The 247,387-nt window shown below is 46.5% G+C and overlaps 6 protein-coding genes and 1 long non-coding RNA gene across 15 annotated transcripts; 3 read left to right on the forward strand and 4 right to left on the reverse strand.

The window, feature by feature from the left end:
* Positions 1-1,590: 1,590 nt before the first annotated feature.
* On the forward strand, positions 1,591-13,665 carry LOC135388752 (motile sperm domain-containing protein 2-like). The gene is made up of 8 exons (XM_064618519.1): positions 1,591-1,820; positions 6,888-7,034; positions 7,924-8,010; positions 8,088-8,242; positions 9,737-9,797; positions 9,884-9,922; positions 11,818-11,942; positions 13,530-13,665. Exons 1-8 carry the CDS (start codon positions 1,706-1,708, stop codon positions 13,614-13,616), a joined length of 816 nt encoding a protein of 271 aa, XP_064474589.1. The 5' UTR covers positions 1,591-1,705; the 3' UTR covers positions 13,617-13,665.
* Positions 7,887-13,994, reverse strand: LOC135388753 (uncharacterized). The gene is made up of 3 exons (XR_010421506.1): positions 13,857-13,994; positions 13,679-13,778; positions 7,887-8,346 (listed from the first exon to the last, which is right to left on the reverse strand). It is a non-coding gene; the product is annotated as an uncharacterized LOC135388753 (long non-coding RNA).
* Positions 13,995-30,311: 16,317 nt separating this feature from the next.
* Positions 30,312-55,015, forward strand: LOC135388754 (carboxylic ester hydrolase-like). Its single transcript, XM_064618520.1, has 10 exons — positions 30,312-30,542; positions 32,560-32,700; positions 41,736-41,877; positions 43,533-43,718; positions 46,890-47,080; positions 47,193-47,337; positions 47,401-47,579; positions 49,875-50,025; positions 50,092-50,227; positions 52,874-55,015. Exons 1-10 carry the CDS (start codon positions 30,339-30,341, stop codon positions 53,250-53,252), a joined length of 1,854 nt encoding a protein of 617 aa, XP_064474590.1. The 5' UTR covers positions 30,312-30,338; the 3' UTR covers positions 53,253-55,015.
* Positions 54,074-62,976, reverse strand: LOC135388755 (uncharacterized). The gene is made up of 6 exons (XM_064618521.1): positions 62,892-62,976; positions 62,615-62,708; positions 62,442-62,495; positions 62,245-62,372; positions 60,146-60,328; positions 54,074-54,719 (listed from the first exon to the last, which is right to left on the reverse strand). The coding sequence occupies exons 3-6, from the start codon at positions 62,485-62,487 to the stop codon at positions 54,411-54,413; spliced, it is 666 nt and encodes a 221-aa protein (XP_064474591.1). The 5' UTR covers positions 62,488-62,495; positions 62,615-62,708; positions 62,892-62,976; the 3' UTR covers positions 54,074-54,410.
* Positions 62,977-70,428: 7,452 nt separating this feature from the next.
* On the reverse strand, positions 70,429-77,988 carry LOC135388756 (uncharacterized). The gene is made up of 4 exons (XM_064618522.1): positions 77,876-77,988; positions 77,713-77,825; positions 71,145-71,349; positions 70,429-70,777 (listed from the first exon to the last, which is right to left on the reverse strand). The coding sequence occupies exons 1-4, from the start codon at positions 77,916-77,918 to the stop codon at positions 70,488-70,490; spliced, it is 651 nt and encodes a 216-aa protein (XP_064474592.1). The 5' UTR covers positions 77,919-77,988; the 3' UTR covers positions 70,429-70,487.
* A 3,963-nt stretch (positions 77,989-81,951) lies between these two features.
* On the reverse strand, positions 81,952-237,006 carry LOC135388757 (myocyte-specific enhancer factor 2C-like). 9 transcript variants are annotated; one of them, XM_064618524.1, is made up of 12 exons: positions 150,325-150,561; positions 150,169-150,229; positions 134,770-134,844; positions 104,495-104,608; positions 102,348-102,551; positions 98,561-98,593; positions 92,942-93,106; positions 91,715-91,823; positions 91,450-91,622; positions 89,898-90,054; positions 87,835-87,973; positions 81,952-87,236 (listed from the first exon to the last, which is right to left on the reverse strand). In XM_064618524.1, exons 4-12 carry the CDS (start codon positions 104,546-104,548, stop codon positions 86,957-86,959), a joined length of 1,314 nt encoding a protein of 437 aa, XP_064474594.1. In that variant the 5' UTR covers positions 104,549-104,608; positions 134,770-134,844; positions 150,169-150,229; positions 150,325-150,561; the 3' UTR covers positions 81,952-86,956. The 9 variants fall into 9 exon arrangements, with proteins under 9 accessions (XP_064474594.1, XP_064474595.1, XP_064474597.1 ...); XM_064618525.1 differs by lacking the exons at positions 150,169-150,229; positions 150,325-150,561 and adding an exon at positions 236,869-237,006; XM_064618527.1 differs by having other exon boundaries at positions 81,952-87,233; positions 150,169-150,562.
* Positions 220,206-221,351, forward strand: LOC135389728 (uncharacterized). Its single transcript, XM_064619760.1, has one exon. The coding sequence runs from the start codon at positions 220,206-220,208 to the stop codon at positions 221,349-221,351; it is 1,146 nt and encodes a 381-aa protein (XP_064475830.1).
* Positions 237,007-247,387: the final 10,381 nt, after the last annotated feature.

Below are 247,387 nucleotides of genomic sequence, written 5' to 3' on the forward strand. Positions count from 1 at the left end.
AAAAAAAGAAAAGATGGAAACGCGTGATCGTGAAAGGAACAGGATCGGGCCGTCTCCCGCCCCCCGCCCCCCCCCTCCCGCACAGGCTAGCTAATGAAAAGATAATAGGAAGCTTGGAATTTCGTCGAACAATGCAAAATTCCAAAGCGGACAAAAGCAAAACACAAAAATTAAGCACAGATTAAAAATACGTAATACAGGAAGAGTGGCGAGACGGGGGCATAACGATGCACGAAACTGCCCCAATTATTGCGGTGGAACATCTCATCCCATCATGGTTCATGTAGTTGTTGTTGTTGATACACGTAAGAGAGAGAGAGAGAGAAAAACGAGAAAAGCAGAGCGAATTAAGAGCGCATTAGCCAAATGTCGTGCGCATCGTGTAATGATTAACAGAGAAAGCCCGTTTTTACGTTCTTCGTACAAAGCCTACTATAGAAACAGATCTTGTCTGAACTAGTGGGAACTCGACGTACACAATCAGCAAAGTGAGAAGGAAAAATCCCAGGTTTTATTCTAGGAATTTTCTTTTCATCCGTCAAGGCTGAACATAACGTGAATACAAATGACACGCTTACCGCTTACGTCCTATGTAAATAAACAGGGTAATCTATTGCGACGCCTCCCCTCCTCCGAGCGATGTTAACAGGCAGACAGCTCGTTCCGCAGCGCTGCCATAAAATAACAGCACGAAACAATGCGGCATGCATGACAAGGACTGGCGATGAAAGTGAACGATAAAAGTTGGCGTGACATGGAGGAAGTATAAATTCGAGCCATGTTTAGACTCAAAGCGCGTGGCGGTTTGAACAGCAACAACAACACTTCAATTTCGATGATGATTTTTGATGATGATGATGTTTTGTCGCTAAGACTGTGGAAATTTTGAAAGGTAATGAATACAATAGAAAACAACAACAACAACAATAATAAATGGAGGAGAAGTGATCATGACATGGGATGTTTCTCCGTCGTAGTCACAGGACCCTACCCCACTTCACAGCAGTTAATATGAGAGGACGAATGATGGTGAAGCGACGATAGAAAACAGACGCTAACAGGACTTTCATGTTTTCTATTGACTGACCTCATTGATGGTTCGAACAGACGTCATGAACTCGCCACGATTCCCACACTTATCGAGAACGTGGAACACATCAATCTCAGTTGAAGATCGAATTTATTTCGGCCTCTCCTTCTCTTGGTTGCACCACAGTGCCCCGTCTTTATTTGAGCACCGCGAAGCCGACATAAATATTTTTGTTTCATATTACTGGCTATTTACCGCAATTTTTCTGTCGATCGTTATTCGCGCATGCGAGTTATCACGCGTCTGTATCGGCGCCGTGCGTGAAGTTCGCGTCCGAACAGGTGTCAGAAGTCCGAGGCGGATAAGGTCCTTTGACAATCTGCACACGTGCATCACAAGAACCCATGCATGGCTCCCTCCGAAGAGAAATTTTTAAGATTTCAACTACAGCTTCTTTCTTTCTTTTTTTTTCACAAGTGCGACGCGCCACCATCTGTTTCCACAGTTCGAGGGGGGCTGAAAGCGTGGTGAAAGTCAATCCGTCGCCGTGGGGCAACCCGAAGGTCACGTGACGGCTGACGCATGCACAGGCCGATCCGCCGACCTTGACGTGAAAGGGATGCAGGTATAAAAACCACCTCGATTGGCGCGCCGGAAGCTCTAGTATAAGCAAGGATGCCTGTCATGCGGCCAGGGGACGATCTCTTCAACGAGCACGAGCTCACAGTGACACGACAACCGCTCGAAAACTTCAGAGCGCAGCTTCTCAACGATATACAGCAGGACCCAGGTGAGTGTTCGTCTTATTTTAAGGTGCAGAAACGTTACTCGCGCTGTGTTCAACGGAAAGGTCAGTTACGTTCGTGGCCGTACAACGGAGCGGGTACCGATATTCGGCTCCCTGCTAGGGGCCCCAGGTGAACGACATTCACTTCCGCTCGGCATTCGCAGCACTCGCATGCATTGACTCTGTTTGCTGTCATTTCTGTGAAGTAATGACAGCGGCCGGTGGAATAGGTAACACCGTGAGAGGGGAGCGAATTAGAAGTTTTATTCCGCGCGAGACCGCTGTATCGTGGTTGATGATCGCGCGACGTAGAGTCACGAATTATCATTGTCCTTTTTTTGTACCTCGTGAGATGCGATGATGAATTTTCGAGTATGTTTTTCCCGAAGCGATGGGGACTGTTATTGGAGGCAACGTCACCCGGAGTTTCCGATTTTTTAAATTTTTTCGTACGTTTCAGAGCCATCCAAATCAATTATGCAATGGTTGCCATTATGATGAAAGAGTAAAAATGAAAATAACAACGAAAGTACAAACAATGAACAGAGAAAATGCATAAATTAAGTTGTGCTTGCGCCTTTCTTTCCTTTCTCCTTTTTCTCCTTCTTTTTCCCCCCCTTTTTTTTTTTAGTATTCGTTCGTTTCAATAAAGCTTGGCCATCCCCGAACACGTGGTCTCGAGATTGAACGTGAATTTACGTGGGTTCACCCCATAAACTTCAGTTGAGAACCGGTGGTACAAGGCGGCTCGATCTTGCCGATTAGTTGGAACGTTGCCGAATGAGAAGTTCATGAAGGCGCGCGAAGCCCCATAGCCGTAAAAACCCGCGCTTGTATTGCATTTGGAAACGTAATGGTTAAACGCACGCACAGGTAGGTGAAATCTTCATAACAGAGGTTGGACCATACGAACTGGAGACTCCTACTCCAATATAAAATTACTCGCGCACCACAGCGTCAAGACCGGTTTCAGATTACAGTTCATTTTCAATCAACAACTTCATTTTGATGATTTGTGGTGTTTCATGCGACGAAACATGAAGCCGTTGCGCATGACACCTATCAAACGATAAGTCAGTTGCTCCTTTGCGTGATCGTGCTATGTTGCAGGCAATTGCGTCGTATGAAACTGTGCGCGCCGGCTTTTCCCCGGTGACCTTGGAATTGAAAGTCGTTGGCCTTGCTTGTATAATGTGAGAGATTGGGATCTTCTATTGCCGACGTAATCAGTGGCGTTATCCTTTCCATCTATTCCGTAACAGACGTCATTGCAGCTGCAATCGATGACTATCCACATGATTACCGGATGGAGACGCTCAAAAATAGCCTACCGTTTCCCGGGAGCGATACATGGGGGAGAAAGCCGTTTTGGAAGTTCTGCTTAATTCATTTGTCCCACACATTAATCGGCAAACAGTGTATCGGAGATCGTGGTCAAGGATATAACAGACCAGGACAGCTGGGACGGCTTTCTCTGCGATCCTTGGCAAAGGTCCCGCGTTCGTTCCTGCTACAGTCAAACTCCTTTATAGCGAACACCTTTTTAACGAAAATACCACTACAGCAAATTTTTTTTTGCGCTCCCGCTGGAGCCTATAGGTCCAATAATGGACATCCTTTTTAACGAAAATTCCTTTACTGCGATTTTTTTTTGCTGTCCCCTGAGCTTCGTTGTAAAGGAGTTTGACTGTGCGGGACATTTACCGCGTATTCGAACAAGCGACATCCCCACATAATATTCTAGCCGAAGAAAGAAAAAAAATCTAGACGGAAGCTTTCTACGATTTCACCAGGGTTATGTGGGTTAGTATGTAAGTGCGATGAGGGTGAAGGGGGTGAAATATACTATACGCAAGCGCGCATACACGTGGCACGGCACGTGGAATGTATTACGCTGCACGTGGAGAGGTAGTACCGTAGCTGTCGGAGCTAGCCGTTCATTCGTCGGCTATACGCGTGATGAACCACGACGAGTTCCCCAGATTGCCGTAACACGAGAGCCGCGAGTTATCACGGAGGTTAAAGGTGTTCATGCAGTGACAATGTACGCTATCCAACCAGCCAGCCAGCTAGTACAGGTCCCGACGAAAGTTTACGGAACACTGGGGTGGTGTATATAGTCATCTGAGTGACACCGTTGGTGCAAACAGGAGCAGATAGACTTACAAACAGGTGACCGGGTACGCGATGTACCTCTCAGTAAGTGTGTCCACTCCCGTTCGACGCTAGGGTGTCGCTGAGATCAAGAAATACGTCGCTCTGGTGTGCCGTAAACTTTTGTCGGGATCTGTACTGCTGGGAGGGCCTCGGTGTATTCCCGGTTGCGAAATTGCCGATTTCGTCTTTTGTGGTATTCTTGATTCTATGAGATGAGCCACAGGAAGATTGTGTACTCATCTTCCTAAACTTTCCCTAACCATTTATCCCGCTTGCTATCCCACTTGTTATCCGTATCTTGCCTATTTCTATCCTTGGGTCAACAACTGAGACAAGTTCGAAAACATTGCCACATTGCTATCGCACTGAAGTGCAGCATCCCGTCGTATACTCTCTTCCTCTACGATACGCCACGCCACGGTCTTGAAGCAAAAAAATGATCGATTGCTTCGTAAGATGACACGCAGTGTTTAAAAATCCGACATCACTATTTAACCACTCAAATTCACGTGTTTTCAGTGTCTGTCTAAGTCGTTCAAAATGGAATGGAAACCTAGCGGCAGTCACTCAAGTATGCTCCAACCTGCCCGTTGCTCACACGTACTCTTACCGCAATGTAAATTAATGCACACGGCCTTCTCGCTGACAGTAATTCCCAAGTTGTGTCTAGTCGTCCAACATTTAGGGGGTCTGTATAAATCATTGCTCTCTCGTTTGCTCTAGGAAAGCATAGCGGAAATGGCGACAATGTGCGCACGGCGGTGAATTGTGACGCAAGTCGAGCGCATTACCATTATTTTCCGCTGAAGAGAGGCCCAGAGAATGGAAGCACATCACGGGGACTGTTTACGTTAGGGCTTTCGATACGGTGAATTCGGTCATATTTCAAAACTTTTCTAGGTATCGATAGCCTTAGACATTGGGTTACACAGTCAAAAAAAGAAAAACAATTAGGCGAGCGTTTACCCCATATTTAACCTCATCCGCTAACTGATGCTGAAAGATGACGTCACGTTTGATAACGGCGAGTTTTTGTGCATGTATGGTGCATGGGAAGAATTCTACGAAAATGATACGATAAAGAAAGAGGGTGATCGGCTTATCGTGTTTTCGGAATTGTTGTTGTGAATATCTTCCGATGCACTAGATCTCCCCTAATATGTCTTGGATTTAGGACCTTATATTCGCGATCGTGTACAGGTACAGTCATACAGGAAGTTCGTGTGTATGGGTGGATGCATAGAGGGACGGTTCCAACACTGGAGAGAGGTTGATGGGAGCAAAACAAAAACCTGGAAGTGCCCGTCCATCCTTTGAACGACACATTGACAACGTGCTGCCACGTTGAATAGATGGACACGTGTCGTCTGGTGACGGCCTGCGGGCGAAGCCTAACCTTGGGGTTCAGTCGGGAAAAGTGTGAAGGTCACTGATGGTATATGACTCCACTACACAGCAATTAGCGGAGGAGTCAACGAGAGGTCGTCAAGGTCATCCTCTGAGCGAAACTTCGCAAATTTGGTCTTAGGGTCCTAGCGCGCTGATACAGTGATCGCGAGCTGGGTAGTTTCATGTATAATCGACTGACGCTTTTCACATTCTTTTTGACTTCCTGGAAAAAAATATATTTTATTCATTTCACCGTCTCACATTGGAGGTGAAGGAAAGACGCGTCTCCGAAGATGCGCAATGAACAAAATAAATAATAAAAATTGTGTTGCTTGACGAATTTTTTACGGACGATCTATCGAACGGATTTTTGTTCTGAAAACGGCTACGGTATTGAGTGACCGAAGGGACCAGATGTTCTCGTTGGGACAACTTCGTAGCTTTTATAATTAAAAGGTTAATTAACGATTTTTAGATAATTAGACATTCGACGGTTGAGCAACAAATGGCCAAGAACATCCCCAGCCCAGAGATGATAGAAGTGAAAACAGGATGTCTATAGCCCTTAGTTTTTTAATGAAAAGTCTGGATAAAAAGTGACACACTGTATGTATATGCCAAAATGCCGCAAGCGCCTCCTAGAATGCTCCGTGGAGTGTTCATAAATGGTGTTCTTAGTAACTCCTTATCGCAAGAAGAGATCCAATATCTGCGCAAGGGCTTCCCTGACAGCTGATGCAGACATTGCTATGAATTGAAATCACTTGGCTCTTCGAACACTTGTGACTTTTCTAGCAGACCCTACTGGACGAACTCTAAGCAGTTGCCCTGCTACATTCGCGTGCGTGTCACACCAACAATTCAAAACATATATAAACCCACAACATGTACTGCGGTACGATCCCGCAGCCTAGGCGGGCAAACACCCTATACGACACAATCATTTAGTTGTTGTTGAGTCATTTCGAGCAGCGTTTATGAGGTGGTTTCATGTTCCGGCCCCATAGCGATGCCCCAACCCCACATAGCTTTTGTGCTCTACCATCTATTCACCGGGCTTTAAAGGGGCACAAAAATGCAAAGACAACTTGCTCTCAAGTGAAAGTGATCGTAGTGTCCGGTATATCCGCGGCATGGTGCGCACTGTTGCATTTTTCAATACCGATTTACTGAATTGTAGCCCACAATAGTTCCCGCGAATGTTTCACTGACACATTATATCTTCACGCGGACAGTGGCACCAGTCCGCTTCGCAACGTGCACTGTTTTTCACCGGGGCTGCCCCATGGCGCGGCACGCGCAGCATGGACTAAAAACACCGATGCACGAGCTGAAAAGACTTTCACTGCTTAGCGCCGAAGCAAGAAAGACTCCGGTATAATTTGGATTGTAGCTTCGTGACCGAATCAAAGTCTTGAATTATGATAACAAGTACGAAATTAACACAGCGTGTAACGTAATTTGAAGTGAACTTGTTTTTTGCATTTTAGTGCCCCTTTAACAACGAGGTACGTAATTTTTCAGCTGCCTACAACCCGCAAGATGTCAAACGGATACGCGAGTGCGACGAGCTATGCCGGCGGTATGTGCGGCATAAGAAGCTCGACGTTGCTGCGGCGGTGGAGTTTGCCAAGCATTCGCTACAGTGGAGGAAACACATCGGGATCAACGGTAGGTGGCGTTTGCTTCTCTGCTTAGGTGTATGCGCATATTTCGATATACATTAGACTACACGAGAAAAGAAAAATGTAGCGCTGTCAGCCTCGACGAGATCAGGACTGGCTACTCTTGTGAACACTTCATCAGAAACCTGCGCAAGAAATTACGCTATGGAACAGGTCCTCAGTTTCCTTCTTTACCCTATTGCCCGTGGAGCGACCTCATTGGTCCCTCTCCCATATAAGAGGGTAACATTTCGAGGTGAAGTGTTCGTGGTCGCATTCCGGTCTACGAATGCCCCCCCCCCGCACCCCTTATTGCTGACTTGTGAGTGGACAGACACTTCGTCATGTGGTTTCTACAAGCTTTACCCGCTCCTCTAGGCGGAGACAATCTGACGTAGCGTCTATATCTATCCATTATTCCTTCCCCGTTTTTCAAAATTGCTCATATTTCTGCAAGTTCTTGGACATGGCGCCTGTTTCCTTCTGTCTCAGGGCGAGGAGCAGATGTACACTCTCAATATTCTTAGCTATTTGGTGCGTACTGCTAATTCTTCTATGCGGATATAACCCGACATTGTTAGGGGATGTAGCATCCTCAGATCCGGCAGCCCACGAGCCTTTTACCCCTTGCTGTAAAACGTGCACTGCGGAACCACATTGATTCAAGTCTTTTACAACTATACCCGATTTAAACTGGGGGCAAACTGTCACAACCCCATGAATCCATATACGCCCTATAAAGAAAGAGAGACCGACCGCTATGGCGTCGCCTACGATCACATACACATCGTATCTCGAGACGCAAGGACACTAATTGCCAGCTCAAAGCTGCTATATATGAACTCGAAGAGCGTTTATGTTTGTATGGCGTTGATTTATTTTTTTCCGTTTTAAAGACCTCCGCGAGGAGGACCTTGAAGTAGACTTCTTCGACAGACGCGTCCTGGTGCCCTACAACCAGGACAAGACAGGAAGCCATTTGCGTGAGTGCCTCTGTTGTTCGCTGATAGTGATGATGGCTGTTGCCAGCATGATATACTGACCGTTCTTCGAAATGCAGTGATGGTTCATGTCAAGGGCCACTTCAAGGATTCGTCTCGAGTGCAGGAGATGCGGAAGTTCATGGCCTACTTTATGGAAAAAATACTGTACGAGTACGGGGCACTCCGTGTGACCATCCTGTTCGACTGCACTGACGCTGCTATTGCAAACTTTGTAAGTCCTGCTGGGCAATTACCAGATACTACTGTTCATTTATTGCTTCCGAGAATTCGTGCAAAATGGTATACCGATTTGGAAAGACGGTAGGACAGATGAATCTGCAAGAAAGAAAAGCCACAAGTGGAATCAGATATTGCCAGCCTCGCTAATCATACTAAATCGTATTTGTAACTAATGTAATCGTGTGCGCTACACTGTGACTTTGTTATATCTGTATGTAAAACAACTTACTTTATTTTTGAAATGATAAATGGGGAGTTTCATCGCCTATCTGCATGTAACTCTACTTGCCCTCTGTGCGTATTATAGTATAGACACCGACGAGCATGCCCGTCGAGGGACGTTTTTGTTTTAGATAGAATGGCGTAGATAAAGGCTAGCTGGTGGATAAACGTCCATGATAGGCAAGCCTGAGTGATGGGCAGGATAAGTGTTGAGCAACACATGTTTTGACGATGAAAGATGAAAATTGAGGCCTTGTGTGTATTTGTCCCTTCTACGTTGTTCCAGCCTATGAACATGAATTCTTTCATGTCTTACATGTTTTGAGCCTTCGTGTTGTGTCGTTTACGTGTCTTGCCCTTGCCCATCGCTCAGACTTTCCTATCATGGACGTTTGTTTCCACCTGCAACCGGCTGCTCTTCCCAAAGCGAATTCCCTGTTTCGCGCCGCGTCGTCGTTATCTGTCGAACTATGTGAAAGTACATTCCTTTTTATCTTTGTACAATATCGGCGTAGTTCCAAGAGACGTAGCGCTTTGGGTATTGTACACAGATGACCCGATCTCGAGCTTTCGCATAGCGATCGTTATATCGATCGCTATATCGAGCAGTACGCAGTATCGATCGTTATAGCCATCGTTATATTTATAAGTTCGCTGGCTCCAAAACCCCTTTGGTAGGCTCGCGCAAGAGCTCGTGGCGACACACGGGCCGAACCTACTAGAGTAGCTTGATGGGCTTGTTGGTACGTGACTCGGAGAAAAAAGGAGCAGTCGAAACAAGGATGAAGACGGAACCTCTGTTTGTATGTCCTCTTGTGTCTTCGTCCTTGTTTCGACTGCTCCTTGTTCTCCGAGAACCGAACCCACTACCAGCTCGCGTGGCTCAGTGGTTAGCGTGCTGGCCATGTCACGTTGAGACTGGGAGGTACCCGGGTTCGAATCCCAGTGCCGGCTGTGCTGTCTTGGGTTTTCCTCAGACGCTTTCAGACATATTTCGGCACAATTCCCTTAGAAGTCGGCCCATGACGCACATTCCCCCAGGCATCAGTCGTGACCCAGTCGTGTCCAAGACTCATACCAACTCCCCTGTCCCCCCCCACTCCTTCCTGCTGTCCTCTCTCCATCTGTCCACGTCTGCCCGCCGATCATAGCCACAGTTGCTTCGCGGCGCTAACGCGTAATGCACAGAAGTGATTGCAGAGAGCTTCCCAGCAGCTTTAAGCATGTGCACTTTTATAAGAATATGTGTTATGTCTTTTTACAGGATATGGAGCTCATCAAGTTCATCATAGCTGTATTTAAAGAATACTACCCATGGGCATTAGGTATGTCATCTCAAACGTGCAGACGTTTGTTTCTAAAAACAATAATAATAATAATAATAACTTTCATTTTCTTTAATTTTGTGTAGGGCACATCATTGTGTACAACATGCCTTGGTTATTTAATGGTAAGCAGCTTATTTTGCCCCTTTTTCTCGGAAAACAATTGTGTTGGAGGAGGTGTTCATAGCAAAACGTAGAGAGGCTTCCCTGGGGCCCTCGAGCGGTCATGGAAAGCTTTTGTGGACTGGGCAACATTTTCTTGAGTCTGAGGAGAAAATATACGGGGACAATACATTCTCTATCTCGAACATAGGCGCCCACTGTAAGGATAAGTTGTCCTTATGCCCACGCACGTAGTTGCCCACGTGATGAAAATGGTACAGTGTGACTCATTGCAAAAGTAAACAAATCTTATTGGGGGGGGGGGGCACAATGCTGTGAAAGTTTTGTTCAGGGCAACAGAGTGGTTTTCGAGACATTTGGAGCGATGTGCCGTAGCGACAGACTCCCTTTAGTGAGATGAGGGAGCTCCTCACTCGCGCAAAATCATGGGGAAATGTCGGGCGCACCGGTAGGCTAGAATAGAAAGAGAAATTCAAGGGGTCGGGCCGGGATAGTCTACGGAGACGCGTCACAGATACTATGGGGCTGCGAACAAAGGCAGGAAGCGAGGGCTTAACTCTGGAAATGCGCTCAGAAATGTTGCTCCGCTCCCGTCGATGAATCTTAGAGATGAAGGGGTGACGATGATGATGAGCAACCAGGCTCAAGTAATGACGTACAGTTTCTTTGAGACATAAGACCTCCACAGGCGCCTCGTGAGCCTCCGCCAATACCATTCGGGTTTCCGCCGCGCGCGGCACTCCGAGACAGATACAGACTTGTGACAAGCAGTCCACGAAGTCGCTTCTCAGGTGTTCGTGATATCCCCGTGTAGAACCTGCAAACTGTACAGGAGGGTTCCACGGACCAATGCAGAGTTGATGGTTAGGAGGGTCTTCTGGTCAATCCCCCATGTAGCGCCACCAATGTGCCGAAAGACGGTCAACCAGTGCTGCACCTTCGTTTCCAGATTTCTGACATGGGCTGTCCATGAGAGCAATGATGACGCCTGACTTGACGAGTGGTATTATTGCCAAGTGACCGTGGAAAGGTGCATATATGCTTTCTAGTTAATGGGAGCATGACTGACTTTTCAGACGATATATCCATGCTGACATTCGTGAAGTAGCTGCTGATCGCATCCGACGAATATTGAGGACGTTTCTGAATCGCGGGTCTGGATTTCCCAGTGGTTCATAAGCATACATCATCAGCATAGATCGAGATCCTAACCTTGCGCGAACACATCGCCTGAGGCCCGCCATAGCCAGGTTGTGGGGCACCCTGGTTAAGCATCGTTTTGTGTGTGTCGCCATCTCGAGTGCGGAAACGGAAACAGACTTCCATCTTCTTGTGTGCTTTGGGTTGTTGATCACTGCCGTCCAGTGGTCGTCAGTCGCGCAAGGAGCGACCCAAACTGCGCCGGAAAGCGGGCTTCCGGTTTGCCTCTGCTAATCTGTAAGCGACCCTTCTGCCGTTGCAGGCCCTCGCCCGGTAATGAGAACGTACTGGCGCGTCCGACCGAATAATTCAGGTCATTACATCATTAATCGAATGGCACGCGTTACATGCTGTGCGGGTCCGTCCGTCTTAGTAATCCTCCTTCTCACCCACAACATTATACTCTCAGATCTTGTACATGCGTCTGACTAACATTTTCCCATTTTCTTTTCTTTTCTTCGTATAAAATTGTCTCATCTCACGCACGCATGCGCTACGGGCAAATGTATGTAATGAGGAACATGCTTGAATAGGCTCTAGGGTCTTGGGAACATGAACCACTCCCTCATGATCCGTGCATTGAGGGTCCCCCAATCAATACATCGGAGGTCTCTCTACGTCACTGCTGCTGGAGCCTGAACAGTGCCACAAAAGATATCAATATCTGGATCATAACTTGTTATTTCTGCTTCTCCAGCCGCCTGGAAGATCATCAAGACAATGATCCCATCCGAGGGAGTGCAGAGGATCAAGTTCGTTAGCAAGGAGACATTACTGGACTACGTGGACAGCGACAAGCTTCCCGTCTGCATGGGCGGCCAGGTGAGGTCTTCTTGCCACGGAACAGTCTTGTCATCTTTCGCTTAAAACATGCGTGCTGCTTTGGCGCATTGCATCTTGGGACCCTATCTTAAACTTGTCGTTATATCCCATAACGCGCGAATGCATCTCTCCACCAGTGATTCAGCACGAACTTTTATGCGAGATCCAATGGCAACGTTCATATGAAATTCGACCTACCGAAATGGTTTCACGTGCCGCCGTGTGCCGTCTGGAGCGCGCGAAGTTTAAACATAGTAAGAGTTGTCGTTATGTTGAAAGTTTGCGCGCTCCGAAGTCGTTTTTGGTAGACTCCTGCAAGAGCTCGTGGCGAATTTCCCCATTCATTATCATTAACTTATTTGTTGTTGTCGTGGCGAATCACGGGCGAAGTGATGCATTTGACGCGCGTTACGGAGATAACGACAAGTTGAAGATCGTCACTGCCTTAACTCAGTTGAAGATCGGGTCTGGTCACAAATCATTTGGAATGATAACGAAAGCTGAGTTTGAGACCGTGTTTGTGTTTGTCTGTTATCGTCCCTACCTCGTCTCGGGTTTTCAAGTCATGGATCATTTGGAATGTGAGTTGTACATGTAACCATGGGATTGCCGGGGTTCATGAGTTGTGCTGTCTTCGTCACTTCTAACCGATACCCCGTACCCATGGCCCGGGACCCTATTCCAAGCAAGATCACGCTATCACGCGCATCACGCAAGATCACGCTATCAAGATCCTAGCTATTCCTGTTAGCATCGAAGCCTCCGATTTGAGGCGATACTTACTGAGCATATTTTGTTGTCTCTCAATCAGTTGTCATAATTGCCTTTAGCTCCGTGGGACATCCATGTAACGTACTCAAAGATGAGCCTGTTCATGCTTACGTCACAGTAAGACCGAATCAAGATATAATAAACGCCGTGTAGACCTTATGGTTAATTGGGGTGACGTTGCGATTAGGAAACACGCTAATCACAGAAACGCAGCTGCATCTGCGTAGAGACGAGCCATCAAGAGCCACATGTGCAGTCACTGGTAGCCACACAAGCTCTGTGTTTCGTATCGTCTGCGACGATTGGCTGAAGCAGACTACATCCCAACTTTATATGTTCACGTGGCGAATGGGAGGATGGCTTAAGCAGGCCTTCTGTTTCTATAGATGGCATTGACCAGGAATCTGCGAACGCAGTCTACACTAAATAAGGCTTGATCGTTATTTCGTAAGTGACATTATCAGAGCCATGCTTTCAGCAGCCATAAGTATGGAGACGAGCCGTCCCTAGCCACTCCCAGCCACTCTTTGAACTCGTCTGCTGCAATTGGTTAAAGCAGACGGCAACGCGACTCTGTGTGTGTTCCAAAAACCAACTCCAATCACCATTATTACAATTACCGTGTGTCTGCTTAACAAAAGATGGGGAAACGAGCAGGCCTTCTCTAATGTAGGAGGCGCTGCGTGCGCAAATTCATTTTTGTTATTTGCGAAAAAACTGTGCGACACTAAGTTTTGCGTGCGGCATATTCACATAGCTCACAATCTCGAAACCAGTCACTGTCTGCACTCTAAATGAAGCATTACTCTCTTTCAGGACCAATACGTGTACGAGTACGTGAAGGGTAAGCCCCTGGGTGAGAGGTGTCCTGTCGTCACGTATCCCCTAGTCCAGATCCCGTAGCGTCTGTGTAGTGCCAACGATATTGTAAATAAACTTACCTCATATTTAATCATCTTACTCACTGTATATGTAGAGTCATCAACGGCTATCGCCAAGCGTTGCAACGCCATCACAGGTGAGTGTGTGTGGCCATCCTTTGATGTGCACCGACGAAAAGTGCTTCTAGGAACAAACAAAAGGAAGTTAAGCGCATGAGGCGGCCTCTATTGACACCTATCTAAGGGTGACAGGAATAATCACCGAGTCAACAGCAACGACTGCGACGTAGATGATGGAAACGTTTCCTAGTCAGACTACGCGTATGGTTGGACAAGCCACAAGCGATTAAGTCCTCGCTTGCACGCGTAACGAGCTAGCGAGGAGCGGGGCACTCGTCAAGAAGGCCACGTGATAAAACACGTGCACGGCGCTCTTCGCGCGATAGTGTGATACGTGAAGGGCGTAGCATACGTCACGCAGCAATGTGTCACGTGCCCGTCTTTTTTTGAATTTCCCGCCACTTGTTATAGCTTGTTAGACGTGCAAGCGATTAAGACCCCAGGATCCGTTTGCACAAAAATGATGCTAGGAAGCCAACCGTAAGGAGCTTCCCGTAAAGGGGCACTAATGTGCAAAAATCTATCCTGGCTGGGTGAAAGATGCCGTTACCTTGAAACCAACACAGAAGGAACGGGATTCATTGGTTGCGTTCGTGATTTATGAGCGAAGTAAAAACCGGAATTAGCCGCTTTCCCTCTTTCTCTCCTCGTCAAGAAGCGCGTCAATGCGCAGAAGCCTCAAAATTGGTCTCCGCAAACGATCTCCCGCCATGATTGGGCAAATCGTTCGAAGAGACCAATGGGAGCCTGCTCCGCATTGTCTGTCTTCATGAATCCCGAACGACGCGTCCGATGAATGCCGTTCCTTTTGTGCTGGTGTCATAGTCACGGCACCTTTCATCCGTGGTACGTGCAGCATGTCGCTACACAAAAACTATGTAACTTGCTCGGAGGCGCTCAGAGCGGATATGACGTCACGGGGCTGGCTCTAAGGCGTTTGAAAATTGGCTCACACCTGCCCGCTCTCTCTTTGGATATTTGGAATATATACGAGACATTCCTAGCGGACCACCACCGAAGGAGTGTGCGAGCGGTGCGGGTACGCTAAACGTAATCTCTATGGGTGGTTTTCAAGTTGAGAAGTGGCGCTACGCATGCTGGGTCTCCGAACTTCCGGTCCGAAATTGCGGTCAATTGGAGCAAAGCAAAACTTTATACCATCTGGCTTAAACGACAACCAAGATGAGTTCGCCAGGGAATGCCTGCACCCCAAAGAAGTAAGGTGCTGTAACAAATACTTCGCACGCACTTTGCTTATGACAAAGATAAGATTTCGTGACACATCGTGCATGTTTCGGTTTCGCTCGGCGTGCGCTTCAAAATCGCAATGTTTTGCTGTGGGAAATGTTCTGTTACGATGCGGTCAATTTGACCCTTCAACTAACAAAGATAACAGGCAACATTTCAGATATGGCGCAACAAAATGTACAGGCAGTATTTTACGCTGCAATCTTCTGCACTCTGACATTAGTACGCATGTAATCGTTTTCTTTTTGTCTGGGAAGAAGCTCTGACTTTAGTGATATTCTATTCACATTATGAGTCAATAATCTTATCGCAGCCACGCACAATTCAACGTCATAAGTACACAGCACGGCATTTGGTGACGAGTGCCTACACCCCTTAGTTCAATTTTCGTTTACGTTGACAACATTTTCCCAAAGGCGCAGGATCCACGGGGTATGCGATACATTTTATGTCCCTTTTCCGCAGAATTAGTGCATTTAAGCCCAGAACACCCGCTTATGTTTATGTGGAAAAATCACGCTTACTCTATACAACTCCAGCAGAACTTCGGACCGGAAGCGTAAATTTACGTGACATTGCAACTTCCCTTAGGTCATTTTCACAGGAAGTTGCAAACCACCCATTATGATAGTGACTGTTGATAGAACTGCTGTTGCAGCCAATGCAGGCGCAAAACGCGACGCACACTCCCTTCATGGCGCCTGTGGAAAGCCTTGGATTGTCACGTATTTGGAATATTTGGAATTTGGAAAAGACGGCCCACATGCCATCAGGCATAGGCCATTCTGTTGTAGGCGTATGTATTCGTTCATGAAATAAATTATTATTCTCTCGGGGTCACATCTGAGGCAGCTCGCTTCGCTTGGAGCCTGGAAAGCGAGGTCGCAGATCCTTCCCACAATTCCTCAGCTAGAAGATGGCGGCTATTTTGAAATTTCGAACTTGTTTCCGTCTACACCGCGTAACCGTCCGAATCAGATCATGAATCAGTCATCAGTGCTTAAATTTTGTCCCTCGTGAAAGAAAAAAAAAAAGAAAAAATAAGAAAGAAAGACAGAATGTGAAAAATCACTAGGAATGAAACACATTGAATAACGATGAAAGATGAGAGTCGCTGAAAGGTTAGCCAGCTGTAGGACTCGAACCCACATCTTCTGGTATTTGTCCCTTCTATGTTATTCCAGCCTCAGAACATCGATTGATATTTTTTTAAAGGTACTGTAAAGCAGTAGACAAGCATGATATGCCGGTGATGTGTCTAGAGACTTTGTTGCTTCTAAATACCATGTGCATAACCACACGACCGACAACGCGCTATAAATATTTTTAATTTGCCATGAAAGATGCGGCATAGTGGAGCGGTGCGACGCCTGGTGTCAAACAACCCCCTGTACAGCGGGCAACACTGAAAATTGGTATTGCACAATATGACATCGGAACTTGGTTATTTTAGTAACCATATTATTAGTTTTCCTGTTTACCTATGCATTCTGAAACCCCTGTTAACACACACACACACACACACACACACAAATAGAGATACGATGATGAGATGGGGCTGATGCCGGCCAGCAGGCTGGGCGCTGCCCCAGTGCCACTTGTACGTGATGAGAGATGATGATGATTATGATAAGGGGTCCGGTAATCAAAGCAGGGTGGAGAGGCCTGTTGATGACAAGAAGTCCCAGAGGTGACGCAGACCTTGGCGTGTATGAGCTGGACTGGACCATGGGCCCAGCACCTTGCCTGCGCCCCTGTTTTTGCGAAGTAACCCAGTGCTGGCCGCTCTTCGATGGGGGCTCTCCCTACTTCTCTGCTGCGCCTGCACGCTCCTTTTGTTCGCGGCCTCTTTCGAACGAACAAACTCTGTCTGTGAACCTCTGTGAACAAACAAGTCCCGACGCTGTCTGGCTTCTTGAACGTCTGACACATTTTTTTCAACGGCTCAGTATTTCATTTCAATTCGCTTATCCTCAGATGTGGATCGTTGTGTGGATTGCAGGGGCGGATTTTATGGTGGATTGTTATGTCGGGCCCAGTGTTATACGCATGCAATGTGGTTGCCGCCGTATGTGTCAGAAGTACGGATTCATTTCGAATACCTAGTAGAGTGTTGCCCGTAATTTTTAATTGTAATTTTCTATTTAATTGTACCGTCGATTGGAATGAAACTTGCACAGTTTTTGTCCTGGTGGCTTGGACTATCGAATAGCCACACTAAATGACATTTGATCGGTGCTGCTTTACAGTACCTTTAAAGAAAAAATGGAGATGATAGTCTCGGAGCCACTCGGGACTGGCTACTCCGGGACGTGTTATAAAGAAAAGAAAGTGAAACTACACAAAACTAGACGCTTTGAAACGGAATGGAAACAGAATAAATGAGAACATCTTGGCTTGACAACAGCTTGGCATAATGACAATGACAATGACAACAGCTTGGCACCAAAAGAGAAATCTCAATGCACAAAGACGAAGAGCGTCACAATGTGTCAGAGAAGTCCGTCGAGACGAGAAATTGCACAAGGGCGCGCATGGCAGGCATGAGGTGATTTGCTGGCCAGCACCCAAGAACCTTTTCGGTGGAGTATGGCCTACTATCCAGGCAGGACAGGGACGACATAAGGGTACAACGGTGTGCGCTGTACCTCGGGCAGTCTTGGAGTATATGATCCACGTCCTCAACTGCATCACACAGACCGCAGTTGGGAGACGGGACCATGCCGAGCTTAAACAAAAGTCGTCCACTGTATGGCACGTTGAGGCGGAGCCTGTAGATGAGCGACGTGATGGGTCGAGGAAGTGCTGACGGCATATAAAACGGAGGTCTGGGTCCACCTTGCGCAGGAACGACGTAGAAGGGACACTTCTGCGCCAGTGTTCACTGCACAGACGTCTCATAAGAGTACTAATTGCTTGCTTCGCGTCCGCTTGGGTGAAATACGTAGGGTGCGTCGGTACGCTAAGTGCCCCATGAGCCCGTCTCGCAAGTAGGTCGGCAACCTCATTCCCAAGGACGCCACAATGACCTGGGATCCACTGCAAGGTGATGTTATGTGTCTGTTTGACAGCACACGAATACTCCCTGAGGACGTCACACACCACTGGAGCGAGGGAGCTCGAGTCCATGGATCACTGCAGAGCTTGGAGGGCGGTTTTGGAGTCACTGTATATGGTCCAGTGCATGGGTGGTTCACTCTAAATCCGGTCCCCCTTATCGTCCCCCTTAACGGCCTGTAACCTGTGTTCCAGGGGTTACATTGGCATTTCCCCCTTAAATCCATGGGTTACTTCGTCTAGAACCCATTCCAAGGGTTACATGAGCCCGCTGTAACGCTTCGGCACCGTGCTACAAGGGTGACAGTGATGTGTCATCGATGTCACCCTTCAAATATCACCCTTACGTAATTCCAGTCACCCATACTCTCAACCGTAACCCTTATTACGAGGACAAGAACGAATTTGCTACAAGTTTCGCGCCTTCTGCGCCTGCGCTGAAACATTCAAACTGAACGGACGCGGACGCTCGGAGCTTGGAGTCCAGGCTTGGATCAAGTTGTCTCTGCGACTCGTTGGCTTTGAACTCTTCCGTCTTGTTGTTGCTGTAGTAATGTTCACTTCCGAGGACATTCGCGGCAACTTTTGGGGTCGATGCAAGCAAAATGAGTGTGATTGTGCTGAGTTCATGAAGAAGATTGAGGATCATGCCGGCGACCGCACTGGGTGGTGTGTGTTCTGCGGCCATTCACCTTCAACACAGGGGCGTCTTGAATCAATTGGTGAGTGTCTTCCGCAATTATTAAAGCCATGAATTGTGCTGTCGCAAAACAAACAAGTGGCGGTGCTTTTTGTAGACGTGCCTCGCGTTGAGGAGATGGCTGTGGCCACCATTCGGGACGAAACAGTGAGTTTGCAACAGTGTGTATCTCTTCTCTTTTTACATTTGTCCCTCTCTTTCTTTTAATGTGTGACCGGCTTTTGAGAGCGAGTGTAGCTGTCTGACGTCAACTAAGGCTTGTTCATGCATGTGTCACACAGTGATGAGCTGAGTACACCGGGATCGAATTTCACGGCGCAGTAAGCCTCTGTGTACAACTGTTCGACTATTCTAGAATGATTGGAGTACAAGCTACGGTACACCACCAGGATAACGCAAGCCGCAGAGTGAAGTCTCATACAATATCTTGCATGTACTTGTCAGCATTTCGTATATGGTTCCCAGGAGCAGATTTGTTGTCAGTAATTCAGATCCGTCATGTTGTCAGTACTCACATCCGCATCAACAGACAGCTGGCTTAACGAAGCAAACTAATGTTTCCCGACTCTGAGTAGTTGTGAAATAATTTTGTAATTTGTCATTTAGCCATAATAAATCGATGTGTTCCATACTCGGATTTCATGTGTGCATGCGTTTATCTTATCACAAACACAATTTCATTTTCATGCCTGTACACTGCCACTTCTCTAGAAGTACCGTATTTTCATGCGTATTAGCCGCGGCTTATGCGCGATTTTTTTTTCTCACGGGCGCCCTGCGGCTTATCCACCGGTGCGGCTTATCTGATGACTATTTTTTCCTGGTATTTTCCCCATACGCCGATTTTAACGAAAGGGCCGACAGTGTCTCTGGAACAGCACTGTCCTGCCGATGCACGAACAGTGCGTAACAGGGACGGGTCCACATTCGAGTAGATTGATCTTCCTGGTGCATTCCCCCAAGCAGCTTTAAGGAAAGTGGTGACAGTGATTCACGTCTTCTGGAAGATCACTGACCCATCGGTCCACGAAAAACACCCGACAAGGGCACAATCCGATCTTGGTAGAACTCCAGAACTGACCTCCTCTGTTGTACACTGTGCCGATCCCGGAATATGGAGCACAGGGTTTATGGCCTTCTCTATGGTCTCCTTTGTCGCACAAATCAGTCGTCTCGTATTGCCCGCGGCTTATCTGCGGGTGCGGCTTATCTGCCAGAAAATTTTCAAAACGACCCAAAAAACGCGTCCATGCGGCTTATCTGCGGTGCGGCTTATACGCGTGAAATTACGGTACATGAGCTGGGGCCACACGGCGATGCACTCAGCGAGCGGGCTTCACCACAAGCTACACTGCTGTGAAGGGAAGAGCGCTGCAGAGGACTGGTAACCCATAAAGCGGGGTTCAGCGCCTACGGGAAGGGTTACGTTTCGTAACCCATAAGGCTAAAAAACTGCGGCCTTGAGTGTCACCCTTATGTGCAGGCCACGCCTACATAACCCGTACAAAAGGGTTAGACCATAACCCCTGATGTAAGGGTTAAAAAATGATCATTTTTTAACCCTTACTATGGGTGACCAGATTTAGAGTGACGGGACACAATGAAGGAAAGCGCCATAAGAATGGAATGCAGCTCGACCGCAGCGGCCGACGTCGGGTGCGACAACCTAGCGCTTCGTTCAATCGACAGCTCAGGGATTACGAATGCACAGGTAGAGCCGGTCTGTGTCGATGAGCCATCAGTAAATATTTTAATTCTGCCTTCATTGTGCTGTGATGTGACGTTTCACCATCCGAAGTCATCACAAAGACAGTTCTACCACGTAGATAGTTGGCTATCCACCTGAGAGCTCGCCCAGTAACGCTCAGGGAGAAAAGCTCATGGAGTACATAGCCGTGGCTTGTAGTGCCATAGGCTCGCTTAATATCAAGGAATGCCGCCACGGTTAGTAGACCTTCCGATCTAGACTGTCCCACGTGGGTTACCACATTCAAGACACAATCCATTGTACAACGAACTCTCCTGAAACCTGCCTTCGCCGGGTGTAGGAGCGTCCGGGAGTCCAGAAACCAGTCAAGGCGGTCCAATATTAGCCTTTCCATTACCTTGCCCAAGCAGCTTGTGAGGCTAATGGGACGAAATGAAGCCAGCTCCCTTTGCGACTTCCCTGGCTTCAAAACTGGGATAACTCGAGACGCTTTCCATACGTCAGGCACACGACACCAGTTCTCCAGGAGTCATTAATGAAGCACAGCAGTTTTTCAAGCGACGCATCCCTTAAGGAGGCTATGGCCTGATACGTAATCCCATCGGCCCCAGGTGAGGATCCTTTCCTAGAGTGGGATATTGCTGACTGCAACTCGTTGATGGTACACTCCAGGTCCATGACAGGGTCACAAGCCATGCAGCCGAAATCAACACCACTAAGAGCATCAACAACCGATAGCTTGTGGGCGTCAGTAGAAGAGGCACAAGATGGCCATGTGAGGAGACAGCAGAACTCTTCACCAGCTGTAACTTCTTAGATCTTCAAATGAAGCGCGAGAGCTCTGAAGGGAGCCTCTTGCTCAACAGGGCAACTAAGAGTCTTAACAATCTGCCATATTCTTCCGGTAGGTGTATAAGGGGAAAGCGTGGAACAGAATGACTTCCAGCTTTTGTGACCCAGGCGCTGGAGGTGTTTTCGGATGACGCTACGAAGCCTACATACTTCCTGGTAATCCTGTTGACTTTCAGAACGACGGAACCGGCGCTCTGCTCGGCGTCGTATCGTTCTTAGGCGTTCAAACTCGACATCAACATTTGAATGCGTTGCTGGGATGGGGACCTGCTGGGTCGCGGTAGACATGCTGGACGCCAGAGCACAGTTAATATCGTTCAGACTTGTCGTAGAGCGAAATAAATATTCAGCTGTCGTGATAAAAACCTTCCAGTTAGTAACTTTCTTGGTCTTACGAGGGCCTCGCAGCCCAGAGTGGCAGACAAGCAGCGGCATGTGGTCACTCCCCATGCTGTCCATATCTACTACCCAGCGAACCTCCCAGGCCAAACAAGGATAACAAAAGGTGACATCAATAGTGCTGGAGTACAATGGCCCACGAAAACAAGTCGGAGAGCCATCATTTAAAACGATGGCGTCAAAATCCTCCAAGCATTGCTGTAACAGCCGGCCCCGTACATCATCATGCGAGCTTCCCCATGCAGTACCATGGGGGTTGAAATCACCACACACGATGAAATGATTATGGAGAAGCCGAAAAAAATCCGTGAACACTAGCAACAGTCATGCGTCTAGCGCAGACGCACGCTGCACACTTCAGAACATCAGTTCTCTCACATTGAATAACTTTGATGTGACACAGGATTTCAAACAGAGTCGGCACTTCTTCAAACAGCACGTGTACAACATGAAATATGTAGCATTCGTCCTATAGTGAGAAGGGTGATGGACAAAAGTTAAAAAGAATGTAAACATAGAACGAGAAAAAAATGTGAAGACACACAGAAGTGATACCTTCGAGCTTGTAACATGTGGGAAGGGACAAACAGTGCCCTGCCCCAACTGGAAGCAGACGACACAGTCAATGATACTGCACATGCGCATTATCATTGTCTCTCAGTCGTGTATGGAATTTTCTTTTCTCCTCGGTTTTCCCCCCGACCAATCGATTTCCGGTTCGATGACGCACTTCCGCCCACCTCGGGCACTGCTCCAAGCGAATCAACATAAACGCCCTTTGTGCAAACTGCCGAAAAGAAATCGAGTGAATCGGAATCCGCTGATTAATGGCACCGAGCTTTAATGATAATGGGCTCTGTGCACGCCGCGAAGAGACGGAAAGTTGGATAATAAAAAGCCATATTAAATTACATTCATGTTCTTCTGGCCTTTCAGATTAAAGACAAAATGTGTACAACACAATAATGCAACTTAACTTGAACATGAGACAATTGATGTTCTGGGGCTGGAACACATAGAAAGGACAAATACATAGCCCTGGACCGGTGATCCAGAAGATGTGGGTTCGAGTCCTACAGCTGGCTAACCTTTTCAGTGACTTTCATCTTTCATCATTGATAACTTGACCCTATGACGTATTCTGCTGGACGTAGAAAACGTTCTTGATATTGATTGGTGCATTGTTTAGACATTGCTGCAGTGTGGGATCGGTTTCGTCACCACCACCGTGGGATCGGGACATAATGGAAGGAGACCGACTCATCGTTATCGAGATTTGTCAGTGGGACTAAGCTGATGATGATGATGACGGTTCGTGACTTTGCGTTACGCCCGCGAGGCCCAACTGAGGGTTCTTTTGACCGTGCCTTCTTCGAACATCACTGTCTGTGCCATACACTATAGGTCACCGTTATTTAATTTGCACATCAATGACATTCCCGAGGTCAGCAATTGAGGGGGGATATGTTAATTTGGATGAGTTATGGATTATGATTGTGTTTGTGTCTCTATGCCGATATGATACTGTACTGCACAAACATGTTTCTATCCTGTGTTGATAACCAAGTCGCTTTACATATAATGTCGCGGAGTGGAGTCAAATTTCGCTCGTCAGTATGAATACATACAAAGCTGTACTTACGTATATAACGAAGATGCTCGAAGGGCATTAGAGACAAGCCTCTCTCGTGTGGACACCCGAGCCTTCGACACCACGAAGCTGTTAGGTCCTCTGTCGTCCGACAAGGCGCTAAGGGCACTTGAAGACTTTCTGCATGCAACCGGGCTTATGGACATCCTATGACACGCTGAATGTGTGATGTGTCCTGTGTGGGCCCCCAGCGATCCCGACATTTTACTCTCACTTGAACTCCATTACCATCTCTGTTATCTCTGGACATCATCTCTGTTTCTTCATCATCATCTGTTTGTGTAAGTGTACTGGGGTGGCCAGTTCGACTTCGTCGAAACTTACATCCCCATTTTTTTCTTTATCACATCACATCACATGTAACGAAGACGCGGAACACTTTATTTTAATTATTGTATCGATGATGCCGTATTAACCAAGATTAGAGAGTGCTTTCGGTCGAATATTTCATGGAGCGAACCCGCAGTCTGCAGATGATATCATTGATATGGTACAAAAAGCGCTACGCAGACTGCTACAGCTCGAATGAATCCTGCGGCACCCCACATGTGACGTTAGACTAATTGCATGCAAATAATTTGCTCTGAAAATAGTGCAATATGCTCGCATAGTATGGGATCCGCATATAGTCTTTCATGAAAAGAAATTGGAAACTGTTCACAGGAAAGCTGCTCGTTTCATTTATGATGACATACAACTACGTTTGCATTATGTGGCAGAGCTATCGTTTGCCCCCTATTGAAGCACATTTCGACTTTTCAAGGCACTGCGGCTCAAGTATCCTTTCCAACAATAGACCTCTACCCGAGAGACGTCACCATGACGTTGGTAGACAGACTGAAACCGAAACAAATCGGAAGGGGAGGGCTGGGTTCCACGAATGGGCACTTGTTCGCTGCCTCCTATAGAAAGAAAAGTAGGACCGAAGGTCGCGCCCCTTTCAAGGAACATCGTAATGCACTCAAGACGGTGGCTTTCGGGCGCGGCCTTGTTCGCCCCTAGCTTCGATCATAGTTCAGCTCTACCAAATTGGTGGCGCTGTCGAACACTATGACGTCATTTGTTTACAAACAAGGAGAGGTCTATGTATATAATGAATAAGGCAGTGATTTATTGCGAGAGTTCTCAATTCGGAGTAAGGTATTGAAATGCTCTTTTTATTCGAGAACAGCCACGACACACACATATAAAGAGACGATGATGGTACAGTACACGATTGGTACAATCAATCTATAGCGGCGACCGTTGTTGTACGTAATTTCGCATCCATGCTATGCCCCGCCAGCAATTCCTGCAAAGATTATCCGCATGGATCAACAGTAGTGAAACATAAATAAATAATTCCCAGACGGATGTCGGCACAGTTCCCCTGAAGTCGGCCCAGGACGAATACTAACCGCCTCGACTCATTCCTACTTTCCTCTCTCCACCTGTCCGCATCTGTGTACGCTGCTCATAGCCTAAACAGATAAACTAACTAAACAGATAAATAAACAAAACAGAGATAAATAAATGCAGAAGTAAGTGTAGCTCTCGGAGAAAGTTAGCCCAAGCCCAGCTCGTTTCTAGCTTATTTTCTAGTTATTTTGACTCCGTTGCTGAGTATCCTCTTCCAATCAAGCCATCAATCAATCAAGTCTTCCTCACCTTCTGGGGACGAGATACGTGCAGAAGCGTAGAAATTAAGAAGAGGAACAAACGTCGAGGTTTCCAGAGATTACGGATTCAAGGCAGTGTTTGCGAAAGTGTGCATTTTATGATAGAGTAATGCTGACGTTTGTTGTGGAGCCCAGCTCTCTACTCTAAAAGGGAACGCCCTTTCCTCGTATGTCATGTAGCCTCGTGCGACGATGAACACGGTAGACAGTATAGGTAGATCTTCTGTAACGAAACGCCCGAGACATCATTTTGCGAAACAGACAACCTGTAGTGGTGGCGCCGCACCCGTGCGGTACAAGAGCATGCTGGGCTTGCTCAACTTTCTGAATGTTATCGTTCAAGGGCTTCCTGCCCAGCTATAATAATTTTACAGTCATTTTCTCAAAAATCCGCTGCCCTTCCGGACTCCAGTAGGCACTCGTATATGGTATACACCCTAAAAACAGGATCTCACCACATGTACGCTCAAGGTCAACCTACAGAATGATTGCGTCATCACTTCTGATTTGAGCAGAGAGCGGGATGTACAGTGCCGGACAAAAGTTTAGGGAACACGCTCCGGCGCATTCCTTCCTCAGGGTAACAGGCTAGCAGCGAATGGGACCGTATATAGACTTACAAACAAATGCCTAGGTAACCCAGTCACCTGTTTCTAAGTCCATACGGTACCATTCGCTGCTAGCGTGTCACCCTGAGGAAGGGATGCGCAAGAGCGTGTTCCGTGATCTTTTGTCCAGCACTGTACATGTTTTTGTGGCCACTCTCACAAATGCATAGTGTCCCAGAATGGCGTATGCGTCCCTTTTTCGAGAAACCAGGAGAGAGAACCACGTGATTCCGAATGGGGGTTGGTTGCGCGGTGAAGTTCTGACTTGGAAGTGCTCGACTCCACGACGCTGAACAAAGAAAGGGATCTTACAGTTCTTACTACTACTACTTCTACTACTGCTCTTTTCGCTCATAAATCACAAACGACGCAACCGATGAATCTCGTCCCTTTTGTGTTGACGTCAAGGTTATGTCATCTTTGATTTGAGCGAAGAGAAATTTTTGCACTTTAGTGCCACTTTAATGGAAGCAGCCAACAGGCGTTGTATATGTTCGTCGTTCAATGCTTCATGGCCTCAGCCACACTACTGCGTTAAGACTATACTATAATACAAGGAAGACTACTTTTCAGTCAGAACAAGCGATACAGTGATAGAGGATACAACTAATGACGTTAGCCGACTGCAAAGAGACGGAACTCAGCTAGGTATGCAGAGGGATTACGAATAAAGTGCAGCGCAAAGAATACAAAAAGAGAGGCGTGCCGACGACAACAATTCGCTCGCAAACAAAAATCTCCTGCTTCTTTCTCATATTTGACAAGGAAGCTGTTGCGCAATTTTTGAAACGTTGTTTGCGGGAACCATTCATATATTGTGGACAGAGCAAACACGTGGGGGAGTGCCCGGGATACAGTGTGATCTCACCAGCGTCAAGGACGCCAAACAGTCGTCTCCCAGGAAACCACTTTGGACGCTCTGGAAACGCGCGAGATTTATGACGACAACCACCTCCGCTTCCTCCACTTATTGTAACTCCGCTTAATTTCGTCGCATTCAATCTTGCTTGAGCGACAATATCAACGAAGCGCCACCCACAGATATGTTACGAAACCGAAATATATAACGGCGAAGCCGCCCATCAGGTTCCTTTCAGAAAAGGAGTAATTTGTAAAGGAGTTAAGGAATAATTGGTTTAGAATGTAATGCTGTTTCTGTGTTGTTGTTTTTGTGATTACGATGAGTGTAAGTTTGTGTACGATATGTTTCTGGCAGTTGCTGCTACGGTAAATGGAGCCGACAAGTCCCTCAAGCTGCCCTTGCTTTTGGCCCCTACACTCTAAAAAAAAGTAGTCTTACTCCTTTTTAGGGACTAAATGCATTGCCACAAAAATAGTCCCTTTCGGGACTAAATGCACGGGAGTAAACGAATGTCACAGAGTGGAGACTGCATTTCACGCTCTGTTCTAAGAGTCCAAGGTACATAATGCATGTGCATGAATGAAAATACTTTGAATCAAACCGTCAACCGTGATACATCGAGTGATATAAAATCTTGCGACATACATAGGGCACAATTTGCGAAGAAAGACGCGATAAGTGTGTCTTATTCTGTATGAGTGGAAAACTATGAAGTTGGCTGCGTTATACAGCCTTGTGCAATCAAATTGACCAAGAGCACATATTTACGTAGACTGCTGTACTTCGGAAGACCATTCGCGAAGATAAGTGGACAATTTGCAGTCCTGGGGAGTAGATGTCGGGACTAAGGGACTAAAATGGGAAGTAATTGCAGTCTAGGGGACTAGAAGCTGCAATTACTCCCCATTTCACTCCTTTTTTTCTTAGAGTGTAGTCCGCCCGTCAATTGGATGGAAATGAACAAATTAATTATTGATAAATTCCTGTCGTTCCTAATTTCAGAAGGTAGCGATGTAAACTAAGACATGCAAATGTAATTAACCGTCTCATACTTTGACCGGTATCCAAGTCACTTAACTACCATCAACAATGACGGCCATTTTGACGAGTAGCAAACTAATTAGGCGTGTAACTTCGTATTGATAACCAGCAGGAGCTCATGTCCTCGTCGTGGCGCATGCGTGTTCTTCTCAATCTGAACAAAACGTTCCGCTTGACGTTCCCACTCATGTTAAGAAGGCGTACCACTGTTTGATACCTCAGAGGATACCAGGATTCGTATGATATTCGCAGGGTTTATAGCCGAAACAACAACAACAAAAAAAGTGTTTCGCATGTTTCTGTTTCCGGCATTTTACTGTTACGTACGTTTCTGCTTCCGTTTCTGAGCTATTTGCGATACTGGTTTTTGCGCGTGCTCAACAGTTACGGATTCATACAAAATATCAGTATATATGTTCACAATTTTGTTTGCTACACTTTAATCGAGTCATGGGATAGTCATTAACATGCATAATCGTGATCTCTGTTAAAAAAATGGCAACATATCGGTACAGCGCAAGCAGACAGTTTGCTTGCGCTGCACCGATATGTCGCGCAAGTTGCATGCAGCGGCATGTCTCGCTAAATAAATTAACAGAAGAGCCGAACAATTCGACACGTCTGCGCATATTTTTCGCAGTCGCAGCCACTTTCGCTTTTTTTTTTTTTCGTTTTAATTGTGGATAACAATTTGTAGCCGGCAACTGCGCGTCTATTCGCGCCTATTGCGCACATCCATTATACTCATACTCATGTGTCATTTAACTCTGCAGGGTAGACCAGCGAGAAGTACTGGCCACCAGAAGCGTGCCGACGTCTACCAACACGGATACATTATCTCAGGATATCCCAGTGCTCGTTGTGCACGCGTTGCATCCTGGGAGATTAGTGTCACGTTGAAGGGAGAACAGTCCTTCACGTTTCGTTTTCGCTGACCTTCACACCTCGTGGGCCGAGAGCAGAGAAACCGAAACAGTTTGGAGACCTCCTTCTCCTTTCTGATAAGCAAGTTCCCATGCTTCAAAGCGGCGCTACAAGCTCTCTGCGGGTTTTCTGAAGTCGTCTATTCGGTAAATTCAGTTTCCGTTATCGTTACCGCCCCTGAACGGTCGTTTCCGTTTCGGTTTCTGGTGACGGAAACGAAAATATTTTCAGACTCCGGAGCGCTATCGACGCTGCCGAACAGTTTTTGCTGGACCAATTGTCGTGGTAGGAGGATACCCCATCTGGACTCCATGGACCCTTGGTAGTCACGCCGCATTTGCCAAGATCCGAGTCTACACCGAGAACAGACCTCTCCCTATTTGTAAACAAATGACGTAATAGTGTTCAACAGCGCCAACAATTTGGTAGAGTGAACTGCGCTCGAAGCTAGGGGGCAAACAAGGTCGCGCCCGAAAGCCACGGTCTTGAGGGGATCACGATGGTCTCTGAAAGGGACGCGACCTTCGGTCCTACTTTCTTTCAATAGGAGAAAGCGAACAAGTGTTCGTTCGCGGGACCCAGCCCTCCACTTCCGATTTGTTTCGGTTTCAGTCAGTGTACCAACTTCATGATGACGTTTCTCGGGTAGAGGTCTACTCTATGTCCCTGCGGGTCCCACGAACTGCATACGTCTTCCACTTAGAAACCTTCAATGACTGTCTGCTCCGGATCAGACGAGTACACCCGCAATCAAATTTTCCATTTTGCGTGATATAGTATGCATTGCATGGAAGTGCTGGCGGTACCATGTGCGTAAACTATTGTTTTAAAGCGTGAGAAAATTATTGGTAAACGTTTGCAGATTTAACATTCTTATATCTACAATTTGCACTTATGCAAATAAGAATACCTAATAGGGACCTCTCCCTGTTTGTAAACAAATGACGTCATAGTGTTCGATAGCGACACCAATTTAGTGGAGTTGAACTGCGCTCGAAGCTATAGGGGCGAACAAGGTCGTGCCCGAAAGCCATGGTCTCGAGGGGATTACGATGGTCCTTGAAAGGGACGCGACCTTCGGTCCTACTTTTCTTTCAACAGGAGGCAGCAACCAAGCGCCCATTCGTGGAACCCAGCCCTCCCCTTCTGATTTGTTTCGGTCTCAGTCTGTCTACCAACGTCATGATGACGTTTCTCGGGTAGAGGCCCATACTCTCCGTAATCTCGAGTATCTCTATTTTTTATCGAATATATTTGAACATAGAGGATGCCGAACGAGTGCCATGTTCTGCCATGTCCTCCCGCCATGTACACTTAGATGGCTAGGTCCGGGACAGCTACGATTAGCGATCTACTTAGGCGTTACCACGGGCAGCGCGTTCGATGAGCCGGTACTGAGGCTATCCCCTGACTCGTTTAGTGCCACCTCTCCCTAGAAAGATATTTTGAGTTATAAACGTATTAATTACGGGAATACATTGTAATATATTTTTTTATAGTTTCATACATTGGGTCTGACTTCTTAGAGCTAAACACCTTCACAAACTGTGGGGCAAAAGTTAGGTGATATTTATCCGAAATGTGGCCTGAAACCGGCGTGGGAGATACATCTGCATCTTATCGTCCTTATATGTCCTGCGCTGTTGCTTTCTTGCGTCAGTAAGACCGTAGACATACAGGCATACTACCCTTACCTTGCTTATAGCATCCCAACCCCGAAGGCGAAGAGAACACACTATTTCTCTAATCTGTGGATGAGGAGCGTCCCCAAGTTTCATCTTTCGGGAAGAAGTGTGACAATAAACGTCCGGAAGAGCGCGTCAAGGGGGCGCTTAATAAACAGGGGTGCTATAAACGCCGGAGATAATAGCCACCGATATATAGCGAAGGCCGCTCTTATCTGTGCGTCCGTCGACATGGCTGCTGCAGCGCTCGTCGGTGCGCTCCTCTGGGCCGTCCTCCCGCGTGTCACGCCAGTAACGATACAAGTGTCCACCAGCTACGGCACGGTCAACGGAGTGGAAGAACAAACGGTTTCAGTGAACGCCATCCCTCAGCAAGTGTACGCATTTCGTGGAATACGGTATGCCAGACCTCCACTAGGATGGCTACGATTCTCGGTAAGAAGCGTTACCTTCACATCTATGGGTGCCTCGCCAGCAGTGTGTTCAACATGCCGTGAAAGCAGTTCAGCATGTTCGTTGCGTGTTTCATGAAGAAAGACAGGAGGTGAAATGGGAAGACGATGAGAAAACCGAGGAGCAGAAGCACACCAGACAACCGAGAACAGGCGCAAGCACAGGACAGCTTGCCCAGTGCTCTCTGCTGTGTTTTTGGCGTCGGGTTTCTCTGTGTATTCCAACCAAGTAGCCTAATCTTCTCAGCAGAGAGGACGATGGGATTTTGTGCAGTTATGCATGGCGATCGGCCAGGGTTTTCGGCCAGGGTTTTCGGCCAGGGTTATCGGCCAGGTTATCGGTCTTACAAGGAAGAGAATTGCGTATCTGCCGGCCTGATCGAATTTCATGTGAATTCCATTCGTTCCATTCCATCGCTATCGTTCTATTTGTGTACATTCCATGCATCTTCGTATCATTCACGCTAACTCACACGCAATGGTACAGGTTACCGCAGCTCAAGCGGTGAAGTACCCCATATCATCGTCATCATGTATTTGTTACTGTTTCTGCGCGAATTTTGCTAACTGGAAGTAACGTTTCTTTAAAAGCAGTAAGGAGTTCCGAGCTAACAACTATTTCAATCTTCAATGTGCGTATGTTTGTAGAGGGTGGGGTAATGTCTGAATCGGCTCGCCGTTGTCGGCCACACAGAAGTGGGCACCGTCACGACTATAGAAAAAATATAAAAAAAACGGACGAGGATGGAGGGGTGGAGATGCGTAGAGGGTGCGTGAGTCCGTCGGGGAGTGCAAAGGGCTAGAGGGGTCATTGGGCAAGACCCGCCTCTCGCAGAAAGAGAACAAGGTTTCTTGCTTTAGCGGAACGTCCGGCATAAGAACTACCGGGTTGGAGGATGTCCGCTAGCGTGCCAGAGCTGGAGTGAGGGAGGTGCGGCTTCGCGGGCAGAATGGTGCGTTCGGCAGTCTCGCAGGATGTGCTCGATTGTTTCAGGTTGTTGACAGTGGCCGCAGCCGGCGTCACCCCTATAGCCGATCTTAAATATAGTTGAGAGTTGGTGAATGCAGATCCAGTACGTCACCTGTGGAGCATGGTCTGTATGCCTCGAGGGAGGTTTTTCATGGGAAGAAGGGGGCGGTGCATGATGTCCCGTATCCCAGGGTGGCGCAGTTCAACAAGCAGCTGAACGGCCATTTGCCTGTCGGTGTCCGGAAGTTGGTAAAGAAGGGCTGCAGCTCAGGTGTGCCGAGGACGCTAGCTGATCCGCCCCTAAAAACAGAGGGTGGGGGGGGGGGGGGGGTAATGGCAGGATCGGCTAGCCGTTGTTGGCTACACAGATGTGGGTGTCGTCACGACTATAGCCCCCCCCCCCCAAAAAAAAAGAAAGAAAGACGGATGGAGGATAGAGGATGAAGGGTGGAGAATCGTAGTTCACCACATAGCACACTCTTAGCCAATCAGCATCCCGAATGACATCGTTCTTCCCCCTGATTGGTTAAAAACGGGAGACGTACGCCTTTTTGGAACACTTATGCAGTTCCAAAAAAGGCGTACGCCCTGCGCTTTCTACATATCGGGAGTGATAAAGGTGTCATTCTGTGCAATGGTCGGCCTTCACCGTGCTATGTGGTGAAGTCCTGTTTTTAAAGTGTACACTCTTAATACACTATACGGTGAGGGCCAACTGTCGGACAGAATGGTATCGTTATCGTTCTTGATTTGTGGGAAGCATTGGGCGCTTGCATTTTTGTGACAATTAACATTACTGCATAAATGTCATAAAAAGGCGTACACCTCTCGTTTTAAACAAATCAGATGAGCGAACGATCTCATTCGGGACGGTGGTTTGCTAGAAACGTTTTTATTATTCACTATGAAGTAAAGTACCCTCACCATCATTATCTTTGCCCAATATTGGGCCAACATGTTGTACTGCTTGGGATTAGACGCCCGTCCTATAGGGTTTAAGAGTTTAACTGAATTTTCCGTTCTTTTCCAGCCACCGAAAGAACCCGAGCGCTGGGTGACACAGCCCGACGCTCCACGGGAGCCTTGCGTGCAGCTCCGTCCATCGGACGGCACCGTTCACGGCAAGGAAGACTGCCTATATCTTGACGTGTACACGCCGAAGAACTTTAAGGTGAGGGCTAGCTCTCCTTGCCGACGGTCCTATCAATATAGTGGTTCAACGGCCGGCCTCTTATCTTGTTTTATCACGCCAGGAAAACTCTTGGCGCACTTTTGAGCTGTTCAGAAATCGTATCATGAGCTGGGCTCTTGTGGATCGTGAGAATATTACGTACACCGTGTATTCACACGAGCGACATCCTCACGGAATATTCTAGTGGAAGAAAAAGCGAAAACACTGCTCACAGAGCCGAAGTCCCGTCCCATCCCATGTTATGTCCAGCATTCAGACGGTGCGGAATATCGGGATTGGCATACTGCGCATTTAGCAGACGACACTTAGCAGACGACACCGTCAGCGTGTTTTCCTGTCGTCTGCTACGGAATGTCTTGTGGCTGTGTAGCAGGATATTTCCCACACTCAGATTCAGATTCAGATTCAAGAAATTTTTATTTATATATACACATATACACAAATTAGATGTGGGACTGCGAGGTCAAGCCTGTGATGCAGTCACAGATTTACACATTATTAAAACGAAACAAGACGTACAATGCGTCTTGGGGTTAGCCACGAGAACAAAATAAATGAAAAGAGAAACACACAGTGAAAGATTGTACACATAAAATAAGTTGGACAAATGCGCTTTTTTTTTTTTCCTTTTTTTCTCTCTCTCCCTTTTCACTCTCTACTTGGGTGTGCAAAGACTGCAGCGTATAGGCTCGGTGACCCTAGCATAGGACGAGAAATTTGGAAGCATGCTGCGAAAGACGTCTTTGTGCGTTGAGATTTGTATGAGATGACAGGACGCGGTTTAACTGACGCCTACCTCACCAACATTTCCCCGTGTAGGTGCTTGACGAAACAAGAGAGATTACCCGGCAGAAAAAGCTGCAAACTACTTTACTGGGGAAATGATGATGGAACCACGGCGTTGCTAAAGCATTCACAGACTTCGTAGTCAATTAAAGGATGGATATCGTTGACATTCCTCTATGAGCTGTGGCAGTTCTACTGAGCCCACTGCTAGATCAGCTCGTGAGCATTATTTTAATAATCATGTTTATCTACATCAGAGGCTTCAAACTCAAATCGAGTCAAATTGACCTTAGACCACGTCATGGAGTGCCGCACAGAAAAGAAATCACCGTAATTACCATAAAATATACCCTAAAATACCACAGTATAAACACATACACGAAGAACAGGGGCGGTGTAGTTATTGTGTGGCCGGACGGTGTGTGTACAACACTTTAGTGCTGAAAAAGCTCCAGTTGACACCACAAGAGAATTAAATAAGTTGCCTTTCCAAATGGGGTACTAATACAGAAAACATGGAAGACGATTCGAGAAGAATACGTACTTCTTAGCAAACGATTATGGCAAAGTCCAGCAGTCCGCATCACATTAGCTTGCAGTGTTATTTCACAAACATGCACGCGAATACCGGGTTGCTGCGACAGCAAGTTGTTGTTGAGGTTCATGAGCCAAAAGAAGTTCTCACATACGTATGTGCTGCCTGGAGCAGGAATAGGCTTGTGCAAGGCTTGTGCAAGCCAAGACAAGTATCAATCATATACGGTCGTGGGATTGAGACTGGGAACGGGAGTAGTGGTGATTAAATTCGTGACAAAAAAATGTAAGACAACTTTTCATTCGTGTTTAATTTCTCTGAACGGTTTATCGTTGTTTGTTTTGCTACCTCTCTACTGACGAGGGTATACGCAGGTGGTGCGAGAGGGAAGAGCGAATGAGTTCCTCGAACACATTCGCTTTGCGAATGCCGTTCGCATGTATTGCCATTCACTTTCACCGTGCACTCTTAAAAATGAACTTCACCGCATAGCACGCTCCTAGCCAGCCATCCTGTCGAATGATATCGTTGTCCTACCCTGATTTGTTGAAAACGGCAGGCGTACGCCTTTTTTGTGACAATTAAGAACAGCATAGGTGTGACAAAAAAGGCGTACGCCTCCCGTTTTCAACAAATCAGGGCAGACAACGATATCATTCGAGAGGATGGTTGGCTAGGAGCGTGCTATGCAGTGAAGTTCATCACCATGTTCATGCTTTTCGTCACCCCCACCACCCCCACCACCACCATTTCTAAGAGTGTGTGACGTGGGACGGATGTCATTTAGTGCGAATGTCATTAGCTGGGAATGCCATTCAGTTTGCCGTGCGACAGGGGTATTACTCACGACTCTGGCGTCCGCTCGATGGTGGTAGTCAAGGTTGTGGTGAAGACTGGGAGGTGGTGGGTTGGAATCCTACACTCTTAAAAATGAACTTCACCACATAGCACGCTCCTAGCCAACCATCATCCCGAATGACAACGTTCTCGCCCCCGATTTGTTGAAAACGGGAGGCGGAGCCTATTTTGTGGCCATTATGCACGGCACAGAATAGGCTCCGCCTCCCGTTTTCAACAAATCAGGGGCGAGAACGTTGTCGTTCGAGATGATGGTTGGCTAGGAGGGTGCTATGTGGTGAAGTTCATTTTTAAGAGTGTACCACCGGCTGTGCTGTCTGAGGATTTCCCTGGGTTTTCCGAAGATTTCCAGACGAATGTCGGCACAGTTCCCTCTGAAGTCTGCCCAGGAAGCATACTAACCATCCCCGTGTCACATTCCTTCCTGCTGTCATCTCTCCATCTGTCCCCGTCTTTACGCCGCTCATAGCCACAGTAGCTTCGCGGCGCTAACATGAAAAGAAAAAAAAAAAAACTCACGGCCCTAACCTTACCCGATAAGAATGGCCTTCTACTAATAATCTGGAAGGGGTGGTGTGGAGCTGTTGGTTCCCTGTGTGAGCTCATGGCCTTCAATCAACAGTACATTGTCGTCAATAAAGTCTAGACTGCTAGTTCTGCGAACCGAGGATGCTGGCCAATCCTGTGGCGTGGCACAAGTTGCTCGCACAGGTCGTCCTGTTGAAGGACGTAATACAGTGCTCCGAGGCTTTCGATGCACGCCACCGAACTCTCAAGTGGGCGCGACTAATGTACGTACACATCAACCGCCGTGACGTTGTATACGTAATCGTGGTTGCCTCGTGACGTAGAATCTCGAGCTATGTTATCTGCCGTTGACAACAGCCTTTAATTTCCTCCCATTCAGCTTCCTTATCCTCGGGGGTTCTCCCGTTCGCAAGTGGAGCAGCATTGTTATGGGACATCTCCTTGTAACCTAATACACCGATATGTGCCATCTCAAGAGTGCGTCGAGGGTTTCTGGCACACAGCTGAAAAAAAAAAAAAAAAAAGAGAAAAAGAAATAGAATTGACTAGCAGACGAGCCGTCTCAAGGTTCCTGTCAGCTTAGCACGGCTTCCTCTGTCTTATCATCAGTCTATACTTACATGGGGCGCGTATATCGGTTTCATTCGTGCGTATCATTCGTCAGATTATGAATACGCATGCCCATATGCAGGTCAAGAACGTCAGGGATGTCGATATGGCTTCTATCTTTTTCTTATGGCTGGTGCACTGAAAGGAAAGCTCTTCTGCAGCAGATTAGAGACCTCTGTACCGTTCTTTATCTGCCTGTTAGGAGAGTTCTTAACAGGCGGATAACCAGACTGCAGACGGCTATTGGCCCCATTTTGTGGTTCGGCAGATTTTGACGGATAAATGCTATCTTTACTCGAAGGAGATATTATGTACTCGTGAGAGTGGACGGGAAAGTGTTACACAAAACACAACCTAGAGAATAAACGAAGACGCACGTACACAGAGTCCGGTCATTTTCCAAGTTTGCTTCTACAGTCGTTCTTATCTAGAGAGGAAGGGTTTGGGATGCTTGCCAGTGATAAATCGTACTGCTGAGGGGAGGAAAAAAAAAAAAAAAAGAAGAGATAGAGAAATAGAAAAAGAAGCATCGGACAAATACTTTCAACTGTTCTATCTAGTAATCTTGAACTCGCACACGCAAACGTTATCGTTAGTTGTTAGGTATTCGTTTCAAAGTGCTCTTGAGACGTCACGCGTCGGCACGTGAAGACCCTTTTGGGTGATCGGGACTTCAAATAGACGTCGCGATTGGTCTTCGCACAGGAGGTCACGGTTAGTCAAAGGTGCATGGAATACTGACAAGTTGAAGTGCGCTGCGCGGTGGGAAGTGTTGCGGTCGTTAAGGGCACAAATGTTGACTCACTTGCCGAAGCCTTTGTTGACAAGTGAGGCGGAGTCAGAGACGTTCCCGATGCAGCAACTCACGCGCCAACGACTCCCAAGTGTCCTAGGTCACCCCTTCACAGGCTCTGAGCTCAACTTTGAAATCTCAAAGCACCAAAGTCTTCACCAGGAGCCGACGGCATACAGTCAAGCTCTATTTAACCTTCTGAACAATGAAGTCGTACCGCTCCTAAAACACATCAATGAAGTTTGGAAAAGCGAGCTCGTCCCCGCTTCCTGGCGGGAGGATATCCTTGTGCCTCTACTTAAAGGACACATTATGAAGGAGAAGTATTGGACAATAAATTGTAAATAGAATTACGAAGCGTAGAACAACAATATTACACATTTTACACCCCTAACTAAATACCGGCAAAGGAGCCTCTAATCATATCGTTCTTTCTGCTTCACCTCGCGCCTATTGGAGGCGAGACCCTCACTAGGGGCGCCACTGTGCCGCCTCTTGCTGGGGATCCTCGTTTCGGTTTCGTTTTGTTACTTACAGTCAAAACGGTCATATTGGAATGAAAATGCGACTTAATTGCAACACATATGTCGTCTTCGTCATGCAATCAACGCCGGACAGCCTCTTACACGTGCAATGGCTTGGTACGCAATGCAATGTGCGAATACTGCCCGGGCATATCCCCACGACACGGTTCGTTCAGCGAACACCAGTGGGCGACTCCCGAACTTCTCGGCGCCAATAGCCAGACAGATGCTTAGAGACGATACTTCACAGACACATCTTTTGGCTTTTGCAAAAACCTTCAGCATTATCCTATGCCTATGCCTACCTTCTGCCTATCGTTATCTTTAAAGTTGGCGCGCTCCAAACGTCACGCAGCAGCACGCGAAAACCGTTTTGATAGGCCGAGGTTTGAAATCAGCTTTGCAATTGGCCCTCACGCACATCCCGGAGCCGGCTGTGCTGTCTGGGGTTTTTCCTGGGGTGTTCCTCAGACGCTTTCAGACATATGTCGGCACAGTTCCCTTAGAAGTCGTCCCAGGACGCACATGCCCCCAGGGCGTCATGCGTGACGTTGCCCACCTCTGTGAGGCCAACAACGGCGAGCCCTTTCACAACCACCACCACCCTCACGCGAGGGCTCAGTGGTTAGCGCGCTGGCCATGTCACGTCGAGACTGGGAGGTTTCCGGGTTCGAATCCCGGTGCTGACTGTGCTCTCTGGGATTTTTCCTGGTTTTCCTTAGACGGTGTCAAACATATGTCGGCACAGTTCCCTTAGAAGTCGACCCAGGACGTCCCAGAAGACGACCCAGAGCGTGAGTCGTGACGTTGCCGACTACGGCGAGTCCCTTCACCATCATCATCACCACCACCACCACCCGCGCACGAGAGCTCGTGGCGAATCATGGGCGAAAGGATAAATTTATCACGCGTTACGGGATAGCGACACGTTGAAAATCAAGGCCCAGGTGCACAAACCAAGCAGACGAGCACTTGAGGAGTCGTTTTTGGACGAAATGGTGTTAAAGTCAAATTGTGTGCAAACGCGTATTGTGTAATAGCACAGATAATTTACGTACTGAAATAAATTTTGCATGTGCGTTGGTGTTTTCTAGTGGTAAGTTCTAAGGGAATATGTATCTCCAGAATTACCAAATGTATTATAACACAATACTAGTACTACCGATTATAATACGCGTTTTCATCCAGTATTGTGTGTTATTTATTATTATTATAATACAAATAAATGGTTACTGCCCACCCCTGCAGGCGAGTAGAAAACCCTCCGCGAATATTGAAATTCATCCGGCTGTGGCATCTCCTCTGCTGGCATGCAGTCTCGCATTACGCCAGACCCGTTCACCTGAGGGGACGCAATGTTTCGGCAAGATGGCTACTTACTGACCTGGAACACCACATTGGTGGGGGGGGGGGGGGTATCTATTTATTTGGACAGGATGAAAGGTCAGCCACAAATGACGGCTTGCTATTCCTTGTTAAATAATTTCTTAGTGGGTAGTCAAGTTCCCTGGGTAGTTAGTGTAAGGCGATGGGGGGTCAGAGGTCTTCCGCCGTCTCACCCATGATGTCATAGGTTGCTGAGGAATGAGGGGACAGGTGTCACGCAGGTAGTGGAGAAGCGCCGCGGTTACACCACCGCTGTGTGTGCCAAGTAGTGTTGCGAGAGACACGTTGGAGTAACCGTGGCTGCTCAGGCGAGACTTGAGTGTGTCGCGGATGGTCTTGCAACGGCGGCAGTCGAGAAGAAGGTGTCGAATGTCTGCCTCAGCGTTGCAGATAGAACATAGGGGTGTGGCTTGCTGACACCACATGGGACTACAACGTAAACAACGGGAATTAGCCGAGGTAGGCTACATTTAAAGTCAAACACAAACACGTAAGCCTCCAACGCGCAAGAATCAATCAATTAAAAAATCAACTCAGGAAAAAAGTGCTGAGGCCAGGATTCTAACCTGGGCCTTCTGATTTCCGGTCAGATATGCCTTTTTCCTGAGTTGTTTGATTTAAATGATCACTTGGGGCGTTCGGAAACCTAGCGGCTCCCCACTCTGTTAACGATAGCTGTCGTCTGTACGTGTCGTCCTTGTTTGTTTTGACGCCCAAGCTCAGGCTTTGTTCTCCATGGGCCACTAATAGTCTACGTCCGTCCTGGGATGGACCTCCTTCTGTCGACTACGCATCATGCCGCCACCGTGGCACATAAGCTACCTTCGTTTTGGCCCGCAGATCCTATGGTCTGGTTTGGGCAAGCTGGACTCCCAGCTTGTCATCAGGAGCATTACAAAACAGCTCACAAAATTCTACCATGTGGCCACGGCACCTTCTCCAGCTGAGGTCTGGGACTTGGTCGCCACTCCACCACCGCCGTGTGACACCCTCATGGCAGAGCTCACCCACCGGTCATCTATGTAGGAGCAGAATCAGCGTTTTCAAAGGCCTTTGACGCAAGAGGAACTTAGGGATCGTACCCCATATCAGCTCCTACGCCGTATAGGCGTCAGCTTTCTGATCCTAGATGACTAGATGATATACTAGAGATACCTGACGTCCTAGATGACTTCATCCTACGTGAACTGTTCCCGCAGAGGTCACCCACGGATGTCTGCGTTGTTTTGGCTACAACAGACACTATGAACCTCACGGATCTTGCTAATCACTAAGAAGTGTGTATCATCTTGCACCTTACAGGAAAACAGTTGCGCCGGTCACTATAGGTGGCGGCTTCTGACTGGTGCATTACAGGTACATTGTAGAAGGTTTCTAATGACCTGCTAGACTGAATGCTGAAGGTTAACTGGATGAATGTTTTCTTCTCGCTCCGGTAGCGCTGTCATATGTCGCGCGCCAGAAGATTGGGGTTGATGACGCGGCTGTTACAACAAGATACTGGTGGTGGTGTTCTTGAAAGAGCTCGCCCTTGTCGGCCTCACGGAGGTGGGCGACGTCACGAATAACGCTCTGAAGGAATGTAGTTCCTGGGCCGACTTCTAAGGGAACTGTGCCGACATATGTCTGACACCGTCTGAGGAGAAACCAGCAAAAAAACCCAAACAGCACAGCCGGCACCAGGATTCGAACCCGGGTACCTCCCAGTCTCGACATGCATATCCGCCAGTCTGGCAGCTGCAGGAGAGGTCACGTGCTTTCAAGAACCGATAGGAATGGCTCTCGCTGCTCTGACGTAAGAGCTCGGCGGCGAAGTTTGTTCGAGGGTTTGTAGGACCATGTCTAAATGAGGTACAACACATGAGGTACGACACGTAGTAGATTGCAGTGAACCCTCGTTAATATGACCACCACCGTTCCCGCGGATTTTGGTCATAAAGCGAATTGTCATACTAAGGAGAAACGCACCCTCTGCTGACCGCAGAGACCGTTTCATTCAGGCCATTCTTACGTGCACAACAGCAGCAGCACAGTGCAGTGACCTGGGCTTTGGCAGTCTGAAAAGCGCTATGAGTAACTCCAAGGTTAACAACATCAGGAGTCATACCAAACTGCTTCAACACGTGTCACCCTCTGTCTGAGGAATATGGTAGCCTCTCCCTTGGGCTACACAGCGGATCATGGGACGTCATAATCAAATAAATATGGTTGGGGTCTTAACAGTAAACGTGAGGTCATAATAACGAGAAGAGAATACCTGTGTGTGACACAATTTGTGACAAAAATCTCGGTCATAGTCGGATAAGCGGATTGTCATATGCTAACGAGGTGGATTTACACGCCGGCGGAACGGTTCCCATGAAAAACGGTCACAATGCGATGCGGCTCTCGTCCTGAGGCAACTCCCTTCATACTTCCCTACCGGTTCGCTGGATTTCTATCCGTCTACGGTCATAATGTGAGTATGTCAGATTATCGGGGTTCACTGTTCTTTTTCCTCAATGCTCTGGCGCGTAGTACAATATGTGCATAATGTAATAAACGACATATACCGGTATGTCACGACCGCTTTAAATGGAGAGGAGGAATGCGATGGCAAAATATGATGATATGGCACTTCGCTATGAAATATGGGAGCAAGTCCGTGCCATAAGCCAGCCCTAACGAACGCGTACAATTAAATTTAAGCGTGAAATGGTTGATTCTCTGGCGTATTGTCGTAAGGTATTCCGTGTCTAAACTGGGTACTTGGATATTGGTGAACGTCCTATACGGCAAATAAGTGAATCTGTCGACTTGGCAGGCAGAGGTGTGATGGCTCAAGAAGCAATCAACGATGTGACGATAAAAAGATGTACTAGATCTATAGGTATAATTACACACGTGTGCACGTAAGAACCTTATTTGGACCGTACGTATTCCCTCGTGAAATTGCAAACTTGCATATTTTGGAAAAGTACGGTATGTATAATGTTGATGTATGTATGTCTTGCAGGATTTGCAGGGAAACCTTCCTGTGGTAGTCTTGATTGCTGGAGCGGACTTCCAAACAGGAAGCAAAGAAGACGTGACAGCAGGTTACGACTATGGTATTAACAGTATACTCGTAGTCGTCAACTACAGACTGGGAGCAATAGGTAAGAACAGCCCCAAATTGACGAGAATCTAAGTAGGGCTCCATTAGAGTCACTATTTAGTGACTCTAGGCTCCATCTAGGGACTACACAAGCCTCGAACGCCCGATGTCGCCTGCGTCGTGTTTGATAGAATGGGAGATGGAGAGAATGGAAAGAGTGTTTGTTTGTTTGTCTGTCGGTCCCCCCTTGTACTCAGGGGAGAGCCATGCCAGGGTTGCGCAATCAGAAGCATCCCTGATCGGAAATCAGGATGTGCAGTGGGTGCAAAAGTTTCTCCTCGAAACTTGAAAGAAGCCGTTACATTAACACCAATAAAAAACAGAACGAGAGTTATACGTTGCGTCGTTCGTGATTGTATGAGCGGATAAGGAACCAGCGCAGTCTAGGCTTTCCTTCTCCCTTTGCTTCACAAGATGGCCGACAATGCAGAGCGGGCTCCCATTGATCTCCTCAAGCGATTTTACCAATCATCGCGAGAGATAGTTTGAGGAGACCAATCCGAGGCCTCCCCGCATTGTGAAGGAAAGGGAAAGCGTACATTGCGGTTGGTTTCACTTATAAATAAGACACGAAGGACGCAACGGATGACACCCGTTCCTTTTATATTGTTGCACTGTATAGTGTCCCTTGCGGCAGCACACATTGGCGTTTTCCCGAGTTGTTTGAAGGACAGCCTTCGGCAGCCTTCGGCATACTTTTTACGTATCAGATTTAATGTGGTGAATACGGTAGGTAGGGCCGTCGCGTCCCGACAAAAGTTTACGAGTACCGAACACGCGAGCGGCGTACTTTTGCTTCAGCGCGATACCCCAGCGGCCGACGGATGCGGGCTCGTTCACTTGTTGAGAAAGTGCGCTGGCAGCGACACTCAGCGGTAGCTTTCGTCGAAGAAAGAAAAGCCGGCATCGTAGCGGGGTAAGTCAGGTGTCCGTGTACAGCGCAGCACGTCACGGAGAGGAGCGAATCATTTTGCGCTCCACAAGGTGATTCGCTCTTCTCCGTCACGTGGAAGCGCGGAGCTCGTCAGCTGGACCTGGAGCCGTCGTTCGACAGTTGCGCCTCGTCTCCGGATGTATTCAGACGTGTCTCGTGCATTCTCCGAGAGTTTCGCGAGCGGCTGAGCTTGTGTCTCATGTCGTGTGGAAGTTTAAACTGCAACGTTCTCCAATGGACCCCGGACCTTCTATTAGTCAAAATACAGGACCTGGATGCGAGCACGCGAATCAGCTACAGAGCAGCAGGATCGGGTGCAGAGGGACCGGGTTCGAAACCACTAGCGAAAAATAACCACGTTCTGACCAAGTGCCTGGTCGAACCTGTCGTCTACATCCGACAAATTCAGCGAGTCGGCCCAGCGCTCTTTATTGCTGGGCCTCGCAAGATCTGGAAGTGACGATACGTGCAAATCCTATCCAGACCGACCAGTGACACACTCCTTCCCCCACCTTAGATTAGATTAGATTGATTGATTGATAAGGCAGTCGCCTAGTCGAACTCGCCATGAGTATGAGCCAACACTATGCTCACACAACTCTGTACGCTTGGACTAACGCTCTTGGATGTTTTTTGTCTTGGTCTTCCGCCCCCAACTACGCGGTGAATAGAGAGGGCAGACGTGTGACTAAGGAGCTGTATTTCGTTTTTGCGTGATTTAGGTTTCCTGAGCACTGAGGACACTCATGGCCCTGGCAATTTGGGTCTCTGGGACCAACAGGCAGCGTTGAAGTTTGTCAAGGAGAACATTGCTTCGTTCGGGGGAGATCCGAGTAAGATCACTCTGATGGGTTTCGGAGCAGGCGCTATGTCCGTTTCCTTCCACCTCCTCAATAGAGTCTCATCAGGTGAGTCATTATATCCGTACATTCACTTTTCAATGCACTTTTTGTCGTGAACATTGTGAAATTGTATTCTAAGATAAGCACGCCAGCGTAAGTCGTCCAAAGTATTATCCCCATGCCTTACAAAATCTAAACACAAGTAAACATCAAGCAGCTGTCACGCGAAAGAAAAAGAGAGGGGGAGTCCAACAACTTAACTATATGTACCCAAGGAGAAACACTGTTTTCTCGTGGACGCCGCCACATTGAAAGCGCAGCGCCGTCTAGCTGGGAGAGCACGTTGAAAACTGTCTACCGCCCAAGCTAGAGAGAAGGAAAGCACACGTGTTGAGTGCTTCCTCCCTGGCGTCACTTTCCTCCTCCCTTGCTTGCGCTGCCCGCAGAAGCGCTGGGTGTGAGGCTGGCTGGAAAATGGTACCACCACAGTCGCTGACCGATTTTTCGTACTTCTAGGAGCCACGAAATCAGTCCGAATTATCCCGGGCAGTCCGAATTTTTAGTGGATGGCATAAATCCACTTTATGTCAAAAGCCTTAAAGGGACGGTCTCGTACCCCCTGCCCCTCTCATAAAGTGTACAATTCGATTGCCCTTTGTTGAAAATGGAATACTGCGGATTTACCCGACAAAGCACGTAACGGTTTTTAAATAAACGAATTAAATCGATAAAGACTGCACAGCATACCGCGATCTGTGTTGGCAACAATAAGAACGATTACGTCGCCCTGCGGGAAAGTCCGTGATTGGATGCACAAATCGACTGCTTTTGCGCGCGCTAGTACACTGGCATGAGCAAACGAATTTCGGAAGTGACTGGGGTCCGTGGGAACTCTCGTGCATTTTCTTTCAGTTCTCAAGCGGAAGACGTATATTCTAGGATGTGGCCTACTTGCTCGTTTAGGACAACTGTGTCAATCCTCAGAGACAAGTTAAAAGCCGCAGGTCAACCCCACCCACAAATCTGAAGTCGTCCGTCTTTGGCGGTCGCTTTACAGCTCCGACCAAAAATATATTACGCGCGCGTCTATTCCATTCCCCGTTGCACACTAATCATGTTTCGAAATGAAGTGTCGCTGACGACGTACATGGAGAAGGAGTGCGTGTTTATTAAAAAAAAACGCATTACATACTCGCGGAAAGAAAACAGGTGACTTAGCTTCCACATATCCGATTATGCGCCGCATTCTCGGAAGCCCTACAATCAAGACACGGACTACATCCTCGGCTCGCTGAGATATACGTCTGTGGTTGCAGCTCTTATGTTATCTCTGAGCGTCCCCATGTCTAGAGTAAAGGGGAGCTTATGGGGATGACTCTACCCACGGTCCTCCTGCAAGTTGCAACTGCCATGGCAACGGCGGCAACTGCAAACAGCTGCTTTGCTCTTCGCTCAGTCAATGTAGAGTCACTAAATAGCGAGCAGAATAGCGACACTGAGCCACGCCGGCGAGCGAGCCCGCCATCTTGGTTCCGGTGCGGCTGCGTCGCCTAGCAATGGGACGCCAATCTCCCCATTCACCGCCGGAATACGCTGTGCAAGTGCGTCTCTGCGCATGAGAGGAGGCAGTGAGAGGGAAGAGGGAGGGCGCCGCCTTAGCCAATGGGGCTTCCCGAGTGGAGTAACCGGGAGAGGAGATATGCGCAGAACGCTCGGTTACTTGCGGAACGTATAGCGCGCAGTCGAGCCAACTCGCAGCAGAGGAAACCGGTTTTGGATGGAGATGACTCAACATAAGTAGCGCGTTCTTGAAAGGAGAAACCACGTGACACGATCGGCCCAATGGCGGACACCGAACGGCGGCTCCGGCGCCGAAAAGGAATGCGATACTCTGTACCCCTATTTAGTTTTGTCGTCTGCTATTACGGCACGTTTCCACAAACTCCTCGAAAACGACATAGTTATTCTGAACGAAACTTTGACGGTTGTATGTCTACAGTACTCGTGAATATAGTTTCGGCTAAGTTTTGGAATCGCCCCGGCTGTACGAAACCGTCCCTTTAGAGGGAGTATCGCATCCGGAAACGTGTGTATGAGACCGAAGCGGTAATGTTCGTCGCCGCTTCACAGTCAACTTGGCAAGTTTCGCTTCCGAAAACAGATAGATATTAAATAAACCAGTTTTAAAGATCACATCACCATCACTATCATCGAGTTTTGAAGGTTCGCACTTCCTCTGCAGCTAAGCAAGCCCCAGCGACAGCGATTGTGCAGTTAAATGCTACACGTTATTGCCAGTAAACCTGCGCTATAGTTTCGGAATCGACTGCGACGGATGCAATAGTCCCTTTAAGAATCTATAGGTGTCTGCCTCTCTGCGCGAACGCGCAACAACGTATCCTGGCAAATTTAAGCGAGTCAGTCACCACAGCAAGGATTGCCCCTGTAGACTAGGGTGCATCAACGACATCCTCGTCTTTGCCGTCGTTTTTACCTAGTTTTGCTTTTGTTGTCGGTGCCGAAGACGACGCTGATACTAACGCTGCCGAAGTTTCAAACGGTGACGTCACATCAGTCTCGATCGTCGATGAATTCGCCTCCACGAAACATGACTATCCCAGCTGAGGTAGGCAGTTCAGTATTTGCGGTACTCAAAGGTACTCGAGACACGTGCATGATAGTACTTGATAGCTGTCAACGCGCCTGAAGCGGAGCATTCGGTTTTGGTCACGCGCAAATAACCTCTGCCTTCACGCAGGCGCCCGGCGTGCGCTGCGCTCCTCTAGCATGCGTCATGTCGGGAATGGCAAATGCCCCCCCCCCCCCCCTTCGTGTCGTAAAAGCCAGGTAAAAGCAGTTCGGAATATCGGGCGCGGGGCCGACAAACCGACAAAATAATAAAGTAATTATGGTGTTGTGGATAAAAAATATTTTTCTAAGTATCCCACAATGTCTGTCATGACAACATGTGAGCTGCTTCAGTGCGCGCAGATGCAGTAATAAAGATGAATTTCGGATTTTGTCAATGAGATCTGCCCACTGATAAATAATAATTCGTTGCTTTACGTCGCGGTACAATTATGATAATGAGCGACGCTACCGTTAAGGTTTCGATACACCTGATTATTGCCGAAGGCGTACGATGTGCAGGTGATCTGGTGCAACTGAAAGGAATCTTTTACGGGGGCGGCGAGGAGCAGCTGCACTCATATTTAATATTCGTGTTTTACCATACAGGGATGTTCCAGTTTGCAATCATGTCCGGGGGATCCGCCACCAGCCCAGACGCTATCGTTGAAAAGGCGAAGCAGAAGGCAGAGGAGCTCGGCTCAGTCACAGGTTGCAGCTACAGGGACAGCAAACAGTTACTGGAGTGCCTCAGAGAACTGAATCCTGCTCAGCTGCTCCGTTCGGCTCATCGGAACAAGGTGTGTGTCTGTGTAAACCTCACGCGCAGAGCGGTATTTTATGGCGGAAGCAGATGAAATGCAGTGCAGGACTACTTTTTGACACATAATTTCACACATAATCAACGGGCAGCTCAAGTTCTTGCCTATCGTGGACGCGAATGTAAGCCAGGACGCCTTCCTGTTGGACAGCCCTGAAGGCCTGTACGCATCATCGTTCACACCCAAACCAACCATCTACGGCTACACTAAGGATGCAGGGTCTACGCGTTTCTTTCGTGAGTCTGACCTATATCAAAACACGTTTGTCAACGTCTTCACGTCTTATGTTTGCATTGCAGAAAGAATGAACTCGGCAGCAGATGCCAAGTCGGTTGATGACATAGTGCAGACGTTCCTAAACGAGTACTTCCTGGACGTAGACTCACGCGTTGGCATAACGGCAGCGGTCAAGTACCAGTACTTCAGGCCGAGGGCAAGCAGGACTAATTCCACTAGTAACGCCATCAATACCATCAAGGTAGGCTATGCATGCGTAGTGCCTGTCCATAAACGCGGGTGGCGTTCACATCACATCTTTGGTGAAGTCATTTCATATAAACAGCAGAGAAGACGATGATAGATGCTTGATCAATGATAAATGCTTACACACATTTTTAACGCAGCCTTCATTGAAAATGTGCACGTGTATCTGTTTACTATAAACCTAGATGGTCTTGTCAGTTCTCCAGAGCTGATGCGTGACAGCCATCCCCAAGAGCTTCGTATGCACTCCTCCTTTCCTCACACAGTCAGTTTATCGTTCGTATGGTCACATGGGTAGCTAGAGGACGCACATTGTCTAGCAAAATCAATATCATTTTGGTGGTCACTTTTGGCCCTATTTTGGGAGCGCTGTGTGCGCGTCCGACCGTACCACAGCTCCCGAGCTACCCAGTAGAACCCTGCCCGCGGGCCGGACTGGGCTCTTGTCATTGACTGTGTGCTCCACCAAAACGGCAGGCCGTGCCGGGCCCGGGCCGACAAACATGTTTCCGAGAGTCGAGCTTCACCGGGTCACGCAGCTAATTCCACGCAATGGAGGACTATTAGTTCATATCGTCACGTGGTTGCGTCATTGCTATGCATATACTGTATTTGCAAAAAGCAAGCAAGGGACACTGCATTATGCGTATGATTCGGCCCTCTATAACATTCTCAAAGCCACTTTACATTGCTCCTGACTCCTCACGTATTTCACAAACACGTTCTCAAAGCTTGGTGAGATGGGTAACGATTGGGAGAAGGAGTTTGTCGACAGCATCCTCTACCTCCACAAAGACTTTGGTAGTGTAACGATAATGCGTTTGCCCGCGTGCGTTCTGGATTACATTTTGGTCTCGTGCTGTTGTGGTGTTAAACCGACAGTTCTTGTATGTTTGTGGCCGTGTCTGCTCTTTTTATAAATTTGTTTGATAAGCGCTAGAAACGCGTACGTCACGGCTGGCAATACTAGGCCGGGATCTACCCGCTGAGTCACCGTGCCGGGCCAGGCCGCATAAAAACATGAAGGTCCGGGCCCGGGCCATTTTTCAATGTGTCCGGGCCGGGTCGGGCCCGGAAAAGTCGGCTCGTGCAAGACTGTAACCCAGAGGGCGCCTGGCGACCACTCTGGAAGTATAGCGCTGCGTTCCACAGGGGCCTATACTGCCATGGCCGGCGATGTTCTTCGCTCATCGAACTGGGTGAGCTGCCCTCCACACAGAGACTGGGAGGTGATCCCGCTCGTTTGATGAGCGAGTAGCGTCGTCGCCTTGGCAGGTACCATGTGAGACACAGCACCACACCTCCACCGCTAGGTTTTCGGGAGTGGTCGGTATGTGTTGTAGGGACCATCACCTGAGGGCTTTGAATAGCGATACGAGGGGACAAAATTGCTAACCGGACTGGTGGTGGTTATGAGCGGCGTACAGATGTCGACAGATGGAGAGAGGATAGCAAGGAGGAGTAGGGGACAGGGGGGTTAGTATGCGTCCTGGGCCAACTTCAGGGGGAACTGTGCCGACATTCGTCTGGAAGGTCTTCTGAAAACCCGGGGAAAACCTCAGACTACTCCTACCGGCAGTAGGACTAGTACCCCCCCACCTTCCAGTCTTCAGCACGACCAACAAGCGGGACGCCTTAACGCGCTCGGCCATGCCGCTGGTATTCTGTAGAGTATTGTCGCATTTTTACATTAAACATTATTATTATTATTACGAGTATTATTTAGGTCTCCGGCGGGAGAAGTAAACGCTAGTAAAGTAAACCGTAGCGACATGTGAGCCATTGCCCATCGAAGCCGTTACATAGTGGTCTATCCAGAACAGAAAGCACGGAGGGGGGGGGGGTCATTATTATAGTACGTTGTAACGGCTTTATGCATAATCCTCCCTCCCCCTGGAGGGGGCGCACAGGAAAGGAAGGCACGGGGGTGTCGCAAAAAAATTTGGGGGGGCGCGAGGGTCTGGATACGTCGTTGATTAAGTGTCTCATGGGGGTCTCTCGCACCGCGCCCTCTGAACTGTGATATACATAGACTGCCAGAGTGTCTACAGTCTAGCATCTAGATTTGTATATGATAAAGAAACGACTACAACAGATCTCTCTCTCTTTTTTCTTTTTTTTTTCCTGACATCAACATCATCAACAACAACAGATGCGTGGTGATGCTTATATGAGGTGTTCCGCCGTCGGACCTGCCGTACCGTACCGTTACGTGACCAAGACGATGGTCACGACCAATACGTTGAATGCGCAACAACTTACGCTACCTCATTTTTACCACCCAACGCAGATGCTCACAGACTTCCTAGTGGCTGCACCGGTACACTTGGCGCTGCGATCACACCTAGTGAAAGCAACAGCGTCCAAGGCCTACCTCTATGTCTTCGGCTATCCAGATGGAGGAAAGACTTTCGCCAGGGGGGAACAACGAGAACTATATGGTATGAACCCTGACATAATCTATTGTACACACGTGATCCATAATTATATCTGTCCCCTTGTGAAAGGTGCCACGTACATGGACGACATGCTGTACACAGTGAACAGCAGGATAGGTGGGGTAGCAGACACGACGACGCAATACGCAGATCAAGTCCTCCTGTCGACCATGAGCACATTCTTTGCAAGCTTCATTCGGACTGGGTAAGATTCCTAGAATAGAATATAATAGAAGTAGAATGAAAAAAAATGGAAACGCAGGTCGCACTGGTGCGACCGGCTCTTCCATGACGCTTGGTGTGTGTGTGTGTGTGTGTGTGTGTGTGTGTGTGCGTGCGTGCGTGCGTGCGTGCGTGCGTGCGTGCGTGCGTGCGTGCGTGCGTGCGTGCGTGCGTGCGTGCGTGCGTGCGTGCGTGCGTGCGTGCGTGCGTGCGTGCGTGCGTGCGTGCGTGCGTGCGTGCGTGCGTGCGTGCGTGCGTGCGTGCGTGCGTGCGTGCGTGCGTGCGTGCGTGCGTGCGTGCGTGCGTGCGTGCGTGCGAGCGAGCGAGCGAGCGAGCGAGCGAGCGAGCGAGCGAGTGAGTGAGTGAGTGAGTGAGGTTCTTCTCTTGCTTGTTAGGTGTTCTGTTTTGTATTTAGTATCCGGAACTCGAAGTCAGCTTGTACAGATAATTTAACAGTGAACCGAAAGGTGGCGGCATCTTCAGCCCCACTAGACGGGTTTCATAGCAGCACTTCAGCATGATCTGATTGGACAGATACAGTTCGCGTTTTACTGGGATGGCCAGCTTCAACCGTACAACCTGCGTGTGAATAACATCACAATGTGCACTGGTGCTAGGTTGATGGGAAGATTTATGAAGTACAATGTTATAACACAACGGTGCATAATGACTCACCACGATTCTTCCGAGAGCGCCTTTCTTGGATTGCTTGGGTCGTCGCGCTAGCGCCGCTTTGAACTATGGGAAGTTGCTGATAACAAAGAAGGAGAAGGTATCCAAGCTGTTTCGGTGCCTTCTCTCTCAGCCGATTCTGCTCGAGGAGTCAAGGTCCGCGAAAACGAAACGTGAACGGCAGTTCACCCTTTCTCAGTTCAGTAATCTCCCAGGATGCAACGTGTGCGCAAGGAGCACTGGGATTTTCTGAAATCGTCTGTTGCCTTAACGCCACCTAGATACAGAAAGCCTGCTTAAAGGTGCTCTGAAGTGACCTCCACATTTTTTTTTCTGTTGCGGCGTGTTCTGAAACGAATCAAATGAGCTCCTGTGAAAGAACGACGGGCGCAGGTGACCTGCGGCTCGCGCGCAAGACCTCTGTTCCGCACACCTGCCAGACATCCTCCAGTTTGGGAGAGAGCATATATATCCTCCACTCTTGGAAAGACTGTACCAGAGAATGAGGGACCGAACGTCGTGACGTAGCGTGGTCTCTTGGCATGTGACTTGTGCCGTAGACGCGCGCGGCTCAAGCGGGTGTATTAGCAGCGCGTGAGCCGAGAAGAAAGACACGGAGGAACTTTTCGACTTCACACGAGGATAGTGTCAGCCGTCCACGGTTGCTTTCTCCGACAGTTTTTGTAAATTTGATTGTGCAGCGACAATATACTGCACAGCGAAAGTACTTTGCATGGTGACTCCTTATGGGCAGCTTAACAGATAAGACATGGTTTCGAGCCATGCTAAATGTCACCTCATTGCTCCTTTAATGCCTTTTTTGTCCACAGCCCGCAGCGACACTGAATTTCTAGACGCAAATCGCGGGTATTTGCAGGTAATCGCAGGTATATACCCACACCCGCGCTTACATCTACGTATGAGATGAGATCCTTCGAATCCTACCATTGCGTTCTGAGAAAATGTCTGGCTTTCAGGTGGTTCGGTGACCACGGGAGAGTTCTGGATCGCGTTTAATGTATAGTAGGTGAGAAAGGACGGTTGCGTTCTTCGTAGGCATAAAGAGACCTTATAGGACACACCACATGTCCGTCAGGACATGTGATTGGACTCTCACGTACTAGTCGACATGACAAGTGCCGGTCGGTTCATATGGCAGGCACGGGACGGAAATTCGTCCAGAAAGCAGCTGGAATTGTTAGAGCACTGAGAGCAAAGTAATTATTGCTTCGGCATTGCCGAAGCTTAAATACCGTGTTCGCGAACAAGAGTTAGGCTGAATTAGCCTTATGCTGAATCAAGAGTTAGGACGCGTCCTAACTCTTGATTCAGCATATGCAGTTCACGTGTTTCGAGCACGTCTATCGTACTTCAGCCGCTCTATACAGTTGTGATGGCTGCTCTTCTTCGCCCTGCTCCACAACAACACTCGCATCAACTCCTATGTGGGCGATAGCTTCGTATGGTAAGCGGGAAACCACAGTTGAACCACAGAAGAGTTGAACAACACAATGACGCATGCTGGACGGCTTCGATGTCATGGACCGCCATGTCACAGAAATGGAGATGGACATCTTCCACGAGCTATCTGCAGGGAAATGCTCGCCATCACCATGCCGCCGCGGTCGGCACACTGCAGGCGGTCGCCGTGAAACACCAGTGTCGCTACGCGCGTTGCACTACGTATAGCTGCTACCACATTCTTTGTAGAGCTTGGAGACAAATAGTCTTGCAGATGTATCCAATATGACCCCCCTCCCCGCATCAATTCTTCTACTCGCGTGTGCTGTTCTAAATGTGAACTTCCGGAGTAATTTACATTGTACTTTAAAGGGGCACCAAAGTGAAAACATTTCGAGGTCAAAATGATCAAAGTCTGGTTAGTAGAAGTTACTCATGCATATGGTTTGTGGTTCCGAACCCCCTTAAGATCCAATTAAATTTTATGGTGTTTCAGCATTCCAGGGGGCAGTCTGAGCAGACCCATGTCCCTGAACGCACCACAGTATGCAAACATCACCAAGACCAATCCGAACGGCGAGACGAGCCACGAACTCTACAGGTCACAGGAGATGGCCTTCTGGAACGTATTCGTCCCCGACCTGCACGTGCAACTGAACCATACTAGCTGGAGTTCTTACATGCGAGCACGTGAGGCCGAACACTTTCGCAGTGCTACCTGGGGAACGGTCACGGTCATCGTGCTCCTGGTACTCATCCTTGTAGGCCTCGTGGCAGCTTTCTTCGTCTACCGTAGACAAAGGCTTCGAAGCAAGCGAGATGCCGTCGAGTTTAAACCCCTTCCAAGCAGCACCGGAACTCAACCGCAGTTATAACCCTTAAGTAATTATTTATTAACAGCGCAGTCTTCTTTCGGTATGCAAAAATGAAAAATATCCTGATGTAAGTGTCCGTGGTGCCGCCGGAACACTATCACTTGAGGTCGTAATTTTTGCCGTTCCAGTTATTGGGCCCGAAACACTGAAGATATACACCGATTGTCACCTGATTTAAATAAGAGTGAACGTGGTCTGCACTGCCTTGAAGCTAACACACAACTTATTTACAGTGATACACAGCACTCTAACTGGACCTCAATTGAGAGATCGCCATTTCGCGAAACGCGCTGTAAACAAACTTTTAGCATGCTCGATGATGTCTCAGACGAGGAGCCGTATGCTATCCGCACGCCACCCGCGGGACCTCTAGCCTTAGCACCGCAAGGGGGCGTGCGCACGCGAAATCGCCAAGATGCATTCTCGGCGTTTCTTAAACTCCCGTTGCATTTCCCGTCACGGAAGTGGAGACCACAATCCACGAACGGGACGCCGCGACCCACGTCGAGATCTTTCAGTGCAACATTCAAATTTTCCATTTCAAATTCCATTGTCCAATCATAATGTAGATTTCGCGGGCCGATGTGTAGCTCTCCTAGCGGATCGTGCGGACTGGCTCCTCATAGGGGTTGCCGATTATGACATGGTCGTTACAATCGAGTAGGTCGTGGTGTTAAGAACGTCTGTATGTGTATGGATTCGAGACCTCTACCACTCAGGAAAGGAGAGATCAGAAATCTCCATTATCGAGTACCTCCATAATGTTGGTAACAAGCCCACGTCATCAAGCACGGTAGACACACTGTTAGACAAGAGATCGATCCAGTTGCAAATATATATATATATATATATATATATCACAGAACAGGGGTGGTCACGCTTCATTACATAAGCTATAGACATAAGAAATTTCACTTTTGTTAAGGACGTGGGGACATGGAGCTCTCAAAGCAACTAATTCACACAAAAATAATCCCTTAATTTTCTCTGTCCCCCGTGGACCATGTCACCCCCGAGGACGTGACATTTCCACGTGCTGCTCTGTGCTATTTTGTTGTCCATGACTATGACTACAAATACACAAATGATGTGGTGGCTAAACAACTTCGGCGGAAAGCCCCACGGACGAAATCATCGTACGTGTTCCCTTGACAAGTTTCAGACTCGAGGGAACGGTGTTGCCTGGATGGCCCTGTTGAGCACAGCCTGATAGTCGTTGTAGAGGAGGCTGTACAGGTGAGCGTTCACCTTCTCTTCAACTTTAGACTTGAATTCCCTCTTGCGTTCGTCATTGAGGCTCAGGTCCTTTCCGTACTTCGTGCGGAGCTTTATGCTCTCCAGGTAAAATGTGCGGATTGTGGCTGGAGCTCCTGGCAGAGCGGTGGCTTCGAGACGGCCGGTCGTGTCAGTGACGGTGACGTTCACCGGAACCACTTTCTTGCGAGCGAGCAGAGAGTCACCCTTGACCTGCAGAAAAAATAAAAATACACACAATGTTTACACACCGCAGTTACACTTAAACATCCCTCGCAGAACACTCGCGCGGTGTGTCAAAGCTTTTGAGTTTTGAGGGACCGTGGTATATGCAATATGTGATCAAATCGGGAAGACATGCGCCATTGCTAGAAGACATACAAGCCCTGTCCACATCACGACATTAATTTCTTTTTCCCTTTTTTTTTATGTGCACAGAATTATCAACTCTTGAGAACATATGTCAGTTGTTTAAACAGTTATCCAAATAAAGAACTTTATGCCTTCCACTGACTGCATTTATGCATTGCCCTGTTGGGTACTTGGGTCGTCGTATCAGTTCATAGTGGTCCTTTAAAAATATATCGAGTTTCAATTTGCTGTCGTCGTACGATGCCCGACGAAAGATGACGACGAAAGATGACGACGAAAGATGACGACGAAAGATGACGACGAAAGATGACGACGAAAGATGACGACGAAAGATGACGACGAAAGATGACGACGAAAGATGACGACGAAAGATGACGACGAAAGATGACGACGAAAGATGACGACGAAAGATGACGACGAAAGATGACGACGAAAGATGAAACAAAACGGTGCTGCTGGACCAAACATTCCAAACTTCCCTGTTTCCACGATTCGTGTTACTGAATTAGGGTAGCAAACATCACGGATTATTTTTCTTTTGTTTTTTTAAAGAAATACTAATAAAATATGTATTAATATGGGTGCGTCAGTGGCAATAGAACGCGTCACGTATAACAAATGAGCGCACGCATATGTCGGATAGATATTCTTCGATCACATAAAGACATCTTGCTATCCTTTTTCTTATGATAACTTGACAGCAGATTTACGCTTAAAGGGGCACTAAAATGCAGAAACAACTTGTTCTGAAATGAAAGCCCGTGTTTCAATTAGAATAGTGCAAGTAAAATTAGTTCATTACTTAGTAAAATTAGTGCTACCGTTTAGAAGAAAAACGCAATGACAACAGAGCAGGCTTTGGCGGCAACGAATGGGATCCCCAGGAGGCAAAGATTGGCGGCATCCAATGAGACAGCAGGAGAAGCGCGCGCACACCTATCGTGGCCGTGTGGATTTGAAACGGGTCCGACCGTAGGTTTCCGTATATGCGCTGCATGATGCGCACTGCAGCACTTTTCAATGCCGATTCACTGAATTGTAGCCCACAACAGTTCTCGCGAATGTTCCACTGACAACATTTATCTTCACTTCCTTCGGACAGCTACGCAAGTCTGCATCGCAACGCGCACTATGTTTTTCACCGGGACGCGTAATTCCAAAACACTACCCAGTGCAACAGATCGAGCTTTCTCGACTCTTAGCGGATGATAGGTGATGCTCTGGCAACTACGTTGCCGTGGCGATGCCGAGACGCCACGGCCTTCCGTGTGGTTTCAAATATCGTAGAAGGAAAGAATGCAGGGATCTTTCGTCAGCGTACCCTTCCAGTTCTCTGGCCGAACTTTTTATAAGCTGTGTTAAATTGCAGTCAATGGATGTGTGGTAATTTCCAAATAGACTGATCGTGTTAAATCAGGACCTGTGATTCACGATGAAAAGAAGGATACTACTTCTTGGTATGGGGAGAGAGTGGTCAGCCAGTTTTAATGGCTTGGTACTCTTTAGGATACTAGGGAGGAGGGCTTAAGCCATGCATAAGCCGTCGACGAAGGTAGCCGTTCATGTTCATTATTATTTGAATTGAATTAAACTATGAGAAAAATGTATCGTGCGTTTGGGACGCTAGCAGAGCCAGCAGAGCTGTGAAGACTCGTGGTGCTTGTAGTGTGATGATTTCGACATTTCGGGAATCGTGATTTTTTTTTTTTTTAGTTCCGTGTTAGCGCCGCGAAGCAACTGTGGCTATGAGCGGCGTATAGACGTGGACAGATGGAGTGAGGACAGCAGGAAGGAGTGGGGGACAGGGGGGTTAGTATGCGTCCTGGGCCGACTTCAAGGGGAACTGTACCGACATTCGTCTGGAAAGTCTTCTGAAAACCCAGGGAAAACCTCAGACAGCACAGCCGGTGACAGGATTCGAACCCGTGTCACCTCCCAGTCTCGGCGTGGAAAGCGATCATCCTAACCACTATGCCACGGGAGCTGGTGGGAATCGTGAATACTTTACCCTATGGTATAGGTGTGAAATGCACATCAGACAGTGATATCATTCAGGCAAACCCCTAGCGTAAATGGGAAGTACATGCATGGGCAGAAAAACTGAATCCCAACGCAAAGGAGATGTTTTCTTTAGTTATGAAAATAATTTCATATCACACAAAGGGCGCACATGTGGCAGTTTTAATTTCCAGTTGAGGGTGCTGTACCATATAAAGGTGTCATCTCTGGTCTGTCCGTGAAAAGCGCCGACGTATTTTTCTGTATTGCTCTATAGCAACTAGTTGCTGAGTATGTCTCAGGTATAATTATGTCTACGACGCGCCCACTGCTCTCACACTGCGCGTCGCATATTTATAAGTATCGCAAGCTGGAATTCGGTCAGCGAACATGTTCAGTTTCCTACAGCTAGCACCCAATCCATTTGTATTTAAATGGAACAAGAAACAAAAATTGCAATAAGCTAAGCTTTCTTGTTTTCGGTGTTTATATTTTCCGAAGTATTACGAGATAGGGCGAAGATAAATGACAAAGAGAAGTTATCTTGTTATTTTATTATGTTGTAAGTCAATTCAATCTTGTACTACTGTAATTTTGTTTGGCGTTCATTTTTACCGTGTTTCGAGAGGTCTCAAAAATTATAAACACCGGAAGCCGGTTGTTCCCGCTGACGCAACAGCAAAAATATAATTAATAGAGAGACCACAACAGTTCCGAAGCTCTAAGCCTGAAGTTGTGGACCATTGTGCGCCATTTTCACGACGCCACCACTACGTCTCTTGATACGATGTCTCAGCTGATATCTTGCATGGTCTCACTGACAGACTGTCAATGCTCACAGATCATATCACTACGACAGGAAGTCGAGCCATCAAATTACTAATTACGTTAAATTTTTCCCACTGGGTGCTCCGCTTTATGTTTCTGATGTTATTGATGTAATCGTACGTAATAAATAAAAACAAAACAGACCCAAAAAGTGTGGCTGACGAGACATCAACTGGAAAAGAGATCTGCTTTCTTTTTCTCCATCGATATTTGAAACCGGTGGAAATGCAGTAGCGTCTCGGCGTTGCCATGGTAACGCAAGTTGCCAGACGATCAGCTATCGCCCGCTAAAGTTAGACACAGCGCGATCCGTTGTACAGGGTAGTGTTTTGGAATTACGCCACCGGGACTGCTCCATGACGTAGCACACGCGTGCACGCGCAGCATGGACTAAAAACACCGATGCTCGAGCTGAAACGACATTCACTGCTGGTAGCAACAGGTTTGATCACGCTGTGCTCGCAAGGTATACTTGTGCATGCAGGAGCTCCGGATGTGCTGCTTCCTGCAAGACACCATTAATTACCCAAAATTCCCTACTTCCCATGTGTCTCATCCTACCTCAACGCTCTATGTCGGGACCCACCGATATTTCGAACAGAGGCATGTTCTACAGGGAGCTATTTGTATTCGGGTGCAGGTTTTGCTTCTTTGGGAAATACTTGTTCTGTCTAGGACGTAGTAGAGATGTTTAGCGCATCGTAAACTATCGCCTTTGCGTACGTAAGGGATAGCGTGGTGGTTCTGAGCAATGCGCGAAGCTCTCTCTATGGTTTGCGTGTGCGCAGAACCACCAACGCTATCCCTTACGTACGCAAAGGCGGCGATAGCGTACGATGCGCCAAAACTCACCAGTGTTAAACGCGCCACCGAGAACTGACTTATGCTGTCGAGTTTTCTACCTATATATTCGCCTAACCTTTTCCCTCAACGCCGGCGACAGCGAAGAATTACAGTAGCTTGCCCTGCTATATTTTTGTTTCTTCAACAATGTTGGGTGGTGGAAACTTTTTCGTCTTGATGTAAGCCTAAAACACAAGAAATTCTTATTCTCTCTCTCGCTCTTTTTTTTTTTTTTTTTGAATCTGCGTACCTCATGTCATTGACCCCCAACATGGCAAACGCGGCTCGTCCACGTGGCGGTCTAAAATTTTGATGACCGATAACCTGATCGCTTTGTTTGAAGAAAGAAGTGGAGTTGCAAGGTAAGAGGAAGCTTTCCACTCCACTCAGCCTTATCATGTCGTTGCGAGAAACGGAACATAGCAAGACGCTTTCTTATTGAAAGTGTACATGCGTCGCTTGGCACGTGAAAGCACTTTTCTTTATGTGCTCATAATTCTGAAGCAAACGAATGGAGATGATGATAAGCAAAATAAACTTTGTTGACTCGCAGTCTTCGACGACAGATACGTGCGACGAAAGACACGCACATATTAGCTAAGCTCCTGAACTATACTTCGGGACATGTTAACTCCTACAAGCCAACTCCGCCCACAGATCTAAAGGCGTGAACATTATGCGTGACAAACTGCGAATAAAAACAAGCTTCTCATTTAGGGAGAACATAAAACAGGCCTTATCAGTTTTGGGATAAAAAATGTCGCATGTAAGCACGCAGCGACAGAACGCCGAGGAGACACACACAGGATCGAATCACAAAGGCTGTGCGTGCTATTTGGGTTTTATATCAATCCCGGATCATGGGATTAGTCGGAAAAAATCCCGAAATCCGGGACTGCAAAAGTGGCCCGGGATTCCCAACCCGTCTGAGTCGCAAGGTAGTGCGCCCGCATGCTTCAAGCTGTTGCTTGCACACTGATCATGTTGCAAAAACACTCGTCAGAGGCGACGCACTTTGAGCACACATGCGTGCTTTCACAACGACACGTAAAATATTACAGTTAAACTTCCTCGCCCCCTGGCGTCCGCCATCTTCTCGTATATGCCCGGGCTACATTCTCCGCTGGCAGTACCTCAGTGATTGTAAGTCTTATGTTGACTTGGAGTATAGAATGTCGTACAGAAGGCCGAATGCAATCTTACCTCGCACCACAACATAAATTTATTTTGACCCTCAAAGTCGGAGTGGTCAAAGACATCGGAATGGTCGTATCAAATAATTTAATAAACACGTCGTGGTTCCTTGCCACTTAGTATACATGCAAATGTCTGGTTACAATGTCGGCTGTGATGCGACTCTTTGATGTAGCCGTTTGCATATAGATTACGTGTAGCTTGCAAGCCTTCGACTTCATTTCAGGGCCACATGTAATCTCCTTCTCTTGCAGAAACGTTTACGCAGTGAGCATTCCTTTTTAGGAGTGATCAAACGGCCATGAGGAGTAGGATTTAGAGTCACTAAATGTAGTTTGCTAAATGTAAAAGACTCTAGTATGGCTATATGAGAACTCTAAAGAAAGATCATAGATGGGACGTACCTCAGCGGCAAAAGTGGCATTGATGCCACTGAAATCCAGGATGCAGGAGATGGTGACATTGCCTGCTATCAGCACTGGTGGGTTGCAGTCCCCGGCACGTCGGACCCTTGTGTCGAGGCCGTGAACGGCACCATGCTCCAGGTCCGCCTTCAGGTCACGGTTGGTCACGGATGTGCTTTCAACCTTCGAGAATGTTTTCGAGAAAGTTTTCGAGAAAGTTTTCGAGAAAGTTTTCGAGAAAGTTTTCGAGAAAGTTTTCGAGAAAGTTTTCGAGAAAGTATGGGCTTTTCGAGTTGACATAAACAAAGGGCTGCTCTGCCAATTAGCCCTTTAACTCCCAGGCACGAATGCACTCGTCTAACTTCAACTAACTTTATTTTGATCGTGATTTTCATGGTGATGATTGGGGTTCATGGGGAATGACGGCGAAATAAATAATGTAAAAATCAACTTTTAAAGCCAGAGACGAGCTTGTTCATTTGCTTGTTGTTAGCACCCATAGAGCACCAGACGTCAGACAAATTTAGGCTTTCATTTTGGAGTTCCGAACGCTTTTGATATTTCCCTAACCAGAATAAGACGTGCATCAATATGCAATACGTAGCATTAAAACACTCAACTTCAGGTTGCGTTTTTTTACGGGAACAACTTTTCAGTTAAAACGTTACGACACATACTTAGGGTCTTTGAGCTTTTCAGGTATATACCTTTCAGATTTCACAGACTCAGGTGTGTGAAACATTAGATTCTATTTTGTAATGACTAACTCCGGTTGAAATCATGTAGTAATTGGCTTCCGGTAAAAATAAGTATACATATACTTCTTGGGAATCGATTGGGTACACGCGTTTTAGGTGCAATGTGCTATACAGAGGTTCTGCCGACTACAGTACTGATTTTGAGGTGTTTGGTGAGCCATCATGATGAAGTCAAAGCGTAATGTGGGGTAATTGGATTCTATTCGAATAACAAAGACGCTACGAGTGTGCAGTATTCATCGCCTACAGCGATTGCCTCAAACCGTATAGGAAAAGGAGCTGTCATGCAGTGTCTGTCTGTAATGGGTAGCATACTGTTCTCAAGCGGTGAATCCCCCATGACATAGTCACGATTTGTTTGTCGTTCATGTCCCTCGAGTTACGAACAAAACACTGAAAATTTGGGTCAGTTGGTGACGCATATTCGAAAGAGGTATTTCTTGCCGCCTGTCTTCTGCTATCACTCATAGTTGCTAGTTCGAATATGGGTTATGCCTTTTGCGCCTGTTACCCTCATTTCCGTATGCGCAAAGAAATAAATCCAAATCAATCAATGTGTGTTTTGCACGGCATATATTAAATGAATTGGAGGACTGAATGTTCCGGGAAGTTCATCTACCCGTTGTCTCTGTTTCTCAATGAAGCTTGTTCTGTCTGTCGGCTGTTGCCCTCAACGTTAGGTCGCACTGATAAATGGAGGTCTACAGTAACCTCATAGGCTTTACTTGCGTAGCAGCCGTTGACATAACCTCTGTTTGCTGTTGCCCATCATTGTGCTTGAAGCCGCAGTGTACGTACAGGTTAGGACAAAAATTTACGGAACACACGAGCGGCGTACTTTTTCTTCGGTGCGGCACCCTAGCGGCTGCCGGAAGCGGGTGAGTTCACTGCCGTATGTCGCACACAGCGCACCCTTCCACCCCTCCGAAACAGTGAGCTCCCCCGCTTCCGGCAGCCGCTAGGGTGTCGCACCGAAGAAAAAGTACAACGCTCGCGTGTTCTGTAAACTTTTGTCCCAACCTGTACTCCCAGAGTCAGTCTGCGGTCCAAAGGGTAACAGCACGGACGAATAATCTTAACACCGTAACTGATCCGCGAAATGTTGTGACACATTCTGTCCAAGCTTCTGTTTCTCTATGACTGACTTATGACAGATTTACTCTGGACGAACAGTACTTTTGAATTTCAGCCGTCTTAAACTGCCGACACATTTTTTCGAGGACATGGCGTATCAGCAATTGCCGAATGCTCCTAAATTTTCATGTCTCCTTTTTTCCAAAGTTTCATTCCATTCAAAGTTTCCTACCACGTTGTCAAACATAGAACGTGAGATAACGATACCTTGATCTTGAAGTCCGGGATTGTAGCTACCGGATACAGCTTGCCAGTGCCTCTCACAAGGCCAGGAAGGTTGTGCTGGAGGACAGTGTCGATATATTGGTTTGAGTCGCGCGTTGTTGCAGCCAGCGCTACAGAAAAGAACAGAAGTTATACATCATCGTATCTCTTCTTAAAAGTCTATCGAAAATCTAACTTACAGAGCGTGACTGTCGCAGCCAAGAAGAACGCCGTCAAGCAATACATGGTTCCTCCTACAAAGTGCAAAGAAAGAAGCTTGTTGTATAAGATACAGAGAAAGCACGAATGTCTCGAACAAAGAGTTGCCGTCCGAGACGTTACCCGTTGGAGCGAGGCTTCTGAGTCAACTTACGTTGAGCGATGATCAGCAGCAACTGTGGTCTGGCGGCTGTCTTCAGGTGGTGAAACCAGTTTCTCGTTTTTACGAGAGGAAAGAGTGTTCGAATCTAAAGAGGAAACACGTTCATGTAGGTCACGCCGGAGACATAACAGCCCGTGGTCCCGTGACACGCCATTTATCTTGCGCTCCGCGGTTTTGCATTGCACAACGAGACCGAGATATTAATTTTGTGATGGAATCACATTGACATTCGCTCTCGTATGCTCTGAAATCCTTTCTTATCACGTACCCGTTCGTGTTCGGTGGAAAACGTCTCGTAATCCTGACTCGGAAGAGACCTCAGGGCTGCCACTTTCGAGAGCACGTGCAGCCAAAACAAGCAGAGGTGACGTCAGTGCGTTTTGAGGCCGCTTAGAACCAGTTGCCCAGTACTAAGAATCCCGTCCAAGGTTGTTTCAACGAGTTCAGGGTGACTTTTTCTTTCCCTTTTTCAACGTATTCGGCGATGAGCTCGCACTCGGGCGATGAAAGGATGCGCGACACGTTGTTTCCGTGTGGCCCATCTTTTTGTCGCCCACGCTCAGACGTGCACTTTCCACATTTTGCATCGATATTTCTAGGAGCTTCACTACGAAGGCTTCAACGGCATCTTTGTCGCCCTGTATGTCTGCCATTTGTTGCCGTACAAACCCATAGTGCAATATGACGTGGTATCCTTGGTGGACAGGGACGTGTCTTGGAATACGGCCTGAAGCCCGAAACGCATGGAACGTTTTTTCAGCGTCAAAACGTCGCGCGCACGTCTTTGCCTTGCACGCGTGGCGAATAAATGCGTAGGAGACGACCGCCCACATCCCGCATGTGGCGCGTACAGAGCGAGTAACGCCAACCAATTTATTTATTTATTTATCAGTCATACCCTTCTGCTCTACATCAGTAGAATTAACACGTAGTACGGATTGAGCCAAAAGCATGTATAGCGTGATATCACATCAGTGACACGGATTTGATAAGTACAACATCTAACCAAAGTGTGCGCCTTTACTCCGAAAAGAAAGAAACCAGTTTTTTGTGAAAACAGAGTACCCGAGTTTGAGAGGACGAGGTCACGTGGAAGGCTCTTCTAATGTGGTATTGAGCGAACAAAAAATGAATTTTAAAATTTTAGCGGTGCGAAAACGATATGGTTTAATTTTACATTTGTGATCTAGTCGATCGGAAATGAAGTTTAGGGGCATCAAATAAAGGTCACGCGAAATAGCGGTGGTACCATGATAAATATCATAAAAGAATCTGCGATTTGCTATCCTACGACGAGTTTCTAACGTGGTCCAACCCAGCACGGACTGTAAGCTAGAGGAGCTAACATAAGGCGAGTATTTGCCTGTTACCCACCTAACGGCTCGTTTTTGGATCTTCTCAAGTTTGCTCTTGAGACCTATTTCTGTTGGGTCCCAAACCACACTACAATATTCTAAAAGCGGACGAATGTACGGCTCATAGACAGTTTGGGGCACCCTTAAAGTTTATTTTCATTAACCCGAGAGTCCTACTAGCCTTATTACTAATATAATCTATGTGCCTGTCCCACTTGAGGTTTCTACTAAGTACAGCCCCTAGGTATCGATATTCTTCAAGTTTCTAATGCTTCGCCATTTAGTTGTTGCCATATTCCAATTGCCAACCAATGTTGACATATTCGTCGATCACAAGCGTTTTTTTATTATTTTTTTTAATGTAACGATGCTGCGGTTTCTGCATGCGTTTCTTCCATATTCCATATATCGTCCAAATGTAGAAGTAAATTTAGTGTGGTGGATATTGCCTCCAAAATTAGTGCGGGCTACGGTGTCCGCCCATTTGGTCGAACGCCGTTTGGTCGAACGCCGCTTGGTCGAAAGCCGTTTGATCGAAAGCCGTTTGATCGAAAGCCGTTTGATCGAAAGCCGTTTGATCGACGCCGTTTGTTCGAAAGACGTTTGTTCGAAAGACGTTTGTTCGAAGGGAATTCAAAGCTGCATGCACTGTGTTGTTTCTGTAACTGCTCCACTTTTTCTGTAACTTTTGACTCTAGCATACGGAGCAGGCAATCAGTGTCCTCTGCTTTTTTTATTTCTTCTTGCTTCTTTTTTTTTTTGCTTTTTGCAGCCGAAGAGGGGAGACCACTGGTTAGTTGCAGGCGTTTGTCATTTACCAATCAGTAGGACACATATTGAAGAAAGCTGCCCAGGTTGAGAGCAGCCGATAGTCTATCCTTGTTCTGGGCACCCTTCTTATGAAAAAATGGCTAGGAAGCAAGCGAGCTGGTGAAGATGATGCATAATATAAAAAACCCCGAGACTAGGGAACACGAAGGGACAGACACAAACACCCGTGTTTGTGTCTGTCCCTTCGTGTTCCCTAGTCTTGGGGTTTTTTACATTATGCACCCTTCTTATTGCTGGCGACATATTTAAAGGGAACGGTCTGAAACGGGATAGTCATATGTGCAAAGCCACTCGAAGTCTGTGGGTGCTAAGAACGAAATTTCGCCATGGTACAACGAGAGATATTAAATTAACAGCATGTAAAACCTTAGTTCGACCTTGGAGTATGCATCTGCAGCCTCGAATCACTACACATGCACGATATCCGAAGAAATAGAGAAAGTACAAAGATCTGCTGCCTTATAATCTTGTCTAAGTTTCGAAGGACTTCTTCGGTTACATGTCTGTTGCAAGAACTAAATTTAGGTTCACTTGCACATAGGCGAAAAGTAAATAAACTGAAACTGCTCTTTCTCCTATACAGTGGTCCTATGCAGTTGATTACAAACAATAATCCACTGTTAAAATTTGTTCACATTCGACGGGAATAAACATCAAAAATTTCATTTACTTATTTTTTAATTCATTTGCCAAAATGTTTAATACTTGACGTCTATTATTATTTCACAAAGGGTTGGGGATTAACAAGTACAGCATGTTTAGTCACGATGTGTCAGAGCGGAAAAACCTATTCGGTTGTCCAACGGGTTAACAGTGAACAACCCTGGCCCTTGTACTGCTTTTTGGACACTAAAAAGTGGGTTAGCTTGAGGAATGTGTTTACGGGGAAGCAGATTACACAAAGTTAAATGTTCCTTAGGATAACTGCATTTAGAACTGCAGCTTTTTCTTCTTGTCTTTTTTTGTCATTTTTGACACCCCAAGTGAAGCAATTAAAAAAATCGATCAAACGACCGCTGCCGTTTCGATCAAACGGCGTTCGATCAAATGGCTTTCGACCAAATGTCCTGCGTTCGATCAAACGGCTTTTTTTATTTATTTATTTATTCAGAGAGCTCTGCAGCGCCGTGAGGCATTACAGCAGAGGAGTGAGGATGTACAATGGTGATGCTACTTGCATCATTCTCAGGAAAAACACACCAATATTGTACACACAGTATTACATGGTAGAAACGAAAAAAAAAAAAAAAGAAAGAAGAGTAACAGCAAAAACAAAGAATCAGTGCATAAGACACCTAATCTTAGCCATAAATAATGTATTATTGGCAGCATTAACGGCTTCTTGGGGCAGAGAATTCCACTCTGGGATGGTGGAACAAAAGAAAGATTGCTTTAAAACACTCGTTGAAAAACGCAAAGGTTCAATTTTTTTTTCTTTTCTTTCTTTTTTGCTTTCGACCAAACGGCGTTCGATCAAATGTCCCGGAACCGCGGGCTACACATACGCAACTTTGTCTGCCGCAAGGCGGCCAACACTCTCTCCACACAAAGACAAATGAGTTATTTTCCTTTCCTTACGAATAACATTACATTTTATGTACTGCCTAGCACATACAAACACCTTCACTATTCTTTTTAGTGTGTCTTCACGCTTGCAGATATGAAGGGGTCACCCAGCGATTTATCCAGACCCCCTATCCCCCTCCCCCCACAAAAAAATCTGGGAGACACCCCCTAAAATTTTGTGAGATTACGGAATGTTTCGTCAGAGAGCATAAAAATACATGGGAGTGGCCTGCAAGTTGTGACGTCAGAACCCCCCGCGGGGCCCGACAACCTCCAGGGACGAAATTCTGGGTAAACGAACCTTTTCGCCCAATTTGCACTTCCATTTCGTCATTAGTGTCACCGTCAGCTCAGCAATCGGATTGTTCATTAAATCGAGACCATCCCGAGTGAGGCTGCTTGATGAGCAAAGCGTGCGCAAGTCAGCGTTGCTTTCGACAAAATTTCGACTGTGGGAATGAGTCTTTAGCCAACAATAGGAATAACTCTTTGAGCAGTTCCATTAGAAAGATGCGTGCCAGGAAAAAAAAACAAAAAAAACACACACACATTGAAATGTGCGTCCGCTGTTTATCTGCATATTTTTTTTTTTCCTTTCGGAGTTCCTTGCATTCCAAGACGGACAAAAGACCGCCACAAACGGGCTGGTGGAACTGACGGGACATTACTGATTACAATTACTAATGCCATTACTTTGGCATTTCATTTTCCCAGAAGTCCCTAACCCATTTCTATGCGGTGTTTGAAGAACATAGTAAAGAGATGTGATACGTGCAAGAATTCGTTACACATTTCAGGGTGATAGCTAGTAATTAGAGTTCCTGGAAAACCGCTACGTAACGAATGATTTCGTCGAGAGATAGTGACTTTTCGATCGCTGAGTTATAGAGAACACACTCCTCCTGTCACGTGTTCGATCCTCCCCGGGCCCGGACAATATCACTTATCGGGCTATCCGTAACCTGGATGAGGGATATCGGAAGTGTCTACTCGAGGTATTTAATACATCCCGGAGAATTGGAAAAGTATACCTGACAGTTGGAAGCAAGCGCGAGAGTTCCTCTCCAGCACTGGACTAATGGACGAACTCTAATAGGACACTTTTCCATCATCATGACTTTCTCATCCCTTCCACAAGCGCAATGGGGCAGTGTACCGCCATAACGGCGATGAATGACCCACCACATCATCATCCCATTTACGCGTGTGTGTGTGTCGTCGAGAGATATGAGAACAGTTTGCATAATGATGATGATGACAATGATGATGACTTGTTTTCTTTTTGATTGAAAGTCACTTGGGTGTAATGTGCTAAACAACAAGGTAGTTTGCATAATATACATGAGCAACCATAGATGAGATTTATTGCAGCGTGGAAGGAGTCTGTGACTACAAGAATGAACAAGAGTGAAGAGTCGAACTGTGCCTGTACCAGGCACAAAAGATCTCTCCCTGTTTGTAAACAAATGACGTCATAGTGTTCAACAGCGCCACCAATCTGGTAAAATTGGACTACGTTCGAAGCTAGAGGCGAACAAGGACACGCCCGAAAGCCACGGTCTTGAGAGGATTACGATAGTCCCTGAAAAGGACGCGACCTTCGGTCCTACTTTTCTTTCAATAGGAGGCAGCGAACAAGTGTCCATTCGTGGAACCCAGCCCTCCCCTTCCGATATCTTTCGGTTTCAATGTTGCCTACCAACGTCATGATGACGTTACTGGGTAGAGGTTTATTCGTTGCTTCTGGTCACAGACCATTCCTTGAATTTTCAACTCAAGTGAATGAGTAATTAGTAATGTCATTATCCGATACCAGGCAACAATGCAATGGCATTACATCACTCATTGCTCCTCCACAAAATGTAATGCATCACCATTACATTTTGGCCAAAGATGACCAAAGGTGGGGAGTAACGCTTCAGGGATGACGCCGAAATAAATCATGTAAAAATAAAACGTTCAAAAATAAATCTCTTAAATATCAAATTTGCAAAATAAACTCTTCAATATAAATCATGAGAAAATCCACGCTGTCGAAATAAACTCCGAAAAATAAATTTTGAAGAATAAATGCTTCGAAATAAATCTTTTAACATCCATCGTCCCTGATGTGTGCTCTGTGTGCCGTGATTTGTGCTGCTGATTGACGGCTCTACGTCCGCCGCGGAAAATAGTACCCTCCTCGCGCTTGGGGCTAGCCAGGGCTATAACTGTGACCGAGGATTTCGATACACCGGAATATAGAGCCGACTATCAGGAGAGTTTGGCCATTCTTTGGTATGTTTTCTGATTTTGCGTTTCTCTTTTTCGTGTGCGTGCGCGCTTCCTTGGCCTTTCTTTTACCAGTGGCAATCCGTCCACAGCGCTCAGCTGACTCAAGGATCAAGAGCATACCTGGGTAAATTACTTCTAAAATGTAATTAAATTACATTACTCATTACTGCAATAGAAACGTAATAAAATTACATTACAATTACTACGAAAAAGTAATGACATTACAATGTCATTACGTTACCATTATTGGCATACATGTTTCCGAGTTTGTGGAAGGCAGAAGAGACACACAAGTTGACGAAACTTTCCTTCCCTGAAATTCGAGGAAAAAAATGTATGCTTACAGTGTATCAACAGTTAGCTTGTACTCTTCTGTTTGTCTCTTTTACATCCTAGTGTGCCACGTATGACGTATCGTTCCACAATGTAGAGACGAAGGAGACATAATGTATCACGACAACAGGAACATTGTCAGGAGGATGGGGCCCGCAAACAATGGTTCTTCAGGGCTGCAAACCGTTGACCCAACAACGTTTGTTTGTGGGTGCCCTGCCTAAGGCAACTGGCTCGTCAAAGGGAATTGACGTTTCACGTGCCGATTGAGTGCGTCACCGTTCATAATGCCGTTGGAATTCTTTTCACTCGCTAGTCCCCAACTGTCTTTCTGCCAAGTGCCAACACAGAACACACACTCGATTCTTTTGTAAAAAGTAATGAGTAATGTCATTAAAATTACAGCCCAAATGTAATTAAATTACATTACAAATTACCTAATATCTAAAGTAATGCATTACATTACAAATTACCAGAAAAAGTAATTAATTACTGTAATTTCATTACAATAATGCTATTACCCAGGTATGATCAAGTGTGCATGTCCTGTATTCATACGCGCATCGTCGTCATCACTTTTAAGCTGGATATTTCGAAATCCTAAGTTGTTATATAATTGATAACAATACAAACATGAGCAAGGAACATCATAATAGCATGTTTCGCCGAAAAGAACATCGTGTCGCCCATACGGCTATCACTACTTTGATACGGAGCGTTACCTTCCTAAGCCTAACCATGATTTATTTTAACAGCGTTTATTTTGAGGACGTGTATTTTTAAACCGTTTATTTCAGAAAATGGATTTCGAAGGGTGGAATTTTAAGCGTGGATTTTTTAATGTTTTATTTTAAAAGATTTATTTCGGCGTACAGCCACGCTTCACCGGTAATGCATTACTCACCATCTTTGGTCACTTTAGGCTTGTCCTGAATCTGAAGGTTCATATTTCCTGAGATCACCTTGAAGAATCGATCTAAGCGAACGTGCTGTAATAGTGTGCGGTGTTGTCATTGAGCGCATTAAAACCCCCGCTACGGAATTAGACCGCAAGGAAATTCGACGTATACCTTTTATATTTCACACGTGACCAAACCGCACATCTAGCGTGCTTGCTACCGACGAAATGCTGCCCTTTCAGTACGACCAATCCGGCAAAATCATAGACTGTAAGCTGACTGTCAATGACATCACGTAAGACCTGGGCCTCGACATATGTCGGCACAGTTCCCTTAGAAGTCGGCCCAGGATGCACATTACCCCAGAGCGGCGTCAGTCGTCACGTTGTCCACCTCTGTGAGGCAGACAACGGCGAACTTTTTCAGCACTACCACTACCAATAACGACAAGTTGAAGATTGGTGCCATTGTCACTTGTGCGTAAACTAAATCATCCGTGCCAAGGGCTCTACTAAGACTATATACAATGAAGTCAGATCAGCGCTGCTTAGAATGAGAAACGATGGACTTTATTTTCGATGTTTCTGTAGTTCCGACTGAATTTCATTAGAAAGCTGGAAAAGGAGCCGACTGCAGCATCCCCTTGAGCAGCATGACATAGTGGCTGTACAGGACATTGTACACTTGACTCAGGACTCTCTTCTCGAAGCCGTCTTTCAAATGCTGCAACCGCTCGGCGTTAAGGTTGACTTTCTTGGAGAAGTCGCTTTCCACGTCCAGGCTGTCGAAATAGATGCCTTTCACGTAGAGCGGGTAACCTGGTCGAACAGTCGCTTCGAACTTTGCCTTGGTCGCTGGGATGACGCCCAGGGCACGCACTTCTTTCTTTGTCTTGCCTGCACGTGCACAAAAGAAAGCTTCCATATCTGATGCGACTGTATTGTATTGCAAGTCCTGGCGGAAAGCATGTAGTGCTGATAAACTAATACATTCAGGTTCAATATGATGTAGAACTATATATTGCTGGTTGTGCCGGTACCACATCGTGCTCCGTGCAAAATAGGACTTCCAGTATACACTAATAGAAAACCTAATTTCTGGCGAGAAAATCAACAACAAAGACTCACATTCACATTATAAAACCAAGCGACTAATTAACGAGAATTTTATCACAAGTTACCATAAACGAGTATGCAATCCCCGTTTTAAGTATCATGTCCTACGCGCGGTTCTATAGGGCCGAGGCCCAGCTGTATACCGTACCAAATAATGTATCTCCCTTGATCTCAGCGTCGTATGTGGCGTTGACGGGACCCAGACTGACGCTGCAAACGACGGTGATGTTGCCGCCCATCCAGACGGGATCGCCACAATCCTCGTCTCTTGCCACACGGGAGCTGCCCTGGCGCAGGGCACCGTTGCGGAACTTGGCTTTCAGCTGACGGTTCGTCATCCCCGTTTTCTTAACCTGGGTATAGACAAAACGCTTTTGAGAAAAACTCGTCGTTCCTTATTTTTATATCTGTATAAAGCAATAACAACAGCAATAAATAAGTGGTTATAATGTAGCGGGATGTTTTTGCCGCTCAGGCGGCACCTATCCCATTGCTTGAGGGCGAGATGATGGTGAATGATGATGGATGTTGTTGTTGGGCAGAGGCCCAAGCAGTTGAGGAAGGGCAAGGGTTTCCCAGTGGCTTCAAGGTGGCTTCAAGTGGCGCTGGAGGACGCGTCGCTCAGTGGTCGCTGGATGCTTGAGTAGAAACAATTTGAGGTTCGCTAACTTAGATCGTAACAATAATCTTGCACGGGAGGATCTTATTTTTCAGGTGAGGAAGAAACTTCGATTGTCACCCTTTTTGCAATATTCATAGCTGCACTCCCTTAGAAATGAACTTCACCGCATAGCACGCTCCTATAGTCAAGCATGATCTCGAATGATATCGTTATCTGCCCCGATTTGTTGAAAACAGGAGGCGTACTCCTCCCGTTTTCAACAAGTCGGGGAAGATAATGATATCATTCGCGATCATGGTTGGTTATAGGAGCGTGCAATGCGGTGAAGTTCATTTTTAAGAGTGCAGGTCAACTGGTGGACAACAAACTCCATAATGTGAAAAGCGTGAGTCTGCTGGGCAAAACTAGAGGGACAGGACCAGTGATTTATCCGGACCCCCTCCTGCACACACCAACACCCCCCAAAATCTGGAAGACACCCCCCTAAACTTTTGTGATGTTAGCGATATTTCGTGAAAGAGCATAAAAGTACATGGGAGTAGCCTGCACGTCGTGACGTCACCCCCCCCCCCCTCCACACACACACACACTATAGACGAAATTCTGGGTAAACCACTGGACAGGGAGAACCTGTCTCTCGTTGGTGCGCCCAGACTTACCAAAACTTAGGCTGTTCACGTATCCATATGACAGATCGCTGCTGAAAAACAGTGTCTCTTGAATTCCGGGTGTGCTCGTGCGTACAAGGTCAGTGCGAGTGTATAAGAGGCTCATAGCCCTCGTGGAGCACGGTTGCGAGTATGGCACGAGCCATGGGTGTTTGTAATATCAACTTTGCACCCTGTTTGCCTTACACTTCCCCATATGTCTTCTTGTAGGGACGTGGACAATTGATCGCCGGACAAATGCTCACAGGCCAAATCTTACCCATGAAGCGCTGAAGTGGTACAAATGCTTCTCAACACTCGCAACCACGCAACTCAGTAATGCTGCTCAACTGGGTTAACTGAGCGCGGCTGCTCGCTTTACGCCGATAATCTACTCCAATAATGTGTCATATTATTTGTATACCTTTCGCTGTCGCTTCTTTCTGAACATTAGAATCCACACAAATACAAGAAATTTAAAAATTATCAGGGTTTTTTTGCTTTCGGCCTCCTTCATCACCACCGTGATAAAAGAAAGTCGGGCGTCTGCGCATAATAGTGTGTCGCGCGCCCCCTTCTCATGCGGTCTCATCGATTGCTGCGTGAAGGAGACTTGGCGCGCACGATCGAACGACGTTACAGCCGAATTAACACGGGTAAGAGCTGCGCAAATGAGGCGTACATCATTAGAGAACGTATATTTTTGTTCTTTTCTCTCTCTTTTTTAGTTCTGGTGATCCGTCGATAAACGAAACGTTCCAATGCTGTATATGTGAAATTCTAATCGACGGATTTCGAAAGTCATTCTTGCCTCCTTATAGAGTCTTCCTTTTGTGTCACTGACCTCTCCTATCACTTCAAAAGAAGAAGAAAGTCCTCGTGGTTCATACAACTTAAAGTAGCCATTTATTTCCAATAATTAATACTAATTACTGAAAACAATTAAGGCAGCAGTACGTCAAGATAGTGAATCCAGAAGCGTTATCGGATTAGTCGCACTGAAATGGACTAAGCGTCTGTATTGCCGTACTTTCCGGTGTATAATGCGCGCACAGTAAAAAAGTGCTCTGAAGAGGTCCTGCGCGCGCACAGTAAACTTTTTGCACTTTTTTGGTGTAAATGGCTTGTCCCATGGCGCACACCTTTTTGGTGTTGCCTTTACACTCAAATGATGGGTGTTTTCTAATACACCCTTTAGTTAAGTGTATTTCTAATAAAACACTGTCATAATGGGCGTTTAAAAACGAAAACACTCTTAAAAGGGGAGTATTCTATTGAAAACACCTTTTATGATGGAATTGTTTGCTGGCAAATATTCCCTCGCAAATGGCTAGCGAGACCAGTGGCCGAGACATATAGTTCGATGTTCTTGCTTCTATGGCAAGCACCACCGTGAACACGGCAGACTATACCAGCGGTGTTTCCGTTGTAGAACCTAAACCGGAGCGTAATGCGCCGCAAGCACGCCTCGTTAGCTTGGTATGTGGGACCAAGGTGAGTGCCGAGACTTGAAGAGACCTCGGGGCTCGGGCACCCTCAGTAGCCTCTACTGGCGTGTCGAATGGATCATACAATACTGAAATACAATTTGTTGGGGAACGTTCGTTACATGTGGTGGGGCGGGAAACGTTTGTAACGGTGACGGGAATGCGTTTTTGCAATTAACACCCACGCTTGCAACGAGTCAAAGATATCAGCTAAGTTCCTAACATCATTCCCTGTCAAATACTGTGTTTTTAACTCAGGTTATCGTCTATAATGTGACTACTTGGAGCTGTGAAACCAGTATATTTTTCCTCTCACGAAATAAAACACAATTTTTAACACCATATTCCCAATTAAAATGGGGTGTAAAAAAGGTGTATTAGACGATAAACACCTGTTTCAACACCCCAGTTTACACCCTTAATGATCGACATTGGATAAAACGTAGATGTATGTCGATATTACACCTTTAGTAATGCTCTTCTTGCACCCTTTGCAGAATAGAAAATGGTGTTTTTATAACAATGTACCTTTTTTGAGCAAATAAAGGTGTAAAATGATTTACAGCGCTATCTAACGGTGCGCGTTATACATGGAAATATTTTCCTGCAGAGTTCTTTCTCAGGTCGGTGACGTACAAATTCTATCCTCTTCCAGAGTGACTTTCTCCCAAATCCCTTAGGGCCAGTTGACAAAACCGGCGAAAGGGCACTGGGCTTCATAAAAAGTTAATGACGCTGCTTAAGGTCAATAATGCTGAATTCATTGCGGAAGGCTGGCGTGATTGAGAAGGGACGCGAAACCGAAAGCGGAGAGGAGACTGAAGTATACTGTGTGACACCGACTCTGTTGCTCTGTATGTTTCCAATAAAGCATATGCATATATTATACACCGCCTTGGTTTATTGTGTATAGTGGTGGCAGTACAGAAGCTTGTAGCAACATTGCGGTGCGCGTTATACATGGAACTTTTTTCAAATTGGCCCCATTTTTAGGGGTGCGCGTTATACACCGGAAAATACGGTATTTCTTTTCCCTGGCATATCGTAGAGGAAACGTTTTGTCGTATATATAATACGCATGCGTACATAATATATATTTGGAGAGCGAAATGTGAGCGCTATGTGAGAGCGAAATCATTTTGTGACCACGAATCAAAACGGCACCCTGCCTAAGGTCGGAAACGCAGTAGTCTCGAACATGCATTGTAACGTAGAACCCCCCACCCCCTTTTTTTTCGTTTTCGTTTTATGCAGATTGTGCAGACTTGTCTTGCTACTCCCATGCGAACCACATTTGTAAAGGAAAAGTTACTACCCCCAACCTCAGACAACCCGCCCCCCCAATCGAAAAAAACTACATCTAATCGGGTCAGCGGGAATGCAGTGAAAAAAAATACAAGGCGTAGCACACACACGAACCTATAACACACATTCTTCATATCACAGCTCACTATAAAGCTCAGAAGTGCTGAGAACGCAGCGTCCCTCTCCTTCGGCTCCTGGAATTTTCCCCTCACCCCAACATCCCTAACCCTAACATCCCCTTAAAACCTACAACACTTCCCTTTCCAAAGTTCCTACCAGTAGGGCTCCAACAGTCCCGACGTTACTCCTTCCCCCCCCCCCCACCACCACCACCCAAAAAAAAATAAAAATGAAAATAAAAGCCCAGCATACAGGGGCATATCGGGGATTCCAATATATCGGGGATATGACCAATTTCCCTCTTTGGGTTGGTGCCAAGGAGCTCGAGCCCTTACGCTTCCACCGCTTCCTTGGCGTGGTAATCGACTGGGACTTACGCGGGGCTCGCCACATTAAACACCTTGAAACTAAAGTGTAGCGATGGCTCCCCGCAATTCAACATCTTTCTGGCTCAGGATGGGGCTGTGATCAGCGTTCCCTGCTCGCAGTTCACGCGGCGTTGGTGAGGGCGACTGTGCTTTACAGCCTCCCCATTCTGCACAGGATATCAACAACATCATTAAATACCCTTCGGTCCCTGCTTGCTCGAAGCCTTCGTCGCTGCCTCGGAGTTCCAAGAATGGCTGAAACACGGCTGGTGAACTCCCGGTTGAGGTTCTACGTGAACGTGAAACGGCTCGGCACTTCCTAAGTTTGCGTGCTCACATTCCCCGTCACCCGCTCCTCAGGAAAATTCGATACCGCCCTGAAAGCGACTTCTATCGAGTGGCGCAGGGGACACGCCAGACTCTCACTGGCTTCATAGCTAAGGACATTATACCGCCAGAAGCCCCCTGGTCTCTGCCGGTACCGCCGACTTTCGTAAGCCTTCCGAACATTCTGGAAAGAAGAGATCAGGTCCCCCCTCAAGTCTTCCGAGCCCATTTTCATGCTCTGGTAGGCGAGAAGTTTTCTACGTTTACGGCAGCATATACAGGTGGCGCATCCCGCAACAACAAGTCCGCCTCAGCATTCGTCATACCATCCGAAGGCGTAGTGCAAGGACGACGCTTTTCACATCCAACCTCCTCAACAGCTGCGGGACTCTATATATGCCATCCTTTTCTTTCTACAACACATCGCTGATTTTACCCCGCGGGAGTGGGTAGTCTTCACAGACTCCAAATCTGCACTTCAAGCTATTGAAAATTCCGGCATACGAGGCCCATCCGCACCCCTACTCACAGATGTGTTAATGGCTTACCACACTGTCTACGCAGCAGGCCACAGGCTAGTTCTCCAGTGGGTTCCAGCCCATTGTGGTGTCTTGGGGAACGAGCAGGCCGACAGCGCCGCAGAAGTAGCACTCTCGTATAGGAAACTGACCAGTATTGTTCTGCTGAGAGGAGACCGCCGTTCCATTCTGCGACGCCTCGTGACACCCCTGGCTTCCCGTCAATGGACAACCGACATACCCCCCCCCCCATCTATGTTGAGCAGAGTTGATCCAACGCTCATTTTCCGCATGCCACGAAACACCTCTCGTCAAGATGCTTAATTCACCGAATGCGACTCGATGTGGCCTTTACAGCTCAGTGGCGTTACCGCTCGAGACAAGTTCTCTCCCACCTGCTGCCACTGTGGTGCTCTTGAGGATCTGAAGCACATTCTTCTTCATTGCCCCCACTACCAACCTTCCCGAACCGCGCTCTCCGAGTCTCTTAGTCAGCTGGACTCTCACCCCTTCTCCCTATCAAAATTGCTTGGTCCTTGGCCCAATCCATGCCCAGCAACGATCTGCGCTTAGAGCTCTTTTGAGGTTTCTGGACACCATCGGACTTCAATCGTTATTGTGAAGGGGATCATTATTTTATTCCCCCCCTCCCCACCAGCAATGGGGTAGAGTACCGCCTCTGACAATGAACCTCCCCACTTTCCATTTCAAAATAAAGCTGTTGTTGTTGTTGATATTGAGGTGCGGTCAGGACATCCGGAACACCCCTCTCCCTCGGTCTAGCGGGGGGGTTGTAGGGAGAAGGTGCGGTCAGCCTGCGCTGAAGTGGCGGCTCGAACCGCCAGGATTATTGGCGAAGTTACCCCATCTCCCTGGATCAGCGGCTTTGAGCAGACATAGGTGTCACACATACGGGATCCCAACACACACCCGTCCTCGGGATGAAAATCCCGTGCAAATTCTGGTTGCATGGGCTACCAAAAAGCCAAAGCCAGCACCTTTACGAAGGGCAGCCACCCTGCTCCAGCACCCCCTCCAGCTTATGTGCTACTTCTACTAGTACTATATCAAAACTTCTGCTGTCGAGACGGCCAAGTGGAGATCTCAACCTATTCCTTCAGCATTCTTTGGTGTGTGATCCTGGTGCAGTGTAACGCGTTAACTCTCTTTTTCTCTGTTTTTTTTTTTTTTTTTTTACTGTCACACACACTGCAATTACTGCCAACAGTAACTCCGTTTCACCCAAACGCATGGGCACACGTTACATGGGCAAAGTACTCACGCATTAAGCTAGTTTTTGCATGCGATGCTCTGTATCTTACCTTGAACTCGAAGTCTTGCAGGGGTGTAGCCGGTGGCAGAAGAGATGAGCGGAGGACATTGTCCACGAAGAGGTTCACTTTCAGAGAACTGGTGGTGGGAGCCTTGGTCCACACTGCGAGGACTGTACGTATAACAAGAAAGAAAATACGCAAGAACCAATACCTAGAGGAGCTGAAGCAGCGACCAGAAGGAGACCCAGTAGCATCCTGTTCACCGGGCTGCGGCAAAGCCACTGTGGCTCAAAGGTATTGTTCTGCGCTTAGCCTGCCCGACAATGCAATGGGAGAGCAGCGCTACCCGATCGCGTCCTGCCTCCCAGAAAGCCGAGAAAAGTCCCCGTTCATGGCGTCATATTCACGCCTTGTATGGTCTATATGGTCTAACGTAATGTGAACAGACGTCCAGATTTAGGTCCCGCTTTTACGGTTGTGGTCCCGCTGTCCCACTAGCCTACTTGTGGTACAGCGTTGTCACCAGCTTTTGGTTGGACCGAACCCCGAATTTTAAGAAATAATAAAAAATATGCGGCTAAATAAGGGTTTTCTACACTCTATAAACAGAACTTCACCGCATAGCACGCTGTGCTCCAACCATTGCCAAGAAGAATGATAGCGTTATCTCTTCTGATTGGAAGAGAGAGGGGACGTACGCCTTTTTGTGGCAATTTTCATATCCAAATTGTGTGTGCGTGCGTGGTGTGCGTGGTGTGCATGGTGTGCGTGTAAGACATCTTGTGCTGCTGTCGCCAGAGATCCCGTAGTAAACATGGTAGCTAGGCTCTGTAACGCACATTTTGAGTCGCTATACATGGTCCAGCGAGCAACTGAAGATTGTGAGTTGATGAAACTTAGTGCCAAGAGGACTCCATAAAGTTCAGCCGCACCGCTCTCTCGATATTCGCCTCCGGGATAACAAATGCACACGAGGAAACGGATGATGTCGTAGAGGCATCCGTGAAAATCTGCATCCTGCCTGCGGAGCTGTTTAGTAGCTCAAGACTGAACTGACGAAGAACATGCGTTGGTATATCCTTCTTTCCCTGGAGTCCAGGCACGCTAATTCTTACGTCAGGAGGCTGCAGGACCCATGTTGGGATATCCGGTAATGCATATGGCTTGTGCTTCGGAACCACGTTGTGTCTGGATAGCTTGGGTAAAAGAAGAGTGGTGACGACTCAATGGCTCGAAGCTGAGGATGGCGATGGTGACGCGCTGCCAACCGCACGTAGTGGCGGAACGTTTCTTGCATCCTGAGAGCTGATACAGGTGGTTCCCGTGCTTCTGTCATGGCTAAAGCGTTTGACGTCGCTCGAGGAAGGCCAAGACAGAGTTTGACGCCCTTTGCTAGGATTGACTCTAACACTTTCTCTGTGGTAACAGGGAGGTTGTGTATCAGGGGAATGTGATGAGCAACCATCTGACTTATAAGAAATCGGTGAACGCGGAGCACTGCCCGAGGAGATGTGCCCCACCGGGAACCGCATAAGTAACGAAGAACATTAAGACGACTCTCAGCTCTTGCTTTTAGACAGCGCACCTCCGCTACCCATGACAAACTCCGGTCGAGAGTAACGCCGAGAAAGCGGTGATGTGGTACACGACGTACCTGATGATGACCAATTTGTAGTTGAAATCTCTTAAGATGGCGACGCGTAAAAGGCAGCATATTGCAGTCTTTTCTGAAGACAGGTCCATGTCTCTCTCCAGGAGGAAGTGCACACTAGAACTTCTTCGTATTTCGTTGACTATTCCTTGTGTATATCACCAAAAAGCTGCACTACCATCTCCAGTGCTGCAACATAGTCTGTCTCTGATGGAGAGGCATCGTGCTAGGATCGCAATTTTCACAGATGGGTCGATGTCAACGTCTGGGTCTTCATCAGCATTTGTTGTACCACAGCACATCAGAGATGGATCGAATGGCAAGGCATTCCCACAGAACACCGTCGACAACAGCGGAATGGGTAGCCATGCAGCTGACAATGCATTATGTGGCCGCACGCCAGGTGCCTGGGCAATAGGTCACATATTGCGATGCCGGTATCCAAGGCATAACATCATTCTTGGGAAGTGGCTGTATGGCGCCAATAGTACGGGACATTCTCATCGCATGCAAGGAAGCAGTATAGATAGTGGCCACGACATATAAAGCAACACGCTCGCGTACGGTACCGCGTTAACGCGTCGGGCGCAGAATCGCGTTCGGTTTCGGGTACGGCATTGGGGAAACGCGGCCCGGTGTGTTGCTGAAACGTCTTCGTCGACACTGGTGACCCTTTCTTCAAGTTGTAAGTAAATTTCGTTCAGAAAATATTCGTAACTTTTAATATCCACGACATAGAGAATTCACATTATGATATAGTGGATATAGAAAATATCAATCCATTCGATTAAATTCTCTGTCATCATGAAATAATGCTCGTCAAAGTGAGCGAACTCAAGCTTGCGTATTGTGAAATTACACAATCTACAACACTGATCGTAACTCGCGACATCTGTTCAAATTTCAATTAAACTCTTGCTGATGTGTGGTAGTCGCCACTTCTCCTGAATGTGAATCGATAAATTTTAGCATTTAAGCCGCAATCAAATATATTGTATAGTATGTGTGACTATATGTATGCAGAACTTTTTAATCTATATCTTTTAAAAAATGCAAGAAATAACATGCAGTTTTGGCTTTGAAAATTTAAAAAAAGAAAATGATCTTTAATGTTGAGTTTGCGTTTTACAATGGTTATGAGCTAAAATCTTCTAAAATTAAAGTACGCCCCTGCCCAGGTGCGAACCTCGTTATCAATGTAATGTTTTTGTTTGTAATGTTTGTGACTGTTCCTGGATTAAGTTGTTTTGCCAACTGTAGGATGGGACAAGCGCAAGTCTTGCCCACATCATGTTTCAAAAATAGTGCGTACTGCCCTCGCCTTATAAACGAAGAGCAGGTATAGCAGCCCAGCAAACCATATACGTCCCAGGTACATCCTGGCGATATCGCCAATTGGGTGTCAGGATATCCATGGGAGCTTCACAGAGAGCCCGTTTGCGTAGAAAGTACATCCATGCGACTGTCAGATGTCGTTCTTGCAGTTGAGTTGAGTTCTACAGCCATGCGGACATCCTCTCGAAGAAAGTGTGCAACTACAAGATGACTGATTACCTAAAGTTCAGTAATTAACTTTTTAATTAGGGTATTTCGGGCAAAAGTGAGATAGCAGATTGAGAGACTATATCCTAATCAAGTCCTGAAACACACACGTGCGTTAGAATATCAATTCCCGAATTTCGATATGCAAATGAGGCGAAACCGAAACCGCCGCGACCGGGAACGCGAGAAGTACAGCGCTCATTCACATCAAAGGGCCACGTGATTTGGAGCGATGGAGATGATTGGAGTAGGTGCCGCTCAGCTGACGCTTTCCGGCCTAGATAAGCCACCACCCACCACCACCACCACGACCACCACCGTCGGCGAGGGTGACGCGCTTCTCAGGCGCGCTTTTTTGGCTCATTTGCATTTCGGTTTTCGGCTCATTTGTATATCAAAATAAGGGGATGGATATTTTAACGCACGGCATGTTTCAGGATTTTTTAAACGTGCAATGGCGTTCAACGAGGATATAGTCTCTCAATCTGCCATCTCGTTTTTGCCCGAAATACCCAAGTTAACGACTTAATGAATTTCACGTTATTAGTTATGTTGTATAGTTACAAACTCTCTTCCACAGGAAGTCCGCCTGGCCGTAGAACTCAACTGCAAAAACAACATTTATGCTGCATTCATAGCTTTTTATAAAAATTCTGTAGAAACTTTTTAAAAAAATAACACCCTGCATAATGTCAGTTGCACTATCAGATGACAGAAAATGAGGGTGGGAGGGTGCAAAGACATCCAATCCCCTCCTTGTAACGCACCTGCTGGTCAACTCTCTGGGCCTTAAAAGGGTATTAAAGTACAAAACTTCCTCCTCGTGGCCAATTAACAATGTTACCTTGACAGCAACATAGAAGGAACCTTGGCACCTTTAGTGACTCTTTAAATTCCTTGTGACCCAGCTTGACCGGCTGTGTGTGCAAGATAGTGAATGCCTAACTCTGGTTCACCACCGTATGCTCGTATGCCGTACCGTTCGTATGCTTCAGGTAACCAAGTTTAGCACCTGCCCCTTCTCATTATGTCGCAAGGACCCGCCTGCTCAGCAAGCCCGTCACATACCCGGATTGAACACGGTGAACACAAAATATTGAACTGTGTTTATTATATATACTTTTTTTTTCACAGGCAGATAAAAATAGTACACAACAATCTGCATTTAAGTTTTTTTTTCTCTCAACACTGCCAACTTCCTCTAACAAGCAGCACAATGTGCAGTCTCAAAATTGGTCATTGGCTACTGTGTGGTCTCAAATGTTGGTAAGAAAAGGCTGGCATGGGCTTAGACACTCTCTTGACGACCAGGTAATCCACTAGGCTTGGCAAGAAGCAAAAACTAGGACAACAACTGCATGCTGTGTCTGCTAGCTAAGAGAGGCTCCTCGTAGCAATAAACAAACACTGCCAGACAAACGTGCAATCCGACAAAAAAAGAAAAAAAGAATCCACCTAACTTTTGTTACCAGGACAATTCCCCAAACTGGGCACACTTCCATCAAACACATCAAGGATAATACAAGCAGCAGACTGCAATAAAGATCTTTCCCACTTTGGCTGCAGACTAAAAGACCCACAATCAGTAGGCCGACTTATGAGCAGATTAACTAACGGCTGCAGAGTAGAGCAGTCAAATTCTGACGACAAAATATGCTCTGCTTCAGTTAAACAAACTGGTATCTTTAAGCTGTTGATTGTGCAGAACGGGAGGCGGGATCTGCTTGGTCCTGGCTTACTAAATGCTCTCGAGGTAATCAGTCCAGAATAGAGGACACGACTTGGGCGAGAGCTCCTCAGCCTCTGCCCTGAAAGAAGGGCCCAAAATTTCTCCTTGCTCTTATCTTTGAAATGAGGAGTCCCATTAAGAAAAAGCCTCATGTGAAGGTGCACCACTAGACCTCTACCTGAGAAACGTCATCATGACGTTGGTAGACAGACTGAAACCGAAACAAATCGGAAGGGGTTCCACGAATGGGCACTTGTTCGCGTTGCCTCCTACTGAAAGAAAAGTAGGACCGAAGGTCGCGTCCCTTTCAGGGACCATCGTAGTCCCCTCGAGACCGTGGCTTTCGGGCGCGACCTTGATCGCCCCTAGCTTCGAGCGCAGTTCAAGTCTACCAAATTGGTGGCGCTGTCGAACACTATGACGTCATTTGTTTACAAACAGGGAGAGGCCTATTGGAAATTTTGAGGGATAGGGGCAGGTTGAAACCCCACCGCCCACACCTAAGGTTATAATCCAGAGTACTCTTCTGCAAGTAATATGATTGCCCACATTCCATATGATCAGATTTATATTTTCTGATTGACAAGTTATTATACTAGCCAAATAAGTCACTACATGGAAAGATGAACAGTGACAAATACCACATGGCAGCAGGAAACAAGGGCACCACGAATTCCAGGAAATACTGCTTCAATAATCGAGAGGTGCTCTTGTCACCAGACTAACTACCAAATGAGAATGCCTTTGTGCAACTTTCAATAGGCACACAATGCAAACACATCACAAAAACTTGTTCGACACACTGGTAACAAAAGCTGGCGGAACATGTCATAAATCCACACATCTCTTCTTGCAGTGTAGCTAAGACAGGCCTCCTTGTTACAGCAACTCACAAGGAATTCTCTCTTTTTCCTGTGCAAAGGAACAAGTTAAGTACATTGCCCCAACGTGCCCACATGCACTCATCCCCTTATAGGGGGCTAAGTCGATGGTCACTAAGTACTAGTGCATGAGGGACAATAAGGCTGAACAAGGAACACGACTATAAGTAGGTATCAAACACTATTGCACAGAAAGGGAGGTAGTTTTGACACTACGTATTATGAGCTTTTAGTCATTTTTGATGTTTTCTTTTTTCTTTTTGTATTGCACAATGCTTTTGATTTCCTCAGTGCAAGAGGGAGCACTGAAAACTTTTGATTGAGTCTTGTTTAATCTTTGATTGAAGCATGCAAGCTCAAGCTTACGCTCAATCCTGCACTGCGACTACTCTATTGCGGCTGTGACGAAACGGCGTCAAATCCAGTTAGGTTTCAAACTTTGGGACTGCTTTTGGAAAATATGATGATGCAGCTTACAAACTAGAAACTGTTCCATTTGTCTTCCATTGCATAATGCTATTTACCGCAAATTTTGAATGGCCAGCATTCAATGCAAACTCTATTACTTTGTAGAGACCTGTGACAGGAATATGCAGACTACCTCTTGTTACCTCTATGGCACACTCAATCCAAGGGTTGCAAATTAAGATGTTACATCTCCCATTAATCAATCTCGTATTCCATTGTCCAACAGCATTTCTTTTCAGCATCATTGTCAAAGATGGTAATAGTCAATGAAGTCACTATGATGGTAATGGTCAGTGAAGTCACCATGTGCATGTCATGGTTTACTTATCTAATTGTATTCGCACTGCAGCAGTGTTGTCTGGTATCTCACACACACTTGCATCATAATTTACATCCAGGGAGCAACATTTTTCTGCGTAATTTGATGCTGTGTTCTCAAACAGACACTCATTCCAACGGAAGCCATGCCTGTTAAGGTTACGGTCCTCTCGGTCATGATTGTTCTTAGATCCTTGTGTTTTGGGGTTTCATGTTTTTCAAAAATTAGGAAGCAAAAAGTGTGGTTTTATTTCAGGAGCTGTAAAGCTGGGTAAAATCTGGAGATATCGTGTGGAAGAGCCGATTTCCGGGTGGAAAGTAAAACGAAGGAGTACTTCTCGCGCTTCAGGTGAACACAAGATGGCGAGTGTCTGCGTTGAATGTGCAGTTCTTAGCGCCCTCAAGTGCCTGTATCGGTGGATGAATTAGCAAGTTCAAAAACGAGTTCTGTCATGTCGAACCCTACAACACAAGGCTCCAATCATGTTGCGTGTCGCTAAACATGTCGCTAAAAGTAATGACTGATTTCATTCAGCCATTAACACGTTTCTCCCTATCTTCTACTTATCGGCGCAGGTGGTAGTTACCAAAGGAACCACGAATGTGAGGGATACGAATACAGGACAGCCCAAAAGTGGAATCGTTCTTTCCTTTTTACGCGCGGAGCATTGTATGTTTAAATATCCCGCGTGAATCAAAGATCATACAGCAACAGTCCAACAGTCCTACTGGCCATTGCATCTCAACAATGCAAAAGATGCAAAACTGTGCATGAACAATGGCATGAACACTTTTCATTCCAACATCAGAAAAACAATTCCCCATACACATGTTCCGGAGAGTCGACAGCCTGTTCGGACCACAAGCAACGTGATCGAGAGAGTCAAATTGGTTAATAAAATTGTCTTAATTTACAACCCTACTAAGGACACATCATCATTTCCATACTTTTTTTTACAAAAGACCCATGGCACACAGCATCCATAGATTCACCTACAGAGCTGAATATAAACATTTACAAGATTTTATACATAGTACATAAACTGCAACAATATATTATAGTGCATACAGGATGCATTAAAAAAAAATCGGCAAATATATTAACGTCTTCCACACACAAAGAACAAACACAAGCGTCTCTAAGGTATATGTAAGCATGCTCGCAGAGGCATGCTTTCGCTTGAATCGCAAATGCGCACAGCATTTGTCAATATAAACTCTGTGTGCCATGCCAGCCTTTTCACCTGGCTAAAAAAAAAAAAAAGTGAAGGAACAGAATAAATACAAAAAAAGAAAAAGAATGGGCGGAGGGAAGAATGTGATACACCTGTCCGCCACAGGTGAAGACAAAAGCTCTCCACAAACACTACTTCCGACACATCGCATTTGGCTACATCAGCTTCAAACACATTCTTCCTCATTGCTGCATCTTTCACACACGATGGCATTACAGATGCAGTTGTCAACCTCTACAATAAAACACTCCCTCACCTTGTTAAGGCATTGGTCTTTGTCTGCTAGGATGCTCAACAATTATGAAAAGTGTGTCGGGGGGGGAACCACCTGGCAGCAGAAAAACCTCTAAGATGATTTCTGCACAGACAATGGCCTAACGGAACGACCCATCTTAAATCCTGCAAAAAGTGTGTGCTCAAAAAGAAAAGAATGAAAATGTAGGTCTACTTGAGAAGGAGGAGGAAATGGTGCAACACATCTCAAAAGCTTGACTGGCAGAAATGATTGTAAAAATGATTTCAAAACCGGCGATCGAGGTGAAATGTAAAAAGTTGAATGTCTGCCGTGCAACCCCACGCGTTTGCGTATGAAATATATATTTATATATATATATGTATAGTCCAACAACATGGCGTCACCATTGTACAGGGTATTTCATGTTGGTTCATTTGTCAAAGGCACACAAGCACTACGGTTACTAAACACGTGCAGTTTCCACGGGTGTAGTTCTTTCTCATGTGATGTCACTAAGAACGGAAGGAAAGAACGTGCGCACACAAAGGATGGGGGGGCAACAACTCTGCTCAAAGAGAGCTGCCTCTCTGAAGCCCGAGCACGGAGATCAACAACGACTGGCAGTCATCCAAAAATATGACACTAACATTTAAGCTACGCTCCTTGGACCGACTGCCCGTGGGGAAAAATCGGGGGACCATCAACGTGTGTCCTAGCGGCTTCCGGTACAAAAAGTCGACGGGTTTCTACGTGTCCTCTACTTACGGCTATCGGGCTGTGATCCCTCTTCCGGGCCAAAAAAACACTACCAGTCTATGCGTTTTCTACGGAGCAGGGAGGATTTCTTTAAAGGCAGATGATCACATGAAATCTGAGTGTCGTGCGCTGGGTGTGCAAATATCCGCAGACAATTCCGTGTAGGCGTGCGCTCTTTTTCCTACTTGCTATGGTACATTCTTTTTTTTTGTCAAAACACGCGTGTCGCTCTTATGTACAACGGCCGAGCGAGTTTCTCTCGGCGGAAAGAAACCTCCGTGTTATGCGCATGACAATCGCCAGATCAAAGAGGATGTTGACCTTTTTCTTTGATAAAGACCGGGCATTCATTGGGAAGGATGACAATGGTGGTATGCACCCCAAAAAATGGCAAGCTCGTGATGTTGTTCCACTCTCTTGACGGGACAAGATAATGCACACTTTTTTTTTGTCTGCTACCGTCGACGGTGGCCACCTTTATGTGGGCCAACCGTCGGTTAAGCGTGGACGTTTGGGGTTGTCGTAATCTCCTGTGGGATCTGGCGATGACGAAGTCGACGGCGTGAGCGGCTGCTGCCCCGGCGGAGATGGATGTGCCGAGGAGGGCCGGCCGTGCATCGAGGGCCCGTCGCCTCGCGGAGGAGAGATGGGTTCGCTCTTGATGCGGATGGGCATTGGAGACGAGGCAGGGGGCGGGGTGGCGCTCCCTAGCGAGAGGTGTTGCGAGAGCACATTGGGACTGGTGCCCCCTCCACTACTACAACAAGGAATAAAAGAGAGAGAAAAAAATGATTAACACAGCGTTGTTTAAGAACATAAGTAGCAGATTTTACAAAGAGTGCTATTTTATGCTCCTATCCGCCTGAACTCTATTCAGAGTACAACAAGACTGGAATCATTTTGCAACTCAAAATTAATGCTGACGTTTCTTGCATAACCTTTTGCAGGTGTCAAATAAGTACAGAATTACAACAGAAAAACGAGCAACAACATTGCCTTCTGGGAAGCTCCCAAATTACTGTGGCCACTGTGAAGGACAGATAAGCAGACCACAACAGGATGCCTTCGGGTAAGAATGTTATACCTTCCCATGAGGACCGTGTTAAGCCCCGTTGACACAACTTAAGATATCGGATACCCCAGACAGATGGGCACGGTAAATGCCATTTCCCGTAGCCTTCACCGTGCATTGAAACAGCATTTATCGTGCCAGTCTGACAGGGGTGTGAGACCTTTACCCCTTGTTGCATCAATGGTAATTGTTCAGAGGCAACTTCACGTGCCAAAGAAACAAATAAAAGAAGCAGAGTACAAGACAGGGACAGTTTGTTTGATAAGAGAACCAACAGGCTCACCTAGAGTGCTGCATTGCTCCCGGAGGGACTGCTGCAGCTAAAGGTCCCTGTGCGGACCAACTGTGCATCAGACCAGGGGAGTTGAAGCCAGAAAGACCAAGGTCCGGGTTCAGAGGGAAGTCGTCTGAAAACATCGGTACTGCACATCAACACTACCAGTCAGAATGCTGTCAAGTTCCTGGAAATCTTGCTCTGTTTCTCTGTAGCACAGTACAGAAAAATAAATTAACAAATCAATTTTTTTTTTTTTAATGCTGCGTGAACTTAACAGGCAATGTATTTGGCACGAACCACAAATGTTCACATTGTGCAAGTGTCTAGGATCTTGGAATATCCTATCCGGCACCTATGCACATGACTAATTGTAACGTTTGACAATGACACTTTCTTGTGGACACGTTCGTGTAGTCTAAAGGGGTTCCAACACTTTCAGGGTGTCTACCAAATTGCAGCTTTCAACTTCCCTGACTTTTCCTGGTTTTCACTGACTATTTCAAGCGTCAGACCCTGACCAAAACAAATGGGAACTTGGTGCCTGGTGCTACATCTTGTTACAGATCCCTCATAACACGGACCATTTATTGAGTATTGGTGAGGCTGCCCCGCTTTTCCGCCCCCGAGCTTGTCGTACTGGCAAACTGCTACTCGCGGCAACCATGTGATTCGCTGCACATCGTCAGGGCACTTCCCTGACTTCAGCTGCTTTTTGGCAAAGTCCCTGACTTTTCCAGTCACATCAAAATTCCCTGACAATTATTGGTTTAACAGGTTGGTAAACACCCTGACCTTGTCCCAAGTTATACCAAATAAATGTGAAAGACAATTACTCGCATTAATGTGAACCTGCATTCCAAGTTTTGCAGCAAACGGGGGAGTACCATATTTACGAGAGTCGTCTTGGAATCGAACACGCTTGATATGCCACACCCCCGAGCCTGGCCACAGATGTACTCTGCTGCCACATGCAGAGAGAGCGAACAAGCGAAAGGATGGAGAGAGAGAGAGACTTGGGGAAGGGGGTTGGACAAGCATCCGAAGGGCACGCAGTGGCTAGTTGCGGTAACGAGACCAGAAACAGCATATTACAGAAATTTGAGCTGGAAACAAAAATGCATACCACGTTCCTCTATTACCGGAAACATAGACAGAAACAAAACCGATTGGCTGGTATTGAATTCGGCTAATGGTTATTACCGTTCGGAAACGAGAAGAGTGATCTTTCTTTCCTGGGGAGTTTTTTTCCCTGTAACATATGCCCTGAATACCACGCGAGAGCATAGGAAGCGCAATATGGGATCTTCAGGATGCATCGTCGCTCGCTCGCTCCAGTTTGCACAACTTGTGATACAAGCACATGCACATAGAATTCTGCCGCAGCACGCGGATGCATGCAACCAGTTTTTCACTTTACCGCGACATCGCAGTATTGTTTACTGCTTAAAGCGTCTGCCTGTGCATGCGACCTTGGAAGGACATTTCGGGTGTGCACTCTACAGGATGAAGACATGTTTCTACAGAATTATCTGAACCCCGAGAAATGTATGGATCTCATGCAATTTAAATTACTTCCGTCGCGTGTAGATATAACTCCGCAGCGATACAGGCAAAAGGGGACACTGGTCGAACTGAAAGGGCTGTCCACTTGCGGCTCCATAAGAGCCATTACAGGAGACAGTAACAGAAACAGAAAGTAAGAGCGTAACAGTAACAGCACAGCGAATGCCAAAAACTCATCCGGCTTTGACATCAGTGCAGGTGTCTCCACCAGCGAGGCAGCATGAGAGAGGTCACATGATTACGACTACCAATGGGAGTACCCATACCTCTCATTCCTTCGACGTCAGAGCTTGACATGCACATGTGTTCATCTTGCCAAGTGCAACACATAGAAACATAATTCTTGGACAGCAAAATTCGAGTCTACGACCTCTTTAAATGAAAATCCCACGTTTATCCCTGTACGCTTTTGTAGTCAGAAAATTGTGTCACCTACTAGGACTGCGCTAATGTGTGTGGGAGTTTGAAAACAGGATGGTCTTACATCAAAATTGCTCAATACTTACTCGGTGGAAAGCTGGAAGCTAAGGAGGACGGATAGCTGGACATGCCGGGCGCCGAGACAGATACCATAGGAGTAGTGAGTGAAGAGTTGGAAGTGCGTACCATCGACTGTTGCAGAAACAGATGCGAAGGGTCGTGCTGCGGGTAATAAACGACGTTCTGTTGAAGTTACAGGCGAGTTACATTCCGTTCTCATGTATCATTCACATACTACAGTGGAATCCCGTTTATTCGAACTCAAAGGGGACCGAATATTTATTTGATTAAAGTAAAGTTCGAACTATCCGTGCATTCGCACGAGCGACATTCCCCGCAGAAGCGGAAAACGCGAAAAACGTCCTAGCTTTCTGAGCGTGAGCGCTCAACGTCCTGTTTTCATGTACACTGCTACCCACGGGGAATATCCGGCAACACAGCCACAAGATATTCCGTAGCAGACGACAGGAAAGACGCTGTCGTCTGCCAAGTGCGCAGTCCGCACCGTGTGAGTGCTCAACATAACACGGGACACACCACTACTTGCTCCTCTTTCTGCTAGCACAAGCATCGCTTTTGTGAGGAATGGACTTATAACTAATCAGTAAGCTATAATGAGTTGTAATAATAGATAAGTACAAGCAACAAATAAGTAGCCCACCAGCAGGCGAGCGGCCGGGTGCATCCGAGCCAATGCGTAATCGGGAGTTGGCCAATCTTGTTCGAATAAACAGTTGCGCAATGTCATATGTTCAAATAACTGGGTGTATTGAAATACACGTGGCTTTGTCGGGACCCGAGCATCAGTTCAAATTATCCAGATGTTCAAATTAAGAGATTTCGAATTAACGGGATTGCACTGTACGGGTATTTACCAAACTATAAAAGATTATGTGCCTCTTAACAGCGGGTGCAATATCTGGCACAGGTACCCGGAAAATGGCAGACGTCAATAACTGACGTATTTTTATTACTCTAACAATAACTGAGCGTTACAAAAAATCACAGAAGCAAATGGTTGAAACTGTTCAACACTCAGCATAAAGTTCTGGGAGAAATCGGGCTCAGTTACTCAAACCAGCTGTACTGGTTTGGTACAAACGGTGATGTAACTGCATTTGCTGTCAAACAAGTTAGCGTGCATTCCTACAGACGTCTCAGTGAGAGCAATTTGCAGGGTAAAAATCGGGTTTCACCCTAAAGAGGCAACCTTCAATTCAGGGTGCAAATTTGGGGAAGAATCGCGTTAAACCCTAAAACTTCAAGCCCTAATCATATCATATCATATCATATCTCAACATCGTCATCATCATCATAAGGATATTATAGCTTGGGCTTGTTTGTTGCAGTCCGCACTTTGCATTCCGTAAGGAAACTTGGGGTTTCGACAGGCTTTACGTGGGAAGCGCTGGAGTTTCAACAGAGAAATTCCACACAGTCGTCATGATCCCCGTCACCTCCCAATCCTTAACGCGACTTTGAGTAACTGCCAATGAGCAGATCCACATAATCCATTCGGGCACACGGGTTGATAACCCGCACAACTGCTTCCCCTCCCTGCTGGAATGGATCACTCACCAGTTGATTAGTAGGTGAGGGAGAACCTGGAGGGATGACTACGCGAAGGTTGGCTCGTGTGGGCGAGGACCCTTTGGTGCTGCTTTTGCCAGGTGACCCCGCCACCATACCAGGAGAGCCCGGCCTGTGGTACCCATTGGACGTCACCCCGTTCATGTCCAGCAGGGCCCCAGCTGAGTACGACGAGAGACGAGACTTTTCAGCTTTTGTGCCGTCAGCGCCAGACTCCCTTTATTATAAAAGAAAAACCGGACACGGTCCTCACCTGATGAGCTGGGCCGAGGACTGTGGTGAGACATTTGTGACTGCATGAGGCTTTCCTGTGTTGCGTATCCAGACACTGAACTCATGCTTTGTCCTAGGCTGGACTGAACCTAGTGTGACAAGAAAATGGCTCATACATATCACATGTATGCGAGCCTCGCTCCAGAAATATTGTAGAAACATGTTGTGTGAGAGCGAGAGACAGACAGAAAAATGGAATACAAGTCGAGCGTTAAGGTGGCAACATTAATCTTAAGCAAGTTGGTCATTTTTCAAAAATAAGTAGTTTTTACCAAGTTCCATGAGGCTCTCCTTTCATTATAATGCTTTCCATCCCTTCAAGTCTTCGATGAACTCCACTTAGGAACAAGCTACGAGAAATTTGGGCCATTCACGTGGCAAGGGTTAACTGTATAACTATTACTAGTTTAGGCTGCCAAGGGGGACGTCGGACAAAGTAGGAGACACGACAACAGAAACAGCTTGCAACAGAAAGCTGTTTCTGTTGTCGTGTCTCCTACTTTGTCCGACGTCCCCCTTGGCAGCCTAAACTAGTAATGTCACACCAACTACCCCAACTTTGCACTTTGTTAACTGTATACACTGTCGTTAAGTTCAAATATCTGCTTCCAATAGAGACAGGTTCACTGCTGTGTATTTCCGTAAATATGGGCTACCTACACTTAAGAGAAAATCCTGATAAACAAAGTGGACTTCATTGGTGCATCAGAGCAGAGTTAATTCTGATGACAGCTGACTATCTCTACGCATGTATCTGCACGTATGTCCAAGTTGCTAAAAGTTGTGGCATTTGGTTCTTCCCACAGAGTGCATGCAGCAAGTAAGCTTCACTGAGGGCTTGTACGTTAGAAAAGGTGTGCCATCAAGTTTCTAGAATGCAGTGATGCACACGATGCCCCCTGAGGGCATAGAGATGGCTCATCCAAAGTTGTCGGAATAGATGTAAAAGAGAGCTACTTCCGTCGATCCCAACCTCCAAGCAAACATCTATCATAAAGACGATAAAGGCTACAAAAGAAATCAGGTTTGCAAATAGTGGTACTGATGCTGGTGGGTCATCACAGTAGGTCACTGTGTCAACTTTGTATGACAAGGTCTACTACTCTACTTCTGCTGCAAAATGTCTCAACCAGCCTGACTTGACAACTTTCACTTGACAGCAAACACAGAACTAATGGCCGATCACTCAAAGAAGTAGCACACTGACCCTAGATCCGTTGAGCTGAGCACTCCGCTGCATCATGAGCTCAAACTCTTCATTAATTTTCGTGTACTTGGCCTCCGATCGTGGGGTGAGTGTATACTGTTCCGGCTCAGGCTCAGGACTGTCGCATCCATTGCTAGAATTTTTATGTTCTTTCTTGCTCAGGGCCTGTTGAAAAAAAAAAAGCTATTTGCTCACAAGGAAGACACACCACAATGGCACCACTGTAAACAGCAGTATGAAAAGGCATTCTATCTACAATGTTTCAACATGACAGCATATACACTCCGTTTTGTTGGACACAGCTATAGAAATAGCTACAGTAGAACCTTTATATAGTGAGCCTGCATATAGTGAAGATATGGGTATAGTAAAGTAAACCTGTAAACGTGTTTTAGGTCCTGGAGCATGAACTACTGATATAGTTAAGATGCTGATACACCTGTCTATAATGAAGTTGGTTGGACCGCTAAAAAATTCACTATATCTGTAACTTCACTGCTTCAGTGGGGTTTCAACACATTGGGACGACGCATTTACTTCACCATATCCATATCTTCACTATATGCAGGTTCACTACAGAGAGCTCTACTGTATTGTGAAGTGTTTTAGCAGTCAGACAAAATTCACTATACAGGGGCTCTACTGTATTCAAAAACATACAAGTTTGGATTCTCGATCATGTTACTCACTATTTACAAAGCCAGCTGCTATCATGTTGAATAATTCCACTATGCAGGCTTTGGCCCCCCACAAACGTATTTACTAGGAAAGGGTCATACATCAACATTAATAATCACTTATTTAACAAATCATAATAAATTTCAGTCATGCAAGGGCGAGCATAGACCCATTGTGTAAGTACAACATATAAAACACTTTTTGTACTTCTTTGTAAAAAATTCTTTCTAATTAATACCAAATTAAAACTCTGTAACCGATACACTACCTGCACTGAAATGGTGCATGACCCAGATTTTGTTACTGACATTTGCACAGCTTGTACTTTTGAACCTGGAGTTATGAGGACAGCCCCATTATGTTTCATGTTTGATCTGCACATCTCACTTAGGTGGGTGCCAGGAGACTAGAGCCCCTTCGAACTCCCTTTGGCTATCGATTACAAAAAACACACTAATGCCAATCGTATGTAGAACATACGGTTAGGAGTGACATTTCACAGAAAGACTGAGATCAAAATTTGCGGAAAGCACATATCTCTACCAACACTTTTCACTAAAAAGATGCTTTTTTATGTCTGTGCAGATATGATCGCATTTGTCTCACACTGTTACAAATGGTGACCAGCTGCTGGCAACTATTTCTAGGCAGGTTGTGCAAGTTCAATTAAATTGGTTGGTTGGCTCCGCATACATCTAATGTGTAACCAATGAACCCCACGTGGAGTGCTAGCATTGTTAATTGCCATGTGAAGCCTTATTTATGAAGATCACTACCTTCAGAAAATGCAAGTCCTGGTGGAAAACAAGCATCAAAATAATACTGCCTGCCGTAACCATTTCTACAAACAATAGCTTTTTACTCTTTAAAGGCTGCAGGCCAATCCACACATGGGAAGGCATGGAACTAGTATTTTGCCTGCACAAATAGACTATGAAATAATCCCATCCATCCCTTTGATCCCTCCTTGCACCAGCCTATACCAGGGTACGTATAAATTGAGGTCATTACCGCAGCCACCACCAACAGTTAGTTGTTTACAGTGAGTAAAATATATGTACCGAGGTAGCCCATCAGAACATTTGCGGCATGAAAACAAGGTGATAATGCACCCAATAAGAGAATAGTGAATAAGAGTCTCTGGATAGAAGTTAGCATAAGTTAAGAACAGCATTAATGCAGTGAGCACATGTCTGCAGTGCTTTATTCTAAGCACACGGTCCAGAAGTCGATGACTGTAAGCTTAAGGCGGGGAGCACATATCCGCGATAAAGTCAGTGTAGCATTACGTTCCTGACAGAATATTTCCTTTTGTGGAAACATCTTTGAGAGATACATGCTACATAGCAAACACCAATACTAAGTGGGAAATCCAAGGAGCTGGTGGAGGCAAATTGGAACAGGAGCCCCAGGTTGGATGTTGCAAAAATGGACTTTCTACTGGGCACTCTCCTCATCATTTGGCATTAATAAATCAAAAGGAACTCTTGAAACACTTCACATGTAGACTGTCCTCTAACTCTTCCTAAACTTTGTTTTTTCTGCATAGTCATTACTTCATTATTTAATATACCGCAAGGCTCACTAATCACATGAAAAAAAAAAAAAAAAAAGTACCTACTCATACCTTAAAACTTACAATATATTCCTTAACTTTCTGTTCTTTCTAGTCCACTTTGATAACACACATTTGGCACTAACCCCCACGGGTAGAGGTGGGTGCGGTTATATCCGCACAGTTTTGAAATCTGCACAGATAAAATGTTGATTCAACCACGCCTCCTCGGTGCCCATAGATATCAACATTTTATCCGCAAATATGCTTTAATGTCTCTGCCAAGCGCTGTTGACGTTCCTTAGGGGAAGTTGTAATTCAGTGAATTCAAAATGGTGTCAAAGTGTATCATCGCTTTAATTTCTGTGCCTTTAATTGTTATTATTTACTTATTAACCACTGTGCCTATAACTACCGTAACATATGGGCCGTACGGGTGTTACGGGTCGTTACAGAAAAGTTTCGTCCTGGAGATTTTTTCCTTCAAATGCAATACTGCAGATGCGCAGATAAACTCGATATTAGCGTGGATGCGGATATACGCTAGGGCTTTTCAAGCGTGGCTACCGTGCGTATGTGATCAATCTCGTCCACCTCTACTCATGGGCATTTCGAGAGGGGGTTGTGCTCCCCCACCCCCACCCCCTGGAGATCACCTGTGGAAACTGTGCACTCTGTACTCATAGGTTGCCATGATTTACACCAAGATGATGTCGGAATAATCTGAATCTTGTCCACCATATCCTCTGCTTCAGTGTTTCCCAAACTGTGGGTCGCAAGCCCCTGGGGGGCCGTGACAGATTCAGCGGGGGGTAAAGATACGGCTTGGGAACTTGAAGAAAGGGGCAGCAAATTAAGTCCTTAGACTGGGAGCGCTCGTGACGCAATATCTTATATTTTTGATGGGTCGCAGGGTAGCAGAGTCTGGGAGGCACTGCTCTGTTGTCATTCTACTGTCTAATGTCTATTGGTTGCATGCACTGCCCCCCTTGGAAGCTCTTTGGCCTCCCTGGAAAAAATCCTGGGAATGCCCATCCTCAACCCTAGAAAAAGCCCCCCCAAGGACGAACGTTGTTGACCTTAGTCCTAAGGGCCAGTGGTTGGATATTCCCATCGATGCAAGACTTATCTCACGACGCCTTGCACTGCTTTAACACGTAATCCCCTGACCCTTTAAATACAATGCCAGTAATCTGAACGGTGCCCCGTAGAAAAACAGTCACCGTTCGAAAATATCAGCAGCTCCCGAACCTGAGGCATCTGTTGCAATCAATACTTCTTGCCGGGCACTGCATCTCTACCGTGTTAGGGTGAAAGCGCATGCCATGTTTGACCTCGCGAGCATCTTCGACGGCTGCATGCAACTATCAAGTGCAGAACATGCAGCATTCATACTGATGCACCTTTCCCATGTGTGATGCCCTCTTAGACAAAAATAAGGTTGAAGCAAAAAATGAAGGAGAAAAAGCAGAAAAAGGACACCATGCCAAAGCTGTGGACAGAGCTGCATGTGCTCACAAAAATGACACCAGCTGAACTCAAGCCAAGCCCTCTATAACGAGAAATATACGACCTAACAGTAAACTACATTTACGCTGCACTTTCAGTATTTGTTGTGACCGGATGCATGTTACCACACTCCCATGTTCTTGTTTGATTTCATTCCATTGTTTGTGCCGTGTGCAACATCCTTGTAGATATTTTATCTATCGTATAATATATATCGTAGATAATTATTCTATCGTGCTCCACTTTACACATGCTTGGCAGACATATGCAGCAAGAGAGAGATTTATCTGCGGGCTCTTTTGAAGGATGGTTAAAAAAGGAACACTTTAGCAAAAGAAAAGTTTACAATAAACTAAAAATGCTGTTTCCTTGCAACGAAAAGCTTTGCTCAGTATGGGGTGAGAAAACTACCAAATTAACATTCACCAGAACAAAGCCGTAGTACTTACGACATCAGGGGGCAGAAGCAGCTACTCAGTAAAAAAGAAAGAAGAGAAACACACAAAGAAACGAAAAAGAAAAGGGGACGTGTGCACACAGCACAAACAGAGATCGACTACCCAGCACAAGAATGAACGAACTGAAAATAATAATTAGCAGAACAAAATCAGGACACCTTCAAAGGAGTCAGCGGCAGTGCTTTGAGCCCATAATGAACGAAGCACGACCGATAATTAAATAAATCATTAATTAAATAAATTCAAAAGGGCAAGCATCCCATGGAAAATGTCAGCGTTACCTACGTACTAGCCACTCGGGAACCATCTGCTCGCCATAGAAGAGGAGAAGAGAGGGTGCATTTGTGCATTCTGAGCACATTTAGTCTAATACGGGACAACTGTTGTGGGGAAAACAGCCATAGCCTCAGCTGAAGTCTGAGAGATGATGCTGCGCATCTGTAGAATGTCATAACTTTAATGGTTAATTTAATGCTTCTTTGGCTTGAAATAGAGCAGCTACTTCCTTATTTTACACCCTTACAGAAATGAAGTAATAATAAGGAAGTACTGAGCAAAGAGGCCAGCTTATAACAAATAACACGTAACTTATGCCTTGCCGTAAAACACAGTTTTGAAACCCCTACATGAGAGATGACACAGAGTCTCAAACTGATGTGGATATTCATCGCCAAATTTTACACTACTTCCAGTCCTCTTGAAACAGACGCAAAAAAAAGGGTACTCAACCTTTACCGTGCAACAGAGCTTACCGCAGAGCATTTCTGCACACGGACGTAAGTTTGCATCTAGTATTTGCTGCAGCCCATTGGACATGTGCTAGTGAACCTGTTCGAACAGGCTGAAACTACTATTTCAATCCACTTGTGTTAGAGTGTTTTCCACCAAAAACTTTTCCGTAAATAACTGCTCCACTGAGAGCGCCTTAATTTTTCGCCATGTACCGGTTTACAGGCAAAAAGATGTATTAAAACAAATTGGGCAAAAATTTATTGTAAAATAGTAAAACTTACAGCTTTTGTAACACACCCCTGCACAAAGAGTGATAAGGACTATGGACTAAGGAGTAAGGACTAAGGCACTATGATAAGGAAAATTAAATCCAAAGTGACCTAACAAATTTATCAATATTTGTAAGTTTTATCGAACGTTGGTCTTTCGCATGATGAATCCTTTCATCCGTGTGCTGAGAAACGCACGGCAATCTCATCGGTTCACTGGTAATGTCATTAAGATGCGAGTACAGCCGGCACGCAAAATGTGCAGAGTAACTGGGGAGTGAGAAGATTGAAAACTTCCTGCAAAACACCTATGCCAGATCTATGTCCTGACCTGTGTTCCAGAAGGACTGAACTATACTGAACACTCAAGTTGAGGGAAAAAAATGCTCCTGTTTCTGCACAAGGCACTGCCACTCACCTGACTGCCATCCAGGCGTTGGTGGCGCAGTTTCTAAACAGAACAAGAAACGGACAGTTTTAGTACGTAACAAAACGATCCGGGCCTCCTATAATTGCACAGCAGTGTGCCCCAGAACTACAGTGGTTAGTGTGAACGCTATACAGTGCCAACAATAAACCACATGCAGTGTTACTGTGTGCCAGGGAAATGGGGGTTAGTGAGACACACTCAGAGGAAGAGGCACCTTGGCCTCGAGAAGAGAAGCAGCTCTACGGTACAAGCCAGAAGATGCCATGATTTAGAGGAGAGAACTCCCATCAGACCTGGGTTCAGGAAGAGTTCATGTAGTGGATGACACCCATACCCCCCCCCCAACCCCAACCCAGTTACCCATGTCAGACACACAATCATTGTGACCTATGACACAGATTCTGTTGTTGCACTCACATCAAATTTACTCCCTCAGAAAGCCAAAGCTGTATCCAAAGCTGGGAGTTTGCCTTTCAGCATAGAACTCTCATAATAACTAGAAACCAGGCCAGCAAAGGGGGGCATCTCAACATGTGAGCCGCCATGATCGATACGGCAGGCCTAGCGTGTTACGGACGGTGTCTCCTACGAGTTCCATGCTCAGTTTTTTTTCTCATGTCGCAGCACAAGGTTTAAACCGTATGATACTTGTTCCCTACGGAAAAAGACACAATCCAAGTGCACTCGGGCAGCTTCTTGCTCATGTGGGCACGAAGCTGAATGACTGCTACAGTTCGGATGCTTGTGTACGACGTAGCTAGAGCCTGAAGTTTTAGGGTTTAACCCGATTTTTCCCCGAATTTGCACCTCGAATTGAAGGTTGCCGCCTTAGGGTGAAACCCGATTTTTACCCGGCAAGTTGCCCTGACTGAGACGTCTGTAGGAATGCACACTAACTTGTTTGACAGCAAATCCAGTTACATCACCATTTGTACCAAACCAGTACAGCTAGTTTGATTAACTGAGCCCGATTTGTCTCCGAATTTAGCATACTGGAAGTTGTTTCACCCGAATTCGCATGAATTTAGAGCACATGTTCATTAACAAGATTTTTACCCCCCGAATTTAGAAAAAAATATTTCCCGAAAACTTCAGGCTCTAGACGTAGCACATTCCAATGAACTTTCTTTCCTTTTTAAAAAACTTGCGTCTTAGTAAACGTCTTTAGTTGTAAGTAAGCAGTTGTGCTGTGAAGTTCTCCCGTGTTTTCGTCTCTTGTGCTGCTTTTATGATGTACCACTACCAACTACCCCACATCGCAAGTGTAGTTAAATATGCTCGCTGTAGAGCCCCTTTCAACAACTAGTGCAGCTCAAAATGCCCAACCTGTTTGCTGCATAAAAATGCCAGGAAAGCATTAAGTATTTTACTCTGAATGATCGGTAAACCATTAACAAATAAGTGCGTGGACAGCCTTTGCACTTTTGAGGCAATGATGCAACTTCCAATGCACCCTCTTGGCTAGAATCACATGAGGCTTTAAAATCAGACTTGCACACTTTTGAGGAGATACACTGTGAGAAAACATTTTACTGCTCAATTTTTGCCTTCTCCACTAAATCCATCACCATCAAAAAGCTTGGGCAAAAGACGATGTTACACTGAACAAGGAAGCCATAGCGAGATGTTTGCTGAACACGCAATTCAAAACTTATCTTTAAGCAGCTCAGTTATCAGAGAGTGTACCTTGGGCAAATGTCTAACTCTGAACACTTCCAGAGTACCTCCCAACAATGTGTATACCTGGTTGTGCTAGGCATTATAATAAACCTGCATGTTTTTGGTTATGTTTCTCCCACATGGGGGGCTAAAAATTGTGTTTCATGTTTGTAGCTGTAAGACGGGGTGAAATCTGGCGATATGGTGTGAAAGAGCAGATTTCTAGGTGAAAAAAAGAAAAGGAAAAACAACACACGAGGTGGCAAAAGCAACATGCAAAGTATTTAGTGTTCACAGTGTAAGTGCCTGCGTTCGCACTTTGGTGACTTTGATTCTCAGGATTTTTCAGCGCGTACTCAGAGTGAAGGGGATGCAAATCGGTGGTAAAAATGGGTTTTATCAGGTCTAGCGCCACAACACAAGGTTCTAAGTATAAACCATTGAACGATAACGTAAGCAACTTAAAATTTTTGTCGATGCTCACTCAGGAATAGACCAATTAGGTCTTGGAACGCCGAAAGCTGGAAAATCCAAAAATCAATTGATGATGGATAGAAGCAAAGGCCTCAAGTCAGAAGCAGACGATATTTCGAACAGTAGAAGAGCAGTACAAGAACGGTCTCTCTTTTGAAATATCTTGACGCGAGGCTTTTGCTTCAATCAGATTTCCGAAAAGACATTCATCGTACCGTGAAAAGTGCCTTACGGTGTATAACAAGAGCTAAATTTAACTGACCATTGCTAAATAATCACTACAGTGTACTACTCATGCAGAGCTTACATCTGCCGTCGAGTACATACGTTAAAAATAATTCAGTAAGTGTAGGTGCAATATGTTTAAGGAGAGTAAATGAATTGGACAAGTAATTTGACATTTCTAGAAATGGCCATTCCTAGTAAGAAAGAATAATTTTGTGCAGTAATCAGACAAAATTTGTTGATGACCCAACATTTTTATCGATACTATTGAGAGTGCTAAGGTGTCCCAAATCTGTCAAGATTGCATTATTTCTGCAATGTATAAAAGTGGGAGTTTGCGTGATCAGTCGAACCTTGAAGCACTGTAGAAAATGATAGCAGTGCAAATCTCAATGAAACTTGATATGCTCTAACACAATCTTGTGCACCTATATGCAGCTAGAGTTGAGCTAATTCTAACCAAACAGAATTTACGTGGATTCATGTGCTCGCTACTGCAGCATCAAGACTCTACCAGAGTGTCGTAATAGCCTTATATGTTGCATCACCTATAGCAGGCACCGAGCCTGCAGGTGGTGCTGTTGCTCCCTGCAGATCTTTCGTTCCTCGAGATCAAGTGACATCATTATAGAGTTTGTCCAATAGCTGGACCAAGTTAGCAGAATATCACATGCTCGTGTTTACTTAACCATTGCGCTTTTCTCCTTATTATCATCATTAATTTACCTCTAATATTGCTCGTATAGTTCTTTGTAGAATTTAAGTCACGCTATACCTCATAAGGGCTACTAGGATTTCGTTGAAACTCGCAAAATGAATCTTTCACGAAAAATTCCAATCTCAGAGGTGTTCAAGATCGGTACCATCAGCTAGTGCCCGGAGGCGTACCCCAGCATGAACAAGATTCAGTTGTGGGTTGAAAACCGGCTAGTTTTATCCATGACCTACTAGATTATAACGACCATGTCATAGGCAACCCTTTCCCAGCGCCGCATTTGGAAACTAGCGGTGGTGCTGCTCATCGGCAGGTTATTGCTTCCTCAATTTCTGCAATACTTTGTACTTTAGCTTACCTTAGTATTTGTGTACAAGCGGTGAATGTCCCATGGGAGACGCTTCTTTCTAAAGTTGATTATCATCATCATTCTACGCGTTTTCCTAGGAGCTGTTGCTGTCGTCTGCTACGGCACTCGTACGTCCGTTTCTGTGCATTCAAAATTCAAATTTCCTTTCTCCAATCACGATGTAGATCTCACGGGCCGACGAGTAGCGCCCCTAGCGGATCGTGCGGACGTGCTCCTCATAGGGGTTGCCGATTATGACACGGTCGTTATAATCTAGTAGGTCGTGGTTTTATCTATGTAGGGGGACCTTGAGCCTAGACCTGAGGAGTGAAAAGGTGTAACGGGAGTCTCACCTCAACAATGTCGCTGTTGGTGCGGCTCTCATGGGGCTCATTGTATTCTGTGTACTTGAGCAACACCTTGTCCATGTCGGTGCTGGCATACTGAAACAGCTTGTTGGTGCTGTTGAAGATGATGAGGGCAATCTCGCAGTCACACAGAACGCTCAGCTCGTATGCCTTCTTCATAAGGCCAAACTTGCGTTTGGTGAATGTGACCTGTATCAAACACGGCAAGCGCTCCGTATAATGGGCAGTAATTTGTATCCTCGAGAACATACCTTCAAAGCTGTCATTTAACAAAAATTTATACATTTTGTTTCTCCAATACTTTGCCTGCCCTTGACATCACGACCACACTAATAACTAGGAAAACACCGGCAGCATTTTACCACAGAGGGCGTTTCATGGAGAAGTTTCTGCAAATTATCCGAGCCCCTCGAGTGAACAAAGGACAGGCGGAATGAAAGATTTCTCTTTTCTTTTTTCGGGGTAGTGTAACAATCCAGGAAGCCCATGTGTGCCAAGCGGTGGTGGCCCAATGGGAACTGTCCCAATAAGGTTTTGGAGCCAGTCTGCCCCTGAACCCAGCCACAATATTGGTTTGACAAACTTCTTCACAAAGTTATCAAAACAAGACAAAAATTGCCCCAGCGCTGAGACTACTGTGGTCCTGCATGCCTAGGCAACACATTCCTTGTTTCTCAGTTTGCCATAGGCACACGACAACAAAACAAGATCTTGTTAGATTTCTGTATATGCACAAACGAAAAAAAAAACAGACTTATAAAAGCAAAACACAGCTGCAGCTGCACAACAGGTTGTTTTGCTGCATTAGCTGTTATTTGCAAAGTCCACAGAACGCAGTCTTAATGCCACAGTTCTATATCACAACCCTGACAAATTTTTTAGAACATGCTTTGGTTTCATTAATTTTTGTACAAGGATCCGCATGATCACATAATACATTGAGGCACTGCCGCGCATACATCACTGCGTGGTTCCAGAGACAGCCAGAAAGTGGCTTCCGAACGTTTTTGGATAAAAGTGACGTAATTCAGCCCTTGGAAGCTGATGGCAGTGATTACACAAGCGATATTTTCTGCCAGTCTGTGTGTCTGAATGGACCATTTTTCTGAGATGTGGCACCCTATTGAATGTCGTCTGCTACTGGCTGAAAACAACGCCACGTGAGGAGGACTGTATTTCAACTGAACGCACGTAGGCACATCATGGGCACACACACAGATCATCGACATTGATGCACGTACACGTCATGCGTAGTGTTTTACGACTTGGTTGTAGTGAGACGAAATGAGTGCTCCATAGACGAGAATTTTTGTGCGGTTCCCACAGGCTCCCAGCAGGAGTGTACATCCAACTGCTCATACCCGAGGCTTCCGTCTTCCTGCATTTCGATTAGCCGGATGAAAAAATAAAAAACCTTGACGGCTCTAGCGACACCGTAGTCCAGGAACCCGTTCGGAGCACATGTAACAGGCATCGTACAATCGCTGACAACACGCTAGAAGACAACACGGCCCAGTTGTTCTTCTTCAGTTTTCTTTTTCAGCCAGTACGAGAGCCGCCCATGCGCAGCACGTTCGGAAGCAAATGGTCCATTAGTGTTCAAATATAAGGTGCATTTGGCACAGCAAACACAGTTGTGATGTGAATTAATCTCCATGAAAAGATTCTCCCAGTTAGTCTCAACCTGATTCCAGTCTCCCATCATCAGCATGTGTGCGTCCGTGCCACTGTCCAGGCCACACTACAGCATAACCATCAAATCATCATGATGAAATGTGGTCCCCTCCTTCCCCCAAAGAAAAAAAGAAAAAGAAAAAACACAGTAAAAAATGCAACTTAGAGTTTATTATTTTATTTATTTATTTATTTTATTATTTATTACTTTATTTGCACTGTTGTTGCCAGTCAAAAAGGAAACAGTATCTTGGTTTTCATTCGGACTGATTTCTACGATCTATCCCAATATTCTGCTCGGTTGAGATTTGCTTAAAAGTGCTGGCGGAGTTACACTTTTTCGACCTAGCTCACGTTATGCCCTTCCATGCACATCTCAGTTTTTGTCTGTTAGCACACCTGTTCATCACAAGTACAGACTTACAGTTCCTGCTATGATGAAATGCAAGGCTACTCACTTGTCGATTCCGCTCATCTGTAATCCTCGATATCTGTATCTTTTTCCTACCCATGGCTGCTGTGAGAACTGAGACTTCAAAATGGAATCATGCACGATGTTGCGCAGCAGGTAACTGGAAACAAGGGAAAACTGCTGTCACACGTGTAGCTTTACCAACAAATTCAACAAACTTTGAAAAATTGATGAACAGTACAGTGCACACACCACACCATTGGTGAGGAGGGGTAGATTTATCAGAAAAAAAAAAGAGAGAGAGAGAGAAAGAGTATGGTCCCCAAACGTAAATTACAAAACTATGTGAACCACATTCCTTCAGACCATGTTCCTTCCATGTGATGACAAGTGACCGACTCAGTTTCTGATGCAAACAAACCCTTCAGAGTACATTACTGATATTTCCATTTGTCATAAAGCACAACTGTCAACACTGACAGGATGCATACATGTTATTTTCCCAGGGCTAACCGAAGACAAGTCGAGCATAAAAGATTTTCAATTTAGGGGAGGCTATGTTGGTGCATGTACAAAGATTATCAACATTTTTTTACAGAAGTATACTGACATATATATATACTTAAATTTTTATACTATCAGCAGCAATTTGGTACAATAAGGTGTTGCAGAAATCCATCGTAAATCAAAACACCATCAATGGATGAAGTGTATAGTCTAAAATCTGCCTATTGAAAGTCCAAAGAGGTTATACCCCACACAAGCACAGTTTTATTTTGTGTAGACCGCGCACATTTCTTAAAGAGACATGGGAACATTCAGAGACACCCTCAAGTATTTTCCGAACACAACAACCGCTCTTATGTCATATCCATTTCTCACAAGTTAAATTTCATTCTCTTGAACTCAAAAAGCGCTGTATGCCAGTTGTCTCCAACGGTCAAGGTCAACAAACAACAAAAAGCCTCTCAACTATCACCAAAGATATCTGAAAGATACAAGGTGCCAGTAGCGCTCTTCTACACAACACATACGCTGGACTCCGATAACGACCTGCAGACGTCGAGAGCTCAGCGGAGTCGCTCTCTCACCTTAATGAATGACCACCTTGTAACTACACGGGTGTAAAAGATTACATCAAGGAAAGTACTCTGTACACAGAGTATTTACAAAGTTGACAACGCCAGCGCCGCAAAAACAAATTAGGAGGCAAGCGTGCCGTCCCAACCGCCGTACCCCTACATTGATGGCTCGTATAAACACGGAGGGTTTTCACTGATAAGTACGGTTGGTCTGGCTGGCGTTGCAATGTTTCGTGCTAAACACCACTTCGGCACACGAATAAGGCAAAGTCCGAGCCCATTCGCTGGAGTAGGTTTCACTGAACTTACGAGTCACCGGAGATTTACTAGGTCCAGTGTACCGTTATTTGCGAGAGTGAACGGATCCGCGCTATTTCGTCCATGTCGAAGCCAAGGCAAAAATGTCCCCGAATATCTTCGAGCGGGCTGGTGATGCCTGACGAGACAGAAAACGACTTCATACTTACGTAGTCACACCACGATGACTTCACGCGCGGGCTAAATTATTTACAATCTAAACAACAGCGGATTACGTAACATATACTCTCGTATCTCATGACGAGCGGTCGCAAATTTCCATGAAAACGAGCAACTTGGATTGACATGGATTGGATATTATCAGGTGACATGCAGGTTAGTGCTTCACGGCGCCAGTGGCGCCACCACTAGCAGCGGAATGTTTCTGAGATTTTGTTCCGAAAAAGGCAGGAAAAATGCACATAACTCACACAAGTCACATCCCGGAATCTTGGCGATGTCGTGTGCTCTCCCACACTTGAACAAACACAAACAGCAATTACAATTCCCTGCTTCAATATGTGGTGTACTACATACTTGATTTGGTATCGATCGTTGGTGGCTACATGCCGCTACATGCGATGTGGCATGTTGTGTGGTACTCGCCACAACTAAACTCTGTGAAGCATTCCTCTATGTTATGAAGCTTTAGCCAACTCTGTGAACACATATGTTCCTACATCTGGCGCTCAAAGTAGATATTGAGTAGATTATTTCATTCTGCAGGATCATTGCAGGATGGTGCGGGCTGCAGTTGCACTTTACGCGCGCAGCGCTGAAAGTTTTGTTTCCTGCCAACTAGGTGGCGCGAGGATACCGAGCGCTTGCGAACTTTCGTAGGTGCGAACTGCGAAGGCGACTTTCACCACTTCCTTGCGGTTCTTGTGGTGCAGTGAAGTCCACGCACAGAGTCGGCGATGTTTACGGCAGTAGAGATGTATTTCATCAAGGGGGTCGTGTTACGCTCCTCACAAATTCGTGTTTCGATCCGACCAGGATTATTTTTGTTGATCCACATTTACCGGAGAGAGACGGACTCCTGTTTTTGCGCTCTCTCTTGGAAGTACAAAATAGCTCAACTTTATTCTTCAGCGCAAGGAAAACGCTGTCCTCAATACGCCTTGCACTAGCTCCTGGGAAATGGTGCGATGAGTGGTAGAGTACGGGGTTCACGTCTCGTCTCCTGTCGCGAAATTATTGCTGTTAATTATTTTACTGTCAAAATATGAATGGTTTATAACTTATTTTGCGACTTACATAAAGACATCGAGAACGCTCTACACTAATTTTTCTCTTGTTCTTGCTTATCAACCACAAAGTGTCGAATACACAGGGATGTCTTCCAGTTGCCTAGCTACCCTTGACGCCTGTCCTGACGCCTTAAAAAAAGCCTAGCCTAGACGGTCTAGGTCTTCGATTGGAGAGGAAGTGCTCCATTCATTTGAGACATTGACAGCAAAGTGGTGCTAAAACATTGGAGGCATAGAGGGGTAGTTGCATGAGCTCTATCATAATTACGGGGCTGTTTTTTGTCGGGGCAACTCGGTGACTCGGATCTTCGCATCCCAGTCAGAAAATTCTGTCCCATGGATGTCTATCGGATATACTTTCACAGAGACACGGATATCCATAGCATAAAGAGATTTCTCCAGCTGATATCCGTGAGTCATCGAAGTGGCCGCGAGAAGTACTTCCTACGAACATCCATTTCATGGACGTATCCAGGAGATACGGACGTAGGCAGGAGCTCTCCGGGACGCTGCATATATTAGTTTTCTGCGCTTGATGCGATAGCTGTCACTCATCATTTCAAGCCTTAGAAGAACATCGTGTAAACTTTTCGTCGGACACGATCACGATTTTTACGGTCTTGACGTAGTCGAAGACTGGGCAAATTCATAAACACATCCCAAGCTCGAGCTCGTGTCCTGCAATTCATCTCGATAGGGCCAACAAGGAAATCTGGTGCGACGGTAGTAGTGGTATATGGGGCAATCATTTATACAGTTTAATACCGGACAGTAATAAATTTCTGAAGAAATAAAGCAGGGACCTCGAGGAAACATTTATTGCACAGGGCGCCAGTTAAGGAGCGCGTACAATTTCTCCCCCGTACCATGTGCTGGTGGCGGGGGGTACTCGTTCGGCGCCGGAAGCACATCTGGTGTCTTCCTGCGGAAGTGCCCCACGTGTTTCTGCTCCCCCGCAAGAGAAGCACACGATGAGGGAATAACTTCCATCCAGCGGGCTACCTTTAAATTGTGCATCGCTCGACTTCGTGGGGTTGCCACTGCGGTCGCAAACTATGCCGTACCGGTAACGCTTTCTACGAGCACCACTCGTGTTCAAAAATTGCGCTACAAAAACATTTTCTGAAAAGCGAGCGAGCTTGCTGAGTAGCATCCACACTAGTAAAACCCCGACAGTACAAGGACTACTTTGTCTGTGTGTGTCTGTTTTCGTAGTCCCTAGTCTCGGGGTTTTGCTATTATGAACGGAATTGCTTCCTAGACAACATGGGACAGTGGAACACAGTGACAACTCGGTGATTTTTCGTCGAGTGGTACGATCCAGAAAAAAAGGTGGAGGTACATGCATTCATTACCACAAAGGTGGACTCAAGATAACGAATAACCTAGCAGCCCTTGAGTATCACGATTAATTCAAATTTATTAATTCACATAAGAATTTTGAATGATATTAATTCCGCTCTAACCGATCGATATTTATTTCGCTCCTTCTTCGGCTTATTTATTATTATTATTATTATTATTATTATTATTATTATTATTATTATTATTATTATTATTATTATTATTATTATTATTATTATTATTATTATTATTATTATTATTACTTAGTTAACGTAGGGTTATTCTCGTTACTTATGGGCCAGAAAACATATTTTGTTCTTCGTTTGATTTTTTACGAGCGAGACAAAAGTGAATTGTACTTCTGCGACGTTATATGTATAGGTGACAGATGTACCGGCACCGATACGTACACCGTGTTCCTCTACAGATGTAACTGAAGCAGTACGGAGCGGTGCAGGTGGCGTGATGCAGTGAGTCGTCGTACCACAGGATTACGCGGGTCTCTATCAGGGTTGCGGAATGGGATCACCCATTCCATTCCAATTTCATTCCGAGGAATGAAGATTTGTGATAATTCCATTCCTTTCAATTCCTCGGAATGAAAAGGTATGGTCAATTCCCACTCCTGGAATGACTTGGCAACCGCATTCCATTCCTTTCATTCCACCAATAAAAGAATTAAGACCGGTAACCGTACTCGCTAGCCCAGCAATGCTATAGAGGAGATTGACATTACCCAGCACGGAAGAAGCACAAAGACAAGGTTATTTCGCCCTCCTCCTCTTCATTGGCATCATCATTACAGCAGTCTCTCACTAAAGTAACGGGTGCAAGTGATGTGGGGTTGCGGGCCTCACACTAGTGAAGTCAAAATCTCCATTTTATTTTTTTCTTAAAACCAAACCATCACCTTTGACCGTGTGGCACCCAGACCATTACATTCCAATTCCATTTCGCCTGCGAAAAAATGCCTAATTCCATTCCCATTCCATTCCCAGGACAGTTTCCGCCATTCCAATTCCAATTCCATTGCGGGCTCTGATAAATCTGGAATGATTCCAAAACCATTCGAACCCCGGAGTGACAACTCCGCATCCCTGGTCTCTATGCGGCGACATAGTCCGAAAACTCGCTCAATTTCACAAATTTCGAGGGGTTTCGTGCGAGGACGACACGCACCCACCCGGCCGTTCCCCATCGGGTCCGCCTGCAGTGCTTGCTGGGACGCTGAGTCCCGATCCCCGAATAAAGACAGATGGGGAAGGAAAAGCTGGGTTTCGGAAACAGACGATAGAGTTTCCGATGCAGGATGGGATGAACGTCCCGCGTCTGACGCGTCGCTGGACGAATGTGGAGCAGTGGGTCAACCACCGGGTCGTTGGCATCACACCACCGTACAAAGAGATGCCTACCTCCTCCTTTTTCGAACACCGTTTTCTTTTTCGCTCTCCGACGGTTCCACTGTACGACTGCCTATATTGTACACTGCAAATTACATGTCTGTCGGGCTTGTCCCTATCTCCTTCCACACATACGTACACACAAACAAGCGGGTAAAAAGTGCTACCTCGTAATTTTAACTTCACCTAGCGAAAGACCAGCTCCCGTGGTATATAGTGGTTAGGACGATCGCTTTCCACGCCGAGACTTGGAGGTGACGTCACCGACGGTGCTGTCTGAGGTTTTCCCTGGGGTTTTCCGAAGACTTTCCAGACGAATGTCGCGCAGTTCCCCCTGAAGTCGGCCCAGGACGCATACTAACCCCCCCCCCACTGTCCCCCACTCCTTCCTGCTGTCCTCTCTCCATCTGCCCACGTCTGTACGCAGCTCACAGCCACAGTTGCTTCGCTGTGCTAACACAGAGTTTAAAAGAAAACATCGCAAAAGAAGAAGGAAAAGCGGAAGGAAAGCAATGACCCGCAAAAGAGTATACGCTCGGCTCCAGAGCTGCAGAATGAATTGGTACATGTTTTCGTGTGTCTTGGGGAAACGGCACACACTTTTTACGTGTTGCTTGCTTCTATGAGCGTTGATAAGAAAAAGGCTGTACTTCACGTAGTCGCAAAATAAAGGATAAATTAGAGAAAGATGGCGTTACAGCGAGAAGAGACATAGCGCACGCTGACCTGAGTATCATCATGCATCTGTTGCTGTTGTGAAGTGTTTCCACGTACAGCCTTCAAGCAGAGACAGGCAAAGAAATGAAAACATATAATGCATAGCGGGAACTCACACGTGTGTTGTTTATGTGGGTGTTTCGTGAAATGGAGCTTTACATGCAAAGATAGGTACAGTTTCGACTTTGGGAACATTTTTACGAAAATTATAGTCCAGTCCTGCCCGGTCGTGTTTTGTGTCTCTGTCCCTGCCACCCCGTCGTGCTCAAGAAAATTGTACCTTCCACGAAGACATTTGTCTGTGGAGGGGGGCACTTAAAACATTGTCCCCTTAATTTATTTTATTATTATTCTTTGCTGATGAATAAATCATAATTTCTGAACACTATGTACCGCCCGTACGATTGGTTGATCCACAACCCTAAAGGTTGTCGCACCTGCAACGTTTGACAGTTGCTGGGGTAGGAGTGTTACCTCCGACTCATTGTCAGCGAATGACAACTTCAGGATCATTTCTAGGATGACCGAACAAGAAGGCGTATCACGGACATTTGGTAAGCAGGATCATAAAAAAATAAACAAAAGTGATTCACTCGCATAATAATAAGAATGACGCCACAGTTGCCAGTGTAGCAAACGCGTGTGCCAGTGTGCCAAACGCGTAGGTCATCAAAGAGTATTGGACCATATATTGCATGAGAAGAATGCCAGAATCTCTGTGGGATGACCCCAGGGCAAGACATCCTCTTCCCTCCCAAGACAGACCTCCCAAGAGCTTCGTGTGACTTTATGTTACTCGTTGTTTCGGCGCACTATAGCCTTACTTGCTTGTGCGCCATTAAAATCGAATCACCATCATCATGTATGTTACTACATATGTTATTGCTGTACGAAGAAATGGTGGTGGTACTGCTCGCCGTTGCCCAGTAAGCCATATATATCCCAGCAATATTCATGTGATATCGTGATCTGGATGTTTGGATGTCCCAGGGAGCATGCTGTAGAGCCCAGGGATAACCCTGGGGTATCCAGGAGACCAGCATTTGGGCCTTGGTTGAACTTAAGATGTACGTCCCAGTGATGTCACTTTGAGAAATGTGGACGAACATGGGAGATGAACTATTGACCCTTTCCTAGCGGGCATGATACGTCTTCGCTGCACCTCCAGTGTATCAAAATATGAACATCCCAGGCAACAACCATCGCCGACTGAGATTCTGCATCCGTCCTAAAAGCTATAAGATCCAGCAGTAATTCAAGCGTCCAACCTATAAACCGCAGTGCAATGCGTCACTGGCACCCGTCATTTGCTCGGCAACTCCGTGTCACCAGCGCAAGTGCCGTACCCCACCAGCATCACTCTGGCACTGCAGCAGCCTCTATCAGCGTACTGGATGAAGCATATACTAAAATACAAATAGTTGGGGCATGTTCATTAAGTGTAGTGGGGCGTAATGCGTCTGTAACGGTGACGACGTCTATGTAATTAACCCGTACGTCTGCTACGACGTCAAAACTTTGCCCTCTAGCATTCCTCACATCCCTTCCTGCCATATACTGTGTTTTTAATTTAAACTGTCTTCTACACTGTGATAACCTGGTAGATAACGTTGTAAAACAAACTTTTCCACTCTAGCTTCAAAAAGTGTTACGTCATGAAGGGGCTCGTTATTTTATTCCCCACATCCCACCAGCAATGGGGTAGAGTATCGCCTCTGGCTATGAAACCCCCCCCCCCTACTCTCCAATGTGCATGTCAAATAAAGTTGTTGTTGTTACGTCATTGCCGTAGACATCACATGTCCCAGATATGTCCGCAAAATATCGCGCTCTGGGTTCTTTATTTCTACATCTTGCAGATATACCTGGGATATCCAAAGTGGGACAAATTTCAACGTCACATTGTGGACGTACAGACATACGTGACGTGTGCGACATTTCTGGGACATCCCTGGGATATTTCTGGTTTACTGGGTGTCCGTGGGCAACGTCACTACTAACGCTCTGGGGGAATGTGCGTCCTGGGCTGACTTCTAAGGGAACTGTTCCGACATGAAAACCCCAGATAGCAGAGTCGGCACCGGGAGTCGAGGGTACCTCCCAGTCTCGACGTGACACGGCCAGCACCACGAGCTGGTGCGTTAAAATGTTCGCACTGGAAGCGCACGTTCCTCGGCTCTCACGTGCACGTGGACCTTCGCCTAGAATTCCGCCGAGCGTTTATAGAACAAAGAAGAAGTCCTGCTTCTAGTGGAGTGGCCAACCAACCTCCTTAATGAAGCGCCTCTGCTTAACCCCCTTTTAGCCATTGTTAAGCCCGTCGTGCGAGCAGAACCTTTAAGACGTCCCCCATTGTTTACGCTGCTGTGTCTTTCTGGGCTTTCATCTCGACAGTCGGTGACGTTGAGCCCTTAAAAACGCCGAAAGGGCGGTATACATGCGGTTGAAATTGCGAGCGAAATCAAACAAAATAGGTAATGTTCGTCCTGCCGAGCAACGCTTGAACGAAAAGCTGGGGCAAAAGTTTCGTTCGTGTCACGTCATTTGTTGTTAGTGCTGCTTATGTTTGTATTTTTTGTGTAACTACAACGCACTGTTGGGTATAGAAACTTCTTACTCTCGCTAGCATTGTACAAAAATGTTCGTTTGACTTCGAAGGGGGCGTTACTGGATTTACACCACCTAGCATCTTATCCCCATACTCCACAACAACAGCGCCCACCCGTCGCCCGTATCGACATTTCCTATATGTTATATGCAATTGATATATGCAAAAGATGCCGATGAAACTAATGCAGATTATGCGGTCTTTATCTGACCAGGGAGGTCTCCATGTGGCGTGCATGATTCATGAAAATTTGGACGTTCGCGTAATGTGCTAGAACGTAGCGGATCCAATGTGATACGACTTGCTTCAGCGGTTTCTGTGGTGATTAAACCATTTTCGGTTATTAAATTTCATAAATTGATTCAGACGATCGCAATGGGAGCAGTAATTGCTGGGGTGTAATGTTTGCTGAAAGTGACTGTAAACTCAAAAAAAAAAAAAAAAAAAAGAAACATGCACACACGTTGAAAATAGGGAGCAACCGCAGCTTTTAGTCCCCTACGGGTTTGGGACAAGAGGGAGCAATTACTTCCCATCTTAGTCGCCTAACACTGAAATTGATTGCAAATACTTCTTGGAGTTGGCATAAATTGTCGCGCATTTAGTCCAGAAAGGGACTAATGGTTGCGGAAATCCCCATATCGACCAGAAAGTTACTCTTTTTTTTCTTCTTCTTCTTCTTAGAATGTATCAAACGGTACGACAAGGAGTGGGCAAAAGGCAGCACAAGGTAGAAGAAATGTATCATATGTAGCGACACGGCGCACAAATATAAGCGGTTAATTGAGCTATGCGCAATCTCTCAATTATACCGGTTGGTCGACGGGCGTCCGACATCATATCTGAACAGCTGTGACGATATGATTGTGCCTCGCTTTCAAAGTTAGAAGAGAGTGACTCTGAAGGCGAATGTTCATGCAGTTTGATTGGAGTGTCCGTTCTCCGCAGAAATGGTGATGCGCCGCCGAAGGAAAAGAAAAAAAAAAAAAAAGACTTGCAGGTGGTAGACTGGTAGCTATAGCTTTCCGTCTGGCTGCGAGACTTCACTGGAAACGATGGAGCACAGCTGGAGATGGTTATGCTGCAATGCATGAAGCAAATTTTCGAATGGACACTAATCCAAAATGGCGCTGATTGGAAGTACTGTTAGGCGTTCTTCCAAGGTAGTGCTAGTTTCATCTTTGCCCTAATACCACTTTTATGGACACATACTCTAAGGCAATATTTTGTCAAACTCTATTGTTTGACACACTAGGAATGTCTTGAAATTTCTTGACAGAAATCATGGTAGAACTCCTCAGGATTGTGAACGCACCCCCAGCTTGGACGTCCAAATGTTGTCCTTTGGTCAGGCGCGCTGGCCTTTCTTTCAGGCTGACGTATATCTCCCCATCCCCCCCCCCCAAATGTCGGTGCCCTTTCTCCCCATTCTTGAAACAAACTTGCTTCAGCAGCATAAGAGCGAGCGACAGTTTTCCTCACGTAATAAGCGCAATATAAAAGCCGTTACGCTTTGGGATTAGAAAATGCGTTCATTATGTGAGTAAATAAACGGTAATATTGGCTGCGTGGTTCCAGGTGTTCCAAACACCGTGCGCTCGTGTATAAACATGTGGGACAAAGTGCTGTAGAGGTTATGACTGTCCACGTGTACCAAGCAGAAATAATTGGAGCCCATATGAAAGCATAAACCACTGGCGGACGGTGAAGGTATGCTTCGCGTCAGTGTCATATACGAATGTTTACATAGGGTAACGTGTGTAGTTAAAGCTATGCTATAGAAGCTTTCCAATGGCGTAAAGAGCACCACAGAAATATCCACGCTGGTATATGCTATACTTTTGGAAGTACTACGAGAATTCACGGCACCAGAAGTAATCGAGTGACGCACGGATCTGCCGAGTGGAAGATCAGAATAACTGTAAACGTATTTTTATTCGCGATGTATGAATTTTCGCGAATCGCGCATTAAGTCATTTGCGAAATTATTCGCAAGCATTTAATGTCGCGATTCCAGGGCTGTTCCCTTTCGGGGGATAAACGTCAGGCGGCGTTCGCGAGTACAATTTTTCGCGATCTTTTAGCGGTCGCGAAAATCGCGAAAATTTATAAATCGCGAACTGAAGTACGTCTACAGTATGTGATGCACAGCATGGAGATATTGGGGATCGCATTATTATTATAACTTTTTTTTTTCCCTTGCTCGCCATCAGGCAACATTATTATCGAGCTCGCGCCTCTAGCCTTTTGTGTTTTTTGAGGACGACAACAGCACCGGATGCTGTTTGCGATTGATCTCTTAATATATTTCAATTCGATTTGTTTCGAGAACAAATATTTTCCCGCAATCGTGCCAATAAGGGCAGAAGAGCCGAAAATGAAGAAAAATAAGATATTGAGATACTGCCAGACCCCGCGTTATTCTGGTGCCTTACACATGGACGACTTGCTACATTTCCGCAGTTTTCAAAGCAGACGACACGGTTGCCGTCTGCGTTGTCGTCGTCTGCAGAAAATACTCCAGTTCAAAGCTGCACGAACACCCAGAAACTTCGACACTGAACGCTCTGTATATTACACGGAAACATGTATTTACAAAAAATAAAATAAAACGAAAAAGAGAGAAAAGCCAAATATTGATTCTGTAGTAGGAGCTTCATTTTTCGGCGGTATCGGTATCGAGACACAACGACGGAGTATCGCGCCGCCTTCTGGCTCCCATCTTTCAGAGCAGCATTTCCCTCAGCCAAGTTTTGTTTTCGACTTTTCGTGCGCAAATTTTTATTTTGTATTTTTACCAGGAAGGGCAACCGAAGCAGCGCTCAGAGGGGACGGTTGGAGCTGCTGAGATAGCAGGGAACTGTGGGATACATAAGTGTCACGATGTGCGCGCAATGCGACGTGTTCGCTGCAGGAACTGTGGTATACGGATGAGAAGCGTCTTTGGGGAAACCCCGGGGAATACCGAGCTTACGTTTCAAGACTCGGAAATCGGCGCAATAACAAATAATATATTTGAAACTCTCTGGACGTTTTTTGTTCTGTTATGCACTCATATACCCTGGCCACACGGCAAACTTAATGCATTAAACGGAAAGGCAGTAACTTCTCCTCCTAACCAGCCACCATCTCTATAAAGACATCGTTCTCTCCCCTGATTTGTTGAAAACAGGAGGCGTACGCCATTTTTGTGACAATTATGCAGGTGTTGGTGGTGGTGGTGAAACTGCTCGCTGTGTTCGGCCACGCTTGTAGCGGGCAACGTCACGACTCACACAGGAGGATGAGGTAGATGATTAGATGAGGATGAGGTTAGATGAGATGAGGTTCCAAGCACTAGTTCATTACGCAGTGAAGTTCATTAGGCAGGACATACACTCTTAAAAATGAACTTCACCGCATAGCACGCTCCTGGCCAACCATCATCTCGAATGATACCGTTATCTGCCCTGATTTGTTGAAAACGGGAGGCGTACGCCATTTTTGTGACACTTATGCTGTTCATAATTGTCACAGAAAAGGCGTACGCCCCTCGTTTTCAACAAATCAGGGCAGATAACGATATCATTCGAGATGTTGGTTGGCTAGGAGCATGCTGTGCGGTGAAGTTCATTTTTAAGAGTGTACTTGTAACAGATGGTGGTGCTGCTGCTGAAAGGGCGAGTAACAGAAAAGGCGTACGCCTCCTGTTTTCAGCGAATCAGGGGAGAGAACGATGTCATTCGAGATAATGGTTGCTTAGGAGGTGAAGTTATACTGCCATTCCGTTTAATGCATGAAGTTTGCCGTGTGGCTAGGGTTTTAAAATAGGGCTTCACCACATAAAAAGCTGAAGGATAACTATTGCATGTAATTATACCATTTTCACTCCTCATTTGTGTAAAGCAGGGGCGTACCCTTTCTTTTTTTTTTTTTTTTTACAATTCACATAAGTGCATAATTGTCGCAAAAAGACGTAAGCCTCCCGTTTTCAACAGATCAAAGGAATAGAACGATGTCATTGGGAATGATGGTTAGCTAAAACCATGCAATGCGGTGAAGTTCTGCTTTAAGGGTGCAGTGCCAACGAAGAAGCGAATTTGGTGATTGCATAGCCATCACCGGACTCCACCGCTTGACAGGACTGTGTACTTGTGTACGGACTCCACCGCTTGACAGGACTTGTGTACTGCAGAGGAAAGGATCAACATCTGACGATGCGCAGGTGCAAAATGAAATACGGATGAAAAGAGTGCGATTGTTTTGGAGAACCTGCACGACCACCGTGACATGACTTTCCTAACTTGGCTCTCGCTCCCAATGGGGCAATGACACTGTGACAAGAGATGGGTATCCTGCGGCCGCCACATCGCTATGCCGTGCCAGCCAATGCTTCTACGGGCTGGTGCATCTTTTTGTGGCACATAGAAGATGCGGAAGCCGCAAAGAAAATTCCTCATGCGTCGCGGACAGCCACATGCTGACCGCACTGTGGCCAATGCCAACGCTCGGACACAGGAGAGCATATACCACGTCGCGTCTGGAGAACAATCTTCACATTTGGTCGAGCTCTTCGCCACGAAGCTTTTAGCTGGGTACGTTTACGGAAGGTTCACCACAGAGGAGAGAATGGCTTTACCTTGTGAGCTTCTCTCTTTTGCGTGGAATTTCAACCTTATGCCACGCATTGCCGTTTATTTTATTTCATTTTGCTGCGAAGCCTCCAGTATTTCCAGATAGCATCGAAAGCCGCTTAACAAGGGAAGGCTGCTGGCGAAAAAAACTATTGTTCGTATTGTCCCATAGTCTCTCATATTGACTCAATCCCGTGTTGATCCTGAATATGGTTGCTATATCTCGAATATCAATTAAGTATAGCGCTTTGTCCATTAATGCCGCATTAGCATAATAAATTCTTTTTTTTTTTTCTATTTGGCTACGAGATATCAATACAGAGCAGCAGCACTTTAATCGATCTTCTAAATCTGAACTGATGATAAATAAGAACTCAATGTATGCTCCATATAGTACACAGCCCTTCGTATTTTTGGCTTCTATATGTCACTGTCTGTCAGAGCAGCAATTTCATATCCGCATAAGAGAGCATAATCGTCTCCAGCTGATTAATTCTACTTTATCACTCTTAGAAATGAACTTCGCCGCATAGGACGCTCTTAGCCAACCATCATCTCAAATGATATCGTTATCTGCCCTGTTGAAAACTGGATGCGTACGCCTTTTTGTGACAATTATGAATAGCAAAAGTGTGACAAAAAAGGTATACGCCTCCCGTTTTCAACAAAGCAGAGCTGATAGCGATACCACTCGAGAGGATGGTTGGCTAGGAGCGTGCTATGCGGTGGAGTTCATTTTTAAGGGTGGTACTTTTCGGTTGTATGCAACTTATTAGGAGACAACAGATACATTTCCTTTTGGAGCTTAACGACACACATGCCTATTTAGTATCTTTGAACTCGTTTCTCCTACTTTAAGTGAATCATTTCGGAAGAGGGACGCAAATACGTTGTACCACCATGCAAAATATTTTCGCTGTTCGGTGCATTCACTGTATTGTCACTGCACATTCAAATTTATAAACACACTGAGAGAGGGCAGCCTCGGACGGACGGACGGACGGACGGACGGACGGCACGGTACCTTCGCGTGACGTCTGCAAGGTTCCCGCGCATTTCCTGGTTTCTTTCTTCTCAGCTCACGCGCCGGTCCACGTCACGAGTCACGTGATCGGCCCTACCAGGGGGATAGGTGACGTCACGACGTGCCATCCTCATTCCCTCCTTCTCTTACACGCTCCTTTGAAAAGCGGAGGATTTTTGGAAGGTGTGCGGAACAGAGGCCTGTCTCGCGCGCGTTACAGGTCATCCGCGCTCTTCGTTCTTTAGCGGGAGCTCGCATTGTATTTGTTGCAAAACACGCTGCACACACACAAAAAAAAATATGGGTGGGAGTCACCCCCCTCCCTTTCACCACATAAGGCGCACCTAACCGACAAGTATCCCGAATTACAGCGTCCTCACTCTCGATTTGTCGAGCCTTCTTTTGGACACTACGCATTTCGCGTAACGTGTCCAAAACAGACAGAACGGTATTATTATGACGGTTGGCTTGGAGCAGTGTTGTTGTACGGCGAATCTCTGTTGATATGGTGTCGTGACTAAGACGGTTGCGTATCAGTGCATGGTTCGTTCTGAACCAGCGTATCCAGGCTGCTTTCCGAGAAAGAGAGTGGAAGAAAGTGTGTGGGGCCAGTCGACTGCAGCCGCAACCCAATTTCTCCGTCACCCGTGAACTTGAAAGACTTTCTTCGTGGACTTTCCTCGCTTTGCGGAAGCGGCCGCTGCGCTTCCTCGAGTCAGCAAGTGGAACAAAACCGCTGCTGGGGGAGAACCTTTTTCCGGGATGGCGCTCCGCGCAGACAAACAACAGCAAGCCACTGTATAAGAAACAACTTGAGCTTCGCGACCGACGCGCCGTTTCTTTCTTTCCTCCGATATTATCACATAACTATCTCGAGTAATGAGGCTGTATTTTCATGGGGTACGTGCCATCGTGACGCCGAAGAAACACAAGGTGGCTTCTTCGGACTTGGCAACATGTACGGAACGTTTGAGCGATCAAGAGGTTCCCTCATGTGTCTTCTATTTTCTCTTGTAGGAAAAAGAAAGATCCATTGGTGGATCTTCTTTCTTTATGGATCTTTTTGCCGCATGGATCTTCTTTCTTTGTGGATCTTTTCGCCGCATGGATCTTCTTTCTCGTTAGGATCTTTTCCCCTCCTTTATACGTGATCTCGTTGGAGCTTTTTTTGTGTTGTACAGTTGTACACTCTAAGAAAAAAGGGCGTGAAAAGGTGGGAACTTCTATAGTTGCCACCTAGGTCAGCACAGCGCCTGATAAAGTGTGTAAAAGGGTGGTAAAAGCAATTATCATATATCCAAATTGCTACAAAAAGGCGTACGCCCTCCTCGCTCACCGAATCAGAAGCGGTAACCCTATCATACGTAGGTACACCTTAAAAACAGAACTTCACCGCATAGCACGTCGTGTGCCAATCATTGCCGCGAATGATAGGGTTATCGCTTTTGATTCGAGGAGAGACGGAGGCGTACGCCTTTTTGTGGCAATTACCATATATCCAAATTGTCACAAAAAGGCGTACGCCCCCCTCTCTCCTCTAATCAGAAGCGATAACCCTATCATTCGTGGCAATGGTTGACACACAGCGTGCTATGCGGTGAAGCTTTGTTTTTAGAGTGTAGCAGGTATAGAACTTTGCAACCTTTGAGGCACAACATATGCGACGACTATTATCTCCTAAAAGGTGTAACTGCTCCACCCTTTTTTCTAAGAGTGATAGTTCGATTTGATTTGAGACTTGACACACCCGTTCCAGCGTTTTTATATGCGACGCTTGTTAACCTCCAAATAGCGGGTCTAATCTTATTCGCACTCTCTACACACAGCGCTCAGAGTTTATTTCAGGCTGGAACCAAAGACCAAACCAACCTCTGGCTTCCAAAACTGAATGTCTGAAGTATCAGACTGAGTAACTGAATGCGCGGCCGATATATAAAAAGGTCGTCGGGGCAGTATCGCTTGCGGTACTGTTTCCGAAAAGATTTCTCGAATTTCGATTACTGAATTTCGAAATTCCAGATGATTTATTTGCCAAACGTCGTTTTAAAGGAGTTGTTTGTGAAGACCTTTCGTAGTTCTCAGAAACTTGTCATGCCTTGTCTAGTCCATCTTCGGCGCAAGAAACGTGAAACAATACCCTGTTTGAATCGCCTAAATGTCTGGAAGGTCGCTACACACACCGTCTGCCTGCTCATCAAACCGACACCTCCGATCCCCAGCAATTCTCTATTTTTTTCTTCTTATTCTTCTTTGTGCTGTTGTTTACGTGCACGCCCCTATAAGGCAGTTGAAACAACAAGAACAATAACTTTATTTAAGGATGGTGATAGCGGAGTTTCATCGCCGTTTCGACGCCGCCGATATACCCCTCGAAAGAGCAATGCAGTACACGCATCTCCGGCGCGTGTGTCACAGGTGTTCACAATCGAAGACCGCTCACCGACACCACGCAAATAAGGAAATATGCGCACGCTATATTGGGGTGTTTGCGGGTACTAAGGACAAATATAATTATCATTCAAAACTCGTTATTGTTCGGATCTTCGTTCCCTTTGGATCTATCTTCCTTCCGTCACATGATCCCGTTGGATGTTCTTTCCCGCTGGATCTTTGTTCTCGTTGGATCTTTCTTCCACAAGCGCTTTTCTGTGACACTTTGGACGCTCGACCGCTGCCGCAAGAAGGGGCGTACACCCAGCTTTGACAGCGACCGTAAGAAGGAATGAAATCCATGCTTACTCTTGCACAGTTCTATCCGCGTTCTACACTCTAAAAACAGAGTGTGGGGGGGGGGGGGGAGGTGTCGAAATTGGCTTGCCGTTGTTGGCCACACGCGAATAGGCATCGTCACGACTATAGCAAAAAAGAGGGGGGAAAGGAGAGGGTGAGGGTGATGTATGTATATTGATGAATGAAACTGATGAGACCGTAGTGCACTGTGGATGGGAGGTACGCTATAGAGGGGTCTTTGCACAAGGCCCGTTTCCTGGAGAAAGCGCACGAGGTATATATGATATATACGATAGGATATATAGGATGGGATATATAGGATAGGATATATAGGATATAGGATGTTCGCCAATGCGCCAGACCTGAAGTGCGCAAGGTATAGGTTCCCCGTATAGTGTTGTATGCCCGGCATTTTTTCGTGATATATGTTCGATGATTTCAGGCTGATGACAGTAACCGCGGCTGGCATCAATAATTCCTATAGAGCCGATCTTGCATAGTTCCGAGTTGGTGAACCCAGGTTGTTTGCGTAACATATGACTCGGGGGAGGCCAGTTTCGTGCGAAGAAAGGGTCGGTGATTTTGCGTGATGTTCCGCGTGTCCCAGGATGACGCACTTCAACTAGCTGTTTAACTGCCATTTGTCTGTAGGCGTCGTCCGGAACTAGGAAAGGGCTGCAGCTGAGGTGTGCTAAAGATGCTATAACTGGTCCGCTCTTTCATTGCCTCTAATGCGGACATGAGACAGGATCTATTGGAAAGTAAGATATCCGATTATTTTATGTTATAGGCACACGATCTTCCGGCGGGCTAAGGTGCTACCGCACATTGGGTTCATCCCGTTACACAGGGCACTTTCCCAGCCCGAAAGCAAAAGTGCTTTAACTATTCCTCTCATTTGGACTGCGGCGCGCAGCTGAAAAGAGCTTCATTGTACACTCTTAGAAATGAACTTCACCGCATAGCACGCTCCTAACCAACCATCATCTCGAATGATATCGTTATCTGATAAATGATATGATGATAAATATCGTTATGTGATGAATGATATCGTTAAAAACGGGATGCGTACGCCTTTTTTGTGACACTTATGCTGTTCATATGTCACAGAAAAAGCGTACGCCCCCCGTTTTCAACAAATCAGGGCAAATAACGATATCATTCGCAATGATGGTTGGGTAGGAGCGTGCTATGCGGTGAAGTTCATTCGACCTACAACTGTACACTCTTAGAAATGAACTTCACCGCATAGCACGCTCTTGACCAAGCATCATGTCGAATGATATCGTTACCTGCCCTGATTTGTTGAAAACGGGAGGTGTACGCCTTTTTTTGTGACAATTTGAACAGCATAAGTGTCACAAAAAAGGCGTACGCCTGCCGTTTTCAACAAATCAGGGCAGATAACGATATCAATCGAGATGATGGTTGGCTAAGAGCGTGCTATGCGGTGAAGTTCATTTTTAAGAGTGTATCTGTTAGCGAACTGCGAAGTGGTATATACAGAGAGCGTTGGACAAATGCGTCAACGAACCTCTTAAGGTTAAGAACGTATACCCGGTGAATGGCCAGCCTTCTATCGGCAAGGCTTGTGTTCCACTCTATGACTTTCTTGCTTAGGACCGCCGCGGAATACGCTTACACATATCCTCGTATAGAAACCTGGTGGCGAAATCCACCACCCCTGCACGCGTGCTGGAATAGCACACTCTTAAAAATGAACTTCACCACATAGCACGCTCCTAGCCAACCATCACCCCGAATGACAACGTTCTCGCCCTAGATTTGTTGAAAACGGAAGGAGGAGCCTATTTTGTGCCGTGCATAATGGAAACAAAATAGGCTCCTCCTCCCGTTTTCAACGAATCAGGGGCGAGAACGTTGTCATTCGGGATGATGGTTGGCTAGGAGCGTGCTATGTGGTAAAGTTCATTTTTAAGAGTGCAGGCCCAATGTAGATTTGAGCTAAACCCTCCGTAGTTTTCTTGTTTTTCAATCCCAACCAAGAACGATATCTAACACATATAACATGAAAAAAACTGATAACTGCACGTTTCTTGAGATTTAATACCGTTTCATTGTGTAAATAATTGTGTGTTTGGACAGCTAAGGTGTTGCTAGTGTATAGCTTCGACAGCCTTCGACCGACCGATTGCAAGGTATCCGCGAGTGACGATAGCGATCGGTAAGTCATGGGAGACATTCCGAGGAAGGGCGATCCGTCTTGATTAGCGCGCACTGTTCGAGGTCGATTCATTGCGTTGTTCCTTGATACGGTCCCTGCTGGCGCAAACATATTTCCTTTCTTCTTCTTTTCGTCTTCCCCTTAGGATACATCCCACGGAGACGGGGAAAACAAAGCAGTTGACTTTCCGTGTATTCATATGGCCACATCCCCACGAATACGTACTATACACTATAGTGGCAGAAAAGGCAAGATACCGCTCACGGTGCGGAAGTTCAGCCGAGGCCATCCGGCTCTGTCGTCTGCTACGGAATATCTTGTAAAATGCGCGAAAAGCATGACTTTGACAACGCCACCTATTGATACAGAAGTCATGCTTAATGCCTCCTCTCCCTCATGCGCACATAGACATATAAGGTCTACCAATCGCAACAGCCACCCAAGATGTCAGCCAATCGTCACAGGGAACTTTGAAGAACAGGCTCTATGTGGCTACCAGTGGCTGCCCATGCGGCTAATGGTGGCTCGTTTCTATAACTACGGCCGCTGAAAGCAACGCCGTGATTGGCGGACTCTAAATTGTTACGTCAAGTCGCTCTAGCGACAGCCGGCCGACGGCCGGCTGTCTGGGGTTTTTCCTGGGTTTTCCTCAGACGCTTTCAGACATATGTCGGCACAGTTCCCTTAGAAGTCGGCCCAGGACGCACATTCCCCCAGGGCGTGAGTCGTGACGTTGCCCACATACGTGAGGCCGACAACGGCAAGCCCTATCACCACCACCACCACCACCACCGCTCTAGCGATCATGCTTTATCTCAAGGTGGCGTCGTGACTTTGAGCGCTCGCGATCACGTGACAGCAGAAAGCTATGACGTGTTGCCCATCTTTTACTGAAGTATTCTGGGGAATACAGCTCGTATGAATACACGGTTTCCGTTCCTTACGAGCTGTCCAGCAAATGTTGTAAAAGCAGACACGCTTTAGTCTTATGCAAGGAAAATTCATACACGTTCACGCTGGACAGACAATGAAAGTTACACTCCCGTAAAACTAAATATTGGACTCGGTTCATGTACGACGTTTTATCATTTCCTACTTGGTTGAGAGGGATGGGGGACAAGGAAAAAAAAGTCTTACAAGCGTTCTTCTTTTTCTACAACAAGATAAGTCAATGAATGCGCTGCCAGCATGACGTTGTGAATTTTGCTATATTTTCCACAATATTTTTTTTCTCTAACTTCACAATGTTTTCATGGCTATATCCGTTGACCGCCTCACCACTTTTCAGCGCTTTTCAGCGTTAGGCGCGTGCCATGTAATAGTCGCGGTTTCATGTGACCCTGGTGGAATCCCCATATCCAACCGTTCGCTCTTTTAAACAAAACTTCACCGCATAACACGCTCCTATGACCACATGATCACCATTGCGTTGCATGAAGTCGTTCTCGCCTCTGATTTGTTGAAAACAGGAGGCGTACGCCTTTTCGTGACACTATATGCGGTTATTTTTGGACAACGTCGGACTCCGGTCCTCAATGTGAGGCTCATCAACTAAATTTCCGCGGGCAATGCAGTGTTGTTAGTTGTCAGAAAGAGGCGTATGCGTAGGCTTTCCATCGTTCTGTGCAATGGTTGGCTCTTGGTGTGTCACGTTCTGAAGTTCTCTTCTGAGAGTGTTCCTGAACATCACTTCACTCGGCACTTGCGCATTTTTTCAGTCTCAAACAGAGAAGCAAAGCAGCTTTGTAGTGTATTTACGACACGCGTGTATGTGCCCGACATTTCATTCAGGCTTGCCATTCCCTATAACGAGCATGACCGCAGTGAAGTTAGTTTGGATTTAGCGATGCATCCGTGGTGGTATCTTTTCGGTGACGCCTCTTTGTGGGTCATCTCTCGGTTCCGGGGATCCTTCCCACGTCACAAAAACGCCCCGGACCAAAACAATGCCATTGTGGAAGGCCTGGCACAAAGCGGCGAATAGTCAGTGACAAGTGTTGCGGCAATTAGCCTCACTGGGCAAACTCATCATCAGGGGGTATTGTACCCCGGTTGAAGACTCATTAACGAACGTGTCATCTGCAACGGACTGCCCTGGCAAATTTCAATTTCACTCTTTCGCAAGGCCACTTTTAGAGCAGCACGGCTTTTGATGGTCCGATATTAAACGCCCGGCAGCGCCGCCTCTGCATTAACTTCATATAGTCCGGCTGTGGTACGATAGGGAAGGATTGGCTTCGTTAAAGTTTAAAATGCTGACCACACTCGTAGTATAGTAAAGATTGGTGAACATAAGAATGCAGTGTGGTGAAGTGGCTGTCAAAGTAGCAACGTCATTCTGTTTTACACGTGACGGTATATGCTTCTGAGTTTATTGGAGGCGATGATGGGTGACGGTATATAGTAAAGAAAGGCTTTATTGGAATGTTATCTGGAGCAGGTAACATTCTTGCTTTTGCCGACGCAGTTATGAAAGGGGGCGTGGACTCAAACCTGGAGATAGTCTGGATGCCCGAAAAGCTCCGTTCAATTTTAAATGGCTAAACATATTATACATCGCCGGCGCAAGAAATGGGCAGATGAAAAAAAAAAAAAAAATCACAGGAGACCCTGGGGGTGGGTTTCATCCGACACGAGAACCCGATTCCAAGTGAACCGAATCGATACATAATACGAGGAGAAGCGATGGTCGATGCGCGCAGGCCACTTTCCCTTCTCGAATACGTCACGGACAAGGAAAGATGCAGCAGGCGGAAGTGGATCATCGTTTTGAGTTCCGTGCTGCTCATTGTCTGACAGACGAGGGGGTCATCACGGGGGGGAAGCCACTGACCGACTTTGCGTGGATGTTGCCGCTGCAGCAAACGTGTCATTTGCCATTCAAAAACGCCCACGGACCTCTATGTACAAGACGCACGGCGACAACGCTAGCTGGTGATGTATGCGAGACACGATATTTCCAGGAAGGAACCATGTGGTTTGCAGACGACATGGTCGTCTGCGAAATGCCGTGTCGTCTGCTAGGTTTCCTTGCGGGTCTGCGGGTCTACTCTTGGTGGGTCTCGTTGTATCTGCTCTGCAGCACAAAAATCCAAGGAATGGCGAGTTTGGTGCGCATGTATCTTATTCGATCGTCGTATGAGATATTCAAAAGTGACGAAAGGAAAGTGGCTTGTCACGAAAATTGACATCATGTAACTATAATGCTCCGGGACGTTTCAGCTGTTGTTTCATAGTTAGGACGCTGACGGGTTTCATAGAGAGTGTTGTGGCCCTACTGTTCATCTACTCAACGGTACTCATAAAAAAAATAAAAAAGAACACTACGGAATTGCTCCTGTCCTACCGGCCAATCTTCGTCCTCACTGCAAGCAATCGCTGCGTTATCGATCTATGAAGGACGTCAGTGCTGCTTGCGAAGTATACGGACGAGCATGATATACAGTCAAGTAGAATTACGTAGAAAACAGCAACAGCTACGTGCATGCATGACGAAAGGATGAAGTAGAACACAGACATAATAGAGAGTTTTAGTGAATCGTACGCTAGCGCCTTTGCGTACGTAAGGGATATACCGTTGGTGGCTCTTCGCGCTCGCAAAACATAAAGAGAGCTTCGCGCAGTGCGCAGAACCAGGACGCTATCCCTAACGTACGCAAAGGCAATAGCGTACGATGCACTAAAATTCACTAATATAAGTTAGCGTTACGTAGGATACATACACACACACACACAAAAAAAAAAAGACGAGGCATGAGGTCTCATTATAAACACGCGTCACACAAACCAAAAAGATACGTCTTGTTTTGTACTGGTACAAAAAGTCGTTCCGTCTAACCACAAGCGATATATCTTTTTTTTTTTTTTTTCTGTTCAATCCAATCCGACCCAATTGTTGTAAGGGGTCACATAATTTAAGAGAAGAACGATTTTGATGGATGTTCACGTGGTGGCTTGGAAAAGCAATGCGACATTCAATAATACCCGTTAAATCTAATACTGGTAAGGTCCTGCGGCTATTGCTGGGAAGCGTCCCATATCGTTATCACTTTTCCATATTTTGTTGTTGTTGATGCTGGTGTTGTTTCCGTCACTAAACAACTGCATTGTCATTTGTGGAAAGGCCGTAGTACTAAGCGGTATTAGTAATTGGGAGTCGATTTACAGAGGTGTTTACTAAGAGCGATTAGGAGTTTTCAACAAGTGACACCTAGGCTTAGCTAGAAGATAGAATTAAAAGAAGGAAAAAAAAAAACAAATTACCGATATTGAGAGTCGCAAATACGTATCAGCGCCAGAAAAGGTTAAACGTGAGATTTACCGAGTCCCTTAAAAATGCAAACATCTGTTGCTGAAAGGTCGGACAATAAGCTAGAAAATGTTCAACAAACACAAAGAGTAGGTAAGGGGCACCCCTTTTTTATCGTGCGCGTGACTTTCCCTTATCGTTTGCGAAGCGAAAAAGAAAACCATCTCGAAGATTGAACAGCTACTTCAGAACTATATTCATGGCAGACACAATGGCGAAAAACAACTACTACTAACTGAAATCAATTATTCCTACCGCGCCAGCTGTAACTGAGTCACAATTTGAGCGTGTGGCAATTAACATTAACTGAGCAGAACCAAGCTGAGTATCAACATCAGTCAATAGCAGAATAGAGCAGTTTTTAATTCTCAGGTGGTTTCTTTTTATGTTAGTCAGAAAGAAAGTCGAACGAGCCAACAGCAGAACAAGTTAGCTACTACCTGAGTGGCAACCCCAGAAAAAGGTAAACGCCGTCCTAACCTTATTTCGCGCAGCGCGGCAAGGAAGAAGCAGAGCAGGCCGCGCTCGACCAAACTCGTTCTTCTCCCCGGTGATTCACGAAGAAAAAAAAATAAAAACAAAAAATAAAGCCATTCTGCGCCGCTTCACAAGCGAGGAAAGTGGCACATCGCCAGTCGGTGGCCGCCGCCGGTATGGACGTCATTTTCTGTTTGTTGTTGACAGTTTTCTCCATGCATATTTCCGACAAAACGTCATTCCGCCATTCGCACTATCAGGCATGCGCCAATGAGGGTCTGATCTTTGACTTTTCTTTTTTTCTTTCTTTGACATGGGCTGCGAATCTATAACAATGGATTGGCGAGACAAAACAACCCTTCGCAATGTTGCTCGCGTTCACCGTTTTCCAAACGGACTGAGGTAACGCAGCGAAGAAATCTGGTGTATAGGTAAACGGGAGTAAGAAAGGTGCAACACCACCGTGATCATGAATGGCGTCACTACAATCAATCAATCAATCAATCAATCAATTTGTCCTATTTGAGTTTTCGATTGGAGGGGGAAAGGGGGATGAAAAGGCAACAGTAACGGTATAGTTTGTCCTATAGTGGATCCAATCTATCAGCCATGGTGTCAGCCTTGGCCGCTCAACAGTGGCGTCAAGACATCACATAGTGGTCATTCCTCCACCTGGTTGACCCCACACTGTCCTTCAGTATGCCAAGCAGACTTCCCCGTCACTTCACGTCCCTTGTGCGTCGAGTGTGGCTGAACGTCGCATTTACTCCTTTGTCCCGCTACGGGGGTCAGCAACTCAATGCTTGTGCACAGCCTGCGCTGCCGCAGCCACATCCCCATGGCCTACCCACCGCTTCACGGGGGAACGACACACACTTGTGCGCCAACTAGAAACCATCCACAGGAGACCATTCAGCACATCCAAGATTCTTGGACCTTGGCACAATCCAGCTCATCAGGGCAGGGCTATTCGATCGTTTATGGCTTTTCTCACAGCCACCTGTCCACTGGACCAACTCTAAGCCATTGCCCTGATGTCTTAGCGGGCGTGTCATGCTCACCCATCAAATCATATCAACCCACATGCTCGGGGGTGGTGTCCCGCAGCCTAAGCGGAGAAACGCCGCATGACGTCATCATTTATAATATAATTGGTCTTGCTGTCCTACACTCTTAAAAACAAACTTCACCGCATAGCACGCTCCTCGCCAACCACCATCTCGAATGATATCGTTATCTGCCCTGATTTGTTGAAAGCGGGAGGCGTACGCCTTTTCTGTGACACTTATGCTGTTCATAATTGTCACAAAAAAGGCGTACGCCTACCGTTTTAAAGAAATCAGGGCAGAAAACGATATCATTCGAGACGATGGTTGGCTAGGAGCGTGTTATGCGGTGACGTTCATTTTTAAGAGTGTATAGCCTTGCATGCTTGGATTGGATATGAGTTAGAAATAATATGGAGACAGCGGCTCCACAAGTGTGGAGTGGGCCGCCACTTTTCACTCGTACACTCTTAGATATGAACTTCACCGCCTAGCACGCTCCTAGCCAATCGTTATCTCGAATGATATCGTTATCTACACTGATTTGTTGAAAATGGCAGGCGTACGCCTTTTTTGTGACAATTATGAACAGCATAAGTGTCACAAAAAAGGTGTACACCTCCCGTTTTCAACAAATGATGGCATATAACGATGTCACTCGAGATGATGGTTGGCTCGGAGCGTGCTATGCGGTAAAGTTCTGTTTTAAGCGTGTACATCTAAAGGGTGGTTAGCAGAATAGATCACCGGATGTTTGTAGGGTTAGTGATGAAGTGATAGAGAATTAAGAAACGAAAATTGAATACGAAATGAACGAAATAGTTCATGGGTGTGCAAGATATGGGTCACCTCTATACCATTGTATTGTACTGGAAGCATATCTTGGGTCCAGCTTTATTTTCAACTTCGAGTGAGGGACAACCACCGATCTTGCTTACTTCGCAGCTTCACCTTCTTTTGTCATCATCACCTCATGTCGGGACGATGCCTGCAATTGTGTAAGCTGCTTTATAGAACATCGCAACAACCCGCCGATGACGCCGAGCCTCAAAACCTTTTGTCCGCTTCGATGTCCCGCGAATATACGTATCTCAGATGCATCTCAGACATGTAGCAGGATTCTTTGACAGCCATGCCAACTCAAGAGGAGTTCGTCGCCCGACTATATTCCGTTGAGAGAGAGAGAGTGAGGAAACAACCGCGTATAGTCGCTCAGTCGAAGATGCTGTTCCTGTAAACTCGACCGTATACGCAATCGAACGCACTACTCAACACCATATCACGTTTGTCTCCAACGGACAGTTTGCTCACCGACGGCCACAGCGCTGGCTGTGCATTGAAAGTGATTCATTCCCACGCGGGGGGGCATTGTCTATAGTGTATTCCAGTGGTCAAGCCAGGTTGAGCGAGGCCCATCCAGGTGGTGTTTGTGTGTCCTCTATCTGTCTGTGGCGTTCAATGACCCCCCCTTTCGATGCTCCATCGAGAAGGAACTCGTGAAAGGGATCAGGTTCAGGGACCAGCGGGAGAACAAAAATCAAAGGAAAAGCCAGAAGTGGGTCACTAGCGTCGACCGCCGTCCAAGGTGAATGGACGGGGGACCCCGATTTCGCTGCCTTCCATACGACGCTCGGATCATCGACGATGAGGCTGCCCACATTCTTGGACGCGCCTTCCATGTACTTTAATGGGCAAAGGGATCGACAATGCCGTGTCCGATCTGTGTCTATCTGCTTCGAAGAGTTAACTGAAGGGAGTTGAGAGTACTGATGAGTATAGACGTGCGTTCACCGTACTCTTGTAGTGCGCATAACATGAATAGATTGGGTGACACGTTTATTTTGAAGTTTACCTGAGCATGGCTTACATATTTTGTCACATGCTCCGAAGCCTATTGCAGATTGAAATGCATATAACGCGCAGGATCTTTTTACAGTTTTCAGAGCGTAAAAGGGGCGTTTTTAAGAAAATAAACGCACTTTTTTGTTTCTTCTGTAGGCTCAACATTTATAACGGTGTCGAAGAAGGTGTCTGCAAAACATGCATCTGAAGCAGTGTTTTGGATGGAATACGCCCTCCTGAAATGGTGCTTTTTGTAGAGTACACCATTTAGAAGGGTGTTTTACAAAACGCCCTTCTGTTACAGAGCGCAACTTACATCACAAAGGTTTGTGCCATAAGACAAAACATTTACACCCGAATTATGTAGAAAGAGTAAAGTGTAGCACAAGCATATTCCGAGATGCACAAAATACAACCACACAGCAGTACAAAATGTTTGTCTTGACGTGTTCACCCATTGTACTCCTGTAGTGCGCTTCTATGTGCATAAGTAACAATAATACAGCAGGTGACATTGTTAATGTGGAGTAAATGTGATAATATATGGTTAGCTTCCTGGCAGACTGAGCTTTGACAGGATATTGATTTTGCGGCGTCTTTTACGACGGCGGAGAATATAAAGTGCACTTTTGTGTTCCACCTTTAGTAAATGTGCCTTATTCTAGAATCATTTGCAAGACAAAGACATCCCGACAGCTCAATAAAAAATGGCTGAACGGGATATTGATATCCTATAATGGAGAGCGGCTTTTAATGTTTCCTGGTTAAATCGGAAACAATATAGACCTGAAAGCTAGAAAAGGTTGACGTGTTTTCCAGCAGACATCATTGCTCAAAGTTTTGGCGTCAGCATACCAACACCACCCAGATAGAGAAAGCCTGCTTACTCGTCGGGTGGTGGTGGTGGTGGTGGTGGTGAAAGGGCTTGCCGTTGTCGGCCTCACGTATGTGGGCAACGTCACGACTGACGCCCTGGGGAAATGTGCGTCCTGGGCCGACTTCTAGGGGAACTGTGCCGACATATGTCTGAAAGCGTCTGAGGAAAACCCAGGAAAAACCCCAGACAGCACAGCCGGCACCGGGATTCGAACTCGGGTACCTCCCGGGTTCCTTACTCGTCGGCGTGGCGTGGCAACTAATAGTCAGCCAATCAGGATCGAATTTTCAACGGCGGTAGCCAATCACGAACGAACTTTCAGCGGTCGTAGCCATGGAGACGAACTACCGTCGTCTGCGAGCAGTGATGGGAACGTCCCCGCGTACTAAACAGGAAAACTTTAAAATAAAGCTCAAAACGGTCCCATATCTTTCTCATGACTGATTTTTTTGGAAAGCGTGTTGCACTTTTTGTCCACAGATTCAGGTCTACAGGTTTCATGTTAGCTGCAATCATTTCCGAGCTCTCGAATTCGCAGAACGGCGAATCGCAATAGCAGACGAATTCTGACGATATATATCCACGTAGAGAAGGAGGGAGAGGAGGCAATAAGCAGCCTTCTGTATCTAGGTGGCACTAGCAGTACCAGCGGTATTTGTTACAGAGGGTGCTTCAGAATTCTGGGAAATACGGTACCATTATTTCGAGAATGCGACACTCCTGTCCAGTGAAGGTTTCCACGCCTCCAAAGTGTCTGTCTATTTTAATCGATTTCTATACTATTATCTACAATCTGCGATTACGCCAAAGCAGGGCAGAGAGGACTTGCTGTTTCTAAAATGCAGAACCTGGTGCATTCTTCAGGACACAAATCCTCTTACCATGTACCCACGCTTACCTAACTTCGTGAACTGGAACCAAAGGGACTCGCCATACAAATCAGGAGCTACAACGACACGGCTAAGACGCCGTGAGTTTTTATTTTTAGAAGCGTGTATATCTCATACCGTAAACAACCTTCACAATGAAAATGTGTTCGATAACGCTTCAATGTCTGCCTGACTGGCGTATCTCTGTAGCGAGCTACAAGAAGAGCCACAGACAAGATAGGGACAGACACTGCAATCGGTAAGCTTCACTGCGCAACACACTTCCCATTAAACCAGTATTGTTATTCATCACCCTTATCAGATAGGACTACCAGGTAACGGTTGTCGCCGTCAACACAACGGATCGATTTGCTACGCATTCTTCCTACAAGTCAGCGATAAACTGCTGACGTGAACCACACAGGCTGGCCGTAGATGATAAAGACATATCCGTCGATGGAGCAGTAGGATACTTGCCCATATCTCTATCTCAGTTGTCGGAAAGGAACTTGATTGAAGGATGACATTGGTTACAGCGGCAATGATGGCGATATTGATGCAACGTCATGGAGAAGTGGGCCCCACCTAGTGTGGGACCGGTCACACCAGCTGGTATAGTTACAGCATGTCATGCGTCTTATCTATATGCTGTGCTAGCTGCGGTTATTGCACACCAACTGTGCATGTTTAACGTATGGCATTTAAAGTAAATTATGCAAGAAGCAAAAAAACAAAACAAAAAAGAATTGAAGAAAGACGTATGAGGCAGGGACCGAAAACCGGCAAAGAGTCGAAGTATTTGACCGCCACTTGGCCCCAGGGCCCAGATTGCGTCAGACACCGAGGCGGTGCGGTACCCAACCCTGCTTCACGCATATATGCGCTTATTTCGCATTGTGTTTTTGGCACGACAACCAACATATCAATTACTTTTCACGGAACCGGCGAATCTCTGCAAATAGCACTGTGCGCCCGCTATGGGTATAAAGGTTAGAGAACAATGGATTACGAAATGGCAAAGAAAGCCTGCAGTCTGCACTCTTGAGACCGCCGCAAAACACCGAAGCTGATGAGTGTTCAAAGCATACGGCTTAAACTGTATACAGCACGTGTTTAATTAAGCGACCGTTAATTGATGTACTATTTAAAAAAAAGAAAAACAAACAGAAGTAGACGTGAATGTCGACGCGATGGAACACATGGGGCTGCTTGCCATCTGTGTGATGAGGACAGAAAGGATGGTGATGATGATGATGATGATGATGATGACAGATATAAGAAAAAAATGGGGAGGTTAGTCGCGACTAAGTCTTACTAAGAGGAGGAAACGTTGTCCTTGCTTGCATAAGGGTTGATGAAAAAATTCCCCATTGTCAAAAATCAGTTGGTTTATGTTGTGCACTAAATGGGGCGTCTTGTGAGTACACGTTTTATTATTTATTACATTTATTACGTTGGCCGTCCGAAACTGCTATCGGATGTTGGTGTGACAGCGTTTGAGTTTTATAATTCATAACTCAAACGCTGTCGCACCAACATCCGATAGCGATTTCCGCCAGCCAATGTGATAAATTTATAACTTTTACAAGTTTATAACTTATAAACTATTACGTACACGTACTATTATATTCATGACGAGTACACAACTTACATTGGCGCTGTAACAGCGTCGGTGAGCGGAGCGGAGCCTCAACGCAGGCAGCGATGACTTCTCATGGCAATATCCCTGCGGCAGAGGATATGGTAATTAACAGATGCTTACTGCATCACTTTTTCACGCTACAGTACAAACAATTTTGTTATTCGTTAATTTCGCAAAATAATAGTACACGTAATAAGAAAAAGGCAATTGCACGTAGTTATGCAAGGAAAACAAGAGAGAGAGAGAGAGAGAGAGAAATATCCAGCACTGGAGGGACTTCACTCGGGGGACAATCTGCTATACGGTACCAGGACATCGTATCCATCGATCATTTCGGTGGACATCTGGGTCATCCAACAGTGATAACAGCCGTGATGTTAATTTAGTTGTGATCTATGAATGGTCTTTGGTATAGGTTACCGACACTACTGCATAAATTGTTTTGTTAGTATCGGCAACAACACATAAGTAATGATGATGTAGTGGGATGTTTCGCCGCTGATGCGGCACCCTTTTCCATTGCTTGAGGGGGAGAAGGTGGTGAACGATGATGAATGTTCAGAGCTAGTCCCGGCAGAAAAACTGCGAGTCCAGGACTACTCAGGAACCGAGATGTGGTCAAACTGATAGCGCTCTCGCCCTTGCATCCAAACGCGTCATTTACACATTTGGAATACAGAAAAAAGCGCGGTATACTCAGCGGAGAAACATCGACAGTCTGGCACACTGTTTTCTTTCCAGAAAAAAAACGAAAAAAAAAACTGACGAAATAAAAGATCAGACGTCTCACAATTTATATACTTATGCCCAGAAGTTCAGTCACTTGTTTTTTGTTTTTGTTTTTTGTTTTTTTCATCGAAGCCGGAGGTGTAGAAAGTGGAGAGGGAATCACGAGGCCTTGCAGTGAGCACCTTGGCGACGTCGACCTAGATCGGCTCTACCATCAACCTTGCCATCTGTATATAGTGGTGGAACAACCAACTTCGTGCACACAGGCCCGAAAAGAAGAAGTGCGCCTCGTCCGCTACAGCATTACACGACGAAGAGGGTGCAGAGAAATGTGACGAGAATCGACGAACGGCTCCTAATTGGAATTGCAGCCGATGTGCGTGAAGTGCGGAGGGAAGAGACACGCGTGCAAGATCAGGGCCAACCGGCGGGTTTCCCCCCACCGGCGGGCAGATACCGCTTTTCTCCTCCGCTATAGCATGTTGTTCTTGTACGTCCCAGGAGTAGGGCATGAAGCGCAATGGACACGTCATGCCGCACCAGATGTCTTTCCGTGTAGTAGTAAATGAAAAGAGATAAGATAATAATCGACGAAAAATGGATGGCATTATTATTATTATTATTATTATTATTATTATTATTATTATTATTATTATTATTATTATTATTATTATTATTATTATTATTATTATTATTTTCCTTTCCAAATTACGCATGAGGACAAACGAGAGGCGAGGGAGATACGACTGCTCTGCTGTGTTTGTTACTTTTGTTACCTTTGCTGAACGTAAATAGGTACTGTACGGTGTATATTCATATTTTTAATCTGCACATTTATTTCCACAAGTTTGACGTTGCTACCAATCGCAGCACTCCATGTGTTGTTCTACGTAGTTCTGCAATCTGCTCAAGCCATACCAAGGACTCGGTGTAGTATCATTATCCATCCATCACCCAGTTTCCCCTTTCCCCCTTTTATCTTTCCTTTTCGCGCAAAAAAAGCCGTGACATGTCGAAAATAAAGTTGTTGTTGTTTCTAATATATTATAGAAGATTTATTTGCATGTTATGCAGATCTGAACGAAAGGTTCATGGTATGCGCAATGTACCTCATCATTTCATATACCAACATTCATAATCTCTATTTTTTTTCTTTTACCAATCAATCAATCATATATCAACAATAAATCTGAAAAGAAACAATGTTTGTTGGTGTTGTTGCTCAAGTTCTAGCAGAACGCGTTACTGAACTCAGCTGAATGAAGAGTGATGATGATGATGATAATAATAATAATATCTTTATTACCGTGCCCAAGAACATATAATAATAATATTAATAATAATAATTATAATAATAAGAATAATAACAATAATAATAAAATTGGGGAAACCATCCACCAATGGTATTTCATTCCGGTGCAACACATTAAACTGCTCCCAATTACAGACGACAGTGTCCCTAGGCCAACTAAATTCTATTATTCATCGTCTGTTACGCATCAACATAAATACATCATTTCGCCAAAGTGCTCTTCGATTTTCGTTTGGTGTTGTGGGCAAGAAAATTCTTCAAACTCTAGTCATGGTACTTCGGTTGAAAGATTAACAGAAGCAGTAGAATCACAGGCGTGCGGTGAGTGGTAACGGGGTTGCGATTATGAGGGTGAGGGAGACGCACCCTCTACGACATATTCTGAGAGGAGGAGGAGGACTCTCAACCAAAGCACGAAACTGAAATGTTATAAATGAGGATTGCGCGATACGTTAGCGCGACGTGTTAGCAAATAGGTACCCGAGTTCTGTCCCCCAGAAAAGCATAATACTAAAGCAAAATCCGGGTGGAACCTAACCGACGAGATGGCAAATATTGACTAGTGAACATTCTGTGCTTCCTGGTTTATGCTGTTGAAGTCGATTAGGTCAGCAGCTTTATTGAATGAACTAATGAAATCCGTAAACTGTAGGTTATTAACAACAAATACATGTAGTGACAACGGGATTTGGGTTTATTGGCCCACGTTTGAAGACGTGTTCATATGGACAAACTTCTGATTGATTGAATGATTGATGAAAGAAAAAAAGTTGAGAGGGACGAAGTGCTACTGGACCACGGTTCACTACTGGCAAATTTCGTCATCGCCGTCGTCAGACCCAGGCTGCCACCCAGACATATGTCGGCACTGTTCCCTTAGAAGTCGGCCCAGGACGCACATTCCCCCAGGGCGTCAGTCGTGACGTTGCTCACCTCTGTGAGGCCGACAACTGCAAGCCCTTTCACCACCACCACCACCACCAACCTCATCCATCTGCACTTAATGTATTCGCTGCTGTTGTTGCCGTTACGTTATGCGTTCAATGCAATATTTGAAAAAATAAAACTGAAATAGAAATACGACACGTATAGAAGAGACGTTCCGATCGTCGGATCGTCGATTGTTGTACACTTTATGTTGATGAACGTAGCGTGCACACGATACGTAACAGCATGACTTTCATTCTCTCACGTGACATGTGTGACAGAATTGCTGAGGGGAGGGGAGATGATATGTATCACCTTGAGACTCTTCTCTCATCTCCACCGCCGCATAGAAAGCTATAGACATCTGGGGCACATTTGATAGATTGTGCAATACACGTAGAACACCCTTCTGCATTCAGCTCCCCAATATTCAGCAATCGCGCGTCTGTTTGTCAGATTCCCAGGTAACACTCGTCGGCAATGAATTACTTCGCGGTATTGATACGCTTTATAACGCGAGAATTGCTGCCGGAACATGCGAAACACGTGGAATCGCTTTTCAGGGCAAGAGATATATGGCTGTGTTCAGCGTGTGAAAGATGGTGCTTGAGAAGCCATCTTCCCATATCGTTTTTCTTTCTTCATTTTTTAATAACATGGCCTCCATAAAAGCAACACCTGCGGTTCGCAACATTAACAGAATGCTATTCGCGAGATTAATCTGGATACATAAAAGAAATATCTAGAACGACAACAACAACAACAACTAATGTTAGGAGTAGCAGAACAAGTCGGGAGACGAGTTCAATATCTTCTCGTTTTTTTTCTTACAAACAAACAACAACAAATAGATCATGACTATGGCCTGGGGTGATTCACCGCTGGGGAAATATCTAGAAGCGTCTTTCATTGCCCGTGTAATCTCACACGCGCACGTATAAAAAATTTAAGGGGACAATTCGAAGCAGTGGACTGATTTTGTAATTAAAGCAGCACAGCGTTCTTTTCTTTTCTTTTGAAGTTTTCTTAGAGTTTTTTTAGCGTTGTTTTGGGTCCAGGATATGGAAGCTATCGTTCTTTATGCACTACATACTACAACAAAGTCCCTAGACTGCTGGGCGTCCGCCTTTTTACCCTTCCGTCCGGACACCCACTCCCTTCACATCCTAGGGGGAAAAAACACAACAACTAGGGAAACATAAAAGCTGGAAAGGCGGCTATCGTCGTCTCTTTATTGGCGAAAGAAAGGGTTGTCCAGGAGTTCACCCCCCTTCCATTCCGGCTTCGACCGGCCAATACTCTTATTTTTTGGGGGGCCCGTGCAGCCAACACAGAGGCGTCCATTGTGCCCATTTTTCCCATCTGTGCACCTTCCCAGCTGCGTTTCGCGTTCACTGCATGCACACGCGCGCGGCGAGACGAGTGGGGTTCAGACGCTTCTACAAGCTCCCAAATTTGTAAAGACGGGAGACCAGAAGCGAGACGGGGGTGTCTGGCGTCGATATTCAAAATCACCCAGAGGCAGCGACCTCCGTCAGTGTAAATATTGTGGTATTCTGGTCAGCATTCGGGTCCATAAGGCTCAACACTGCTGCGTGGATAGAACCATACAGCCCTCGCTTATATGACTGCCTTGTAATTTCCCCTCGTCTACAAATGAAACCTCAATACTTTACAAGCACTATAGCTCTACACTCTAAAAAAACAGAACTTCACCGCATAGCACGCTGTGCGCAAACCATTGCCACGAATGATAGGGTTATAGCTTCTGATTCGAAGAGAGAGGGGAGCGTAGGCCTTTTTGTGGCAATTTATATATATGAAAATTGTCACAAAAAGGCGTACGCCCCCCTTTGTCTTCCAATCACAAGCGATAACCCTATCATTCGTGGCAATGGTTGGTGCACAGCGTGCGATGTGGTTCTGTTTTTAGAGTGTACCCCTGCTGCAGGTGATATATCGTTCTGCCGATTTGTACGATGAATGGGGGAGGGGATTATTATGGCAGTTTGCTCTATACTCTAAAGACAGAACTTCACCGCATAGCACGCTCTGCGTCTGCGCCACCAACCATGGCCACGAACGAGAGGGTTATCGCTTCTGATTCTACACTCTTAGAAATGTTGTCATTTCTGTTGTCTGTCAATGTTGCCAAATCATTGTTTATTGTTTGTTTAAATGAACTTCACCGCATAGCACGCTCCTAGCCGACCATAATCCCGATAGATATCGTTATCTGCCCTGATTTGTTGAAGACGGAAGGCGTACGCCTTTTTGTGCCAATTATCATATATCGAAATTGACATAAAAAGGCGTACGCCTTTTTATGTCAATTCCGACGATGCCCCTAACATGTTACAATAGTGATGACGAGGATGATCGGTGTGGCGATGGCGATCCTGATGGTGGCCCATAACATCATCCAATGTATGTATGTATGTATTTTCATATTGTATAGACCAGGCTACTTGACACTTAACATGCAGTAACTGTAGAAAATGCGCCTTCAAGTGTGCCCTGTGGAATTCATTGTCCGTCGACGGTCATGTCAAGTGTATATTGAGATTCTGCTCAGAAACGTTGTCCTTCTACTATGTCATATAGGTCCCATGTTATTCAACTGTGTATTCTTTCACATTATCCGATGTCTGGGGCCCAGACTAATGTCATGCTGGGCGTATTCACCTTTTTGCTTGTGTTCCCGCATGCACCTCATTGGTGAAATAAGTAGAATTGAACAGAAATCAAAACTGATTGATTATTTCATTGATTGATTGATTGAAAAATTAAAACAAATATGGAGATGTGAGACTCCAGAACACATGTATAGAATCAGAACTGTTTGCAGGGGGGGGGGGATCTATCTATTTTGGCAGTCGCACATAGCTTCTTTTTTTAGCATTCCTTCCAGGACGGGCTGCTGTTGTGGCAGGACAAGCGAACAATCAAGTCAAACAGATGAAGCATTGCCTAAAGCAATATGATTTATTGCGAATGAATGCCACCACCACTTTCATTTTCCTTCTCATCTATAATCGCTTGTAACATTGTTCTTGTGATGAAAGATGAAAGTCACTGAAAAGGTTAGTGTTCTCTCCATACCGTTACGAAAAATGGGTAGCGTTACCCACACTCCACATCAACACGTACCAAGTTTGAAAAGGAAGTCTAGCAAATATCCCTATACAAATGTCTAACAAAATGGCCCGAGCCTCAGAAGAAGCCCCGAAAGCGTAATCAGCTGACAAAGCAACTGGACTATACAATCAACGAATAACTCTGAATTCATACGAGTGATTGTTCCCCTAGAAGTCTCTGCACCTGTCAGTAAGTTACATCCACGAAGTTAACTGTAAAGATTCCATACAATGAGAAAGGAATGCCACTTGAACAATAATTGTGTGGAGCTCCGTTCTCTTTCACTACATATAGGCACCTCGGAACACTTCTAGGGACTCAGGGGGCAGTTATTGCTATAGTGCACACTCTAAAAAACAGAGGGTGAGGGGGTAATGTAGCTATATTGGCGCGCCGTTGTCGGCAACACGCGTAAACTTCAGAACTGAAGATTGTGGCTCTTAAAATAGAAAAAAAAAATCTAGTCTAATCTCTAGCCAACCATTGTCCCGAGTGACATCGTCCTCTCCCTTGTCTTGTTGAAAACGGGAGGCGTACGCTTTTTTGTGACACTTATGCAGCCATGTTAAGTGTCATAAAAGACGTACACTCAGCACTGTTCACAAATCACGAATGATAACAATATCATTCTGCTATACAGTGGTTTGCCTGCAGCGCATTACATAAGGAAGTCCTGTTTCGGTGCCCACTGGCGTGTGGACAACAACGGCGAGCCAATTTCGACATTCCCCCTCCCCCTCTGTTTCAAGAGTGCGCCACAATCCCCATATTATTTTTAATTCAAATCCAATCCAATCCAATCCATCACGTAACACGTGCGACGCCAGGAGGGAGCGGAGGTATTTTTGTGACCGTTACACAAATGCAACGTGTCTTAAAAGGAGCGTACACTAGTAATGATGGTAGCAATGACGGTATAGGCTATATAGGCACTTTGAAACGTTTCGTCGACGAAGACCCCTTATCCAATGAACATTATGTTCCGAACGAAGCTCGCTGTTACCACCACAACCTCTACACTCCGTTGTCAGTTCATCTTTCGTGAGTTGATGTTGATCGTCTTTCGTAAATTCTCAACGGTGTGACGAACCGTAAACGCAACGCGCGCGTGCGGACTACATTCGCGAGCGGCGGCCTCCGCCATCTTCCCCGTGTATTGCGTATGGGAAACTTTTTTCCTCGTAGAGGGCAATCAATTTCCCCTCTCGCTTTTCCTCCACGTTTTCACTTTCGGCGTCCGACGCGTGATGGCCGCCTTCAACGCAAACCTCACTCGTTGCCTGCAGTGGACTTCGGGGGATGCAATCCGCCAGCAGGGTCGCGCGCGTTGTGTTTCCTGCGTGAGAAAGTTCGTGAGAAATTTTCACCCTGGCAGCGAGGGCATCGCCAGACCTTCCCTGGATGGGTGGAGAAACAAGTATACTGATACACTGAGACGAATGCCTCGCTATTTTGTGGCTTCGTCACTAATAATGATCAGATGAGGCGAGCCAGTTGGTGTGATCACTGAGGAACCATGACCCCGAGTTTGGGGAAGAGCTATTATTCGAAGACTTACACACACAAACAACCCAAAACCAGAAATAAACTGATTTATTAGACTTAGAAAGTGAGGAGTTGTAAAAGGGAGGCGCATAAGATGTATGTTTGTAAGCAATGTGTACGTGATAAGAAGCAGATAATCATCATTGAAGCGATGTTCATACAAAGTACTCCCAGGTGCATAAGTATGCCACCAGTAGATCCCTCGCTCTTTCTCCCCTCCCTTTTACACCTGCTCACCTTCTGAGTGTAATGAATCACTTCACTGTTGGTTTTGAGTTGTTTGTGTGAGTTAGTCTTCGTGATAGCTTTTCCCCAAACTCAGGGTCAGGGTTCCTCAGTCGTCACTAACATTTCGTTCATGTCGGTGTGGAGAGGTCAGGCAACGAATGCCTTTTCTGGCGTACCCGTCACTCATTTGGGGGTTTCGCTAGTGTACGAGGGAAGCGGTAATGAACGGGCGTAGATTCCCTGCTCGAATTGAATAGCTAAAGACTAAAAGAAAAAAAAACAGAGGTGGTGATGGTGACGATATCCTTGTTTACCGAAGTCTCTAAAAAGAGAACTACACCATGAGACACTGCCGTCCCCTAGACAGTCATCGTTACTATTGTCTGTGCCGTCCTATCCCATTTTCTGCTTAAAATTGTAGGCCGTAAGCCTTCTTGTTACCCTTTGAATTTACTTTAATAAAAAAAAAAAGAGGTAGCCTTAATCCCTCCTCAAAACAAAGGTGACAATTGTCGGTCATATTCCGCGGTTAGCCTCGGAACAACGTGTTACGTGTGTTACGTGGCACGAGTACCACTCCAAAAGGAGAACTTCACTGCATAACATGCTCCCAACAACAACAACAACAACAAATAAGTAATGATGATGTAGTGGGATGTTTCGCCGCTCAGGCGGCACCCTATCCCATTGCACACGATCCCGGCCAACATTCTAATATGTAAGAAAACTTATTAACACGTTTTATTAATATACAGATCTATTGACATGTTCTGCTTTAGTTCGGAATATAAATAATTGGAGTATGTTTACACGTGCGACGCGTCAGCCGCATTTGTATGGCGACATGCTGCACGTGCCGCAGGATATATAACTGTGAATAATTTCGACCACCTGAATTTCCTTTGACATGCGCCGGAAACCTCCTTCATATACGGTGCTGAAAGATGTGTTTTCCGTCCCCCACATTGCTACCAGAATATATTAATACATACAATAGAATATATGCTCTGCATTCAGGATACTATATTAATAAACAGTTCATGTGACACCGACGCATTCGTACGGCAGCATATTACAGTAGTTAACTGAGTCAAAGCAACGTTTTTCTATCAGTATATTTGAGTAGTTTTATCTGTACTGTTGAGAACACTTTGTATCTCACCTTCACTACATGCACAGTGCGAAAAATGCGTGCCTGCATCGCTCAGCACTCAACACGAGCACTACACATGCGGAGTGGTTTTTGTTTTTCTTTCTTTCTTTCCTTTTTTTTTTCTGCCGCTTTTATTCCCCGTGGCTCTGAGCACAATTCATTGATGCAGCTTAGTTGGCTGTTGCGATGGGATTATTACGGCCGTCTGAGTCGTGACCACCTAGAAATAATGCGGCGAGAGCGCCGTACGCAAGGGTCAGATGAAGGGTGTGATTTTTTTTAAGAGTAGCAAGCCGAACATTGGCTGACCTCTCTCAACACTTAAAAAGAAGAAGAAGAAGACGAACCGCACAAAATGTGCAATGCCAACGTAAAATGGAGGGAAGAGGGAGATGGAAGGATGACATCGTTTGGCACAACGCTGGTTTCGTTTTTGGTTTGTGTCCTGGCTATAGCCTATAGTGAGCGGGAATGTATGGTTATGAAGTTTACAGTGGTTCGCGTAAACGAACGGAATAATTGGTAGATACGACTGTGCGACTTCGGGTGAACCGGTGGCATTAAGTGATTGATATATGTATTTTATATGCTATATACCTCTTATGTTGTGGTTCACGTTGATATACGGAAAATCCCGTAATTTTGTCAGTGCTTCTTATAGGCATTCAGTTTGTTGCACGTTTTAGTGAATCGAGAACACTCGATACGAAAACCATACGATAATGGCCATTGTCATATCCAAGGTAAGCAATGTGACGTCTGCCACTTGCAACGAATAACGCAATTGGCGCTTATCGTGCTTTGGAAACCACTATCGTGAACACCGCTCCGATCTGCTAAAAATTTATATCGACTGCCAGCGTGGCAGGGCGCAAGCTGTTGATTACGACAGACGCACGCAGTGTTCACAGATTTGACGATTAGACGTTACTCTAAGATTATAGAATAGAGAAACAAAATAAAAACATGGAGAATGTAGCCTCGATGTTGTAAGGGCAAGCTGCTTCAATAGTCGCAGAATATGAAAAGCGTAAAAAAAAAAGAGCGAACAGAAAAACTCCGTAAGTGAATGATCGCAACGCAAAACAAGCAAACAAAGACAAAAAAGGCGAAAGACAAAAATCTGAGGGTATAAACTAAGAAACGGGAGCGATTAGATGGTGTAACAAAGTTGCACCGCAATGACTGAAATATCCGAATCTCACCGGAATGGTGTACTCTCAGAAAAAAAGGTGGAGCAGTTACACCTCTTTTAGGAGGTAATAGTTGTCGCATGTGTTGTGCCTAAAAGGTTGCAAAGTTCTACCCGCTACCTCACTCTCTGCCAAGAATGATAGGGTGACCGCTTCTGATTCGGTGAGCGAGGGGGGCGTACGCCTTTTTGTAGCAATTTGGGTATATGATAGCTGCTTTTGCCACCCTGTTACACCCTTTATCAGACGCTATGTTGACCTAGGTGGTAACTATAGAAGTTACCACCTTTTCACACCCCTTTTTCTTAGAGTGTGAAGCTTAACGGCGCGAAAATATGATCCAATAATCGGAACACCTGACTGAAAAGGAAAAACGAAGGCCCGCCTACGATTCTTCTTATTCCGTCCATATTTTTTTTTCTCCTACCATCATCATCACCATCTTCTTCTTCTTCCGAAGAAACGATTTAAGAGAGCACGAGCGCGTTTCGGACGAAAATGTGTTCATCGACCATGATGGGATTGAACGCCACCCATGTGGAGTCGCACAGCTGCTTTGCCAGACATCAGCACTGGAATGGAAGAGACGTCCAACCATGCATGCCGTAGGGAAAAGATAAGGAGGGAAAGGTCCCATCTGCTCCGTCCCCTTCATAAATAGTTTCGGCTGCGATGTCCATGCTGTGCCCTTGATTCCAATAAGGCGCAGTTTGTCTATAGTCTGCACGTTTTTTTTTTCTTTTTCTTCTTCGTGTGAACCAGATGGTTTCCACGTGCACGCTTTCTATTTGGCACGAGAGCAGCGTATTCGGTCCCTCCAGCGAATAAAGATAATCCATCTCACCCGAATTCTGGAGCAATCGCGTTAGACCTTCGATGTCTAACGCTGAGGCTATAGTCCCTCTGACACCGTCAAATATCAGTATGTCGTCTGACATGGCAGCTTGCGAATGGAGATGCTCACGTTAGTCGTTTGAAAAGAATACGACGCAGTTGTCAAGTTAGCCGCCGTACACTCTTAAAAATGAACTTCACCGCATAGCACACTCCTCGCCAACTATCATCTCGAATGATATCGTTATCTGCTCTGATTTGTTGAAAACGGGAGGTGTACGCCATTTTTGTGACACTTATGCTGTTCATAATTGTCACAAAAAGGCGTACGCCTCCCGTCTTCAACAAATCAGAGCAGATAATGATATCATTCGAGATAATGGTTGGATAGGAGCGTGCTATGCGGTGAAGTTCATTTCTAAGAGTGTATAGTGTTGGCTCAACTCCTCTGCATTATTTTATACACTTTTAAAAATGAACACTTCACCACATAGCAAGCTCCCCTCCAACCATCATCCCGAGTGACATCGTTCTCTCCCCGGTTTTGCCCCGCCTTTTTGTGGCACTTATTAAAATGTTAATTGTCACAAAAAGGCGTACGCCCCGCGCTTCCAACAAATCAAGGGTGATAGACGTATCACTCTGTACAATGGCTGGCCTTCAGCTTGCTATGTGGTGAAGCTTTGTTTTAAGAGTGTATACAAACAAAGCAGCAAAAAGCAAACGAATAACAATATGCTCTAAAAACAGAGCTTCACCGCATCGCACGCTCCTAGCCAATCGTCTTCTCGAATGATATCGTTATCTGCCCTGATTTGCTGAAAACGGGAGGCGTACGCCTTTTTGTGACAATTATGCTGTTCATAATTTCACAAAAAAGGCGTACGCCTCCCGTTTTCAACAAATCAGGGCAGATAACGATATCATTCGAGATGACGATTGGCTAGGAGCGTGCTATGCGGTGAAGTTCATTTTTAAGAGTGCAGCCAAGCATCATCCCGACTGAGAACGTTCTCTCCCTTGATTTGAAGAAAACGAAGGGCGTCCGTCATTTTTGTGGCAATTATGAACTGCATAATATCACAAAAATGGTGTACACCACCCACCCCCGTTTTCAGCAAATCAGGTGACAGAACGGTGTCACTCGGGATGACGGTTGTCTATGGGCGTGTTATGTGGTGAAGTTCATTTTTAAGAGTGTACAGAGGAACATCTGATAAACACTGAATAACGAAACGTGGACGGCGGCGTCTCCTCACTCTTAAAAATGGTTGTGGTGCTTCTGAAAAAAGCTCGCCGTTGTCGGCCTCACAGAGGTGGGCAACGTCATGACTAACGCTCCGGGGGAATGTGCGTCCTGGGCCGACTTCTAAGGGATCTGCACCGACATATGTCTGACAGCGTCTGAGGGAAACCCAGGACGCTGTCAGACATATGTCGATACTGTTCCCTTAGAAGTCGACTTCACCGTATACCACGCTCCTAGCCAACCATCATCCTCGCCCCTGATTTGTTGAAAGCGGGAGGCGTACGCCTTTGTTGTACCAATTATGTACTGCATAAGTGGCACAAAAAAGACGTACCCCTCCCGTTTTCAACAAATTAGGGGCGAGAACGATGTCATTCGGGATGGTGGTTGGCCCGGAACGTGATATGCGGCGAACTTCATTTTCAAGAGTGTTCCAGGTCTCTGAAACTGCACTCTTAAAAATAAACTTCACCACATAGTACGCTCCTATAGCCAACCATCATCCCGAGTGACCTCGTTTTTTTTCCCCTGATTTACTGAAGACGGGGGGCGTACGCCATTTTTGTGGCATTATGCAGTTCATAATTGTCACAAAAATGGCGTACGCCCCGCGTTATCATCAAATCAAGGGGGAGAACCTTGTCACTCGGGATGATGGTTGGCTAGAACCGTGCTATGCGGTAAAGCACTGTTTTTAGAGCCAAGCCTGCGTCCAGACAGCGCTCCACTTAATCCACATTACCGTTAGTCTCCCCGTGTTAAGAAATCATGATAGAGGAAGAAACCGGCGTGGTGAGCTCACCGTTTCGAAGAAATATCGATGCCATATTCCAGGAAGCTTTCGCCGTCGACGGCCCGTTCAAATATTTATGCAACCTGTCTCCCAAAGACATTTCGCACGCGCGTACACTTTTGTTTACAGCTCTCCTGGGGGGAGCAGACCGCAGGACTTGGTCATTCGACCACTGCCATATTTGAAGCACTTACTCCACTTGTGTTCCTGCATCAGATGCGTACACAGCATGAGAAGAGGGTCTTATGATGCACGCCACGGAGCAGCATGGTACGCGTATCGAATACGTAGCGTCCAGATGAGGTTTAACGGTACATTGCCGTACTGTGGATAGGTTCTACGGATAAAAGAAAAAACGAACGAAGGCAGAGATTCTGGGGCCCTGAAAGCTGACCACAAAGCAACTGCTTGGTGTCGAGAGGGTTAATGATGAAATTAAAGGGAAAAAAAACGAAGCGAGAAAAAAAAAAAGAAAAAGACAGCTGATGACGCGGAAACCACATACTACAAACCTATATACCCGTATTTAGTGTGTTAATGTGTTGTAGAAGCCCTATCGTTGTAACAGAAACGACCACATGAATTGGTAATCGACGAGCCGAGGCAGCTTACATCTGTACAAGAGTTGTAAAGAACTCGACATGCGACACAAGGAATGTCAAAGCACCCCCATTTGACGAAGGTGCGGAAGGTTGCGCCCCTTTCAGCGAATCCTGGAGGGATTAAAACTGGGATAACTCACTCGGAGGATGTATTTTATGGGGATATTATGCATACCGTGCCCTTCCATAACGCAGCAGTCCAGATAACGGGACTTTGTCCAAAACGCCGCATGAATAATGCACGCGTCACTTGTGGGTATATATTGGCGTGTATATCTAAATTTTCAGACAGTCACGTACAACCCGAATACTCGCACTCAGGGCCACACCTGTCTTGACCTACGAGGTGAGAGTAATCTCGATTTTTTTGTACTTCTTGTCTGTCGATCAAACAGCCCAATATCAAGTCAACCTTTTTTCCACCGGGAAGAACGTTTGGTGGTGGAAAGTCCAAGCAACACGCATGCAATGGCTGCACGCTGTTGAGCGATACGGCCGCACAGCTGGACTTGTAACCTGGTGCATACGTCTCACAGATAAGCCACGCCATGGCTGATATAGTTGGTACACCGGTAACACAATAATTCTGCTTCAGTAGGAGAAGCAGGTCCGAACCATAGTGGGTCATCCCCTTCTTTTGCTCTTAATCTTTTTTTTTTTTTTTTTATAGAAGAAAAACATGACGTACCCTCGATGTATATCTCGAGAACAGAGCTTTTGAAGCATACGCAGAACTTCACCTCATTACACGAGCAGAGTCAACGGTCATTCAAAATGACATTACTCTCTTTCCTGATCTGCTCAAAATGCGACGCGCACACCGTTTTGTGACGAGTTGGATACGTTCTAATTGCCACAAAAAGCTGCGTGCACCGCTTTCTCCTCAAATCAGAAGAAATAACGGTATACATCGTTCGGCACACTAGGTGGCGCAGATCATATGTCATGCGGTGAGGTTCTGTTTCGAAACAGGACTACGCGTATTGATTCTTCTTCGCGGTCGGTACCTATCCCTTTGCATCAGCCGACAAGTTCATATCTGTAGTGCTTTACCACGGGGCAGGATTTGCTTTAGGCGTCAAGTAAAGGGATAGGAAAAGCAGCTGGGAGCCCGTTAATGAGACTAACGATCGGCGAGGAACGAACGCGAAACAAAAGGATGAGGAGCGGCGGCTCAAAGGTGTGCATCTGGCGGAGTTAACGTACGTCGGCGGCTCCTCGCACAATATAGGGCAAGCATTGTCTATACGCGCGCGCGGTATACCCTCGTACAAATGATGGAGCCTCGTTTCTAATCACGGTATTTTCTTTTTGCTTTCACCTCGCGGCAGTTTCTGAGTGAAGGAACGATCGGCCGACGACAGTCTCACAAATCGATACTCATTTTTGGAACGTTCTCCGAGCGAAGAGGACGTTTGGAGAGCAGTATTTTTTAATTGCGTTCCATTTCGATCGTCCTCGTTTGATTTCTCCCGCGTAATTGGATACTATTGGTGTTAGCGCGTGGGTATATACGAGAAGCACGGAGAAATGTTCGCGCCGGGTACGCCACGGTGGAATAAATATGGTGGCTACACTGTTCGTCCGATAGCGTTCGAAGCTCACGGGATCGAGGGGAAGACGGTGGCAGAAATCCCCCGAGAAATCTCCCCGTGCCTGTGCGCGCTTTTGCTGTGGAGAAAGAAAGCATCGAAGAGAAGCTCACCGTAGTTCCAATCTCCCGACAAAACCAATCCGAAAGAGAACTTCTTCACCGTTGGGTACAGCTTTCCATATCAGCGGCACGCGCGTAGAAAAAAAAAAAAAGAGAGTAAGGTTGAAACACAGCTTTTTCTTCACAAAATCGAGAAAAATTCCTCACAGGATGCACATGGAACTTGGCGTCTTCGAACGAGTCACTTTCCTTGGCACTTTCTCTTTTTGCTTCTTTTCACTTAAAAATAGCCGCTCAATATACACACACACGCACACACAAACACACGAGTCGAGGGGGTGGAAGAAGGGGGGCAACACTGGCAGTGCCCGCGAGAGTCGAGCGCACCCAAAAATACCTCACTACCTAAGCGGGCAACCTCGCCATTGAGCGCAGCGCTTCTGGCGAAGTGCACGGAGAAATCGCAGCGCCCTCAAAGCGCATGCGCTTGACGTCATAGGGATGAGCGCCAATGAAAATACGCTAGGCAGGTCAAACGTGACGACAACAGGTGAGGGAGGAGGAAAGCGGCCTTTCTTCCATGCGAAGGAGAAAAGCGAAAAAGAAGAATGCGACGCCGCCGTGCAGCGACGGAAGGATTGCTGCTGGCCATCCGTTAGGTTACCGTTCGCTGGTGGAAAGCTAGGCGCATTGGCGTTGCAAAAATGCGTTGACGCTGACGTAGAAACCGCCTTCGTAAACCGTTGAACATTTGTTGGGTGAAGTTGCCGAAAAGTCAATCCACGAAAGCTGACCGTACAAAATAACGGGGCATTGAAGAAGCAGAGGCCAAAGGATGTGAAAGGTCGACAGGCAAAATTATAAGTCATGGTTGCTCTAAAGCGTTCAGTTGACCTGCAAATTGTCTTTGTTCTGTACAATAAATTTTTCATGCATCGCCGAAATTATCTCAAATGAACAGGCGTTGAAGAAAGAGCTAGGTAAAAGGATGTCAAAGGGTTGGTCTGCATACTTTTTTTTTTTCGTACTACCACTTATTTCCCATACGGGATCTTAAGTTGGAACAGTATAGAATATTAAATGATGAAAATTTATTAACTTGCTAATAATTTATTACTCCTCGGTTTTTGGAGACAATATATGTATATTTTTCTTACTAGACCTAGCCGTTGCCGTAGCACAGGCTAACCTTTCCCTCCTTTATTTATAATAAACCCCCATACTCTAAATTAATTCCTAAATTAATAACGTAAATAAATTCCTCCCTAACCTAATCTAATAATGGCTTTCACTTCCAGCATATAAATAAAAATACAAGTCACGACCATTGCGTTTTGTTTTCTTTCAAAGTCTAGTGCCGCAGTGAAACGGAAACATTATATTTAATAATTGGTAATATTATTGGTGAACGAGAACGGCACGATAAAGAAAGCTGTGGAATCGAAGTTCAGCAATGCGATGTCAGCCACTTCAAAAGAATGTGACGGCTGGCTTATCGTGTTTTCGGAACCTTTATCCTGAACACCTTCTGATCTTTATATACAGGCCATCTCATCGTCTGATCTGGAAATGGGAACTCAAAATGGAAACGCTCCAAATGGGGCACTGTCCAAGTTACCACGTTTGTTCGCTTTCTTTTTTGTGTGTGTGTTAGCGCCGCGAAGCAACTGTGGCTATGAGCTGCGTACTGATGTGGACAGTTGGAGAGAGGACAGCAGGAAGAAGTGGGGGACAGGGGGGTTAGTATGCGTCCTGGGCCGACTTCAGGGGAACTGTGCCGACATTCGTCTTCGGAAAATCTTCAGGAAAACCTATGTTGGTTCGCCCGTGAGTACACTCTTAGAAATGAACTTCATCGCAGAGCACGCTCCTAGCCAACCATCATCTCGAATCACATCGTTATCTGCCCCGATTTGTTGAAAACGGGAGGCGTACGCCTTTTTGTGACAATTATGAACAGCGTAAGCGTCACAAAAAAGGCGTACGCCTCCCGTTTTCAACAAATCAAGGCAGATGACGGCATCATTTGAGATGATGGTTGGCTAGGAGCGTGCTATGCGGTGAAGTTCATTTTTAAGAGCGTAGTTCCGTGCGATACTTTTGCCGTCGCAAGGAACTGGCTTCATCGGTGGCGTTCCCGTTACTTTCGTATTGCTGTTGTAAAGTAACGGCATCTTTTATTCCACGAGGAAAACGTTTTCAGCTTTTGCGTCCCTGCAAAGGACAGAGACGCACTCTAAAATCAGAACTCACAACAGAACACGACCTATTCGCCAAACATTGATGCCGCTGTCGCTCCTGATTTTGGGGAAAACAGTGGGCGGTCGTTCTTTTGTGACAATTGTCACAAAAAGGCGTACGCCCCCTGTTTAAAAAAATTGACGGGAGAGAATGATGTCGTTCGGAATGATGGTTGGTCAGGAGCGTGAACTTCTCTTTTAAGAGTGATGCGTCCAAATGAGGCGTGCTCCTCCAGGCTCTCAGGAATCGTCAGGGCTCCGGATTGGATTGGATTGGAAATGAAAGAAAAATATGGAGATGTTAGGCTCCGGACATGCATAAGGATGCCGCTTATTTTGCTTTTTGGAAGTAGTGAGTGGATGTTTGCTCCCGCTGGTGCGGCACTGGTGCCAGAGAGCGGCGTTCGAAAGCATCTAACGGGAGTCTTTCCTTTGTGTGTGTGTTAGAAGGATGTTACGTCGAATGTTTGGAGGACAGTCTAGTTTAGACTACGGTCGGGACAGCCCACTCTACTCGATTTATATTCTGTCTCGACAACGTGCAGGCAAGCAAAAAACTGAAACAGTGATTTATGATCATGAAGTGGCAGCCGTCTTGTTGTATCAAGCGGTAGAAAGTATGGAGACTGATGGGGAATGAGTAGTATTTTTTGTTCCTTGAAGCGCCGCCGAAGAACTGTGGATATAATAGCGGCGTACAGACACGGGCAGAGGGCAGCGGGAAAAAACGAGGGGCATGCGGGTGGTCTGGAAGGCGTACGTACGCCTTTTTGTGACAATTATGTACCGCAAAAGCGTCACAAAAAGGCGTACGCCTCCCGTTCTAAAAAAATCAGAGCAGAGAACGATGTTATTCGGGATGATGCTTGGCTACACTCTTAAAAATGAACTTCACCGCATAGCACGCTCCTAGCCAACCATCATCTCGAATGATGTCGTTATCTGCCCTGATTTGTTGAAAACGGGGGCGTACGCCTTTTTTGTGACACTTATGCTGTTCATAATTGTCACAAAAAAGGCGTACGCCTCCCGTTTTCAACAAATCAGAGCAGATAACGATATCATTCAAGATAATGGTTGGCTAGGAGCGTGCTATGCGGTGAAGTTCATTTTTAAGAGTGTAGGAGCGTGCTATGCGGCGAAGTTGTTTTTTAAGAGTGTACTATGCGTCCTGGGCCAACTTCGGGCTGAGCAGTGCCGACATTCGACCGCAAAGTTACCGCAAAAGCCAGGGAAAACCTCAGACAGTACAGCCAGTGGTAGAATTCAAACCCACCAGCTCCTATAGTCTACAGCACGACTCATCACCAACACTCTTAAAAATGAACTATGTATGTATGTATGTATGTATGTATGTATGTATGTATGTATGTATGTATGTATGTATGTATGTTATGTGTGTGTTGTGCTTGTACCATGTGAAATCCGTCTAGTAAATCTCTCCCACACAAAATGAACTTCACCGCAAAGCACGCTCCTAGCCAACCGTCATCCCGAGTGACATCGTTCTTTCCCCTGATTTGCTGAAAACGGGGGACGTACGCCATTTTTGTGGCATTATGCGGTTCATAATTGTCACAAAAATGGCGTACGCCCCCAGTTTTCATCAAATGAAGGGAGAGAACGTTGTCATTCGGGATGATGGTTGGCCAGGAGCGTGCTATGTGCTGAAGCTCTGTTTATAGAGTAAACGAGCGGGAACCCGCTGGTGACTGCAGGGAGGGGTAACGCGAGTAGTGTCGTTGCCGTTTTTCATTTTTTGCTGAGCGCAATATTTTCGTATCCGTTATCCGTTTCTGATATCAAGCCTTTCAGTTTCGTATCTGTTACGTGTTCGTTACTGTTTCCGGTATAATGGAACGGCTGTGCGGGAGGACAGCCCGTCCAGCTCCGTCAGCATCACGTTTTGCCCAAGTGCTGCTTCAGCGTAACGCGTGCACACTACACAAGTAATTTCGCATCGGTGGGACGCCCACATCTTGGAGTACTAGAAAAATATATGTAGAAACACGTATTCATCCCATAGAGTATCGTGCTCAAACCCCGAGTCCAGCAACTCAAGATGAGCGTGACCAGGGCCAGCTTGCACGAACGTTGATGATATTCCTCAGTGCTGTACTCTGTATAGCTTTGCCAGTGCTAAAGGAAAGATATGCAACGAGGACAATGCCGTGTACAAAGAGCATTACCGAAGCTACGGAGTACAACACTGAGGAATAGCCTCAACGTTCGTGCAAGGGGCTCAGACCTCTAATGTCGCATTTATAGGCTCTCAGTATAGTAATTAATACTGCCCCAGCCACGGTGGAAAAAAAAAGGGTGTGTAGGTCGCGTGTACTGACGTCATGAGTTATGAGGACTGGGGCGAGTAAGGGACGGACGCACCCTCGAGATCCAATATTTCGCTTTTCATGCTCTCGTGTAGTATTCGCGATTCCAATGAACTACAGGTGGCGCCCCGAACTTCAAAGATGGCGGACGTATGGAGGTCTCCCGAGCAAAGCGAGCGTATAGGGAATGTGGTGTCGACCGAATTATGTTCATCTGTTCCAGTTTTTAATACCCACAAATTGACATATTTCATGCAAACGGAATTCATTTTGTCTGCTGGTCATCTCGTACTGTGCAGTGCAACTCCAAGAAGTAGGCAAAAAGTTTCCGTCGTCGGAATTTGTTTACATACGTCGGGAGTCGAGCGAACAAATGAGGCATTTTTAGAATCTAAAAGGGCAAAGCGGGGATTAGTTTCTAACAAGAGGGACGTAGCATGTGTTTTGGAATGTGGATTAGTAGTCTGCAAGGAATACCATGTTTGAGTTTGTCTTCCGATAGTCCCGTAGTATTTACATGTGAGTGTTGCAGGGGAACAACAGCTCCACGAAGAAATTGGAGCTGTAAGGACAAGGGACGTAAAGAACACACGTATACACGGGACCGGCTGCTCCACTACAACAAGTTATTTATTTGTCAAGGCACCTCCTTTTATACAGGTTTGCAGTGGCGTAGCCAGACCGCCAAGGTAGAGGGGGCTCGCCACGAAAACACGCCCCCCTCCCCCGCTGATCCTGTGTGCGAAAACACACACATACTTGTGCACACTGCAAAGTGTGGATAAAAAAGAGTTGAGTTGGACGTTCACACATGTATACACTGCCGTGACCAATGAGGTGGTGTCACGAGATTGAGAGCATTTTGAAAAGCTCATACTTTGAAAACCATTTGCTGCTTAGATAGACGCCATAAACTGCAAGCACTTTCGCGATCATCACACTGCCCCCCCCCCCCTCCTTCTACACACACACGCACGCACACCATATTATTTTCTCCTCGGATTTGCACGATTTGCGTGGGTCGGTCCGTGGCAGGTAGGGGGGGCTCGAGCCCCCCCTAGCCCCCCCGTGGCTACGCCACTGCAGGTTTGTCATGTGACCAGGGGGGAACAAATAAACACACACGGGATGTACAAAGAGGCCCACTCAGCCATTCTAAACAACAGCTCCGTTGGAAATGTAGTGTCTCTATAGGAATTAGATACTTTTTGTCGGGACTTTGAGACACAGAGAACTCCGACCTGTCGTTGCTTCACTCTCACCATAATTCATCCTCTCATATTAACCACTGTGAAATGGGGTAGTGTCCTGTGGCTACCACGGGGAAACATCCCATGCCATCATCACTTCTTCATTTATTGTTGTTGTTGTTGAGACACAAGTAATCATAAAAAATATATAATGCACAACTTAACGTTCACATGGGCATTGATGATGATGATGATGATGATGATGATTGAAAGAAAAAAATGGGTATTGTAGCCCTCGTCACGAGGGCCGGCTACCCCAGATCACCCAAGGAAAGGAATGCCAGACACATCCACCCACACCCACTGGAGATGTTGCGAAGCGGCGACGAACGCCACAGACAGGGTCATAGCCCGTCTAACAGCTTGGTGTCCCTTAAAAACTGTGTAACGGCTCGCAAAGCTGGCATGGGCATGGCATGGCTGGCGGCTCACATGGGCATTTGCAAGAGCTCAAGAAAACACTTCTATGTTTGGTGTGGTGATGACAAAACGTGCTCATATGGCGTTAGCTCTGACCCTGATGTTTGCAGAACTCTGTGACTGTATGTCAAAGGTATACGTGAACAATACATATTTTGAAAACCCTTGGCACACACGCCTATATCTGACACCTTGTCTTGACTTAACACCGTACATGTGATACTATTTGAAATGCCATATGCTGTGCGGAGAACATCTGAGCGGTGCAAGAGATGCTCTGGCAAACATCCCACTACATCATCATTGCTTATTTGTTGTTGTTGTTGTTGTTGTTGTTCTTGCGAAGTGAAGTATTCGTTTTCTTCACTGCTCTTGGTATTCACACACAGTTTGGCGCGACATTTTTACCTTTGCGAGCCATTCGTTGATGCGTGTGCGGCACCAGACAGAAGCTTTCTCTCCCGATGAGACTATCCGTATAGTGGATGCTTGTCTACGCCGCATTAGTGCGGTGATATTGTTTACTTTGCCTGAGGTCTGAAAATGCACACATGCCTACACGACAAAGAAATGCTGGTTCCTCGTTCTGTATTACTAAGGTTAATATTAAGATAAAATCGTGGTGACAGAGTTGATCGGGAAACTCGTGCGATGGGTCGACACATGGGACTTCCGTTCCGTTCGTCTTGATTAGGAAACTACTAAAAGAAAGAGTGGGCTATTTTCAACAGGCTGAGAAGAAATTAGTAGTGCAACATTCCGCTTTTCGATTTCGAAACATTCTTTATTGCGGGCATCCTGTTCATAAGCAAGAGAAACGTGTACTGCCGTACCGCTTCCCTGTCCGGACGCGCTCTCGAACCTCCACTCGCAGCTTTTCGAAATCGCCACCAGGTGGTCACGGCTTCGCTGGAATCGCGAATTCAGGGCGTATATTACAGGGAATGGAGTCACCAAAATACAAAAATAGTCATCGCACAACAGGGATAGCAATTAACCGAGTTCAATACCGGACGATCATTTTCGTTTCCGTTTCAGTTTCCGGTAATGGAGGACCGTGGTGTGCGTTTCTGTTTCAGATATCGTTACCATCTCCAATTTCGGTAATACCTGTCTCCGTTACCATTACAGTTACCGTTCTCTGCGCGGTGAGTATGGAATGGTTAGTGGGAACGGGGAAGCGGTGATATTCATGGGCACTCAGGTAGCATGTATACCTTTTTCCGTCGACCAAAAGATATTAGCTTGATACAAAATAGTGATCTAGGTCACACCTAACCTTGTATGGTTCCTCGAATAATTTGAAAAAAAGAAAAAAGAAAAAACAAAGCATACTAGGGTCATTTTGAACTTCAAACATGCATAAAAATAAAAACAATCAGCTGAGCCTTCCAGCACACTCTTAAAAATGAACTTGATGTCATTCGGGATGATGGTTGGCTAGGAGCGTGCTATGCGGTGAAGGCTGACAACGGCCTCTCCCACTTTCTTTTCCTTTTTTTTTTTTTTTTTTTTTGCTATAGTCGTGACGATGCCCACTTGAGTGCGGCCAACAACGGCAAGCCACCTCGACACCCCCCCTGACAACGGCGTCAGTCGTGACGTTGCCCACATACGTGAGGCCGACAACGGCAAGCCCTTTCACCATCACCACCACCGACAACGGCGAGGTACCCGGGTTCGAATCCCGGTGCCGGCTGTGCTGTCTGGGGTTTTTCCTGGGTTTTCCTGAGACGCTTTCAGACATATGTCGGCACAGTTCCCTTAGAAGTCGGCCCAGGACGCACATTCCCCCAGGGCGTCAGTCGTGACGTTGCCCACCTCTATGAGACCGACAACGGCGAGCCCTTTCACCATCATCACCACCGTCATCATGTTTAAGAGCGCACTTTCTGCTCCACATTTTTATTTTTTATTTCTTATTTTCACAAATCAGAAGCGATAAAGGTATCATCCTCCGCAACGTTTGGCCTTCAGCGTCTTTAGTTCGTTTGCAGCCGAAAAAGAAAGTAAAAGAACGAAAGTATAAAGAGAAAGCAAAAACGAAGGTATGTATCCATAGGAACTTGATGCGCGGCTTCTCAGACTACCCAAAGCAACGAAAACAACAACAGATACCAACAGACAAAGCGTTGGCACAAAGACAGTATTCCCTTGCGGCATCAGCTACAAACAGGGATGCTCAAATGATGCGAACGACACAAGGCTCGATAACTAATTGAGCCTGGCGTCGCACCCCGTCCTATGTTGTTTGTCCTTCTCGCTCAAAGAAATGTTGCCTGTGTCTGTGCCAGGAAATGTTGCCAAGGCAATGTAGTAAAACATTGTGTACGCATTCCTAAAATACACTCTAAAAACAGAGCTTCGCCGCATAGCATGCTGTGCGCCAACCATGCCACGAATGATAGGGTTATCGCCTCTGATTCAAGGAGAGAGGGGGGCGCGCGCCTTTTTGTGGCAATTTGGATATATGGTAATTGCCAGAAAAAGGCGTACACCTCCCTCTCTCCTCGAATCAAAAGAGATAACCCTATCATTCGCGTCAATGGTTGGCGCACAGCATGCTATGCGGCGAAGTTCTGTTTTTAGAGTGTAGGTCTTCACTGCATAACACGCTCCAATCCGACCAATCATACCGAATAACATGGTTCTCTATCTCCTGATTTGTTGACAGCGGCAAGCTTACGGCATTTTTGTGACACTTATGCGGTTACGTTAATTGTCACAAAATACCCGCCCTTTTCCAAAAATCACGACAGAAAACGGTATATCGTCCTGTGTCGTGGTTGGCCTTCACCGCATAACACGCTCAGCAGAAACTGTAATTCAGGACGGTATCGTTTTATTTTCTGGTTTGTTGAAAATGGGAGGCAACTCACTCTCGTGGAGACTTGCAAAAATGTTAATTGCCACAAAGAGGCGTACTCCCCGCCCCCAAATCAAAACTAATAACTGTATCAGTCAACTCAATTTACTCTTGAAGCGGAATTTCATCGCATATCGTACCCTCATAGTCAACCATCACCCCGAATGGCATACCCTTCCCGCGCCTGATTTGTTGAACATGGGAAGCGTTCGGCTTTTTGTGACACTCATGCGGTTCTGTTAATTGTCACAAGTAGGTGATGTTAGTGATATTGGAGGCAAAGTCATTTGACTATCGTCGCTGTTGACCAATATCGCCTCTTTTGTCATTGTCACGACTTGTCACAAAAAGGCGTGTGCCCCCACCCTTTCCACAGATCACGAGTGAAAACGGTATCATTCTTGCAATGGGTGGCGGGCAGCGTGTTATGTGGTGAAGTTCGGCACAGATCGGGTTGTGCAGTGAAGTCCTTTCTTTAGAATGCCGCTGCAGTCCTACACTCTAAGAAGAAAAAAACAAACAGTAATTTTACTCCTTTTGGGGACTAAATGCATCGCCACAAAAAATATTCCCTCTCAGGAGTAAGTGAATGTCACAGAGTGGAGACTGCATTTCACGCTCTATTCTAAGAGTCCCAGGTACATAATTCGTGTGTATATGCACGAAAATACTTCGAATCAAACCGTCAACCGTGATATATCGAGTGATATAAAATCTGGCGACATACATAAAGCACAACTTGCGAAGAAAGAAGCGCTAACTGTTTCTTACTCTGTGTGGGTGGAAAATTGCTAAGTTTGCTGACTTATAGAGCCTTATGCCATCAAATTGACCAAGAGCACATATTTAGGTAGACTGTTGCATTCGGACAGCGCTCTCGGACATTCCCACCATCACGATCACGATCAGGATCGCCATCGGCGCTCCGATCATTCCCGTCATCTCTCATCATCATCACTCATCATTGTCACCACTCATATTAGACCCCCTCGCTATTGGGTAGCGTTCCACTCCTAGAGTGGGAAACCTCCCCACTTCATCATCAGAATACATCTGTCGTTGTTGTTGCATTCGGAAGACCATTTGCGAAGTTCAGTGACTATTTGCAGTCCTGGGGAGTAAATGTTGTGGTTATGGGACTAAACTGGGGAGTAATTGCCATCTAGGGGGACTACAAGCTGCAATTACTCCCCATTTTACTCCTGTTTCTCTTAGAGTGTAGTTTGGCTCCGTCGTGCCAGAGACTTTGATCGCACGTACTCGAACGGTTTGAGTCTTGACGTACGAACTAGAGCCACTAAATACGAACTACGAAGAAGGGATCTGTCTAAGAAGAAACACATCCGTTCGAAAGGAAACGCCACATCCAAAACTGCAGCAGAGGCGGGGGCGGTTTGGGTGGCGATCAATGTAATGGCATGCACAGGAGGAGCGGCTGCAGGTGGAATTCTCATCGGAAATGGCATCACCTGTACAATACCTCACGAGATCCTCACCTCTGTTCACGCACAATTTGCTGCGCACACGGCGGAATGTTGTCGCAGGTCGTCACAACGTGAAGGGAAATGATGTCCATCCTGTAAATCAGGTTGGGGACAATATCACACACATGATGAAGTCTGTGTGTGAGTTGGCCGATTATCGTCGCCGTGTTGGCTGTTGAAAAAGAGTTCACCGCATGACACGCTCCCATAGCCGACCACCATCCCGAATGCCATCGTTCTCTCCCCTGATTGGTTGAAATCGAGAGGCGTACGCCTTCTTGTGGCACTTGTGACGTTGTTGTTAATTGTCCCAAAAAGGCGTACGCGCAGCGCTTTCCACAAATTAGGACTGCTAACGGTGTCGTTCTGCGCAATGATTGGCGGCCTACAGCGTGTCATGCAGTGAAGTTCTGTTTTAACAGTGCAGCATCCAGAACAACAATAGCAACAGATAATGATTATGATGACGCATAATTCTGAATGCTGGTTGACTTTGAGCCTGTTATGCGGTGAAGTTCTGTTTTTAGACTGTACATTCTAAAAAAACAGAGCTTCACCGCACAACGCCCTCCTAGCCAACTATCATTGAGAACGGTACCGTTCTCGTTTGATTTGTTGAAATTTGAAAGGGGACGCCTTTTTGGGACGTACCCTAAAAAGGAAAAACTTCACATCGTATGGTGCTAAGAACCAACGGTCATTCGGAATGGTGTCGTCCTCTATAATGATTTGTTGAAAATAGGAGGCCCACGCCCCTTTGTGACTCTTTCGATACATGTCGACTGCCACAAAAAGGCGTACGCCCCCGCAATGTTCCAAAATCAGGAATGATAACGGTATCATTCTGTGCAATAGTTGGCCTTCACCGCATAGCACGCTGGGCGCCAACCACTACCACGAATGATAGGGTAATCGCTTGTGATTGGAAGACAGAGGGGGGGGGGGCGTACGCTTTTTTGTGACAATTTTCATACATCCAAATTGCTACAAAAGGGGGTAAACCCCTCTCTCTCTTCGAATCAGAAGCGATAACCCTATCGCTCGCTCGGAGCCAAACGCCGTTGAGAATGATATCGTTCTCTTTTCTGATTTCTTGGAAATGAGGGCCGTACGCCTTCTTGTTACAGTTAACATAACTACATAAGTGTCACAAAAAGGCGTACTCCTCCCGTTTTCAACAAATCAGGGGAGAGAACGATGTCATTCTGGATTATGGTTGGCTAGCTGCGTGCTATGCGGAGAAGTTCTGTCTTTTAAGAGCGAGCCAACCATAATTCCCGAACGACAGCGTACGCCTTTGTGTCACGCTTATACGGAGTTATGTTAATTGTCACAAAACAGCGTATGCCCCACGCTTTCCGCAAATCAGGCGTTATAACGGTACTATTTTATGCAATGGTTGGCACAGAGCATGTCATGCGGTGCAGTTCTCTTTTCACAGTAAAAAGGTGTAGGGTTCCAAACTCCATGGCCGTTAAAATTAGATCAGTGTGTAAATGAAAGATAATGGTGCGCCGGCCCGTCACTGTCAGCGAGATTTCTGTTGGAACATTCCTGCTTAGATCAATCACTAGAAGCTGACTGTTGTCACACTTTTAAGTGATTAAATGAGAGAACCACGAAAATCATTATCATATACTCTATCACAAGTACTCTTAAAAATGAACTTCACCGCATAGCACGTTCTTGGCCAACCATCATCTTGAATGACATCGTTATCTGCCCTGATTTGTTGAAAACGGGACGCGTACGCATTTTTTGTGACACTTATGCTGTTCATAATTGTCACAAAAAGGCGCATTCCTTCCGTTTTCAACAAATCAGGGCAGATAACGATGTCATTCAAGATGATGGTTGGCCAGGAGCGTGCTATGCGGTGAAGTTCATTTGTAAGAGTGAAAAAACGACACACTTCTCACTCCTGACATGTGGAAAGCGTACATGCTTTTTGTGTCAATTAACATGCCTGCATTGTGTGTCACAAAAAGGTGTACGCTTCCTGTATTCAACAAATCACGGGAAAGAACGATGTGGTTCGGGATGATGTTCGCCAACAACAACAACAACAATAAATGATGGAGAAGTGATGATGACATTGGATGTTTCCCCGTGGTAGCCACACCCCGCCAAGGATCGTACTACATATATGCGGTGAAGTTTTTATTCTAACAGTGCATGGCGGAATGTTGGTCGGAGGCGTGATCGTGCGCCCTGGGCTGACTTCACACGTGAGACAGCGTCTGTCGAAAATGAGGAAAAACACCCAGCAAGTACGGCTGGCACCGGAATTTGAACTCGTGTCACCTCCCAGTATACCTCATGATTAGTGGTAAACTGGAGGTGCATGGCGCTTTTTTTTTTTTTTCACGATTTGCATTTTGCATAATGTGTCCGAAAGTGACGTACCCCCTGCTTAGGAGGGAGAAAGGTATCATACCGAGTCATGAGTAAAAACTTGCAGCCAAAGAGATGACGGAGACACAACAACACAACAGCGGGAACTGCAGACTCTCAACTAACTTTCAGACTTTCTTTCTAACTTTGCAGACTCTCAACAGACTTTCGTTTTTACTCATGGCCATGTACCAACTACCCCAAATTTCTACCTTGGTGATCATTCCGAGTGACAGAGAGCTCCGGGAGTAATGCTAACGAAAACCCCAGACGAAGGAGCACACCGGAACAATTTTCATGTTCTATACGCACCTTGAGGCTACGTTGTGTTCGTCTGTTAGTGTGTTTCAAGCTGATAACAGTTACTTTTCATCGAGCACACAGGGTCCCATACAAACAGGGACGGCATAACATGTGTGAGACTGTGGAATGCTTTACCGTTTCATGTGAAGACTAGTCATTGTTTCGCCGCGAAGTTGAGACAGCATATACTTGCCACATCAAAATACTTGAAAATTGTTTAGTATTTCAGTTGCCGCTTCAACGTTGATGTTTTTAACTGTGTGTCGATGATGTTTTACACTGTGTGTCGCAGGAGTCTCCACTATAGCATGCGCTATTGACCCTGTACCACAGTATGCCTTTGGCTGCAATGCCTTGTGTTTTTGAAATAATAAATAAAATAAATAAGTAAATACATAAAATAAAAAGAAAACACAATCCGTTGTGGCGTCCCTGTGTGTTAAAACCCGCCGCCTCGGGTTTTCGTTTCTATCACGGCTCTCCAGCCTTGCATTTTGTGTCTTCCTCTTTTAACAGCGTATGACTGGTTAAGTCCACCTTGAACATTCAGAGAACAGAGATGGACATGACGTTTGCTAGCCTGTGTCTCTGCTTCTGCATGTGCAAGATGCACACATATACCAACTGCCCCAATTCACTAGTCTAGTGCTCTAAAAGTCGCCTGGAACGATAAGCTTCTCCTCGTGAAACTGGTCCCATATATATACTTGGCCTGCATGCGGCTCCACGACAGCGACGATGTCTGATTCTTTACACCGGTCATCATCGTTCTATTGTGACAGGATGGGGCTGTACTACTGTGCAAGGAGATCGTACACTTAAACAGAAAAACGACATTAAAAGAAGGAAACGGGTGCTTCCCCTCCCGTGCGGAAAAGCCACACGCGAAGCGGACATCAGGCCACGTGGGGGACACACACGCATGATCTTTGAGTCGTATGCTTGCTATATGAAGGCGAACAAAAGAACACGCCAATTATACGAGGTCTGTGTGGGCTGTACATTTTCGCCGCGCAATGCGCACTTACTGGATCAATCGCGTTTACAGGAACCTACGTATATATACTTCGAGACGTCACGCAGATTTCGCTTTTAGAGGAGACACAGCCAGCTGTGCTTTAGACAAAGTATGCCGCGTCGTTATGAGGTTCAAAAATGATGATTGAGAAAGACTGCGTTTGGAAGCAGTCTACATTCCGATTTTTTAAATATAAATAATACACGCTTTGTATCAAAGGATGACACCGGAATCTGTCCTGGCGCTTAAAGGTAGCGGCGCAATCATGATAGAGTGACTAGCAGAGTGTCCGTTGGTCATAAGGGCGATTCGCCAAGACCCAAGTCCTGTTCCTTGATTTGAAATTATTGAGTCCCTCTTTTTTAGCTTTTAGAAATGTATCTGTTGCGTTATTCAGAACCAGCAGTACATTGAAGCGTGGTGAAGTGCATGTGTTCAAGTGCACAGCCTGTTCTTCCGTTGCTCCCGCTCACGCTGTATAATGTCATCACTGCAGTCCTTGCAGGAGAAGAGGGCAACGGAACCCCAGGTGGTCGAAACCATCCGAGGTCCTACGCTGCGGCACGTGTGGTCTGACGTCACACAAATATAGGATGCCTTAATTACCTTACGTGTGACTCAAAAAAAGAAAAAACGGACATGTTATACTTTATGCGCACGTACGTATAAGTACACAATGCTTGAATACGCTCATGCTTAAGAACACGTGCTGCTGCGTGCATGATCTCAGCATCGTTGAAGTGAGGAACGTGCACAACTCGGAACGAGGCTTCGCGCGAGTCTGTGCCTATAGGACTACGTGGGCCTATAGGCTCATGTGGTTCGTTCATTTGAGCCTTCTTCACGCGAGGGCAAATAGGTGAAAAGTCAGAAGCATCTCCGAAGCTCAAGCGCTGTTCGGACTGCAATCTAGCGCAAGTATTGCGTCTCCATATAAGCAATATTACGCCCAGGTATAGTCAAGGAGCACAAACAGCGGGAAAGAGCTGAAGAGCAGCAGTCTATGTTTTGTAAAGTATACAACTGTGCGCACTCAAAACAGAACTTAACCACAAAACACACTGCAGAGAATGATACCGCTATCACACACTGTTAAAAGAGAACTTCACCACATAGCACGCTCCTAGCCAACCATCATTCCGAATGATATCATTCTGTGCACTGATTTGTTGAAAATGGGAGGAGGCGCCTATCTGGGACAGATTATCTTGTCCCAGATAGGCGCCTCCACTCTGTTTTGAACAAATCATGACCCGGAATAATATCATTCGGTATGATGGTTGGCTAGGAGCGTGCTATGTGGTGAAGTTCTGTTTTAACAGTGCACCTATGGGACGTGCACTCTAAAAACAGAACTTCACCGCATAGCACGTAGTGCTGCACTTTTGATTCGAGGAGAGAGGAAGGCGTACGCGTTTTTGTGACAATTACCATATACCCAAATTGTCACAAAAAGGCGTACGCCCCCTTCTCTCCTCGAATCGGAAGCGGCGTGGAGTGTGGAAATCGCAGGACGCGAACCTTTTTGTAACAATTAACGTAACTACATACGTGTCACGAAGAGCCGTATACGGCCCGGATTTCAACAAATCAGGGAGATGACGATGACATTTGGGATTACGGTTCGCTAACAACAAAAAGAACGAATACAACAACAACAACAACAACAATAAATGAAGAAGTGATGCTGACATGGGATGTTTCCCCGTGGTAGCCACAAACAAATACGCTGATGATGATGAATGGGGAAATTCGTCACCTGAGGCTACGGCTGGCTAGAAGCCTGTGTCATGCGGTTCCTTTTTAACAGTGTATGCACCATATCACACTTAACACAAGTTCATTTACAAGTTCACTGTGGCATTGAAGGCAACGAGGCTGTTGCACGTCGGGCTCTTCAACTCAGGCGCGTCCAACTGATGCTCATTTATTTCACCAAGGGTGACGCGGGGCGAATGCTGAACGAGCTGAAGCGACAAATGTGCAACACCTCCTGGCTAACTGGACCTGCTCGGGATTCGCTTCTGTACAAGGTCGATCCAGAGCTACGCTTTCGTGTAGTACCACCTTCCTTCACGCGACAACGACGACTGTCCTACATAGGCTATACGGCTCAATGTACCGTACAGCGCACGCCTCCTCTTCAAACTTGGAAAGCGAGACTCTCCGAACTGTAGTGAGTGTGGCGTTGTAGCGGACGTAGAACACATCCTCCTCAGGTGTCTACAGTACGTTGATGCTCGAAGGGTATTAGAGGTGAGCCTCTCTCGTGTGGACTCCCGAGCCTTCGGCATCGCGAAACTGTTAGGTTATCCGTCGTCCGACAAGGCGCTGAGGGAACTTGAAGATTTTCTACATATACAACCGGGCTTATGGACATTCTATGACTCGCTGAATGTGTGCTGGGTGTGCCCCCCCCCCCCCCCCCGAGATTCCGACTTTTTACATTCACTTGGTCAAAACTGTTGAACTACAGGTTGATCTCCATCACCATCGCTGTACATCTCTGTTCATCATCTCCTATCTGTTTGTACTTTCTGTATGTAAGTGTACTGCGGGTTAGCCAGTTCGACTTTGTCGAAACTCACATCCCCATTTTTTTTCTTTATCACATCACCATCATGATTTAGTAAGATTCAGACACTGCTTCTCTCCGAACGGGCAGTGCGAGATAAACCAGGTTAAAAACGTATTACACGCGTAACGGTTTTCACAGTGATGCCAGGGGTAAGAAGATGCCGTCCTTCCCTCTGCCCTTAGTGGGGCGCCACTTTCCGCGACTGACCAGAATTCGCGCAACTGTACTCCGCCATGTTCGCGTAAACGAAAATCGGCCGGTCGCGTTTCTTCGATTCCATTGATTATTCTGTAAAAATAATGGGGAGAGAGAGGCCCAGATTCTTGGTAAATTGTGCAGAGACTCGCTTCCAACGAAAATAGGGTGTGATTGCATTGGGCCTTCTACAGGGTGTTTTCTTTTTTTTTCTTCTTCTTCTTCTTCTTCTTCTTCTTCTTTTTGTCACTTACAGAATTTTTATTTAAAAAAGCCACGGGAGCAGCACAGATGTCGTTTTTGCAGTTGAATTATACGGCCAAGCGGACATCCTCTGGAAGAATGCAACTACGGGATGAATAATTACCTAAAATTCATTAATTAACTCTTTAGTGAGGGGATTTCTGCAAAAGTGGGATATATAGCAGAATCAGAGACCATCCCAGTTGAAAGCCATTCCACGTTAAAAAAAAATCCTGCAACACGCACGTGCGTTAAGATATCCATCCCTGAATTTTGATATGCAAATGAGCCGAAACTGAAAAAGCGCGCCTTGCCCATGCACTGCATGTGAGCTGGTATGAATGATATAAGAATCCTGGTGCGACCTACGTTTTCCATTTTTCTTTTTTATTCTATTCTATTCTATATGGAATGTACAAAGCTATTACTAGAGAAGATATGTAGTTCTTCCAGTAGGCATGTTGTACGAAACTCACAGAACTCAACACCGCTGGTGTACCTATAGTTGCTTCAACTTCAGAGGACTTCATAGACACAGCGAGCAGCCTGCGTTCTCAATAGCTTTTGCCTAGCACTTAAGAGTGCGTCGTTGCCTGGTGTATCGTTGGCAGCAGCGGCGTAGCCAAGAAAATATTTCGGGAGTGGTCCTATGGATGCTTTACATGGGAGAGAAGAATTACCCCTCGTTTCCCTCTCCCAAATGCACTACCCAAGGTACCATTTCGGGGGGGGGGGGGGGTTGAACACCCAGAACCCCTCCCCTGGCTACGCCAGTGGTTGGCAGGACGCGAAGATATGTTCCACGGTGGATGGAACATTACAGGGTGGGCACAGTATATTTGGCAATAGGCAAGGCCAATACGCAGGCAATGGAAAACTGGACCGTCCTGTCAAGACCACGTATATACATCCCACACACATACACATGCTACATACCGTGTATTCACACCAGCGACATCCTCACGGAATAGTCTAGTGGAAGAAAAAGCGAAAACACTGCTCACAGAGCCGAAGTTCCGTTCCGTGTTATGTTGAGCGTTCACACGGTGCGGAATATCGGGAGTGGCGTACTGCGCATTTAGCAGACGACACTTAGCAGACGACATCGTCAGCGTGTTTTCCTGTCGTCTGCTACGGAATATCTTGTGACTGTGTAGCAGGATATTCCCCACGGTTAGTAGTGTACGTGAAGACGCGACGTCGAGCGCTCGCTCTCACGTGACAGCAGAAAGCTATGACGCTTTTCGCATCTTCCGCTTCTGGGGGAATGTCACTCGTGTGAATACAATGATGATATATTCTCTGTACCTCAACTAAACGCATTCCCTTATCTTTATCAGCAGGTGTAGTGTAAGCCGATGTAGAGACGCTCTTTCGCCGCTCGGCATTCTCATGGCGAACAGCGGTGCAAATACACGTTTGCCCTTTCGCCCAGATGGAGGCGAGACATACAGAACAAACCAAGGTGTTTGTTCAGTTTTTGACTCCGGTGACCAATACCGGCATATCGCTTTAACTTCTAACCCTTTTCATCGTTGTCTTTTCCCCCCATTCGTTGTTTCTTCCGTTCCCTTTTGACAGGGTGCACGTCGCATAAGCAGAGAAAGATAACCGAGCCAAAGTGTCGAGCAAACAGAGCCTTCGTAGCGGTGCATGGAGAAGCAAATTGCGCAAAAAGTCGACGGATGTAAGGACGAGAGAGACGAGGAGGAGGGTAGCTCCCCCGTTCTCCGGTTTCACGTGAAGCCTCCTCAATCTCCCTGCCATATTTGGCTCGGCACGGGACTCCCCTACGTCACGTGACCTCTTCTCCATCCTCCCGTAGCATCCTCCCCCTCAGCCGCGGAGGGGGAGTTTTTGTGTGTGTGTGTGTTTTTTAACAGCCGGGGTTTTCGCCGCTGTCAGGGGGTCAGCGACATGTGGCTCCAAACATTAGAAGCGACAGGATGGAGCGCATGCAGCCACATTTTGCGAGATGAGGCGGTATGCGACACAGTCGCCTGATTTCGATGGGGGGTTTTCGTACGCAACTTTATCTTCCTCGCATGCGTATAGTTCTTTTTTTTTGTCTTTTTTTTTCTCATGCTTAGGGACACGAGCTGCGCGCAGACTTGTACGTGTCTTCACTAGCGTACTCAAAATACTGCATTCCAAAAATGTTTTTTTAGTAATGTAGTATCTTACTCGGGTTAATCATCTCCAGATTATCACCAGCTCGCTTTAATCCCATTTCTATGTTCAACATTACTCAGTACTTTTTCAAAAAGGGTAATTGTACTCGCTTTCGGCTTTTCTTTTCTTAAAAAAAAATTTCTTATACAGTATGCGCTCTAAAACTCCGCACAGTACTCACAATGACACCGTTCTGTCATGAGAGCTTGAAAGAGGAACATCATTCGAATGCATGTTGGCTTTGAGCGTGCCACGCGGTGGAGTTCCTGGAGTGTAGGCTGCTCACCAACGGCTGAAGATTAGCACACTCGGAAGCGGGCCCAAACTGCATGGGAGGATAAAAGAGAAATAAACAGAAAAGATTGCCATCATAGCCTCGTCTCAGCGGAATCCTTAGCATAACTTGTAGGCTTTGAGCGCTTGCAAAAACAAGGGAGGGGATGACTAGCTGGGCTTCTGGAGCGGAGCCAAGCAAAGCTTCCTGCTCGTGTGGCTCACTCGCTATGACGTCAGTGGTGCCCCCCCCCCCTCCTCGAAAAGGAATTTGGCAGAAAAGGACAGCCAATGGTCAGTCGTTCAGAGCATCATCCTGACCCGCGTTAGAAAAAAATTCGGTTTACTATAAAATAGTAAATTATACAAATAGTAAATTTTCTTGGGAACTTCTAGACGCGCAATCAATTGCCTACACTCTTAAAAATGAACTTCACCTCATAGCACGCTCCTAGCCAACCATTATCTGGAATGATATCATTATCTGCCCTGATTTGTTGAAAACGGGGGGCGTACGCCATTTCTGTGACACTTATGCTGTTCATAATTGTCACAGAAAAGGCGTACGCCCCGTGTTTCCAACAAATCAGGGCAGATAACGATATCATTCGAGATAATGGTTGGCTAGGAGCGTGCTGTGCGGTGAAGTTCATTTTTAAGAGTGTACATATACGGGGGAATAGCAGCCGTACAAGAAGCCGACTGATTGCCAAGGCCAGTGCAGCCTCGATGGCAAAGAACAGTTCATCATCATCATCGTCATCATCACTATGTGCGGCATAATGGTACAAAATCGGCTCCGCCTCCCGTTTTGAACAAATCAGGGGCGAGAACGTTGTCAGTAGGTATGATGGTTGGCTAGGAGCGTGCTATGTGGTGAAGTTCATTTTTAAGAGTGTACATAACACACTCTGTTTGTTCAAAAAAAAATAAAATAAAATAAATCAGGACACAGAATGACATCATTCGGAATGGTGGTTTGCTAGGAGCGTGCTATGTGGTGAAGTTCTGTTTTAAGAGTGTTTCAAGAGAGATATACACTCTTAAAAATGAACTTCACCGCATAGCACGCTCCTAGCCAACCATTATCTCGAATGATACCGTTATCTGCCCTGATTTGTTGAAAACAGGGGGCGTACGCCTTTTCTGTGACAATTATGAACAGCATAAGTGTCACAGAAATGGCGTACGCCCCCCGTTTTCAACAAATCAGGGCAGATAACGATATCATTCGAGATAATGGTTGGCCAGGAGCGTGCTATGCGGTGAAGTTCATTTTTAAGAGTGTAGGTGAAGTCGAGACTGGGAGGTACTCGGGTTTGAATCCCGGTGCCGGCTGTGCTGTCTGTGGTTTTTCCTGTGTTTTCCTCAGACGCTGTCAGGCACATGTCGGCACAGTTCCCTTAGAAGTCGGCCCAGGACGCACATTCCCCAGTGCGCTGTGACGTTGCCCATGTCTGTGAGGCCGACAACGGCAAGCTCTTTCAGCACCACCACCACCACCACCATCTGTTTTAACAGTGTACGCTCTAAAAACAGAGCATCGCCGCATAGCACCGCTCCCGGGCATTCATATTCCCGAATGGCAACGTTGTCTCCCTTGATTTTTATGAAAACGGGGGGCGTACGCCATTTTGTGGCAATTATTAACTGCGTAATGCCATAAAAATGGCGTTGTGGTGGTGGTGACGAAACCGGCTTGCCGTCGTTGGCCTCACTTATGTGGGCAGGGTCACGACTCTAGCCAGGATGAGATGAGATGATATGATAAAAATGGCGTACCCCCCCCCCCCCCCCCTCTGCCGCTTTGTGGTAACGACACCACCAACTTCGGAGACGCAGCTATTATTTCAGACTGCCAGGGCAGGTCTTCGTAGCCACATCGCCCCCGTGAGGAAGCACAGTACGGCCTTCTGGAGGGCTCTCGCCGCTGGCTGACGTCAACTCGACTTTTCCGTCACGTTCAGGGTGAGTGGCAAGTCATGTTTTAGCCAGCTTGCTAGGACTGTGCTGTCCTCCGCAGCGACTCTCCCGTGTTTGGATTGTTCACATGGTGTGGGCAGTACGAAAAGCAATCTCTCCTAGAGAGTGTTGTTATCTATAGCTTGTGGGATTGTAACGTGCAGTTAGTGTCAATGCAAAGGGGACTACCTCCATAGGTAGTTCGCCTGTTTGATGACAATACACACTCCTGCTTGATGACAATACACACACGAATGATGGGGTTACCTCTTCTGATTCAGGGAGAGTGGGGCGTACGCCTTTTTGTGTCCAAATTGACACAAAAAGGCGTACGCCCCTGCTCTCTCTTCGAATCAGAAGAGATAACCCTATTATTCGTGGCAATGGTTGGGGCAGAGCGTGCTTTGCGGTGAGGTTCAATTCTAAGGGTGTGCAAGGCTACAGAAAAGAAAAAGAAAAGGGCAACGAAAGACAAAATAAAAATGAATCGATTTACGCCGAAAAGTCGTCTGGAAAGATTTTTTTTTCTCTCTGAATCTTTAGTCAAAGGAATGAAAGTATTCGCCGCTTCTTCCGTTGCTTCAGTTCCCTCTTCCTTTCCCTCTCCCTCTCTCTCTTCAAAATTCAGCTCGACGACAGCTGCGAACAACACCGTTATGCGGTCGGCGTATGGTTGGGGAGCAACGCGAGCATGCACGGAGAAAGTTAACTGTATTGCCACCGCAGATACCCCAACTTTTCACAGGACGCACACACACACAGAGACAACAGCTAAAAAACCATCTGCGTCGTAGAAGCGAGCATCGGCGACAAAAGAAGCGTCCGGTGGACGTTGGTCGACGGTTTAATCGCATCTCTCTGTTCGAGTCAAAAAAGTTGACGTCTCAGAAACGGTGAATGCCACCCACGCAATGACCCCAAAACCCAGAGACCCCGTTGCTCCCCCTACCGGTTTCCCTAATGCGCGCACAAAGCCAAGAGGGAGGTGGGGGAGGGGGATCTTGCGGTGTAAACAACGTTGACACCCCATCAACTCCCTTTTTGGGGTGGGGGGGATCTGGAGTGGCGGTGGGCACCATTGCGTCGCGGACATCGTCTCGAATGTCAACAACGGTTCATTCTCCGTTGCGGTTTCTTTTCCACCGAGCTGGTAGCAACTTGCAAGGGCTGTGTGAATACTAGGTAAAAGGGAAGCGCATAGTTCTATAACGATTTCGTTACGAGTTACCGAACGGTTGCTCATATACTACGGCGATGGCAACACTGAAGATAAACTACAGTCACGCTTTGGGAGCACCATCGTCGTGTTTCCAGATTATCTCTTTTTCATTGACTTTTTATTTATTTTTTATTTGTTTCATGTCATGCCTACAAGTCAGTGTCCAATTTCTCGCTCAGATGTCGCGCATTGATCATCCCAATAAGGTCACGTGGTCAACAGCGACAGCTGTTAAGGGCTCAATTTCATGCCGTTCTTATCCCGTACGTTGCATCGCCGAGGCACAGACGAGAAGAAACGAAGAAGAAGAAACGCATCGTGGCGCCGAAACACAGAAGAGAATAAACGAAGAAGAAAATTCAAATTGGGGGGGGGGGGGGTATGTTTAATGCAAAATAAACAAAAAATAGAGAAGGGAAAGGTTAGCCACGATGTGGGCTTGCTATTCCTTAAAGCATTCAAGAAAACAAAGGAAGATACAAGCAGCTGAGATTCAAATTGGGAGTAAAGATGAGTCAGCCCATTTGTGTGGCGACATGCTGCACGCGCCGCAGGGTAGAACTGCGGATGATTTCGACCACCGCCTGGGGTTCTTTTGACGTCCGCCGGAAAATCTCCGACACACGGTGCTGAAAGCAATGTTTACCCAGGGGCGGATTTAAAGGGGGGCGTGTGGGGGGGGCGACCGCCCCCCATACGGTCGTGTTCCCTATGTAAAAACCCTATCTCCTGGACGATGCTGCGCCGCAAAGCACGAATTTCCTTAAGACCCCCCCCCCCCCATGACACACCCTTAAATCCGCCCCTGAGTTTCCCTCCTCCACATTTCTACCGTCCTCGGCCGGGATTGGTCGGGATCGTGGTGGTGTCCATGTCCATTTCCCCCAACGTGCCCCTTGCCAAGATACATGCGTCCCTGGCTGAAACTTTCACCAGTGAACGAACCTCCGCATACGGGGACCATAAAGCACACCTTACGGTCCTTCAACACCCTGCTGCCGACCAACATCCTGAAGCATATCAAGCACACAACACCCTGGTGCCATGGACGTACCGAGAGGGGGGCAAGGGGGGGGCATGCTCCCCCCCTGGAACCTCAAGGACGCTTGTGAAAGTAGTGCACTCTTTAGTCATATGTCGTAATGATTATTCTCAGGTATCATAATAGGAACCGCTGAACACCCACACAGTACGCAACGTCCGCCTCCAGAAAATGATGTGGTAGGGGGTGGGAGTTGCACGCTTGCCCCCCCCCCCCCCCTTGAGAAAGATCCTGGGAATCCGCCCATGCCTGGTACGGACCAGGAAGATCTTGCTGCGGACCGCATTCAACAGAACGAACCATGCGCGTAGCGACAGACGAGCTCAAATAAACATCTCTGTCGCTGTCGCTGATTTGATGTAACTTGCATCATATTTGCCAGTTTTTTTTTTAATACTTACAGTTTATTTTTCAAACCTTTTTTTTTTTTTTGTTCCACTGCCACCGATTGAAAATGACTTTCCGTTTAGTCTCGCAACCATTATTGATTAATCGAAAAAAGAGGAAAGTGGAGATGTTTGTTCCAAAACTCCATTATTGATCACGACCCTTTTCGTAAGCAGTTGATTGTACATGTATCACGTATGTTGGTTGACAGTTAACTATTATTGATGACGATGCATTTCGCAAACAGTTGATTGTTCATGTATCATGTCTGCGTTGTTACGTTTTCCTTCCTTCCTTTCTCTACCTTTGCTGTATTCGATTGATTAATTGAAAAATAAAAATATGGAGATGTAAATAGAAAAGGAAGAAGAAAAACCAACCCCAAGATGGCCAAGAGGCATAAAAAAGAACAAGCAGGGTCCAACTAATGAATGAGTTTAGTAAATGAGATAGTTCAAATGACACCATAGACTAAATACGATGGCCCTCAACGCACTCCACGATACGTACTCAGCAGTACTCCATGTACTCAGCAGCTGTACGATAGCAGATGTACCCTGTCGCTTGCTTTGCCAAAGATACTATGGGTTCAAGGCATAAGCATCCCCTTTATTTACAAGAACCCTATGCCGGTACAGGTGTGTTTAAGAATTCTTTTTATCCAAAAACAATTCACGACTGTAACAGTGTTCCGGAGAGTGTCATTAGTGCAAGAGACGTTTCCGCTTTTATACATAAGCTGGAATGTTTGTTATGCCGGTGACTCCTCTAACGAGCCGCGTCAGCGGGTCAACAGTATTCTATTCTAAATAAATAAATAAATATTCCTTCTCTTTCTCTACGACACTAGTACAGAGCGTTCGCAGTGCATTCGTCATCACATCAGGCAACGAGTTTTAACGCATCAGAAGAATTCTACCAAAGCGACACGAAAAAAAGAAAAAGAAAAAAAAAGACGTTATCGCATCCAAGCTTAGCAATGTGATGTCACTCGCTTTAAAGAAAGAGGGTGATTGGCGATGTACTTAAAACTCCCTGCTGTCCGACCTATTGAACGGCAGCGCCGCGAGAGCACGCACTCTAAAAACAGAACTTCACCGGATAGCACGTAGTGCGCAAATCATTGCCGCGAATGATAGGGTTATCGCTATTGATTCGAGGAGAGAGGGAGGCGTACGCCTTTTTGTGACAATTACCATATATCCAAATTGCCACAAAAAGGCGTACTTCCCACTCTCTCCTCGAATCAGAAGCGGTAACCCTATCATTCGTGGCAATGGTTGGCGCACAGCGTGCTATGTGGTGAAGCTCTGTTTTTAGAGTGCACTCTTAGAAATGAACTTCACCGCGCACGCTCTTAGCCAATCATCATCTCGAATAATATCGTTATCTGCCCTGATTTACTGAAAACGGAAGGCGTACGCCTTTTGTGTGACAATTGTAGACAGCGTGAGTGCCACAAAAAAGGCGTACGCCTCCCGTTTTCAACAAATCAGGACAGATAACGATATCATTCGAGATTATGGTTGGCTAGGAGCGTGCTATGCGGTGAAGTTCATTTTTAAGAGTGTAGGAGAGGAGAAGGGATGCCGAAGCGGTCTCTTGAAGCTGTTTTGGTAAAACAGAGGTTCTGAAAGCGTCCGAAGTAAAATTTAAAAGTTATTAGCTTTATAAATAATCAGACTTGTGCGTAACGCGTTACTAGTAATTGCGTTACTTGTAATCAATTACTTTTTTGAGTAATTTTTCGAGTAATCAGTTACTTTACTATGAAAGTAATTTTTCGAGTAATCAATTACTTTTTGGAGTAATCGATTACTCAGTAATTGATTACTTTTCCGGCAGAGATTAACTTATTTTTCAGATGTTCTGCCCCAAGTCAAGCACCTCGTGCCGTCAGCCTTTGTTGGATCGTTCTACTATAGCAAGTACAGGTCATTGTACTAACGTTCTGGAATTTCAGGGTCTCTCTCCCTAATCTTTTCCTACACCAGTATGGTGGTACCTGAAGGTTTAGAGGTTTAGTGAGTCATGGGGAGGTTCCAGGCAATGTTCTTCCACAATCGGGTCAACGTCTTCCCGGGCGATAAATACAGTAGACGTACAGATCTACCTGTCCTAAGCGTTTTTGCTTTTCGTGTTATTTCAGCTGTTCCACTATTGAACCTTTCTTTCTTTCCTTTCTTTTTTCTTCTTTTTTTTTTTTCTGGGGCACACAATGACAGGTATAATTTGTGTGAATGCAGAGTAACGACCGGAGTAACGCGTTACTTTTTGACTCATTACTCAATTACATTTGGAGTCGAGTAATTGGTAACGGTAATCAATTACTTTTTGCGTAGAGGTAACGGTAACGGTAATCAATTACTTTTTTCGAGTAACGGGCACAGGTCTGGCTTTATTTGATCGATGAGCGCATGCGAATGAGCCGCTCACAGCTCAGTTCTTGGCAAGACGTCTTGGGGATGCTCGCTGAAAAGAAAGCTTTTCGACGGCGCCATCTGTTTAAGAACTATTCAGTCGGGGGATGAAACACCCATTATAATATATTTAACGAGTAATAATCAGTTTAATCGCTAACGACGTCATCTGTAACATGCGCCCAGTAACTCTACACGTTGCTCCTATTCCAGGGATAATTGCATACTATTCGAGTGCATAGGGATTAAAACAGTCTCGCTCCATGCTACAATCTGATCGACAGCGTGCTGTGAAAAATGCGGCGTATGATCAAGCAAAGGACATCATTATATGGGTTTCCTCGTGGCACGCTACACTGGCTCGAAATAACGACCTCTGTGAATGTACGAAGAACAAGCGTGCAGCAGCGCTACTGACTTCGATTCTCCCAAGGCGCTCTATATTGACGCCTACGCGTGCCTTGAAGCTCGTATTTTTCGCCCTAGCGGTTAGTTACGTTACGGGCTTGTGGAACTCATGATATATGGGGCGGGTTGGCACATGACTTGGAGGCGACTCCAGAGGACGAGACAACACATACAACGTACAGACAGCACATACCGACGTCGGTGTATGTTTTCTCGTGACTCCAAGTTGTGGAACTCACCCGCGGTTACGGCTACTGCACTACGAGACTTGGGAGTCCGCAGAAGGGGACATTATATGACCAAAGCTAAGGTACCGCCTGCAGTTAGGTTCGTGTCCAAAAGGCCAGAGTCCAACGGTTAAGTTAATTTTCGAGACTTGGAAACACTGGGAAATGTACTCCAGTCCTTATAATGTACCGTATTTTCACGCGTATTAGCCGCGGCTTATGCGCGATTTATTTTTTTCGCGGACGCTCTGCGGCTTATCCGTGGGTGCGGCTTATCTGGTGACTATTTTTCCCTGGTACTTTCCCCATACCCCGGGTTAAACGAAAGGGCCGACATTGCCTCATGTTTTTCGGAACAGGACCGCCCTGCCAGTGCACGAACAATACCGAACAGGGGCGGGTCCACTCCACGTTCGAGTGGACTAACCCGTCAATCCACGAAAAACACGCAACAAGGGCACAATCCGATCTTAGTAGAACACTAGAACTGACCTCCTTTGTTATACATCATGCCGACACCGGAATGTGGACAGGGTTTATGGCCTTCCCTACGGTCTCCTTTGTCGGCAGACCCACAGGAAGGGTTCAATACACCTGACATCGGGATAAAACGTGGTCAGCTAAGCGTCAGTTCTCATTTGACGAGAGCAGCAGCATTCGTGGACACGGGCACGGCAGTTAGAGGTGAGGCATGGCTCCAACGCTGAGGCACAGCCACGACAGCGGCTGTGCCTATGTTTAGTTTGCCTAGGCAAACTAAAAGTCGTCGACTTCGCGGACAAGTACGGGAACAGGGCAGCTGGCAGGGAGTACGGCGCTGACGAGCGTTGAGCTGTTGATTTTGTATGTGCATCACTGGTTTAGCGCACAAAGCAGTCGCGTCGTATTACCCGCGGCTTATCTGCGAGTGCGGCTTATCTGCAAAAACATTTTCAAAATGTATCTAAAAACGAGTCCTGCGGCTTATCTGCGGTGCGGCTAATACGCGTGAAAATACGGTAACACCCAAAATGCACCTAAACTGGTAAAATAGTACTTATTGCAGCCAGAAATTTACCATCTTCTCTTGCGTTTTAGAGCTACTGCACTAAACGGAAACTAAACTAAACGAAATATAGATTAAATTATCCGTACCTGTATGCAGTGCCTGTATAGCCTTTACACAAGACGTTTGGTGGTAAAAAGAGAGAGAAAGAAAGTGAATAAAAATACTGGTCAGATGTTTTTCGTCAAATGCCAGAAACCACTGATGCATTAGACGGACGTGTACATGAAATGTGAGTTCACATAAAATGCAAATGAGTTGAGAAGTAACATAGAATAGAATAGAATAGAAATAGAAAGAAAAAAATGGAAACGTAGGTCGCACTCATGCGAAAAGTAACAGTGTAGTCACCGTTTACGTAAAAGTATGCTTTTTCATATAACGTCTCTACGCATGACGTAATTTGGTATGCGGCATATGTGCTCATCTATTAACCATATAACTTCTACGACCGACAGAGGAGGAGTTTTTCGGGATACGCAATTATAGGAAATTATTACTTAAACTCAAGGTACTAATACGCATTATAACCCTTATACTTAGATGTAGTACGTGTAAATGTAACAGTATAAATACAAAGACGCAAAGCACCCGAGTGTGTGACAGAGGAAAAAGTAACAGAAGTAGCAAATTCTCCTCTTACAAAAGAACCTTTCAAACATGATATCGACAGGTATTATTAGTAATAAAAAAAGTAAAAGCTGCCCATGGTACGTGATTCAAGCACTCACTCACACCCGACACGCATCAAGAACGTGACATACTGAGACCCGACAGGACAAAAAGGCACTTTCTCTAAAAATCCCTCATTCCTTTTTTTTTTCTCCATTAAACATATCCCCCCTCCCCCCATCCTTCATCCCTGTCATGCATGTAGCTGTTGTTGTTTTTGACATCGAAGAATCAATTTGATTCCAATCTCACTCACATATATTCACCCAAGTTGTAATAAGGTAGAGTACGTCTACTGCTGCGGTGAAGCACCTCATATCATCAACATCATCATCATCATCATGCATCCGTAGTAGTTGTTGTTTATAAAAAAAACATCTCTGTGGAGGGTTCATAGAAATATTTTGATAAAAAGTAACCGTAGTGAGCCTGGAACACGCAAAATGAGAAACACACCTCAAGGTGCCCAAAAAGATGAAGGTCGAAATATGGCAGTTGTCGAAAGAGCCACAGGGCGGAGGGAATCGAATCACACACCTCTTGATTGCCGGTCAAGACATAAATATTGGTTGATTGGCTGGTACTATCAGTACCAGCGTGTTGCCGGTCTTATGCTGAATAATGACTGCAGCGTTTTACTATAATTACCCTTATTGTTTGCTCAGTGACGTTACACTAATTCGTTCACAGTGTTTGTTTCTCTGGCGCCAAATTATACGCTAAAGTGCCAAATTAAGAATTTATTTCTACTTTGGGTGTACAAGTTTCTTTTCTCGAGGTATCTGGACAGTTCTTGAAAGGTCACCAGTTCATGCTTCAACACTAACTCCCTCCCAAAGCCCACAGTACGTAGTTTGCTATGATACAAGATATCCCTCCAATAGGGCGGGGTGCTCCGGTTCACCCGAAAGAGGAAAAAAAAACACGGGTAAAGCTACGGTGTGACGACACATGCACGCCACATATATACGTGACTGGATAGTTTATTCTAACCCATAGCGCTATGCCTCACACGCTCAGATTGCACCCATATCGTTCATAATGCCGCCGATATTTCGAACAGAGTCTATTCTTCTCGGCTGCTTCTTCCCATGAGGATCTTCCCGGAACATTTCAATTCAATTCAATTGTTTATTTCCTTTATGCTGCCCTTATTTCCGCACCGATTCACTGGATTTTCTACCTGTCTACATCATTTTTTTTTATTATGCGAAAATTTATTACGCTTTTACTGACACGTTTACTCCACATTAGACACATAACAAAATTCATTTTTTAACGTGCGGCGTAGTGACGATTTCACATTATAATGGACAGGTTCCGGCCGCACAAGCCTCCACGATTGGCTGAGAACGAACAGCGACGCATGCAGTTTTGTGACGAATACTAAAAGCGCAGCCGTAATCAAAGAAAACGCTTTTTTGAAACGTTTCACCGCGACGCGCGTCAGAGGGAAGTGATGCAGTCATCCGCTGGGCCAGGTGCGTTTCTGGCTGAGGTCCAGGAGACGCAGCTGGAGCCTGAGCTGCAGCATCCGCCAAATTTAGACTCCCTCCCTCTGAGATCTTCCTCCTCTCCTGCATCTTCCGCCAGGAGAGAGACAATCCTTGAGGCCTCCCTTGAAGGTGCCCTCCCGGGGACGGTGAGTAAGTGAAGAAAGAAAGAGAGAAAGCCACAGAGAAAGGAGCATCTGATACAGGCTCGCACAGGGGCATATCATTTAGACAAATGCCCCTTTACAGAAAAAAAAAAAAAAGAAGAAGAAGAAAAAAAAAAGCTTCTTCCAGAGGAACGCATGCAAAAGCCGGAAAGGGAAGCACATACCACAGGAGGTGGATTCGGGGTTGCTGGGTCTTTAACCCTTCGGGCCCAAACCGTTTATTTCTTTGGAGATAAATATTCCCTTTACTGTTGCTGTATCTGCATGGCCGTGCGCTGAATGAAAGTCTGCATACTAAGCAGCCCAGAAAGCCAAACAGGAAGAACAATGAAGCAAGAAGGAAGTCACTGAAAAGGTTAGCCAGCTGCAGGACTCTGTGGATTCTGTGTTTGTCCTTTCTTTCTGTGTTCCAGTCTCAGAACAACAATTTCCATCGTGTTCAGGAAGAATAATATATGGCGCCATTATAAGTTTTCCTTACATGGATTGTTCTCTTGTAGGATAACCCATGTTCAACCCACTCTATTCTAATCAATTAAAAAAATTTCGTGGTGACATGATGATTAAGCACCTTGGGAGAAATACAGAAGCCATAGCAGCAGCTGGGTTAGCTAACTAAGAAACACAGAACGCTGTATATCCATCCCACAGTGCTGCAAATGCTGAACACCGCAGCAACATCGCTTACAATGACAGTTGTCTCGCGATGCAAACATCACTTAATAATTAATAGATAACATCAATAGACTGGAATGCCGTGACCTCGTTCCCAGCCCACGGGTTCGCTCGATACGGCAGTAATCCTCCACGATTGTCTCTCATAATACGACTAGCTGGAATGGTATGTCAAGGGCCAGAGCCGCAGGAGGGTCGTGCAATGCACGCATCGAGCAGCCAAGCTGGGGCTCCTGAGGCAGTAGCGGCGGCATGCCAGTTATGCGTCACCTCCCCGTGAACCCGTGGCGCACGTGCGACGGCTATTTTTGGGATCGGGGCCCACAGCACCATCCGGCTCGCGCCGAGGTTGTCGCCCCACGCAGATGGAATAGCTCCCTCAAGACTGCATCGGACTATGATCATCATAACTGACTCCAACGTTCGCGCGCCAAACTGCACTATGGAAATACGAGCCGTGGGTCGCGTGCTGTAGAGCGTGGAGACGAGAAATGTGCGACCTGTAATTATTCAGCCTGCGATGCCGAAGACTTCGCTCAACCATTTAGTAAGGGCTCAAGAATAGCCTTCCTTTCTTGCTGCGTCCCCAAATAAGCGATAGGTGTCCGTCCCGTTATGATATTTTGCGGGGCACATTTTGTCCTCCAGGTTACAAGACCTTGGCTCAACCCGATTTTGGAAAGGTCCCAGAAGACTGCTGGATCTTCTTGTTAGCAAACCGCATCCCTACGATTTGAAAGTTCATGTTAACCCGTACATCCGTGTTTTCGTGTCAAGAAGCCACGACCTAGCTCTGCAAGACGCAGCGGTCTTCAATATTAAGGCGAGCGTTTTTATGCTGAATGCTTCAATGGTGTTTTGAGCCAACCAATCCGAACCCCAAGAATACACACGACATCATCATCTTATCTTGCTGTACATGACGTCACAGAAGTCACCTCGCAGACTGTGACGACGGGTGATACGAGCGTAACAACATTCTGAGCGGGAACGATTCATGTTCTGTTCGCCATGCTAGTGGAGATTTACCTCTCGGAAGAGTGGCGTGCTTCCTCCAGACGTTTGACGAGGTATTTGACCGGTATAGTTTCTGTTCCGGGGGCCTCCTGTGTTGTTGGCTGAGTGGGGCGCCTAATCCGGGACGTCCGAAAACGTACGTGGATATTCGTGTCCGCCTCCAAAATAACCTCCGACATTGCACCAAAAGGCGATGCTGGAATTAGACGCTTCCCAAACCTTTCCAAAATTAACAGCAAATCTAAACAGTGAATATGCGGACGGAGAAAACGTCGCACACAACTGGCTTGGGAAGCGTCTCCGAAGCATCGGCGGCTCCCTTCGTCCCTGCCTTCGCGTCGGCCATTGAGGCTGCTGCGAAGGATGATAGGCGTCCGTGGAATATCGCAACCGCTCGCCCTCTGCGTCCGCCAGTGGATTACGTACTTCTCCATCATAAGGATATTGTGCTTCACCGGCAATGTGAAAGGTAGACTGCACTCACTTCTGGCACCTCTTTCCACGAAAATTGTTTACCTCTTCCACCAAAATTGTTTATTTAATAATTTCCCGTCCGGAAACGTCGCACCAGACGCTGAGAGTTGTTGCCGTTATTCCAGCAGTTCGTCATCTCTTCCGCGTTCGCTGGGATAAGATGAATGCTGATTCACGTAGCGAAGAAACAACATGACCTCTGAAAGCGTTGAAGGGCAACCGCGTCAAACTGCCATAAAGACTAGTGATGGAAAGGAACGAAGAAAGTGTTCAAACTGTTTCGGCTTGTCCATCTTGTGGCTGTCTCCTGTTACATCCTGTTGGTGCTGGTGTTGGTGTTGGTGAAGGAAAAGTGGCTTTCTGTTGTTGGCCTCACAGCGTTAAACAGAACCGCACCCACGAAATGTGCTCCTAGCCAGCCATTGTATTCGTTGTCGATAGGATATAGGTTTGGATAGCTCTGGTAGCAAATGCTGAAAGTGGGATGCACACGCTTTTGGGGACACTTCGTATTTAGAGTTCATAGAAAAGTGTTTGACTCATTTTCTTCACAAAGCGGGTGTGATGACGACATCGTTCCACGCAATAGCAGTAGCAGTATACGCAGTATAGCGCTACATCACATTCATCATTGCCGTGGGCAGGTACGCAGCAGCATCCACTGCCCCATTTCCTGCAATACCACTATGCCCAGGAACCCAATGCATGATATAATGTCACTCTTAGCCAATAGCAAGAGGTGATGAGTGTTTTTAGCAATTCGAAGGAGCTATAATGTCCTCAAGTCCAAGAAGGGAGCAAACGGAGCTTCACTCGATGACAAGCTCAGAGCTAGCGATCATTTCGTAGCATGATATTTCCTGATGTATACTGAGAAGAAGAGAGTTCGTACGGTGGTGGTGGTGATGGTGAAAGGGCCGTTGTCGGCCTCACAGAGGTGGGCAACGTCGCGACTGAAGCCCTAGGGAATGTTCGTCCTGGGCCCACTTCCAAGGGAACTGTGCCGACATGTCTGACAGCGTCAGAGGAAAACCCAGGAAAAAAAACCCATACAGCACAGCCGGCACCGGGATTCGAACCCCGGTACCTCCCAGTCACGACTTAACATGGTCAGTGCGCTAACCACTGAGACACGCGAGCTGGTACGAGCTCGAGCGACGATCTTCATGCCAGCAAAGTTCCCCAGAAAGGCGTACGTCCCATGCTCTTTTGGAGTCGTGCTACATGAACACCACCATTTTGGGATAATGTCGGCCATTGGCCCTGCGGGTTTCATATATTGAAGTTCATCCACGCTCAAACCGCTGCGACGATGTCGATGCTGACGCTGGTGAGCGTAAGTACTGGAGCGTGCTATGTGGTGAGGGTTCCGTATTTATAAAGTAAAGCGCAAACTTCAGCATATGTGTGGTGGCCACCGATGATGACGACGATGTGGGCCCTTGTTGCCACGCACTACTGCGATGGCTCGTCAGTTCTACCGGCACTGTCCTAGCGAGAAGCCACGCGCGACTGCCCTCTAGGACATTCCATCATCGCTGGTCAGGCTCAGGACTCGTGTAGAGGGACACCACCTCCTCTACATTTGGTGACCCGAACGAAGAACACCGTGTTCGGCGTAATTCGGCCTCTTACCATCCCAAATTTCGACAACCACCGCAATCATTAGGCATCAATTCAACCCACCTTACCACCACCAAACCCAGTGGAGACAGCAGCCGACGGCGCTACGGCACAACTCGTGAGTCCCTGAGCACGTCGTTCCACCGGGGGCTCCTAATAGGAGGCCCCATCTTCTCGCTCTGGCTCGGCACCCTTCGGCTTCGACGCCCCGTACCGGTACGCCGTGGTCCCTCATATTTCGCAAGGCCTCCACGTCCATCGCGATGGTGTTTCCCGGACCCACCAGCGGCACATGGTCGAGCAACGTACTCCCTTACCACGTCGACAAGCCGCTGGTCACTCGCCCTGACGACGCGTCAGCTCGGCAACGCCTGAACACGGTGGTGATAGTGAAATGGCTCGCCGTTGTCGGCCTCGCAGAGGTGGGCAAGGTCATGATGACGCCTTGGGGGAATGTGCGTCCTGGGCCGACATCTAAGGGAACTGTGCCAACATATGTCTGAAAGCGTCTGACGAAAACCCATGAAAAACCCCAGAGAGCACAGCCGGCACCGGGATTCGAACCCGCGTACCTCCCAGTCTCGACGTGACATGGCCATCACGCTAATCACTGAGCCACGGGAGCTGGTAACGCCTGAACATGCTCGTGACTACACTCTTAGAAATGAAGTTCACCGCACAGCACGCTCCTAGCCAACCATCATCTCAAATGATATCGTTATCTGCCCTGATTTGTTGAAAACGGGAGGCGTACGCCTTGTTTGTGACACTTATGCTGTTCATAATTCTCAAAAAGGCGTACGCCTCCGGTTTTCAACAAATCAGTACAGACAACGATATCATTCGAGATGATGGTTGGCTAGGAGCGTGCTATGCGGTGAAGTTCATTTCTAAGAGGCATATACGTCTCACGTCGCCCTTGCTGCACACGCCCCGCCTACCTTCGCCACCCTCCTCGACGCGTCGGTACTCGTTGCCCACCAGCGAACGCCAAGTGACCGTTCATTTCTGCGATTCCTGCGCCATGCCTCTTGTCGCCGCGTCTCTCTACCCGATCCGAGTCTGATGAGTACTGTGGTGGCCACCGATGATGACGACGATGTGTGCCCGTGCTGCCACGCGCTACTGCGTTGGTTCGTCAGCTCTACCGGCACTTGTCCTAGCGTGAGGCCATGCCCATCTGCCCGCTAGGACGTTCCATCATCGCCAGTCAGCACTCGTGTAGAGGGACATCACCCCCTCTACATATGAAATCCGCAGGGCTAATGACCGATAGTATCCCAAAATGGTGCTGTTCATGTATCACGACTCCTAAAGAACATTGGGTGTAATGATCGCTAGCTCGGAGCTTGTCATCGAGTGAACCGTTTGCTCCGTTCTTGGACTTTAGGACATTATAGTTCCTTCGAACTGCTAGAAATACTCGTCACCTCTTGCTACTAGCTAAGCGTGACATTATATCTTGCAGCGGGTTTCGGGCATAGTGGTAGTGCAGGAAATGGAGCAGTGGATGCTGGTGCTTACCTGCCCACGGCAACGACGAATGTGCCGTAGTGCCATTTACTGATACTGATAGGAAGTTGCTGCAGATAAATTATCTCAGTATCGTCAATTTGTGGCATCTGCGAATGACTACCTTATAGAGCTATAGGCCCCGTCACCCAAGGAGCTTTGGAGTTTTCCCTCCCTCCTTGTGCGAGCAGGTCACGAGCATCTCTAGTGCATCGGCTGTGTGTAAATGTTACACCGCTTCGGATGTACAAGAGTATAGGCGAAGTAGTTCGTCGAATTATCGCACGTCTGGAACGCTTGCGGAAACGAAGCACGTCCTCCTGCATTGTGCTGTCCACCAACGACAGCAGTCGTGTTTGCATTTGGTTGTGGGCAAAGTTTCAGCAAATAGGTTGAATATGACAGTAGTGCTCCTTGTGCCAATTCATCGTCGCAGCGATCTGAGCATGGATGCTCTTGGATATTTCTTTGCTGATACAGGACTGGCCTCTCGTGTCTCGTCTATAACCTTGTCACATATGCACATGCCAGTGCTGCCACTCTTAAAAATGAACTTCACCGCATAGCACGCTCCTCGCCAGCCATAATCTCGAACGATATCGTTATCTGCCCTGATTTGTTCAAAACGGAAGGCGTACGCCTCCCGTTTTCAACAAACCAGGGCAGATAACGATATCATTCGAGATGATGGTTGGTTAGGCGCGTGCTATGCGGTGAAGTTCATTTTTAAGAGTGTGGTGTGGTCACACAAACTCGACACTTCGTTTCGTTTTGGTAGCACCTGGTTCCATTTGCAGGTAACAACCCATGAGTGCATAGTAGCAGATACTGATTTTTTGTGACCAGTCTCTCTGCATAATCTTGTTTACATATACCCGAATTCAGACGTCAAAGGATTCGTATTCTCGCTTTCACATCATACACAGCACCCAAGTCAGCGGGCCTCCACAGAGCAGAGCTGGCAGTTATTTAAACGGTGCAACGCAGTCGGCACAAATGTTTAGAAAGTTGGACCCCGATCTTCAGCTTCCCGACATACTGCAGCAAGCAATTCACATTCCCAGGAATTCGCCACGTGGGTTCTCGCGCGAACATGATGCACTACGTCGTTTGATCCACTAAAAACAAGAGGATCGGAGACAGTTCACAAAGAATCAATGTTATAATTGTTGGAAGCATTTCTACTTCCAGACTTGGGCGATATACACAAATGGCAGACACCAACGGACGAGACGAGACGAGACTCAGAGAAATGCGTTTTGTTTCTATATTCTACAATTAATGTTTATCTCAACCATATGACATGTGCAAGTCGATCTCATGAGTTCCCGCCGCTTCATTCTGTCATATAAAGCTCATATTATTATTCTTCCTATACGTCATCATCATCTGATGTATACACACACACACACAAAAAAAAAAAAAAAAAAAAAAAAGACGCGACCGAAAGATCTTAACTGGCTCCTGTTATGTCTTGTTTTGACATAGCCTGATTTGACTGTGCTCTAGCTGGGGTGTCAGACTGTTGTTGTCCAAACTCGGAGGCAGCGAGTTTTGGCGTACTATTCCATCCGCCATGCAAAGCGTGCTGGGTATCCATTGGAAACAAACAACTTTATTTAAATGATGATGAGTGGAGTTTCAGGGCGATATACCCTACCCCACTGCTGGTGGTAATGCGGTGAAATGTACAGTTTGGTACAGCTTGTTGTACCACGGGTGCAAGAAACTGCATATACACACTTCTTGTTCAACATCAGTCTAGCGACACCCAATGTGACGTCATGCTTTTGCATAGCAGTACTGCATAGAAGTACTGCATGGAAGAAATCCTCGAGGTAGTGAAGAACACCTTTTAGACCCTTTAGGACCATCGCTAACATTTTCTGGAATGCAGCAGCTGCTGATGCCAACCCAAAGCATACGTGCTCGTAGTGGAATAGACCCTCATGTGTAATAAACGCCATTAAGTTACGGCTCTCCTCCGCAAGCCCCATCTGATGACAAGTGGCAGAGAGATCCAGTATTGGAAAGCACGATGCTCCAGCAAGCTGATGAAAAATTACCTCCATGTGAGGCAGAGGATGGCTGTCTATGACGATGATTGTATTGGGTTTCCTGATGTCCACGCATTGTCTAAGCTTTTCAGTTTTCTTCCAGACAGCTACAGTTGGGGACACAGATTGGGGACACAGAGGCATGGATGTGCTCTATGATGCCAAACTCCTCCAACTTCTTAATCTCCTGCGATACTCTTTCGCGAACCTCCAACGGAAGTCGGCAACGTTTCTGCTGTACCGGTCCAACCGATGTCTACATCATCACTTTGTGTCTGTAACCCTTCGCGGGTCCTAATTCCTCCGTGAAGAGAACAGGGTATTTCGTCAGGTACGGAGGTACGCGTGATCCAGGTGTCGCAGACACCTTCCGGCATAGATGCTGAGCAGGTACAATAATGACGTCCAAGGCTCGCACCAAATCCATACCAGCAATGGCAGCACATTTGGCCACATGAAGTGTACAAGTAGCCGTCCTGTCCCCGAAACGTACGTATACTGAATGCCCCTTCCATTGGGATCACCGCTTTGGAGTATACAGTCCCGAAGAACGAACCGTCGCTTGCAAAGAGGCAGAAGCAGGAACTTCTCATGGTAAACGTTAGAAGGTAAAATGGAGAGTGCAGAGCCTGTGTGGACCAGAAGACGTAAAAGAATGCTCACAGCCCGTATCTCACAGAAAATTGACTTTCTGCACCTTCTTGACAGTAGACTTGGTCGGTACTGAGGACTTCTGTTGGCATACCGACTCGAAGTGTTCTTTCTTCTTACACGACCACCAAAATATGTTCCTAGCGGGACAACTGGGACTGTTCTCAAAGTTATTTGTCGAACTGTATCTATAGCACGCGTTCCTTTCGTCTTACCGCAGCCTGCAGCGGAAACACTGTAGTATAATGTTGCTGATCAGCCAGGGGAGCAGATCCCTTTTGAGTTTGCTCGACCTGCTTTGCAATATAACCAGAGCAGTGTCTAAGGTCAGGTCTGGCTCTTGTAGAAGGAGATCCCTCACAGCGTAACTCAATGTCTGCCCGTCCAACTGATCACAAATGATGTCCTCAGCCATGGCTTCAAATTTGCAGTTGGTACTAAGGGTCTGGAGAGCCGTAACAAAAGCATCAATCGATTCACCTTGTTGCTGCGCTCTTGCGCGGAACCGGCTAGACCGTTCGATTTAGGGCTGGCCAGTAGATCCGCTACAAGCTCTTCATCGCAGTAGTGTACAGGTATACAATCTCATTGTCGGTGGGTGAAACTGCTGCAGCAGGTAAGGTAGGAACACCCGCTGACCCTCAACTCCAAGACAGCTTAGCAGAATAGACTTCTTACGTGCCGAGGGATATTCCATTTCGCCACAGGGTTCCATGTAGGTCCACTTGTCTAAGGGGAATAGCCAGTTTGCCAGGGGATGGCAGAAAGACCACTGAGGGATGTAGGTTCATTGTAGTGGACCGCGCCAAGCTGTTAGGTCATTTTTTTTTTTTTTGCTGTATAGTTGGCTGATAAAATGAGGCACAAAAAAGTGAGCCTATCTTTCTGAATGTTTCAACCCACTATTTATTATAACCTTCATGTACCGCTTCCCCTTATCTTCCCCAGTAGAGTCAACTTTATTTGACGCAGACCTTTAACTGTCCTCTGGAGATGCCCAAACCGAATGTCCAAAACCTTCTTGTCCGCTGTGCACAAGCCACTTCCCTCTCCTTCCTGTCCGACTCATTTCTTCCTTTCTTGCTTCCGTCGACACAATAGTTTCGTTTTTTCGCTGGTCTTCTACACTCTAGGAGAGGAAGGAGTAACTTAAGGGAGCAAAGACAGGCACCAATAGCTCCCTAGATTGCAATCCCTCCCCATTTTGCTCCACTAACCCTGCAAATAGTCCCTAGACTTCGCTAAGACCTCAGCACAGACAGCATTACCAGCTCCCGTGGCGTAGTGGTTGAGTGGTGGCCGCTTTCCACGCCGAGACTGGGGGGTGACGCGGGTTCGAGTCCCCGAACCGGCTGTGCTGTCTCGGGTTTTCCGGCAGACTTTCCGGACGAATGTCGGCACAGTTCCCCTTGAAGTCGACCCATGACGCATACTAAACACCCTGTCCCCCTCCCCACTCATTCCTGCTGTCCTCTCTCCACCTGTCCACGTCTGTACGCCGGTCATAGCCACAGTTGCTTCGTGCCGTTAACACGGAATAAAAAAGTAAAAAGGAAACAGACGACACCGCATTTAACGGTTGTGGGTCTCCAAAAAGACTCCATGAGCCGAACCCGCGCGCATCAGAAGCGCGGGGAGGACAGCACTCATTCCACGTCAGAGGGTCACGTGCTTCGGAGCGATGGGGATTATTGTAGTAAGATGAACCGCTTTGTGGCCCACATGAGCCGCCGACTGTTGAGAATGCTCTCCCGAGGCACGCGGTTTCGATTTCGTCTCATTTGCATATGCCAAATTCGGCGGTGGATATTTCAACACACGCGCTTGTTTCAAGGTTTTCTAAATATTGAAACGCTTTCAACGCGGTTTGCCTCCCACTCTGGCTATCTAACATTTGCACGAAAGTTCGATAATTAATTAGTTAATTAGACATCTGCTGGCTGTATACTCCCTTCGAGAGGATGTCCGCATCGGGTCGTACAACCCAGCTGCAAAAATCGATATCAATACTGCTCTCATAGGTTTTTGATTAAAAAAAAAATTGGACGGAAGATTTAAAAAAAAAAGCATTCGGTATACTTCAACACGCGATGCAAAAGAGTTCTTACGGTATATCGTAGCACTTTCATGGGGAACACCCTTGTAGAGTAGGGGTTTCTGTTCCCGTTTCTGTCACATGCATGCAAAGCGTCGCAAGAATGTCCCACAATTGCGGCAAAGTTCTGCTTTTAGCGTTATCACGGAATATAAAACAATCACTCGATTTTTGTAAAAGCTCAATCTTATATCGTCGCATGGCCTCCGCAAGTAACTGCCGAAAGTAACTGTATACATCCATTATAGAAGGTTATCGTGGGTGGTCAGAAGCAGTTACCGACTAAATGTAACTAAGTTGCAGTTCTTTTTCGAAAAAGTAACTTAGCTACAGTTACTGCTTTCAGAAAGTAAGTAGTTACAGTTAAAGTTATGTAAATCAGTTACTATACGATTACTTTACAGTTACTTTGCGTACAAGTCAGGACAGACAACCGTAAGTGCATAGGCAAACAGTACTGTATGTTCAAACAAGCCACGACATTCTAAGGTACTGTAAAGCAGCAGGCGAGATGTTAATATTGGCAGCATCACTTGAAAACTTATTGCGAAAGAAACCCACACTGCAAATTTTATGTACGACAGAAAACTCTAAATATGTTTAAATCACAACTGAAATTGCGGCGAAAAGAGGCTTACGCAAAAATTCGCCACGTCCGGCGAGCAGGCATGGTGATGGTAGTGGTCCACAGATGTCGCTGTATGCTCCCATTGTTATTGGCATGTTTATGTTCGCCGCCCTACATGGCGGGAACCGCGGAGTTCGCGTCGGGTCTAAGCAACAGGGCTGCCCGTAATAATAAATATGAATTTTCTATAAAAAAAACTACGAGGTATATTTGAACGAAATATGTGACGCTTGTATACTGAGCACCCAGGATGTCAAATGAGCCAGCAGTATAAAATTAATTGTAATAATAGTGTAATAAGATAATAAGTATAAAATTGTATTCCTGCTTCTTTACACTACCTTTAATGTCATCGGAACGAGTTGCATTTCAATAACAATTGTTTTTCGGAGTTTTTATCACCAATCTTCCCACGCTTGAGTCCAAAGGTGTCCCTGCCAACACTGAAAAGCCTTTTGACTGGTGCACTTGATGGAATTCCGGAGTTGAACATTCCGGAGTAGTACTCTCCGGAATTTGAATTCAGGAGTAGTACTCTCACGTAGTAATTTAGTTACTGTAACTATAGTTACCGAATCTATTAGCTATAGTAACTTGCAACGGACGGACCCCCATGACTGGTCAGAAGCATGAGTGCAGTCTTCCTTCGAGACTTCGACCAGGGATTCCCCGTTTCTGCAGAACACGCAATTTCCATTCGACTCGTGCAAAAGCTAAAGGCGTTTCATAAGCTTCGCTTTTGTGCCGCGATATTTATAACCAAGTAGCTTTTATTGACGCGTGATTACGGTCTCCAATCTGCGGCGTAAACAGGCAATCTATTTTACGCAATCTCCTTTACGTAAGCCTGCATGTGGGTTCGACTGACGTCGGAGGGGCGGTCTGTTACCAGCGCACCAATCAGTGAGACGAAGAGCAAGACCGAACCAATAAGGATGTACTTTCTCGTTCATGCGGCGAACTACTCGATTTTATTTTCACCTCACGCTACGACCCCTCACCCGCGCCCCTGAGACCCTCGCTTGAAAGCCTCGCAGTATTCACAGGACGACAAAGCTATTGATCACATAGAAAAGTGACACCAAGAAAAGCACAATGCCGAAAAAGTTCAGGCTGTTCATTGATGATGATGATGATGATTGAAAGAAAAAAACGGGCTGTTCAGCATTCTTGCATTTTCGGTGATATTTTTACGTACAGCTGCGTCTTTCTCTGCGGTACGTATATATATACGGGGTGTCATGATCAGCGAGACCGTATCATGAAATTTGTAGTAATTTGAAACGCTCATCATTTCGAAACTATTCAAGCTATCGCAGTGAGCGAGGTGGCGCTGTATTGACAACAGATCAAAGTTGGATGTGATGTAGAACACGCGTCACCGGGAATGGTGCGGGGTAAAGGGAATACGTCGCGCAATTGAGGGCATGAATACCATCAGTACTTCGACAGTCACTGCTCGGGACACTTCAGGGGCCCGCATAACCCAGGGCCCGTCGTAATCATATAAAGAAGAAATACTTAGACGATAGCAGCGTTTACATGAAGGCGATAAAAGTCGTCTGGACGAGACAAGTCGATTGCTCCTCTGCATGTAAACTAGCGTATATCGACTCAAAAGAGAAGTCGACACAGCGAAAACAAGTGGCTAAGATTATAGGCAGAGATGTGTAACTACTTTTTAGTAGTTTAACTATTAACTACTAACTACTGCGTCAAATTGTAGTTTAACTACTAGCGTAACTACATCACAGCCGCACTAGTTAAAACTACACTGTAATAAAAAAAGGAATAAAACGGGGAGTAATTGCAGCTTCTACTCCCCTAGTCTGCAATTACTCCCCATTTTAGTCCCCTAACCCGACGTTTAGTCCCGGCATTTACTCCACAGGACTGCAAATTGTCACTAAACTTCGCGAATGGTCTACTGAATGCAACAGTCTACGTAAATATGTGCCCTTGGTCAATTTGAACGGCATAACGCTTTATAACTCAGCAAACGTAGCAATTTTCCAGCCACGCAGAGTAAGAAACAGTTAACGCATCTTTCCTCGCAAATTGTGCCCTATGTATGGCGCAAGATTTTATATCACTGGATATATCACGGTTGACGGTCTGTTTCAAAGTGTTTTCATGCATGCACACGAATTATGTACCTGGGACTCTTACAACAGCGCGTGAAATGCAGTCTACACTCTGTGACATTCATTTACTCCCGTGCATTTACTCCCGAAAGGGACTATTTTTTGTGGCAATGCATTTAGTACCCAAAAGGAGTAAAAGTACTCATTTTTTTCGTAGAGTGTACTTTGCAACTACTAGGATGTAGTTGTTTAACTACATTTGTAACTACTCCGATATTTTGTGCGCGTCGTTATATCTACAATCGCTTAGGCATAGAAATAGCGCGTGGGTGCATGAGGAGCGAGAAAAGTGAGCTCCCACACTCGGAACAAGCATAGCACAGCACGCGCCCCTCCTATTGTATAATACTGATGTAGTGATATGTCATGCCATGATAATGATACTGTCATGGCCTCCAATCTGACGACGGGGGGGGGGGGGGGCGTGAGCTTTCTGAATGTGCTGTGTGTGTCGATCGTTATGTACACACTGATTAACACAAAAGACGAACTTTCTGCTCATGTGCCTTTGAAACAGAAAATGATGCCAGTGCGCTCTGTGCTAAGGTCGTGTGGGAAGTAACCCCGTGTCGCGACAAAGTGAATAAGGCCTCATTCGATTCGTCTTGACGAGCTCTAACCGTACGTGTATGAAACATAAAATGTAAGTTTCGTATTTGAAAGTTACACAGGGAACAGAGAATCGAACGAAATTGATATATGAACAAAGTGTGAATTTTCTGACAATGTCGTCATATATATGACGTTATAATACGATCAAAATGAAAGGAAACGCGTCCTACAGGAAAGAGCAGACTTAACCAAGTAAAAGCGTGCCACTCACTGCTGCAGAACGCACTAGACTGTGTAGGCTGAGCAAGAAAAAGGAGGAGCTGACAGCGATATTACATCACCAAGGGCATCGGCGTCGTGGCATTATAGAGCTACAAAACCAGTCAAAATGACTTCAACCATCACGGATAACGTGTCAGTTGGTTTACGCCAAACCCCAATGGCTGCACAACCTCAACTGGGCTGTACCCGAATCTTGAGCACAGCCACTGCCATGTTTTTTTTTTTCCTTTTTTTTTGAAGTCTAACAACAACAACAACAATTTATTTTAATGATGATGATTGGGGAGTGTCATCGCTGGGGCGATACTTTACCCCATTACTGACGGTGATGTGGTGAGATGCATGGAATAATGAGTGAAATCAACGGATTGTATATGGGGAGTTGGTACATGTTCATAGTGAAACTGCAGCAAGAGACAAAGACACAGGGTTAAGACGAAGTAGACGGGACACCTGCAAACTAACGAGCGGTGAAATTTAATCAACACACAGTCTTATAAACAGCCCCAGGATGGTTACGCAGGCCTGAATAAACACGAACCAAAATGCTGTCACTCGAGGAAAGCAAGTGTGTATCCCGAAAGTTAGCCAGTGATAGCAGGGCCTTCCTCGGGTGATAGCATTTTGGTCCGTGTTTATTCAGGCGGGCGTAACCTGCCTGCGGCTGTTTATAAAATTGTCTGTTGATTAAATTTCACCGGTTGTAAGTTTGCAGGTGTCCCGTCTACTTCGTCTTAACTCTCTGTCGTTTGCCTCTTGCCGCAGTTTCATTATATGAATAATGAGTCGCTTCACAGTGAGGACCGTAGCCCTACGCAGTGATTTCCCCAGAAATTCACTTCTGGGGGGGTGCCGAGCTTTCAAAGGGGGGGGGGGGGGGTATGCTTTGGTGAAAGTTCCACTTGCGGAATTGTCTCACGAAGCTCAATGAATAGCAACCAACGGTGAAAACCTTAGACGAAAAAAAGCAGAATACCTCGCTTGATTGAGTTGGGCGCAAATGGTTCTTGACGATCCACATTGAGTTTGCGTTCCCTCACGCATTTTTGCTCGTATATGCGCGCAATAGATGAATTGAACGGTCACTTTCAAATGATTTTGGACAAATGCATGGTACGATCATCTGCATGTCTATGGTCCTACAGCCCAAGTTTGACAGTACAGGATGTAATTCGCTGCACCGGACTCACTACCAGAACGTGTTGGTGGCCAGCTGGTTGGGGTCACCTGAGAAATTCCAGGGGGGGGGGGGTTGTAAAAATGCAGGGAGGGTGTACAACCCCCCTGGGGGGGGGGGTAGGGAAATCCCTGGTCCTACGGTGTCCCGTTCAGGGCAGTTCGGTTGAGTCCGTGTGTGGTGTGTGATTTTGGTTGTGAGGGTGAAAACAGAAAACAAGAACATGGCGTTCATGATGAGGACCGGACAGTTATCGTGCCGGAAGCCGTACCGTGCCGTACCGGACAGTTATCAGTTATCGTGCTTGGAAGAGAAAGAAAAGGACGAACAAAAGCGGTGCAGACCACAAATTCACAACAGTAAAGCCACCAACATTAGGCGCGGATCTAGGGGGGGGGGGGTCCAGGGGTCCGGACCCCCTCAATTCCAGACTTAAACATAGGTTCAATGGACCAATCCCAGCATGCACCTGGCACTTGTCCATAGCGGACCCCCCCCCCCCCCCTTCGGAAATATCCTAGATCCGCCCCTGACGAACATGGTGTCTGTAAAACAGCACATAAGCTCGTGGAGGGACCCAGGACTGGATTGGATTGTATTGGAAATGAAAGAAAAATATGGACATGTTAGTCTCGATCCAGTCAGAACTGGCTACTCCAAAACGCGTTTGTGGGTGGAACGATAGAACCAGAAAGAAGAGAAAGAGAAAAGAGAGAGAGGATTCTCGTCCTCACAAAAGGTGTTGTCCAGTCGCGTCAAGGCGACACCACCTAGATACAGAAAGCCTGTATAATGCCTCCTCTCACTCCTTCTCACGGAGACGTATAAACTCCGCCAATCGCGGCAGCCAGCCAAGATGTCGGCGATTTCGGAACACAGGTTTTCTGTGGTTACCATGCAGTGGCTATACCCATGCGGTTCGTCTCCATACGGTCGCCGAAAGCACGGCCGTGATTGGCGGACTTTTAATAGCTACGTCACGTCGTTTGAGCCACCAGGCTCTGTTTCTAGGTGGTGTTGGCGTTCCGAAGCATGGGGCACATCCTGTGGCATAGCCACAAGACATTCTGTAGCAGACGACAGGGTCTTCGGCTATGTGCCCAATATGCCACCACCCGATGCTCCGGCGCAGTTTGAATGCTCAACATAAAATGTGGCGAAACTTCTGCCTCGTGTGAAGTTTCCCGCTTTTTCTTCTGTTAGAATATTCTCACACATCCGGCCAGTTAAGGGAGTGCGTTTTTCTAAGTCAACATACTCCTAGTGATCGTCAGCCGTAGGCAAAGCCGAGGACAGCGTTGTGATCGTTCTCAGAAGGCGTGGCGGTCAGGTAAGGGTCAAACCTGAGTCACACGCAACCCGGTGCAAAAAGCCTCGCCAGCGAGCTATAGGCCTACTGTTGTTGAGGCAGTTCGTTACACATGGGGATCAGCAACACTTAGCATCAGGCTTCGCGAAGTACGTATATGTCCAGCAGGACGTTGCTGATGTGACATTCGCGCCACATCATCAGCTGCGCCACGACCAGGTATGCCGCAGTGCCCTGTATTCACTGGGAAACTACATCGTGCTCAGCATCCACAGTGTCTCGACACAATTTCAGGATGTCGCTGATTACAGAGGGCTATCCAGTTGTAAGTTGCCGAGGATGTGGGTGACTCTAGGGCACATTTGGAATCGCTATAGTAGATTACCCACTTGGTCAGCGACCGGGTCAACACAATATATTCCACAGCGAAGTGCACTGCATGCACCTCGCTGTGGTCGACGGTGTTGGGCGTACTGCAAAAGTGGTTAATTTAGCCGCCTTGAGGGGCACTAAAGTAAAAAAGCTTGCCTTTATTTGTTCATTACGTGTTTGCTTATTTATTATTGACACGTACCGTACAGTTCGACAAGGTGGCACTGTGTAAGGGAGAGGGAGCATACATAGGACAATACAAAGCTGTCACGCTTGAGCAACTTCAAGAATAAAAAAGGACACAAATTACGATCTCAAGCACCAATAAACCATGCTATAAAAGAAAATCGCATTAAGCATTTGCAAATGCATTGCCGTAGTCGGCCACTTTCAGACGGGCAAAGTAACGACTATATCGCGGGCTGAGGGATCATGCGTCCTGGGCCGACTTCACAGGGAACTGTGCCCACATTTGTCTTAAAGCCGTCTGAGGAAAAACCACTAAAAACACCCAGACAGCACAGCCGGCGCCCGAATTCGAACCTGGATCACCTCCCAGTGACAAGAGAGGACAAGATCGCGTGGATTGTTCCATGCACACACTTAAAAATGAACTTCACCGCATAGCACGCTACTAGCCAACCATCACCTCGGACGATACCGTTATCTGCCTTGATTTGTTGAAAACGGGAGGCGTACGCCTTTTTTGTGACAATTATGAACAGCATAAGTGTCACAGAAAAGGCGTACGCCTCCCGTTTTAAACAAATCCCGGCAGATAACGATATCATTTGAGATTATGGTTGGTTAACAGCGTGCTGTGCGGTGAAGTTCATTTTTAAGAGTGCAGGTGTCGTTTTGAGAGAATACGAATTTAAAAAAATAGACGTTCGAAAATGGTTAGGTTTAATTTGAACCATAAGGTCTAGCGGATCAGAAATAAAATGGGATGGTAATAGATTATTGCTACGGGGAATGCCGGGAATAACAAACCTTGCAGTTTGGTTTTGTATCCCTCTAATTTCTGAGTTAGACCAATCTCAGAAGCATCCTACAGTGCACTGGAACGTTTAAATATTGGTCGGACATATGTCTGAAAAAAACGGTCGGTGTTCAAACCACCGCACACACCAACCATTGTCCCAAATGACATCGTTCTCTTCTCCGAGGGTACGCCTCTTTGTGACACTTATACAGTTATGTTAATTGCCACTATGGTATTATTATGATAACGCTATATCACCCTGGAAATGAGAGTGAAGCACACACCTTTCCGTGATTATTAGAACAAACGCAGCGTGTCACAAAGAGGTCTCTGGTGTCAACACAGAGAGGCGATATATCACGCGTTGAAGAGATATTTGGTTGGTTAGTTGCGGCGTTGTACTGCCGAAGGGAATCGTGCGTCCTGGGTAGACATCATTTGGAAGTGCGCCGACATTTGCCCCACACTCTTAAAAATGAACTTCACCGTATATAGCACGCTCCTAGCCAACCATATCATCTCGAATGATATCGTTATCTGCCCTGGGGGCTTAATCGCTTCATCGTCGTTACGGTCGTTACAAGCTAACGAGTGGCGGGAAATTAAAAAAGGTGGGCACGTAACACATTGCGCGTGACGTGTACCACGGCCTTCACGTATCGCGCGAAGAGCGCCGTACACGTGTTTTATCACGTGGCCACCTTTTTAAATTTCCCGCCCGCCTTTTTGAATTTCCCGCCACTCGTTAGCTTGTAACGACCGTAACGACGATGAAGCGATTAAGCCCCCTGATTTGTTGAAAACGGGAGGCATACACCTTTTTTGTGACACTTGTGATGTTCATAATTGTCACAAAAAAGACAAGACGTATGCCTCCTGTTTTCAACAAATCAGGGCAGATAACGATATCATTCGAGATGTTGGTTGGTTAGGAGCGTGCTATGCGGTGACGTTCATTTTTAAAGGTACTGTAAAGCAGCAGAGGTCAAATTTAATTTAGTGTGGCTATTCGATAGTCCAAGCCATCAGTATGAAAACGGCGCAAATTTCATTCCAATAGGCGGTGCAGTTAATTAGAAAATTAAAATTAAAGATTACGGGCAACACTGTAATTATATTCTGAAGGGATCCGTACTCCCTGCCGAGTACGGCGGCAACCACATTGCATGCGTATAACACTGGGCCCGACCAAACAATCCACCACAGAATCCGGCCCTGCAATCCACACAACGAGCCACATCTGCGGATAAACAAACTTCGTGTTATGTCTGTCCCTTCGTGTTCCCGTGTTCCCTAGTCTCGGGGTTTTACAAATATTGAACAGTTGAAATGTGGAAGTCGTTAAAACGGCCAGACAGTGTCGGGATTTGTTTGTGCACTGTGTGTGTCATCCTCAGAACCGTTGCTTTCCGTTATGTCAATCATTCTGTGATTTCTCGCCACTTGGTTCAGGTGGCGCTTCCGTCGAACAGCGCTGCGTTTCTTTTTCGTTTTATTTCGCAAAAAACACACTAAACGGGGGTTTCTGCACTCCAACGGAAATATGATACGAAATAATATAGCCACCAAAAGAACAAAATCGTGACAAAATAATGCTGCATACGTAATACATATTGAACAGTGTTGCCCGCTGCAAAGGGGGTTGTTCGACACCAGGCGTCGCGCCGCTGTACTACGCCGGATTTTTCATGACAAATTAGAAACATTTATAGAGCGCTGTCGGTCGTATGGTTCCGCATATGGGATTTACAGGCAACAAAGCCTCAAGACACGTCGCCAACATATCTTGCTTCTCTACTGCTTTACAGTACCTTTAAGAGTGTGTGCTCATGCACCCTCTACGCTACGAGTCTCCACCCTTCGTCCTCTATCCTCCATCCGTCTTCCGTTTTTTTTAGGCTATAGTCGTGACGACGCCCACTTCTGTGTGGCCAACAACGGTAAGCCGGTCCTGCCATTACCCCCCCCTCATCCCCCTCCCCCACGCAGAGCTTCACCGCATAACGCACTCAGGTCTTCTTAATGTCGAAACACTTTCGCTCTAACACTTTCCTCGTACGCAAAGTGTTACGAAGTTGGCGAATCATTCTGAATGCTGAGTGTACTCGGAAGCCGCAATCTTGAAACAGAACTTCACCACATAGCACGCTGGTGGCTAGCCATATTGCACAGGCTGATACTGTTATCATCCCTAATTTGTGGAAAGTGGGGACGTACGCGTTTTTGTGACAAATAACAAAAAAATGCATTAGGTGTCGCAAAAAGATGTACCCCTTCAGATCCATGTCATTCGTGATAATGGTTGGCTATAGGAGCATTCTATGTATGGTGGAGTTCAATCAATCAATCAATCACATTTATTTTCACCCATACAATATTCTATATTTTATATATAATTCTATATTTTAACGGCGCGCCATATGTAATACCCATATACAATTTGTATAATATATAAAAGGAACGAGAGTGGACTTCGATTCTTAACTCGCGATCAGCCAGGTTCCGTTGTTCCTCCCAACATGAAGAACGCGCTGGTCCGACGACATGGAGTAGGCACATTAGTGGGCAAATGTTAGTGTCTTGGAGGGCGACGATCGAAGGCAACGTTTACCTTCGCGCTCAATCGATATCGACGAGCTGCGTTCGTTAATGGTCCTGAGGGGACCCTCAAAATCCAGCGTGGCGCGGACACCGAAACTTGCGCCCATCAAAAAATGGCCGTTTAATCATGTTGCCCCGATCTGCTTTCTTTGTTTGGAGACGATAAGCGGCGTACAAACATGTCCTCCCAGAATGCATGCATGGTCGTTAAGCTACCATCAGTGGAGAGACGCAGTACGTGTAGATACACATTCGAAAGTATTGACCTGGCTGTCCTTTAAAGGCAGCGTCCCTTCCTTTGAGCACGTCGGCGACAACACCGGCTACTTGGTTTGGCGTTTAGCTGGGACACCACTTTGGGCGCTACTATACACGGGCGCTTTCAACTGCCATTGAGCCAATACGTTTGACCCCAACAATAGTTAGGTATAGTGCTACGCGGCAGCGCCAAATGGAATCGACATTGCAATGCATGGTAGTTGACCTCAATCGAGACCAGCAATCCCAGTTAAATCTGTCAACTTTTATTTTCATTCCGTGTTAGCGCCGCGAAGCAACTGTGGCTATAACCGGCGTACAGATGTGGACAGGTGGAGAGAGGACAGCAGGAAGGAGTGGGGGACAGGGGGGTTAGTATGCGTCCTGGGCCGACAATCTGTCAACTGGCAAGATGGTGGCGACAACTGAGATTAACTGCTTCTGGATTCACCTGTATAAAAGCTGATCCCATGTCATCATCACTTCCCCTTCATTTATTGTTGTTGTTGTTGTTGTATAAAAGCAGAGGCCAACGACGCACGGAAGGAGACGTTTAAGCATAGGGAACTGCATATCAGTTGAAGGGCCTTCGGAAGGCTCAGTTGCCATTGATCTCAACGATAGTTGAAAGTGTCCGTGTAACAGAGGTACTAATCCCTTAGCCTTATGAGAGACGGACACCAGAACTTCACCTCATAACACGGATAACACCACATAAAACGAATTTTCGGCTGCCAAATTTTCGTACAATCTTGCGAAACACCCCGTGATTTTGGCTGGAATAGTGTGCTGTGGCGATAGGCTTCCGATGCAGAAAAATGCTACCTTTGCTCGGCTAACGTACGAGTAAAATTAACAAAAATTAGATTAATTAATGCGTGACACGAATGCAAACGGCCTCCATTTGTCGCAAAAGTCTGTATGAGATGTATATTCCAAGTAATTTCCTAATTTTCTGAGGTATAAACCAATTTTAGGAATTTAATGACATCCGGTCGTGGAACGCGCTGTATATATTATTGGTCTTCCATTCGTAGCTCACCTATTTAATTTTACGAAGAAATACATATCGACTGTGCGAGTGACACGAGCAGAGATGTCTCTCAGCAAAGGGGTGAGGGTGATATGTCTAATAGAATGAAAAGAAAGATAAATGGAAATGGCAGCCAGGCTAGTGCGGGCTTGCTATTCCAAAAAAGAAAGAAACCAAAAATAAACAAAAAGAACGGAAAAGAAAGGAAAAAATAAAGAAAGAACAGTTAGTGCAGCACAGACACGACATGGTACAGGAAAGCCCAGTCAGAGGGCAGACGCAAGGCCCAAGTCTTTCAGGAAGTGGAGCAGGGCTGCGGTGACGGCCTGGGTAGGCCGAGGAACGGGACCAAGGAGGGTGGCCATGGACATTGTTTTGCACCCAAGCTGCAGTAGACGGTGATGGAGGGCTTGACACTGGGGAAGATGCTGCCTGGCAGTGCAGAAGATAATGAGGAAAGTCGCTCAGCAGGAGGCTGTGACAACAAGTCCACGCGAGCTGTGCTCTTGGCAAAACAGACTTCTAAGCTATTCATTATATTAAAAAGAAAGACAGGAAAAGGGTGCTGACGCCAGGGTTCAAACTTGTGTCTTCTGATTTCCGGTCAGCTACACATCTGACCGGAAATCAGAAGGCCCGGGTTCGGCTTGCCTCGGCTAATTCCCGTTGTTTAAGCTATCCGATCCGCAGGTTGTGCATCGTGCTTGACCGTATTCGCGTGTCTCTGCCGAAGTTCGAGATTGAGTGGTCAGGAAAGACCTTTTTCCCCCGTTGTCTTTTCCTACTTTAATTATGACATAAAAAGTGACAAAAGTACATGCAACGCAAAACCATGAAGCAAGGTAAGTGTTATTTCTTCTAAGGTGGAAAGCGTTTGTTAACAGTTCAGAAAGGGGAGCGTAGAGTGTGCGCGGAAATGGCAACGTAGCATATATTACACAGCCGAGCATACCTCCTCGTAAAGCCACAATGTCGAAAACGGACGGAATCATCTCAAAAGAAACAGAAATAGGAACCGGTATCAAAAATAGCAAACTGCTACAGGAACGGAAACAGGCACAGAAAGTCAAGTTTCTTACGGAAACGATATTGTTTTCGCAAACCAACCTGCCTGTTTGTGATGACAATTCAATGACTGCGTAAGCGCCACAAGGTGTGGCGGTATAGTACTGGTGACGAGGCCCGGCTTGCGTTACTACTGTAGTCAGGATTAGATGAGATGACAAGCATCACAAAAAGGCATACGCCCCCCCCCCCCCTCCCGTTTCTAACAAACCAGGGACGACAGCAACAACAACAATAACTGAAGAAGTGATGATGACATGGGATGTTTCCCCGTGGTAGCCACAGGACACTACCCCACTTCACAGTCGTTAGTATGAGAGGATGAATTATGGTGAGATTGAAGCGACGACAGGTCGGAGTTCTGTTTAGAGCTCTTCGAGGAGTCCAGTGGCTTGCATGAAAGCAAACAGGGAGCGAAGAGCCCGGCACTGATGCGCAGGGAGCTCCATGGGCCAAGTACTTTGGACAGGCTGAATGGTCAATGGTCGAGGAGTTCAAGTTGGCGTCGAAGTTCCCGGCGTTCACACGTGTACCGCTAACAGTCCAAACCAAACCAGGGAAGCGAACGATGTTATTCGGGATAATGGTTTGCTATATAGGAGCGTGTTGTGCGGTGAAGTTCTCCTTTAGGATTGTACCACAAAGCGCTCGCGCCAGGAGAATCAATTAATCGATGACTCATCGAGTGTGGCTGATTAGCGACGTATCCGGCGCATAATTACGCCATTCGTTTGTTTGAAGGGAAATGGAAACAAAAATGGGCACGGACACATATAGGAGATGGACGAAAAATGTATGTGAGTGATGTAACAGGCTCGCGATAGATATGCGCAAAAAATAGCACAAAGGGGTGGACGCTGTCTTCGATTAATCGGCTGAGTGACGACAATGAGGACGTCAGAAAGCGAATAAAGCAGCCGTGCTGTAGTGCATCGTGCTCGCTTCATGAATAATGGGGAAGTTCTTTTTGGTGACGACGTACATACAAGCCACAAGTGCCCGCGAAAGCGACTGTGTCCTCAATAGGAACATAATGCAAGGTTTCACCGCGAAGGTTTCGCGCGCAGGAACAAGTGGCATTGTGCTTCTCCTAACCTACGTTATACATTTCCCATTGGTCATACTTAAAAGGTTATTTATGATCTAATTAATTATATTGTGTCGAGTTTCTCTTCCTAGTATGTTAACCACATAATTAACCCTGTAGCAGGGCTATACGGAAGGATGAACCAGAAGTGGGAAAATTACTTTTATTTTGTAATACATCGCCATTACACTTCTGGAAAGTAATTCATTACAATTACTCATTACTTTTTCGTGCTTACTAATGCATTACTAATGCGATTACTTTCATCAAGTAATGACATTCACGTTACTTAGTCATTTACATTTACCCAGACGTCTGAAACACAGTCCTCCGTGGTGCTTGCAGTGCGTATTGTAAAGAAATCGGTGGAAAAGAAAGACTTTTACTTCGTTGCTGATGCTCGTAATTAGAGCTTCTGCAAAAGCAATACGTATGAACGATTTCGTCGACGGATGAGAGCAGTATGCATAATCAAGTGATGAATCACGGATAAGATTAGCTGCGTCGTACACTCTAAGAAAAAAAAGGAGTACTTTTACTCCTTTTGGGGACTAAATGCGTTGCCACAAAAAAATAGTCCCTTTCGAGAGTAAATGCACGGGAGTAAATGAATGTCACAAAGTGGAGACTGCATTTCACGCGCTGTTGTAAGACTCCCAAGTACATAATTCGTGTGCATGCATGAAAATACCTTGAAGCAAACCGTCAACCGTGATATATCGAGTGATACATATGAAATCTTGCGCCATACATATGGCACAATTTGCGAAGAAAGATGCTCTAACTGTATCTTACTTTGTGTGGCTGGAAAATTGCTACGTTGTCTGAGTTATACAGCCTTATGTCGTTCAAATTGACCAAGGGCACATATTTACGTAGACTGTTGCATTCGGGACACCATTCGCGAAGTTTAATGACAATTTGCAGTCCTGGGGAGTAAATGTCGAGACTAAATGTCGGGTTAGGGGACTAAAATGGGGAGTAATTGGGGCAGACTAGGGGAGTAGAAGCTGCAATTACTCCCCGTTTTATTCCTTTTTTTTTCTTAGAGTGTAGAAGGAGTTTGTGCTCAAAGACAACACCTGGGCCCAGTCCTCCTTCTTGGTGACATGTTTGTTTGTTTATTTGTTTAGAAGGTTGAAAGGAGAGGTCAGCCTCGGCTTGCTACTCCTGTTCAGTGACAAAGGTGGGCCTGAAAAAACCTGCCTCGTGATTTTCGTTGCCCGTACCAGGAACAATTGGCAACACTATCGGCATTAGACAACGCGACCCCGACAGCGCCCTCGGACATACCCACCATCACGATCAGGATCGCCATCGCCACTCCGATGATCATCGTCATCACTCATATTAGACCCCCTAGCTATGGGGTACACTCTTAGAGAAAAAAAAAAGGTGGAGCAGTTACACTTTTAGGAGGCAATAGTTGTCGCATATGTTGTGCCTAAAAGGATGCAAAGTTGTACCTGCTATCTACCTACGAATGATAGGGTTACCGCTTCTGATTCGGTGAGCGGGGGTGGCGTACACCTTCTTGTAGCAATTTGGATATATGATAATTGCTTTTACCCCGTTTTACACCCTTTATCAGACGCTATGTTGACTTAGGTGGTAACTTATAGAAGTTACCACCTTTTCACACCCTTTTTCATTAGAGTGTAGCGTTCCACTTCTAGAGTGGAAAACCTCCCCACCTCATCGTCAAAATAGAATTGGTTTTGCTTAGATAATGCGTGAACTTTCAACCTAAGTAATGCCGGTAATGCCATTACGCATTACTCGGACAAAATGTAATGCCATTACGTTTCTGCTCCACAAAATGTAATACATTAGGAGGACTCATCACCACGATGTAATTCCAGAGAGGGGAAGTATTACAAAGTAAGCATTGCAATATAAAGCATTACGAAGTAATGCTTCACCTCTCTGGAATAGCGGAAGCAGAACTAGGAGTACACCAATCACGGGCCGTGTACCTTTTTGCGACAATTGACATAATCGCGTAAGTTGAGACTGAATGGAAGAAATATCTTCCTCTACTAAAGTTCTCGTATCGAAGAGAAAGAAAAAGGAGAAAGAAACGGAAACGAAGGTCTCCGTCGAGTGGAGAGTCACCCTGGGCAACGGAGGGACACAAGACTGTCACGCCAACATGGATCCGGGCCGTGGCCCAGGCAGACTTCGTTTCGTGTGACATCGAAAAGTACACGCTATATCGTCCAAGACAAAGGCCCAGGACGATCGAACCGAGTAACGATGCTGCTGTTTCATAGACATGGTGCTCACCAACGGGTATCATGGGGGACAGACATTGTAAAAAGACCCCAGCTACGCCCCAGGAAAGCAACCCAAGCAGCACACCAATGTTGCAACCTGGCCCCATGTTGGACTAATATTGGGAACCGTTGTTGTTGGGGGGGGGGGGGGGTATGTTTATTCAAAACAGAAAGGGAGGAAAGGTTAGTCAGGCGTAGGCAGACTTGCTATTCCTTTAAAAGAAAAAAAAAGAAAAACTGACATATATTGACCGATATTAGCCAGCCTGTTTTGCCAGTGCCCTGCCGGTGTATATATTGTATTGGTCCTATACTGGCAGCCTAATTATCCCAGCCTGGTGTTTTCATCGTTAGAAGCAGTTCTGCCAGGCTTCGGTGAATTTATTAATATATATCGTGTTACACGTGCTAGTTGGTAATACGTTCCCAAAACAACACAGTGACGTCCAGCTGGCGTCCTACGGATATACGCGCTAAATTCAATGTTAGACTCGAAACATCACATCAATGGGATTATGGGCCAAAAGCTCACTCATTTCCTTTCTAAGACAAAACAGATACTAGCTTGTCGTACGAGCTACCGCAAATTCGAGAGTCCTGCTCGCCTCTGAGTCAAGATGAACTGTGAGGTGTCTAAGTTTAAAGGGGCTATGCGATTTTAACTTGTTGGCTGTGACACCTTTTGTACAGCTGAATCCGATAGGTCCCCATCTTCACCACATATAGCACGCTCCTAACCAACCATCATCCCGAATGACAACGTTCTCGCCCCTGATTTGTTGATAACGGGAGGTGGAGCCTGTTATGTATCATTATGTACGACATAATTGATACAGAATAGACTCCCTCCGAATGTGGTGAAGTTCATTTTTAAGAGGGTAGAGCAGAACGTTCTGTGTACCTCCGCGTTGGCGTCGGATTGGTGCTACAATTCTTCAAATGACGTAACATTGGATAGAGGTGTCTGGATGGCGGTACGTCTACTCGCCCGTATCCGAAAAAAAAAGAGCGTTTTTTTTTTTATTAACGCTGCACACGTTATGAAGGAGAAGTATTGAACAATAAATTGTAAATTAGTTGTGTCTACCTGAGCAATAAACAACATCCTGACCAGAATTACGAAGCGTAGAAGAACAATATTACACAATCTATTACACCCGTAATTAAATACCTGCAGATAGGAGTTCTTTCTTACCTTAATTTGATTACATACACTTTGAACATGAAGTGACGTATTGCTTGGAGTATTAACTCACTATCAAGATGTTTTGATAGTCTGTGTTTCTTACTGCTTTTGGTTTGATACATTCAGTAGATCCATAAAAAATATTTTTTTATTTTTCCCTCTTCCAGTTATTCAGCAACGACCATTATTCCCAATACATTGCCAATATTGGAAGAGCCTTGGGAATATTGGGCCAATACGCCCAGTTTTTTGGTAAAATGTTGGGCATACTGGGCCATTATGCACAAAGAAACAGCTAATATTAGCTAAATCTTGAGAATACAGCACTAATATTTGACCAGTCTTGCTGACGTCTAGCCGATATTGGGCCAAGATTCTGTGATGCTTGGGAATGGCCGTATAAGCGCACTTCTGACTGTCCACGCGGACAGCATTTTTGTGCCGTCTTGACCGCAGACGATTCGTATATGCTAGAGCAGTGACGTAATACGTTTCTCTGTTCGGTACATTTTACGTCAAAGGCGGGAGTTGGTTGCGTCACATCCTTTATTGTCGCCTCACCTCCTTCGCTCTAAAAACTCACTATGTCTCCTGTTTTCAACAAATCAGGAGACAGGACAATATCATTGGGAATGGTGGTTGGCCACTCTCTAAAAAAAAAAATGAACTTCGCCGCATAGCACGCACTGCGCCAACCACTGCCACGAATGATAGGGTTATTGCTTCTGATTCGAAGAGAGAGAGGGGCGTACGCCTTTTTGTGTCGATTTGAATATATTCTAAGTGACACAAAAAGGCATACGCCTCCCTCTCTCCTCGAATCAGAAGCGACAACCCTATCATTCGTGGCAATGGTTGGCGCAGAGTGTACTATGCAGTGAAGTTCTGTTTCCAGAGTGCAGGAGCGTGCTACGTCGTCAAGTCCTGCTTTTGGACGGCGAGCCCTTTCACCGTCACCACCACCACCACCATCTGCTTCTGGAGTGTGGGGCGTGAAGCGACAAGAAATACTCTTAAAAATGAACTTCACCTCATAGCACGCTCCTAGCCAACCATCATCTTTGATGATATCATTATCTGCCTTGATTTGTTGAAAGCGGGAGGCGTACGCCTTTTTTGTGACACTTATGCTGTTCATAATTGTCACAGAAAAGGCGTACGCCTCCCGTTTTCAACAAATCAGGGCAGATAACGATATCATTAAAGACGATGGTTGGCTAGGTGCGTGCTATGCGGTGAAGTTCATTTTTAAGAGTGAAGGGTATGGCGCAACGAACTACTTTGTGCCCACTGTGTTGCACAGAGGATAACGTTGTCACACTCGGTCTGTGAAAAGCGTTGGTGGTGGTGGTGGTGGGGGGGGGGGGGGGGGGGCTTTTGTGAAACTTAACATAACTGTGCATAACTGTCACATGAAGGCGCACGCCCCCAATTTCTCGTAAATCAGGGGACAGTAACGACGTCATCCCGGATTATGGTTGGCTAGGAGCGTGTTATGTGCTGGAGTTCTATTTTAAGGGCGTAGAGACGCTATCGGTATATAGGCGCACGTTTTGAGCGTTTGAATGCATTTGCGTTGTGCGCTTTCGCCGACTGAATAGTTACCACAGTGTGTACTCCCCTTTTCTATGTACTCCGGGGCAGGGGTGGTTCCTTTTCTGAGGGGGGTTCGGTCTATAGGACACGTCTGGTCTGCAATTTGCTGGGTTTGCAGTTACCTCTGGAATTTTGATAATGTGTTTTCTATGGAAAATGTGTGTTATGACTGGGTATTATTTTTATTAATATTATTATTATTATTATTATTATCATCATCATCATCACTGTCTGCGTCAGTTTCAAGTGTAAGCTGTGGGGATGGGAACTTGTCAATATGTCTCACAGCGTTTTTTTTTATCTCCGCATCCTTGAGATGAAAAATAAATTAATTGACAGCAGGCTGCATACATTGCTTGAGATCAATTGAAGCACCCGGTGACTACAGAAATTGAGGGGGATTTGGTCTGGATATCCGGACCACCACTCCCTATATATAGGTCTTACCTCGCTGCAAGGTAGCACAAGCCGGAAAGCGTAACAAGTCTCTTTCGAATTCGCGTGTACCTGTTTTTGTTTTGTGACAAAAACGTTACCCTACATTAAGAACAACAAAAATAATGTAACAATGTAAGACATAGATAAGACCATAAGGGGAGGACCTCAATATTTTCGGTTGCGAAAATTCACGTAAATTCGAAATTCAAGGAAAATCGAGGAGAATGCTCGATTCTTCTTAAGATGACATGCCGTGTTTAAAAACACGACATCACTATTTAGCCGCTCAAATTCACGGGTTTTCGATGTCTCTCCAAGTCGTTTTAGGGAACGAAAGTCCCATTTTCTTTTAGCAGCCGTTAGGCTTAGCAGGGCGGACACGACAGAGCGATGGCGTAAAACGTTACGAGGCTCTGAGTTTAGTTGTGTTACACACAAACACACACACAAAGAAGTGGTGAAATTTGAGCGGGTAACTGCAGCTATAGGCTTCATCAGAATCCTGCTGTCTTGTGCGACGTGGATAGTGGATGGGCTTCCAGTCAATCACTGAGACGCCTTTTCCTCTTTCCGCGACGTGGCCTTGGCTATTCTCGACCTCAGAGCATTCATCTTTGCCTTACCTATCAAGGGACACATTCCACTGCGTCGCAAGACATGGAGACAGCACCATGAACTACAGCGAAACAGACAGGACCTTCATGCCTATATACCGCACAGACTCAGGCACTTCTGGACCCGAAAGTCGTTTCGATGTTTTTGCTGTCGTTTCATGACGTTTACTGGTGTAATTTTACCTTACCATTGAGCAGGAGGCCACTTGAAGGCGTCATTAAAGGTGCTCTCATGCAGTAGCAATCTCAGAAGATTTTTTTCTGTTATTTTATTTGCATCTTTTTGTTGCAGAATTGGTCGGGTGACGAGTTCAATTTCTCCATATCATTTTATAATTTACTTATCTTATCAACTATCACAAAATCTATCTATTCGATAGCCTGAGCTGTTAGCCGAGGGCTCAGACTATCTAATTGTGACGAAAATTGTCACGGAAGAGTACTAGTACTCTTACGTGACAACTTGCGTTTCGTTCGTTTCGACAACTGCGCTCCGTTATTTTTTTTTTTCAAAATTAAAATTGGAAACTACGAGCAATACTGTGTCTAAGCCGCCACCAACTGTGCATTGCTCGTTCAGTGCGGCGGCAAAACCACGGCATGCGCATAACACTGGGTCTAAAACAAAGGAAGTCGGCTACGTAGTCATCATGAGCAGCAAGACAGTCGGGAACATACATCACCGTTGCACCAGAGCCCCGAGCAGTTTTACCTCAATTTTATGTGCAAATTAAAAAGCTTTAGCGCTTCCTGTCACACGCATACCTTGTTCTGCTGGGTTTACAAGCAGCAAGCTGTTAAACCATGCCGACAACATAGCCTTTACGGTGTCTTTCAACAAGGGATATGTTGGAACATTTCTTTTTTTTTTTTAGTCGTTTTGTACGAAACGTAAAGCCTGTCCAAGCAGACCTTCGGATTACGTGCCACTCGTTATATCTTCGTCCCATGCACCGGCATATTCTGAATTCTGGATTCATGTCACATCCGTCTGGAAGTACAACCGAAAAGACACCAACCGCTTGTTTCTTAGCAACAAAATTAATGGTAGGAAGCACGAAGGGATATCCCCCACCCCCCTCAATGAAGTACGACGCCATTTCTTTCTCCTCCATTACCTATAATTGAAAACACACACACACACAAATAAAGAAGAAGAAGAAGGAAACGGGTATGCTTGATTACACAAGTAAAGAAGAAGTGGTGCGGTGGTGCTGAGCTCGTCGTTGTCGGCCTCACAGAGGTGGAGGAAGATGCTGTGGCAATTCAGGCAATAGACATATAGCAGTCCCACATCTGACAAAGTGTAAAAAAAAAATGGTGCGAATAAACACAAATGTCGAATTTTGATTTTTAATCTTGTCAGGATAGATGATATATAAAGGATAGATGCTATATATATATAAAGGGCGTTCTTTTTTTTTTTTAGCTGACCCAAGTTATGAGAACAACATGAGACTAAGTACGAGTTGACCACAGTTGACCACACAGTCTTTCGTGTCATCTACACTTCACCCCGTCCTCGTTACCTTATATTTGTTTTTGCTTCATCTTTGTACTAAGTATATTGTTTTAGGAATAGCGAGCCGACCTTTGGTCAGGCTGACCTTTCCGAAATACACGTATATTCCCGGCCCTTTGTGCACTCGCGTATTACGGTCAGGCGGACATCCCCTCGAAGAGAGTATGTAAGTATCAGATGACTAATTATCCACTTAATGACCTCTTCAATGAAGGACTTTCTTGCAAACTGAGATAGCTAGCAGAAGGGGAGACAAGCCTCGTTGAAAGCGCTTTTGTTTTCATTTTTTCAAAATTTATCACTCTTTTTTAGACTCTGATGCAGCAGAAAATAAACGTCATGTATAACCGTCTTGAGGAGGTGTCTGCCTTTACTTTAGTCATTCCACACTCTAAAAGCAGATGGTGGAGGTGCATGGGCTCGCCGTTGTCGGGCTCGCATAGGTGGGCAACGTCACGACCAGACCTCTAAAGTAATTAATTACAAGTAATTGAATTACTGTAATTAATTACTTTCTTAGTAATTAATTACTTCCAGAATTGCATTAGGTTTTATGTAATTGTAACTGCGCAATTGAATTACTTTTACGAGTAACGCGTAACACATTTAGAATTACTTTCGGAATTACTTTGAACGCTATCTGGGAAGGCCCAAGGTTTAAAGTTTCGGCCAGTTCCACACCGTTTTTTTTAATACCTTTTTTGTCACGGTGATTACCAAAAGACTCGACTCAGATCGGTACATTTTTCTGTACAGATTTTTTTTACATTTGAATGTGGAAGGAGAAAAACTCTTGTGCCATGGGACAAGGGAAGGTACGAATTGTGGGTATCCACCCGCCCTTCAGACTTGTTAGAGTGCCTGAAAGAACTTCCTTGTGTGCTCGAGGTGTTCATGAAGTACAACGTTGGGCTGTCCAGCAGTGCACCAGTGGAGCGTCCCTGCGTGGACGCCACCTCCTCTTTATTAAACTTATATACCCCCCCCCCCCCCCCCCAGTGGAGCGTCTGTTTTCGGTTGGTGGTCTTGTTATGACAAGGAGACGTGGCAGCCTTACAGACAAGAACTTTGAGAATACCTTACCCTTGAAAGCCAATCGACGTTACAAGCTGCACTCATGATCTGCGCTTTGTTCACATACCTGAAGAAAGAAAGCCTTTTGACTGTGATGTTCAGTGTTACTTTAACATGGCAAGAGACTTGTCCTTGTGTAAGACTTCTCTAGCTTGGTTTTCTACCACAAGCACAACTACTACCATCTTTCATAACATGTGCAATAAATGTGTACATCAAATCTTGCAGTTTGCAGGTCGTTTGCACGTTGCTGTCAACTTTGTGAATGTAATTTAGTGTAATGCCATTACTTTTTTCAGTAATTGTAATCGTAATTGAATTACAATAGAAAATGAGTAACTGTAATTTAATTTCTGTTGTGAACATGTAATTGTAATCGTAATTCCATTACTTTGGAAAAGTAATTTTTACAGGTCTGGTCACGACTGACGCCCTGGGGGAATGTGCGCCCTGGGCCGACTTCTAAGGGATCTGCCGACATATGCCTGAAAGCGTCTGAGGAAACCAGGAAACACCCCAGACAGCACAGCCGGCACCGGGATTCCAACCCGGGTACCTCCCAGTCTCGACGTGACACGGCCAGCAAGCTAACCACTGAGCCTCCGCGAGCTGGTCTCTCTGCGGTGAAGCCCTGCTCTAAAAGCAGAGCTTCACCGCGTAGCACACTCCTAGCGAACCATCATCCCCAATGGTAACGTGCTCTCCCTTGATATGACGAAAACTGGGCGCGTACGCCACTTCTGTGGCAATCATTACAGTGTCGCCTGCAGTCGATCACGTCCGCACCACTCACATTGGCAACCATTCTCGGCCCTGGGTCTAACCAGACTGACCATCGTCAAGTTCTTGAGTATTTCAAGATTTTTCTGCGGGACACTGGTCTCCTGTCTACCCTATGATCTGCCTGCGTACCTGTGTGCTGTGTGTGTAGTATTTTTGTGTGCTGTGGTTTTGCCTACCGTTCTGATGTCATACTGACTCCACTGACTATCCCTGTTTAGCATCGTTCATCACCTCATCATCAGGACACATCACATCCTGCCCCATTGTGCCTTGGGGTAGTGGGCCGCACCTCAAGTGGCGAATTTCCCCTTTCATTGTCATTAACTTATTTGTTGTTGTTGTTGTGGCAATCATGAACTACATAATGCCGCAAATAAGCGGGGGGAGGGGGCAATGTATTAATCGGCTCGCCGTTATTGGCCACACGGAAATGGGCATCGTCACGATTATAGCCAAAGGCGGTGGTGGTGGTGGTGGAAGAGCTCACTGTTGTCGGCCTCACAGAGGTGACAGCCAAAAAATGGCGTACGCCCCCAGTTTTCAGCAAATCAGGAGAAAGAACGACGTCACTCGGAATCATGGTTGGCATTATAGGAGCCTGCTATGTGGTGAACTTAATTTTTAAGAGCGCAGCAACGGTGTAGCCATGGCGGAACCGACAGGAAACAACGGGAAAACGCTATACGATAGAGACGATTTGAGCCTTTAGACGGTAGCATCTGTCAATAAGGAGAACCCGACGGCATGTTATCGATAATAATTTCAAGAACCTCTCGCGGAGCGTCAGCTAGAAGAGCGAAATTTTAATATTAACACAGAAAAAAAAAGAAAGAAAAGAGAAACATCCTCTGAGATAATTCCAACGGTTCTCTCCTTAGGAACGCCATAGATTCGACGTGGCGTTCACAACAAACAAAGGATGTCAGTGGCGGTTATATGTAAGGCAGCCGTGGTCCTCTCTGATCGTAAGCGCATACGTAAAACAGCGGACTAGAAAGGAAAGCTTATAAGGGGTTCGAATGCAAACGTTACGCACACACGTTGAAACGTGGCGAGACGAGCCATCAATAACGCATCCTACGTTAAAAGGCAACCCTCACGAAAAATAACACCGTATCCAAATCAATTTTTCACCAACAATGTGACTCCTGGTGTATACATCTTTTATCAACCATTGGCGCGGGCATCGGCAGACGAAACAATCGATCGACTGGCGACCAGGTTAGTCTCGTGGACGGAAGAACCATTGCCCACTTCCATGATCCTGCATTACACGACGGGTCACATATGTAATCCTCCTGCGCGCATGTAAACCAGGATGAGCCACAACTCGGACGCTTGAAACATAAATCCCTATACTTCCAAATGGAGCACTCGAGCACTCGAACTTAGGCTCGCGATCAATACAGCTATTCCACACCATAACACCGGAGCAAAAAGGAAGACGGGCTCACATTAACTCTGCCTTAAGTCCGCAGAACATGGAGGGACTTCCTTTCTTGTAAAGGAGGAGCAGCCTTGTACTCCTTACGATAAAAAAGTGACTAAAAGTCGCTCGAAAATCACAGGACGATTACGGTTGCGTAACTGGAATTTCAGCGACAGCCCCGTCGGCATTGAGCCGTCATTTTAATCGTTCAATAGACCTCTCCCTGTTTGTAAAAAATTGACATCATAGTGTTCGACAGTGCCACCAATTTGGTAGAGTTGAATCACGCTCCAAGCTCCAAGTCGCGCCCGAAAGCCTTGAGGGGATTACGATGGTCCCTGAAAGGGACGCGACCTTCGGTCCCACTTTTCTTTCAATAGGAGACAGCGAACAAGTGCCAATTCGTGGATCCCAGCCCTATCCTTCCGATTTGTTTCGGATTCAGTCTGTCTACCAACGTCATGACGACGTTTCTCGGGTAGAGGTCTATTCTAGTCGAAGCAGTACATGGCAAGGCAGCGGCAGCGCTGCGAGATGATTCTTGAACCATAAGCGATCGTACATCGGGCAACTGTACCCAGGCGCGGATCTAGGGGGGGGGGGGTCCAGGGGTCCGGACCCCCCTCAATTCCAGACTTGAACGTAAAGTTCAGTGGACTAATCCCAGTACGCACGTGGCACTTGTCCATAGCGGACCCCCCCCCCCCCCGCCCCTCGGGAAAATCCTAGATCCGCCCATGACTGTACCCAAAATGGGTTCTCCTTAAATTTCCAAGTGAAGCCATTCGTGGGTCCTTCGGCTTTCGCTTGCCTCTCACGCCTCTTTGCCTCAACTTCGGCTGCACGTACTGCAGGGTGTTGCCACTGAATTCACCTTGCCTCTGCTTCGGCGGCACACTGCAGGGTCTTCGCGTCTACGTTGTTTCGCCTCAGATTCGGTGGCACGTCTGTTGGGATCTCGAGGTCGCACACTCTTGTTTGCGACCCCCGCTGCACGACGGGCTGGGTCTTCGCGAGCTCTGCGCTTCGGTTCGCGTTTTCGTGCTGGCCACAAAGTTTGTGCGTCATCAGGAACCGGTATCTCCATGGTGTCTGAATCATTAATAGTGTTTTGTTTTTTTTTCAAGCGCCATGCTAACATTGTCCCATACTCTAAAAACAGATGGTGGTGGTGAATGGTGAAAGGATGGTGAAAAGGATGGTGAAAGGCCGTTGTCAGCCTCACAGAGGTGGGCAACGTCACGACTGACGCCCTGGCGGAATGTGCGTCCTGGGCCGACTTCTAAGGGAACTGTGCTGACATATGTCTGAAAACTTCTGAGGAAAAACCCCAGACAGCACAGCCGGCACCGGGATTCGAACCTGGGTACCTCCCAGTCTAAAAACAGAGCTTCACCGCATAGCACGCTCCTAGCAAACCATCATCCCGAATGACAATATTATCTCCCTTGTGACTTGATGAAAACGGGGGGCGTACGTTATTTTTGTGGCAATTATGAACTGTATAATGCTACAAAAAAGCGTACGCCCCCGTTTTCAACCATTTTCAACAAATCAGGGGAAAGAACGAGGTCAGGAGGGATGATGGTTGGTTAGGAGCGTGCTATGTGGTAAAGTTCATTGTTAAGAATCGCGGAAAGGCCACTCTAGTGCACCTCCCATCTGCAGTGCACATCCGTCCCATCCGTAACGTTCATCCTGCCTATGCCTATAACTTTGAAAAATCGTCAACTCTCTTCTCCCCCTCTTTTTTTTTTTTTTTTTTTTTTGCTATAGTCGTGACGATGCCCACTTGAGTGCGGCCAACAACGGCAAGCTACTTCGACCTCCCCCCCCCCCTCTCATTTTCAAGAGTGCACATTACCGCCAGCGATGGGGTAGAGTATCGTCCCTGGCGATAAAACTCTCCAGTCATCACCATGAAATAAAGTTGTTGTTTGTTTTTTTGTCCTCATCGTCGTCGTCAGTAACACAAGCGCCATGTCAACATTGTCCTCGCCATCACCAATACTGTGTGCGTTGTTTCTTCTGCGGACGACGCTGACGACGCGATCTCGGGAGACGAGGCACTAACAGCTGTCGCTGTAAAAGTCAAAGGAACCCGACACTTTTGCATGAATTGTTGAATTGAACTTCATTCATCGCGTGCAACGCGGACCAAGGTGACGCTGTTTGCAATTCCAATATCGGCTGAGCAAGTGGAGTGAACCTCATGGTTTGGACGAAGGAAGCCCTCCATTTAAGGGTTCTGCTGTAACATTTCACGTCCCACTTCCAAATTTCCTTCGCGGTGTCCCAGAAATGCAGAGTCCCCGTTTGTCAAAGTGTGGTCTCGTCTGTCTCGTTTGACTGCCCTCCGCCATTTCTCTCTTCCACCTGCCGCAGTGTACTCCAGGTACACCCTCAGGGACCCCTAGAGCTTAGCGGCACCATTTAAGGGGCTGGCTCTTTCCGCCGTATTCTCGCTCCGCCCCCAGGAAACCCTAGAGCTTAGCGGAGCTCCTTCAGCGAACCACACTCTCCAAGTCTCTTCGTCAGCTGGACTCTCGCCCCTTCTCCCTATCGAAATTGCTTGGTCCCTGGCCTAATCCAGCCCAGCAACGCTCTGCGCTCAAAGCTCTTCTAACATTTCTGGACACCATCGGACTTCGATCGTTATTGTGAAGGGGCTCGTTATTTTATTCCCCACATTCCCACCAGCAATGGGGTAGAGTATCGCCTGTGGCGATGAACCTCCAAAGGCGAAATAAAGTTGTTGTTGTTGTTCCTTCAAGGGGCTTTCCCCTTTCCGCCGTATTCTTGCTTGCTCTGCCCCAGGTGAATCATAGAACGAAGAGCACAGCATGCCACTTCGAGCTGTCCTCTCTGCGATCCTCGAAGCACACTCCATGTTGCAGCACCTTCCCTTTCTGTTCCCTCGACTCAAGGGCAGCGCTGAACTACCGTCCAGTAGCCCTTGTTTGTCCTTAGTGGCCTTCAGAGACTACTGTGGTGACAGAATGGATGACAAAATGAAGCGATAAGACCGGCGGCATGGCCGAGCGGGGTAGGGCGTCCCACTCGTTCGTGGTAGCCAAGGTCGTGCTGAAGACTGGGAGGTGGTGGGTTCCTATCCTACCACCGGCTGTGCTGTCTGAGGTTTTCTCTGGGTTTTCCGAAGACATTTCGAGACGAACGTCGGCACAGTTCCCCCTGAAGTCGGCCCAGGACGCATACTAATCCCCCTGTCCCACACTCCTTCCTGCTGTGTGCCCTCCATCTGTACGCCGCTCATAGTCACAGTTGCTTCGCGGCGCTAACACACACACACACAAAACAGAAGAAACGGTAAGAGAGGGCTCCTCGAAGCGAACTTGGCTCTAGGGATCCCTGAAGACGGAACGAGAATGCGGCGGTCAACTCTTTACCTTAAAAGCAGGTATTGACTTCCCACCAGTCTTATTATCTGACAGCGAAGTGTGTGTGGGGGGGGGGGGGATATGTTTACTGAAAAAAACGAGGAAAGGTTAGTCAGGCAGAGATCGACTTGCTATTCCTTTCATAAAAAGAAAACGGAAAAAGGAAAGAAAACTAAAAGAAAGGAAGAAAACGAAAGAGAGAGAGAGAGAGAGAGAGAGAAAAGAAACACACACATACACACAGACAGATACCCAAAAGGGCCTTAGAGGCTGGTCGAGAGGCCGGTGGCACGGAGAAAGCTCAAGAGGGCTGTCGTGACTGCCCCGTGGTTGTGCAGGACCGGGCCGAGCAGGGTGGCCAAAGAGACGTTAGGGTAGCCAAGGTGTCGCAAGCGGCGTTGGAGGACGAGTCTTTGTGAGAGGTACCGGTTACAGGATAGGAGCCAGTGCTCGATGTCGGCTTCCACACGACAAGTTGCACAATTGGGAGAGTTCGTCTGGAGCATTTTATACAGGAGTGAGGCGAAGTGGCCTTGCTAGATAGTAAACGGTTATTAAATCACCTGCTATGTTTAAAAACTATTATGTGTCCACTATAAAGTTCAGTTGACAGTAACACCACGGTCTCTTGATAGCTTTCTGGTCATGCAGCTCCATCAAAAAGTTGGCCTAGGGACAACGGGAGCCGCGTGACGGCGCCGCGATCGGAACCCCGTATAGAAGCTTCCGCTCGGGCCAGTCATGAGAACGGCAGATGCAGCGTTGTATTTGCGCTTTTCCAAACACCCTACAAGAAAATTATTTGTTGCGATGGGGGACTTCCTGCTACGTTGCAGCAGCTATAATGCGAATAATCGTTTTCTGTTCGACTTTATTGTATGCGGTGTGGTGACGCGGTCGCGAGGAGGGGGCGGCCCTTTGTCTGAGGCCCCCCAACCTCCTCAGCTGCCCTCCGGGCAGGTTTTCTTCCACTGACCAAGATCGCCGCACGTGCCGTTCTGTCGCGCGGATTGAGGTCAGTGGGAGGTGAGACGGGAGGGAGCGACGGGGAAAAGTGGACATTCGGGACCGGAGCAGCGCAGGAGGAAGACCTGTCCGAGACCAATAAATGATGTAAGTTGCATTCCAGTCTGGTGTCGGAGTCATTCTTGATTGGCGATAGGGAACGTACCGGTTATTTAGACCACAACCCGGTGGGGAAGGCTACTTGCAGGAGCAAATCCCACATCTGGCGCCCAACGTAGGCCTACGTTCCTTTGTCGTCAATTGAGAGTGGTTCTGAGCGCTCTACATTTTGGGGCCCTGTTAGGATTTTGGGGGAACACGGGTGTTAGGCGCCTCGTGGCATGGTAGTGCATACGCGATCCATGGAAAATCAGTCCGGGTCAGCAACAAACGGGGACACTATTAACCCCGGCGAGGCAGGAGCACGTGGCGGCAACGGCGATGCCGGAACCAACACGGGGGCAGGTGTGCTTCCACCTCTCCCCACTCCACAAGCGGTTGATACCGCTAGCTTATTGCTGCAAGTGACAAATATTGTCGCTTCATTGACCCAGCAGTTGAATGCGGCGCAGACTAGCCCGCATTCTACTTTTCCCCCACGGCTCCACCCGAGTATGACAATTCCGACGTACTCGGGGTACTCTGATAGAAAGTCGGTAGCCGACTTCCTATTGGAGATGGAGACCTATCAGGTTGCATCTAGAGCGTCCGACGAGGTAGTGCTAGGGCAGGTCTTGCCAGTAGCTCTAGTGGGGGACGCCGCTCGATGGCGAAGGCTGCAGAAGCCTTTCACCTCGATGGCGGACTTCCGGCAGCGTTTTAGGGAGGAATTTTTGCCACCCGACTACGCAATGCGTGTGCGCGAAGAGTTAGCTTTTCGCACACAGCACGCCGACGAGAGTCTCATTGAATTTGTGCGCGCAATTCAAGAGCTCTACGATAGGGCCGACCCGACGGCCACAGATCAGGATAAGGTTTCGCGTGTTATACGGCAGAGCCATCCCAGCTTCCGTCCGTATCTACGGGGGCGAAATTTCGAGAATCTTGATGCGCTTGCACGAGAGGCTCGTGTGATTCAGGCTGATTTATTGTCTGAATTGCGGTACCAACCTCCACCGCGCCCGGAACTATCAGTTGAGCCGGGTTGCGCTTGGGCGGGTGTGAAGGACTCCGTTCCACGGGGAAGGGAAGCGACGTCCTTGGTTGCGGACGCGGGAAGCCGGTCGGACGTCATCGTCCCGCCGCGCTCCCTGGATCCTTTCTCCTTTGAACAGAGGCGCCGCGCGGGGTTTGGCGAAAACTCACGCGACGGTCCGAGGAGTGGAACATCCACTGCTCGGAGGGTTCAGGATAGGCAGAACCAGGTAGAGAGGGACCCCAGTAGCAGAATGCCACAGGCGGACCGCGGGCGGGCGCAGCCCAGATGCTATGGCTGTAATCAACCAGGGCATTACAAGCGTGACTGTCCTGTGCGTCGGGGAAATTTCCGCTCGGCGCAGGGAAACTAGTAACGCCGGCGGCGGCAGTTGGGGTTAGCCCTAATCCGTCGTCGGCAGTCAGAGAGAGCTCGGGGCGTGTGTTTCATACCTCGCCGCAGTCTTTTGCCGAGGATGGATCAGTTTTCGCCCCAATAGCTTGTAGAGTTCAGGAGTCTGCTCCTGTGTTCGGTCCGTACATAGGCGTAACAATAGCTGGGAAAGAGTACATTGGCCTGGTGGATACCGGTGCCACGCTCTCGCTAATCGGAGACGCCGTGTACGCGCACTGTCGTGAACGAAATGTCCGCGTCAGGAAGGTTGATATCCCATTGCGGTTAGCATCGGGAATGTCCAGTGCTACAGGCGCAGTGAGACTTACAATGCGCTTTAACGGGGGACGGTGCAGACAACGGTTCATTTACCTGTCAGGGCTGTCAATCCCAGTTATTTTGGGACGAGATTTCATTGTCCGAGAGGGATTGATTCTCGATTTAAAGGCAAACGGATATCGGTGTGGGGGACCGCTAAGCCCACTGATTCCTTTCGCCTCTCCTTCACCGACTGGCCGTTTAACCAGTCGTGTGGATACCCACTCGTCAGAAACTAAGCTTGTGCAAACTGTGGGGAGAATACCACAGGATATCGAGCGGGTGGTAGCGTCTTTCGGGGGCAGAGGAGTTGAGCGCGCCAGGCTTTTGGACGCTTTACTACCCTTTTCCGAAATGTTTACGGAGCACCCAGGAACAACCGATGTTCTAGAACATCGGATTGATACTGGTACTGCGAGGCCCTGGCGGTGTAACCCCAGGCCCCTCAGCGCGCGTAAGAGGGATCTCCTTGACGCGGCGCTGGATGAGATGACTGCGACAGGCGCGGTTAGGCGGTCGCAGAGCCCCTGGGCTTTCCCGGTGGTGCTGGCACCTAAAAAAGATGGGACGGCAAGGCTGTGTGTGGATTATCGCCAGTTAAACGCCGTGACGGTCAGAGATGCTTATCCTTTTCCGTCCATCGAGTCGATCATGTACGCGTTGGGGAATGCCAGCGTGTTCACGATTTTGGACTGTAGCAGGGGATTTCTGCAGATTCCTGTAGGGGAGGAGGATATCCAAAAGACGGCATTCACGTGTCACAGAGGCTTGTTTGAATTTACGAGACTACCTTTTGGATTGTCCAACTCGCCCGCTAGTTTCCAGAGGCTAATGGACGTCGTGCTAGATGACGCGAAGTTCAATTATGCCATGGCTTACATGGACGACGTAGTGGTATTTTCTAAGTCGTTCGATGAGCATCTCGTTCACTTGGGCAATGTGCTAAGTCGGATGAGGGACGCGGGGTTGACCATTAATCCCGGCAAAGTTCAGCTTGCATCCCCCAAGGTGGATCTCCTTGGTTTTGTAGTTGATCTTGGTACGCTAAGTCCGAATGAGGATAAATTGAGGGCCATACTCGAGTATCCTCGTCCGCATGACGTCAAGAGCCTTCAGAGGTTCCTAGGAATGGTTGGCTTCTATCGCCAGTTCATCCCGCATTGCGCGTCCTTAGCAAAACCACTGTACGAGCTACTGCGGAAGAATTCCCAGTGGGCTTGGGGGCCTCGGCAGGAGGAGGCGTTTCGCTCCTTATCACAAGCTATAGCGGATACAGCTAAATTGTGGTTGCCAGATCTTAACAAGCCGTTCGTTATGCAAACTGATGCAAGCGATTACGGGCTTGGTGCAGTGTTGCTACAGGAACACGACGGTGGTCTATGCCCGGTCGGGTTCGCTAGTCGCACACTGTCGCCGGCGGAGATGAACTATTCCGTTACGGAGAAGGAGTGCTTGGCGGTAATGTTTGGCTTGAAAAAGTTCGACATGTATTTGGATGGGACAACTTTTACCATTCAGACCGACCACCAAGCACTCTCTTGGCTGCAGCGGTTGAAGAAACCGTCAGGCAGATTAGCACGCTGGGCGTTAGCACTTCAGGGCTATTCCTACCATGTAGAATACCTGAAAGGAAACGCGAACAAAGTGGCAGACGCTTTGTCCCGTGCGCCACTGGGTTACAGCTGTGAATTACAGCAGGAACCTCAGTGTCAGGGCAGGTCATCGACCGGTTGTGTGGGTGACTTGGACCTGGTTAGAGCCGCTAAACGCGGGAGGTCCTCTCTCCCAGCGGAAGAGAGAGGAGGGGAGATTGGGTGCGCGTGCGATTACGCTAATCTCCCGGAAGGCGTGGAACGGCAGACCGAGGAGGGGGATCTCGTGGCCGCGATTGGTTTGAATCGGGCAGGTAACTCCTTGTCTTGTGGCACGATCGTAAGCAGGGAAGAGCTCTTAGAGGCACAGAAGTCGGACGGTTTATGTCAGCGGGTGTCGGAAAAGCTGGCGGATAATAGCGCAGCTGACACCGGTAACGTTGGCAGGGATGACGACGGGTGCCTCGACTCATATCTCTTGAGTGAGGACGGGCTTTTGCTGCGATATGTGCCCGGGTTAGACGAGGAGGACGAGAGTGTTTCCCCCTTCAAGGTCGTAGTTCCCAGGAAATTGCGAAGGGTGTTTATGCGTTATTTCCATGACTCAGCCCTTGCGGGTCACGGCAGTGGCAGCAAGACTTTTCATAAGTTATGCCGCGTCGCGACCTGGCCGGGGATGAGGCAGGATGTTATGCGCTTTACCCGGAGCTGCCCCGTGTGCCAGAAAGCAAAACCAAGGGGTGGTAAACCCCCAGGGTTCATGCAGCCAGTAGTCAGTAGCTACCCCTGGCACATAGTAGCGTGTGACGTAATGGGTCCATTTCCCAGAAGTCCACGGGGGAATCAGTACCTGTTGGTGGTTACTGACCACTTTTCTAAGTGGGTGGAGTTATTCCCGCTTAGGAAGCTGGTGTCGGAGCGGATATGGGACCGGCTGATGGAGACTTTTTCCCGGTTCGGTTTTCCGGCACAGTTGATCACTGATAACGCCAGTTATTTCACTGGCCGAGTCTTTGTCGACTCTTGTGCTGCACTTGGTATTCAGCACAAGAGAACGACGCCGTATCATCCCCAGGCGAACATTACTGAAAGAGTGAATCGCAACCTTAAGCATATGTTGGTAGCTCTAACCGACAGGCACAAGGATTGGGATGTGCGTCTTACTGAGTTGGGATTTGCAACCAGGACGACAGTAAACAGGTCAACGGGGTTTTCCCCGGCATACCTTAACTTTGGGAAGGAGGTTGCTTTCCCATTGGAGAACGGACTGAGACAGTGCACGGAGCCGATTGCTCGGAATCTGTCGAGGTACGCGAGCGAGCTGCGTAGTCGGCTCTCGGATGCGGTGAATTCCGCAAGAGAGAGCTTGGACGCCGCCCGCTCGGAACAAGCGCGTCAGTACGATAAGGGGCACCGTCCTCTGTCATATGAAGTAGGGGATTTGGTCTTGAAGCGCACACACCCGTTGAGCAACGCTGCTGTAGGTTTCACAGCGTCACTGGCACAGCGCTGGGAGGGACCTTTTCGGGTGATTTCCCGATTATCCCGCTTGTCGTACCGTCTCAGTCGTGTGGACACGGCCGAGGAGGCTGGTCCCGTTCACGTCGGCGATTTGAAACGCTACCATGAGCGCGACCAGGAGGATGATGCTACGGGCATAGCTATTTGCCCTCCGGCTCACCCTCGTGATAACTTGGGTAGTTATAACCTGAGACAACGCGGTAGGCCGGTATGTCCTACCCGCGGCGGGGCACGGACTGCGGAGCAGCGTTCTCGCGCGCACAGTTTGCGCACGCGATAACATTTCGTGTTCCCGCACTTCCTTCTCTTTCCAGGGCACCTAAGAAGACCTCTGGTCCCTCAAAGCAAGACGGCGGCCACTCGAAGCCGAAGGGCAAGCGTGTGGGAGCGCCCCCCGGAAGGAGCGTGGCGAGACCTGTTGCCCAGGCCACCCCGACGCGGCACTCCGTCGCCACCTGGACAGCCCTCGTCGGGGACGAGACGGCTTGTTTCGTCTCGTCGCGACGGTGGCGCGACCAGCCGAGACCACTGCGCGGGGCCGACCCTGGGTCCGTGGCTGCCACCTTCCGCGGCCGCCTCCTGTCGGACAGGCACCCCTCGGAGCCTCCAGCAACCTACACCGAGGAGAAGGCAGACCGCCTGTGCCGATCGTGTGGCGGCCTCGTCGTCCACCTGGCCACCCACGTTCAGGGCGAGCGACACCGCGCCGCCGAGGCTTCCAGGGCGGCACCGTCAGCGGAGCCGGCCCCCCCAGCTGCCCCCCCGCCGAACCCGGAGGACGCCATCGCAGCTGCAGTGCGGGTGCTACAGGCGTTTCGGCCGGGGCTCCTGTGCCCAGTGGACCGCCCTCCCCTCTCTGCCGCCGCCAGCAGCCCGGTGCCCCCCGTCTCCAAGGCCCAGGACCCCCCCGGATTTGAGCAGGAGCTCATGGACTTTTTGGGGGAACCCCCCGCGTCGAGGCCTTAGGTGGGGGGGAGTGTGGTGACGCGGTCGCGAGGAGGGGGCGGCCCTTTGTCTGAGGCCCCCCAACCTCCTCAGCTGCCCTCCGGGCAGGTTTTCTTCCACTGACCAAGATCGCCGCACGTGCCGTTCTGTCGCGCGGATTGAGGTCAGTGGGAGGTGAGACGGGAGGGAGCGACGGGGAAAAGTGGACATTCGGGACCGGAGCAGCGCAGGAGGAAGACCTGTCCGAGACCAATAAATGATGTAAGTTGCATTCCAGTCTGGTGTCGGAGTCATTCTTGATTGGCGATAGGGAACGTACCGGTTATTTAGACCACAACCCGGTGGGGAAGGCTACTTGCAGGAGCAAATCCCACAGCGGAAAGCTGCTGCCGATCACTTCGAGTGGCACGATGTATTGTCGCGAGTTTCCTATCTTCAAACCCTCAACCGGAGATTCTAGCGCCGTTTATGTGCATAGTGCCCGGCGGTAAGGTGATCCATACTTTGTTTAGCGTGTAGAGGACCTTCTACAGTTAACCGCAGACGGTTACTGCGCCCATGACGGCGTACTAATTCATGGCGATCGGCCGATCGCAATCACTCCAGAATCTTTCACGTGGTACCGGATGACTTACTCTCAATAGTTGCCGCGAAGCTCATGAAGACAAAAATATAGTTTCTAAAAGGATTTCGACTGACTCAGACATGTCACGAAATTCGGCCGCTCTGTCCTTGTCCCCCCCCCCCCCCCCCCCGTTCATCTCTTGGTTTAGTCATCTCATGTCGATCTCATCTCTTTTTCCGAGACTGAAAGGAACCGCCATGTGTTTGACATGCTTGCGTGAATCAACCTCGAGTAGCATTTTTATCCTGCCATGCTAAACAACTTTAATAACGTGTACTTTATTTAGCGCGTAGAGAACTTTCTACAGTTAATCGCACACAGTTACATGACCGCTGAGTATATTTGACGCGATCGGTCGATCGCGTTTACACGATTATTGCGCCAGTTAACATCCCTGGAAGCCAAATCAGCTCAAAAACCCCAGTTGCTTGGCAATTTTCTTTAAGATTCTATTCATAAGAGCACTGAATTCGTTGTTGGTGTCGACGACGCACGCTTTCTTTTTACGGAGCCGTTTCCCTGGGCTCGTTGTCTGAGGGGAACGGCTTTGCGGTTTCGGCGTGCTCAGATACGACGTGCAGCCGTCGAATATGCGCGGCACTGCATCTTCTCGAAGCTTTGGCTTTCCATGCTTGCGCAGCACTTCCTCGCCGTTGATGACGAGTTAGTCGTGCCACACGACGTCGCTGTTGTCAAAGTGCTTCTCGCAGACACGTGTGTGGGGAGAGTCAAAACTGAACCGTCCACCTTCAATGCGAGGAATGACACTTCTCACGCTTGGCAGGATCCGCAGGAAACGCGAATATGGATACCGCATGCCACCTCCCGAATACCCAGAGCGACATTTCGTAACACCGCATATTTCTGGCATGCTGCTTGCACACAGTTATCACGCGACAACAGCCGAAACACGTGAACTGCTATGGGCAGAGGTGGGCAAAACTCCTCACAGTCTTTGCCCTCACCTCGATTTTCCTGGACGGAGCTTTGTTCTCACCTCACCTCACCTCAACTACTTTTCGGAGAAGTTACCTCACCTCACCTCAAAAAAAATTCAGAGATTTTTCCTCGCCTGCCCTCACCTCAAATAATTTTTCAGAAAATGTTCCTTGCCTCACCTCACCTCAAAACATTATCCGAAAAAATTCCTCACCTCACCTCAGTCTTTCCTGAAAAAATCTTTCCTCACCTCACCTCAAAACCTTTTCAGAGAATTTCCCTCACCTCACCTCACCTCAGCCTTGCATAAAAAATTTTCCCTCACCTCACCTCACCTCAAATTTCGTGAGGTGAGGGGGTTCAAGGCGCCCTCACCTCACTTGCAGTTAGGAGGGAGCCCCTCCCTGCTCAAGGTCGACGCTTCTCACTTTTTTAAATGACGAAAGTACGCAGCGTAAAGCAAGTATCGAGACTAAAGCATCAGGTCCCGACTCTCTGCTTCAGCGGTAGATTGTGACTGTAGGTGTTTGTGGCGCAAGCGCAACAAAGGCCAGAAAGCGCCACGACTGCGGTGAGTACCTGATGAATGGCGATGATAGCTAAAATTATTTACGGATCATGTCCTACGCATTATATCATGGCCGCTCGCCATCAGCTAGTGGGATGGCAGGTGCATTGCTAATTGTCTCGTTCACCGCCTTCACATGGCATCCGATAGGTTGAGCGCTACAGTGGTGGTCGAATCGAAGCGCAGCTTTGTGAATCATAATCGTATGAGTGTCACGTCATCAGTGCACCCAATGTCGTGCCCCCTACTTTTTGTGAGATGTGCAGCCAGAGTCTCTAGACCCATCGTCAGGACTCAGGACCAGCCAATAAGCAGCGATTATTGATAGTGAAGTGCAACGGCTCGCGTCGTTTGGTTTACAACAGTCACTGAAAAAACAAATAAAGTAAAGAAGACAGCCCTAACAACTACCTTTTGCCAACTTGCCTCATATCACCTAAAAATTTTCGGACAAATTTTCCCTTTTCTTCTCCGGACACACGAAAAAAGTCCTCACCTCACATGAAAAAGGAATCCTCACCTCAGAAAATTTTAACAAAATTTCCCTCACCTCACCTCACCTCAAAAATTTTTCAGAAAATGTATCTCATCCCACCTCACCTCAGGCTTTCTGGAGAAAAAATTTCCTCACCTCACCTCACCTCAAAAAGTTTTCAGAAAATTTTCCTCACCTCACTTCACCTCAGTCTTTCCCAAGGAAAATGTCCCTCACCTCACTTCACCTCAACCATTGCTCCAAAAGATGCTCCTCACCTCACCTCACCTCAAATTCCGTGAGGTGGGGGTGAGGTGAGGGTGAGGGAGCCCTCACCCTCACAAGCCCTCGCGAGGGTGCCCACCTCTGGCTATGGGAGACGCAGGCGTTTCCCTCCCGGGTTCCGATGACAGCGCCACCACGCGGGCGCTCCGATCCCTGGGCAAAGCTTCCCCATAGAGTTACGGAGAAGCTGCGTGACCAGGAAGCTATCAAGGGACCGTTGGTAGCACTATAGCGCCTCGTCCTATGTCCATCTCTTACGCCCCGTCTTTCTGCGCACTTTTCATGATGAATGTTACTGAACTAGTCCAACTCTCAATATTGTTGTCATCGTAAAAAACCCTGCCGCAACAACTGTGTGTTTAACCGGCCTTCCGAGCTTCTAATAACGTCTGACAGAAGCAGACATTGACATTGAACGGTAATTAGACTGCCGTATATTGACAAAAATGTTGCTTGCAGAAGGGAACACTTCAATTTCCGCTCAGGAATACTCGATGGAAGGCGACTGGCGGCCGATCACGCATTCCCAAGCCCGCCCTTCTTCCTCGTTTGTGGAGGTCGTAGTTCGCGAGAGGCAACATGGTAAATTGCCCTTCGGTGTTTCCTGTATTGCAAAGAAAAAAAAAGTAACAGCTTGAACGGTCTAGACAAAACTATTTTAACTAACTAACTAACTAATTTAAATCGTAGCGTGTATTATTAGAGGGAACTAACAAAATAATTTGTCATTTTGTATTTCGCCAAACGCATCAGCGCCGGCAAGACGGCCTGTTGATTTCTCCAAATTCTCGCCTTTCGTGGTTCTCTGAAAAACAGGCATGTCGACAGGGTACTGCTTGCGATATACTTTGTCTGGAATCGACAGCTCGCGGTTCATCCTCTCTGAAACACCCAGGTGTTGCAAGACTGTAAATACTCATAAATCGACTGATTTATGACTGACAAGACTGACAGATCACACACTTGCTTGACATGGCAACATGAGAAAAAGTTGGACAATTCGATGCCTATACATGGAATCATAATTATCAGCACATGAGCAAAACGCTTGTCAAAAACCAAACCAAAAACTGGAATGCTTTTAGATCTCAACGACCTCCTAGAGACTATTCAGGCATCCCATTATAGATACATTAATGGAGAGGCACCTTGTGGCTATTGCACGCACTACGCGCATGAATGTGCTAGTGTTCCAGAATTTCTCTAATTCCCCACCGTTCGCATCAGATTGCTTCTTGAACTCTAAAGGTGAAAACGAAGGCGGCAATCCGGGTACATATGGTACACTAAGGTCGCATACCGCTGCAAAAGCGCGTGGTAACGCGTACGCGGAACGGAAACTTCTTGCCGCGATGCGGAAGAAGCCGCCCCCGCGTTCCGCTTTTCCTCGACCGCGCAATGCACAATTTTTAGTGGCACGCCGCACATCTTCGTCAATCAGGTGGTCAACGGAGACCGTGTCACGCTCTTGTTTTCTTCCGGCCACCCGCGCCGTCTGCAGCACGTTGACAGCGTCGTCAGCGTCGATATATGGAGAGCCGGGGAAACCGCAAGCGGTAGCGGCTGCTGGGCGGCATACACTGTTTCTTGCCGCCCAGCGCGCCCGCTGGCGGTTTCCGCTAGAGCACTAGAAAACCTTAGAAAAACCTAGAAAGAAACTTGTTTTTCTAGTGCTCTAACAACAACACACAGTGCTCTAGTTTGCGCACATGTGTAGCGAATGTGGGCACGGGACCCTTGCAGCAGGCCCGAACAGTCCGTAGCGTTTCATATTCATGGCGAAACTTGATAAAGTTGAAAACAGACCAAAATCTATGAGATAGGTGTAGCACATGAACAAAACACCGTTGTTCATGCGTTGATGATGATGCCTGCAAGGGTATCGAAACGTTCATCTTTTAATTTTCTCTCCTCGTGTTATATAAATACAAAGAACATGCCTCCGGGCTTTTGGCATATGTCTTCATCCGTGACCTTGGCCGCTGTCGATTGCTGTGCGTGTCACTTCCACTGTCAGGACCATGACAAAGACAACTTCATCACTGAGTTCTTCCCGTGCAGGCGTTACAAAATCATCATGTGGAACCGAGAGCTTGGGTGGGGAACTCTGTTCCCCGGGGCTCTAAGTCGTTTGAACCGCTCTCATACCACGTCTTGATGAAACGGCCCTTCCCGTTCTCGAGCGTTGAGATCGTCTTGCCTTGCTTTGGCTTGATAGTGCTCTTGGCGGGGCAGGAACTTTTCATAACGCGCTCATGTCAACTGTACCAAATTCGTGTTCTACAAGTTCGATTGGGAAGATGGGAATACAATGCCAGAACACCGGAATAAGGGTACAAAGGAGGAAAGAACGACGGAGGTCCGAGGCGCCACTAGGGACAGGAACTTGCTACACCTCCTCACATTGAATATGGAAAGTGGATCGTGTTCGTTATATTGAGACAAAAATACATCGCTAAATCTAGAAAACTGGAAACTCCGTTACACCGATCGAATACATATGACTGCTCTCCAGGCCAACAGAAGCAGGCCAATGGCTCCACGGTGGCGCTCAGTGCGCCTGCATCTAGAAGGTACGAAAGATGAATGGAAACAGTACGAAAACGTGCAAAGAAATACAAAATAAGAAGACTGCTCGCAGCAGCGTCGCTTGTGCAGTTGCTATTTGATATCCAGATTTAGGTTTGCGACGGCTGTTGTAATGGCTTTAATGTCCATACTTAAAACAGTTTGAGCGTGGGTACGAAAAAGGGACACAGCACAGCTTTAACGTGCACAGAGTGCTAAGTTTTCGGCGACGTTTCGTGGACAGGTCAATTTTCGCGCTAATTTCCTCGATTTTTCTTCGATCGGTCTGTTTCTGCTTCAGGATGGCAATGAAGATGTGCTCAGGTTCAATGGCATTTATTCCTGTGCAGCAGTATATATTCTTTGCTCAGACGACGTCGTCTGGTCATTGCATTGACAACAATACAATGTAAAAGAAAAACAAAACACACACAGATTCACATAACTGTGCCTAGTGCAGTTTCGGTTTGAGATCAGCGCCACCTTCGATGAAACAATGAAGATTGCAATGAAGTTTGGTGGCGCTTGCAACTCTATTCTACTTTCGAAACGGCTAGATTGTGGGTTGCTGAACTTAGAGATGCTTTAACTTGAGTGTACGCTTTCTAATTGCAGTAGAACTTTGAGAAGTTGTTGAACATGCACTTGTGCATCGCCAGAGCGTAAGTAACGAATGTCGCTAAAATGACGGCTGGAAGACAGGCGTTTTCCCGTTGTTTTCGCAAGGCGCGTGTTAGTTATGAACAAAGCACAAAGAAAAACAATGGAAGAAACCGGCGGGGTGGAAAGAAGAGACATAACTACTTTTTTTTATGATAAAAAACACCCCACCGCAAAAGGCTAAGTAATATTCTCTCGGTTGTTGCGTACGCTAAAGTTTGCTTCAAAAACAGCATTCATCAAATATATTGTCAGATTCCCAGCCTTAATAACTTTTAGCCTTAACTTTAGCCTTAACTTTACGCCCAGTTAAAAAGCACCGTGGCCATGCGCTTGGGTCTGAAAAACAGGTCAACCCAAGAAGTGTCCTCGCAACGGTACTGAACCAACTGAACCCTCCAAGACAGAGGTACGTAGGAGAAGAGCAGGTAGTATCACCGTCCGAGGGCTCAACTTTTATAGCACCCCCAAAAAGTGACATCACACCCAACGCTTTTTTTTTACTTTCTGGCACCCCCTTGGCGCCAGGTGGAACCAAGTGCAATACATAAAGTCGGACCACGTCAGCTCGGTGGGAGAGAACTCGAAAACGAAAAAAGAAAAAAGAAAAGAAGAAGCAGAACAACAACGAGGGTCGTTTCCAAGAAGAAACTGCGTTGCATGTGACACAGGCGAGACGAACTCGCAAACTCGTCATCTTGTCATTTAGTGTTGCGGCGTAAAGCGCCACATGCCTTGAACACTCCTTGAAAACTTCGCATGTGCAAGCAATGCGAAGACGTATAGTTGAGAAACGAGGTCCTTCGAGGAAGAAGCACTGCCAGACACATAGAATATCGCCATGTAGAAAAAAGAATAAGGGAAGCCAGCTGGTGTGAACTCGACGAGGAAATCATAAACAACGAGAAATTAGCCGAGGCGGGCTGCAAACATGGACGACACAAACACGTAAGCCTCCAACGACCAGAATCAATAAATCAATCAATTTGGCCGGAAATCACCTTTTCCTGAGTTCTTTGATTAAAAGGAAATCATTTTCGTGTGTACGTAAGTATTACCTTTAAAAAAATTCTTGAGAATGAGGACTGACACTAGGACACACTTGGTGTTTGTTTCCTGCCGTTGTCCTCGTGCAAGTCCTGCCTTCTGAAGGAAATTATTTACCTGTCAAAAATCCACCTGGCACATTTTACGGTATCGTCCGTGTACTTCGACGTCACACGAAAATAACGTTCCCCAATGTCCATCTTCTTTTTTTTTTTATTCCGTGTTGAGCAACTGTAGCTATGAACGGCGTAGAGACGTGGACAGATGAGAAAAGGACGGCAGGAAGCAGCGGGAGACACGCGGGTTAGTGTATGCGTCCTGGACCGACTTCAGGGGAAACTGCGCCGCACATCCGTCTGGAAAGTCTGCCGTAAAACCCAGCGAAAACCTCCGCGCAGCCGGTGCTATAACTTAGCCCCCTTCAATCTTCAACATGACCTTGAAACGCTACATCAACTCGGCAAATCCCGAAAAGGCAAGCTCGCGCGAGTGCTCCGTAGCCCGGGGCGAACCTTTGCCTTCCGAAACGTGTTCCTTGTGCTGCGATTAATATTAGTGTGGAGTTTCATGTACTTAAAATGCCCAGTATTTGCCACCATTTGTGTAAGAAAAAGCGTGACAAACTCGGTGCAGTCACTGTCAGAAATAAAAAGATGTGATCAATAAAACACGCGCGCACACAAACGTTTTGCCATTTCACTGTATTAGACCATCAAAATAAACTAAAAAAAATTAAGCCCTGTAAACACGCACATCTTTTGCTGCTTCACTGTATTAGACCATTAAAAAAATATGAAAAATGTAAGCCTTGTAAACGCACACACCTTTTGCTGCTTCACTGCTTCAGACCAATAAATGAAAAGATTTAAGCCCAGTTTTGGTTTCGTTTCCGCACTCATATGACGTCAGAGTTGGTATTGCATGACGTACACTTGGCCATTGCAAGAAAGAAGAGAGCATCCGTGACTTGGCTATCGAGATTCCTATATATAGAGCCTATAGAGCTATAGAGCTTCATAACAGATATGAAGCATGCGCATTGCTTGTCAGATCCTGAGCGCGAGAGCGTTCCGTGACGTCACAGAAGAAAAGAGTGAAACGTTCCTTTCCTGGAAGCGCAGGTCTTGCCCAGCATACCTGGAAGTCATTTAAGAGGAAAATCCGATATCCATACAAAAAGACGTCGTCCTCAATTAGGACCTGTACTCACTACTCAGCTATCCAGTAATCGGTATCAGTTAACCGGACACAGACTACCAGCCAGCGTTCTGGGTGGTATACTGATCCCTCCATGCCACCTCACCATAGTCCTGCCGCCCTCACCAAGCGGGGTCTTCACCAAACAAAGGTGTTGATTAGTCGAGTAGCGCCAGATTTCGTGATTAAAAAGGCGTTCGTTGATGACAGTGACTGAGGTCGCAGCCTGTAATGGCACGGCTCAAACACTAAAAGCTAAAGGCTCACGTCAGTAACGAACATAGACCACATGTCGAGGAACAAATACGTACCCCCATATCGTGTCCAGACTGCCATGGAGAATCAGAGTTTTGTTGCTTTTTAGTTTGAGCAGTGATGGCGTCATGGTGCACTAAGTTTGAACAAGGTACAGACACGTATGGCTGATACGTGAACCAGCCTCAGGCAAACACACGTATTTCTTCGCCGAGGGATTCCATGTGCAAGGTTCATGTTGGGCTCGTTCATCTGACCCGTCCGGCAAACACCACATGACTGCTTACGGATTTCGCTGAAGGAGTGAGAATTTTGAGAGAGAGCTGTTAACCCTATACGATCAAATGGTCCATGTAGATCATTGACCTTGATCATCATTGGCCATAAGCGTCGTGCATGAAAGTATACGTGCGTTTCATGCTGCATCCACAACCATTGAATCCAATGGACGTTTCAAACACCCAGCCTAATCTTCTCTTGTATAAGTTTGCAGCAGAACGTTGTCGAGGAAAACGTTTTGCGACTCCTGCGTTACCCAAACAAAAACATCGAAATTACGCTGGATGCGCATTATGTGAAGTCGTCAATCAGAGCTGTGTAAATGAGCCACTAACGACTCCTATTAACATAGTCTGCGCCACCTGGCGAGCGTCATCAACAGGTACCGCTTCTAATTGCCACTTAATGAGCAATTAGCGCTTGCAGGAGTCTGCCACAAACAACCATCATATTAGGAGCACCACCGCCAAAACGCTCCAGCATCACTGTCCCGCGCACTGCAGCCTAACCTGCACATTTGCAGCAACAGCGTGCGATGATAACAGAGCACCTGCGTGGTTCAGCGTCTGCAGCATCAGTAACCACTGATAGAGGTACGCTGGATTGGCTGTGCACATCGTGGTGACTGCCAGCTAATAAGAGCAGCGTGATGTAGCACAGCAGAAAATTTCACGATCCAGCTCTTGCTTTCTTTTTTTTTTTCTTTTTTACGTAGAATCGCTAAGCCTTTCCGATCGTTTATGTAATAACAATAATAATTGGGGGTTTACGTCGCGAGAGAACTGAGATCATGAGCGACGCCACAGCGGTCGGTCTGTGGATTGCTTTTGCCCACCTGGGGTTCTTTAACCTGCGATGAAAGCTCGTCACACGGCACCCCGTATTTAACGCCCCTCGCGGAAGACGGCGTGTCTAAGCAACTTGTACCCTGCCACCAGTGATCGTTTATGTGGTGAACAAATTCATGTAACGTTTTGGCGTTACGGCTTGTTACGGAGCCGGCTAAATTAATAAAATGAATTATAATTAAGTAGAAAAAAATTTAATGTAATTAATATAGTAACACTGATTAATTAGATTAAACGCTACAGAAGTAAATTCTATACGCCCGAAACCTCGCAAACCTCTTCAACGTATAGAGCCTCCTTACTTATTACATATTTTTTTCTGCTTGCTTCTTTGTCACTCTTTATCAGCGACATTAGTTGATGCTTTTTCTATTAAAAACCGCAGTTGATAGCTAATATTACCTGCGCTGCCACGCCTAAGAAACCACTATCTTCCAGGCCCATGAGAAATCAATCATGACAATCAACAATGACTCGGAGGCCCGCTCATGCGGGAGCATCAGCACAGCCTTCTTATCATCAGTACCTACACCAGTGCTGGTATGATTCTCAGAAATAAATAAAGATCTGTGCGATGTCCAAGTAAAACGTAGAAACAGGACAATCTTGGGTTCGAACCAATAAAGTCAGCTTGGAACGCCGAGCCGATGAAGACACCGCAGTCTGGTTCTAATCTCAAATCCACTCTCAGACGACGTCTCCGTCAGATTGCGTAATTGCAGGTGCAAACTGCCAGGTTTTGTCCACAATCTAATTTCGTCTCCGTAGCTTCAACTCGAGGGGGCTCTGGGGGACCTCGAGTTAATTGCTGTCTCAGTTGACAGATTGAAAGTGATTAAAAATAAGACCAGATTAGATCCCGACGATCCGACCTGTCGCGGAAAGGCTCACGGCATGATCACTGGTTACGATCGAGTCACCCTTCACTCTTCTTGTAATCAAACGGTTGCACCACGGTACACTATATACAGCATGCATATCACCAGGAAAACTTAAAAACGATGGTTATGAAAACGACATTGGGGCATGGTATCTGCATGCAAAGGAGCTTCACAATTTCACCCGCCGTCGCGGGGCTGTGACACCGGCGTGTGTGTCTATAGCTTCATTCAATATTTACGTTTCTTCTTCCTGACAACCATGCGACTTTATCGAAAAGTGGAAGAGGGGGCTACTACGTATCTCCCTGTTATTGTTGCTAACTGGGAGCAAGAAGCGGAGGAGGTGGCCCGCAGTTTCTGACCGGAAAGAGCTAGCCCGTATATCGATCCACGGCCAAGGAAAAGACCGGCAAGTGAATTGGAAGCACGTTCGTCGCAACGCGCAGGCCCACAAAACGGCATAGAGCAGCAGCAGCAGCAGCATCACTACCTACCTTGGGTATCTATTTTTGGGTGTACCGTCCGGCAGGCAAACCGACACGTCCTGGTAAGGAATCCGCTTGTTGAGTGCTCCGGTAGATGGCGTCGTTCCTTGGCAGCGGTCTCCCACGGAAATAATGATCTCTGAGCCGGGGGTTTGAGCCAAGGTTCCAACGGCCCGACGAGGAAGGCAGGCCGACAAGGAATCCTCCTGAGTTGGGGAGATGACGCGCGAGGCTGCCGTAGCAACGGGGCTTGACGTAGGGGAAAGCGCCCTGGGATACCGGCCTCAGCTGACGCGGGAAAAACACCACCAAAACACACGCTCGCTCGCTCGCGTTGAAAGAACACCATATGAAAGGGAATATTGAAAGAGGCTGCTGGGAGTACGTTCTTATCAGTTGCTTCGGCTATCATGCTGCAGAAAGTTCACCACGTGAGATGCTATTCTACAGACAACCATCATTCCGAATGACATAATTCTCTAGCTCCTGTTCGTTGAAAATCGGATGGAACCGGCTTTTTTTTGGGCACTTTGTGTTTTGCATAACGTGTCCATAAAAAGGCCAGTTGCCGCCTGCGTCGATCCCGTCGTATGAATGTGTGTGTGAGTGAGCAAAAATGTAAGAGTGAAAGGAGGATGAGTGAGAGAGAGTGGCTGGTTTGTCCCTTCAGATGACGCACCCTGGAAGTCGCTGAGTTAGCTTAGCTCAATTGGTAGAGCCCTGGACCGGCAATCCAGAAGATGTGGGTTCGAGTCATACAGCTGGCTAACTTTCATCATAAAAAGGCGTACGCCTCCTGTGCTCGACGAGTCAGGAGACGGAATAGCCCGGTCCTTGTCCTTGCCAGGATAAGTGGGCCTTGTGCTTAGTGCGCATGGGAACCACAAGTGACACCGCACGATCTAAATCAGATGGGAAAATCCTACTTGAAAATCGTACTGGAAAATCGCAGCTTGATCCTACTGACAACTCTCCGTGGTAGTATAATACGTCCTCTCTCTTTTCAATACGTCCTCAGCGGTGCATTGTATGGCCAGGTGTTGGGATGATTGATAGAAGACTGATCTTAAGTTTATGGGGATTTGTCAATAGGACCAAGCGGCAGTTGCATCAGTAGCATCTATCAAAGAGAAGTCCCCAATAACAGCTGTCAGGAGGAATTAGACGGAATATACTACAGTAAAAGATAACGTGAGTGGGGTTGTGCCTGTATGGCCACAACGCAGTCTACCTGTCCTGCATAAGCTAGTCGGAAAGGTACGAGGGTCTTCGGCTAACACTTTTGGGAAACGAAAAAGGAAAGACTCAATTCAATAAGTTTGAACAAGCAGCACGATAATCAGTGCGTCAGTAGAGCTCGCCGCGATTGCGCGAGAGCTAAAAACCTCACACTTTGATTTCCTGTCAGAGATACTACCTTCCCATCAACAGACCAGGACTCGCTCGGGTGAACGAGGACAAGCCCTCTACAGATCCTCTCCTGCATGGCAAGAGGCGTCTTTAATCTTTCTTGGAGCTGCGTAGTTCTCTGCTCTCTAGTGCGCGGGAGCCAGCTATTTGATCCGTATACCTTCTACACACTAAGAAAAAAGTAGTAAAATAGGGAGTAATTGCAGCTTCTAGTCCCCTAGATTGCCCCCCATTTACCCCCTATCTTAGTCCCCTGACTCCGACATTTACCCCCCAGGACTGCAAATTGTCACTGAACTTCGCGAATGGTCTTCGGAATGCCACAGTCTACGTAAATGTATGCTCTTGGTCAATTTGATGGCATAAGGCTGTGTAACTCAGCCAACTTAGAAATTTTCCTCCAACACAGAGTAAGAAACAGTTAGTGCTTCTTTCGTCGCAAATTGTGCCCTAGGTATGTCGCAAGATTTTATATCATTCGATATATCACGGTTGACAGTTTGATTCCAAGTATTTCCATGCATGGACACGAATTATGTACCTGGAACGGTTAGAACGAGCGTGAAATGCAATCTCCACTCAGTGACATTCATTTACTCCCGAAAGGGATTGGATTGGATTGGAAAAGAAAGAAAAATATAGAGACGTTAGTCCCGACCCAGTCAGAACTGGCTACTCCAAAACGCGTTTGTGGGTGAAAAAAGAAAAAAGAAAAGAAAAGGTGAGCTACGAAAAGGAGGACTATTTTTTGTGGCAATGCATTTAGTCACCAAAAAGAGTAAAATTACTCTTTTTTTTTTCTTAGAGTGTAGATACCCCTCAACTCCCTCAGGGAGCCCGTAAGTGAATGAGTGGTGGTGACGTCACTCTGTGACGTATAGAGTACACTGCAAGCGACACCGCACCGTGTCCGTAGCATATGAATCTTCAGTGGGAAATGAGACCTCGCGGCTGCTCTCCACGGTGATGCTACGTCACACTGATCTGAATTACGTCACGCCAGGAGATCATGCAGGGTGTCAAGGTAGTGGCGCACTGCAATTCAATTGCGCAATGATAAGATACAGTTCAGCGAAAGTAATTTGCGTGGTGGCTCCTGAGGGGAAACTGTGACGGTAAGGAGGACTTCGAGCACTGATGGGCAAATACCTAAAAATGTACTTAAAGTAAAGTACAAAGTAATCCGCAAGTACATTGCAGTTTGCATCGCCTCACAATTCACTGTTTGATGACGACAAAAAGTGAGGAACGGTAGTTAAGTAGTTATGTTTTGCTCGTTATTTCTAAGTTCTTAGCAAATACTTAGTTTTTAAAAAAGTGTATTTCTAAAAAAGTAAAGAAATCTGGGGGATGTTAGCCACGCGCTTTCATTTTTCCGGCTTCTAACAGCTGAGCAGTATAAAAGTACCAGCTCTCGTAAGCTGTCAACATTGTCGACAATCTATCTTCCTCTTCAAAAATTCCCTTCCATGCACAAAGTATTTGTTGACATATCCAAAGTTTTACCTCTGCATTCTCAATTAGGTACTTGACTACTACGCGGGAATGTGCTTCAAGTAAAGCAGAAGTACCCAGGAATGTACTTAAAGTAGTAGAGTACATAGTACTTCCCTAACTGATTTCGAGCAATCCTAAGTGTCATGTGCAGTGTGTGTGTGTAAGTGCTTCTATAAGCGACAGTCCGGACCCAAAAAAATCGGAAGAAATGCAATTTATTGTAATTAAATCATTATCCAGTTCTTTAGAGAACACCTCGTTGGGTCTGTTGGTAACGCATGATTGTGTAAAAGCGCTAAAACGAGATCGCAGAGACGAAACGCACAGCGTTGTGTGTTTCGTTGGTATGGTCTCGTTTTAGCGCTTTTACGCAAGCGTGCAATGCTTTTATAATACATAGTTCAATTCTATACCCATGCAGCGATTTCCCTGTCGCGGTGTAACTGCCAATATAGCTTCTGGTTGCAGGGATGGGCAGTATTTAAATACATTGTAATTAAAATAGTATTTGAAATATAAATACACGTATGTATATTGTTGTATTTAAATACAGACTCGAAAAGTGTATTCATAATTATATTTAAATACCAATTTGTGGGTATTTATTTTTGTAAATACTTCATAAATACTCCTAAGTACGCAAGATAGTGACTTTTCGGTAAGAAGGGCAAAGCAGAGTTTGGAGAGCCGCGCAGTTATGCCAGGTTTGTGCAAGCACGCGCATGCGACAAACCGTTTTAGAAGGCGAGTTTTTCACTGTTTTTGCGGAGAACGGACGGAACAATTCCCGACTACCTTGTACTCTGTACGAAGCATCTTCGTCAAATTTCATACAAGCCTTTCTTCATCGGCGCCTGCTGAAAGGTGTCCTCCTTTGCGAACAGAATGTACAGAAGGTACCAAACAGAAGGTACCTGGGAGATGCAGTCTTCGAGAAACTTCTAATATTAAAATCGCCATGATAATCTAACAAATATATGATATTGTTCCTTGTTGATTTGCTATGATCATCTGTATCATTATTGCAGTAATTCCAAGTGACATCTTCCTCACTGTATTTATGGTAGTAGTTCTGGTATTTCAATACTGTATTTATATTTGTATTTAAATACTCACATTGAAAAGTATTCTTATATAGCCAACCTCTCCCCGCTTGACCTTGCTTTCCCTAAAGCGACCTTCAGGAGTAGGTGGATTATGAAAATATACTTCAGGTGCCAGTTGAACGCTGTTCTGTCCGTGTCTGTGTTTTGTATGCTGTTCGTTATCGTGGTGACTGTTTCTTGTTGGGTTGTTGGTGGCAATACGTATAAACACAGTGCAGCACTAAGCGCTGCTTCAGTTCACGCCTCAAAATGATCGCTACATCGCTATGACCACTAATTCCGTTCGCTATGTCACTATATCAATATTCGCTATATCACTAATTCGCTATGATCACTAGTGACCGTCACTTCGACTAGCAACTTTGTTAGCCATTCAGTTATTTCCTTATTCAGCTGGAGGAGTGTTCTTGCCCCATACGTTGTCAGATACAATCCAGTGAAATCTATCGCAATATGCCGTCGCCGGCACATCGTGGCATCAGGAGTTGAACATTCAATGCCTGAGTTACACACCAACATAGCCAAGCAGTGTCATAAGACCACCACAATTTATGCTCAACTTACCAATCATCGAGCTAAACGAGAATTGGCCGATACAGACTACAAATGTGGACGACGCAGACACGCCAGTTTGAGTTCATCCGTGCTCGGCGCCGTTTCTTTTGTCACCATATAGTGCATCAGTTTTATCCACCATATAGTGACCGACAACGCCGGTTAAGTTTGCGTCCGTCGACATATCAGCGTGCACTGAAACAACACGTGACTAGCGTAAATTTTAGCTGACTATAAAATGCACATGTCGCGCCCGGAAAACTGCCAACGGCAAACTGTAACAAACCCAGCCATAATATTGCAAGCACACAACTAACTAACCAACATGCCGCCCTGCCAGTGGCGTAGCCACGGAGGAGCTAGGGGGGGCCCGAGCCACCCCTACCTGCCACTGACCGACCCACGCAAATCGTGCAAATCCGAGGAGAAAGTAATATATGGGGGGAGGGGACCAGTGTGACGATCGCGAAAGTTCTTACAGTTCATGGAGTCTATCTAAGCGGCACACTTGAATGGTTTCCAAAGTATGAGCTTTTGAAAATCCTTCCAATCTCGTGACACCACCTCATTGGACATCACAGTATAATCATATTGTGAATGTCCAAATCAATTATTTTCGTTTTTTTTTTCAACCGCATGCTGCGGTGTGCACAAGTATTGTGTGTTGTCGCACCCAGGATCAGCGGGGGGGGGGGGGGGGTTCGTATAAAGCCCCCCCCCCCCCCCCCCCAACCTTGGAGGTCTGGCTATGCCACTGCGGCCTGCTAAGCCAAATGGCTGCTAAATGTGTCTTTCGTTCGCTAAGACGACTTGGACATATATAGAAAACACTTGAATTTGAGTGGTTAAATAGGGATGTTATGTTCTTAATCGCGGCATATCATCTTACGAAGCAGCATTTCCCAAGGTTTTCCTTGTTTCCAGAACATGAATTTCGAGAACGGGGATTTCACGACCAGGAATATCGAGGTCCTCCCTTATTCATCCCTTGACAGGGAGAAAGCAGGGGGAAAGAAAACGGAAAGAAAGAAAAGAAAACCAGTCAGCACTGACCCGGATAGAAGCGCGGTCGCCTCTTTCAACTTTTATTACGTCACCAATGATGATTTTTTTCCTCGTTTGACCCGGAGGAGCGAGTCGAGTGGGAACACGCGCGGCGATGTTCAAGTGTCTTTTTTTCTACGAAAAACATCGCGTACAGAAAAAATTTTTGTGTTAATCATCAAGTTAAGTTACCTGCTTCCACAACGCGTTCGGAACGCAAAATTTTTTAGATGGCTTTCTGAGCTTAAGGCAATTAGTCGTCCAGTAGTTACATGCACTAACCCTGAGGATGCTCGCGTGGCTGCTCATCTCGCACGCAAAAATGGCATCAATGCTGCTCTCATAGCTTTTTTTACAAGCAAAAATAATAATTAAAAACAATTTAAAAAAAGAACTATGTGTAACTCACAATGGAACACAACTCCAATCTCAAAATCACTCGATAGCTCCAGACTTAAATATATGCAATATCGAAGAGAAAGAAAAGCATACTTTTTATAAAAAAAGAAAGACGTTATCTGGATTGCCTCGCTGTAAAAATGGAATAAGAATTGTTGTGCCTTCCATAATCTGAGGCAGCTGAGTGGTACAGAGTTGCCCATAGGACAAAGTATGGAGTTTGTAATGCAGATAACCAGAATAAAAAGAGTGCTGGGGAATTAAACTATATGCGTTGGACGACGCAATTATACGCTAAAAATTCATACAAGATTGTTATTCGGTCCAGTTCTTTGTAGACAAATCGTAAAAAAAAAAAAAAAAGGCCAGTCTTTAAATTTTTAATGCTAGAAGGGAGCAGAAACTTCTTGTTACGATATCCATTTTACAGCTTTTTTAAATTTTGGAGACATAAAGTGAAAGTCTGTTATTACGCTTCAAGTAATATGTCTCCTAGAATTAACGAATTAATTTCATTGATGCTTCAACTGCTCAAGCTAATGGTGCAGTACGGCATTAGCAACGCGTGAAAAACAGCAGTTATGAATTTTTCATAAAATACTGAAAGAAATCTGAGAGCTGAAAATTTTCGACACGATTTTTATGTGCTTCATACATGACTGATGAAAGTTACTACTGACGAAAGCGGAAGAAATACTGTACATTTGTCTTGGGAAACCCTGTACTTTACTTTTTCTGGTTAGAATAACGAATACTCCAGTCGTGTACATCATGTCAGAACGTGACCTTTAGCTCTCGTAAACGCGAGAATGCGATTTAAGACATAAAAAATAAATCATTTCAAAGTGAACGAATCCATCACAAAGTGGCGGGCGACCTTCTTTGCTGTTAATACAATGGCATAATAATATGCGCCCTGAATGTCAGCATGCTTGCTGCAATTAATCGAGGGAATATGTGCACACTCTGAGCAGAACTATATGTTCGACGAGCCCACTCGGTAAAACCGAAACTTCGACTCCGATTTTTGTTCTCGACGATAGAAACTACGTACATCCTTTCCCGAGCCTGGGCGAGGAGGTACGTACGGAGTTTCAGAAGACCCCAAAAGTGAAAAACTTGAAACGATTACTGCACGGAAACTATGGGAGCTAAGTTAGTGATTTCTTTATTTTTCAGTTCGCTGATACTGTGATAATGAGGGACCATAGACACTAGAGACAATATAGACCACAGACTAAGGAAATATGATATATTTCCTCCATAGACGTCTCAGGGGCGTCCATGGAATGTTAAAAAATGGATTTCGCTATCCCTGGTACTTTCTCAGAGAGCCTATAGGCTTAACCACTGGATGTCCGGGGGACTATGCTTTTACCCCAAAACTGATGTCCCAGGAACATCCATGGAACATCAGGGACTGCATTTGAACAAAATGATAGATGATAGTAATGATAGGTAAATGATAGATAGAAATCCCTTTTTCAAAATCCGGATTTATCAAATCGGCCACCATATCCAGAAATTCAACTCCACGAAACACTTCAACCGAAAAGCCTAGGAATTTCTTGGAGGCGCAAATACGACTCTGGATCCACTGGTATTACAAATATCTCGATAACAGTTGCAGTGTAATACGCATTTCTTACTCAGAGCAACAATCAATCAATTACTGTATAATTGGCCAAGACAGAAAACACAATTGGAATCTCATTAATACCTAAAGCTGTGGCTTGAGATGTTATTTAGAAAATGGAAAGAATGAACGGAAGCCCTTGACTAATAATTTATTCTTCTTATTGCACTTCAGGGAACATCTGTCCCGTTATCACTTCAATACTGTTATGCAGGGTGCACATTTCCATTAAATAGATATTTATTTTTGTTTAATAAAAACCTATTGCATCAGCATAGATGCCGTTCTTGCATAATCACCAGCTGGCTCGCTTTTGAGCAATCCTTTCAGTAAATAAAGCAATCTAACACTGGTGTGCAATTACTACTTCTATTTCACTATAGCCATACGATACTGAAGAGGTACATACGGACCACCACGAGCCACATTTATGAGAACAGAAAGTAGAACTCTACCTCATTAACCAACTAAGACGATTGTCCATATGAAAAGTTAGAACTCTATTTGAGTATAGTATGTTACAAATGCATGCTAAAACTTGCGTAAAAACACTTTACGCTGCCACTACAAATCAACCTCACTCAGAGACACAAAGGTACGCAAAACACTGATGCTGTCACTGAACACACGTGCTCCATGAATTTTCGAAAAGTCACGTAAATTTTCATAGTTTCCGATTCTCTAATACTAGTAAGTGATGTCACCGTGAGCGCTTTGGCGTTTCTCCTAGCAACAGTGTGCGCTCCTTCCCTCTCTACCTCACATTGGAAGACTGCCAGCAGGTTTGGTGAGGAGACAGAAATCAAGGAGCAATGTCGCCAGACGCCATGGCAGATTGCACCAAATAACGTCAAGCTTTGCAAAACTAGAAATTAGTCTAACGATACTTCTGCTGGGACAACACAGTGTGAGACACGCAAACTGCAGTGACATAAGTTTGGTAGGAATTACTAAGACATAAGGTTTTAGTCCATATACTGTGTATTCACACGAGCGACATCCTCACGGAAGATTCTGGTGGAATGAAAAGAAAAAACACTGCTTACAGAGACAAAGTTCCGTCCCGTGTTGTGTGAGCATTCACACGGTGCGGAATATCGGGAGTGGCATACTGCGCATTTAGCGGACGACACTTCGCAGACGACACAGTCAGCGTCTTTTCTGTCGTCTGCTACAGAATATCTTGTGACTGCGTTGCAGGATATTCCCCACGGTTAGCAGTGTAGGTGAACACTGGACGTTGAGCGCTCGCGCTCAGAAAGTTATGACGTTTTTCGCGTCTTCCGCTTCTGCGGGGAATGTCGCTCGTGTGACTACACGGATAGTGGTGCACTAGTTAACTACTCTAAAAGTAATTAACTGGAGTAACTACTTCAAAGCTATGTTTGCGACACACAGCTGTACATTCCATTATACGATGATCGGGGTCGGGTGGAGTATACAAAAGTCAAACCTTGGACTTTCTGTCCACGTGTAAAAAAGAAAATTCAACTCAAATCCAATTCCGTCTGCACGAAAAGGATTTATCCGATTCCAAATACCTCCTCAAAAACGTGGCTCAATCCAAATCCTAACCACTAGTTGGCCACCAATCAAATCCAAAATCAAGTTCATCAGCATCTCATGTGGATTACCATCAAATGAGAGATTTTAAATCCACAACACTGATTCACATGTTTGGAGGAGCTCCGCGTGGAGATGGTAAGAGACGGCATGTGCGATTCTGGTGCAAAACCTAGGCCTTGTTTGGAGTTTGTTCTGGCGCAGGGATCGAACATCAAGCTGCGGCCTTAGGTCATGTACAATGCTTATCACACGGTGGATATTGAACCACCCAGTAGTTACGATGACACGAGAAATGATAATAAAGACCTCATTTAACGTGTAATGCATGTGTAACACATCACATAATGACCGCGTATAGCATTTGCACAGCGATGGCAAAGTGAAACTAGCTAATGCGTTCTGCATATGCATAGTTTGGGCCCTAACACAAAAGGGTGTGGTGCTTTTTTTTCTTGCTGGTATACACAGGGCTTTTGTGGAAACCACTTGCCACTGTGAAATTTCCTAAGTTCCATCAGGCACTGATTCACTGAAATTACTTCAGGAGATAAGAGGAGGATGAAAAACGAAATCAGCTACGAGAGGTCTCGATTTGAACTGTTGATCAAATGAGCCACATGTGTCTTAATTAGGTCCCGGAAATTTAGGCACTAGAAATGACTGAAATAGGCATGCATTTAGGCCCAAAAAATACCAAAATAGGACATAAAACGCAAAAATAGGCACGTTAATCTGGTACGCTGGTTTGGCTTTCTGGATGTTTCAGAATGCACAATCAAGGAAAACTTGATCGTTTAAAGTCTACGGTACCATACAAGCCTTGACGTCTGGTACACGAATGCTGAGGCAGCCGGGAACCACGCTATACTGAATAATACTTTGTTTTTCGCCCTTGAAGACCTTGAAAGGCCCAGAGAGGCCAAATCTTTGGATCAAATGTACGCAAAAAAGGAACAAAAGGCGCAAACAGGTAGTAACGAAAAGCAAAATGTAGCACTCAGCAGGAGCCTAAAAGCCGCACTCGCACTTACACCCCTAAAAATGGCGCCTAAAAATGTTAAAAAAGGCTACAATTTGATAGAGTCGATAAAAAGGTAGGCAACCCCTAAAATGTCATATCTATGCATTTATAGGCAAATGCCTAAAAATTCGGGCCCTAGTCATAATTGATCGGTCCTGTACCTGTCCCTGAGCTACTAAAAGAAATGTACGAGTGTGAAGCTCCGTCACTACACCTCGTATGGGAGGGTGATATCCCTATAGGCTGATGAATTATTAGTCAGCATTTTATCTCTGGATCTGCAGAAGTTTGACT

This window comes from Ornithodoros turicata, chromosome 3, assembly GCF_037126465.1.
Source record: "Ornithodoros turicata isolate Travis chromosome 3, ASM3712646v1, whole genome shotgun sequence".
Classification (NCBI taxonomy): domain Eukaryota; kingdom Metazoa; phylum Arthropoda; class Arachnida; order Ixodida; family Argasidae; genus Ornithodoros; species Ornithodoros turicata.

What these genes read in the sequence shown, in the direction of transcription:
- LOC135388754 (XM_064618520.1), top strand. Translation starts at nt 30,339, where the DNA reads ATGGCTGCTGCAGCGCTCGTCGGTGCGCTCCTCTGGGCCGTCCTCCCG. An exon ending in TAGGATGGCTACGATTCTCG is followed by an intron (nt 30,543 to 32,559) that starts GTAAGAAGCGTT and finishes GTTCTTTTCCAG; the next exon opens with CCACCGAAAGAACCCGAGCG. An exon ending in ACGCCATCAATACCATCAAG is followed by an intron (nt 47,580 to 49,874) that starts GTAGGCTATGCA and finishes CACCCAACGCAG; the next exon opens with ATGCTCACAGACTTCCTAGT.
- LOC135388757 (XM_064618525.1), bottom strand. Translation starts at nt 104,548, where the DNA reads ATGGGTAGGAAAAAGATACAGATATCGAGGATTACAGATGAGCGGAAT. An exon ending in TCCTCGGCCCAGCTCATCAG is followed by an intron (nt 91,623 to 91,714) that starts GTGAGGACCGTG and finishes CGTCGTACTCAG; the next exon opens with CTGGGGCCCTGCTGGACATG. An exon ending in GGAGCAATGCAGCACTCTAG is followed by an intron (nt 87,237 to 87,834) that starts GTGAGCCTGTTG and finishes TCCTTGTTGTAG; the next exon opens with TAGTGGAGGGGGCACCAGTC.
- LOC135388756 (XM_064618522.1), bottom strand. Translation starts at nt 77,918, where the DNA reads ATGCTACTGGGTCTCCTTCTGGTCGCTGCTTCAGCTCCTCTAG. An exon ending in CGCTGCTTCAGCTCCTCTAG is followed by an intron (nt 77,826 to 77,875) that starts GTATTGGTTCTT and finishes CAGTCCTCGCAG; the next exon opens with TGTGGACCAAGGCTCCCACC. An exon ending in TGCAAGACTTCGAGTTCAAG is followed by an intron (nt 71,350 to 77,712) that starts GTAAGATACAGA and finishes GTCTATACCCAG; the next exon opens with GTTAAGAAAACGGGGATGAC.
- LOC135388755 (XM_064618521.1), bottom strand. Translation starts at nt 62,487, where the DNA reads ATGTATTGCTTGACGGCGTTCTTCTTGGCTGCGACAGTCACGCTCT. An exon ending in TCCCGGACTTCAAGATCAAG is followed by an intron (nt 60,329 to 62,244) that starts GTATCGTTATCT and finishes ACATTCTCGAAG; the next exon opens with GTTGAAAGCACATCCGTGAC. An exon ending in ATGCCACTTTTGCCGCTGAG is followed by an intron (nt 54,720 to 60,145) that starts GTACGTCCCATC and finishes TTTTTTCTGCAG; the next exon opens with GTCAAGGGTGACTCTCTGCT.
- LOC135389728 (XM_064619760.1), top strand. Translation starts at nt 220,206, where the DNA reads ATGGAAAATCAGTCCGGGTCAGCAACAAACGGGGACACTATTAACCCC.
- LOC135388752 (XM_064618519.1), top strand. Translation starts at nt 1,706, where the DNA reads ATGCCTGTCATGCGGCCAGGGGACGATCTCTTCAACGAGCACGAGCTC. An exon ending in ATACTACCCATGGGCATTAG is followed by an intron (nt 9,798 to 9,883) that starts GTATGTCATCTC and finishes AATTTTGTGTAG; the next exon opens with GGCACATCATTGTGTACAAC. An exon ending in CATGCCTTGGTTATTTAATG is followed by an intron (nt 9,923 to 11,817) that starts GTAAGCAGCTTA and finishes CTGCTTCTCCAG; the next exon opens with CCGCCTGGAAGATCATCAAG.